At 39.3% G+C, this 287,009-nt stretch overlaps 18 protein-coding genes across 32 annotated transcripts; 8 read left to right on the top strand and 10 right to left on the bottom strand.

The window, feature by feature from the left end:
• Positions 1–15,330: 15,330 nt before the first annotated feature.
• fbxl15 (F-box and leucine-rich repeat protein 15) lies at positions 15,331–18,241 on the bottom strand. Of its 2 annotated transcripts, none has more exons than XM_051416867.1 (5): positions 18,073–18,241; positions 17,559–17,721; positions 16,959–17,461; positions 16,628–16,854; positions 15,331–16,460 (listed from the first exon to the last, which is right to left on the bottom strand). In XM_051416867.1, exons 1-4 carry the CDS (start codon positions 18,096–18,098, stop codon positions 16,665–16,667), a joined length of 882 nt encoding a protein of 293 aa, XP_051272827.1. In that variant the 5' UTR covers positions 18,099–18,241; the 3' UTR covers positions 15,331–16,460; positions 16,628–16,664. The 2 variants fall into 2 exon arrangements, with proteins under 2 accessions (XP_051272827.1, XP_051272828.1); XM_051416868.1 differs by having other exon boundaries at positions 17,559–17,718.
• Positions 18,242–18,373: 132 nt separating this feature from the next.
• gpx9 (glutathione peroxidase 9) lies at positions 18,374–21,069 on the top strand. The gene is made up of 5 exons (XM_051416870.1): positions 18,374–19,402; positions 19,523–19,616; positions 20,277–20,407; positions 20,528–20,658; positions 20,767–21,069. The coding sequence occupies exons 1-5, from the start codon at positions 19,271–19,273 to the stop codon at positions 20,822–20,824; spliced, it is 546 nt and encodes a 181-aa protein (XP_051272830.1). The 5' UTR covers positions 18,374–19,270; the 3' UTR covers positions 20,825–21,069.
• A 125-nt stretch (positions 21,070–21,194) lies between these two features.
• On the top strand, positions 21,195–24,057 carry ndufb8 (NADH:ubiquinone oxidoreductase subunit B8). The gene is made up of 5 exons (XM_051416869.1): positions 21,195–21,343; positions 21,602–21,728; positions 21,909–22,008; positions 22,937–23,092; positions 23,905–24,057. The coding sequence occupies exons 1-5, from the start codon at positions 21,211–21,213 to the stop codon at positions 23,995–23,997; spliced, it is 609 nt and encodes a 202-aa protein (XP_051272829.1). The 5' UTR covers positions 21,195–21,210; the 3' UTR covers positions 23,998–24,057.
• A 183-nt stretch (positions 24,058–24,240) lies between these two features.
• Positions 24,241–35,925, top strand: sec31b (SEC31 homolog B, COPII coat complex component). Of its 2 annotated transcripts, none has more exons than XM_051416863.1 (25): positions 24,241–24,374; positions 25,145–25,369; positions 25,502–25,697; positions 25,805–25,900; positions 26,384–26,524; positions 27,286–27,428; positions 27,524–27,623; positions 27,735–27,896; positions 28,201–28,353; positions 28,461–28,691; positions 28,783–28,857; positions 28,967–29,059; positions 29,150–29,258; positions 29,354–29,532; positions 29,621–29,747; positions 29,933–30,078; positions 30,475–30,648; positions 30,768–30,914; positions 31,017–31,197; positions 31,291–31,689; positions 32,644–32,702; positions 33,201–33,326; positions 33,415–33,534; positions 33,706–33,777; positions 34,464–35,925. In XM_051416863.1, the coding sequence occupies exons 2-25, from the start codon at positions 25,167–25,169 to the stop codon at positions 34,641–34,643; spliced, it is 3,612 nt and encodes a 1,203-aa protein (XP_051272823.1). In that variant the 5' UTR covers positions 24,241–24,374; positions 25,145–25,166; the 3' UTR covers positions 34,644–35,925. The 2 variants fall into 2 exon arrangements, with proteins under 2 accessions (XP_051272823.1, XP_051272824.1); XM_051416864.1 differs by having other exon boundaries at positions 24,261–24,374; positions 25,123–25,369.
• Positions 35,926–39,634: 3,709 nt separating this feature from the next.
• scd (stearoyl-CoA desaturase (delta-9-desaturase)) lies at positions 39,635–45,484 on the bottom strand. The gene is made up of 6 exons (XM_051416865.1): positions 45,234–45,484; positions 44,636–44,890; positions 43,594–43,724; positions 43,275–43,480; positions 42,549–42,781; positions 39,635–41,985 (listed from the first exon to the last, which is right to left on the bottom strand). Exons 2-6 carry the CDS (start codon positions 44,865–44,867, stop codon positions 41,786–41,788), a joined length of 1,002 nt encoding a protein of 333 aa, XP_051272825.1. The 5' UTR covers positions 44,868–44,890; positions 45,234–45,484; the 3' UTR covers positions 39,635–41,785.
• A 962-nt stretch (positions 45,485–46,446) lies between these two features.
• On the top strand, positions 46,447–52,405 carry dnajb12b (DnaJ heat shock protein family (Hsp40) member B12b). Its single transcript, XM_051417492.1, has 9 exons — positions 46,447–46,603; positions 48,850–49,027; positions 49,112–49,257; positions 49,665–49,838; positions 49,939–50,009; positions 50,200–50,309; positions 50,851–51,023; positions 51,192–51,333; positions 51,439–52,405. Exons 1-8 carry the CDS (start codon positions 46,471–46,473, stop codon positions 51,311–51,313), a joined length of 1,107 nt encoding a protein of 368 aa, XP_051273452.1. The 5' UTR covers positions 46,447–46,470; the 3' UTR covers positions 51,314–51,333; positions 51,439–52,405.
• A 576-nt stretch (positions 52,406–52,981) lies between these two features.
• Positions 52,982–54,839, bottom strand: ddit4 (DNA-damage-inducible transcript 4). Its single transcript, XM_051417494.1, has 3 exons — positions 54,688–54,839; positions 54,222–54,455; positions 52,982–54,113 (listed from the first exon to the last, which is right to left on the bottom strand). Exons 2-3 carry the CDS (start codon positions 54,403–54,405, stop codon positions 53,614–53,616), a joined length of 684 nt encoding a protein of 227 aa, XP_051273454.1. The 5' UTR covers positions 54,406–54,455; positions 54,688–54,839; the 3' UTR covers positions 52,982–53,613.
• Positions 54,840–56,371: 1,532 nt separating this feature from the next.
• Positions 56,372–59,018, bottom strand: anapc16 (anaphase promoting complex subunit 16). 2 transcript variants are annotated; one of them, XM_051417495.1, is made up of 4 exons: positions 58,863–59,018; positions 58,394–58,547; positions 57,119–57,193; positions 56,372–57,035 (listed from the first exon to the last, which is right to left on the bottom strand). In XM_051417495.1, the coding sequence occupies exons 2-4, from the start codon at positions 58,533–58,535 to the stop codon at positions 56,926–56,928; spliced, it is 327 nt and encodes a 108-aa protein (XP_051273455.1). In that variant the 5' UTR covers positions 58,536–58,547; positions 58,863–59,018; the 3' UTR covers positions 56,372–56,925. The 2 variants fall into 2 exon arrangements, with proteins under 2 accessions (XP_051273455.1, XP_051273456.1); XM_051417496.1 differs by having other exon boundaries at positions 58,887–58,982.
• A 101-nt stretch (positions 59,019–59,119) lies between these two features.
• Positions 59,120–71,156, top strand: ascc1 (activating signal cointegrator 1 complex subunit 1). The gene is made up of 10 exons (XM_051417493.1): positions 59,120–59,425; positions 59,564–59,666; positions 59,765–59,862; positions 59,950–60,128; positions 60,246–60,379; positions 61,337–61,456; positions 61,567–61,691; positions 62,285–62,358; positions 64,299–64,443; positions 70,902–71,156. The coding sequence occupies exons 1-9, from the start codon at positions 59,311–59,313 to the stop codon at positions 64,413–64,415; spliced, it is 1,065 nt and encodes a 354-aa protein (XP_051273453.1). The 5' UTR covers positions 59,120–59,310; the 3' UTR covers positions 64,416–64,443; positions 70,902–71,156.
• Positions 71,157–76,380: 5,224 nt separating this feature from the next.
• LOC127373548 (testican-2-like) lies at positions 76,381–115,441 on the top strand. Its single transcript, XM_051418134.1, has 10 exons — positions 76,381–76,652; positions 96,655–96,700; positions 104,133–104,247; positions 107,532–107,640; positions 108,132–108,246; positions 108,844–108,963; positions 109,088–109,306; positions 112,015–112,077; positions 112,971–113,108; positions 113,751–115,441. The coding sequence occupies exons 1-10, from the start codon at positions 76,476–76,478 to the stop codon at positions 113,894–113,896; spliced, it is 1,248 nt and encodes a 415-aa protein (XP_051274094.1). The 5' UTR covers positions 76,381–76,475; the 3' UTR covers positions 113,897–115,441.
• A 3,402-nt stretch (positions 115,442–118,843) lies between these two features.
• On the bottom strand, positions 118,844–123,953 carry sar1aa (secretion associated, Ras related GTPase 1Aa). Its single transcript, XM_051418346.1, has 7 exons — positions 123,841–123,953; positions 123,053–123,125; positions 122,596–122,715; positions 122,190–122,255; positions 121,122–121,225; positions 120,906–121,037; positions 118,844–120,751 (listed from the first exon to the last, which is right to left on the bottom strand). The coding sequence occupies exons 2-7, from the start codon at positions 123,108–123,110 to the stop codon at positions 120,635–120,637; spliced, it is 597 nt and encodes a 198-aa protein (XP_051274306.1). The 5' UTR covers positions 123,111–123,125; positions 123,841–123,953; the 3' UTR covers positions 118,844–120,634.
• A 925-nt stretch (positions 123,954–124,878) lies between these two features.
• On the bottom strand, positions 124,879–130,945 carry ppa1a (inorganic pyrophosphatase 1a). Its single transcript, XM_051418354.1, has 11 exons — positions 128,792–130,945; positions 128,529–128,593; positions 127,096–127,149; positions 126,810–126,929; positions 126,638–126,724; positions 126,420–126,546; positions 126,191–126,318; positions 125,838–125,923; positions 125,458–125,527; positions 125,197–125,236; positions 124,879–125,101 (listed from the first exon to the last, which is right to left on the bottom strand). The coding sequence occupies exons 1-11, from the start codon at positions 128,850–128,852 to the stop codon at positions 125,073–125,075; spliced, it is 867 nt and encodes a 288-aa protein (XP_051274314.1). The 5' UTR covers positions 128,853–130,945; the 3' UTR covers positions 124,879–125,072.
• Positions 130,946–131,054: 109 nt separating this feature from the next.
• Positions 131,055–134,334, bottom strand: lrrc20 (leucine rich repeat containing 20). 5 transcript variants are annotated; one of them, XM_051418355.1, is made up of 5 exons: positions 134,115–134,334; positions 132,308–132,392; positions 131,908–132,057; positions 131,606–131,773; positions 131,055–131,513 (listed from the first exon to the last, which is right to left on the bottom strand). In XM_051418355.1, exons 1-5 carry the CDS (start codon positions 134,160–134,162, stop codon positions 131,377–131,379), a joined length of 588 nt encoding a protein of 195 aa, XP_051274315.1. In that variant the 5' UTR covers positions 134,163–134,334; the 3' UTR covers positions 131,055–131,376. The 5 variants fall into 5 exon arrangements, with proteins under 5 accessions (XP_051274315.1, XP_051274317.1, XP_051274318.1 ...); XM_051418357.1 differs by having other exon boundaries at positions 132,308–132,396; positions 134,115–134,329; XM_051418358.1 differs by lacking the exon at positions 134,115–134,334 and adding an exon at positions 133,503–133,782.
• Positions 134,335–134,713: 379 nt separating this feature from the next.
• Positions 134,714–138,262, bottom strand: ndr2 (nodal-related 2). Its single transcript, XM_051418353.1, has 3 exons — positions 137,998–138,262; positions 135,490–136,268; positions 134,714–135,259 (listed from the first exon to the last, which is right to left on the bottom strand). The coding sequence occupies exons 1-3, from the start codon at positions 138,260–138,262 to the stop codon at positions 135,107–135,109; spliced, it is 1,197 nt and encodes a 398-aa protein (XP_051274313.1). The 3' UTR covers positions 134,714–135,106.
• Positions 138,263–139,250: 988 nt separating this feature from the next.
• On the top strand, positions 139,251–192,407 carry pald1a (phosphatase domain containing paladin 1a). Of its 5 annotated transcripts, none has more exons than XM_051417836.1 (21): positions 139,251–139,454; positions 142,893–142,938; positions 148,865–149,056; positions 149,263–149,365; positions 151,081–151,260; positions 151,715–151,879; positions 151,974–152,134; positions 152,688–152,763; positions 153,663–153,814; positions 153,973–154,069; positions 154,577–154,681; positions 155,026–155,121; positions 155,220–155,354; positions 155,642–155,758; positions 156,204–156,383; positions 156,511–156,708; positions 157,569–157,709; positions 157,836–157,907; positions 161,614–161,754; positions 179,098–179,253; positions 190,232–192,407. In XM_051417836.1, the coding sequence occupies exons 3-21, from the start codon at positions 148,878–148,880 to the stop codon at positions 190,379–190,381; spliced, it is 2,604 nt and encodes an 867-aa protein (XP_051273796.1). In that variant the 5' UTR covers positions 139,251–139,454; positions 142,893–142,938; positions 148,865–148,877; the 3' UTR covers positions 190,382–192,407. The 5 variants fall into 5 exon arrangements, with proteins under 5 accessions (XP_051273796.1, XP_051273797.1, XP_051273795.1 ...); XM_051417837.1 differs by lacking the exon at positions 139,251–139,454 and adding an exon at positions 141,891–141,909; XM_051417835.1 differs by lacking the exon at positions 139,251–139,454 and having other exon boundaries at positions 142,496–142,938.
• Positions 192,408–197,704: 5,297 nt separating this feature from the next.
• Positions 197,705–251,929, top strand: LOC127373564 (A disintegrin and metalloproteinase with thrombospondin motifs 14). 2 transcript variants are annotated; one of them, XM_051418165.1, is made up of 22 exons: positions 197,705–198,375; positions 198,804–199,234; positions 211,320–211,476; positions 216,764–216,960; positions 224,748–224,831; positions 228,428–228,575; positions 230,955–231,060; positions 238,144–238,287; positions 238,473–238,605; positions 238,755–238,868; positions 239,032–239,180; positions 239,910–240,082; positions 240,235–240,368; positions 241,149–241,272; positions 241,568–241,648; positions 244,297–244,460; positions 244,547–244,712; positions 245,295–245,427; positions 247,247–247,454; positions 248,341–248,470; positions 249,273–249,380; positions 249,478–251,929. In XM_051418165.1, exons 1-22 carry the CDS (start codon positions 198,297–198,299, stop codon positions 250,041–250,043), a joined length of 3,729 nt encoding a protein of 1,242 aa, XP_051274125.1. In that variant the 5' UTR covers positions 197,705–198,296; the 3' UTR covers positions 250,044–251,929. The 2 variants fall into 2 exon arrangements, with proteins under 2 accessions (XP_051274125.1, XP_051274124.1); XM_051418164.1 differs by having other exon boundaries at positions 228,428–228,584.
• A 385-nt stretch (positions 251,930–252,314) lies between these two features.
• On the bottom strand, positions 252,315–259,173 carry star2 (steroidogenic acute regulatory protein 2). Of its 3 annotated transcripts, none has more exons than XM_051418168.1 (8): positions 259,128–259,173; positions 255,568–255,708; positions 255,351–255,458; positions 255,138–255,274; positions 254,852–255,010; positions 254,338–254,522; positions 253,540–253,633; positions 252,315–252,659 (listed from the first exon to the last, which is right to left on the bottom strand). In XM_051418168.1, exons 2-8 carry the CDS (start codon positions 255,629–255,631, stop codon positions 252,555–252,557), a joined length of 852 nt encoding a protein of 283 aa, XP_051274128.1. In that variant the 5' UTR covers positions 255,632–255,708; positions 259,128–259,173; the 3' UTR covers positions 252,315–252,554. The 3 variants fall into 3 exon arrangements, with proteins under 3 accessions (XP_051274128.1, XP_051274126.1, XP_051274127.1); XM_051418166.1 differs by having other exon boundaries at positions 255,568–255,788; positions 259,128–259,172; XM_051418167.1 differs by lacking the exon at positions 259,128–259,173 and having other exon boundaries at positions 255,568–255,905.
• A 12,712-nt stretch (positions 259,174–271,885) lies between these two features.
• tbata (thymus, brain and testes associated) lies at positions 271,886–278,666 on the bottom strand. Its single transcript, XM_051418475.1, has 9 exons — positions 278,605–278,666; positions 278,126–278,341; positions 276,255–276,425; positions 276,064–276,152; positions 275,136–275,285; positions 274,626–274,707; positions 273,675–273,840; positions 273,553–273,593; positions 271,886–272,763 (listed from the first exon to the last, which is right to left on the bottom strand). The coding sequence occupies exons 2-9, from the start codon at positions 278,316–278,318 to the stop codon at positions 272,672–272,674; spliced, it is 984 nt and encodes a 327-aa protein (XP_051274435.1). The 5' UTR covers positions 278,319–278,341; positions 278,605–278,666; the 3' UTR covers positions 271,886–272,671.
• Positions 278,667–287,009: the final 8,343 nt, after the last annotated feature.

Here is a 287,009-nt window from a genome sequence, read left to right as displayed (position 1 = left end):
TCCCAAGTGTGGCCCACTGTTTGTTATTCATGTTAGCCTGAAAACGGCAACAGTAAATCCTCTAAGTTGTTGTTAAGCTGGCTGTATTACCATATGTGTGCCATTTCCATGGAGTGACAGACCCCCCTGGATCAAATGGGGACTATTGATCCTGCAGCACTCCATTTCAAGTTAATTGTGCTTGAAATGAGGTGCACACACTCAAGCATACCTGCATTGGGAAGGCTTTATTTATTTATATTTGTCAAGGAACCCATGTCAGATAAACAGAAAATATTCAATTCACGTCTTATTCAATTTTGTTCAAAAAGCCAGTTGTGCTGAAGTATGCTCTGCAAGTGGCTGAACCAGATTAAATCAGACTTTGATCCTCGGTAAGGCCAGTATTACATGAGACTATACAGGCTACAAGGGAACATGTTTAGGCAATACAATTCAGGGGATTGACTGAAATTATACTAGTAGAGCAACGATTTAACCTCATCAGTGGAAAAACCCTCATCAGATTCTTACAATATTCTCTCTATACCCCCTCCTTTTTCCTCCCAGGGCTTCCCAGCTCTTTCCTCAGCTGCAGACGTAAGTAAACCAGGCTGTAATATTTCAGGAGGGGTCAGGTGAAATCTGGCCTCTCCCTGACCCCTATTCCCTCCGACACTAACAAAGCAGGCTCTAAGGTAACCAGGCATGAAGAGCCTGGCAGAACCAGAGAGGCTGGAAGCGCCGGAGTTCCTCAGCAGACATCCCGCTCAGCCTTCAGCGTGATCATGTGCCAGATTATGACTTCGAATACACACTTCAGCCTACAAATCATTTATCTCCCCGCAGCATGGCGGGCTGAACGTGGTGAATCTGGAGTGCAAAAGAGTGCACAGGAGATTAAATATTTCAAACACAATCAAATCAGAAACAGATCAAATCTCACCTTAACCATATTTTTTTCATGATGCATTATATAAGCTTGCTAAATGTCCTGCATGTATAATACAGAAAATACATCAATAAAAAATATTCTGGTAGAAAAAAATTACAGTTAAAAGTGGACTGATCATTCACGGTTTAAGGTAGCTGTGAGAGTAATTCCATGTTTTCTACAGCACAGGCAGCCTCACTGGCAGTGACTGGCAGTGAACGACAGTGAATATCACTGCTCCCTCCACCGGCCCCAGGGCCACTGCGCAGGGAAACAGGCCAGCACAGCACCATTTATAGGACAAACCCCTCCCTCAGTTTGTTTATAAGCCTATTCTTTTATAATAGTATATATAAATAAGTGAAACTGTGTAATGGATCGCATTAAACAGGCAGGCATATTGAGGCAGGATTTAATTTGCATGCCAGATTAGCTTGCTATTGGTTGGGGCAGTGCCGTAGGGCAGCCTATTCATTAATAGGATCTAGTCTCTTCAAATCCATTAAGTCAATTGAACCCATACATAATCTGATTTCAGAGGCACCATGTAAATGTTGTACTGGTACGCCTGTTCTAGGACAGGCTTTTGCACTCCCTTAAGTGCAGCGGTGTGGTGATATTTGTAGAAGTGAGGAAGTGCATAAGACCCCTCCAAACAAGTAAATAAATGATAAAAAATGTGCATTTAAAAATCAGCTGACACAAAGTACAGAATGGGTTTGTTTTTAGCTGTACAACCATCCATTCATCTAACCCTAACCCAAAGACAATTCTATTTATCCAAACATAACAAAACAGATGTAACAGCATGAAAGGTGTAAATAATAAAATGAATGATGGCTGAATTCCATTTAGCTGCTTCTGTTTCAGGGTCCTGGTATTGTTCATCACTGTCACAATGTCACGACTCACTGGGACACTTGAACAGAAAGGAGCCATTGTTAATGTTATTAGTAAAACCTGTGCTTTCCTACTATGACGTTTCAAAATGTTTGCTGTGAAAAAGGTTTATATCATGATGTTGTCTCTTTGTGGTACTGTACCAATTTTGTCCATCATAATGACTCATAAGAGAGGGTGTATTCATCCACTGAGAATATCCTGACTGTGCAGGTAGGATTTCTTTTACACATCATAAACAACAAAGAGATTTCAAGGTGAGGTTAAGGCACCCTGGTCACCACACCAAATAAATCTCTTTAGGTTTTCCTGTTAATTCAGTTGTTTTTTAAAGTTCTATGTATTACTTTCATTCATTCTGTGTCCACAGGTTGGACGCTAGAGAGGCATATATCGCTGCCTACGAGTGTCATTTTTATCCCTACTCTCTGATCATGCCAAAGTAAGTTCAGCAAACAAAGCTTTAATAAACTCACTGTACACTGTCTGCCCAGGCACCAAACAGCAGGCAGAGACAGTTAACGACTAGCTGGTGAACACAGTGAAGTGCTTATAGCGTCTATAAAACCAGATATTTCCCTCTTGGAAACCAAAACAGAGTAAAAAGGAGAGAGTGAATACTGGACTCACATTTGTCATACAGTCAGAAAAACAACTTCAAATCAAATGTTACTCTGTGTGTGCTGGATGTGTAAATTAGCAACTGTTTGCTAACCACCATGACGTAAGGTGATGATACAGTATGTCAGTGTTATGTTCACAGCTTGTTGCTCTGCTCCCAAGTGGCCAAAAAGGTAAATTATTGCAGGTTTAAAGATACACCCACTGATTTTCACTATATAATCCTACAGTACAGTGGCAGTGGGACAGCATAAAAGAATGGGATTAAAGTGCTACAACGAACTCGGTTATTTATAGATTTTACATATATACATTTTGAGGCTGTGGGTATGTAAATATGCTATATTTGGGTATGTGTATACTGTATACTTTGTATATTTATACTTGCAGAATACAGAAAAGTACAACCATTGTGTTCATAGGCTTTGGTACAGAATTAAATATGAAGCCAGATGACAAACAACATCTTAAACTCCATGTCCACATATCATCAGAACCAGTGACTCAGAGCCACGTTAACAAACTCACGGGTGATGCAGGGGGGTCAAGATGACCTAAATCTTTGTTTGTGAGGCTGGCTGGTCAGAGCTGAGGAGGGGAACACTGCTGGAGGCGCTCAGAAGACAAGGCCCGACATAGTCCAGGTCATGCCTGAGCGACCCGACTAGCCCCAGATTTACACACTGTACACACCCCAGCATCTGGGCCAACAGGGAGCCACACACACACACACACACACACACACACAACAAGCTCACAGATACACACCCACATGCACACTGTAGATGTGAAGAGAGGACAGGGATTCACCATGGGGAAATCTATACAGTTTATAATTGGGGGAGACTACTGAAGAAAGAAGAGAACCATAACAAATCTACACAAGGGTGCATGAGGCTAAATAGACCTGAATGTCTAAAAGGAGACTCAAAAAGTGGGCCGATTTCAAAAGAGGTACGATAAATACACTTGGAGCAGGACTGTCCATGCATCCAAATACATACTCCATTTAGATATCTATTTTAATGTGTTTTTATATTAATTAGGTAAAGATTGTAATAATGAAGTAGTTTCTACAAATGTTCTTTTATTGGTATACACATGAAGAAATCTATGAAGCCTATATAATTGACTGTTTATAGTTAAATACAGCAAAATCTTAAATAAAGACTCACAGTTGGAGGCAGTTAACTACACCTCACCTGAAGACTCATTTACAATCCTTAAACTGTACCGCAGTGAATTCTATGTCAGAGGATTTGTCACCTCTGCTGTGAGGTCTTCCTGCTTTTCAAAACACACAATGGGGGAAAAATTAAATCCCTGGAGGAGGATTTAGACACTTATATAACTCCCCAATTATAAAGTTTTTTTTTTTCTTCAAGAAGCCTCAGTGCCCTCCCTTCTGTTTATATGACTCACAAATATCTAATACTGAACTGTGTATAATGCCAGTATGCCCACATGACTGCAGAAAAGGCTCTTTTGCTTTCTGCCCGACTGAGTCAGGCATAATGGGAGGCTTGAAAAGCTGCAAGCTTAAACCAGCGCGGTCTTGACAAAGCCTTGGTGGCTTGCTGGGAGACTGTGTGCATCCTAGGAACTTGCCAAAAAACTAATTTTCAAGAGCACTCAGCATGGTCTTAAAACTATCTAATGGAACCACACCCAGACTGGACGTTAAATACCTCACTCCTGCATGGGCAATTTGCTGACAATGATGAAGGAAATGTCTGTGTAGGCTACTATAACCACGATTATCATTTAAGAGAAAAATGAAATAACTGTACATTTTAATGAATGAGAAAATTTAAGATTCAACACATTCTTTCTTTACTGAAGCACCAGTGTGTAGGATTTAGTGGCATCTAGCGGTGAAGTTGCAGGTCGCAACCATTTGACTACAGCTCAGCCTTCCAAGCTTCCTCCTAAATTTTGCACACCAGACCTTTAACACAACCAAAGAGCTAACAGAACAATGGGCAAGTGTCAAGGAAAACTGCTAAATCTGTCCAAAAAAAGAAGCCTATTAAATATGAATGATTGTAAAAAAAAAATGTATTGATTTTATCAGGAAAACTCCTCTCTGATGCAGTTATTCATAGGAAATAATCTGCTCAAAATTCTTCCAAATTGCTCGTTTTACACAAACTTCCTGCCGTTATTGCGTTCACTATTTAATTTAATTTTACAGTTTATCACTTGTTCTGTACTGTTGGTGTTATTCATTGAAAATAATATGAAATATCCATGAAATATGTCGTGTCAGGGGTCGTCATTTCCCTCAATGGCAGAAAAGAGGAGAAAAACTTAGGGAACCACTGCTGTATATAAGCCAAAGATACAAAACAAACAACTCAAACAACTAGTAGACCTTTTTCACAGCAGTCATTTTGACACAAAATGGCAGGGTAAGCACAGGTCTTACCAACAGGTGTAATTACAACCTAGACCACTATAACTTATAACAAAAATGAAGCACTTGACAGTTTGTGAAGACACAACATAGCTTCAAACTTGTGAAACACATTCCAGTGAAACATTCGACAGCAGCAACAAATCATGAAAACACACCTAATATAATTAAACTATACACTTGTCCTCTATAGTCAAAGTTAAAAATACTGGTAGAAGTAAGAATAGCTTGTAAAAAGAATGCCTGGTATTTGCCATTAGCCTCTTTCCCTTACAAGACATATTTTATGATAACGCCAAGTCATCGAGAGGTCCCAGTCCCCCCTGATCCCCCTACCTGCCAGCCTCGAACCTCCCCCTCCCCTCTACTTATATTTCAACCCACCTTGATGTACCTGTTTACTTGTCTGTGGGTGGTCCGGCTGGTACTAAAACAAATCCCCCCCCACACACACACACAGTGGCTGATCCAGGCATAGAGTATACCTGTTTATCCGATTTCAGGAAACAGCTAAAGCTGCCTGCTTGTTTTGGAGTTTTTACGTCTTCGGTATGAAAGAGGTAGAAAAGGATCGAGGGTGGGCACATGGGAGGAGGGGATCATTCAGCAAAAAAGTCCCCTGGCCAGGCCTCAGGACCACCTAACCTGTGGCTTCTATTCCTGACCCTATAATGTGTGTGTGGGAGGGGGGATATTACCTTTTTGCCGACAGTGCTTCCCCATATTCCCTGACCCCACAGAGACATTACAGTGGGCAAATATAAAGCAGGGTTTCATGAAGCCTGAGCTTATCTGGGCTCTGAAAGTATGTGAGACATGCCTGGGAACAAAAGGCCGTCTCTCAGCCTGGGAGCAGGCCAAGGGGATCTCTTTCAGCAGCCACAGATTGCCCTGTGTTTTCTTAATTGACAGACCCAGGCCACATTTGATAGAAATGACATGCAGCTGGCAGGGAGCCCCAGCCTTCCAGGTAGACCACCTTTCAGCAGGAAAATTGTCCTCAATCTAGTTCATAAAGAAAAGTTCGATGGAGGTCTCTCAGTCTGCGTCATAAACATATTGTGCGGTGGTGGGTTCACTGTGGATTACACCTGCGTGGGAAAAGTTGGTCACTTCAGAGTGTGGGGTCGGCTTTCAAAAGTCCTCATCTACACCCGCTGATGGGCTTGGGGGGAATTATTTCGCAAAAATAACTTGGAAAATATTAAAAAGCTTTTTGTATATGTTCTAATTATCAAGTGAAACAACCACATTTAACAATAAAGCTTATATTTAGTCTTTATTTAACTGTATTTCAGACTTTCAACTGTCTATTGTCCTTTTTTATACTTCACGTATCACATACCTGCTTATAACAGTATTTTATTGGATTCTGTCCACACTGTATATATGAAAGCTACATTATAGCTGCATTCATTTATACAGGACATTTTGTATATTGTTTTATTGTCCACTCTCTATATATACAGTATCTGCACATTTGCTATTGTTTGCACTATCTAGTAGGTAGATGTTGAGCTGTATATCATTGTACTACTTACTGCGTGCAATGACAATAAAGTTGAGTCTAATCTTACTGCTGGATTACAGTGGGTAGGTGAGCCTACATAAAGCTATATGTTCCCAGTCTGAGGAAAGCATGTCCTCAGCTGGCCAGATACAGTAGTGCACCCTTTTCTTTTTTTTATTATAAATAACCCTGTCAATCAATCCTGAAAGATGTAACCTTACTTTGTCTGTGTTTAGACATTTAAGCCCAAAATGTATTTTATTTTATTAGAAAAACTGGGGGTAATAAGTTTGTATTGTAAACATTCTTAAATGTATTTCTTATTATTATTCATTTCTATGGTTTGTGACAGCTCATGGACTGTTTCGGTTTATTTATATAGTGTGAAATTGTTTATCTGATGAATTTTATTTGTGATTTTCTCATTACACTTCTGTCTAATTCTGATTTTTGGAATATTTTGTGTTATTTTGTTAATTACACTGTTATTGGACACCCCATGTGTATGTTCTATAATAATTTTGGCAGGACTGGATGCGATACCAGGCACGTTTAGAGTGAATAAGAATCACACCACTCTGAAACTAGATTGTTTTATTCCATTACAGGAGTTTTTTAATATCTCTTGTAATTGTTTCTGTTAATTGTTGGTTGACTTAAAATTTGTATAACCGTGGTCTTCGTGTTGTAGGCAGACTGTGTAGTTGTATGAAAGGTCTGACTGTAAATGTCTCTCTTTGTTCTTAGATCTCTCTTTGTTCTTAGATCTCTCTGAGAACAAAGAATTGTTGATTTTAACAACACTACCTAAATTACAAGATTTACTCAAAACCGTATTCCATTAGAATCTGAAAAAGTCCAGTTTTATGCATTTGTGTCCAGAGATACAGTCACCTCTTCAGTGCTGAAAAATGCAAATGAATCTAAGTGATGTGCCAGTAATGACAAACAACAACATAAACTGCCAAAATGCCTTTGTCACGGCACATATTGTCAAAATCTCTTGTGTGCATTTAGATGCTGGGCATCCCAAAGGCCCAAATTCCACAGGGAATAAAAAGGGGGCCATATGGCATCCATGTCTCAAGCCCCCGTGATCCACCCAGGCTGATTTCCCATCCGGTGAAGGAAAAAGGATTTCAGGGTGCCAAACGATGTTGGTCCCCTGTGGATATTAGTGGGCCAAGGAAGATAAGAAACTAGCCATCCTAGCCAGTTCCATCAGCAGATAAGAGCACAAAAGGCCCCTCAGCTACACCTAAACCTCCACTGATCTACTTCAGCCCTGATGTCCTGCTACTTTAAGAGTATTCATCCAATAACCTTTTCATTTATTTCTGCTTCATTTATGATGTTATTACCTCATAAGTATATTTGATAATCAATCTAACAATAATAGTGCTTGTACATATTATATATTTTTGTTATGTTTATTTATTCAATTTGTTTATTTACAATACAGTGTACAGTCATGCACAACCCACATGAACATTGCAGACAAGACACATTCACAAACAAGACACATCCTTACAATAATCATCCATCCAAAACAAATGATCAGAGATGCGAGATCTTAAAAAAGAGTACATTCTTGAAATAATCATTAATAATAAAACATACACGGCATTAAGCTTTTCCACCTGTGTGGAATTGAAGCACATGTACATGTTGTAATGATATTTTTATTCAAAAAACATTTTAACTGCATTACAATTAAAAGACAGTATTTGTCATTTGTAATTAGTAATGATGAATTAATTGTTCATATCTTTCCACTGAGCCTTTGTTGAGACGTGTTTACATATTTATTCCAAAATATCTTACAGTCTGTCTCATATTTAGAGGTTCCCATATTGTTACATAAGCTCTATTCAGGCTTGAATTCAAGAGCTGAAATAATATCTACTGTTTTGCTGTGACAACTTAAAAGTAAAAAATTAAAACACTGTGACCTATAACAGTATAGAAGTGCCAAATGTGACACTGTAAAGGACACTGGGGAGATTGTGTTTTGTTGTAAGTGACTTATTGCCTTGTCTATGAGGCATTGTTTTTGGTGTCAGCAATAGGCATCAGTATGTGCTTTCCCTTTACTGAATGTTCACAAATACCAGGAAAACGTCTCCTGTGTCAGCTGTACCAGTGTTAGTGTGTGTACAGACAGCTGCAACCCAGAAAACTCAACGTCAGGAAAAATTGCATTTTTACTTAAGTTCAGAGCAGAAATAAGCACAAGTCAAAACTATATTCGAATTTTTCATATCATATGTAATCGTTTTTTTTCACCATTGAAATTAATGGACGGAATGTTCAAGGTTGTGTTCGTTCAAACTTTGAACATTCCGTCGATCTTTTCCTACATTTTCAACTTTTCTTAAACCTCCTCATACACATTCATACTTTTGATGCTCTTTTCAGGCCTCTTCAGATTTTGTGTATTGCATGGAATGCATCATCACCTGCCAGTAGACCTTTTTCACAGCAGCTATTTTGACATGAAATAGTAAGGCAAACACAGGTGTTACCAGTGAAACTAATTAAGGCTCAGTTCCATGTAACGTTAGTATAGCAGAGCCTTTCCAGTGAGCCAGCATGCATAGTAACAGCACCCTGCCTCAGTTTGACCAGAATGGAACAGAACCTTAATTAGTATCATTAGTAACACCTGTGTTTACCCTACTATTTCATGTCAAAATGTCTGCTGTGTAAAAGTTCTATTGTCTTATTAACTTTCACTTTAAATGACACTTGAACTGCTTTCACCACTTCCACATCAACTGACTCTTTGACTACATTCATCTGTCTGTCTTCAGCTGACATTTCTATTGTAACTACTATTTCAATCGCTTTCAGTATTTGTATTTTGACTGCCACTTCAAGCACACAGAAAGTAGTACAAACATCTAATGTTTCACTGTTTCAACTATTTCAAATCTTTCACCCCATTTTTTTTTAGCAGTGAGGACATATACATTTTCTTTAGCCAAGTACAATTTCAAAATGCTTTTTGGAAGCAGCAACACACTGCTTAATCTTCAGTGATCTGAAACTCTATACTCCAAGGACTATGACTCTAAATAGTCTGAAAAAGGACAGAGATATGGAAACTTAAGGTCATCTGATAACTACTGCATAAGCCATGAAACAATGGATTACACAGCAAAAATATCAGCATTAAGATTACGCAACATATCATCAGGTTGGGACAAAAAAAAGAGAATTTTGTTCTCATATATCAGGCCTGAGCTGAATGAACAAACCCACCTCAACTAGATGAAACCCTTGAGCACAGTACTACCTGGTGGAGCTCCTGTCACTTTGTGCCATGCTGCCACTCTGCACAGCGAAGGCAAGGAAGGGAAATTTTGGGCAAAAGATGGGTTCACAACTTCCTTCCTCTGCTCTACAGATGCTGATCAGTTAATGAAGTAACAACAAATTGGGCTGCAGGCTAATTTGGAGTGGCGTTTCCTGGCCCCTCTTGGCCCATAGAGATGTGTTTCATTTTCTCTTATCAGTGATTCAGTCATGTGGATTTACGCATGGACGCCTCTGTCTCCCCCAATTGCCACGCTAATGGAAACTTCGTTAATGTCATTAATCTACGGGCCCAGACATGTACTAAACACATATTTTGCTGTTTGTTCTCCATTTGTCAAGCAATACTAAGAGCTTCCTTTATGTCAGAGTTGTTTGACAGACAACACACAAGAAATGAGATGGAGGAGAGAACGATTGTCAGACACTTTGGTGATATTTTGGTTTAGATTTTTTTAATCGTTCAGGTGACACTAATCTAATTATGGCTTCAAACATGTAGATTATATCCCACTACAAAGGATCACAGTCTCTATAGATACCCTCATTCATAGACATTACATTGTACAAGAAAGGAGCACAATGTAAGCCTCTAACCGCTGTGCATTGAATTCAAAGTCATCTTCCCTTGGCTTAAATCAGATCCTAATCTCCCCACAAAGCAAATGATGAGACAGCCTCTAGCATCTTTCAGTGTCCACCAAGCATAACAAGATGTGATCAGTGATTATGGCAGAACGCTGAACTCTGATCTCTGCTGGCTGGAGGACACAAGTTCAACACAGTTACTCACAATTTAGCAGCTCAGATTAGTCAGAGGGCAAAATGCTCCTGCCAGGACGAATCCTCATCATTGCTTATTGTATACATATTCTCTATTACGTAAATCAGTGTGTTTATATCGCAGGCAAATTGAGCGTAGCTACAGAAACTTGGCCTCTGGGTGTTCAGAATTGGGCTGCTGAACTCAAGCCTGGGGCAGGGCGGGGGACTGTCTGACAGGAGGAAGGTCACCTCTTCAATAGCAGGACTGTGAGAAAGTGGAGAAATGTACTTGCTTTTAAAGGAGTGGCAGAACCATGACTTGTAAAGACCATGAAGTGAATCATCTCATTTCTGGAGGGATTAACTGATCAGGAAATTCTATAGTGCAAACTTAAAGGCCTAAAGATTCTTTACAACTAATATGTGTTATACTGAACAACACCCACAACTCCGGCTATGCTACAGACCATACTACAGTGATTCCCAAACAGGTGGTACTTCTGCAGTTACCAGGGGTACATGGAAAGATAGAAAAGCTCAGCTGATTTGAAAAAATAAAATAATTACCAGAGCCCACGGTGACATCTTTAAATTGAGTGTTTTGTTAAATCAACAGTCAAAATCCAAAATATATTCAATTAACAATGACTTAAACTAAGAAAAGCAGCAAATCTTCACATTTGAGAAGCTGGAACCAATGAATGTTTGAACATTTTTTCTAGTCAAATTACTTAAATGCTAAATCAGTTAACAGAATTGTTGGCAATTAATGTTCTGTTGACCAACTTATCAATTAATCAAAGTATTTCAGCACGATTGCAAATAGTGTCATTCTTATCATTTTAATTTATCAAATGTTGATGGCATGAGAACAAATTTTTTAAATTTCCCTCAAACAAAACTGGGCCAACACAATCTTCACCGCAGTGAGTAGTTGTGAGTCACACTGGCCATAATGTTCTATTCATTCAGAGCAAATGACAAAAAATGTCTTAATGAACAGATAAATTATGTGAGTAGCAGGTCCGGAGCTAGCTGACCGTGTGTTTCCTGTCCAGTCTGGGGTTAGGCGCACAGTAATTAGGAAGATGCTAATGGGTCTGACAGTTATGAGTCCTAGAAAAGCTTCAAATGTCGCTTCAATTAGACGGCACCCTGAAGACGTCTTGTGTGGCATCGTCACTCATTCCACACAGAGGCTGAAAACACAACAGTGCTTGGCCTGAATCTCCACATAACAGTCTTTTTTCATTAAAGCCTCACATCCATGACACACATATGAACCCTGAAGAGGTAGACTGTTCATCAGCATCTCCCACAAGTTCACAAACACCTTCGAAATCTTTGTAATTGAGCCCCTCGCAGTTTAGCTCACCAGATCCCAAACATGTTTATTCATGCTGATTTTAAAATTATTTCTTGCTTGGCTGATCGACATTTTGATGGCCACGCTCACAAAGCCACTTTAATGTTGTTATTAGTTATGCTTCTCTGGTGGCCAAAAGATGGATCCCTAAGTCGCAGGATCCAATAAGGTTGTATATGAATGGTTGGAGAAGATAAACTACATCAAATAAATGAAAGAAAGACTCATTCACTGATGGAAGACGGGAGAAGAAGTCTGTTAATTAAAAATATGAAAATGAACAAAATCTCTGACACAGTTTTGGGCCCATCTGAACAGCTACAGTAATTCTCTCCCCACCTTATATGAACTTCATTTAATTAACATGAAGCTGAAAAGTGTACTAAACCAATTTATGATTATTTTCTTGAGCAGAATGTGTTTTTCACACATGCTGAAGATAAAAAAATAAAAAATTAAATCTTGCATTCATATGAAAAACAAAAATAATTCGATAATTCTTTACTTTATTATTCAGTTGGTTAATGTTACGTGAAAATCAGTTCTAAGTATATTTGTGTCTGATGGTTTTCCAGACTGGTTTTTATTTACCTGAAGTAAAATTGACATTCAAGTCTCTTTTTTGACTGTGATCTTTTGTGACAGAAGACAAATGGCATTTGGCCTGTAGTTATTAGGTCAACAGCTTTTTAAAAGTAGAAAAAAAACACTTTAGGAACATTCGATTACCGTAAGGTTGATTTAAAAAGTTTAATATATATGTATAAGCACAATAAACATATATTACCTGTTTTATACAGCAAACATGTGTTTGGGTTCTTCAATGAGATCCAAAGTGCACTGATATTTTAGATGATGTATCAAATATCAAGTAAATGTGTCCTGCAGATGAGTTATGAAGAAATGTGTGAAACCATCTTTGTTATTTTTTTTCACCTCACAAAACAGGATTGATCAGAATTGTATACTATAGCTTACAATACCAAACACTAGTAACACTTTGTCTGTTGTACATTTTTTTGTCATTCCTGTCAGAGTTAGAGAAGAAATGTCTCTTCTGAAATCAAATTAAAAAATCAAAGGAAAAGGGAGCAAACTAATTTATAAGAATGACTTTAATTCCCGATTTTGCCAGTATGAAGGTGGAATGAACTTGTCTTTTCAACTTCCTTTGGTCCTAAAACCCACACAGTTGACTGAGTCAGCTCATAGTCTGGACTCTGATGAGAATACGACAGCCTTAATATGTGACAGAGGATATTTTGATATGTCACATCAAGAAAAGTGTAAATAATAAAATGAATGATGGCTTAATTCAATTTAGCTGCTTCAGTTTCAGGGTCCCAGCATTGTGCATGCTGGCTCACTGTCACACTGTCATGACTCAGGAACTGTACACAAATTATTGGGAGGAGGTCAGAGGGAATGGGAGGGTCTTTTCAACTTTTTCTCGTCCCAGATTTATATTTTAATTGTTTATACATTTCTCATGAGATTTATATTGTTAAGAAAAATGATGTCCATTTATTTTCCCCATCAAAATAAGGAGGAGAAACAGATTAGAGCTATTAGTGATTGAATGAATATGGTTCCATATAGAATATTAGTAATGCTGGGGTGAGCCTTGCTTTTTATGAAATAATATCATAACTTTGATACAGTCCCTTACTGGGGCACTTGAATAGAAGAGCCATCGCTAATGTACTTAGTTACACCTGTGCATTTTCTATAACAAGTCAAAATGTCTGCTGTGAAAAAGGTCTGTTTTTAGAAGGACTGCAGTTGTTGTGTGCACCAGCTGTCACAACACGAGCCTCTAAACAACACCAGTGTGTTATTCTGTCAGAGAGGACTTTGAAAGCAGCAGCAAAGATTAAACTTAGATTTATTCTTTGTTTTAATAAGTACAGTATATTACACGCTGCCGGGGGCTAAAACTGCATGCTGAATAAAATGGACCACCTTCACTGTTGTGCCTAGGTATAAAATGATCAGTTGCTATTGATCAATAATTTAGACAAGTGCTAGATTATTGACAGGAAGACAAAATATGTTAGGCTGGCTATGTTTGAGAAATACCCCCATACACTCAATCACTGGAACAGAAATTGCTCCATGGTATATAATAACGCAGCGATGTTTCTTTCCCCCCCTGCAGATCAATGCTAATTGAGGTCCTACATGATGAATGTAGTCTGAAATGTTTTTAACCCACTGACTGCTGAGCAGCGACAAGCACGGGCCACTGCTGGGTCACTGAAGATGTTATTTATACTAATTAATATACAGATGAGATCTTTTTTATTTCAGTAAGTGTGTTTTACAGTAAACTGAAACTCTTCCGTGCTTTATGATACAAGAGCAAAAGAGTATAATCTGTTTTTCATTATTTTTTATTTTGAGTGATAAATGTGATGATGCTAACCAGATATCCCTATTTAACTCTTGCATAAAAGTAAGAAACATCTTGCTAAATGTGTGTAAATATGAGTATCTGCTGCATGACATGCGGCGTGAGTTGCTTTATAAATTGAAATTTCAAGATTCACTTTATAACTAACGACACTGTGATGTCTCCTCGGAGGCACAGCGGTACAATATGATGATCAACACAGCAAACAGAAGGATGCTGGTCGATCCCTGAAGCCCTCCAAACACAACTCTCTGTTGGTGCAAATTCAGCTTGTGGACAGCACGCAGCAGATGGGGTAAACCATGCCATCAAGTGGAAAATAGACCTGTTGTGTTGTCACAGAGACAAGTTACAATATAGTCTGCCAATCGGACCACCAGAGGAAACTGTAAGAAGGGCTTTTAACGCGTAGCTGTAGCAACAAGGGAAAGCATGAATTCTTATTGTGCATTCACTGCATCAAGTGTTAACAAGATCATGATGTTTATTTTCTGTTTAACCACTCAAACATTAGACTCCTTCTCTAAGTCTTAGAGTATCTTGGCTTTTGTATATACACACTGACACTTTACCCTGACCTATTTAACATTGTAGACTACCACTATGGCTCCTGAATGTCCTATAGTTTAGAAGTCATGCAGCCTCTCAAATAACAGAATTAAAGCAGAGAAATATCCTGACTCATTGCTGCCACCTTGTGCCAGTTTGACTCATAAAACAACAGTGCGCTGAATAGATGTACTCCATCTTTAACCACACCGCTGCAACGCTTTGACAATACCCTCTTTATGTTTGACAGGCAAGGGAATTAGAGGAATTAGCAGAATCCTGCTATTCACAGCAGGTTATAGATAGGGGCTCATTTTCATTATTTAAGAAGCTCAAAGAAAAAGTAGGCCTGGTCATTATTTTGAATGTTTTTATATATTAAATCCGTCAAGAACAGATGTAAAAATGAGCATTGCCCCCTCATTTGCCAAAAAACCTTCTTACTTATACTCGAAGACTATTTGTTGCTGTCATTGAGCTTCATATTCAACACTTGTTTGGGCAAATATATTATCATATCAAATTAAGGAAAAAAAGAAGAGCACTGGTATGGGATCAATATTTTCGGATACCCTGAGGTATTTATATACATAACAGTTGATTACATCACAGCAGATTTGTGCCTCTTTATGCAGTGGAAAAGACAGCTATTTCTGATGGTACTGTATTTTACAATGTAATTCTTAATTCTATTATACTATAATTCATAGGCTGTATTACCAGGGCAACAGCATTTAAACACAGGTACTTTTAACAAGATTCATTTCAAGGATTCTGTGATTCCTATACTTATTTCAAACTAATACTAGCCTATACAAGTATGCATTTATTAACAATATGGATTAAAGGGTCTTCACAAAAACTATATAAAAACATTTTCCCACTCATTTCTGGTGGCATCTAGCCATGTGGACAGTTTTGGTTAACATAACTGTAAGCAACAAGTCAACAGTTTACATTGAGAAGCGGTTAAAACTGTTGACAATGAGGTCTGTGGATTATCCTGAGCAGCCAGGACATTGTTTCTGGAAGACACATGGTCAGCACCACAAACAAAATTGCATTAACCTTTATTATATTGTGGTGGCAGAAGAAGTCGCTGTAGTGGAAATAATAAAACATGAACAAATAAAACCAAATTGCTCGACAAAGCTGGTGCAAAGTGAGAAAATGTTTTTGTGCGATTTGGGTGAATTGTTCCTTTAGGCAGGCACGTACATGCAAAATGACATGTTTAATTAAACTCAAACATTTTTTTTTTTTATGTTTCTAAATGAAACGTATGACAAAAGTTTCTTAAAATGTAATATACACAAAGTATAATATGTACTTTGTTTAAAAACCAACAAAACAAATACACTGTACTTTGGTTAGAACTGCTTTTCTATAAACCCACATTATTACAACACTGAATGATCAACAAATAGTGCAGAGACATCTTTTGGACATGAGGCAGCAATTCTTAAAAGTACATGGCTTCAGTCACAAATGAAGACTTTTTTTTTTCAGTTTCATCTTAAATATGCATCATTGATCACAGTCCAGTGAGTGGTTTTATCAACATTATTTTGACACTCAAACTTGAGTGCAAAACATCCAGGTCTTCTCGGATTGTCTTGACGTTTTTTTAGAGCAACGCACGTGTCCTTGTGATGCAGCTTAAAGCGACCACTTTGATGATGAAGACACCTGTAACAAATATCGATTACAACTGATTGACTGTCACCATCATTATCTGCTGTAAATAGACTGGTAATAAATTCACAGTTCTAGCCCTGTTTGGATATTTGACAGACAGTTTTGGATATAAACACGTCAAAAGCTCATACAGTAGATATACTGCTCATATTACCTACCTGTGTGCTCTTGTTGGACAGACAGATGGCCCTTTGGCTATATCTGGAGATTGATAAAGGGTGCAAACCCCAGCACGTCCTGAAGAAGTACCAGAGCCCTCTGCAAGGGCGGCTCAACATCTATCACTACATTACGTTTCCGTAGAGGATCCAGGCTTGACTCTGTCACATTGTGACAGTGATTCACCTTCAGGGACTGCAGCTTCGGGCAGTACTCTGCAAGAGTCCTGTGAGCACAGCATGCAGAGGATCTTATGGATGGGTGCACAAGTGAGGTGGTGGAATGGCACAAAGTTAGCTGGATTATACTTGAAAATAAGATAGAATATACCTGATGGACTGGTTCCTGACCCGCAGGCAACCTGTCAGGTCCAGCTGCTCCAGGCCCCTGCAGTTCTTGGCCACTTCCTCCACAGACTCGTCAGTGATGTTGGCATTGACTGCCAACGATAGAGACCTCAACTTCAAACACTTCTTGGCCAGGTAGCAGATGGCGTCGTCCTTGAGCTGGCGGCAGGCGGTTAGGTCGATCGACTGCAGCCCCCCGCAGTGGTCAGCCAGGCTGCGCAGGGACAGGCTGTCCACCCATTCACAGTGCGCCAGGCCGAGGTGCTGGAGGTGCATGCAACTCAAGGACACTGCCACTAGAGAGTGGCGGGTGAGACAAACACACCCGCTCATGTCCACTCTCTGCAGATGCTGGTTCTGGCCAATAACGGGCAGCAGCTCCTTGTCTGTCACCCAGTCTGAACAGTTCTGAAGTGACAGGCTATGGAGAACTTTGTTGTCCTTTAACATGGAGCAAAACGCCTCCTTGGGAATGGATGGTCCAATCTGTAAACATAGAGTAGATAACAAACCATACCTATCAAACATATCTTTCAATAAATATATATGTAGGTTATTAAAACTGGTACTAATCAGGACTTACCGAGGTCAGATCAAAAGTCCTGCAGTTGGTTAGATACACCTGGATGAGGCTGTGGAACTGCTTGCTCACCCTCTGCAGGCTGACAAGGTGTTGCAGTGGCAAATAGCATAAAATATGTGGAATAAGTACATCCTCCCAGGGCAAGTCCAAAAGCTGACATCTGCTGAAGAAATGCAAACCTTGTTTAACAGCTGAACTTTGATACTGCATGCAACCCTAGCGGTTTAAAGGAAAACAACCTTAAAAACAATGTTAACAAACGCTTTAAATGCAATAATGATGACAGAAATATTGCATTAGCAGTAAAGCCTGTTACATTAGCCGTCTCACTGTAATATGCAATTAAACCGAAGTTAGCTGCCATACATAAACGGGAGCAACAACAACCGTCCTCCTCTCTCACTTGGTTGTTGTTACTCGCAAGCTAGTGCTGTTAGCTGAGAAGCTAGCCTGCCGGGGCCACCAATCCAGTTGCTTTTTAAATACAAAACTCCCGTTTTTAAAGGGCACTTACGTTCGTATCTTAGCTTCTTCGTCCATTCTGAGTCCGCTATGTTATACAGAGTTTTTAAGGACGTGTTGTTCTTCACATAGATGCCAAAATATCGTATTTTCCTTTAGCATCTTGCGAGCGTTTGAGGTGTAACCCAAAACCCAATGCTGCCTTCAGGTACTGTAGTAAGGTATTTTATTTAGAGCAGAATGTCACATAAACTACCAGATAATGTTATACATTTGACAAATATGGCGTTCAGGGAAAACTAGAGCCAAGAATTGATGGAAAAAATCTAACACCCATACATTAAAATTGTTTTTGCTGCCTTGTAGGCTATTTTCCCCTTTTTATTATCTTTATAAACCATGAAGTTGCCAAATAACGCGCCACAGGACTTGCTAACTAAAACAACTACCACCAACCTTTAAGAGAGAGAAACTGTTATCGTTTTCTACAAAAATTATGCTGCTTAGCCTAAATGTTGAAGACGTCCTATTTAGGTCTAATAGGATGGACGCGTTTACGAGGAACAACTGAACGCAGCAGTTGTAATTTTCCGGGTTTACGTCAAAGATCACGTTTAAGGCAATTGACATATATGTTTGCTGTATATAAAATAACTCTTTTAAAAGTTCCATAGAGACCTCTTTTACTTTTATTATCATGCATTTGCCAGCATTGGTTGGTTTAATGATGATATTTTAAAATTGCCCTACTAACAAAACAATGTTAACCGCTTATGAATCAAATAACTGGTCACAAAGTAGCCTATGTAACCTACTGTGTATATTACTCTGTGCAGTAACTTTTAGACTTTGATTTCAGACTATGGAACAAATTATCTCATAATTAAACAGCTATTATCACAAACAAAAAAAATAGTAGTATAGTACTTATACTTTTAAAAAGAGGAAACTGTGCATACAAAATAAGTGTTCCACTGCAGATCCATAATGTTTATTTTTAATATTTAATTTCCTAATGCCAATTAGCTGTCACCATATTAGCTTTTATTTTATTTTTTTCGTGGAATACATGTTGAACAAATGACCATTCTGCCAGCTCACCTCTGCCCAGGAGAACAATGAAGTCAGTCATGCTGAACAATTGCTGAGCCATGAGTTATATTTCAGTGAATGAGATGAGCCAACAGGATAGCTGGGTGAATACTCACTCTTGACTGACTACAATCCCATATACAAGCTACAGAACAAGCATGGCGAATAAATCTATCTATGATTTCTGTGCTGAGACCTTGGATGGACAGCAGGTTCCGCTCAGTAACTTCAGGGGTAAGGTGCTTCTCATCATCAACGTTGCCACCTTCTGAGGGTCGACAATAGAGGAGGTAAGACTCTGCGAGAGCTCTGAACGATTGCGGTCGGAGCACATTATCTCATAACACATAATCTGTGTCAGTCAAGTCATTTTTATTAAAGGGATTTGACTTTGTGTCCTTTTCCCTCAGTACCATCGACTGAATGCACTGATGGAAATGTTCGGCGACCTCAATTTTACTGTTCTTGGATTCTCCTGCAACCAGTTTGGTCTTCAGTCACCTGGTAGGTACACTGAAGCTCTTGAAATAGGACAGATATAATAAATTATTAACCTGGTAATATACTGTACCAATAAAAGTACTTTACATTTACTGACGTACTGTACTTAATAGCAAGTTCTACTTGAGATTTTCAATTTATTTTTTAATATATGCTTCTTTATACTCCTGCTTCACTACACATAAGAGGGTAATGTTGTACTCTTTTCTCTTCTACATTTATTTTGCTTTTTTCCCCCTAGTTTCAGATGTGAAAGAGTGACTTCTTTTCTAAACTTCTTACATGTATTGTGTTGATACATCACTCATCTTTTAATGTAATGTATACAAATCTGTTACAGGGGCCTGGGTACTTTTACTTTGATCTTTTAGTAATGTTTCATTTTTCAGAAAATACTTTTTTTTAGTATGATTTTGAATGCAGGACTTGTACTCCTACTTGTAATAGAGTATTTTTTTTATATGAATGTGTAGGTACTTTAACTTAAAGGATCTGAATACTTCTTCCACCACATACATTGTCTAATGTACATGCTTATGCTGTATGGTAAACTTTTGTCAAGTTATTTTGAAGACAAAGTTGTAAATATACACATTATGGTTTTCATGACCCCTATGTTTAAAACATATTAGTTATAATCCCTTTCGTTTTGTTTTTTTCCAGAGGTGAATCATGAAACCCTCAATGTTCTTAAGTATGTGAGACCTGGTGGGGGGTTTGTGCCAAAGTTTCCTGTTTTTGGCAAGGTTGAGGTGAATGGATTAAATGAAGATCCTCTTTTCACCTATCTGAAGGTAGTGTGTTTTGCATATGATTTGGAAATATTAGATTAATGGATGGCATTTGTGCTGTCAGTACTGCAGCTGTTTTGCCTTGTAAAACCCAGACACATTGTAATTTCTTGCTCGTCACAGGAATCTTTGCCATTTGTGAACCCTGTTATTGGAGATATAAAGAAATTCTACTGGTCCCCAATCAAAGTCAATGACATTCGCTGGAATTTTGAAAAGTTCCTAATCACTGCAGATGGCATGCCCTTCAAAAGGTGAAGTTATAGACCACAGACCTCAAGTTAAAAACCCACTTAGCCCTTAATTTGTTCAGGCATGGGTTTAATCATTATAGTGGCGCTAATGTTTTCCCTTTACTGCAGGTATGAACTTCACTGCCCCATTGGGAAAGTGGAGAAGGACATAGCAGAACTTCTCTGATGGATTTTTCTTCAATTTGTCACCGGTGGCAGAGTGACGATCCCCCAGTAAATGCACCTGTGCACCTGAGCTGGATCTGATGGGAAGAGGAACAGGCCTCAGGGCTTCAGTGCATTCACTCTGAGATATTGGTTCCCTTCAGCCACTGGATGAGTTTTCATGTCTCCGTCACACTCTTCTCTATTTTGATGGTGTCTGCTACTCAAAAATAAATAAAAACATTAATAAAAACACTATGAAATAAATATTCTAGTAGTTGTGGTTGATTTTGTGGTCACTCTTGATATAATTATACCATTAATATGTGTAATGGGTCACTCAGCAGTCTTATACAGCCTATTAGTATGAATTGGTCCTTATGCGGACCCATACTTCCAACCTTGCGCATGCGTACTTCTCAGTCTGTCAGACAGCGGCAGCCAGTAAACATGGCTGTTGTTGGCTTCCGACGGTGGGCCAAAGCCCTTTCTAAAGGGAAAGGTTCTGGGATTTCAGCCCTTTTGTCGGGATGTAGAGCAGGTCAGTAGTGTTACAGCTTTTGGTCCTACTCTCTGATTAATTTCTCTTAAGATACGAGTCCGAGTTTAAAGTTAAAAGCATCGAATAGACGTAACCTTGACATGCTAAGGTTAGCCTACGCGCTGCACTGAGCGGCTATTATTGTGAATGAGAGGTGAAGGCGGACATAATAATAACAACAGTGCCGTTTCTTCATTCTGTATCGCTGTGGGGATTTATAACTTAGTTTATTCACATGTGTTACTGTTTGCGTTTCAGCCTCTGGTGGGTCAAAGGATGTTATACCGGGTCCTTACCCGAAGACCCCCGAGGAGAGAGCTGCTGCTGCGAAGAAGTACAACATGAGGGTTGAGGACTATGAACCGTATCCCGACAACGGCGAGGGGTGAGCTTTATGTTGAATACGCCTGCCATTCATAGCAGTTTAAGCTGTTTTTTGTTTTCTCTGCAGTGTTACGAAAAGTGCATTGTTGTTTGCCAGATATGGTCAACACTGTGCGAACCACAGCAGTAACGAGTGAGTTACATAGATGACTGACTGTATGTTTTCCTTGTGTTTCTGTAGGTATGGTGATTATCCAAAGCTACCAGATAGATCACAGCATGAGAGAGATCCCTGGTACAAGTGGGACCACCCTGACCTGAGGAGAAACTGGGGAGAGCCGGTAAGATACTGATGACTTAATTCCCTGCTATTGCAATGAGTTATATATGTGATATCAGGTGTATTATGTGCAGTCCATATCTTGGCCAGGCTGATTTCTGCCGATATGAATGAACATTCAATTATTTTCTCATTGCTTATTCTGACACATTTCACTCATCAAAACAAGCACCATACTTGGGACCAGCATGAATGAGTGAAGCATGACACTTCCACCGTTTGCAATAATGCTGCACAATTAATTAAAATATTATCCAAATATGAAGTATGCAAATCTTAAGAGCTGTAATGTTTTTTCGATGAAGGTCAAACGTGTGACAAAACAGCCTTAAGATTAGGTACTGTTGTGCTGCAGAAGTGCCGTGGTTCTCCAGATTTAAGAAAACATGTTTGTTTTTACATTATCGTGATTTTTAATTGTGTTTTGTCAAAAAATTATCATTCCCTTTTATCGTCAATTGCAATATGATGTTTTTATCATATCATGCAGCCCAAATTTGCAGCAAGTGCTTACAAATTGTTTTTGTAAAATGGGCCCCAGAACTGATTATGTTTGCTGTAATTTTAAAACAGCATCCCACTCAGTGCATGTCTTGGTACCAGCTGTAAAATTCATATTCAGATCCATATCAATATTGTTTATAGTTTTATGTATTGCTATAAAAAGGACAGAACACCTACATAATATTGTATAATATCTGAAGATTGTACATGTATAATTGTGTTTAGACTGTCTGGAAGCAACATTGTAACTTTAGATAATTACATCATCTATATAGACACTATTACTTTTGGATATTAAGAAAGTATTGAGCTTGATTGCACAAAAAACACTGCTTTCTCCTCACAAGCCTCTGTACAATCACCAGTTTCCTTAGATGATGATATAAGTCGTTATAACCATCTGTGATTGTTCTGTCTATTTTTAGATGCACTGGGATTTTGACATGTACATCCGGAACCGTGTGGATACATCTCCCACCATTGTACCTTGGCCCAAAATGTGCAAATATCTGTTTGGCTACATCGGGTTCATGCTGTTGATGTTCTACCTTGGGGAGAAATTCCCATCTTACCAACCCGTTGTAAGTACAGATCAACGCTATGATTTATTCCTGTCCACAGTATCAGATTAATAGGTACAGTAAAAAACCTGTGGATGTCATATGGTTTAAATATATGTCACCTTCTCATTTTTTTCTTTTTTCTTTTATTTAAATCTCCACTTTTTCCCGCCTCTGTGTATCACCTTACCAACAAGTCAGGGTAGAAGTTGCTCATTTATGTCAAGTTTGACTTGTCTTACATATAGTGTAGATCGTAACTGTTCTGTTAAGTATATACATTAATATCTGCATTTTGAAAGATGTACAGAGACTTATTGAGAGCGTAATTGCATTATGCATGTTAGGATAATACAACATAACAGTGCTATGTGATGTTGTCATATTTCTTGGACCCACTATCCAAAACATATTGTACTGTTCAAGAAAACACAGCTGTTTAATGAGCAGATTGGACATGATATTGAAAAGTTCTGCTAAGACTTTAGGATTACAAAGTTATCCAGTTAAACAAGTTTTTTTTGTGTGTTTTTTACACTAAGTTAACTTTAACTGTATTTGCTCTTTCCCAGCAGCCCCCATCCTCAATTTTGCAAATCTTTGTATTCATACTTGTGAATACTTTTAATCATGTCATTGCAATGTGAGCAAGACTGATGTAATGTAAAAGAGCAGTACGAATCATAATGAAATGCATGCATAGTAGTTCAGTTTGAGTATTTTAATGTCGCATCTTTTGTAGTGCTGTGCCACCTGTAGATGAAATGCCTTTTGAATGTATCTTTGATTTAATAGCGTGGACATTTTTAATAAAGCATTTGTCTCTCTTCCAGGCACCAAAACAGTATCCTTATAACAACTTGTACCTGGAGAGAGGAGGCGATCCGGAAAAACAACCAGAGGAAGTCACAAATTATGAAATCTAATGACTAAATCTGATTCTACTATGTATATTTCTGTCAAAAATAAACATGTTAACAGTTCAATTCCCAGCTGTGTTGTTCTTCTTTTAATATAATATAAAATAAAATAAAATGAATCTTGCAGGAGCATTTAAAAAAAAAAAATCCTTTGATCCCTCGTTATGAATGATCAGTTTTCGTTGGGTCAACGGTGACATCGGGGTTACCTTAGGGCACCACCAAATGAGAAATGTCCGTGTCGGCTACCGTAGCGTAGTGACAACACGGCAGAGCACTTTGGTCGAGGAATCCGCCTGCGGCTAAGCTGCTAGCTTGGTTGATAAGTAGTGCTGCAGTTTGTTGTGGATGCGGACAGTCGGGCTGTGGCGTAGACAGTTTACGTGAGTTGCTCTCATAAACATATTTAAGTTTGATTTTTATTATTTGACTGGGTTTAAATGTGATTTATACACAGTGTCTCTCGTTTCTGTTGAAATGTGGTAACTAGGGTGGTGGCTGTCAGAGTTGTTAGCTTCCTCGCTAGTGGCTCCGGTTATGCACTGGAGACCTGACAATCCGACACTATCTGCAAGATAAGGCGGTAACTCACTAACTCATATGATTTCTCACTTATCTAGTGGCATGCATAAGAAGTTAGTGAGTCCCCTAAAACTTTCCGAGTGATAGTTAATGCCTATAATGTCGGATATTGTGTGTATAATGTTATAAACTAACCGAAGCTAACGGTAAGGCTGTGAAACCTAATGCTAACGTTAGCATAACTGCATATCAGGTTAACCTTAGCTTGCGTTAAATTCATTTTCTAAGTGGCGTGGCGATATTATAATGTAGATAAAATCGCCGGTAAACTACATCCAATTAACTACGATGTAGTTAACCTATAATGGTTATACAAATATGTTGTGACACGGGTGGAAGCTGGCTGTATGGACGAACGGATAGCCAGCAGTTTCAGGAAATAGTCGGTGGCAATCTGTCAGTAAGGGTGGCACCCTGTTGGAGCCAAGTTATAAAGTAAGAATATTTGATTTGTGAATCCAGATTTTGTGTGTCACAGTTCTGCCTTTTAAAGAAGCATGTAAGTTACAGCCAATGTCAGTCCAAGACATGTATAATCTTTTAATTTAGCGGGCTCGGTTCGCCTGTCTAGGACTTGGAACTTGTAGCGGAAAATGAGGCTGAAGGAGATCCAGAGGACCGCCCATCAGGCGTGGAGTCCTGCCGCACATCATCCCATCTACCTGGCCTTAGGAACATCAGCACAACAGCTTGATGCCTCTTTCAACACCACAGCTGCCCTAGAGATATTTGAGGTGGATTTTTCTGACCCCTCTCTGGAAATGCAGCTCAAAGGGTCATTACCCACCACAAACAGGTAACTTGTAGATACATTTTGTTGGATTGTAAGCAACACTTTTTCTACCTCCACGTCCACGTCAGCCACTGTAGGTTTGACTACATATGTCATTTATAGGAAATAACTCCCTATACGTTTAATATTCCATAGGTTGCACAGTATCGTATGGGTGGATTTTGGAATGGGAGAAGATGGTGCTGGAGGGAGACTGGTTGGTGGCAGTGAAAATGGTACAGTAACTGTATATAACCCCGAGGTCATAATGAACTCCGGAGCCGAAGCAATAGTGGGTCAGTCCGACAAACACACAGGACCGATCCGAGCACTCGATTTCAACCCTTTTCAGGTAAATCTGCAGTTAAATTCTTCTGAGTCCTTAGAGACCGCCTTACAGCAGGACTTTCCTGGTACTGTAGTGCACATTATTGATTTTTCTCAATTTTCCTCTCCCAGAGTAATCTCCTTGCATCAGGAGCAAATGATTCAGAGATCTATATCTGGGATCTGAACAACTTTAGCAGTCCAATGACACCGGGAGCAAAGGCACAGGTGGGTGTGTAGCTGATAGATCAGAGGTTTAATGAATTTCACATGTCTGTTCTGAGGGATGGTTTGACTTGTTATTTTGATCCTGACCCACTTACAGTTTGAGTCAAAACACATAATAGAAACCACAGCCCCCAACAGGCAGCTTTGTCCTTGTTTCTTTACCTTTGTTGTTTCATATCTGAGTTAAGAATGAAAGCCACAAGAAAGTTGTGTTTATGGTTTCAATTTCATGTAGTGTGTGTGTGACTGCCCTTTTATATAATGGAAATAATGATGCCTTGTCACATGGACATTTTCTTTATAAAATGATCATGCTGAATATGTTGATCACTATCAGCAGCTTTCTCTAAATGGTCATTTAAATGTGTACCTGCAGTGTTTGCATTGCACAAGCCTTGTAGTATTATCATTTAAATATCAGGGTTCTGTTTGTCTCACAGTCAGCTTTGTTTTGACAGTTACAACCTTTGTCTCTTCTTTCAGCCTGCTGAAGACATCAGTGTTGTTTCCTGGAACAGGCAGGTTCAGCACATCCTAGCCTCCGCCAACCCCAGTGGGAAAGCCGTTGTGTGGGACCTGAGAAAGAATGAGCCCATCATCAAGATCAGTGACCACAGCAACAGGGTTGGTGTCTGTAATACACAGCCAAGTCCAAAGTTACCGTCTGCCAAATCACTGCATGTCTGTGTTCCATAAATCAATCAGTAAGACGCATCTGCCACACTTCATTTTCAGATGATTGAACATTTGCATAGTTTTTCTTAGGCTTTGTTTGGTTTGACAAATTGGCCACTCTACCGCGATCAATGCAGAGTCTGACCGTCGGCCAATAAAATTACAGCAGACAGGCCAGTTGGCATACCATCTTCTTCTGCTTCTTGGCTTGCAATTAGATTACAAAGACAAACACATACAAATGAATTATTATTGTCTACAGTATCGTAGGTACTCAGTCCATTGAAAATGAACAATTTGTCATTTTTGATTTAAAAATACTCCCAATAATAGTGAATCTTGCTAAACAAATGTTTGGCAGGGTTGCACTTTTGTTGCTGCTTCTTTTATTTATCCTTCATTTGTTTTGATAAATGCTCAACATTTTTACTGATATTGTTTCTTCATTCCAACTTACTATGATAATGAAAAACATATTATTTGACACTTGCTGTCTAGTTTCAGTACAGTCCAGCACACCTGCACAGCAGCCACCCCACACTAAACTCCTCTAACAGCTTTCATGTCTCAGATTTTGCCTCTTAAGGCTCAGGTTTTAGTGTTTTTGATCATCATGTATTCTGTGAAAAAAATCCAACATCAACTGAATAAATTAGATGTTATTAGAATGAACATTTAGGTAGAAAATCTCATCTGTTGTGCAATTTCAGATGCACTGTTCAGGAATGCTCTGGCACCCTGATGTGGCCACCCAGTTGGTGTTGGCTTCTGAAGATGACCGACTGCCAGTCATCCAGATGTGGGACCTCCGTTTTGCCACCTCACCCCTTAAAGTCTTTGAGAACCACACAAGGTGGGGCTTTAACATTTTGTTGTCATGCTCATTTCTCTTTTTTGGTCATCTTTCAGAATATACTGTATGTACCTTCTGTTGGTATTTTCTTACAGGGGAATTCTGTCTATATCCTGGAGCCAGGCTGACCCTGAGCTCCTGCTGAGTAGTGCTAAAGACAACCGGATCCTCTGCTGGAATCCAAACACTGGAGAGGTATATGACATTAATTACTGCTTCTATGTTATACCTGTTATACCTCACCTCATTATTATGACTTAATGACAGTGCTATGGAGCCTCACAAGTGGCATTTCCTTCATTTTAGGTCATTTATGAGCTTCCAACAACGAACCAGTGGTGTTTTGATATCAAGTGGTGCCCGAGGAACCCAGCCCTCCTTTCAGCCGCCTCATTTGATGGGAGAATCACTGTGTACTCTGTGATGGGGGGGAGCTTGAAGGCTCAGCAGCAAAGTACAGCTGATAAGGTAACTGCTATTCTTGTGATGTATTTAATCCCAAAGGCTGTCTGCTGAGCTGTATTGTTTGTCCACAAGATGGTGCTGTTGTGACAGGATTTGACATTGACTAATGATACTTTGGGAGACTACTTTGTCTCCCTACATGTAGTGAATATAACATTGAATTTGAAGGATAGACATTGTTTTAACCAATTAATCTTTTTTCAAAATAGTTGCAGATTAATTTAGTTGATTAACTAATTGACTAATTGTTTCAGCTCTACCCCCAAAGACTTGTGCTTGTTATAACATTTAATATTTGATTTAACAGATTTCCTCCTCATTTGATGCAATGGATCCCTTTGGTACAGGGCAGGTGCTGCCTCCCCTACAGGTTCCTCAGCCTACAGTGCAGGACACCATAGTTCCCCCTCTGAAGAAGCCGCCTAAGTGGGTGCGCCGACCAGTAGGAGCTTCCTTTGCTGTAAGTGCAACATTAAAATATTTTATAAGCTTCATATTAATGGAAAAAGCACTTACATTTTCAAAGTAATTTCCTTTATAACTGATCTGTTGGTTTTTTTTCCTCAGTTTGGTGGAAAGCTGATAACCTTTGGGAATCCCAAGCTGCCTCCAGTGCAGAGCCCCCAGCCCGTCCCCAGACAAGTGTTTGTGAGCCAGGTTACCACAGAGACAGAGTTCCTCCAGCGCTCCAGGGAGCTGCAGGCAGCGCTGCAGTCAGGCTCCTTCAACAACTACTGCCAGGCCAAGATTCAGAACGCCAAATCAGATGCTGAGCAGGACATATGGAAGTTCCTTCTGGTGGGCCCTCACGTCCTCTTGATATAGAGACACAACATCAAGTTTGACAGTCAGTGTGTCATTTTGAGCTAATTCACTTCTCTGTTTATAGGTTAATTTTGAGGATGAAGCCCGCATTAAATTCCTCAGACTTTTGGGTTTCAGCAAAGATGAATTGGAGAAAAAGGTATAATGCCTCTTATATATAACTGTGGCTATTAACTGATACCTGTCACGTATAAGCGTGTGTGATAATGGTCCTGTGACTTAGCTGGAAAGATGCTGTGTTTGTTCAGATTTCCAAATGTCTGGGGAAGAGCTTTCAGCACAATGGACATGGAGTAGATGCCAAAGATCTGGCAGAAAAGATGCAGCGGCTCTCCACTGAGGTCAGCAAGTCTGCACATAAAATGTTTTTGGTCATCATTATTTGTGTACCAAGTTTTGCAGCCCTTGTTTAGTGTGAATTTTATTTCCAGAGGAGTGAAGAAGCAACTGATGCTAGAACCTCTGGTTCTGTTTCACCGGCAGACTTCTTTAGTGAGACCCCAAAGGAAAACTCCAACTTCCAGATCCCTGTATCATCTGGTAAAATCTCTCAATTAATTATGTGATTTTAAAATACATATTATCTCTGTGTTGCTAGATTGCTGGCTAATGATGGCTTGTTGTTTTTTTTCAAGATACTGATGGTTTGATTAGCCAGGCACTGCTGGTTGGTAACTTTGAAGGAGCTGTGGATCTGTGTCTGAATGATGGCCGTTACGCTGAAGCCATCCTCCTATCTGTCAGTGGAGGAGAGGAGCTGCTCAAGAAAACTCAGCAAAAATACCTAAGCAAGCAAAAGAACAGCATTTCAATGGTAAGAGTCATTGTGATTCATTTGGTGCAATCACAGGGAGAAAATGTTTGCTGAATGTTATGCTAATTAAATTTCTCCCCAACTGTAGCTCATATCATCAGTAGTGACCCAAAACTGGAGAGACATAGTGCAAAGCTGTGAATTGGACAATTGGAAGGAGGCTCTCGCTGCTCTGCTGACCTACGCGCACCCTGAAGATTTTGCCCGTCTGTGCGGTAAGTCGCTCAAAAGTGTAGCAGCACATTCATCATGCAGCAACATGCATCGCTTCAAGGAAAACTGTACGATTTCAGCAGTACTCGTTTTACTTGCTGAATAACCTTTCTATCCAATCTCTTCAACCCATGCTCTCATTTAACCTTTCCCTTATATTGTTTCATTCTGTAATTCTTCTTGGTAGATACCCTGGGAGGCCGATTGGAGCAGGAGAGGACAGAGAAACGCTGCCTGCAGGCCTGTCTGTGTTACATCTGCTCTGGGAACATTGAGAAGCTAGTGGAGTGCTGGGCCTCGCATAGAGACAGCTCCTCCCCTCTTGGTCTAGAGGTATAATCTTTGTCAGGTTTGGTCTAGGTTTTGCATGAATGAAATACTGTTTTAACTACGCTGTTGCATCAAGCACTTGAATGTAAGCGCAATAGCAAATGTGAAATATGTGTGGAGTCTCATTTTTATGTGCTACCACAAAAATGATCAACAAATAGACTAGAATAATAAGCTACAGGAAACAGATTTTTTTCCCATGGTAATTATTCAATTGTGCTTCACAAAGAGATCTCACTATGACATGAATTAGGAATAGTTGCTTGTGCTGACGTGCAAAAACCGGTGTAGCAGTTTCAGAAAAACAAGAAAGAAGTTATTTATGGACATGCAGCGCACTGTTATAGCCCAAAGGTAAGAGTGTTGCAGTCACACAAACACATTTTTTGTATTTGTCAGGATCTGGTTGAAAAAGTAATGATGCTGCGCAAGTCAATCGAACGCCTCCGCAACAGCGAGGTGGCAGTCCAGAGTCCCATACTGGCCGAGAAGCTAACCTGCTACGCTGGCATATTGGCGGCAGAGGGCAGTCTGGGCACTGCCATGACCTACCTGCCGGAGAACTCAGACCTGGTAAGAGGCATAGCGGTAACCTAATTACAAAACCCCAAATTCCTAGTTTTGCTCCGTTAGGATTGAACATAAATATCTTTTTGTGTGTGTGTTTGTGCATGATTTTTTTTTCCCCCTAGCCTGGGATCATGATGCTGAGAGACAGGCTGTTCCACGCTCAGGGAGAGGCTGCCGCCAGACAGCAGACTTCAAACTCCAGAGTCAGTGTGTCCACAGCCAAGCCCACTCCTGTTGCTCAGACTCCTGCACCAAAAGCACAAGTTATGGTATAAATGTATTATTCTGCAAGATTATCTTTCCTTTGTCATTATGGATGTTTGAACTTTTTCTTTAAAACATAGTGTTGTTTTTTTCCTCCCCAACCTTAGAGTCAGTACCAGCCTTCCGCTCCTGGACAACCGCAGCCTCCTATGCCGTCAGTTTTTACACCATCAGCTGCTCCTATTAACACCGGGCCTGGTCTGCCACCTTCTTCTCATGTACTGCCGCCCAGTGCGACCCGCCCTGCCATGAGGCCTTCCTACCCTCAACATCCTGCTCCGGCTCCAGGTTTGATGTTCAGCTGTTTGTCTCTCTTTGTCTATTTTTAGTTTTTGTCAGGCTGATTTGAGGATTTATTCAATGGTCTTCGTCCTTTCTCAGGTTTCCTTCCACATCAGCCATTCCAGCCTCAGCCTATGCCCATTGGCGGACCCTCAGCCTTCTCTCCTCCAGGTCCTTCTATGCCAGCTGCTAACTTATCAGGACCTCCACTACAGCCTTCATCATCGACTCCTGGAGGCCTGCCCCCTATGCCCAGCCCTGGGGTGCCACCGACAAGCTTCATGCCGTCTACCTCTTCAGCCTCAGGCCCCATGCCACCCAGCCCCCACACCGGAGGTCCAGTTCCCATGTACCCAGGGGGCCTCCACAACCAAGGGCCTGCACCGCCAATGGCATCTAGTCCCTTTGCTCCCATTGGATCAGGGTATCCACAGGGAGGCCCCGGAGCTCCTGCTGTAAAGCCGTTCACGGCCCCAGCCGTCGCTCCTCCCCCTACAGGTAGATCTCATGTTCATCTTTAAAAAGCATTCCCGTTGGTTTTTCTGTCCTGCACATTGTAAATATTTTTCTGTCTTTATCCTTATCTTTATTTATTTATATTTTAAAAAGTACTTTATTTTTATGTGATTTTTATGCACCAATGTTTACTTGAAAATGTATAGATTGAGACAGATATACTCATGTTTGCACAAATCTGTTGCTAATGGTTATTCCATCCTATTCAGCTGTCCACCTCATTTGACTTGCAGGCTACTTTCCCTGGCTGAATACCCAGTGTGGCCTTCAAGGTGACAGGGTTAGGGTTGTATATGGAACGAGAGTGCACTGAAATATACACTTGTGACCAGAAAAACAACACCCGTACAACTTAATACAATGCAATTTTGCCCTCGATAGTACAGAGCTCATATATCGTTCTGGTCACTCAGTGTATTTTTTGGTGGTGTTTGCTTGTGCGGCCACATGCTTCAGGGAAATGTAGAGAGCTGATTTGTTTGGATGTATGTTATCTCGGAAAAACTGTAAACAAATCCACAGTTTCAAGGCTTAAACCAAGATTCTGTAGGTTTTCTTTTGGATTGTACAGTCCCAGCCCTTTTAAAGATAACATACACTGTGATGCATTAAAATAGAACATTTTCAGTTGATACATACATGTTTGAGCTCAAAAAGTATGTGAGAGGCTTATAATTGTTCAACATTTGGCTATTGTTGCTGTTTAGTGATTATGGGGATGCCGCCTGAACATTTTGCTATGTTTGCTGGAACTGCTGAGATCTGTGTCTTAATTACATGTTTTTACTTTGAGCATTTCTGTCAAGTAGACTAACCTTAACTCAAAGAGATTGTCTACACAAGACAAATCTTTGGCTGCTTGAGTGTCACTACAGGGAAAAAAATGCAGCTAGTTTCTTTCTAATCGCCTCTTTTTCTTCTCCTTTTTAAATGAAGGACCTCAAGAAGGCTGGAATGACCCACCAGCGGTACGAGGTGGACCCAGGAAGAAGAAGGTAATCCTGCATTTATGCAAAGCTTTTTCCAGAAAATCTATCCAATATATCAATTTTTTCTGTCTTTCCTGAATATTGCTCTGCAGTTAGTACACCAAATTAAATAATTCAACCCAGCAAGAGCTCAGTTCGATAATTTAATGTATAATGTATTTATGTAATATGAAATTATTGTATTAATAACAATGAATGGAATGACTACATGTAATTTGAGTCCGTAGTGACAAACCCACAGAGAATTATGATTCTGCTCTCATTAACTTCATTTCCTGCAGCTGAGGCTAGATGTTGTCAGCAAACAATCGCTAACACACCTGCTACCTGAAACAGACAAGACTAAGTTAACAACTAGCTAACTATGAGCTAAGTTGTAGAGAAAATGAAAATAAAAAGTCTGTAAATGTAGCTTTAATAATATGTCAAATCTAACCTGCTAAACAGTTTCAGTATTTTATAAATCTCACTGACTTGATGTGTTTCACTGTTGTGTGTACACAGGTTCCTGATAACTACACTCCACCAGCCCCTATTACAGCCCCTGTAATGGGATTCCCTGTGGAGGCCCCTCAGCCCCACGATCATGCTCAAGTCCCCCCTGGAGCCCCCCAGGAGCCCAGCGTGCAGGTTGGTGTGCGACAAGGGGCTGTTATGTGAATCCTCAATAGCAACGCTGCAAACATGTCAGCACCTTTTGTATTTGTGTTTTCCTCAGCTCCTCCAGCAGCTTCCAGCAGAGAGGGTGGAGCAGAAAGAAATCCCAGCTGAACACATGGTCCTCAAGTCCACCTTTGACAGCCTGGTGCAGCGCTGCCAGCTAGCAGCAAGAGACCCAGTAAGTCTCAGTGTGTGTGTGTGTGTGTGTGTGTGTGTGTGTGTGTGTGTGTGTGCGCGCGCACGTGGCTGCATCCAAATTTTTATGTGTTTGTGATAAAGCTTGTATTGATCAGTGGAAATAGTTTGGGTTTTGTTGGATATAAAATGACCTCAAATGTTTCCATTTCAGCAAACAAAAAGGAAACTTGATGATTCAGCCAAACGTTTGGGATACCTGTATGACAAGCTGAGAGAGCAGTCGGTAAGAAATGAGTACATGCACACAATGTTATCACCAAGCTGCAAAAGATTTGATTTTAAAAAATCTGTTTAGTAGCTATGTGCTGATGTTAGGTGAAAATACTATCCTAGATCATAAAGAAAATAATTTTAATTATTTTTTTATTCTACAATTGTCATTACTATATAGAGTCCTGTCTTCTTAGTACCCACATGCACTGATTAATTAAAATTTAGTGGGACAGTTCACCCAAATTGCAAAAAACACTGTAACCATACACCTGTTGCTGTTGTTGTTGTTTTTTTTCCATCCACTTCAATTGTATCGTGAAGTGGTAGAGACATATGTCAAAACTTAGAGGTAACAGAATAGAAAACAATACAACTTTATTGTCCAGCTGAGGCCAGAAAATCACCTTTGGTCTCACCAGATCAGATCAAAACATAACATCAATACGGCCCATCTCATCATCACAACAGTTCATACAACACAACATAAACACAGTTGGAAAAACGTTTTTTCAAGTCGAGACAAACAGCTGAATCAGTCACAATTAGGTGCTTATGTCTGAGAAGAAACTCAATTGGACACATACATTATAATATTAATACATTTTTGATTTTTGATAATTTTTCTGACTTTTTCTAGACTAAACATCAGGTGCAGCATAGTAACAGTAATATTATATTTCCCTGCCGATCTCTCAGCTCTCTCACAATATCCTGAATGGGCTCCACGAGATCAGCCGCTGTGTGGCGAGCCAGAACTACCAGCGGGGTCTGGAGGTCCACACTCAGGTGGTCAGCAGCAGCAACTTCAGCGAGATCTCTGCTTTCATGCCCATCCTCAAAGTGGTCATGACCATCGCCAACAAGCTGGGCGTCTAACCCCCGGGGACACCACCAAAACCACACATCAGTGTTACCATATTGTTATATATGTATTTATTTCTCTTTTTTTTTTTGACCTGATGACGTGCTTTGATAATGAGAATAATTACTGATGATATTGCAGATTGTGGTCTTCATCACTCCATACGTTTTCCTCACGCGAGGACTCGGCTGATTCGGGGGCAGTAAGGTGGATTTTTGTAGAGATTTGTCGATGTTGCTGTGGTAATTTTACGATAAGATGAATGTATTCTGAAAGTTGTGATTCTGTGTAAACAGTTGATGTAATATAAGAAGCAAGTGGTGCAAAAGTTTGAATCAAGGCGGTGTTTGTACAAGTAGGTGCATTTTCATATTCCACATTATGCTCTACACGTGTGCATATTTTTCCTCTCAGTTCGGCGGTCGTCAAAAACATTTTTTGATTGAATACTTGCAGTCCTGCAACTGCAGAAACAAAACATCTGGGACTAGCAAGTCCTACGTCAAACGTAGGGCTGGAAATCGGGAGAATAAAATCTGGGTCGTACTTCCTATCTATCCTGTCAGTGTAGTTTGTATAAAGGAGCGTGTATCATTTCATAACAAGCATCAAGAGCATTTGGAAACACTGTAACATAAATACTGATTGTTCTTTTTACCTGCTGCAACAGATTGTGTCCAGTTAATGGTGCCATGAGGGGTTTTGGGCCAAAGCACTGCAGAAGACCGTGATTGTCAAGATTCTGTTTATTTTTTTTTTCCTCCTCCATTTTGTGTTAACTTAGCCCGATTAGCACTGTTGTTTCATGACGGCTTGTGTGAATGACTGAATCTTCTTTTTGCATCAGTGTGCATGTGCCCCCATGTTAACCCCCTTCCCTCACTGCTGAGTTCACATGGCAGCTCATGAACAAAAATGACATGAATTTATGTTGAACTGTAAATGAATTGACATCTGTGCTGCACCCTCCACGTTAAAGATGCTTTTACTCATCTTTCCACACAGGCTACATCTTATCCTTTTGTAACTCTGAATTACTTTCTTTTTAAAAATTGGTATTAGTTTTAGGTTAGATCATACAATGATAACATACATGAACTGACAAATTAAAACATATGATATTCTGAGGTTTGTAGCTGGACATAAAGCTGGATAGTTTGGTGTATCATGGCAGCAGAAGGCAGTAAAGTGCCTCAGTGTGCTCTTTTTTTGGTTGCACAGATATTTATACAATCCATGTTGCTTACTTTACTCATTACGGTATCTTTTTTCAAATAAAATGTCACTTCAAAGGTTTGAGACTTGATTAATTTCTTCAAATGATTAATTGATTTGTGAATGTATCGCCTGTGATACCCACAGGCTTTATTAATGGTTAAAAACTCCTTTGTTAATGCTTTATAGATCCGTTATTAAAAAGAAGAAGAAAGAAGTGGAGCTTATTTTGTTCTGCCTTTTAAATGAATCATTAGTAGTTGGCTAATTAGAAAATGAGGAGACAATGACCCAGCATTACTAAATTATTCATTAGCCCTTGGTTGCAGCTTTTTAAAACTGTTCAATTAGAAATTATATTTCACATTTAGGAATTTCACATGATGAGTTCACATTTATTTAATTTCCCATTTCTCATTCACTCACTTTTTTTCTTTCTTTTAGTTTTGTATGCGATCATTTCTTTAAGATATTTAGAGTTAATCCAGTAACCAGACCATTTTACAATGTCTGGAACCCATGCATGCACAAAAAGTAAATGTAAAGTAGCATACTTGTACTGCGCTTCATGTTCAATCAGGAATACTATCCTTATGACTCATTCATTCACTTTCACTCATTCACAACTACTGGGCAGTAATCAGGGGGTTTGGTCAGCTGACTATGGGCGTTTACACTTTGACCAATCAGACTTCGATCTCCTCCAGCCATCTCCTCCTCATGTCGTTGCTGTTAAACTTCATATTTGTTCTCCCTTCTGCTGTTGTCAGCTGTCGTGTCAGTGTGACATTGTTGCGACCCTCCTCCACCCATTCATCCTCCAGTTCATTATATCCAGCTCATCCTCCTCATCCAGATCTTCAGCAGTCTCCTCATCCCACCACAACCAGCAGTGTTACCATCTTTATTGTGCACATGTCTGTTCAAATATTCGTTTAGTCTCTCCTGATCGAAATGCTATTTTCAAACCTATATTCCACCACATTGCTTCATGTACTCCAGGCACTATTAAAGGCATACTGACATGTGTAAGACTATTAAGAGCAGCCTATGTTTTTTATTTGACAGCTATTGTTACTTGAGATTCAACATAGAAAACACACGATGAACACATAAATGAAGCATTACACAAAAATATAAGTAAAAAATCTCGACTACTTGCATTAAACAGCTGCTACACATGAATGCATCAAAACTATAATACAATAATATAAAACTCTAAAATGTTACTCTGCTTCCAGTTTCCATTTTGAACAGTAGGTGGCTCTCTATGCATCATCTTGCATTTGCTCGATCTCTGCAGTGGCCGATGTGCAGCTACAACACAATGAGCTACTACCTGTACTTATCACAGAGCTTTCCACATCGACACCCACAGGGTAAGCTTGAGTTAGGCGCAGCTCTATTTCCCCACATTCTCCAAAAGCACTTGAATGCACCAAAAAGGGGGCTGCCTTTTACGACTTTGATTTTTCTCACACGCTGTGCTCTTCGAGGGGCGTTTCATTCATTCACTGCCAAATCCCGAGGCTGGGAACTGGCAGTTTGCAAGCTGGCACAGGTGGGTCACCCGCCCTTCCGCCATTGGTCTAGAAGGATCATAAGTCAGGACCTCGCCGCTGATTGGCCGGTGAGAGTCAGACGCTGTGAGCTGCGTGGCGTGGATGTTTTGGGGCTTTTTTGAACTGCAGTAACCTCGATCATGTCAGTCTGGGGTGATGTTAATATAATGCAACTTCACAACACATCACACCACAGTAGCGCCCTGAGTCATGCTGTACTCTCATTAACTGTGTAGTAGTTTATAGAGCTGTGATCCTATCAAAGACACAGTGAGGAGTGGTGGAAAGTATTCATGTACTTCTAGTGCAGCTTTACTTTACTCCAGTGCGTTTAAATGGGGGAAATATGGTTGTTTTTGTACTCCCCTGCATTTATATGACAGCTCTTGCTTTGTAAATTCATATTAATAATACAAAATATAATCCACAAATAGCATATGGCAGCATATACAGTAGTTCAAATCAACATTTAAGTTAATTTTACACATGAATGCATCAATAATTATAATCCAATAATATGCAATGGACCATTCTGTATAATGTGTACTTCTGGTACTTTAAAGATCCCCTCCGTACGTTTTAAGACACACATTACATAGCAAATGCTGATGTAATATGAACTGGTCTCCGGTCAGCACACTGGTCCTACATTCCTCTCTGCCCTGTGTAAACCATTTAACACATGTTCAGAGAGCTTTCTTCATCTGCAAGCAAGAGCCAATAGCTGCAGTATTAAATAGTTGGGATATAGCCGATTGGACTTGCATGCTTATGTCAGCAGCAGACTGGGATGTGTTGAGTTCTTCACTGCACACACTAAAAAACACTGGGTCAAAACATCCCTTTGGGACTGGGTCAGTTTTAACCCAATGTCTTTCAGGTTACTGAATCAAAACCCTTCTGTCGGGAGGTTTTCTCCTTGTTGCTACCTGGTAAAGTTAACCCAGCATTGTGTTGGTGCAATACTGACCCCCACACTTTGTCAATTTTTAACCCAGTGTTTTTTAAAGTGCAGGAGACAAAACCTAATCAGGGAACTGAAAACAGACAGACAAGCCCAGTTAGGGTATTACCAGGAAACTGCAGATTATTTGCATCCGCACACAAAAAACAGCTGTGGGAGAAGTATGTAGGTATTCAGTGTAAAAATACTTGATTACAAGTAAAACTTCTGGGTTTAAAAAAGTACTTAGTAACTTATCAGCAAGATTTTCTTAACTCTACTTTTACTCTAATACTTTCAGAGAGTTATATTCTGCTAAGTAACTATATTTGTCAGATAAATATCATTAAGTAAAATGTGCAGTATTTCATTGTGACTCATTTCTGTAATGTATTATTAAGTTGTGTGTGTGGTGAAAGTTTAGCAGTGGTGGAAAGTACCTTACAGTTCAGTACAATGTTGAGGTACTTCTACTTTCATTGTATGCTGCTTTATACTTATACACCACTATATATAAGAAAGGAATATTGTACTTTTTATTCCACTGCATTTATTTGAAGACTATGATGTGTCAAATAATGGGCAAAACATTTTCTATGCAAAATATGAGATGATCTTATAAATCAGGGGTGAAACTAACTAACTAACTACTAACTAACTAACTAATTCATGAACTGTTTGGTCTATTAAACGCCTTTCCATCAGTTTCCAAGATCCCATGGTGATGTCCACACTCCAAAACCCAAAAAGATGCCTCCATCTTGCATCAGAAATCTACTTTACATGAGAAACCAACAATATACCTGAAGTGAAATTCAGACAGAAGGGCTTCTTCCCTAAAACTGTGCAATGACGAAGCCTGAATCCAGCCCCGTTCATCACTTAAAACACCAGATACCCTGACAGCCTGTGGCCTCATTCTTCACAGAATCAAGATTAAATGCTTCCCTCAGGTGGTTTGTTGTTGTTAGACTATACTGGGCCTGCAGCAGCAGCTGGATCATCTGTTTCACAGACCTGCCATGACAGCTCACATAAAGAGACCTAAACTAAGAACTCTGAAATTGCCAGCATGGTCCAGATGGGAGAAATGTGTTTAAATTTATACCAGAATCCAATTTAAAAAACAATATTTCAAATATTGTTAGATATGTTTACAAGGAGCTCCCTGGGGAAACAACAATCTGGTATAAATGTTTAGTTTTATATGTTAGATTTTAGAATTATGACCACAAAAGGCAAAGACACAATAAATATAGAAAAATGAAAGAAAGTGTGACAACGGTTTTGAATTACGAGTGTATTGAAAATATTGTGAATTTTATTTCAGAATAGAATACAGTTGAGATTTGATGTTATCATTCATCAGTGACAACCTTTTAATCCTTCTCATCAGTAGGAAAATGTTGATTTTGGCGCTCTGGGCAGCAGGAGTTGTTTGCATGGCTTGTGATATATTGTCGGGGTTTGGTTAAGTGCTCTAAGATTCATCATGACAGCACCTTTGTCTGAAGTATTCATACCGAGATGCCGTGATGGGCTGGAACACGTTGGCACATCCGTCGGGGGCACGTATTTTTGCAGATTAAATCTCACGATAGAGCTTTTGCACCAGGCGTTAAGGTTTGTATCTGATTATTTGAAAATGAACCTCTATCATCTATTTGCATTTTACAGTACATTTATGTTGTCATGCTACCGTTTGCCTAAATTAAATGCTTGTGTGGTTTCAGAATAAAAATGATGTTCCACCTGTTGCTTCAGCCTGTAAACATGGACCTCTGTCAGATTTGTTTTGTGGTAGTTTAACCTTTTTTGTCTTAACTAGACAGGACGTGAAGAAGATCAGGAATGGATGCAAGTCATAAGGCATTAGGTTGTATCCTGACTCTTGGGGGAAAAAAACAAACAGGTGCTCCAATTTGATATAAATCTTTTTTTTTTACGAGACTGTCTGCCAAATCTTGGAATGCAGAAAAAACGGTTCAGGTTAGAGCAATCTTTTTTTTTTTTAGTCAATAAGGAAAAGACTAAAATAAATACATAAATAAGATAATATAAGCATTCCTCACACCAGAATTTTAAGATCGACATAAACATCGAAAATTTTTGCAATGACAATCAGCTTTTGTAGGACATCAAAGGGAAACCAGACCGCGTCTCAGAAATCACCATGGCAACAGTTCTGATGATCCAAAAGCGATGCAGCTGCACAGTACATTACAAAAATAGACACAGCTCTGCCATTAAGAGTCACCGACGAAACACCTCACCACAACACCTACTACAGTATATCATCATGCATGGGTGGCATGTTGTTTTGTAACACCAGAACTGTCACGTGACTGGCTGCTACATCAACCAATGAGATCTCTGCTGCAGATGTTTCAGGACAAAAAGGACAGGTTGGATAAAAGTCTCAAGAGGAAGCGAAGCCACTGATGCCACAATGTTAAAAGACTTCCACGATGATGTTGAGTGAAGAAGCAATATCGACTTAGTGTGCTCTAGTGGACCATTGAGATGGTTATAAATATGTCGACTGTTGGCACGCTCTTGGCACTATAATATATTCATTAAAAACACAAAAAAGTCAATTAAACATGGCTCTAAGTTAAAATGACATTTATAATTGACTGTTAATATTGAACGGCAGTTTTAGTTTAATGATAAATGTGTCCCTTATATTGTCATGTTTGACATGTTCTACACATTTGGTTTGGTTAGAAGAAAACCAAGTTACACACTGCAATACACACTGCATGACTCAGCTTCCATACAGTTTTGGCATACCGGTTGTCAGTATAGTCAGGTTATAAGATGGTCTGGGTTCCCTCACTCTTCCGTCATGTGCCATGTTTCATTAAAGCCAGCAACTCTTTAACAAAACAAACAAAAACTCTCATCCCTTTTTTCCCCCAGATCTTTAAGAGCGCTCAAAATGTGAATTTATATCAGAAATGTAAAAACCTCCTGTAAACTGCAATAACAGTCACCTTAACCGTTGAAATGTTACTCCGTATTTCAGTGCTCCACTTCTTGTCTATTTTGATTAATAATTGAGTAATACTTACATAAAAATGATCGGCTACATGACTTTGCATGAAGAATGCACACCAATGTGGCAAAACAGCGGAGAATGAAGTTGACTTTTAAAATGCATCTACTTCAAATCTAAAACATCTTTGCAAGATCTTGGCCTGAATGAACAATATAAATCGAGGCCAAGACCTTAGCTAAATGTGTTTGTTATCCATCTTGAACAATTTTGTTTAGTTACAGCTACAAAAACCACAAAAAACAAGCAAAATGTGGTCAAGGCCCTCATGAAGCTGACTTTTATCCTCAGAGGATGACAAATGTATAGCTGTCAAAGAACTGTGAAGCTTCTTCCTTTCGGTTTTTCTGCCTTGAAGCTGACCACAATTCAACAATCTTAGCCACTCCGGTGGCTTCCGTCTCCGGTGCGCTGTATTCGGGCCATGACCATCTCGTTGGACACTCTCTTGCAGTCCTTCGCCAGGCCCAAGAAGCACATGAAGTCGATGAAACAAGTGGTAAGGTTCAACTTGCAGCCAAACTCGCTGGTTGCATAGTCATAGGGGAAAGAGTGGTGATAATTGTGAAATCCCTCACCTGTGAGGAACAAGAAGAGGTCGTCAACAAATCGGACAGACAACAGGAAACAATTAACAGGACACGGTCAGACTCTGCAAAGCTAGATGACGTTTACTAGATATTTAAATCCATTAAGGGTTCCAGCACATCAATAAAAGTAACCGCATCTGTAATCAGCAGTGATCTTTATAGTTAGAGGTTGTGTTGTTTTGTTAGTTGTTCTACTTGACATGCCATTGACATTTGATGGAAAGTTCAAGGACCAGTGTGTAGGATCCAGTGGCATCTAGTGGTGTAGTTGCACATTGTAATTCCCTCGCTTCACCCTTCCAAGCGCCAAGGAGAAAAATTGGCGAAAAAAACGGCCAGTGTGTGGTATGTCTGTTCCGGGCTACTGTAGGAATATGGCGGTTCAACATGGCGGACTTGTGGAAGGCATCTTTAGTTATAAAAGGTTCATTCTAAGGTAAGGTTGTATTATCACTATCATAAGTCATGAGTCGTAGTCTCTCCAACCTTATTTTTGTTCAAGAATTTGAGCCTATCTTTTCTTTTGTCACGTGCAATGCGTTTTTCCATACCTATAGCGCTGAACGCGACAAACTTGTTCTCCCTGGGGTTGATGTTCTTGTCATAGGGCCTGTTTCCCCACATGTGAGCCGCGCTGTTGACCAGCCAGGTGGCGTTCAGGACCATGGTGTACCTCAGCACTGCCGGGATGAAGTACGCCACCCACAGAGACTCTCCCCACATGTACCAAGGCACGAACATGGGGACGAAGAAGCACATGAGCAGCACAGACGGCTTGTAATACCTTTCGAGGAGACAAGAGTGGGGGAGAAGAGCAGAGAGAATGGAGGTGTTTGTTTAGCACAACATAAACATTAAACACACTAATGCTTGTCAAACATGGGATTGTTCACTCTCTCACTTCCCTCCGCATGACCCAGTTTTTTTTTTACAGAGGCCAACCTTGAGTAAATCTAAACATGCATGAATAAGATGTTGGTATTTGGTAACTTGTCAAACCAGAATGACTAATAGAGCCTGCACTATAGCAAACTCTGCAGCAGAGCTGGGTAAATCGTAGTGGGTGGATGAGTTTATTTTTTTCTTTCTCTGCTCTTTATTTGAATTTGATATATAATCAGAAATAAAGTTATGAAATGCAATTGTGTTTATTTGCTGTCCACACTACCTGCCAAAAGGAGTAAAGTGCGCTTTTTTTTTTTAAGAGTAAATCCTTCCAGGCTGATATTTAACTGTCAGATGAAGTGTAAAATCAACCTTTGACTGAAGCCACTTACTTCCTTTGAAACATTACAACTTTGTCAGCCAGCAGGTCATTGAGCTCAAGCTTGCGCCCTTTCTCAATGACGTCAGGGTGTTTGCGCACCAGCAGCCACCCGATGTGAGCGAAAAAGAAGCCCCGCACGGCGTTGTGGGGGTCAGCATCTGTCTCTGAATATTTGTGGTGGACCCTGTGGTCTCGAGCCCATTCAAAGATATCATTCTGTGGGTTCAGGTAAAGACAGAGATTACATACACTGTAGACACAACCCGGTACTTACACAGTAATGAAAACTGCTATTATCACAACGTTAAGTGTCTGTCATTTTTAGGTACCTGAAATGCCATGGAGTTAGCAAAACCAAGAAAGATCCTTAGAGGTAGAGAGGCCTTGTAGGATCTGTGACTCCACAGACGATGAGCCCCTGCAGTAATTCCTAAAGCACTTATCAAAAAACAAAGTGCGGCTGTGGGGAGAAATGCATCAACAAATTAGTTTGACCACCTTCTACTCATCTCATCCTGTCACAAGCACTTTATGGCACTAATATTGCACATTGTAATGTCTAAGCATGAGAGATTTTCTGTATGGTTTTACTGTCAGAATTAGAGCACTGAAGCTTATCCTGCAACAAGTGACACACCATAAACCCATCTATGCTATATTATAATTATATATATGTAACTAGGAGGAGATTGTCCCCCAAATAAAGTAAAACTGTTTTTCAAAAAGCAGAAATGATTCATTTACAATGGCATTTGTTTACCAATTCGGTAGAATATTTGTGAATTTGCTCCACAATGATCTTCACAATACAGTTTATCACACTATTCTACTTTCCTGCACAATATCTCCTGCTAAAAATAATTAAAAGTGACTGAATTGGTTTATACTAGTCTACTTGTTTAACCAGAGATTTACTAACCATGAAGGGAGTCTTGTTATATGGAACTGTGAGTCTCTGGCTAATGTAATTGCATCAGATCAGATGATGACTGGATGGATAAAACTAATTGATGATTGCATGTACAAGACTGGAAGAATTCAAATCTATTCAGAAGTGCAAGATCTATGGTTTTAATATTGTCTGCATTCCTGATTTACTGTCACTGTTACTTAATTTAATTAAAAAAATAGATTGTTTACCTCTGTTATTTTATTATTAAGTGACATTAAATCCCTGATCCTTCAATCCTGATCTATAATCCCACAACATCCAGGATACTGGGAGGTTCATGCACACATCTATACATACATTAGTGGACCTGCATGCTGACAGTACATGTTATATGTATTATAATAACAGTATAATACAAATGTCACAATCCTCCTGTGCATAAATACTGTAGAAGGTATGATGTTTTTTTTTTTACTTACACCAAAGCAAGGTCAAAATAGATGCGGAAGGGACGATGGACACGGCGTACAGGGCAGCTAAATGCAATAGAGTCATCAATAAGACATTTTTCCATACGATGATCGTGGCAGGTTTGGGGCCCTCTTTCTCTTTGTATGTGTGATCAAACACGTCTTCTCTGGTGGCCTCTGGTAGAGCATTCCCGTTGCTGGGCTTGTGCTGCTTCTTCTCCAACGCCTCCGCCTCTGTCATCGTGGCCGCGGTTTGGTGATGCTCTGAGCGGCAAAACAAACACCCCCCAAAAAAAATAATTAGACAAAACGGTTACTTAAGTGTTTTTTTTTTTTTTTTGTGGCGAGTTAACGTCAAGGAGGAGACAAAAAACAACAACAACAACAAAAAAAACACACCAGCTCGCACAGTGAGTGATAATTATTCCTGTGCTAGCTAGTTTTAAGGCTCGCTCTGGCGCTGCTGGTCGGCGCTAGTGAGGATGAGGATGGTCATGTAACGATGATGCTTGACTTCTAGCTGACACACGACATTTGCTGCGTTGCGTAACGCTGATATTACACAAACTAGAAAAAAATATATATTGAAGATAAAAACCAAACTCACCCAAAGACCGGTGGAAAAACGCGAGTCCGGTGTGTGTGTAGAGGGGGGGGAGGTGTTTAAAAAAACGGAGAAGAAGCTCGACACAAAACTACAGTAACCCAGAAAGGGAGAGTGATAGTCAGCTCCGCAGCGAGCGAATCAATAAGAGCTGGAGCTGGAGCAGCGACGGACCAATCAGCGCTCGGATGTCGCATCAACCTCGGGCTCTGATTGGCTGTATGTTTATCTGCTGTTCACCTTTTATTCATTCTCCTGCCAGATGTAGCATATATTTACCTCCCCTGGTGAGAAAAGCTACAGCTGTCTAGACATGAATTGAATTCATTTTTTTCCCCCTCCTTCTTCTTCTTCTTCTTCTTCTTCCCCCCACCCACTCATTCACACGTGGTGATTGAAGTGTTAAATTCAACCATGAAACAGGAACAAAACAAGTTACTGTACACACAAAAACAAAAAAAGGACCCCCGCCCACCCACACGGGGTGGAAATATAGAGATGCTTGTTATCTGACGTCATGATCAGCAAAAATAGAAAGAAGAAAAAATAAATAAAATTTAAAAAAAAAAAAAAAAAAAAAAGGATAATTTTAAAATAATATTAATATTCAAGTTATATTAGAGTCTGGAGTGTTAAGTGTCATATTTAGAAAATGCAAGAGAACAACTGAACTCGCTGCTCAGTAGGAATAAACATGTGATACAGTGATTTATCATTCAATCATGTGACAAAAAAATAAAAAATAAAATAAAGATTATTAATCTTGCAGCAACGTGAGAATACGGAGGTGATGTTGAACTGAGGAGACAAGTGGACTTCACACGACCCAAATTAGAGAGCGGGGTTTAATTTAACACATCCATGAGTATTCACCTCCATGGCCTACTTTTGTTAACAGAAAATAATAAATGAAATAAAAAAAACACGCTTTGACTCCATCTAGTGGACAAAAGAGGCAGCACACACGAGAGCCGACGACGCCTTCATATCGCGCAAACGGGGGGCTAACCTACTTCTTAATAACAGCAGGTCTCCAGACACCTGCGAGCACAGGGGCGGTCACACGCTGTCAAAAGATTCAAAGCGCCCCCCCACCACCACCCCCCCTCAAACAAGTGACATATTATTTTTTGCAGCATCCGCACGACGTCATCAGCAGGCGCCTTTTATTTACATCTGTTCTAGTTAGCCCCCCCGTCCGCCCCCCCCCCCCCCCCCCCCCCGTTAGCCCGCCGCCGCAATGGAAGTAAACAGGGACGAAGCGGAGCGCTGCATTGACATTGCGACCGCGGCGTTAACCAGCAACCAGCCGGAGAAGGCGCAGCGGTTCCTGGAGAAGGCGCAGAGGCTCTTCCCGACCGACAAGGCGAAGGGTGAGTTAAAATGGCCGAGGCCGGAGCAAGGGGCGCTTCAGCCGGGGAGGTACGCAGCATCATCACCGACAGCATCACCTGCATCCCGGATGAGCTCTGCGGCGCATGTAGCCGGGGCCTTCGATAGCACACTGGCTATCTGGTTTGGTTCGCTTTGTCCCATCATAGCAGCTCCTGAATGTCATACATGTTGTCGTTTAAAGACAGATTCAACCGCTCCTACCGGTTCTTAACATGAAGCAGATGTTTTAAAGGTGTCAGGGATAGCACGTATTAGTTGCTTTTACATTACAAAGCTGAGCCTAGAAAGTCAGTTGACTACAGGGCAAAGAGAAGAGGGGGGAAAAATGACCCCTAGATTGCAAACATCTCAGAAAAATCACGTTTTATCATTCAGTTTATTGGTTTTTACAATTCTTGTGCCACACATGCATACCTGGAGATGCATGTACACACTTAATATGCACCATTGGCAGTATATATGAGGTATGCACTCATCCATACGGTCATGTCAGATTGCTATTGCAGCTGCAATCAGCTAAGTGCATCCTGGATAAATGTCTGTTATCCACAAACAACTTGAATCACGGTACTCAACTTTATTTATGTTGCACCTTTCATAGAAACATGCAGCTCAACGTGCTTCACAGATTAAGATTAAAACTGCACAGACAAAAATAGACTAAATTGAGACTTAAAAGACAGAAAATTAGGCTAAAACAATAAAATGTTAAAAATAGATGAGACTGTTCCAGAGGCCGGGGCCACAGTGGCTAAACGCTGACTCTGCATGTGTTTTTGTTGAAACACTTGAGGCCAGCTGCAGAGGATCTAAGGTACATATCTATAGAGAGAGACAGGTTGGTCCCCCAGGTCATCTAAGAATCAGTAAAATTGTCTTAAAGTCAATTCTAAAACTGATAGGCAACAAATGCAACAAAAAAAAAAAGGTGTTATGTTCTCTGTCTGGTCTCCGTTAGTACTCTGGCTGCTGCGTTCTGAAGAGGTTGTAAGTTGTCTACAGTTTTTTTGGGTAGATCAAACAAGAGCGCAATAGTCACCATCAAGCTTTGAGGTTATAGAAGCATGCATTCATTTTTCTTTGTAAGCCTGAGAGAGAAATGGTCTAACCTTAGAAATGTCTCCAAGATGATAAAAGGACGCTTTGGTGACATGTGGGCTTCAAAATTGAGGTCAGAATCAAAGATAGCCCCATATAAGTTTTTGACCTGGTCCTTGGTGTGAAGGGCTAATGCCTAAAGGTGCACAGACAGTTGCTCTCTAAAGGCTTTTCCCCCCCAAACATTATGATCTCTGTCTTGATTCAGCTGTAGGAATTGAATGACATCCACAATTCCTACAGCTATTGTCATGTAGTTTCTTAGTTATAGATATATATAAGCTATAAGTACAATTTCATTTGTGTGTCCCATGTGCAGTTAATTACAGTTAGTGTATTATCACTATTGTAATATATGAAGTGTAGCTGTATGAGAGTATTGGATATGAGATGTTGGTTATGAAGCACTAAATAACAGTTAGTGTACTAGTTCAGCTGTTTCACAAATTTCAGTGTCTAAATATCCTGAAAGCATCAACAATTATCCCTACAATACTGTCACATCGATATGCAGTATAATCAATATTGATTATATATAATATGATTATAGTAACTTAAACAACATTTAAACCGCTGGGGGGGGGGTTTAAAGACTTCATCACTGTTAGTTCTCAGCTTATATGATATTCGAGCTGAGCTTTCTGTCTCAGAATTGTCCTGTCTATAAACATCAGTAGTCTTTCTTAAAATACTGTCACATGAATAAATGTTCATATTTAGGTCATTTTTTGGCATTTGAAATAGTCTGAAATAGTGTGATATTCCAGTGGGTTGAATTGGCACAGCTTTCCAATTTTAATTACAGTTTTCTCCTATTAAAAACCCAAATTAAAAAAAGGACCACAGGCAGAGAAAATAGAGCATACAGCAAGACTAGATATTGATATGAGATTCCTGAAGGGCACCACAGTTGCTACTCTGACAATATTGTATTGATGTAGCTGTTGTAGTAATCTAATAATCCATCCAACAAACACTTTGTGTGATTGAGGAGCCTGTGTTACAGCCTCTGCTGATGTGAGGGTCCTTACCATGGTACCTACTAATGCAGGGAATCCCAGTGTATGTTGAGTTATTGTCTGAATATATTCTAATGTTCACAACACTGTTATTGTATCCCTTCTAGTACTGCTGGAGCTAATAGCAAAGAATGGATTCACACCCAGACAAAGCGGCCACTCAGACTTCAGCGGGGTCTCGGGGCCTCGCCAGCGACAGACCAACAGTGAGGATACCAGACCTGAGGAAAAGCCTTCAGACACAGCAAAACCCTACACGGCAGATCAGCTAGATGCTGTGAGGAGGTGAGGCTGATAATCATGTAAAACTGGTATTGGTTAGAAGGAATAGTTATTCCTGACACCGAGAATCATGTGTTCTCTACACAGGATAAAACAATGTAAAGACTTCTATGAAATTCTCGGGGTCCAGGCGGACGCCTCTGAGGATGAACTCAAAAGATCATATAGAAAACTTGCTTTGAAATTCCATCCAGACAAGAATCACGCTCCAGGTGCTACAGAGGCATTTAAAGGTGACCAGCATGAACTTTCATTCATCAATTATTTATAGGAATGTAAAGATATATCACGAGGCGGTGAAATCGCAGTACAATTATGTGAAGGTTTAAATCGGTGAGATGAATAACCGTGATATAATTTTGGAAAAGTACATATGCATTGTTTATACCCTACCTCCGAAATAAAAAATGATTCTATAAATGAATAAAGAAAGTATAGTTTGTATAGATTTTTGTTTGAGAAAATCTTTTTCATAATTTGTCTTTAAAAAAAAATTGTGAGAACTCAGTATCATGAATTGTATAAAATCCTGAGTTAAGTGTATTTTTACATTAATTATTAATTAATTATGGTTACAGAATGTGTCTTTTAACCCTTCTTTGTGATGCTCAAACATAAACATTTTTTACATTTACAACAGCTATTGGGAATGCGTATGCTGTTCTGAGCAATGCTAACAAAAGAAGACAGTATGATCAATGTGGAGAAGAGAGGAGGCATCCTTCCAGACACGGCCCAGACAATGAAAACTTCGAGCCAGATATTTCACCCGAAGACCTCTTCAATATGTTCTTCGGAGGAGGTTACCCGTCAAGTTAGTGTCACTGCTTTGTGTTTTCATGCCAAGCTTGTGAGTAACAGTATGTTCATTGTAATGCTCGTTTTGTCTATTGACATGTGCTACATCTATCTAGGCAATGCTAATGTGTACACTAATGGGCGGATGCGGTACCAAAGGCGAGAGAGAAGGGAGCGACAGCGAGATGTAAGTTATTATTAGAGCTCCTGCAAGCTGACAATAATGTAAAATTGTTGTTAAACAAAAGGGGGAGACATTGAGTCATCTTTACCTCTTTTAGATGCTTCCAGTAATATTCAACTGTCTTTAAACAAAGCAAATAGTGTCTGGTGAATGATTCAGCTGTTGTTTTGACACTGAAATGTTTTCTTTGCAGGGAGGCCTCGCTCTCTTCGTGCAGGTCATGCCCATCCTCATTCTGGTTATTGTGTCAGCCCTCAGTCAGATCATGGTCAACAGCCCCTCCTACAGCCTCAGCTTCAGGCCGTGAGTGTGATCCCTGTTCTGAATGCCAGCTTAAAAAGGCCGTTAAACAACAAAACTACTTGTTGTTCTGCAGAATTCCAATACACTTAGACGGAAGATTATCTCCACATTACATAAAATGTCAACCCAAGTTCGTGGCTGTGTTTGAAATGTTACTGATTTATAAATTAAGCAGCCCAAAGATAGATTTGCTTTCATAATCTTTGCAGTTATATTGCTTCCATTGTAGACAAATCCATTATATTGACTTTTCATTGTGTTGTTAGATTTAGACAGAACATCTTTATGCTGCCTCAGTTAATTCCAAATAATCATAGACCTCTTCTGTGTTTGCGAGGATTGCTGTCTCCATGTGTTTGGCCCGTCTCCATATTGTCTGTCTGTGTGTTTCTGATACACTTCTGTAGTTTTTGGCCTGTCTGTGAGCCTGTTATCAGCCATAAGTTGCATTATCAGAGACAGAGGGTGACAGATCTGTCATCCTTGTGCTGCAATCGGTCATATGATCTCTCTCCCACACTCTTGTCCTATCTTCACGCAGGTCAGCAGGTTACACACAGAAGAGGCTGACTGAGAACCTGAAGGTGCCATATTATGTGGGGGAGCAGTTCTCCAAGGAGTTCACTGGAGTGAACCTGAAGAATTTGGAGCGAATGGTGGAGGATGATTATATTTCCAACCTTCGCAACAATTGCTGGAAGGAGAAACAACAAAGTATGTTTGCCAGGAAAACAAATCATGCTTGTTTATTTATTTATTTAACCATGAATATTGACTGTTTGTTTTTTCCATTATCAGTTCTGGGGAAATGATTAAAGCCATGTTGTGATTTTTATTACTCCTCATTTATCTTTCATGAATTGTTTCTCTTGTTTCCTGCAGAGGAAGGCATGCTTTACAGAGCTCGCTATTTTGGAGACACTGACCTGTACCAAAGAGCACAGAGGGCTCGCACACCAAGCTGCGCCAAGCTGTCCGAGATTACAGCTTCATTACATGGTTGAGGCTGCTTTCATAATTAAAAGCAAGTTCTCCAAATATTTTGTTCTCATTTCTGAACACATTTTGTAGTGACTGCCTGCATGTTCATTTTCATTTCACAACTCAATTGTCTTCTTCTTGTCTCCAGGTTTCCAGAATCAACACAAAAGATTATTGGCTGTAAATAGATGAGCTTTAACAATCTGGAGACTGAAGATGACTCAACAAGCAACACAAACAAACCAGCACCAGTCTGCATCAAACTGACCACATGAACTGGTTGAAACCTTTTCTGTGGAATTTTAGTATGTGAAATGAGAAAATATAATGTTAATATAATGTTTTGAAATGGAAAAGCCACTTAAAATAGCTTGTCCTCCTGACAAGGTAGGGGTTTGGAAAACCTCCAAGCTCCAGTTTTGACTGGGAGCCATAGAGCTGAGAGAGGTTTTTTGTGAGAATGCAATATGAAACCAGAACATAGTGAGATTAGTCGTAGTCGTACGGATGTTATTTACGTAGCAGTTGACTAAATACCACAGTGAATGCTTCCTTTTTTATTTTATGCAGTCAAATCAGCACAGGAGACACGTTTGAGGGGGGATTTGCTGATTTGACTTCAAATGCACATTCTGAAACTATGCAGGAATAATGTGAAACCTCGGATGAATATATACTCATGTCCAAGGCTTGTCAGACACTTGAACACCTGAGATTTGTCTTCTTCTGCTGTGTGTTTGTGTGTGTGTGTGTGTGTGTGTGTGTGTGTGTGTGAGATAACAATTAGGAAATGTCCCTTTACACTTTGCTTCCTTTTAAAGAATTATACCGTGTAACTTTATGGCACTACAATAATAAAAGCCAAGAGAACGAGAGACGTGCCTACCCACCCAAGTGGGACTTTAACAGGTTCTAGTTTTGGAGCGTAATGTCTCTGATGAACATCTGTTGGGAAAAGCAATTTTTGTCACACTTTTGAGTTTATAGTATGCTATTTATTTTTTGTATTTGTTTTAAAATGGATGATCAGACTAAGAAAACAATACAGTACTTGCTCACTTTTTCCACCTTGTTTTTACTCCCAGATGAAAATAAATTTGGATGCTGAAACACAATCGAAATGACTCATCTCTCCGAGCAGAACGAGCACAGAATGTAGAGACAAAAGCCCACTCAGCACATTCGGCACGTAAAGCCTGTCAGCGAGCTGAAAGAGGCTGGCAACTGGAAACATGGCTTTGTGCACGTTCACATTTCTGAGGGACGTGCTGCATGTGCTGGGCAGAAACCACAGCGCCACATTCTTTCACCGCGGATGTACTCAGCGGTTTTTGGCAGATGTTGGACCCCGGCCTTCTAATTTTGACTTGCCAGATTTTGTTATTGCGAAAGTAAGTTAAGTTTTTAAACATGCCCTTGTCGGCTGGATGTGGCTGATTAGGTGGCTGTCAGCTGATCTATATGACAATATAGCTGAATGTTATTCCTCAGTATAACAGGTATCTTAATGTTCTGGTATAGTGTGTCAAAGAATGGGCTTAAAGCTGATTATATGTAGTTGTATAGTTTGCAGAATGAAACACTTTTCTATTTGCCACCTACAGTAAATGCAAGTAATCCTGAACCTGGATTTAAGTCTGCAAATGGATGCTCTACATCTGGCAAGGTTCACAAAATAAGACAGAAAAGGGAACAGTTAAAAAAAATAATTTATTTGCAATCATGAAAGTACAAAAACAGTGCAATGGTATGAGTATTTGAATGTCAAATAAATAAAGTTGAAAGCAGGACAGGTCTACACAGATACAAGATCAAGTTATATTTGAAATCTCAGCCGCAGCTTGCACATTTACTGCGCAAGGCAAGCAGTGGTAGGCCTTCGCACTTGACATCAAGCAGTCACTAAGGTCCCTAATGCTTTGCTTGGTGTACAATTCATCACTTGGTGTACATTACAATTAATTGCCATGTATATAAAGAAATAACACAAATGGTCTTCAATGACTATAGCTAGCTGCCGTTGTCTGGTTTCAATAGAAACTGAGGTACGCACTTTAATACTCGCAAAATGCCTTTTTACCAGATATATCACGATGGTTACACATTGTAATTTGAAAATCTCAGTAAAGAGCAACACCTGCTCCAGGTACCATAAACTCGAGTTCCCTTACAGTAGGAACAATAGGCTAATTCATGAAAAAGTCCATCCTTTCACTTCAGAAGGCATCATATACATGTAGTTATAGTAATAAGGCCCTTCTGTGAGCTGAACTGGGCATTTTAAAAGCGTTGACAATAAAACATTGACGGTCCCTTTAATTTCTCAACATTCCTCAATGAGCAGTTCTTCAGAACAATACAGTTTCTTCTTGATCACGCGGAAACCAGTGCTAAGTTTAATAGCTTGCCGCACCACTGGAGTGGAAGGAGACTTTGTGCTAAAAAGTCCTTGGATTTTAGGCCACAGCCCACCAGACTCTAGCCTCAACACCAGAGTCAGCTGAAAGGTGGGGACAAGGTAGGGGTCCACAGATAGCTGCCCCATGCTCTCGCAGGTGGCCCCGTGCTCCACACAGAGGTCAATGAGAGCCCCCCTTAAACCGCAGGGCTCACTAGCTGCCAGGTGAAGGAGCTCCTGTCCAATGTGCTCCAGAAGTTTCTCTGGGATGAGCAGTTTGGTACATCGTAAGGCGCAGTCTGAGTCTTTGGCTTCTCTCAGGCTTCGTGCAATGAGGTCCACTACTTCTTTCAGGATGGTCTCCTCCATTGGATCATAAAACAGGTCTTCGTTAGAGGGAGACAGGTCGCTGTAGACATCTGACCCTGTTATAAAGAGACACAATGGGTTAGAACCAGAGCCATGCACAAGGAGGAAAATCCAATTCACCTCTATTGAAGTGTTAGAAATGTTTTGCAGCATTTTTTTTGTACCTAAGTCCGAGAGATCACTCCTGCTGCCATTGTTGGACCCCGACTCAATGCTGCTGCTGTTGGCAGATGTGCTGAAATCTGCCAATCTTTGGACAAGTTTGCCCCAGGACAGCCTCCTGGGACTGCTATCCACTGGAGAAGGGGGTGAGCTGCCGATATCAATGGGTGCAGAGAGAGCAGGCATGGTTGTCCTCTTTGCAATATTCAACAGTATCAGCTGCTTTCTGTGGTCAGCTGTTTATGAGGAAACAAAAAAAAACAACAGATAAGCACTCAAACTCGAGATAAGAGGTAGTACATAGAACATTAAATATAGGTAGCAGGCATTTAAAGTGTAGTTCGTTAAGGAGAATAACAGGACATGTTTGCAGGAAAAACATCTTTGTTTGAGGTAGCTAGCAGCTGTTTAAGTCATCAAAAATAGCTACAAAGCTAGCAAAATTAACATTTATAACAAAATACTTACAGCTTATTTGAACGCAGCGCTGTTCAGGTGCTTTTGGGGGTTTAAGATAGTTATTTGAAGGGTTATTGTCTACACAAACAACTATCTAGCAACTTCTATCCCCGACGCTTCTCCTTTCTCTCGCAAGCTGCCAAGCTCTGCGGTTTGTCCTGCAACAATGTTTATATAGGGGCTGGTAGGCCACGCCCATTCCTCTCCAGTCAGCCAATCAAAAAGAGAGGCACGCCATCTGCGCTGTATCTTGCCTGGTAACATGCCAGCAGAGAAGGAAGACAAACAGGAGGGGGAGGAGAAGAGGGGTTGGGGTGATGAATAGCAGACCCCAGTGTTATGGAAATGTACAGGGACTTGCCTGGGCTTGCAAGGATCTTATTGTATTTCTTTGTTTCATATCCTTCATATGAATAAATAAATGTCTCTGCTGTATGTGCATCTAGATTATTGACAGCTTAGAAGTCCAGCAACTCCATGCAGGCTTGCCTCAGCTGGTTGAGTGTTGCAGTGCACATTACGTCACCTGTTTTGCTCAACCATTACATCAGAATTTTTGATCTGCCACACAGAGATACAAACATCGGCTCATCAACACAGTTGGGTGCATTATACAGGAGTGGGTACATGGTTAAATGCTAATAAATGTATTTTCTATTCATAAAGATGCACAACATTTCTTCATTTGCCCTAAAATGGAAAACAAAGAAAACATGCAGAACAATAGGAATGCACCAGGAGGGTAGCTGACACAGTTATTTAATTATATCTTATAATAATTTATTCTGGTGCTATCAATGTGCTTTAGGGCATAAAAACACTGCATGGGATTGCCATTAAATGACACTTAATTTGGTACAGTGACAGACAAAAACACAAGCACATTCTGAGAAAACAGAAGAATATTATTGTGAAGCAGAAACTGCTGCTGTGTTTCTGTCTGGCAAGACTGCATTGTACATGACACACTCAATATTTGCCCAAAGAAAAGTTTTTGGAAAGCAGCCAGACATAAGCTGTGTGCTACACGTGAGGGGGATGGACTGTACATTATATCAAGGAGGAACTGAAAGACATAAACACGTGAAGGTACAGTATGTTCTGAGGGGCATGTTCTGAATTAAGAGTCATCACCAGAAAGTTTTGATGGGGGGGGGGAATGTTTGTTCCTTTTTCATATACAAAGAATGTGGACTACGGTTCATGTAGAAAAACAGAAAATAGTTTTAAGAACTACAAGCAAACAACTTGGAATATGACTTCCTCTAAAGTGTGTGGTAAAACAAACTTATGAACTCTTGAAAGGACATTTAAACTCCAGCTAGAGGTGTGTCTTGTAATGTTCAGGGCCGTCCTTAGACGATCAAACCCAGAACAGTACATTCTGTACATTCCCTCCCCTCATTTGTTTGAAAACATTCACTCTCTGAGCAAAACACCAAGAGGTGCACGTTTCCTCGCTGTCAACACAGCAGGCGAGTGACATGACCACAGTCGCATCTGTGAGTTTCAGACTTCACCTCATTTGAGTAAAAGAACAACTGTGCATTTTGGACAACAACTACGTAACTTGAGACACCATTACACAAACAACAACACAAAGATTTAGTTACAGCGTAATAGAAATCGGCTTAGTGAAGTGGGATAGCATGAGCTATGCAATGCCAAGCAAACAAACAGCAACTGACCCAAGGAATGTCCAAGTATGACTTTATTTACAAGCTCTCTTTGTTTTGCTCCAAGTGTTGTTGGAGCGAGCAGCGATGAGGACCCACGGAGAGAAGAGAGACTGAGCAGGCAGCTGGTTTTCAGATTTATGAGTTACAGTGCAGCCACGTAGAAACACAATGCCTCACTTCAAGGGACTTATTACATTACCAAATATATTCTTTCCCTTATCACTGAGGCTAAGAGCAGATTGGACTGGAAAAACAACTTTATTAGCCTAAACCAGTTGAAAAACCTGGTAATAATCTCTTACAAAATGTTTAATTTTCATTATATAACTTGACAGGGGGTTTATTTCAATATGCTGGATAAACTATAACAACTTGTTTTAAAAAAAGCAAACCTTGCTCATACAATTGTAAAAATGATAAAATAACACATCTCACATTCAGTAACTCCACATAATATTTCACACTTATAGAATAAAACCAAAAAGAAGGAATATAATTGCTCAATTTAAATAAACCATCTCCTTCTATTTGGCTGATTTATTAAGCAAAGGCATCTGGATCTCTTTATTTAAGACGGTGTGAATCCCAAAAGCTGTTCAATTGGTTTGTACCGCCACTCATCTGCTTCCAGCTCCTCCACCAAGCCTGCGAGTTTCTCCATCCGAGACACTTGTTGATCTGGAAGAATACACAGTTGTTAAGGTAACAGCTTTTCATGGATGGACCAAAAAAAAAAAGTGCATATACTGTTTCTTACTTACCATGTTTAACCTGTTTTAGTGTGGAGGCAACTTGGTAGCTGAATACAGACTCACATAAAAATCTGTCGGAGCCATCTAAAAAAAACAAACACACACACACACACACACACACACACACACACACACACACACACACACACACACACACACACGTAAAGGAGAAGTTAAATGCTGGTGAAGATTTCTTTAATAGACATAACTGAAGCCTTGGTGTTCACTAAGCTAATAGAAAATGTCAAACTTCAGGTTACTCGCAACTTTCAACATTGTGTAAAAAGAGCCTTCAGAGTTTTTAATTTTAAAAAAGGAAGAGGAAGAGGAAGAGACCTTCAGCATCACTGCAGTTCAACTCCTCACTTTATTAGCTGTTTTTCATCCTGCAATACTTCTATACAAAACTCACATTAACCACATTGATTAGTGTATTTTGAGGTAGACAGGCAACAATGCAGTAGAGTACAGAGCCAGACGGCCTTTTGGTCCCATACATAAATCCTATGTGGATACGTAATGAAGTGCTAAAGCAGAAACATGACAGACACGTTTATCATTAATATTTTGGGGTGCTATATAGGAATTCAGTTAAAAGAAACAAGACACAAACTTTGTGATATGACTTTATTATAGACACAGTATGTACTAATCATGTACTCATTGTTTTTACACGAAAAGGTTGCACTGTTTAACCAAGCATCTGTCTTTCTTACCCATAAATATAAGCAGAGAGTTATGAAACTTGGCAAACATACTTCTGTTTTGAAGACATTTTCAGCTTCTTCAAAAGGCTGGAATTAAAAATATTCTGTCTGTTGTGCAATAAAAAATGGTATTGCATTGTAACTAATGAAAACAGAAAGCCTGATCAACACAGGTAAATTAACCAGAAAACAAAGCTTTTAATTTAGGTAATGCACCGTACAAGTGAAGCAAGGAGATGTCACATATGGCTGCCACCATTGTTGGCTTAAACAACTCGGGAAACTGGTTAAAAGATCTTTATTGTATAGCCAGTATTCTTTCTATTTATTCATTATCGCTTTATTTTTGATCCTCTGTCTGAGTAAATCTGGGAATGTCTTCAAAAACATCTGCAAGACTTCATCATTCAGAAAAACAGACGCTCAGCTCTTATTTGACTCCTTTCTCACTGTAAATGATCTTAAAAGAAAACAAATGTGTGTTGTAATCTCATTATATGATGTATACCTGCACTGCTTTGTTGGGAGGAAAGAGGCAGCTAAAGACAGACGCCTTTAACTGCGTGTCTGATCTTACCTTCCATCATTTCACCTGCGCCTTTAGGATATGTGTACAAGACTTTCCTGGGAGGGATGAGCTCTGAAGCACTGAATCCAGAGCCGGTCACCGAGCTGCCGCTCACACCTCCGGCAGAGGAGGATGAAGAAGACGCAGCCATTACCTTTGGAAACTTTAAAAAACAAAAACACACAAAGGAGAACTGTCACCGCTATAATGTGAGCAACACAAGTAACAGTTACAGTTTTGAAGGCGAGTGTTTCAGTAAACACGAAGGAAGTTAACCATAGCCAAAACAGCCAACAAAAGCTAACGTTAGTAGTTTTTTTTTCTTTTTAAATCTTTGGTATAATCTGATAGCTCCAGTGCTACAGCTAGCGAGCTATAGGTGGCTAGCGAGAAAGCTAACTATCCTGCTAACTGACAGCAATGCAAGCAACGACCGTTCACCATTAATGCTACTAGACACAACAGAGCAATAACCAACCTTTTTTCTAACAATATAACCCACCGGCGTTGTCCCGGGTTAACCTATAAGGACTTTAAAGCTGCGCAGTTAGTTCTGTTGTTTGTTTAGATGTTTTACCACTAGTTTACGACAAAGCCGGCATTTTACGTTTGACGCGATGACGTTCTTACCACAGATTTGAAAGTAATGGGGATGGCTCGCCTGCGTCACCTCTAACGGAGTGGTGGCTTGTAGATCTACTGAACATTAAAACGGCCCCCGTGTGTCGTAAAGCAGGGAACCCGATACATGAACGTCAACAGTATGAGCAACTAGCTACTCAGTTAGTGAAATAAGTTTTGAAAAAGATAGCAACTTAAGCGAATTTAACTCATTTTCGTGTCGCTAAATTGCTAGCGAGCTATTTAGATATTTATTTATACTGCTAGGTTAACTTAGGGTCATCTAACGTTAGCTAGTTTACAGTATGGATGTTTTACGTCCGTCTCTTATCAATATACATGGAAGGATATATCGAAGGAATATCATTAAGGAGGAACATTATGAGGAAGAAGAAGATTTCTCTTACATGGGACCACCAGGTAAGTCCTGTCAGCGTTAACAGCTGCCTTAGCTTGCTTATTTGAATGAAGTCACAGCTAGTGCTATCAGGCTGCAGCCACTGTTTCTTAAATAACAAAAAACAAAGTAGTAATATATTTGTGGTTTACCATGTTTAGAGAGTGAAGACCTTGCAGAAGATGAAACCTGTGATACCCACTTCATTGAACACACTGATAAAGGATACCGCTGTGCCATAGATGTCCCAAGTGTTCTCTACAAGTGAGTTATTTGTCTTTATTAGCAGAAGTAGTTGTAAGGTGTTTTGTTTCTAGTCAGCATAATGTGTTTGTTTGTTTGTTTGCTTGTTTGTTCTACAGATACATCATTGGGAAAAAAGGAGAGACACGCAGGCGTCTGGAGTTTGACACAAAGACATCTATCAGCATCCCAAAACAAGGAGTGGAAGGACAGATTGGTGAGGATTAAGAGAGTCATAAACCAGATTAAAGAGCGCTTTCTGAAACACAAGATTACCTCTCAACTTTCTTCCTTTGCCGGACAGTTATCACAGGTTCCCAAAAAGCTGCCGTCTCATCTGCAGTCACACGAGTTGAGGTCCTGGTTGAGAGTTTCCGGAAAAAGCAGCCTTTCACGCACTTTCTGTCATTACCTCTGAATGATCCCAAAATTCAAGAGGGATTCCTGAGATTTAAAGACGAGGTGTTGCAGCAGTGTTCGCAGGTACTGTAGACGGAAAGATAAATGTGAACGGTGGTGATAATGAGGGGCAGTGGTGGATCAGCACATCATGTCCTTGATACATTATTCAATCACAAATTGTTGTTATCTGATGTGTAGGATCATGGAGTCGAGGGAAGTATCTTTCAGAATCCTGCAAAGCTTCACCTGACGGTCGGCACCATGGCTCTGTTGAATGACGTGGAAGTGAGAAAAGCATGTGAACACCTCCAAGAGTGTCAAAACTTCATCAGGTAGGGGCCAAACAAGGTTATTATGTCACACTAAAATTCTAGCAGTGTAACTTAAAATCACTGCTTTAAAGGTTTAGTAGGATCTACAATTGGAATTGGAATATAATATTAATAGGTATGTTTTCATCAGTGTATAATCACCTGAGAATAAGAATTGCTGTGTGACCATAGAATGAGCCGTGTTTATCTACGGTAGAGGCCGGTCTTCTGCTACGGAGTCCGCCATGTTGAACCACCATGTTCCTACGGTAGCCCAGAAGGGACAAACTAAACATTGGTTCTGGATAGGGCCTTTTGTCTTTTTGGTAGCCACCCTAGTTTCACCTACATGCTTGGAAAGCGAGTAGTATTGGTTGCAATCTGCAACATCACCAGTAAGTGCCATTAAATCCCACACATTGGTCCTTTTAAAGGATAAATCTGGTGATATTCTATTTTCTTAGTGTTAACAAAGCCCATGAAAACCACAGTGAATAAGTACTAATACTAACAAGTATTGTCGGTGTAGCCAAAGCCTGATATAACTTATTCCTCTGTGCCATAAACACACACATCAATAAGCCGCACTGATGCACTGTTGCACATAAACTTGGGCACTGTTGTTTATTTTTTAGTCAATCCAGTCTACTCTGTCCTGCTGTAAATACTCACAACTGCAACAAATCCACAGAAGAAAATAGTCCACATGTTAAATATATACATAGTATATATTTGTGACCTGTAACATTGTTTGTTTTGGTCTATTCATAGGATTTGTTGGCAGTGACAAACATACAAAACACCAGCCTTTATTCTTTAATAACTAATGGGCTTATGTTGTTAATGTACATTTTAAAGGTCTGATGAGATTTGATGCCTGAAAACATCAAATTAAAATCTGAAGGCAACCCTAAATATATTATAACCCTGATATACCAGGTGAGTCACTGCAATCTGCTTTTTGCCGTCTGTCATCAGAGACATCACAGAAGGAAAACCTCTACCATTGGAGGTGACCGGAATAGAGTACATGAATGATGACCCAGCCATGGTGGACGTCTTGTATGCCAAAGTCAATGTGAAAGACAGATCTGACAAGTGAGTGGATCTATAACAAATCCTTTGAGTCCAAAGTTGACACACTTTTTAGTCTGCTGGAATCAGTTTTTTCCCACAATATATATATTTTTAATATTGCTGCTCTTAAGGTTGCAGGTGATTGCAGACCGGCTGGTAGAGCACTTTGTCTCAGTGGGGCTGATGGTGCGAGAGTGGGACAGAGTGAAGCTGCACGGCACTGTGATGAACACTCTGTTCAGAAAGGACTCTACAGGTAAAGACATTACACACACGACGGGCTAACCAGCACTGGGCCTGTAGCTTGTGTAAAAACAAAGTTATTGACGTGCTGTGATCACATTGGTAGCTCCTGTTTGCCAATGTCCCCTTATTATCTCTTGGCTTAGACGTGAGCAGCAGTGACGACAAAGCTGAAACTTGAACAATTACAACAACAAATTTCTGAATATAGGCATCAGGCAGCTTGTTCTCTTTTTGGCCACAGCGCTGTTTACGTGCACCAAGCAGTGTGTTTTCCAAGTACTCTGACAATGGCTTCATTCATTTTGGCCATGGATAAGGTCCAGCCCCAGTTCTCAAATTTGTACTGAGCTGACCAACAACACAGCACAAGCGAGGGGCTGTGTCAGTGCTCACAATGTTTGCCAGCATGTAGACGAATCCTATTAAAATTCAGTGTTTTTTCTTCACAGTAGTCCCCGTTTCACAAACTAAATGACCTTGATTGTCACCTTTGTATTGCCCACTGTAGCAGAAAGTAAACATGTTTATTTGATCAGGAGATCTGTATGTTTTTGTTCTGTCTGTATTGTTTAACTTGTCTTTTACACTCTGGTGTTTTTCCAGTCGAAGACACAGGCGGCCCAGGAAGACAAACCATGAGTGAAAGAGAGGCTTTTGATGCCAGAAACATTTTAAAGGTTAGAGGAAATTTACTCCTGCATGCCCTTTCAAATACTGCTGAATTACAAACACCCAAATTTGTACTCATGACTTGACTGCTGTCAACACCCACTGACAATTACACATGAGGATTTTGAAATTGTTTTTAGCTATAGGCCAGATGAAAAAATACTTTTTTAGTGAAATTCAAAAAGTTTAAGTCCAGTGAATAACCTGGAATGGTACAATGCCAAAGGTAAAAACAAGTTTAGGTTTTTAAAAAAAACTAAAAAAGAATTTAAATTCCAATGTTATAAAAAAAAGGGGGATTGCCAACGTACAGCTGTTCTGCAGCAATGGAGGTAAATTTAACCGTGAAAGCTGATGCAAACAATTCCTATAGGTGTCCCAACATTTGTTAATTGCTTACACAGCCTCTGTATAAAAGCAGTGTTGGAACAGACTGTGTTACTACACCCTCTGAATCATTGTTCAAACAATACTGCACTGTAGAAAGTGGTACGTTGTTGTCATAATGGGCGAGAAAATGGCAATTAACAAAGGAAGCCTGACAGAACATTATGCTCTGTTAAGGCACCAGCAGCGATATTGCACCATACAACTGCATATTCAATGTACTGTGTGTAGGGTTTTCAACTGTGGTTGACATTTCCACTGCCTTTGGAGTCCCATTGGGATATGAGAGCTTGCCAATTAATAGGTCTTAAAATAGAGAGATTTAGGTCTGGGGGGGGGGATGCTCTGATACCACTTTAGCAGGAACAGAGGATAATCAGGTTAATTTAGGGGCTGACTCATTCTTACCGACAGTCACAAAGTGTTATGATTTCAGGCTGGTACTAAGTGATTTTGTTCCAAGACCAGCTACAATAAGTAATTATATGTTAACCCACCTGATCTCCTTAGAAGCCAGTTATGGTCGCCTCAGTTTTAAATCACAGACAAAACATCTACATTGGCTCTTTTTTGCAGCAGACATTTTGACTTGTCACAGCAGGAAGCGCACATGTGTTACTAATAACATTATCAATGGCTCTCTTCTATCCAAGTCTCCCAGTAAACCATGACAGTGAAGCAGCTATATTCAATTCCGTCGTCATTCATTTTATTATTTACACCTGTTCTTTTCCTACGGTTTCATGTCAAAATGACATATCTATTGTGAAAAAGAACTATTTTCTTGTCCTGTGGTGTTTGACAGGCATCATTACAGTGTATTACATAGAAATTGCGTATTACATGTGGGAAGAACTGATCAAAGACCTACTGCACAAACACTGTAGACAGTTCTAGCAACATTATTGAGGCAAGTGTTCACCTTATTGATGCCTAATTGGAGTAATAATGAGGCAGTTAGATCCCGGTCATTTTGGACTTATTTACACTAATAATAAAAGTCACAATCATTAATATTTTATCAGTGTTGGCTTAGAACCAGAAATGTAAAAATATAGGGCGCTAAAAATCTATTAGTTGGTAAAAAAAGATTAAGAGCACCCTGCTGAAGAGTGTATTGATTAAACACGTTATTTAGGGGAATAAGAATAAGCCTGTATACCTCAAAGAGGAGAGTTTTGATTGAAAGAAAGACACAGCCTGAAATCTTCCAGATGCAGTTTCATTGTGAGTGATACCTGAAATGTGACACTGCAGATTAAAAACAAATCCACCCTCCTTCCTGAAGTCTTTGTTTGAATAACAAAATCCTTGATTTTCTTTTCTGTGAAAATGACACGAGGGTGCCTACCAAATGCTCAGTCGCCCATAACCATGGTAACACCATGTTTCTGAGTGACAGCTTATTATCCTTTCTTGACTTTTTAAACACATTGCTCACTTTTCTGAACAATTGAGTGGTAAGGTTGTTTTGTTATTGGGAACTTGAATTGACTGTAATGCAAAATAAGCAAAAAAGAGTTGTTTTTTTTAATTTAATTATTTGCTGTTTTCATTCCAGAAATTTGGTGCTCATTGTTTTGGAGAGTTTCAGCTGAACACCGTCCTGCTGTCCCAGAGATATTCGACAGATTGTACAGGTTACTACACCTCTGCGGGGAGCATCAACTTCTCATGAGCTGCAACAGGGCTGAGCATATTCTGAGGTGGGAAATTAATAATGAAGAAATGTAGTTTGCAGTTTAGCAGACAATTAAAGCAGTCTTGATGGCGTTGTCCACCAGGTGGCAGCATTGGGTTTTTATTTTATTTTATTTGCAAATGACTTGTTACAACCAAATTCTTTTGTTTTCTAAAACCCCTCTGGAACAGTTGTTGCGGAAAAATAAAATGATCAGAGTGCAGAATGATTGAAATTTCAGACTAAAGCTCATCAAAGATGACATGCATGCAAAATCACTCTGAAATGCTCTAGGTAGTCAAGTTTTGTTTTTGTACTCAACACAATTGGCTCTCTTTAGGGAATCTGAGTCAAACAGCATCAGAGTAAATAACATGAAATAGATTTTAATGGGACAGGCAATCAAAAGAAAACATGAAAAAAAGTGAGAATTTCTATCAAAAACCTGTTCATCCCCAAATACTTTTGTCTTGATTTTGAAAATAGAACTTTACTTTTGCAAGATTTGTTCTCTCCAATGGAAGAATTTTATTTTGGATAGGAATCACAGGAGAATAATGTTATTTTCTGGGAAGTGCTGCTCTTGAAGAGGAGGAGATGATTGACTTTGTGTATGAAAGTCAGATAGGATTTATGCTCTGGATATCAAATATATTGTAAGCTGAAAAGGCCCCGTGCACAGCAGTGCTTCTCTCCTTGGTGCAAAGCTAACCACAGTAAACCAAAAATAATGTCGTGAAATGTAGCAAATTAAATTTAATCCAGTACGGTACTTTTTGAGATCGTTGTCCATTTGATCTGATTTATTACTTTGTCCTTCCACTCCACTACATTTCAGAGGGAAATATTGTAGTTTTTACATTTAACTAATGGCTTTAATTAAGATTTTATGTTCAACTTGTGTGCTATGATGTATTGTTATAGATTTAATGAGCAGGCAGTATATAAAGTAGTTAAAATTAGCTCCACTTCAACCAGCTACAACAGTAAAATCCTAAATTTTACTGAATGCAAAATTAATAGTAACTGAAAACATGTAATACAACACTTTGAAAGGAAGACATATTGCATAATATTTACTTTTGATACTACTTTATATACATGTGGCTCACAAATACTTACATACATTTTGAAGCCAATACCTTTACTCCTACTACATTTTAGTAAAGGATGAGTACTTCTTCCACCACTGGTTGAACATTTACTTTTTGTCATCTAGTACGTATCAACATTCAAACACAGTGTTGAATGTCGAAAAAGAAATTGGATGTGTTGCAAAGCGTATTTCATGCCCTGACCTGACCATTCTTGTGAGCTTATTGGCTGGTACATCTTATACAGTATAGGATCAGTCCGGTCATACAGGAAGTAAGTATTAATGGCAAGTTCTGAATAATTTAAGGAGTCTTCCTGCACTTGTCAACCATAATAGCTGAAATAGTTAATCAAAGTTTTCTCACTGTTCTTCAGCCAGTCCAAGGCTGCTCTGTTTTGAGAAACTCAGACATTTTACTAGCAGATTGTGAAACTTAAACTATTATAATTTAGCAAATATTATATTTACAGGGAATATATATTTACAAGTTCTATTAATCGTTTAAAAAAAAAAGCTTTAATAGCTGTTGAAACATTGTGTTTTTATCTAGACTCATCCACTCCCTACTGAAAGTCATAAACAGATATTACCCATGTCTTTCATCTCACTGCCTTATGAATGCGTCACTGACTTGATTTATTACACCAGTCTGGGTTTTTTTCCATCTTTTTTTTTTTTTTTTGTCAGTGCCCTTCCCACACCAACCACAACCTTGTTCCCACTCCCGTCTGTCGAGTGTGTCAGTGAATACAGACATCGGACTCAGAGCCCGGCCACTTGCTTTTGACGGCAAAGCTCTTTTTCTTTTTTTCAGCCCTCCCCTCAGCTGCCGATGCTCTCTGCTTGCCATGCAGGAGGGCGATCGCAGAGCGGCCAAAAGTTACACTGATGAAAACTGAGGGCGCTTTTTGTTTGTCAGCTCTACCATCCCGTGCTGTCCACCCTCCCATTTCAGGAGTGGCGTGACTTCTTCTTTTTTTTTTTTTTTCCCTATGTGCTGGTGCCATGTCAACAGACACCATTAGACAGGGACATGCAAATTTTGTAATCGGAAAACAGCCAGCCGAGCCATCCTTGCATTGACTATGGCACTGTCTGAGCATAAAATGTGTCTTTTCAGACCCAGGAAAAGGGACCTAATTAGCCACTCCCTGTCTCCTGAGTGCATGCTTGTTAGTGGGTCAGGAGGAGTACACATCCAGCATAACACCACTCTCAGGTAACGGATACAGTGAGGATTCTGGGAGTTTGCTCACCGTGAAGGAGACAGAGAGAGAGGATGATTTGCGAGTTAATGAAATTCATTGAGACTGTGCATCCTTGTTCCTTTTGGCAGGGACATGATTAAGGATGCGTTGGGCAGATGTCGTCAGTAATGATGCTACTGAAAACAAATGTGAAGGAACATACGTTATCCACGGAGAGACTCACACACTTGTGTCGTCTAATTTGTCAGTATCAGTATAAGGTGTTTGGTTTATATTTGCGTTTTGTTGCATAGATCAGGACATATTGTACTAGGGCTGCAATCAGCGTTTATTTTTCAGTATCAGTATCAAAAGTGAAAGATTTTTATGTTTTAGAAGCTGGAACCAGCTGTTTCAGTTCTAGATAATAATGCATTTTGGTCACCTTCAAGTCACAAACTGAAATTTAAAAAAAAAAGCGCTACATACGGTGTTTGTTTGATATCCACAGATTTATGTATAGTGTGATTTGGGTGGACTCTTGACAAAATCACGTTGCTAGGCATGTCTTGTGTGGGTGAGCTTGCTTATGCACAAAATACATATTTTTTCTGTCCTTGCCACTTGTCTCACCCTAATTAGTCATCTCTGTGCTTCCTGCTGTGGGAACTTTCAACGTGACCCTTGAGATTTTCGAGACTAGCATGTGTCCCTTTCAGTAAGCCTGATAAATGAGACCTCGGTGTCTGTTTGTGTTAGCGAGGACCTGTTTCGTCTGTGGACGTGCATCCTTATTTGTGAAGATCTGAGGAGACACAGGAGCTGGATTTTAATTAAAATGTTGAGTTGTCTCTGCAGACATTTGAGCATGTGCCTGTTTACATGCACTGATGAGTCACATAGACTGTATGTTTAGAAGGCTGGTTCGCTTCACCCTCTGACAACAAGCTTTTGCAACGTAAAAACCAGTTGATTAAAACTTATTTTCTAATTAATTTCCTTTTTTCCCTGGTGTAAAAAGAAAAAAAAGCTGTGATTTTACAAGAAATTAAAGCAAAGCAATGTCTTAGATGACCCCATAACTATCTAAAAACTTACATTGAACCTTTCTGTAATGAAAATTCATCTCATGTTTGGTAACTGAAGTCTTGTGTTATCTCAACCAAGAATTGTTTAGGCTTCTATCCAATTTGCATATTTAATTTTAATTTAATTTCATGCAAGTTTTCAAAGTAGCCTATTTTATGCAGATGGCTGTTTGAAACAGGTCTTTCTTGAACAATGTCAAACCTTTTAGTACATTTTGGGTTTTGATATTCAGAACCGCACTATGCAATTTTTCATAGTGTAATTAGGAATTAAGCTTTCATTCAGGAGGGCTGGCGTTAACATCTGTTGGGAGGGGGGGAGGAGAGGCGATGTTTGACAGACATGACCTTTTAATACAGTAGATATGTTTGATTTGCATGCTCGGAGTAACCAGTAATACACATGAAATCGATTAAGCACCTAATTACTTTTTAAGGTCACGGTAAATTTTACTAGTGTGCGTGCCTTAAAGCTCGAATGTTGATTAAGTTCATTTAACAGAGCGATTCCTGGAATATTTTAAACCAAATCCAATTAACTTAAAGGATGAATTTGACAGCATGGGAGCACTAACATGACATTTCAGTAGTAAGAGTCATACTCCCGGTGTCATGTTCTTCCCTTAACAAGCTCGAATCTCAAGATTGTTTTACGAAGGTCTTCCGATTGATCAAACACGTCTTATCCACGAGAAGTTACAAAGGTAATCTATAAATGATCCTGCTAGACAAAGCCCATGAATCATTCAAATTGGATATTGTTAGCAGTGAAATATGACAGGGCGCCTTCTTTTGATTTTTCTCTCATGTTGGATGTGACTCTCTGGTTGGGTGTCACCGCTGTTTGAATTTCTCACTAATCACTCTGTCACTAATGGGCATGAGCGGCCTTGACGGACAGCCAAGGCTAGAGTATTTGAGATGTCTAATCTGTGTCTCCAGCGAGAAGGCAGGTGATCTCTGCAGCAGCTCTTTATCATTCAAAGTGCTGAGTCTGGTGGCTGCCTGCAGCTGTCCACGTCTGTTTACTGCTGGAGGCATTCAAACAGGGAGGAGAGGCACAAAGCCAAGTGTGTTTGAACAGCAGGTAGTCATTCAAAGCTGCTGTTTACTTTATGTACACTTTGCACAATAAGAGTTTAAAATGGGGCTGTAACAAATTCATTATCTATTAATCTCCATTACCTTTGTTTTGGATAATTGTTTAATCTATAAAATGTCAGGAAATAATGAAAAATGGCCATAACAATTTCGCTGAACTCAAGGTGATGTCTTGTAATTGCTTGTTTTGTCTAAAACCCAAAGATATTAGATTTATCATGGTATAAATAGCAAACAATCCTCACTTGTGACTGTTTGGAATTTTTGCTTAATACACTGCTTAAATGATTAACCGTTCATTAAAATCTTTGGTTGATCCATCACTAGTCATTTGACAGTGAGATAAAAGCAGTTTATATAGCAACACCAAGTTAACGACTATAGACGAAGGATGACAACCTTTATTTAAACATAGTTACTGTGTATATATATATATATATATATATATATATATATACAGTAACTGGTTATGAAACAGTATCAGTTTAATACTGACGTCTTTATATGACCAATATAAACAAATTAGACCATCAGTGAGAAGATTGGAATTTCTATACAATTTCTACACAGCAGACAAGTATCATCCAGTCGTGTTTCTGGCCACCTGATGAGTACAAATCAAATACTCGCTCTGTTTTTGGTCTCCACCAACCCCTGAAGGACATATTTGGTTCTTTAACTGCTCAGTGCTCGACTATATTTCTGATTATTGCAGCTTTAAACCATACACGAGGACACAAGGTGGTGATGATGTATCAAAATCTTTCGTTGATTAATTGTCTGTTCATTGCATTTCAGCACAGAAGGCTCACACCATGATCTATTCAGGTTTAATATTCAGAAGCTGAGATTCACTGCTGCAAATGCTCTCTGTTTCTGAAGCTATAAATTCTTAAACAAATCCTCCTCCTGACTTTCTCTTAAGATGTTTCATCCATCCACTCCAAAGTGTTGCAGTGTGAAATCCCTTCATGCAGCACTTAATGCCGTTTCTCATTGCTAGGATGTAGAGGGAAACCGATGGGGGATTTGTCATTTATAGTAGTTGGTATGAGCTTAATAATGCAGACTAAAAATAAATCATCTGCTGAGACTGAGCATGTCAAGAGTTCAGATTATTAGCCAGCTTCTGTCTACTGTGTACATTTAATTGAAAAAGGTGCTGCACTCTCTTCCACCCCTGCTGCAGCTGCCCGCAGCACAAAACAGCAGCTACCAGTTCTTTCCTGGCAAAGGCAAACTGCTGTCAGACAGCTCTCATCTAACTTTGCACTTTTAATAGCTGTGTGACCCAGTTTGAATCCAATTGAATTAGATCTATATGCGTTTATAGCAGCTCCACTTACAGCTGTAAGTCACTTGAGATTACTTATTAAATGCCTCCCGATGTGGTTTATTCTCTCCTCAACTTTCAAAATAACTTCTTTTGATGGTTCTCCTATCCAGGAACTTACTTTCAGGCTTTTTTTCCCCCTGCGCACCTTCCTGTTGGCAGCACCTATCACAGGCTGTAACTGCTTCACAAACAAGTTTATATTGTTATTTCTTTTTTAGTATTTAAGTATTAAAAAGTGATTAAATCATGGTTTACTAATAAGGCTGTTGTTTGTATGAGTGTTTCTACAGTTTTTTGCCCATATATTCTGACTAAATGCATGGAAAATTTCAAATATACAGGGTGTCATCTAACCTTTTCTGTCATTATGTGGGCATTGTTATATTAACTGCTTGTACAGTGTGTCAGTGTGGCTGCAAAGTGATCAACAGAAATTGAATCAACCACAATTAATTTAATATATTTTTGGAAATGTAACTGTGTAATGTAAATTTGTGTTTGTGATCTGTTGGTCAGGCCAAATAAGCAATTTGCAAGAAGTTGCGTTTGACATTTTAACTGACTAAATAATATATTAATCTACCAAAAAACAGATTTATTGTAGATGAAAATAATCAGTAATTGCAGCCATAGGGTTTTAAAATGCAAATATTGATCAATGATTATGTGTTGCAGGTCATCGATGAACATGGCCACAGGATGTAAAGTGTTCTGGGTGATGAAGAAACTCTCAGCTGACAGTAAAGCATTGTGGGGAAACGTTTCCATCAGATGATGATCGTGAATGGACAACCAAGTGTTGTTGCATCTTCGATAAATCTTTTGCTGGAAATGAACATTTATCTGGGTTTCCTTCACGGTGGCAGGAGGTGCGACATTTCAACATTCTGTTTAAATCTGACAGGAATAAATAAATGTGTAAAGCACCCACCCTTGGCCTGTTGCAATTAATTGTGGTGTACCAGGAATTCCTGAAGCGATCCTCATGGAGTTGTAACATCATGTGAGAATATGTACAGGCACGATAAGCAGCAAAGCTCGTGTTGGGCCCTTATGAGCTATTTGTAAGACAGAAAATGGAGGTGCTGTGTTTACATTTGAAGACAGCAAATATTTACAGATAAGCAACCTTTCAGATTCCACTGCTCGCAGTCTTGTCTGATGTTATTCAAATGAAGCTTTCCTCTCCTCAACTCCTTTTGTGTGAACCGAGTATGGTTGGTGAACAGGATAGATAAGTTTTTATCAACATCTGCCTAGAGAGGAACAGGGGGAACTGATGACATCAGTTAATCTCTTTACAATTAAAGGCGCTCTTCCGCAGCGTTATGCTCTGATATACAGAAGAGGATGTTAAACAAGTTGTGTGGAGCTGTGTTTAAAATATATAACAGGCTGCACATCACGGTTTTGTTTTTTGTGGATGTAAATGTCGTTCAAACTACTTGAACATTATTCCTCAAGCAGTCATTAAGAGACTGTAATAATATGATAAGGAAATTAAAAAAAAACAAAAAGTAAACTTGTGCATTAAAGGTCACTTTAGGGCAAATTCTAGTAAGGACTGTAAAAGCAGGGATTAGTTTTATGAATTAGGATTAGTGATTAAGATTTAGTAAGATAGGCTTTTCGATCCAGCGCTGTGATATGGAACGTCTGCTCTCGTACCCACTGATGACTGACTAAGAATGAGGAAGTTCTTCATCTTCCTACATAGCTAACAAGCTACCAAGCTACATTCATGAACTATAGCTATAACTGTAACAATTTGTTATAATTATAGCTACTAACTCTAAAATAGCCCCCCTTGGTGCGCCGATGTATGAAACAAAGTGCCCTCTTGGATGCTCCTATGGTAGATGAAACATGATAAAGTGCCCCACTCTGCCTTTGATTGGCTTTCCCTGACATTCTTACCCTAACCCTAGCTAATCTCACTCCTCATGTCTAAACCTAACCAACCAAACCAGTGAAGGCATTTAGCCCATAGGCAGAGCATGGCGGGTCATGACTTTTCCACTGTGCGGGAAAAAAATTGGCTCCAGTCGACAAAACACATAAAACGCCCTGACTAGGGTGCTAATCCTAACCCTGTCTGCACGCTGGAGTCCTTTTTATTATTTTATTTTTGCCCTTGCCCCACCACTGTCCATTATTTCAGGAACTGCTTTATCTGAAAATTACATTGGATACCTCACTAACATACTTTTGAGGACATTTAGGGAGAAACAAAAACAAAATGGCAGTTCAGGCTATTTTCAGCCCATCAAAAATAGCCCAAGTTTAAGCTGAGTTCTGTTGCAAATAACACTGACAACCAAACCTGCTCAGTTTTCTTTCTTCAACTATCAAACCATCTTGGGAAATCTCCTAATCAAGTACTTAAGATAAAAAAAAAAACAGCTCTGACAGGATCCTAGTAGGGTAAAAATATAAAACTGCCTCACTTACTGCTGGTGTAACTTACTTACGGTGTTCCGGTTTACACAACCTTTTATGGACAAGCATCACAACACGTCCGTAGAGATAATGGATAAATTATCCAGTCAAAAAATATGCGAGAAAACACACATTGCCATCCAGGTAATTAAAGATTGCATTTTTTTTTATAAACACTAAACATTTTCAAAAAGGATAAGAATAACCACAAGAAAGGAAGTTCTGGATCAATGATTGAGTAATCTGTCGAGCTTCAGACGGAAATGCACAATGAACAGCCCAGTAGAAAGATTTATTCAAGTTGTACTTACCTCTTACACACCTGTAACTGTCCACATAGAGTTTCTTTTTGAGAGTCCTAGTAGGGAAATAACTTGGCACTTGCAGCCAAATCCCATTAATACCCTTCGATTGAAGCTGATATAAAACTTTGTATTTGCATTTTCTGTCCGTCTAAGATGAATATTTCTTTACCACCAGTCTCAGTGGGAACATTTGAGCCCCTCGCCATTTTAGCAAATACAAAATGAGAATTTTTGCATTCGACAGCAATACATGACTCTCAGCCACAGATGGGCCGTCAAAGCCTCGGAGGAGCATGAGACCTGTATGAATGCTAACAAGAACATCTGGGGTTGTTCACCACTGTCATCAAGACTGAAAGGCACAAATGGTCACTCACAGTATTTTGAAAAGTGAATCTATTTAAAGAGATGGAGGGGTGAGATCCCAGCTGAAGCTATTAATCTGGTATTGATCTCTGACTGCGAATTCAATCTGATCAGTGAAGCACAAACATTCTAGAAAATCATTTTTGCCTGTACCACATGTGTTGTAAGTATAAAGATGGTTTGCTGTGATTACTAGTCCTTCATGGTCTCTGTGCTGCTGCTTCAGATATTGATAGAGTAGGAGAGCTCTCTACAATTAAAAAATAAAGATCTTCTCACCCCTAAAACTCACCCTGTTAAGAGATAAACCACTTTCATCAGCATGTTTTCAATTTACTGTTGCTGTTGTTGCACATGTAGGATTCCCTTAGGAGCCGCTTTCCAGAGACACATTTCCAAACAACAGTAGTCAAAAACTAATGGTGCAAAGCAGCACACGGTCTTTAAATGCTTCTGAGCGACCCAGTTCAGCTGTGTGACCATCAATCAATTCATCTTCATCATGACACGACTGATGACGACCTCTTGATTAACACATCATGTCCGGCACCTCGTACTGTTGACGTGCACAGCTGGCTGACGCTGCGGGACATTTCTCCTGCTGCCCTTGCGTCCCAATGCTGGAGCTCTGCACACTCAGGAAAGCCTGCACCTGCCACATCAACTATTTTGATGCCAGTGTCAGTGTTAGTTTGGCCAGCTAAGCAGCATCCCAGGAATGCTATCCTGCCCCACCGGCTTCTCAGCCTCGGCCAATATTGGTAACCTTAAACTCAAATGAATCTGAGCAGAGCGCTGGATTATGTTTATCTTCATAGGGATGAAATAGAGAGCGGAGGGAGTGAGTGAGAGAGGGCATGGAGAGTTAAGGGAGCAGCAGGAATAACGTGGGCAGACTTAAAATGATGTGCAGGTACAGCAAAACCTTGTAGGTCACGGAGTCTTGAAGAAAAACGTGGCATCACAGCAGCAAATATATCCCGTATTTAATCTCTTCAGTCACACAGTTCCATCCTTAAATTGCAATCATTGCTCTAGATTGTTTTAGTCATTGATTGATTATTGATTTTAAATATGCTTACATTTCTATGCTGCATATAATGTATATTTTTTCATTATAGTCTTTATATTTTCTATAATATCTTTATAATATTTTAGTTTTATTATTCTTTATTGTACTTTTGAATTACATTTTCCCCTATGCTGCTGTGTCAAACCTTTCTCCCACAGGGGATCAAACAAGGAATATCTTTTCTTATCTTATGTTACGCTGAATTACAGGGAAATGTGTGAATGTACAAGACATGCATTACATGTAGAGTTTTCTGATGCAGTTTCAGAGAGCAGTGAAGGAGGAAATGGTTACTTTGATTATAATTGATCGCCTCTTTAATGTACTTTAATGTATAAACAATAAAAAAAATACAATGTCGAGTTGATTTGAATATTTATACAGAGATTTATGTAGCAAACAATGTTGGATATCCAGAGATGTTCCCTGAAAAGAAAGAGCCACCTCTGGATTGCCTAAACAACTCATCAGAATATGGCAACCAGCCAGCCGCTGTCAGTTGTTGCTTCATATTTATTTTACTGACATGAAAGTGATATTGATTTTCTCATCTAACTCTGCCAGAAAGCTGAAAGGCATATTTCCAAAAGTGTCCTTTAAGTTAGGTCCTGCTTTATTCCCTTCAGTTATCTTGAGGTCCTGTCTTGAAGAATGTTCCTGTGTCAAACTCCAGTTTTAAGACCTTTTGTTGTTTATCATCATTGTGCTGATATTTAGCTTATTACTAAATTAATTTGCGTAATATAATAATTCCCACATTGTGCAGATAGTGGGAGGAACAGTGCCAGGAGCTTACTTTTGCCTCGGGGCTCCCTTATAATCTGTCCACAGTCAAACAGATTAACAAATACCAAACATTTCCCAGTAATAACTTCTCAGTTGTGAGAATTTGTGCCTTTCTTTGTCCTATTGTGAAGACATTTGAAAACATCATCTTCGGCTTTTATTAATCAAGAATATAATCAGCAGATTAATTTATAATGAAAATAGTCAAGGGGGTGTCTTGTGTCAGCTGCAGTCCTGCAATTATTTAATTGCTTCTGGAAAAATCATGGTTCTTTCTTTCTTTAAAATGCTTTGAAACCTCAAATAAGATTAAATAAAACTTGATTTGATTAATTTACCCCACATAACTGATGTTGCTTCTGAGGTACTGGAACAGTCTTTCAAACTACTTTAAAGGAAATTTAGGGAAATGTTGGGTTCAGATTAACACGGTTTCCCCAAATAATTTACATAAAAAAGCAAATTGCTAAAGTTTAGAGCACAGAACCACGATGAAGGTTTGTTCTGGGTGTATATCTAAGAGAGAGTCACACATTTCACAGTAAAACACCTTACTGATCTCAGTCACTCTAACACATTCTCTCTCTGTGATGAACAAATTAAAAATGAAATGTTGCACATTTTAAGATATATTTAACCTTATTGTCTCCTCAGTGACCCTCAGCAATGTGTGGAGCCTAGTTTGGGTACCACTGTTTTATGATGTTACTGCATTTGCAGCAATTTCCCAGCATTTTTCACACTATTTCCAACTTTATTGTTTAAACGAGTGACTCAATTTTACTGGTTGGCTCTTCTGTAAAAGAGCTCAAGTCAATCAGCCTTATTGGCACAAATATTAGACAGACATTGGCCTTTTTCCAAACACATTTTAATATGATAAATATAGTGTGATTGATCATCAGTACAACAATAAACATCTGTTCCACTGCTATGATGCATTTGTGATAGTGTGTATGCAGTGTGACTATCAGGATTTCCAAGTGTGTGTGTGTGTGTGTGTGTGTGTGTGTGGGCTGCTTACAAACAGACAAAAAGAAATCGAAAAAAATGAAACCAAGTAAGCAAAAATAAATGATTAGTGCAGGACCTGATCTCTCCTTTAACTCCCTTTCTCCCTCCCCTCTCCCCCTCCTCCTCCTCCTCCTCCTCTCTCTCTCTCTCTCTCTCTCAGTCTGTTGAAGCAGCAGCAGCACCAGTCTTGTATGTGGATCATTGGCAGTAGGACAGCAGCAGCAGCAGCAGGAGGAGATACATCCTAGACCAAACTGCCTGAGCAACATGGTCGTTTTGCGAATTGTCGCTTGCCTGTGCCTGCTGGTGGGCTTCTCGCTCCAGGTGGAGGTGAAAAGTGGGAAAGAGGCAGGAAAAGCCGGGAATTTCATGGAAGATGAGCAATGGCTGTCAACCATCTCCCAGTACAGCCGTAAGATCAAACACTGGAATCGCTTCAGAGACGTGAGTGGTGTGTTTAGTGTAGTGTGTACTGTAATTATACGAGCGTGTGTTTGTCGTATTCTTATCTTATGGCGCTTGAGATGCTGTGTGTGGAGAGGACGCGGGGTTGTTTTCTCAGGTGATGTTGCGCACAGTTAACTGTCGCTCTGAAGTGCAGATACGCGCAATATGAGCAGTTTCTACTGAAGAAATAGTTCAAAAAGATGGAAATATTACACGGTATAAGATGTTCAAAGATTGAAATGATTGATAGACTACATTCATATTTTCTTTCCTTTTTTTTTGGAAAGGTGCCTTATTTCATTCATTGTCAGCCCTTGAATTGGCTGACATGTATTAACAGGCTACTATTTTATATTAGGTTGAACTGACACTTTTATCTATGGACCTTCTTATAAGTGAATGAAATACAACTGGAAGGAAATCTATGTCATTAGCCCAACTCTCGAAAGCTTCTTTTGGGATAACTGTGATATTCCCTAACAGTGTCTGTATTCACTGATCAATACCAATTGATCTGCCATACTGCACATACAATGTAGGGCTCACATTTAAGAGGCTTCCAGAGCTTTTCAGACTCAGCCACACAGCAAGACATCAGCTGTGTATTCCCCAAAATCACAAATAAGAAGTATTCTCAGGGAACAAACATTTCTTTTTTCCCTCGTGGATCTGTTGACTTAATTCTGTGCTGTAAAAGGGCAGCTCTGTTTGTTCTGTTCAACCAGATCTCTTCACTGGAGATGGACAATAAATGAATTGATCAAATTACAAACAGGATGTCCTACAAACTTACATATTGCAAATTAGAGCTGAAACAGTTATTCGTCGATCATCAGAAACAGTTTTTTTTCTAGTTTAGGCTTCTCCATTGTTATCATTCATGAGCACTTTTTTAAATCATATATATGATAGTAAGCTGAATGTTTTTGGGCATTTTGCATATTTTGATATTTCATAGATTAACAGACTAACCGATTAATCGAGAATATAATCAGCAGATTTAATGAAAATTAAAATAATCCTGATTGCAAGGCCTAATTGTAATCTTTAAGCATAAATTGTTGGAATCATATATAGTTAAATTGAAAAAAGCTACAGGAAACAATGAAATTTTAATTTTATGATGTTCAACCAATCAGCCGCCCAACAGTCCAGGTCATGGGATATTGGTCAAAACTTCTATCACGGTATGTCTTGATAGCAATATGATGTATATTGTGACAGGAAATTCAATTGAGACACCATAAGTGGATACAATAACCAGACTGGAGTGTCTGTTTTTTGGTTAATCCACCAAATTAAATACCTAATAAATCAACATTATGCAAAATCCTGTAAATCCAGTATTTCCATAAAGCAGTCCTGCTCATGAATGTTCACCATTTCCCACAATGGCCTCATACAAACAGAGATATTACAGGATTAGCTACCTCAGTGTGTAAACAGTCTCGCATATACAGTAAGTATATGAACCAATACATGGTGAGAAAGTCTTTTGTCACTTGTGCCATCTGTTAATGTTGATCTTGTGTGGATGCTTTACATATTTTTTGGGTTCTGTGTTTCAGCTGGCTGCAAGACAAATTTCCCTTCTGTGACAATTAAGTTAAAGTTGAGTTGAATCCAACTTTTACACGCCCAATTTCAATACCTCAACTCAGCATATGTGCCGATACCGAGTACTGATCTGATACCAGTGCTCCCCTTTTATCCCTGGTCCCACTGTATACCTCACTGTCTGCAACTTATTGGAATTATTTTTATGTAACGTGATATGAGACCAGGGAATGGCACAAAATGGCACTGAGTGGGTTTCCTGCTCCTTGAATTAATGTAATTGATTGTGAAAACACTGAATTTTAGATGATATCTGACATAGAAATAGTTTTTACCTTGAGTTACAACAGCCCTGCAATAAATTCTACCTTCATGAGGGTTAGAATATTAAAATTGTTTTAAAAAGTGTTCATTGAACTTTCTCATTTTGGATGCTGGTACTTGTGGTGCTGTTGAACTACATTTTGATACACTAGACAACAGGGGATATACGTGTGAGCATGGTCAGGGGTCACAAGGTTATGTGTTGGGTGTGGGTCATTGGTACAGTCGTGAAACCTCCCTGGTACCAAAAAGACAGAACACATGGCATGAATCAGAATGTGAGGGATCTCTGAGGAAGAGTAGTCAGTTAGCAATGGCTCAGATCCAAGCCTCTACCTTGACAACCTGACGATTGTTTGATCTTATCGGTTGACTGTCACATTTCTAAGAGTGGTTGACTGACAGAGGGGCTGAACAGGGAGGGATTGGGCCTTTCTGTGGGGCTTTTGGTGGTATATTTGGGGCATGTACACCCACACTGTCCTAAGAAGATTTCTAGAAGTTCAATTCATTTGAATTGAGTTGCATCCGGATTCTGAATTTGCAAAATGTTGTCAGAAATCTTCACCTCCTAAAATAGGTATTGCATGTTTCAGCGTGGTGACATTGGACTGTTAATTGTTTGGTGAAAGGTGGTGACGATTGGAGGGGCCTGCCACTAAACTTAGCTCACATAAAACAGGATTACAAGGATATACGATGTCTAGTAGTGCTTTAATTAGTCTATGAAAACATTAGAAAATTGTGAAAAATGCCTGTCACATTTCTAAGAGCTCAAGGTGACATCTTCAAATTGCTAGTTTTTCAGTCCAAAACCAAATTATATGTAATTTACAACTACATACAACTGAGAAAAGCAGCAGATCATCTCTTTTGGGAAGCTAGAACCGGCTAATCTTTTATGTTTTGCTTCATAATTGATTAAAGCAAATGTAAAAAATTGATTCATTGATTGCCAAACCGATTAATCAACAAATCATTTCACCACTAGAGTGTGAAAGAGAGTGTGAAAGGTATTCACCCCTCTGACATTTTCTTGTTTTATTGTTTTACAACCTTGAATCCCAGTGGATTAATTAGGCTTTGTTGCAGCTCATCATTAGAGAAAGACTCTTAAATGTCAAAGTGAAAACAAATCTGTTGATCAGTTTCATTAAAGTTTAATTAATCTGCTGTGATTAAAATTTGCTAAATCATAAAAGATGAAAAAGTCACAGTTGGGGTGGGGGTGGATACTTTTTAAATCTGGGCCTACAGTGTGTGTGAGTGTGTGTTAAGACCTCAAAGGGTATTCATTGGTGTTCAGACTAAAGATTCAGTACAGTAAATAATTAAATTGAATTAATTACAGCAACATGTTGAGGCTTTTTAGAGTGATGTACAAATGAGACAGAAGTACAGTGGCACAACAAATTATCAAATCACATTTCTTAAAAAGCAAAGATAGTTATATTTTCCCATTGCTGATTAAAAATGATGCACATAAGACCACAGACCCCCAGTTTGAGATATTTTTTCTTAAGGAATCCCCTCTGAATCTTTTTTTTATTATTATTATTTTTATGTTTAAGGATTATAAAGTCTTCATAGGCAATCACTAAAAACAGCCAACCCTATTTCTTTCCTTGTTCCAACTTCCAAAAAATGGGATAAAAACTGAAATATTCTATTCCTCCTTTTGCTGGGGACCCCCTGCAGCCCACCAATGGACCCCCTGTTGGTCCCTGGACCCCAGTTTGAAAACCACTGGTGTAATTTATTGTCACTAAAAATTGTTTTTAAAGGACTAGCATGGGAAAGGTTTGTGGTTTGTGGTTTGTGCCCTTGCTTATACCCGCCTCTTCATGTAAATCTCATCAAGGCAATGTTGAACCACAGCACATGATTGGTTGACTGTAGAGAGCCGAGCTGGCTTGGTTCTGCTCTTATAGGACTATTTTCTGCTGTACTGGGCAGTGAGGTACAGCGATTGAAATATAACAGAGTTGTATTTGTTTACTAGCTGTCTTGGCAAGCAGCTGGTGCGAAAACAACAAACAGGAATATTCATACTGCATCTAAATAAAAATGGGTAAAAAAAAAATCACTATGTGGGCTCTAGAAAATAGCGATGGCAGTTTGATTGATCTGACTGGTGTTTAAATTGGACCAGTGTACGTATGATTATCCAGCATGCAGACATAATAAGGACACGTTGAAAGAAAGAACAATAAGACCCAACAGCTGCAGAGGCAGGAGGTGTTGGGATAATCCACAGCAGGTTACAGCATGTTAAACAAGCTCCATTATGACTGGCATCAGCGTTGACGCTGTAATCATGACACACTGCAAATGTCAAGACATTAAATCGTCCGATATAGATTCCCTCACATTCACGTTTGCACAGAATTCACCCACACAAAGCAGGCCAACAGGTTGCAAATATATCCTCAAATTAGGCTGTTATTTGCTGATGGCATCTTCCAGAATCAGCTCATCGGTTAAAATAACTTCTCTGACTAACTGATGTATTTTTTTTTTGTTTGTCCCAACACAAGTTCCACTTTGCATTCTGGTGTGTTTGGGTGGATCTGCTCAGTGGGAGCTCAGGCCACCGCTCATGTGAACAATACTGTGCTGTTCATTCGCAGCCAGATTCTCCCATCTCTCTGAGCAGTGCAAAGAGGGAACTCATTAAGTAGCTGTGCAGCCTTTCAGCCAACCACAGAGGGCTGTTTAAGGTTTGCACCTGCTCTACTGCCAGCTACATTTTTAATGAGGGAAAATTGCTACATCTTTCTCAGGTAAATGGCTCCTCTGGTCGTTTGGTTCTTAAGATTAGCACTGAGTAAAGCAAAAATAGGAGTGATCATTAGCCTTATTGGTGCTTGCGAATTAATTTAATTTAGGACAGTGATAAATGCAATAATTAGATTACAATGAGTGGTTCCTCAAATTTTACCCAAGCCTCTCAGTGTGCCTAAATCTACATCCTCAATATTCATGAAGGAATATGAATGAAAGAGGGAGAAAGAGAAAATAACTGTAATGGTTTAAACACTCATGTATAAGCTTCTGGGCTGCAACTAATGAGTATTATATATTGATTGTTTCAATTATAAAATGTAAAATAAATAGATAAACAACTCTTCAGCCATGCTAGGAGCTATGAGGCTGCACAGCAGTGCTTTGAGAATGATGCTAATGTCAGTTTGCTAACAAGCTCACAATGATAATGCTTACATATTTAGCAGGTATAATGTTTACCATGTTCCCCAGCTTACTGTAGCGTGTTATCATGCGAATCATACGCTATTTAGCCTAAAGCACAAAGTACAGCCGAGGCTGATGGGAATGTCATTAAGTATTTGCAAGTATTACGATTTATCTGTGGACACGCATGTTTGTACCAAGAAACATTTTCAATTGTGAACATGGTAGCATACTGATGTTGGCATTTAGCTCAAAGCACCGTTGTGCAATTATAGCCTCATAGAGCCGCTAGCATGGCAGTAGACTCTTAGTTTTGTATCAGTTATATATAATTTAAAACACATGGTGAAAAAGGTCTAAGGTGACGTCTTTAAATTGCGTGTTTTGTCCAAAAAGAGTCCAAAATACAAAGACTTAAAATGATTTACAATGATATAACACCAAAAAGCAGCAAATCATTTTCTGTTGATTGACTAATCGACCAGTCATTTCAGCACACTTCAGCCACAGTGACATGTGAGCACTTTAGAGAAGGACAGCAAGCAGCTTGCATGAACCAACTGAGCCCTAATAAGAAACCTGATGCTTCATCCAACTATGGATCAGAGTCATTTATCCTTGTTGCTGTCAGATGATGGCGATGGCCTGGTCACTGATCCTACATCAACTCAGCTCCTCTGTGAGAGCTCTTAGATAAATGCAAGACTGGGGTTCACTCTGTTTTTTCTGCTGAACATGATGCTGTTGCATCCAAGTGACACTGAGCTCCTTTACTTAGCTCAAAGACACGCTGCCAGCTGTGGGTTTTTCTGCTCCTGTCATCAAACTCAGCCATTTATTAGCCTCCCAGAGGATTTATGCTCCAGCACTAACAGCCAGTGTAATTATGGATATGAAAAATTAGAAAAATTAGAGCAAGCGGACAGTATGCAATTGTAGAAAATATGATAATGAGGCCTATTTCCAATTAAAAGTGAATGGCAGTGCGGGGGTAGAAAATTAAGAAGGGAGAAACCATAACAGTTAAATGAGCTAATAGTTATCTGTATGTCCTCTGCTGTGTGAATCTGAAGATCACACTATCAAATCAACTATTTGTGGAAATCTTCTCGTTGCACACTAATGAGATCAAAATGGCAGTGGTGGAAAGAGACGCTTTCCTCTTGTCATTACCATGCATGTCTTTTACTGGAGGTGAATGTTGGGGGGATTTTCTGCGAGTGTTTGGACTGCTCAGATACGATTCACAGTGGAAACAGAGAAGAAAGGAGATCCTGTTGGCTTCCAAACACAAGCGTGGGTGACTCCTAATTGAGTGGAGAGGCTGTTTTGTGTTTTTGCTCCTGTGGAAAAGCTCTGCTCGCGGGAAAGCAATTTATGCTTTGCAAAAAAAAAAAAAAAGCAAAGGAAGCTCAACGGCTGACTTCAATAGCAGGAAGGGATTTTCATAAACAAAGCCATGTCCCACAGCTTGTCCAAATACACAGAATACAGTACGAAGAAGCTACTTGTTGTGAGAGGACAGTATATGTAGATGAATGTTTTTCATAATGGATCCTGGCTGCGCCTACTTCATCAGTGTATTAACACACACACCACTAACATTGACGGCCTGAATTCCATCTTTTCTAGCCGTTAACTTCTCTGTGAGTTGCTGAAATGTCGGGCTGAATAATTAGCTGTTCCAAGGTTCTTCTTCTGGCTCTATTGTTCATGCATTATTTATAGTGGCATCTGCCTGAGAGAGAGACTTGTCTCTGTACTGGTGAAGCTCGTCTATGTCTTGCTGCAGGCAGAGCGATAAATGCTGCCACTCTGCTTATGTGTCTGTCTTCATTCAAGGCTGGCATGGTGGCACACCCAACACCCAATCAATGATTGAGCTTTTTAACAACCAAACTAGCTTCTGGGGGCCATGAAGACAAAAAACAAAAACAGTAGAGATTAACAGTTGCATATAATTGCATAAAAGTAAAATAAATGAAAAACAGGAGTCTACAGCCATGCTGGCAGCTCTGTGAGGTTGTACTTAAGACAGTCTGCCTGCTAACATGCTCACAGTGACAATATTAACACGCTGGGTAGGTTTAATGTTTACAACGTATCACTATAAGCATGTTTTGCACTAACACTTCCTAATCCTGCACCAAACACAAAGTAGAAACAGTTTTTCATAAACCAAAGAACCAAAAAATTTGACCTGATGATGTCGCTAGATGTAAAGGTATATAAAGCTGCATGTCCCCGCATTGTAACATCTGTAGTTTAAATCTCGATTTTACGATTCAAACGTTTTTGCATCAGTTTAAAAACGGAAATTTAGATTAAGCTCTGTTCCCAGCTGGTCAAATACCCATGCTTTATCGAGCCTCTCTGCGTCTTATACAGACAACTAGTTTTGTTGTCTGAACCTAACCAAGCTGCGACCATTTCACAGTGCTAGAAAGACTTTCTGGCAGAAAGGTTTTGTGGCATCTCACAGAGCTGCTAAAGGGTACCTCGTGTATGTGTATGAGACGCTGTGGGGCAGGAGAAATGCGTTTGTATTTGACAACCTGGGAATGAGAACGGGTTGCAGCTCCATCCTCTGGGTGCTATGAATGTCTGTACATGTCAATGTATGTCAGTCCATCCAAATGTTATTGAGAATTTCAGTCTGGACAAAAATGGTGGACCAACCGACTGACTGACATTACCATGGAGCCATGCTGCTAGCCTGGCTAAAAAGCAAAAAGAGGAATATATAATGCAGCAAAAATGAAAGAGATTAAAGAGAAGAATTTAATTAGAATAAAAGTCTGGCTCAAAAAGATGATTACAAAGTTGAATGAACATTAATAAAACACATACTGTTTATGTTTGTGAAATACAGTATTTGATGAGTGGTAAAAAAAACTCTCATCTTTCGGGTAATTTGTGTTAAGCCTGTAGAGAGATAACTGAACCCACTTGGCATGTTTAATAAGCCAGAGTGTATATTACACTCACAATTTAAAGCTGCTTGTATGTGAAATATATTTGATGTGATTCAAATGATTTTAGGTTTGAGAAGAGATAATTGACTCTTCTTCACATTCCTGGCGAGATTCACTACAACAAGCTGAGGCTCTTCTCTTAGAAATGTATTTGACAGGTTGGTAAGATAAAATATGATATATATCCTTACCAACATAAGGAACCTGGTGATAAGAAATCCACCTGTATTTATTGTCACCTGGAAATTCATCTGCCACTCGACAACAATGACATCCCTATCTGTTTATCTGCAATGACCTTTATTGTTATCGCTCACAGACACAAGCCAGAAACCTCAGTTTACCCTTCAATGGGCAAACACTGTGGAATAGGCTTCACCTGCTGAAATCGCTCTCCAGTATGGGTGTAGTCGTGGGACCTGTTATTTGAGTGAAAATTATTAAACCTGAAAAAAAAGAAAACCTGCAAACGTAGCTGTGCATATTTTAGCCGGGTGGAAATATATTTAGGCTGCAGAAAAATGCTGTCCTGAATATATTCAGCTCTGCCTCAGGTGTTTTTGATAGATGCATGTTTGGGGCCCCCATCATTGTTATGAGCTGTCTAGGACAGAGCTGCACTAAACACATGGTCTGAGCAAATATCACTTATGTTCAGCTACAAAAGGTGTAATAATGCAAGGTGCACAGGTTCAACCTGGCATTGATTGATTCTTTGCTTTAGGCCACAAATCACTCACTGTTGAAACAGCAGGGCAAGTACTGTACAATTAGGCCAGGCAACTACAAGAACTTTGAGGACATGCTCTTGCCTGCGGAGAATCAGCCTCTTTTACCATCTTCTGTATGTTTGATTTTAACGTTGAACGAGGCAGGTGCTTGTTCATCTTTGGCTCGACTGTCCCAGAGCTGCATATGGAGGAGCAGGAGCGCTGAGCCTCCTCTCTGTATTAACTGTCACAGCAAGAGGGAGGTGTCAAGGACATGCTTGGAAGGGACTGTGATCCTGTCTGTGTACAAGCTGTATTTAGTATGTGTGGCTTGTGGTGGATATATGTGTTTGTGTGTGTGGGAGAGAGACAGAGACTGTTAATTTGTCGAGTTGGCAGGGTAATGGATACACACTACAAAGTCATATTGAAATGACCTTAATCAAGCAAATCGTATAGAAGGGATAGGGCGCAGAGTTAAGCGCTAATAGCTTTTTTCTCAGTTGAAAGAACCCGACAGAATCTCATTTAGGTGTGATATAGTCCTTCCTAAAGCCATAACATGACATCTCAATGTGGCTCACTGTTTTACTGTAATATCCCGCTGCCACAGCGGGAGATTAGCATTATCAGCAGCCACAACAACCCAATTTGTTCTCATTGCCATGGCAGACGGGGGGGGGATTAAATGTAATCAGCCAGCTAGCATATTTAACTTAGCTACCCCCTGTGAGCTGTCTCATGCAGATCCCTGCAGCATTTCAACTGATGGTTATCATCATTATCTTCTCTTAACCATGCTGCTGATTTCTGAACTCATGTGTCTGACAGTTGTAAAAGAGCTCAGTAGCTTCAATAGACTTGTCATTGGAGTCTAATTAATTTAAGCAGCTGTTAAAATTTTGGAAAGAGCAAATACAATAATAATGACAGGCACAGATAGATGGTGGTGAAATTATATTGTAATCATAATTTTTGGAGGTTTGCTGAACACACATGCTGACAGAGCACTACAACTGGTTACACAGCTGCTCAGTACAACAAAGGTCTTTACACAGGGTTTTGGCTACTGCAGATCAATCCACTGAAAGGTAAAGACTGGCAATATTTTTTTCTTCAACAAATGCCAGGAAAAGACCAAACCGAGCAATGTGTAGGCCTCTCAATACTTTCCTATCTTGTTTGTGGTACTCAGCCCCGGACCCATTGGTTTCTACTGAAGATATAACACAAACACAAGTCACAAGTATATTTCCTAAAACAGCTGAGCACTGTAGTTTATAGCTATGTTACTCAGAAAGGTGTAAACACAACATTTCTAGCTACAGCCACGTAAAATAGCAACAGAAAAACCAACAAGCGTGGATGAGATGGAAGCAGCTGTGGAAGTTGTTGTAAGTAAATTTATAGAAATAACCATTAAAATGGCTTTTTTTGTTGTGAAAAATATCAACTGAAACATAATTCAGACTCATTATTAAAGACAGGGCGGCATACACGCTCATCTCCCATGACTTTACTTATCATATTATCATATTATAAAAGTGGTTTAACAGTTTAATAAACAATAGATAACAGATAAACCAAGCTAACAGTGACAGCAAAACACTGAAAACATGATGTAAAGAAATAATGTATTTATCTTGATGACAGAATAGTTCTGTTAATTATGTGTGCAGTTTTGTGACATCTACCACTACTGATAAATATAATAGTGATAAGAATAATAGAAAGTCAAGATATTAAATTAGATACAAAAATGTCTTAGAGTAGCCACTAGGTAACATATACACAAAAAACAAAGTATATGACAATAAAATGAGTAAATCACTGTCATAATGCTTTTGTGTATGTGATTGGTTTTTTCTTACTTGCTGTTTTTAATAAAATTCATAAAAAGGAAGAAGATTTGAATCTGGTCTCAAAATATCTGTTTAATCCCTATAACCAACTCATGAACATAGCTTGTATTTTAAGTAGTAAAACCTGCAAAGCTTGTTTTTTCTCCAGGGCACAAAAGTCAGTTTGTTAGAGTCTATTGGAGTGGAATTTATTTTCTCAGCCTTTTTCCACATTCGATATTGATTTAAGTTTCCTGCGGTAGGTAAGTATGCCAACACCAAACAAGATTTAAGCTCATTCATCTATTTATGTATGGCGATAACTTTTTGTGTTTGCAGATCAATACTGATGAATCTAGCTACTACAAAGTGAAAATAGAACACTGGCATCAGGTATTTTTGTTTCTGTGGAGCCACATGCTTCAGCTTGTCTCATTATGGGTTTTTTCTCTGCTACTATTGTATGCAGAAGCAGCATGGCTCAGCACAGTAAAGACGGCCCTGCATAAGCTGCAAGCTCCCTGGGGCATCTGTGTGGAGCTCAACCTGAAGGCTCGCCTCTTCTCTTACTGCTTCTTTGTTTTGCAAATGGGGAGGAGGGAGCGATAAGATGCTGCAGAGACTCCAGGGTTCTGCTTGGCTCAGCAGCGGGGTCCAACAGAATCCATTTTTCTGCATCCGCGCAATCCTCCTCCTCTCCAATTACTGCATCTCTCAGAGCATGCAAAGCCTTGATACAACTACGGAGTCTGCTACCACAAAGCGAGCCAGGCCACTGTTTGATGTGTCATTTCATCAGTGATTTGGAGACCACAGCTAAAAGGCTCCTGAGAATGGAAAAGGTTCATTTCTGTGATGCAACTTCCTGAAATGTGGTCTTATTAGCCAAAGGCAGCAGCTCAGCAGAGGAGCCTCTTGTCAGAGGGTCTTAATGTTTTTTTGAGACTCTTAATTTCAGGTTGAAAAGAACCTCTTTTATGTTAACTACGCATAAACCAGCCGGTGACTTGATAGAAAGTGTCATTGCCAGTTAGTTAAATCATCCGCATTCTTAGGCAAGAGCCAAACCCAGTCAGCCTGATTATTTCTGCATTTCAGCACAGTGCAAATGTCTCAGATGGATGCACGCTTGACAGTTGGCTACTCCGTAGCTCGGGCAAGGGAGACGTGCCCTTCAGTGTGCAGAGATGGCTGCAGATTGTGCTCCGTACTGTACTGCATTGCAGGCAGGCGTCTTACCTTGTGAAACAACATGTGTCCTTTGCCTGCAGGCCCCCAAGCACTCCGGCTCAGATGATCAATTTGATTCAGCTCCGTGTTGCTGGGCTGCGACTTAATCCCATAATGCTCTAGTGTTTTGTTGCAATCGAGACACCCCCATTTTTCTCTGTGGGGTTGTTATTTTATCTATAGACTGTAATGAAAAATCTCATGGTTCTTTCATATAGACGGCATGTAATCACCTTTAACAGGCTGTAATACAATCATTGATCATGTCAGCGTCTGTCAGAGCGAATATGATGGAGAAATCTTAGACCCCGTCATGGTTCAGTAAGAGAAAACCGAGGAATTATTACTTTATACAGGCGTATGAACCGCATGAGTTGGTATGTGGAATCAAAGAATATGTGGCAATATGTCTTTAGCTGTTTCTGTGTCTTTCCTGCCTGATGTTCAAGTGAAAATGTGATGTTTTGCCACACTAAAGCCAGTGGGTTCAGGCCGAAAGACACACAGCATCATTTTGGAACACTCTAATGCATTTCTAAGTGGTTCAATCTGTGGTGGGTCTGCGCCATTAGTGTCTCTCCCATTTCTCTGTCGTTTTCAAAGACGGCGGGGTACAGACAGAGCAAGACATTACCTCCACCACTCAGGCCCCAGCATGCTGAATCGGGGCACCATAATGACACGGCAAGGCAAGATGCACTCCTGCTGCTCCCTGGTAACTACAGAGACGCAGAGGGTGGAATGTAGATTCACGACAGCCTTCGTCTGTGTGCCCTTTTGCAGCGATTTAAAGTAGGCAGGGAGACGTAGCTAATTTGGCTACATTAATCAAGTAAAGCACATTACTGTGAAAACGCTGGGTGCGGTGGGGGTGGGGGGGGGGGGTTGATGAGCTGACAATGTCCTGCCAGTCAGAGAGGCAGACACACCTCAGTGATCTGATAGGATGACACGGCCCCCCGGCCCAGAGTGGAACAATCAGCTGAGGAAAGCCTCTCGCAGGTCTCCGTTCATTACAGACATGACCCGGCTCACCAGTCCATCCATCAGCCTGTGTTTATCCAGTCACAGCCAGAGTAAATGACTTCATGAAGCTGGATAAATGACAACTGGAGGAAATGCAAAATGTCCAGATCATCATTTAACCTCCAACTCATATCCTGCTGCTTAAGTGATGTCCTCACTGCAAATATCCTCTTCAGAATGTCAATAAGGAATATTGCGGAGGATGAAGCACGCAGTTATTGCCCTGAGAGATAGGGCTTTCATTTAAAAAAGCAGAGCTCCTCAACCAAAACTCTTGAAATGTGTGTGTCTGTGTGTGAACTAGAGGGTTTTGAAGACAGTACCAACACTGCTGTTGGGACTTTTTAGAAATCTGTCTAGGCATCTGCATCCAAATCAGCATCAGAACAAATATAGTTATAGATAAGCATGCTGATTGTCTGATGGGAGGCATGTTTTTTAGAGAATGCATTGTGTCTAAGAATATGAAGGGTTTGTGTATGATCACTGTTTGCCACCTGAATGCCAATTGCCATCAAGTTCACATGGGGATTATTATGTGCACTTGTCATCTAAATGTGGTTGCATTGGTTCAAGACTTAAAGCAGTTGATATCAAATAGGCAATTAAAGCTTTGGAGACAATTTTTGGAATATGGCTTGTATTTTTTCTTCTTCTTCTATTGGGCTCCTCCAAATGTATTATGTAGGAATGTCTGTAAGGATTGGATGAAATTTGTAGGAGGAGGAGTGAAAAGCTAAACAAAATTAAACTGCACAAGTCCAATAAAGTAGAAATTGTCATAGTTTTATTTTGAAACTATTTAGGGAAAAAAATATTTCATGTCTACAGCTTACAATTCAGGAGTTACAACAAACCTAATGTCATTAATGGCCACATGCTGGAGCTTTTTAATCTGGATCCACACCAAAAAGTAAATCACGTGTTCATCCAGTGGGCTAACCTTCCACTAAACTTTAATTGAAATGGGTTAACTTGTTTTAAAAAGTAATAGGTTGACATTTTGGGAAACACACTCATTCACTTTCTTGTAGAGGTAGCTAAGAGGACTGATACCCCTCTCATATCTGTACACTAATACGAGGCTAGATCCAGCAGCCTCTTAGCCCAACTTAGCATAAATATTGTCAGGCGAAAACAGCTAACCAGGCTCTATCCAAATGTCACACAATCTGCCTACGAGCAATTCTAAAGCTCACTAATAAACATCTTAAATATTTTTTGTTTAACCCATATGAAAAACAAAGTGTAAAAATGTCAATTTGCCTTGGGTTAGAGCCAGGCTTGCTGTCTCCCCTCCCCCCCCGTTTGCAGTCCTTGTGCTAAGCTAAGCTTAGCTAACCATCTGATTCCTGTAAATGTCGAACTGTTTCTGTAATTTCTAACATATTCATGTTGTACAGTGTGCTGTTTGGATATTGTATTGGTAGATACAGAATCAATCAACAAAAGAATATGATCTTTCTGAATCAGATGAGGAAATATGATGCTCTGTGGTCAGAGAGGAGCTTATCATCATATCAGCTGTAGATAAGTCTGATTATTATCTGAGATATAATATCTGTGTGCACAGGGGGTTGTGTGTGTGTGTGTGTGTGTGTGGCGATGTTGTAATCTCTATAATGTGTCATCCTTTCAAGAATTATTTGACATCAGCCTCCTTTTCCAGCACAGTGTGTGTGTGTGTGTGTGTGTGTGTGTGTGTGTGTGTGTTGAGGTTTAGGATTGGGTTTGGTAGTGTCTCCTTTAGGATCCAGACTGTACCGATCCTGTCACATTACAGGGACAGATGAGCTGCAGTGACGGAGCGAGCGGGCTGCATGCACGTGATGGATCATTGCAGCAGGGCAAGGAGATGCAGATTTTTCGCAGTGACATTTCTTTTACTCTGTGAGCATTTCCCCGGCAAGCTGAAGTGAGGTCGTGCTCTGGTGGCTCTTAGCTCGAACACTCAGAGCCCTTAAGCTTTTCTTCGACATTTCTGCTTTTCAAAAGAAGATCTCTTTGGAGATGAATTCTGCCTTCATTTTTTAGATTACTGCTTATTTTGTATTCTGCGTCAGAGGTGTCAGGGATGCAGGGCATTGTCATTGCACTTGATCTTTAAGATGTAAGCAGTGAATAAACACATGTAAACATTACAGATGGGTGGACACCACTTGTTCAGATACAATTTACACAACAGTGAGTATCTGCTAATGCTCCACTACACCTTTTTTCTTCTTCTAATGACTTGTTTGTGAGCCACAATCACCCTTATGCCAAACTAGTAAACTAAAAATGCATATGTATATATTTCAAGTAATTGGAGGTTCATAATGACTCAAATGAGTCAGAACTTGTTTGCTTAGAGTGCAACTTTTCGAAATGCAAAAAGTAAAGATACCAGACACATATTTGAGCTGCTAACATCAGCTGGTAAAATTCTTTACCAAGTATTTTCCCAAAGAATTTTCTCAAGTTGTTTTCTCATATGAACTCTGGACAGTGCCTGGAGAATCAGGCCTGGACATTGTCCTGAGCTGCCTTTTCACACATGTAGCACCTGCCCGTGTCCTGTTTGGCTGTTTTCCTTCTTTAAGTGTAGAAAATGTCCATGCAGTTAACATTATAACAGCATCCAGGTGTTCTAACTTGAGTGGTTGCCATTGTTATAATGTGACCTGAACCTGCCTTTCTTTTTGCAAAGTGTGGATTTTAAGTATTTACATAACATTTCATGACATTTCTTCAGCTTAGACCACTAGACCATCTTGACATCCATAATATTGGATTTTATTGTCTTTAATATATTTTATGGTATCCATTTTGCTAGTATCAGACCAATAGTATTGGATTGGAGCATTTGTAGCTAGCATTCTCCAACATCCGAGCAATTTCCTCGCTAGGAAACAGACTTTCAGTGAAATCGTTTAGGAGTCAAAAGTTCAGCTTACCCCTGTGGTTGTCATACAGAGCTGGGATGTGTGTTAACATTTTGGCGCCAGTGCTCAGGATGGGTGTGTGCAGTGGGTGACGTTGAGGTTGGGTGGTTCAGGGTTATCGGTGGTATTTATGTCACCAACAGACGGGGGCTCGGTCGAGGTGAGATAGACGTTAACTCAGAGGAGCGCAGTCAGGCTTGTGGCCAAACGCTGTCAGCCTAATACCAGCGAGCGGTCCAGGAGGAGCAGTCGCAGCATCTGGATAGTCAAGCTCCATTAGCCTCCCGGCTCTGTTTTACACCAGCTGCATTACAGTCTTGTTGACAAATGGCAGTAGAGGTGGTGTGTGTGATATGAATCACATAACTCAGGGGACCTCCACCATGAATATCATACCCCCTAGCTCCCTGATCTTTCCCCTCCTCCCTCCCCTCCCTCTTGTCTGGGCTTGCTGTGAACTGTAGCAGCAGCCTGGCTGGGATTCAGTGGGACAGCATTAGCTCTCAACCTTGGTGAAGGACTAAATGCAGCCTCAGCCTGGTGTCCTTGCTGTCACACTGCTGTTGGGAGAAGATAAGCACTCGAGCCTTTAGGACATGCTGTAAGGCTCCCGTCGGCCCCTGCAGCACGGTGAGCTGGGTAATTGCAGCGGCACTGTGAATAATTAATTAAGCAATCGTTACATCTGACACACGACATGCTACACACGTATCTTTGAAGATGAGGGCGGTCGTGTTGTGGGATTTTATGATACGTTTTTTTCCCAGTATTTACAAAAAGCAGATTCTGGCTGAAGGGCTTAGCAATTATTTGACTCTCTTTATAAAGCAGCGTCACACTTGAAAGTTCAGTGTTACAGCTCTAACCTTTAAAATGCCATGTAAAGATGCAGATCTCGATATAAGAAGTCATTTTATCTGGCAGTGGAAGTGTTTACATTTCATATGACATATTTCAAGTCTTTTTTTTTTCTTCTCCTCATATAACCTATCACAGAAATCCAGCCAATTTTGAAGAAAACAAATTGTGATATTGCCTCTTCTATATGCTGCACCTGGACATTTTCACTGCTACAGAGAAAATATTTACCTCTAAGAAACTGTCTCTGAGGTGAAATCTAGATTCCTGCTGTGGCTCTGTGATGAATTCTTGCTTTGGCTTTTTAAAGCCTTCCGCTGGCTTTTTGGCTTGTCCTTGTGTGGCCTGTAAATTGTTCGTAGTGATATATTAAGTAGACAGGTATGGTAGCGTGTGTGTGTATAAGAATTAGGTTTATTTACTGTGTTGAGTTGCTGAAATAAACCATGCAGTGCTATATATCTTTCAAACACACCGGAGCATTGAATGATGAAACACACAGGGAGAGGCTGTGGTGGGTATTGATGTGTAATGCCCTTGGACCGAAGCCAAGACGGTGAAATGGAATGAAAGGAAAGCAGTCACTCCCCTGTTAACTCAAGGTTGTACTTTACAGGAGCTATATCTGTCTGTGTTGTCAATGGTACGCTTAGTGAATGTGCTCTGCGTGTCTGCCGCAACTATAAAAAACATCTAAATCACATCTGCCTGTTGACTTTGAAGATTCCCACCAATTTGCCTGTATTTTTCCAAGGCTGATGCGGTATGTCATGGCTTATCCACAACTTCTGAGCTGGCAGGAGGTTGGCGTTTGGCAGTTGCTTGTAAACACAGCCAGAGAATGAGCCCTTAGTGATCGGGACCCCTGCCAGCTCATAGAAGTGGCAGCGGATCATCCTCGGTTAATAGGCGCTCATAATCCTCTGTGAATGTCTTATGTTGTCCCCCGAGAAGAGCGAGACTAAGGCATGTATTTGCAATCAGCGTGCATTAAGGGCTGACAGTTTAACTGCTGCCATAACTGTAATAAACCAACCCACTGTTTGCATGCTGAATGGAAGCAAAATGAAAATGTAAAGTGTCTTTTAACAATGGCTCTCTCTTTTTTCCTTCCCACTGCTGCTTGTCATTGCCACAGGAAGTGGAGGTTAGTGTCTCTTTTGTAAATGTGTACACTGTACGGTCTGTCTTTCTTTTGACATCTCTTTCAGGCAGTAGGTGTCAGCTGTCCTATGAGTAAGGGCTCATCTTGGCAAAAGCACAAAAATTACATATAATACAACATCATTGGCCTTGAAAGAAGTATCTTTTTTGGACCCAAAAGCGATCAAATCACTCTATAAGTATAAACACAAAAACTATCCCTTTAACTCCTCGCCCTGTGCACAATATTTAAGATGCCTTCGGCTGTACTTGTTCAGCTTGACTTGAGAGCTCAGTCTTCGTGTCCCCTGAGCAGAATAAGACCGAGCTAAACTGAACAGACCTGATCCTCAGGGTCCTCTCTGGGCCTCGTGCCGAGTAGTAACCGCTTTATAGTTGATCCTCTCTGTCCTGACACACAGAGAAATGGGTCAGAATGGATACAGCGGGGGGACGCTGAATTTTTATTATCGTTCCAGTGCAATGCCGCCAGGGGCACAATCTAAAAACCAGAGTTAGTTTGCAAATATTCCCTCTGCAACAGTGCAGGAGCTAAGATAGTCCAAGTTTTTTTTAAAGATATATTTAAGCTCCCAGAGTCTTGCTTTGTGCTGTTTACTTAATGCTAGAGGCTACAACAGCCACAATAGTAATAAAAAAAGAATGGGATTTTTAGCACTTCTCAAAATAAGAGCCTCAAAGTGTTTGATAAAACTGATGTAAAGACATGTCGACAAGTTAACATTATTCTTTAGTTCAGTTGGATAGTGCATTCTTGACCTTGGAAACAGAAACTCCAGGTCCACTTACTTGTGCTCGAGCTCTCGTCAACTCAGTTGTCACATAACTGTAGATTTCAAACTTTCAAAAGCTCCAGAAGAAGTGATTAGGTCAACCTTATGTTCAGATTGTTTTGTCAACATTATTATTATTATAACCGTCAACTTTTTAAATGTCAAGAAAAAAATATTTTGTTAAAGAAATAGAAGAATTTCCTCAACGTGTATAACCAAAGCTATTTAGGATATTTAGTATACAGACATAATAGTGGTATGAATCTTCTCACTAAGATAAAACCCCGGAAAAAACACACTACACAGATATTTAAAGAAAGCCTTGTGAAACACATGTCTTTTCTAGTTATTATCTGAGTCAGCCAGCCTGATCTCCTCAGGGTATTCACACTGAGCCTACAAGCCCTCAGAGGCAAAGTCACCTCCAGAACAAATCCTTAAGGGGGGAACAGCCACGAGAGTTTGGCCTGATGATCTCAGACTACTCACTGGCTCATAGGACAAGTCTGAAATGTAGCTGCGCATCAGACCTAGCAGTCACTTAAAGGTTAAGGTCTGTTATTAAATAAACAAGCTTAAGATGATCTAATCTCCAAGGTATGTTAAAAGAATAGCCGTACAATTTTGACTTTTTTTTAAAAGGAAATGACAAAAACACACTACTTCCCAACTTAAAACTGAAACAAAGATAAGACAACACTTTATTCATTTGTTTTTTGGTGTTACAGCAGCACAAACAGAACAAAAGATAACAAAAACTATGCAAATAAGTTAAACATATTTTGGTCTAGTTAACCAAGGTTAACCTAAGCTAAGGTACGTTATTTGACAGAAATATGTATACATCCACCCCTTAAAATCATTTAAGATGTTATTTTATTTAAAGTATAATTGAATGTCATCAGCAAAAGGGTGAAGTTTTACACTGATAGTGATGAAGGACATGACTGAAAGGGAAATAAATTCTCTTTTTGATATTGATTCATTTTTCTATGGCTGTGTAAGCACATGGTTACATATCTGTTTCTAGTTTGTATTATTTATTTTAACTTAAAGTCTGAAATAAAGACAAGTCAATCAATTGAACATTTGTGGTAAATAAAATGTGGCAGAAATTAAATTTAATTAAACCTTGGATTGAAAAAAAATCCTAAAGTTGGTTATGATTTTTGTTCACTTGCTATCTCTTGTAACCCATTTATTCAGCATAAGAGCTGAACATATTTAAATTGCTAAAATTATACTAATTTAAACTGCCATTTATAGCGTGTATCAAAGTTTCTGTATCACTTGGCATGTCTGTTATCTTCATTATTTATGCTCTTCTGAATTTTTATTAAGCATGAGTGCAAGAACATACTTCCTCCATTGTGTTACTTAACATGAATTATTAAATCCATTAATGCAAATATGATTTCCTTCCAGGATGACTACATCAAAAACACGGAGGAGAACATGGGGTCTGACGAAAGTAAGTAAAAAAAAATATTCTGTGGACTTGAGGATGGCTGTGTGATTTCATTTTAAGTTTGTGTTTTCCTCTTACAGGCTGAATGTATGGGATTGCATTATTAAGCAGAGGCAGTTTGCCAAGACTTTAAATATTTAAATGGCCAGTTCTACTGTAAAGAAAAAAAGTGCAGTATTTCAGATTCTACCAGCATAATCAATGCTAAGTGCTGTCTGCCTTGATACATCTGCTCCAGACAATGTGCAATGCACATTATCGAAGTGCTGGCTTTTCTTAATTGCAGCAGTTGTTTGAGGTCATTCAGCATGAGGTGAGTGCTGGTCCGGGGTGTCAGAGCTTGTGGAGGGTGAGAACACCGTTGTGATTCAGGAAAAGAGAGGCTGAGCCTTCAGTCGGATCCATTAGTTTGAAAAGCCTGCTATAATTGCCTTTGTTGCTGAGGGCTCAACTCAGAACTCCCACCAGGCTCCATTTACCTCCATGGGGTCTGTTTCTTGTTGAAAAAAGGAAAAACTCACTTTTAGAAAATCAGCTGTGGAGGTGGAAGGAAGACTATTTGAAAATGCTGAACAGTTCTGTGTTATTTCAGTTAAATTTTTAACAGAACAGAAATTTAAAATTATATTAAAAGCAGTTAAGAATGCATACCTCGACAAACATTTACATCTTACAAATGTTGTCATTATAAAAAGTCAGGTTACCAAAATCATAAATCATATTATTGAGCAAAGCATTTAAAAAAAATTTCATTTTTCTTCTCCGGCTTTCACTTTTTTATATATTATTATTATTATTATTATTATTATTATAGAAATATACTTCCCAAGAAAAACAGCAAATGGTCTGAAAGTGCGGTGTCTGAGGTTTAAAGCTCAGATGTGGTTTATCTTAAACACAGTCGCTGTAGAAAGTTTGTAGAAAAAATAACTGCCACCAGAAGTCACTGTACCTGAGGTTTAAGCTAAACATGCTACACACGTGGTTTAACTGAGGTTTCAAAGCAGCTAAAATCAATATTTTTATATTAACAATGGATGACTACTTATATGAGAAAGGGAGTCGCTTCTGGTGATAATATTATTAAACAAATTTGTAGTTCCCCACAGCTCTACAGAACGTTTTAGCTTTTATGGCCTGCAAACGCTCACTGTTCTCATCAGCGTAGTTTTTTCTTATATACATCAGGTGGCCAAAACCACTGTACCAAATTAATGCTGATGTTGCTCTGTAACTGGAGTGTAAATAAGCAACTGTTTGCTAGCATGTTTGCCAAATCAACTTAAAGGACCAGTGTGGAGGATTTAGTTGCATCTAGCAGAGTATTTACAGATATCAACACCCTGGCTTCAACCTCCCCTTCCAAGAGTGAAGGAGAAACTACAGTGGCTGTGAAACACACACAAAACACAAAAGGCCCTATCTGGAGTCAGTTTTTGGTCTGTCCGTTTTGGGCTACTGTAGAAACATGGCTGTTCATCACGGTGGTCTCCATTGAAGGCTACCCACGTTGGCTGTGGATGTAGATGGAGAAAAAAAGGAATTGTCTTAATAATTCTCAAGACATTTTTTGTGAGCCAAATTCGAAACTAGATTGTGCATCATCAGTGTAGGCTACTGGTATGTCATGTTGCTATGAATCACCTATGTTGGCAGTTTTTAAAGTAATTCCATAGTACAGCTGGATTTGGCTGCAGTTCAGCAGTACCTGCGCTTGTTTCAACAGAGCAGTCACACTGAACTGAAGCCCTGGATGAACTGAACTGCAGATTAAACCAGTCAAATGCTAAACCTTCTATGGTGGAGGTAATGAAGTATGAATAATTCCACAGGTCAGGTTATGCAAAGCACTATTCATACATGATGTAGCCAATTGAGCGGGCCCTTAGGGTCAGCAGTGCGTTCCTGCTGCGAGGTGAGTGTGGGAGGTCGAGTGTAGCACCACACCCAGACTGCCTCACTTAAAATACATTGAAGACTTGCATCAAAGGAGAAAGATGTGAGAAGAAGCAGCTCCAGACGTTATCTCAGTCATCTGTTCTTACAACAGGGGGAATAACTAATGTAGTCTCAAGAAAACGCCTTGCTTGCTGTAGTGTGGGCGATGTTCATTTGAATACCATTGATTTCATCCCTGTCCCATCTCCCACTGGGACTAATCCCGCAGACCTAATTGATCAGGGTTCTCTTCACTGCAAATTCAACAAGACAGCAGAAATTCCAACATGGTGTACCTGCAAGCCCCGGATAGAACAAAAGACCTAAAACAAGACTTCAGACTCCTCCGGTGCTTTTTAAAGTGAGCTGATAGAGACATCAGATCAGCTCTGCAGAGTCTGTTCTGTGTTTTGAAAGCCATTTCAAAACAATAAGGTGCCTGCTGCTCTGACTTTACAGAAGGGCTGCCATATTTGACCTTAACATCCTTTTGTTAGCCAATAAATGAAACTTCTTTTCTGCCTAGAGCAAAATTTCACTAATTGGATTAAATGAAAATTGTGATAATGCTTCAATTTGTACAACAACTTCAGGAAATTATTCAGACATAATGTATTATAAAAGAAGTGTGTTATAATTAGAGGTGAACTTGTGTGTTCCATCCTCTCTAAATTTAAGTAAATAATTTTATAGTGCCATTGTAATTGAATAAAATCTGCATGCTGCTTTAACACAGCGACCACCAATTAAATCTAAGGGTATAAAAGAGTGTTCAAGGATGACAGTAATTGCAAATCTAGTTGAAACCAATTTACTTAAAGCTGTCAAATGGACCCATCTCTCTCATGCTTTTAATATTTATCAGAGCTTAATCTTTTCGGTCACTATTTCTTAGCAGCAATAACAGGTCTTTTGCAGATTTTCTTTATTTGTCCAGAACCTTTAAAGTACTTTGTTATTAGCTCTGACAATTTGAATGTGAAAAATATGGTTAATGAAGGCTTTTGATGGAGGATGCTGTCTAACTGAAAGGCTTCGTATTTAGTAGCGGATTCAGATGTGGGCACAGACGACAGGGAGAAAGCTCCATCGTGGATGAGAAAGTAGCTATGTTCTCTTATGTTTTCGATCGCAGCGTAATAATAGAAATCTCAGAGAGATTGGTCGCAAGTTCGGCGTAGTCCCATCGCCTTTGTTGACGTGATTACAGGAGGGTTTATAACCCATAGTGACCCATACAACCTACGCTGAATTCTCAATGCAGAACTATGTAAACAAGAACCAAGAGAGCAGGCGAGGTGGAAAACACACTTGATCTTTAATGCAGATTAAATCTCATGTTTGGATTTCATTTTCAGCATGTAGGAGTTGTATAAGAATGCTGTGTGAGAGACGTGTTTAAACTGTTGCTTGGAGGCAGACGTGAAGGTGCTCATAAATACTGGGAGCAATGAGAGAGCTGCACATCTGAAACTATACACCAAGCTTTGTTTCTATGGGAACAAACAGTAATGCAATGATGTGCGTTAGCATGATTAAAAAAAGATCTCATTCAGTGAAAGCTAGGCCATGAACTAATTAACATGATTATTAACGCATGGCTGTTTATAAAGTTCTCTATATTTTGACTAAAAACTCCTCAAAATTGTTTTATAGCCTGAAAAAATAGTGTATTTATCTTCTAGTTTATTCCAGTTTTTCTGTAATTGGTCGGCAGATTTTACATAAACCACAAAACTCTTGAATTTATCCTGCAATTTAAACCAAACATAGATACCATTTGCACATAAAGTATATCTACAATCCTGCAAAACTATATAACTCAGTGATTCATTGCACAATTCATTCAGCTACAATATTCATAAAGAGGATATCCTTCAAAAATAAAGGTTACCATAAACCAATGAGCATGTTTATATATCATTTTTATATTCATTCTTATGTAAAGCTGGACAGGAATGAGATATTGTCTGAAAAATAATGATTGCGATAAGGTATGCATGTATGATTTTGCTTCACTATGAGTATATTTTATTCATATTCAGATTGATATTTTATATTATTAAACTAACACATGAGGACAATTGTACAGCCTCTGTATCTGTGTGCTCTCTGAGTGCTTTCTGGCTTTATTTGATTCTTCCTCATACATTCAGACTGTGCAGTGCACGGCTCACTGCACAGTCTGTAGCTGTGGTTTCTGTGTGAGTGGACAGCAGGTACAGTGGCTGCTCAGTCAGTGGCCTAAAAATAATGAAATGGTACAGAAGAAAGTGGGGAATAGTTTAAGGTATATTACACCATTTAAAAAAAACCCCATACAGTTTGGTTCCCTGCCCCCATAAAAGTTTATGGTCCATAACTGGAACCCTTTTTATTAACAAAATGAAATGTTAAACCTCGAACTCTGATAGCAACCACCAACAAAATATACCTTGACAGTCTATGTATGATAAAGTAGACTAAAGCCTGTGGAAAACCTGAGTGATGAGTATCACTAAAGAGAACTGATGTAATCCTTTGAGGCACACTGAAAATATGAGACGTCTTTACTTCCTTTGTTGTAAAGAAAAAGTCAAAATGATATGTATGTTGACAGTTAAGGGTGATTTGGGGGAAATTTTGTGTCTTAAATCAAAAGAGAAATAGACAAATGTGCCGTCAGCAGTGCAGTCTGGATATTGTTCAGCCGCTGGGGTTAAATCACGACCGAGCAGAATTCCTGTTGGAACAGATGAAGTGAATAAAAGTCAAGTGGTCACAAAATATTTTATATGGAACGACTTAAAGGTTTCATTCAGCACTGCCAGAATCCAGCTGTCTGTCTATGAGCCTCTTTGCTGAACGTAAATGCTACATTTAGTATTTTTATGAGTTTCTTCCTCCCTGAGAAGTGGAATTTAGATCAACGTAAATGTAATTCTGCTATGATAATACCCAGTTCTGAGACGCTGATGGAGTCTTTTTTTTTATTTTTAACTATTTACTAGTTGTTGCCTTTGATATGGGTCAAGCATTTCTGGAGCTGCTAACTTATTTTTATACAAATAGAGCTGAGGTCCTGCTCTACTTTAGAGTTAGCTTCTGTTTTATGAACCTCCTCTGCTGAAGGTATATTTACAGACAGTACAGGGTTTCTTTAATCTGTAGGTATGAGAAGATTAATTCTTTGTTTTTCTGCTCACGTTGTAACTACTACAGTACTTGTGCTAGTAAATTTTGGGCATAAATAAATTCAGTATCGTGTTTCAGTCTTTCAGAGAAACCTTAATGCAACGAGAAAGAACTGAAAAGTCGAAAATGTTTAGAAATGTTTCATCTGTGTATCCAGATAAGCATCAAAATACACATACTGATAGACAATGATGTGATAAACATGGCACATTTGTATTCATGTGAGTGCAAAACAACAGAAAATTGTGCAAATGTAAAAACATCTTGAAAGGTTTAAGAGTAACTGCACTCAGTCTAACTTTTAGCCAAACTGAACTGAACTCCTTAAAGCACCCAGCCCCATGTGTGACCCCAGAACTCTGAACCCTTAGTATAGAACTAAAAACAGATTTTTTTTACCTGTTATTCAGCTGCTGGTTGTATTTTCAAAGGTATATTCTTGACCCCATAGATATAATCTCTATCTGCCCTGAATGATAAAATGTTTGCTTGGGGCAAAACCAACATTTAAATCCAATATTTCCACTCAACTACAGTAACAGCCTTGCTCTACTCTTCTTCAATGGTGAAATGGTAGTTTCAGAGCTCATATAACATGGGAGGCAACTAGACTTTGTTTTTTTTAAATTCAAAATGCATAAGAGAGTAACATTGGGTGAGAGATGGGATAAATTTGTCTGCGTTTTTGAAGGACTGAACTCAAACGGAAACCAATGTAAAAGATTAATTGTGACTCAAATGTTAGCTGTAAGCTGTAATAGTTCAAAAAGGATAAAGATATCAAAAAGATGATCTATAGTTGAATGCTGTTCATATGATAAGGTATGATGAAGTAGTATGACTTCAAAGAGGATTGGGTTTGGGCACTTTTTTTAATGATTTACCATTGTTTTGTGAAAATGATTAGTTAGACTTTTTTGTGTAGGTGTTAAAACCCCCTAAAATCTATGCATTAATTATTTTTTTTCCCCCTAAGGTTTGCGTAGAACACTATGTGAGTGAATCACAGCGTAACATAGAGTGCTCATAAATGGGGGCTAGGTATCCCAGAAGCTTATTTGAATGGGGCAATGAAACCATCTGCTATCCTGCATACTTAATAAATGCCTTGTGTAACACAGCTTGGAATTGTTGCAAGACTTCAGCTCTTTATGAAGTCCAGTCACCAGCTTAGTCTCACACCTGGTCCTATAGCAAAAGCACCACAAGCACACAGCCTCCTACCAGTATTTTTGAATTCCCTCAGAGTCGTCATGTCATCCATAAAAGTCCACTGTTCCCTCATACCTCCCTGCTGTAGCACCAGAGTATCACCTAGTCTCCAGATTTGCAGGGATCTGGCTGGCAGCCACCTCGTCTGTTGACCGTGTTGACTACAAAGCAGCTGCTCAAAGCTGACTCAGGATTTCACAGCTTAAATTTCTCTCTGCGACCGCCACTTGCCACTCACTCTTAAATTTATCTGAGCCTGTGAGTTTTCCGAGGCCTCTCCGGCAAGGCGGTAAATGGACTGGGACAATGTGACATCCAGTTTCGGATGGCATTGACCACAGTCTGAGAAAGGTGGAGGACACTGTGCTATTTCCATCTCAGTCTATCAGTGGAAAAGAGGTTGGCATTGAACAGTTCAACTCTCCAAAGATAGAGAGAGATGCTATGAGGGAGGGAGGGAGGGAGGGAGCGAGCGGGGAGGGAAGAAAGACAGGGAATGTGGGAGACAAAGATGGAGAGCGTGTGTGTTTGTGTGTGAGAGAGAGAAAAGGCAGACGGCGAGAGACAGTGATAAGTTGACATGGGGGAAGTGAGATGTGACAAGCAGAGAGAAAGAGATGCTCAATCAGTGCTGTCAGGGTTTCTCGCAATCAGAGACAGCCGTTGGAGACTGCAGGCAGTACTATTGACGATGGGCTGCCTCACTAATGACAGCTAGGCGTCCCTGTTTTCGGCAGTGCTGACTATAAAATCAATGGACTCATTTGTGCACACTGCTGGAATATTTTTCATTACACATTTCATGATTTTTATTGCATACGCTTGTGTAAAAGATAGTTTTGTGAGTATGGAAGATCATTTTAAACGATGTAAATATACAGAACTTGATTAATACAGCACAAGAAATATCTGCAGCTTTCTTGTGTTTTGTGTGGTGGTACTTGCTATCAATCTGTTGAAACACATGCACCTTGTCAAAACACAAATAAAAAAACAGCTGGAAGTTCTGTATTTTTCTCCTGGAGGTGACAAAAATAGAGAATTAAAGCAAAACACCTCAGCTGTGATTGACACCTCTGGATGCTTATGTGTTGTTGTTTTGTGTTTGCAGCCGTGGACACCACCAAGGACCCGTGCCAGAATGTGAAATGCAGCCGCCATAAGGTGTGCGTTGCTCAGGGCTACCAGAGGGCCATGTGTGTCAATCGCAAGAAACTGGAGCACAGGTAGGTGGTAGTTTCAGTGCTAAAGTCAGTGGGAGACTTGGTTTGTGTTTGCGGGACATATTGCCACTGTTAAGGAGATTTCTGCGCTGACAGGACGGACTTTTCTGTGGCGTTGGTGTCAACAGCTGTTAGCTGTGTGTCAGTTAAAAGCCTTTCAATGTCTGGTTGGAGAGCTATTGATTAAACTCAGTAACAAGGCCAGAGAGTGTCATGAGTCAGGAGTGATATAATTTCAGCTGGAAGACTCATGCTGAGCAATGACTAATTAACTGTCTGGTTGGAAAGTTATGAAACAGACAGTTATGGAAGCAAATAAATGCCAGATTTTGTTTATTTTACAACAAACTGAATACCTAATTTTGAAGTTTAATCACTACTGGGCACTTGATGTTTAAATTTAAATACCACAGAATGTATCAAACAGCAAATTACCATTGTAGTTCAAGTTATTCAAATCCAAGCAATTTGAATACTGGGTACTTAATATTATCTTTCTGAACCCTAAAAAATGTGTAAAAAAGTGTTTTAATTTGCACAACTTGGAATTCAGACCACAAAAATTCAGATAGATGGTTTTCAGAGTAATACATTTTAGAGCTATAAATTCAGTGGTGTTTAAATTGCAACATTAATTATTCGGTAGAGATTAAACTTCGAATTTAGATATTTAGTTTCATATAAGATTAAAATCTTTATGGCCCTTATTTGCTTCCATAGAATGTCCTTATACATGGCTTCTTTGAAATCATAAGAGTTATGCTCCTATAAGACACAGGAGAAAGAGATGCTATTTTTATGGGTAACACTTAATGTCAAGGGTACATACTTTATGATTAATTAATGGTCAACTAATACATGACTCATCATGATCTAATCTAATGCATGATGTATCATGAACTCCCGTGGTTCAGATTTAATTAATAATGAAGCCACTATTAGTTTAATTACTTAAAACTACATGGATCATCAGTTTGTGAACTCATACATTTATGTAGTTAATCCAGACTAAAATGAACATGTCATCAAATCAGATGTGAACTGATAAAAGTCTTCTGAGCTTATATTCTTATGCTTCCATGAAACTGAAGAGACAGACTCTGATAAGCCTCTGATGCTTATTTGGGCCGAATTCTGCATTTGGTCTTTGTTGATATATTCACCTTTATTTAGTTTATTTACAATGTGAGCAAACCTTAAAGCAGGGCTTGATCAAGTCAAGGCTTACGTTGTGTACGGGTCACATCGTATGGACTGTAAATACGAGCAGCTGAGAGGGAGGAAACATTCATATCAGAGTTACAGTTGAAATATGGTGAACTTCTGACACCTCCCATATGACAAAAATAATTGCAATAGTATCAATTTGACAGCACCATCGTAGTTCAAGTAATTAAATTCCAATATTTATATAAGAATCTATGCATGATTTCTTTGTAGCTTGTTGAGCATATTAACAGCTGCTTTTAGCAAAAAAAAACACTAACTGCTCCGAAGAGCCAAGTAAGAAACTCTTGAGTGGCACTTTCCTTGTTGTGATGTATGTTTTATAAAGTCCATGGAAGTTTATAAAGTACATTTTTTAGAATTTCCTTAAATCCTTTTGCTGTCTAAACTTTTCTTGACCCCAGCCATAACACTGACGTGCAGGAAACGAAAAATCAATCATTTACCAAAATCATTTACCATTTTTTAAAAGGAAATAAAAAAGGTACATTTTACTGTCCGTCACTTAGCAACAGTGTTCTTACTTCTCAAACCACTTGAGAGCAAAGTACTTGACTCCCCATGTCGAAAATAACACTTGAACTGAACTACCCGTGTTGATAACAGTTCTTTAGGAAACATGGTTTAGACTAATCAGTTGAAGTTGAAGCAGAGCAGAAAGAAGAGGGGTTGAAACCATTGTGGCCATATAATACATTTAATATTGGTGTTTATAGCATTTCAAATGCTCCTCCCTTCACAATGACCCTAGTTTTCTGTGATAGACCTCTCTGAAAAGTATTTATCTATTCGCTCACCCATTCATTCCACTTTGACTGAAAAACAAATGAGCAGGGATGCAGTCTCAAAAGAATTAATGGAGTGAATTATTACTACCTGCAAAGTCTATCTGCTGCGACAGGCATTTATCTTTTTCAATAAAGTGCTTCATTTACAGTCACTCCAGAGATGAGAGAGACTGTGTCAAATAATGGGTAATAAGCACGACAAGCAAGCACACTGAACCATCCTAGCGTCATTAAGTAGCAGCCTCAGAAGTTGTACTGCAGAACCTAATGCTTGTGCTCACTGAACATGAAGTCAATCATCGTGTGAGAGGAAAGCAAGCAAGGGGGATTTTATGAAGCTGTGCATCCAGATATTTACAGGCAATTCAGACAATTTTGGTTTTATTTACCCAGAAACCCGTAGACTTGTGCCTCTGAGACTTCTGTTGCCACCCCACCACAGTGAAAGCGTGTGAGTGCTCACAGCATTTAAAACATTCAACAGCAACGTGTCTTCCACAAACAATGTTCCGTTAAATTACATTTATTTAGCAGGTTCCTTTGTCCAACGCAGCTTACAATAAGTGCATTCAAACTTGACAGGAACAAGAGCTAGATTGCAGAAGTGCACCCGCAATAAACAAGCAACTAAAAACATGTTCAGTGCTGCAGTGTAAGTGCTTGTTTTGTGTTTGTTTGTTCCTGAAGAAATAAGACATAAGTAAGTGCGGTGGTGTCAAGATTTCTGGAAAGAGATTTTGAGTTTTTATCCTCACTAGCAGTGTGGAGTTTGGGAAGGCAATATCTGTCAGTGGGTCAACCCACTTTGACCCAAATATTTCAACAACGATTGCTGTGAAATTTCTGCACAGACGAGACATTCATGGTCCCAAGAGGATAAAGTTTACTGACTTTGGAGATCTGCTGACTTTTCCTCTAGCAGCATCATCAGGTCCAAATTCTGTCACATTCTTAACCAAACACCTGCAAAACGAATGACATTTCCATCAGCTTTTATGTTGCTAATTAGTTAACATGCTAAATTTAGATGGTTAAATTGATTTTACCTGTTGATGTTTAGGAGGCTTTAGCATTGTCATTGTGAGTACACTAGCACGATGACGTCCATTGTATTTGGGTGGCATGTCAGAATCAGATATCCTAATTCCTGAGAAAAATAAACTATCTGCATGGTTAGATGCCACTAGAGGTAGTGGCAAGTGATAAAATGTTGTTTATGTAATTTTGTTAGGCTGACATTCTATCTTTTCCTTTTTTTCGTTTCATGTTCAGAGTCAAACAGTCAGGGCAGCTGGAGGCCCATGAAAGCACCTGCAAGCCTTGTCCTGTTACTGCCTCCTCACCTGTATGTGGCTCTGATGGACACAACTACGCCTCTGAGGTAAAAGAAAATATTCTGCACCAGCATCTCTGTTTGAAAGCACTCACTTTGATAATTTTTCTTTTTCTTTATTGCTGGATTCTGCCTCCATAAAAACCCTGAAAAGAAATGGAAAGTGCCCGTGTCATCGTTTTAAATAATGAGAGGAGTCCAGTCAAGTGCTGTTTCCTGCTGTGCTGACATATACGTGGGCGCAGCAGGGCTGCACAGTTCATCACTGCTCGCGGGAGGACAAGTGCACCGGTCCAACGTGGCCGTATGATTAATGACTGACGTTGTTTTGAGTGGCATCACTGTACACTGTCCGCTGCCAGGAGTCTTTATTGATTTATGTATAGTTTTTAATTTTGACCTTGCATCAGAAGGCAGTGGAAAATGACAGCTCATTCATGCTGCCTTTCTCTAAGTGCAGTGTCTCATCTGAATGAGCAATCTCTTTTTCCTGCGGTCACCCCCATAAATATTTTAACTGCATCTCTCTCTCCTTACAGTGTAAGCTGGAACAGCAGGCCTGCCTAACAGGCAAAGAGCTGGGCATCATGTGCGCTGGCTTTTGCCCCTGTGCCACAGCATCAATGACCGTCACAAATACCGACACAAAACGTGGCAAGTTCCCTTTCTCCACCTTCTTATATTTATGCATCTTCATTTTCCAGTCTGTATTGCTGTCATCCCTTTCATGAGTCAAGGTTTCAGAAAAAGGAAGTTACGATGCAGTGGTGGCCATACAAAGCATGCTGTCAGTAGGATAGGGCTCACAGAACCAATCAACTCAATGCTTGACGTTTGGGATCAATACTCACCAATTTCAGAGATTACTGTTATCGAAATATCCCCCATGTGGTTAAAATGCTCTTTCAATCATGTAGTAATTAATTATTTAGAGTGTACACTATCTATCATTGTAGCCAAACAGTATTGATTGTTCAGGCTCTCGGGCACGTGAAAATGCCAATTGATGAAAAGGATGAAATGTTACTCCTGTTTTTCATCTGTAGCCTGGAATAAGTGCTTAGCCTGAAAGTGAAAGTGGATTTCTATTAGATAACAGCAATTTGCTGCAGTGGAATTAATTGCAAAATAATGTTTTCTTTGATTAGCAGATCATACAGTTATAAATTACAGCATTAAAATCCAACAGGAAGAGGAATATGAAGCAGGACTGAGTTTTGAATCTTTGGATTTCCTTCAATGCTCCCTCAGAGAGCTGCACTGGCCAGGACCTGGCAGACCTGGGTGACCGCCTGAGAGACTGGTTCCAACTCCTTCATGGAAACGCGAAGCAGAATAACTCTGGCAAGCTTGGAGCTGGCAGCGCTTCAGGTTAGAAACTCACAAAGCGGATTTATTGTCTGCTGCTTCCAAACTTACAACTCAATTGTCTATGCAAAGAAATGTAATATAGACAGAAAGAAAACTAAAGTACCATGCAAATTACTTCTGACAGCGCTGGACAAGAGCCTTGTAGCCAGCTGCAAGGACTCCATCGGCTGGATGTTTTCAAAGCTGGACACAAACAGTGACCTGTATCTGGACCAGGCTGAGCTGACCGCCATCAACCTGGACAAGTATGAGGTCTGCATCCGACCCTTCTTCAACTCCTGCGACAGCTACAAGGATGGGAAGGTCTCTACAGCAGAGTGGTGCCTCTGCTTCTGGAGAGAAAGTGAGTGAAGGGATCTCCACTGAAAAAGCATAGAGAGCTGAGTCTATTTTGAGTCACGTCTCTAAACGGGTGAAATAATAGCATGGTAACATCACAGGGAAGTAGAGGGTTTGCAATGACGTCACTTTATTCCACCCTCCTCGCCAGCACTGAGTGGAAAACAATCCTGCTGTGGCTGCTATGAACATGTGGATGATTCAATACACATGTACTGTATTTATGTATTTGTACCTTGACACCAGGAATAACTGTACCCTTAGAGGTAAAAATGGACATTTTGGGAAATATGCTTATTCACTTTCTTGCTTAGTTAAATCAGAAGATTAATATCATTCTTACACTTAAGTATCTAGAATCCGGATGCAATTAGCTTAGCTTAGCATAAAGATTGGGAGCAGGCAGGAAACAGCTAGCGTGGCTCTGTCCAAAGCTAAGAAATAGTTACAACGCTTAACACCTCCTAAAAACACAAACTTCATGTTTGTATACTGCCTAAAGAAAGGAGATACATCGTCTTAGTTAGTGAAGTTTAGAGGCACTGAGAGCCAGGCTAGCTGTTCCCCACTGATTCTAGTCTTTATTCAAAGCTAATGGCCTTCTGACTAGCTCCCTATTTATCACACAGACATGAAAGTGGTATCCAAGAAATTGAATAAACGTACCTCCCAAACTATTCTTTTGACCATCAACATCTACAAAGCACATTCTGGTTGTCTGTTGCTTCTGTTCCCTTTTACCGTTTGCAGTTTGGAGGAACATTTGCTTGAATTCTCCACCATTCATCTATTTTCCGCCATCTATCCAGATTCAGCAATATTCCCAGACATGATCAGCAGTTCTTCCCCCCTGCTGAGAACAATCTGGGCAAGACCTCTTTTATCTTTTATCTGACAGTTTGCCAGACTTTCTGAACTCCACAACCAAGTTTTGTATCTCCATCATGATGCAGAAAATGCAGTCCCTACCTGATTTAGGGTTCCCTTAGGCTAACCAAGCCTGAAAAGACTCCTTCTTTAACTTGACAGCTTCCTTCGCCACTTGTTTTCACCACTGATGTCTTTTGTTGTTGCTACAACAGGCACCAATAAATTCCTGGTCACAACACTAAGGAGCTGCATTTGCAATGAAAGCTTTTTACAACGCTCTGATTCTGTAGCAAGAAGAGTTCATGGACAGAGGCCTTAGCCAGACATTGCCAGTTCACCCTCACTCCATGCTTGGGTTTATTTGGTCTGTTCGGTTGCTTTTCCCCTCCCTGATCCTGAACTCACCACCAGGTATCAATCAGTTGACAGCTCAGCTCTTGTTCCATCGAAGCGTCCAACACATACAGCTATTGATGTTTGGCCTTTTGGTATTCTGGTAGCAGCTACATTTGTACTTTGCTTGAACATGGTGTTCCCTATGGACAGTCCATGATTAGCACAGAAGTTCAATAACAAAGCATCATTGTGTTCCCTTCAATCAACCCCCTCCTGGTTTCTCTGTCATTGATCATGTGGGTGTTTAGGTTCCACAGAAAAACTATTGTTTTTCCTCTGTGCAACATTCAGTCACGTAGATGCAGCTATCTCATTCATTGGAAAAGAAATTCTAAATCTATTTGTGCAGTTGATTGCACATCAACTTTTACCAATTTACTAATGTTTTTATTTTTATTTTTGTTTGTTTGTTTTTTACATATCAATGCACAATTGCACACCCTCTATACTTGTACTTACAACAGTAGGTCTGGCTTGACTCTTATTATTTTGAGAAAGACTTTCAATTGAGATCAAAGTTCTCTTTTTCGAGGAATTAAATTAAATGCTACATTTGTTAGCTGCATAGAAGTTGAAAGCAGATTACCAGAGTTACATGTTGACACTGTGAGGTCGGTCAAGAAGAATGTCAGGCAAAATGATCACAGAATGAATCTAAAAACCCCTGGTGCGCTTGAGTATTCATTTAGAAATGAAGCTCTTGTTCGAAGTCATGGTCCTGCCACTTTATGTGTTGCTATCATGTTGTAAAATGTAAAATGATCAGGTGTCTCCATGGGTGTTATCTCACTGATGACCTATTCTCACTGAGCTATTTCAGCTGTGCACATTTGCCACATCTGCACCATTTGACCTTTACTAAGCAAATACAGGATATTCCTGGCAGTAACCTCATTTGCGCGCCAATTATCCCATTGATCGGGCATTTAACCTGCATGCAATAGATTACACCAGTTCCCTAATCAATTTTTCATTACTAGTTGGTGATATTTATAAACTACTTCACCCTAAGCCATTAAGTAATAATTGTTTTACAATCATGATCTGGAACATGATGTCACCGTACATGTATAGAACTTATATCATCTAGTTTTGTGCAAATACACAATAGAAATGCTATAAAGACAGAAATATTTCTGTCAAAATCTACAAATACTGGGGAAGGTTTATCGCGCTGGGGGTCAATACAAAGTGTCTTTCTCTTCTTTGTTCTATTTCTATCTGTTCTAGAGGTTCATTTCCTTGTCGTTCTCGGACTACATCCATATGTTCTTTCACCTAAGCTCTCGACAATCGATCAGCCTCTGAGGGAATGAAATATAAGACTTCTTAAACAAATCAATACAGCAAAAAAGTGTAATTATGAAGAGCATTGATTGAGATAAAGTTTGGGGAGAGCAGTTTAAGGTATTGTCTGTCATCACTTTTCTTGTTTGATTCTCACAGAGCCGCCGTGCCTCGCTGAGCTGGAGAGGATCCAAGTGCAGGAGGCGGCCAAGAAGAAGCCTGGTAAATACATTTATCATTAGAGTACTTTGAAGTTCAATATATATTTGAATGAAGATATATTTTTCAACACTACACTTGCACAGACACACCTTTTGGACAGGAAATCACCACTGACTCACTTTAGATCCTTTCAAAGCTGTGAACTGCACCGTGTAGCCACCGTCTGCCCCTGCACTCGCTCCAGGTCTCTTGTGTGCTTAAGGTGCAGCAGGCAAGATGCTGGAAGAGGCTCATTTAAGAGATCACAAGTACATGGCTAGGATTAGGCCCTAATCAGGCTGGTGGGGGGGATTAGGGGGCAGTGCTGGCTTTGGGAAAGAGCAAGAATAATGCGCCCGTTTGGCTCTCTGAGAAACCCCATGCCACAGTATCTACCCAGCATGCTCAACACAGCTGCTTTTCAGCCTTAAGCTCCAAACCCAGAGATATGTTCTTCCATCTCCGAAGCCCACTTGTCTCATTGCTTGTGTCTCCTCTAGTTTTCACGGTGGTGGTGGGGGGATACGGTGCTTGTTAGAGAACTTCGCTTTGAGTTTGACAAGAGTGTCCTGAGGGAGGCTGAAACAGTGGAGCTCTGTCACCAAGGCTGTCACTGCATTTTTACATGCCACTCTCACAGCATAAGGAAACATTCTACGCCAACATACTGTATGAAATCACACCCCCCAGCATATGCATGCTTGTGTAAAACAAACAGGGAAGCTTTCTCTGCCTCTGTGCTATTCTCTGCCAAAGATCTGCCTCTCTATCCTGACTGATGGTCTTATCACAGGTTCACTAAGGCATGCTGGCATTCTTGTTTATGCAGCACTCATCTCAGGCATCAGCATGACGCAGCTATGTGTGCTAAGGGTATAAATATTTAACAACTAGGTATGTGCACGTCCTTGCAGGGATATACATTCCCAGCTGCGATGAGGATGGCTACTACAGGAAAGTGCAGTGTGACCAGAGCAGAGGGGAGTGCTGGTGCGTGGACCAGCATGGTGGAGAGATGATGGGCAGCAGAATCCATGGCAACCCCGACTGCGGTAAGATAAGGGGCGTTTGGCAAACATACATTTCTCACACTGTACACAATTTTTTATTTTTAATTTGTCTGTAATTGAGAAATATAGTAATATTTGCCAGTCCACATAATTCTTGTTATTCTCTTAAATTTTAGTATACTTAGTACATTTGCATGTTTTTTCATTCTTATTCTATCTTAAAGGTTTTAAAAGAAACAGCTGCATCCATTCAAAACCCCATTCTGGATTCCAGTATCAGAATTATGGCTGAAAGTAATGGTTATTTCTGTTTACAATTACTCTCAATACAATTTTATGAATCAAATAATCATTTAGTCTATAATATGTCAGAAAAAATGACAGTAAAGTGTAATGACAGTTCGCGTAAAATTCACATTATAAATTCCCAAAGCCGAGTGACGTCTTCGAATTCCTTGTTTTGTCTGACGAACTGCCCAAAACCCAAATATATTCAGTTTACATTGATATGTACCATTAAAATACATAATATCTTCACGCTTCAGAGGCTACAGTCAACTAATCAACCAATCAGCTGATTGTTTCAGTATTAAAGGTCCTAGATGCCACTAAATCCTACAGACTGGTCCTTTAATACAAAATCTAATAAAAAATTTCATTCCTTATGTGTTTATCCTTTTCCAGATGAAGTGGCAGGATATTCTGGAGATTTTGGGAGTGGAGTGGGATGGGAGGATGAAGAGGAGAAGGAGGTAGAGGACAACGGAGAGGAGGCGGAAGAGGAGGAAGAGGAGGAGGGTGAGGCGGACGATGGCGGATACATTTGGTAGAACTGTCTGACCCCATGCCGAGAGCCGAGTCACAGCTGCTGGCCTAAAAATCTACAGGGATAGCTCTCTCCTTACGGCAAAAGATTTTTGGGATCGGACTTGGGAGGCATGGAATTGTGTTTCATCCTGGTGGGATATGTGGTGCTGGTCCAGGGATGAGACGATGTCCAGTTTTTGTCTTAGATATGTGTAATTGCTTCATTCTCCTCTCTGTTTTTTGAGCAACGGAGCTTTTTGTTTTGCCGTCCTGAAAAGCGGGACCCACTGACTACTGCGCCATAGGTAGCTAAAGTCCATCAGAGTTCCTATCTTGTCCGACCGCCATCTATGCATATAGAGATTACCAGTAATTTTGTATTGTGTGAACAATTGCTTGAGTATTAGAGCCGTCGTCTCACTGGAATGACCAGAGATCAGAACAGTTAAACATTTTTGGGAAATACGCTTATTTCTTTCCCAGAGTTTTATGACTCGACACCACTCTCGTGTTAAATATGATGCTAGAGCTAGGTGATGGTTAGCTTAGCTTAGCATAAAGATTGGAAACTGAGGGAAACAGCTGTTTTGCTCTGTTTAAAGGTAAAAAAAAATCTCACTAATCTCGTGTTTGTTTAATCCTCACAAGTTTAAACAAACGGGAGGTAGCGACTAGCTGGTGAACATAGTGGAGCATTCAATGTTAACTGCTAAATGTTTCCCTCAGGAGTTGGTGGAGACCAAAAATAGAGCAAAAAGAGAGTTAGTATTGACTTACATTTATTTTGTGGACAGAAAAAATTATTCCAAATGAATGCTTATGTTTGATAATAAGTCCAACATATCAACTTAAAATGTGATGATACTGTATGTGTTCATACAAGTGGTCAAAGAAATTTCTTATTGCTGCTTTGAGTTAAGCTAATCTCGGAGTGATAGCAAATAAGTGTATTTCCCCAAGTGTTGAACTGTTCCTTTAAAGCAGTTCAGTGCAATGTGGTTATGTATTTCCAAACTGATTCTGTATATAAATGCAGTGTAAATGATCTGTGAAGCAAGCTTAGAGGATTTCAGGTCACTACGGTTTCAAGCTACCTTTATGATAAAGGTGCGCCACAGCACGCAGCAGTTTTTAAATTGTACATGCTTTAGTGGATAAACACAACTATACAGGACCTACATTTCCAGTTGAATTACTTTTATTGAAAACATTGTAGAATGTACTTTAATGACCCAAATTGCACCTACAGTAGAAATCACTAGTTGCTCTCCTCTGCTAACTCTGAAATCATGTCAAAGAATGTGCCACAACTATGTTTTATTATTACTTTGCAACATGAAAAACTGTATTTTGTGTTTATATATATATAAAAAAAAAGTGTGCATTACTTGAAGTTCTGTGTGTATACTTGAATTCACATTGTAATTTTTTTCTATGAGGATATTGTTGCCATGTGTTCATCCATGCTATTGGTAGGCCAAACATTTGGTTGTTTTTAGTATTGCATGTTAGTGAATAAGAATGTACTTCTAGGCTGAGCACTTTACTAATAAAGGCACTGGAGCCAAGCTGTGTGTCGACTTTAATCTTTTCCAACTATTTCAGGAATGAAAATGATCATCCAGTGTGGAATTTAGTTGGTTTTGTGGCTACTGTACCACCGAGTCACACTCCGTCTTCCTATATATTTAATGATGAGTATTTTTGAAACTATCCCGCTAGATAAAGAAAGGAACACTGTGCTTAGGTGCCTGTGGGGAAATTAAATGAATTCTTAAGATAAAGGCAGGTTGATTGCCCTCACTGTATGAAGGTGGTCAGGAGAGGATATGTATCACAGACTGCAGCACTCAGCTTTTTTACCTCAGGAGATCCATATTTTCAAATTTAGCCTGTGCGCAAAAAACTGAATTTGAGCATAAATGAACTGACACCCCAGCCTACCTTACATGGAGTATTTTGCTTATAAAACATAAGCTTATGTGTAAATATGAATATTTTGGAACACAGAACTACTTTTTCATGACCTTTTGGTCCTCCACCTGGTGTGTGAAGCACTGATTACTGTAGCATATTACAGCTAAGGCCTGTAACTGCCGCAATTACATCTGATTATGTTTAACAAGGCATTAACTAAATACAATCTACAATCATGGAGCCTGTAGTGGAATAAAAGCAAGAGGAAGTTGAAAGCTACTGAGCTCGGTTGAGTCGCTGACAAGCACAAGGGGATATTTTCTGGGGATATTTAGGTCCACAACTGCCACCTCATGCTAGGAGAACAAATTACAGCCAAATGACTTAAATGACCACAATGTGAAAGACAACACTGTGAAGGCAAGTGGATGATAAAATCTGCAATTAATGCATCTGTACTAATTGGAAATCCAACAATCACAAGTAAAGGTCCTGGATTAAGATTTTTAAGTTCAAAGTAAACAAGCATTAACAGTAAAATTAACTCAAGAGTGACTATCAGTGTCAAGTTACTAATGCTTTACCATGTACCTGCAAAAATATCACAGGCTCTTTCAATAACAACTCTTAATTAACTTTTTAGATAAGGTCTAAAGTGCATTGTAGAAACAAGGCGAGTTCCCTGAAAGAGATACAATAGATTTTTGAGATACAAAATTCAATTCAATTCAATTCAATTTTATTTGTATAGCGCCAATTCATAACAGAAGTTATCTCAGGACACTTTTCAAATAGAGCAGGTCTAGACCGAACTCCTTACAACAAAATGTTCACCAAATAACATAAATAGCAGCCATATTTTATCTGTAATGGAATAAAATGTAGTAGAAGAAAATTAGAGAAACGAGTCTCCCAAAAACAGAAAAAAAAAAAAATCAAATACTAGTACCTCAACACTATATTTTAAATAAATCTGGTATCAATATCTACAGTGTGAAACTAAATTTATTTATACACTTTTTTTAAAAACGATGCTCTTGGTTTTAGTATAACAGGACTAAGGGTCTACAGCCATGCCATTGGTTCTGTGAGGTTGTATTTATGCACTGAAGTACTTTGATGTAAATGCTAACATAATGTTTACTATGTCCAACATGGGACACATTTTAAATTTGAGCTAATGATTGCACTGGGTAAAATGTCAGGGCATCACTGAACTGATTACTATGGACTGCTTGCACATTCCTGACTTGTCAAAGCCAGAAAACGACAGCTCAGGTCCGTTAAGTGTGCCAGTAACAGTGAGAATGAACACGCTTCTACAACCAGCACACACAATTGCAGGACCTCTCCTAAGTGGATTGCATATATCATTAATACACCTGTGAGTTTCCTGCTGTGACATGTCAAAGTGTCTGCTGTGCAACCAGTCCATTCATCCTGAGGGGAACATGAATGTCTGTACCAGATTTTATCACAATCACAATCCAACAGCTGTCAAGATATTTCACTAAAAGCTAAAAATGTCAACCTTAGCCAGGGCACCACCAAAGTCAACTGGATACAATCACTGAGCACAATTTTGTGACAATCCATCCAGTAGATGCTGAGATATTTCCAGCAGTGAAATCATTTCTTACACTGACAGGCAGCCAGTGAAGGGCAGCAAGGTTTGGGGTAATGTGTGGTCACTTCTCTAGGAATGTGTAAAAAGCATGGAAGCAGCACCCTGCAATTTTCAGCAGCTGATTGATGTTACAGTAAGGCGTAGCACAATAATTAAGCCTGGATATGAAAACAACTTTCCCCACATCGGAAAATGAAAAGAAAACCTCAGTGATGTGCCAAAACAAAGCATGATTGCACCACTTGAGAATCTAATAACAGATCTGAATCAAAAATATTTCAGCCTTCTGGCTTCACATTAGTCGATGGAAAGGCTACTAAGACTATACAGATACAGTGCTTATAGAAGTATTTACCGCATAAGACTTTTTGTGTTGTTGTTTTTTACATTAAATCAAAGTGGATGTAATTTGGATTTTTATACTTAAATGTCAAAGTGAAAACAAATCTCAGTAGCAAGCAAAATACCCATCAAAGAGTCAATATTAAGGAGGCATCTTTGGCATTTTTTGACCTTTCAATTTTCTGCCCATGCGTCATTAGACCCATTCCTTATTGAACTTTACTGGTCAAATAATTAGCATATTGTTGTGTGTTGTGGTTTAATTTTTCTTGTCTCAATGTACCTCAATTGATGTCTATCTGACTTAAACTTTTAACTATCTGCATATAGTGAGAGACCACAAACTCCCACTGAAGGTACGCATAAGGGTGACACAGACTCACAGAAAGCAAAGAGAATTGATACAACAGGATACAAGCAAACCGAGTTGTCCCAGAATACAATTCACTTTAATATAGAAAATCACTCTATTATATGCCTCTTTCCCAAAGAATGTAAAACAATATTTTATTCTGGCATTTCTACAAACTTTTTAATCTTTTTTTTTTTTAATCATATTTGAGATTGTACTTAATTTGGAGAAATTTGTTTTCATGATGACAGTAAAGTCTTCATGATTCATCATTGCAGAATTACACATGAAAAAGTGTACTGAGGGTGAATTATCTGTACAGCCTCTGTAATTACTGGTATTAGTACTGAAGGTGACCCAGGATAGAGCCCTGGGGGATGCCACAGTACCACAGGGGCACTAAAGGATCAGGCTCCTCCAACCACAGCAGAGAATGTCCTGACCACTTGTCACTTTCTCACCCCAGGAAACAGGTCTATCTTGAGATATATCTCCTCTCTGGTTTCATTCACACTTCATTGTCTGTCAGGCCTAAAGTGTGTAGCAGATGCTGAGCAAATTATGTAAAGTCACATCCTTAAATAATGTAGAGGTGCCACTTAAGTGGTTTCTTTGAACCCACGAAGAGAGAAAATGTGGGTTACTTAAAACTTATATACAGAACGAGAAATAAGGGTGAGAAAAAGGCCTTAATTGGAATAAAAAATAAAAAATGACACATGGCCAGCTGAATCCCAAAAAAGTTGTTTTTATTACAACATTTTAACCTCTCATTACTTAGATCAGTCTTTATGTGTGGACGTGGTCATTCAAGTTACAACTATTTTCACAGATAATTATTTCAAGTTACCGTCAGTAATAAATAACTACTTACTATTAACGAACTATATTATTAATAACATTTTATAGTGTCAGCTAAAGGGAAGTTACTGTACAAAACATTTACATCTCTATTATACATAATTTACAGGAGTTCAGCGACTGGTACAGAACACTGTTCAAAGGAAAAGCAGTTTGTTTACATGCATACTGTGTCTCAGTAAACACTCAGGATTCCCTGTGTAAATTCTGTTTCATATATCTTTTTATCACAGCCACAAATATCCCTGCATATGTTAATAAACAGAATATTTAAAATCTTACCCTGTAAACATGGGGTGCAGGAAACAGGAAAAGTCAAGGAACAAAAATACTTCAGTATCCAGAACAAGATTAGATGATTCATTTACAGGTTAGTATATTAACATTTGCAAGTGCACTCTCATATCTTTTCAGATAGTCAAAAAGTGCATCACCCGTAGCACTTCAACCCTGTTGCACAGCTTACATGCTGATTACATGCTGATCTATTGCTAAGGCTCTAGACTAAAGGAATAAATAAAAAAATACCCATTAATTTCATTAAGGGTGATTATAATAAACAGGCTCAGACATTGATTTATTCTTTCCTACTCTTAAATACAGTGGCGTAAGATTGTCTCTGCTACTGTATCATGGGTCATTCTACTTTATTGCTTCCTGACATTTTAAGGGCAATTCATTATTACAGCCTTCATGATATAATAAAGCAAGGGCAGCCATTGAAGGTCATTAAAGTTCTGTATGAACATTTTATCTTTGACTTCTGTAGTGAACACCTCAAGGTCAAAGATAATGAAGACATATTTCAGTCCAACTAATACACTTCAAATTAGCTGCCTTCAGCTCAACATATAACATCAGTTTAATTCAACACATATAGAAAGATGCAAATATTGGAGCAAAAGAGACAGAAAGTGAGAAGCACATCATTCAAAGCACACTCATAGTGAGCAGTTCAATTTGACTCTGTTTACTCCATCATCTTTGCTTTATTTGTGGGAAGTGCTCTCTTTTCTTCTTTTTTGGTTTCTACAGGGGATTTGACGTTATATTGGCTCAGTGCTCAGCATGGAAGATATCTTTTGTTAAAGTCCAAATCTCTCTCCCTGCTAATCCCAAAGTCATTAGCATACATCTTTGGCTATATGATTTGAAGGCAGTGGCTTTGTAGCATTAGATTAAATGAAATAAAATTAATCTTCTGTATTTAGCTATTTGTCTAATTTTAAAATCTCGGCCATCTTAATCCGATGTCAGACAAGCATTAAACTACCCACCACAATCATCACACTCCTTATTTTGTTCCTAATAAATTCCAACTGGAGCAGTTGTTTATATTCCATAATAAATAAAGCAACAATGATGTGTACATATCTAAATTCTTGCATAATGTATGACCGCTCATGTTACAACTCAGTTAATGTTCACATTAATAAACACACATAGGACAGTTCACCATGAACCACTTTTAAAAGTTTGCATAGAAACCTTTAAATCCTGAATAAATGCTTTAAGTATTAAAAAGAATATGCTTTTAATATGCTCTCAGTAATGCAGTTTAAAATTTGGGCTAATTGACACTGGCAAAGAGACAAAGTCTTTGTCATGATTCATGAAAATGTGTCAAGGAAATCCCTTCTGGTTATGCTTTAGTCCTGCATGTCAGTCGATGTACTGTGATAACCATCTGAAACCTTCCCCATAGCCTTGTTTTTTCAACACGCTGCACATAAAAATCTCTAGTGGTCGGGCGTTCAGCTCCTTCACAGAGACATTTCCCTGTTGATAACAAAGCAGATGAATGAGGACGATGATCATCAGGAATCAGGACATGTACCTTTTAATATTTTTTTTAAACTAATGGGTTTAGTGTATATATGAGGAGATCACATTATTTCAGCGAGTTAAAAGACAGGATTTATGACACGCCTACCTTTCCAGTAACTTGTCCATCAAGAGCAAATGCTCCCCTAAGTCCTCCTTCACTGATTGCCTCAGGACGGTCAATTTTATTACCCAACACCAACACTGGTACACTGACTATGGTCTCATCTGCTAGGAGAGCCTAGAAACATAAAGAGCAGCACAATCATAATCAATCTACGGTAACAGACAGGAAACAGCGTGTAACAGTGATGTTTAATCTTACATCGAGTTCAGTCTTGGATTCTGCGAGCCTGTCGTGATCTGCACAGTCTACAAGAAAGACGACTCCATTCACAGCCGGCAGGTAGTTCTTCCACACTCTCCGAGCTATCAACAAAGAAAAAGTTTGTCCTTGCAGCAATTCAATAGCACAGAGAATGCCCTTCTCGGCTTTTAATGCAGCAATTTTAACTAGAAAACATTAACTGCATCCTTTACAGTCTCTGAGTACAGTCAAAGTGACACAAGCTTCGTATAGTAGTATGGTGGTTCAAAGGTTCTCATGTCTAAATGAAAAAGCAGAGGTGTTTACAGAAATTGTGGCTAATTAGATGTCATTAAATTACGAAATAATAACAATGACAATATACCTTTTTCACAGCAGCAATGTTGACATGTAATAGTAGGGTAAAGACAGGTGTTACTAATGATACTAATTAAGCTTCTGTCACATTCAGGTCAAACAGAGTCAGGGTGCTGCTATTGTGCATGTTGCCTCCCTGGAAAGGCTCAGCTACACTAAATGGAACGGAGCCTTAATTAGTATAATTCGTAACACCTGTGTTTACCAGCCTCTCCTTTCTTCATCTACATTTTCTGCAGCACTGGCACAACATCTGTGAATGGGAGCTTCCTGCCTTTAAATTTCCATTGAAATGTGCTCAATATTTTAGGCTCAGTAGTTCCATCATAGCTGAATTACCCAACAGCAGTGTGGAGGCTACAGAGACACCATGTGGCAGCCACAGGAAGTGTGATTAGTCAACTTGCCTCCTGTTTTCTTCAACATGTGTCTGATGAAAGTAGAGATTACTGATAGTGAAGGCAAATTTTATGCAACAATTTGAACACGATCACTTCTACTGTGGATGGATGAGACAGACTTATAATGTATGACAAATCCATGTAATTTTGGGGTGACACTACGACAATCTACAAGTTAGTCCTACACTTGAACTAAAAACTTATAGTCTTTAAGAACAATTTGGCTGAAAAGTATGCATCCCGGTTTACAATATGGTTTCACCATAACAACAACAACAAGCGGTGACAAAATGGAGAAAGACCTCACCTTGTACATGTCCTCCCAGATCAAATGTGGTAAATGTCATCCCACCAATTGTCAGCTCTTCAGAAGCTTTGAGAAAAAGAAGATAACATTTATTTTTAATCTGGAGATTGTATTGCCTGCACAGTAAGAGCAACAAAGCTGAAACTTACAGAGTAACTTACAATGCAACACAATATTTTGCCCACATGATATCAGGTAATTCTGTGATATGGTATATATTGTAAGACAGCCATCTACAATAAATAACAAAAATCATTTTCCAAAAAGAAGGAATCAATCATACTGTGTAAACTCACATGCAACAGCGTGCACCAAAACACATGGAGACTTCCGCCTTTAATATCAAGCTGACCCATCTATGTTCTAACATGTCAACCAGGGCGACACAATCTGAATGTCTCCTTACTTGGATGCAGCGTTGGCACGTGTTGGCCGAGGCGGTCATCTTTCAACATATGTAGAAGTGTTGTTTTACCAGCATTGTCCAGGCCCAGGAAAACCAGCTTCCCAGACTTTTTATACAGACCTGGAAGAAATATTTCACAAATGTATCAGAAATTATGGCTGAAATCCAAGTCATTTTTTAATCCCTGAGGAAGAACATAACCAACACAATACTATTCACACAAATACTGTACTTGAGTTCATTTCTGAGGAACTGGGGACTTTTACTAACCTGACTTACACAACTATGCATTAGTTACATAGCAGCACCTGCACCACATACAGTTTAATACTGCCAACATGTCAATAATTTAACAAAGAAAACTTCTATTTCTTAAAGTAAACTACTCTTTGATAAAGTAATGGTGGTATAATACGTTTCCATCACTTTTTGTTGCAAAGCTGCAAACGCTACTTACCTAAGAACTGTAAAACACTGCTAAACCCCCTGTAGATCCAGTCAAATAAAAATGACATCTTCACAGTCTTTCGCTGAAACAAGAAAGAGGACAGATTAATAATACACAAGTGAGTGACCAGAAATATAGAAATGCCTGCCCTTGACACTGTATCCATGAAGTCCTTGTGCATTTTTGTAACTCTTGAGGGCACGGTTTGTGATGATGTTGACATTATATTGTGAGGTGTTTCTAATATTTTACCCTGTATGTACGTGGAGAAAACAGAAACACTCACAAACATAATGCAAAAAAAAAAGTGCCATAGAATTGGATCAACATACATCCAGTAGCACAAAAAAAAAAAGGAACATTTTTAAACAGGGTATTATTTATTTGCAGAAACAACCTTTTGCCTCAACATAGCAGGAAAAGCTGTAGCTCTGTGCATACTGAAACACTCGATGGAGGTATGCAATTTAATTTATTACACCTCCAAACACCTGCCCTCGGTGTCACCGTTATGTCACCTTGTGTCAGTGTGCTTCACGTGCTGGCGAGCCGACAACAACGGTGCGCGTTAACGTTAGATAACCCTTTTTTTTTTTTTTTAGCCAGTTAGCATTAGCATGTTAGCCGACGTTTAAACCTCTGGCCCACGCTAGAGCATGATCCCACGTGTGTCGGTGCAAAGCTTAACGGTCTATCGAGTTGCCCGCAAACTCATTAGTGAATATGTCAGCAGTGCGATGTGTTTTTATTGCGTATTCGCGTCGTTATTTCCTAACTTTGGACGTTAGCTGACTTACCCCTCGGCACTGACCAGACAGCAGCCCAGCGCTGTAGTATCGGTGGTCTCCTTGGAAACAGTCGATCAAGTTCCGGTTCTTCTTCTTCGTGGTTTGGAGTTAGGCGTTTGGTATCCAGTGTCGCTGCATTAGCGCCCTCTCTTTGACAGTGAGCGATAATCCCTCCTGCACACGCTGTTCTAGAAATGTCAGCTGCTGTGTGAGAATGAGATCAGAGGAATAGGAATCTTATAAAAAAAAAAAAAAAGGGCCTACTTTTGCTGAACAGGAAGTATACTTCATTTATTGGCCCTGTAATTTTCTCATAAGGATGTGGAAATAAAAATAAATAAATAATATATATTCAATAAATGAGATATGTATCTGAATGCAGAACAGTAGGATAAGGTAGTTGATATTCCTCTAGATAGTATTAGAAATGCATACCTCTGACCTTATGCAAGTAGTCTAACATTGCATTATATTTCCATCTTCTCTGTTTGTTCCCTTATAGAAAAAAAGTGATACACCTCTCTGTTACCTAGTAACATTGACAACCAGTGTACATGTAAATGTGCTTAAATAGATTTGCTTGTTTTTAGCACATTGTGAACAAAAATTGAAAGTTTTTAGACTAGATCAGGTCACCAGGTCATCAGGAAAGCAAATGTTTTTAGCCTCTATTGAAGCTTATTGTTTAATTTCAGCCTATAGAGGCATCCCATGGAGCTTATCCACTTACAGCAAAAGACTATACAGTAATAACCAGTCATTTGTACTGTTAAGTACCTATTACATTTCAGCAACACTAAATACATCATTTATTGGAACTGCCCAAAGGCAGTAGTGCAATTTGTTGTACGTCCACATGAGTTATTGGATGGAAGTCTGTACAGAAATGGGTGTATGTGTCTTGTTTCAAATATTACGAGGCATGATTTCTTTTCCATCAGGACACCATTATCCATTTTACATCCATGTTCTTTAGGTATGTTCAAGTCTATGTGATAATGGCATTATGTAACAGTGGCGGCAAAATAAATACAATACACAATACCCTGGAATTGAATGGTTTATTGTAATCTTCTGTCAAGCCTGAAATTATTGCTACTATCCAACAACAAGCATCACAATCAAGAAGAAAATGTGACCTAAAATATAAATCCAGTCTATCCAGTTCATGTGGTGTTCTGATGTGTTGAAATGAGATGAAGTGAAGGAATGAATGAAGGTTCCTGCCCAGGATTTTCCTCTTATATCTCATAGTAAAACCATTTGTCGACTGAAATAAAAAGAAGAAAATTAAGCATATGAGATTTCCTTGGAGTAACAACATAGAGTAGCTGAAAGAATACAAATAAATGAACAAAGACTCACCTGAACTTGGAATGGGATCTTCATCTCCAAAAGCACTTGCCTGTAAGAGTTAAATAAATCATGTTAAAACCAACACCCTTGTTGCAGAAAGAAACACTAATCATTCACTAATGGTCCTATCCTTTTGTCCGAGGGTGTGTGTTACCAGGTTATAAAGAACAGTACCAGGTTACACAGAATGCTTTTATGTTTATCATCTCTAATCTAGTCTTTAGTATCATTAAGGAAGGGATGGTCAATTTCAAAATAAAACAGACTTACAGACTTAACCACAGCCTCTGCATCCCCAGCAGAGCAGCAGAATGGACTATCTGAGACACTGGTATTCATGCTGATTTAAGAAAGAGATTAAACAAAGGAAACACTTTCAGCTTTAAAACAATAGTCTGTCCTATAAGCACCTCTTAACCAGAAAACTGTTTGGTGACCTAGGAAGGCACCATTTTATCCGCAGTAAGAAGGTATTTAACAGTCCATTAACTTGCAGTTGATTTACACTCTCCTGTCAGCGCGCTGTCAACTTTCAGTCAGCGCTTGATAATTATCTCAAGGATGTCATGAAAGGAAATATCAGCATTAGCATTTGTCACATATACTGTCACATAATGTTTGCATAATGGAGCACAAGTTGAGCTACTCACCAGTTTAAGTCGCCAGCACTGGTCTTCTTAGAAATCAGTGCCTTCCAAAACTCATGAGTGCTCTTGACTGTTTCAATGGCAAAGTCCTGGAAAAACAAAGTTTTTAATTATAATAACCAAAGACCTTACTCTCCTTATTCCAAGAAATCAGGATATAATAGCTTTAAGAGCCTTTATTAAAAATAGTAGATATGCTAACAGGAAGGATAAAGCAAACTGAATACATATTATATGATAAAAACTGGAAACATACATAAAAACTGTTAGATCAATAATCCAAATATCCTATATCCTAATATGTCCTATCATTTATACTAATACAAACACTAAGAATACAGGTTTGAAATGCATACCCTGTCCTTGAACTCCCCATTGAAAGCAAACTGATTTTCAGGTTTCCCATCAGGGACTTTGTATCTTTTGAACCAATCAAAAGTTGCCTCCAGGTATCCAGGCTTAAGTCGTCTTACATCATCAATATCTGTAACAAATCAGCAACACAGGAGAGCTCTAAAATTCAGAATAATTTGTGGAACTGATGCTATATTTTCCAGCAGTGCTAGAAACTTCTATTATTCATACTGTTAAAGTCGGCGGCTTCAGGGTCCTCAGTATTGATCACAATGACCTTCCAGTCTGTTTCTCCCTCATCGATCAAAGCCAGAGTTCCCAGAACCTTCACTTTGATTATTTCTCCCCGAGAGCACACCTGAGAATCAAAGGCACATTTTTGAGAAAGCTGCAAACAGTTGAATTTAAATCAGTCTCTTCAAAACCCCTCATCAGAGATGTTCTGGCACCTTATTTCCTATGTCACAAATATCGATAGGATCGTTGTCTCCGCAGCATCCTGTGTCACTGTCCTTGTGATTGGGGTCTTCCCATGTCTGTGAGAAGAGAGAGCACATGTTTGATGGAGCAGAGACATGGTCTGGTTTCGTGTTGTTTGAATATTGTCGGAGAGGGACTTGCCTGTGGAATAGCTCCATAATTCCAGATGTAGCCTTTGTGAGGAAACACATTTGCTACATAACGAAGATTCCCCTTCTTAATGTCTTGTTTCAGTGGATTTAGAGGATCTTTGGTGGCAATCTGATAAACACAAAGCCAAAACACTGTTACATCATTACTAAAAACAGAAGGAAAAGCCTGACCCACAAAGTACACTGAGTAAACAACCTATTAGCTAAAATATAGTCTATAGGCTATGTATTAATCCATGAATACGCTGATAATTTGGAAAAGTATGTATATGTACCTCCATCTTTGCATTTGTCCATCTTGGAACCTCGACAACAGCATGAAAAATATTCTGCAAGATGATCAGACATATAGTTTTGTTACATCAGGGATAAATTCTCATTCCTTTTTAAAAAAATAAATAATATCTATAAAATATATTTTACAAAGATGTACATGCACAACAGTAATTACAGACAGGGCAAAAAAAGAAGGATGCTGAAAGGAATGGCTGATGTATACAGTACATATACTAGTGTATACATCAGCCATACTGCATGTGCTTATATTTTCATTAATTATTAACTATTTATATGTACAGTCCCTGTCAAATAAAGTAATAAATTAGACTAAACTTAGAAAAATTCTACTCTTAAACCTGTATTGTGAACCATCAAGGCTCAATGGAGCATTTTTACTGTGCCAGTTTCTGCCTGAACTAAAGGTATAGCCTAGTCACTAAAGTCAGTTAAGGTAGTACATCAACCGTGGCCTCTGGAGGGAAACCATCTGTCCACCACTGCAGACAAACTGGCATATGGCACTAATGTCGACACTCTTCTAAAGCCAAAACAGCAACAATGGATTGGGAATAAAATATAAAATGCAAAAAAGTAGCACAGAATGTGACTCATTTTGGTCACCTGGAGTACATAATTATACTTTTAAAATTACAAATGGTAGGTGTACAACAATTAGATTCGCAAGAAAAGATATTTCAATGAACATTTACACAGTACAGCCCCAGCATCAAGCCCTCCTACTCCAAACGATACAATACAGCTCTACTTTTTAAACAGAGTCGCAGACACCTGCAGCATTAAAGGTCCAGTGTGTAGCATTTATGAGGATCTATTGGTGGAAATGGAATATGATATCTAATCATGTGAAAAATGAGAATTCTTATGTTTTTGTGATCATAGAATGAGCCTTTTAGATCTGCAGACACATTAAGAATGAACAAACCAAACACTAGCTCTAGAAAGGGCCAGCTGTATTTTCTGTGCGTTTCACGGCCACTGTAGTTTCTCCTTCGCACTTGGAAGTGAAGGGGAAAGTGAAGGAGTTGTAATCTGTAACTACATTGCGATTTGCAAGCCCCCAAGAAGAGTGCTGGGCTTTGAAGCCAGTTTGACATAGTGACCAAACCGTGTAATTATGACAATGGCATCCATCATGTGATGTACAGGGACCCCAAAATACTTTTTTCCCATAAGCTAACATTGTGAAAAAAACAGCTGTAAAATGGTGGATAAATTCTTTTAAGCATCACAAACACCACAAATTGACTTGTTTCACAATCAGAAACAAACTTTTTTGGCTTCATGCGCCACTGAGCGACTTCCATAAGAACAAACGGAGCCCAGTATCCAGTTCTCCTTTAATACTCCCATGGCTGGATGCCATTAAATCCTACAAACTGGTCCTTTAACTGCGACACATTATGCTCACCTCTGCTTCATTTGCGTAGATGGGAATGTCGTGGAATGGAGAGATGTATTTGCCCTCAGAGTTTTCTGTGGAAAGGAATCATAAATTAGTTTGAGCTCAAATAAAAAGTCAACACTATAAGGTAGAGTGAGATCCCTTCCTAAAGCTCTACAATTACTTGTCAACAGAGCTATTACAGTACTGTAGTTGTTGCTATGCACAATCCAGGGAGGGAAAATTCCCTACTAACACACAAGATAGTTCATTCAAAGAGCTGCGCTTACTGAAAAACACCCTGTAGTCCTGGGTGTTTGGCCTGCCCCTCTCCTCGACGGTAAAGCTCATGTCTGTTGTTGATGTCAAAGTCCTTCTGTGGTCTGAGCACTAAGAAGCTCCTGACAGACAGGCAGTCATTGAGACAGAAGGAGCAGGCATGCGCAAAGCTTAAGCCGAGGGTTAGACCTGACAACTGCCTGCATGTGACAACAGGGCTGCTGTATGGAGAGTGCAAAGGCCAGACAAGAGAGTCATGCTGGGTTCTGAATGTTCATCACCTGCATCTGCAGTAAACAAACCTCTTGGAGAAACATAATTTGCTCAGAATTGTAATCAGCAGCTAATCCTTCCTTGTTACCACTTCTCCATGGCTGCCACCTGCGTTCTGCGGCATGGATGAGAAGTTTTTACTTTCTTTGCGTGTGGAGTGATTTGTTTTCCATTTGCCTCTTGTAAGCTGTGGCTCTTGAGAGCTCTTTTCAGACAAAAACAGATGGAGCTGACTGGCGTTAGCTGTAAACCAATTAACAAGGCAGGATTAGTTTGTGACTTCTTGCCTCTTCAGTTTCACTGTAACTATTTGATAACATACTTATGGGCCTATTTTTAGAAACAGTATGTATAAAATATGTGACTCATCTTTCTTTTTCTCTAGAATACATCACTTGTATTATGATGGTATCATGATGGTCACTTACCAATATGGTACAGATGCTGAATAATAGTGTATTTGTGTGTTAGCTTTCATTTTGAGCTTTTGCAACAATGTTATTCATCAGTAAGTAAGGCATATACCTAATTGAATACATTTAATTCATAATAAAGTGCAGCCAATAGAGAAGTGTGTTTACTTTTTGCATCATTACATATTTATGTTAAGGAGAAAATCAGCACACTAAATGCAACTCCATCTTTGCTGGGAACTATGTTGCTAAGTGAAACAAGTTAAATTTACCAAAATATAAAGAAAAGACCATGCTAATACTAATGACCATGCTATTTCTTTATGCTATTGCTATATTTTCTAGGATTACAGTGCTAATCTATATCAGTTATTGTTGATTTTTCAGGCCAGTTAATAAAACAACAGTACCCCAACAACATGGTGCAATTATGTTTCAATTGTTAGATGTGTCATGTACAAATTATGCAAGGAGATGATTGTTTGGAGAAATTCTGTATTATTGTAACTAAAACAGAAATGCACCCCACTGTAGTTCAAATTCTTGCTGCGAAGAGAGAGCTAAATATCTACAACAGTACACAGAATATTTTCCTTTATATATAATAAAAGCACAGTGAGTCAAGAGGGCAGCATGATGCACAATACAAGGTCACAGCCTGGGCAGCAGAGGAGTCATGTGACCGTGTAAGCTTGCTGCTATGCTAAATATTTCTCATAGCCAGAAGATGTTCTTCTTTAGGTGACTTGTAGGTTGTAAGAGTCTGGCATCCCAGCCTGGCACAAAGAAGGCATTTTAAAAGTCTTTCACACAGAAAAGGGTTTTAAAAAAAAAAAAAAAAGGGGTCATTGCTGGGGGGCTCACATATCATAATACTACTCCCTCTTCTTGCTCTTCTGTTCTGAAATGCTACAAAGGCTCAAAACAGTTAGCCCAAACATCAGCTTATGGGTGATCTAAGACCAGTGTTACTATTTAAAGAATTCTTGAAAAGCCTGAGCAAAATACTCTGAATTGTTCTACTGTGGTCCGAGGTTATTATAATTAACTAAAACTAAAGCAAAAACTAAAAGTAGGTGTGAAAATACATAACTGAAATGGAAACAATTGTTTGGATTGTATTTATCTCTGCAAAGTAACTATTAGTTAGGCATTTATCAAATAAATGTAATGGAGTAAAAAGTACAATATTTTTCTCCAAAATGTAGTGGAGTATAAGTATAATGTAGCAATGGGCTTGATTGAGCTTAGTATACTCAAGCAAAGTACTTTTCCATATATATTCCACAACTTGTTATGATTACCTGCCTTTTCTATATTATATAACTGATTATATGTTTTGGACTGTTGGTCAGACAAAACAAGATATTTAAAAAATATCATCTTGGGCTCTGAGAAATAGTGATTCTGACTATTTTTATTGAGAAAATCAATGTCATTGTGATCAAAGATGAAAATAATTGTTATTTGCAGCCCTACATTAAACACTATATATTAAACAATTTCTGTAAGCCACTGTGTGTCATCTAACATAGTCTCAGCAATGAATCTGTAACCCAGTGAAACAGAATGGCACGAGACTGCACAGTTCCCAACGTAAGAGCTTTAATTGAAAACATTTTTTTATACTATCGAAAGTAATAAATAAGGCATTATTTGTCTCCAAATGATATTGTTTGGAGACCCAATAATGATGACTATGGAGATATGTTTTATTTCCAAACATCAACTTGGAGGAGGAAATCTTAACACACCTTTTTTGTTTTCTTTTCTATTGTAAACCAACTGTGATATCTTTCAGTTCAATATCTTCAAGTGTTTTCTCATTTCTTTGGTGCATGCAAGCATCCGACTCAAGCAGTTAAAGGCACACAGCATGCAGTCAATAGGTGGCTAAAGATAATACTCTTTTAGGAGTCTGTGGTTGACAAAATATCAAAACTGTGGGGAGATTGCAGAGCAGACTGAGTGTTTGAGTCCAAAGGGTTTGACTTCACGTTTAGCCACTTCAGCGCTGGCATCTCCGACAACTTCTCCACCGGTATTTCTGTGGGGCAAAATAAAAACAGAGAGTAAGTTTAAGCTCAGACCAAGCCATATAAGCATATACAACCACTTGCCTCAATATACTATCATTACCGGTGAGGCTGTTTCCCTCCAGGTTAATCCTCTCCAGTGTGGCTATTTCAGTAAGCTTATCAGGGAAGATGGAGAAGCTGTTATTAGCCAGATTGATGCAGGTCAAATGCTCCATCTCTGCCACAGAGTTAGGTAGCTTGGTGAGAACATTGCCTCGCAGGTCCAGTTCTGCAAAATATTTCAAGACACGAGTGAATCGGGGGGGTCGCTTGTCGTCAACATTTGTAAGATCAACAGCATATTTCAAAACACAATCTTTTCTTGAAGATTGAGTCCACGAATCAATATGTGTTATCCTCTACCTCTCAGCTGAGAGAATGTTGAGAAGAACTTGCTTGAAAGGGCCTTCATCTCATTGTCAGCCAATGTGATAACGCGGATGTTTTCTGAGACACTCCTCAGGACCTTGAACACACCGTCTGGGAAAGAAATGAGCTGGCAGTTTGACAGGTCTGCAGGGAAGAAGAACATGAATATGAGATTATCAACCATCAACACAACAGGGAAATGTTGAATATTTTTAATTCACAAACACTTTGAGAATTAAATTTATGGTTATTTGAGAAAAACAAATACAAGCCTCTGTCACCACCTGCTGGTGAAATCTGAAATAGCATCGAACAGAATAATCAGGGCTACTCAAAAAGAGAAAAGAGCCAGTGACAGACAGACAGAGAGAAAGATGGGTGAAGAGAGTATTACCCAAAGTATCTTTCCCCTCCTCTACAGTTGCATTAACCCTCCGGGCCACATTTGCGACTGCCTCTGCCATTTTTCTGCTGTCACTCTTCCTATGGGAGGTCATGCAACATTAGACTTCAACGTTTTTTTTACGAGATGTATGACAGGCAAATACTAAGTTCAGTAACTAATAATGACAGCATATCATCACAGCTTTATCCAGCTTCATGCAGTTAACACACTTGCTACTTTGAACTCCAGCTCTTTTTTAGAGCCAGGTGATTTGGTTCAGCTCTTCCTTTAGTACCGCTTCTGACCCTTTATAATTCAGCCAAATTTAGTAATATTTTGACCTATGATTGGTATGTGTGCACACACTGAAATTATTCAGTGTAAAAAAAAAACCTGCATTCATAGCAGTACTCTGCAATTAATGGTGAAAGTACATTTACTCAAGTACTGTACAATTGTGAGGTACTTATTTGATACATATTTCCATTTTATGGTACTTTATACTTCTACCCCAATACATTTTGAAGGCCAATATTGCACTTTTTACACCACTACATTTATTTGACAACATAAATTAGGCTACTAATTACTTTGAAGATTCATATTATTTATAGAAAATATCTAAAAACTAATCAATTATGATGTATTAGTATGGCTTAAGCTGCCTAGTAGTAGATATAGACGTTAAGATTTGCTCCTGCAACATTATGTTGTATGTTAATCCAGTGATAATATATTATTCTGAACTAGGCCTTTCTGCATACTGAGTACTTTTACTTTGGTACTTAAAGTAAAATTTGATGGTAATACTTCTGTACTTTTACTTAAGTAAGATTTTATATATAGCAGATTATTATGTTATTAATACTTTTACTTAAGTAGCAAGTAAAAGCTGTCTGTAAATTAATACTTGAATGCAAGTTGGTTTTCTGACAATTTAAAAAAGCAATAAAGTTAAGTGTCAAAGTCTCCGAAACATGAAAAGGTGCCAGTACCTAAAAACTGTACTCAAGTTAGTTACTCCTGGTTAACCAACGTGAGACTGTGTAAAGCACTTATACTGTGTGTCAGTATAAAATAAGCATTTAGACCCTGCCACAGCCCTACACTACCAGACTCATACAAACGCAGCCTGTTGAGCCATTATAACACCAGCCATTATTTCACTACTGTCTCATTAAAACAACACCAAGAAGCCACTTACCCAAACTAGAAGCTAACCACTACAGAGCCCTGCAGCTGCCAGAGTTAGCCTACCGTTAGCAACAGCAGCTGAACCACAGTCAAATTTGGTGAGTGTGTATTTTTAGCCCCGGAGAGGGCAATTCACCTGACTCGTTGTTCTGTTCACTAGAAACCACCCACTAGCGCTAACACCTCATATAATAACCATAAACCAACTTTATAAAACTCGTTGTTGCTTAGTAAGGAAGGCACACATGCTAGGCTACAAGCAAACAACCGGCTGGGAAATAAATGAACGACCGGCTCATGAGGGTCAGACCTGCGCTCACTAGTTGCAGACGACTTAAGTGACAAAGTAAGCAGTAAAAAAAGCAATATATTCATTTATAAAGTGGTAATAATTATTATTACTAAAGTTGGGTGACAGTGTTAATATATTTAGTCACTATTAGTGTCTGAACTTTGCTTTTTAATATCGGAAGTTTCAAGATGTGAAGGTACCATAAAGACACCCTGCTTCTATTTATTCTTCTCTACTTTGAAAAATCTCTGAATATATTTTGAGTTTGAAGCGGTTTACATATTAAATATTTACCTGAGAACGACATTAAGAAGTTAAATGTTGTCTTACCTCAGAGTCCTGGTCAACTATTCCCAGTTTGACCAGTGTCATGGTCATGACTCTGGCAAATTCCTGGTTAGTCAGTGTATTTTCAAAAGGATTTCAATACAATGAGCTCTCTGGCTTCAGAAGAATAGAACTTAGTTCACCATTGTTACAACTAACCACTTTACAGTATTTGCTGGATATCCCTCCGCTATGTAGCCTACAATGTTATGATTGTTTGGAGAGTGTGGCCATGACTCACTGTGGAAGACTGAAACGCCCTCAGACTAGAAAAGTCCACCTGTTTTGGTGTGTTGCTCCTTTTGTATGACACACACAGTAGTTTCAGGTAAATATACCAGTGATCTAAGTGATGACATGCACTGTGTTTTGTGGATATGTTTGAAAGTGTGTTGTTTTATGACGGCAAACCAAGACAATCGATGCCAGCTTTTTAGTACTCGGTGTGTAGGCCATCCATTAAATAACTTGCTCACGTGCCCAAAGAAAAGTACAATATGAGTAATAAAGCATAACAAAATACATAACCCATGTGTAAAATGCACATAAATACAATTTCTTTTATTATTTACAATAAATATACATTAATTTACAGTTTCACAATTGGTAGCGTACAATAAAATCAGTGCTGGAATATTCAACAACATTGCCTTTTCATGTTTACATTGATGAAATTGATAAGGGGAATAAAGTTGTGAGAACTGCACACAGCTGGAAGGCTGGATGCTGTTGTTGAGTCTGTATTTCAGCACATCTTAAAATAACAATGTTCTCCTTACAAACCAAAGCTCACATTACAAATTAAAATCCTATCTCTGCACATAGATCAGGTACAATCTTTCAGTGCACGGTGACAAATATCAAAGAGCTTTTTCTTTCCTTCTGGCTAAGTGTTTTCTTTTGTTTTTCCTGAAAATTGGTTGCTTCTGCACAGCGTTGTTTGTGCTGTTACACTGCTCAGAAACACAGGTCATGGTTGGAGGTGGTTGTAGCTGTCACTGGCAGCCACATTCATCCACAATCATGTCTTCATGGTGTCGAAGGAGCATTTCTCCGTTCTCGTAGTACAGCATGCTTAATGGGCTCATTTTGGTCGGGGCACAGCAGGGAGATGCCACTCTGTCAGGGTGGTAATGTTTCAGTAAACTCTGGAAAAGGAAGAAACAAAACAGAGGATTTAGTTAAATACTTCCAGCCTCTTTAAATAAAGACACTAAGACAGACAAATACTGATTTTAAGTTCAGTTATTCGATTAATTGACTAATTGTTAGAGCTGTACCCTTTTCCAAACCCTGGTTTTACAATTGAAATTATTACTATTACAGTTATATTCACAATTACACTAGCATAGATTGATAGATCATCTGCACCACTCACCTGCATGTAAGCGTGATTTGTTGGATTTAGTTCTCCTCCCAGGGGACCAGGGCAGGAACCCTCACACCGGTAGGCATTATATCTTTTAGGAAAGATGATCCAGGATCCCCAGCCAATTTGATTAAAGTCTACATGCAGGTCAACTCTGCGACAGAGAGATTTTTCACTCTCTCTTTTGGATGCCTGTGGGCTTCTCACTGTTTGTTCTCTCTGGCCCCGTTTGCTCCTGCGCCTCTTGGGCCAGTGGGCCTTTTTGATTTCAGCAGGGGACAAGAACTTGGATTGTTCAGCTGTATGGAGTAAGCTCGCTTTGGCTTTTGAGTTTTCATCGGAGCCAGTGTGTGAGAAGACGACCAGCAAGGCCCTGTCACTCACGTCCTGCTCTATTTTCGCCCCATAGACAGGCTGATCAGGAAGCGACAGGCCTCTCTTTGTCTTTACCGCTTTCCGTCTTCTTGACACTCTTCTCTGTCGATTTCTCGCTGTCAATTTTTGTCTGAGCCAGCTCAAGAGAGGACTTGTCATGTTGAACACTTTCCAGCTCTGTGAGGAAGTAACCAGTGATGATTCAGTGAGCAGTCCCACCAGCTGTTGCTCCTGGCAGCCCTTATGCGTATAGCACCCCTCGCCGTACTGGTGATAGACCTCGACGGTGATGTTGGAAGCATTTGGTGTCCCAGGAAGCCTGATTCTCAGCTCTGCCGCCTGGATCTGTTTGTCAGCCAGCAGGGCATGGAGGTCAAAGGTCGCAATCCAGCGCTTGTTTCTGTGCATCAAACCTAAAATGTAGAAAAAAGAGGAAGGTTAGCATGATTGGGGTGCACACTGTATCAGACAACGTATCATTAGTGGACAGTACGGTAAAATCAGGATAAATATTAAAGTCATGGTATGTCACGTCAATATGACAAAACACAAATGAATGTGCCAGTGAGCTTTCTAGGGGAAGCAACATCAACCTGTTGCAGAGAGACAATGCAAAGACACACAGGTTATGAAAAGGTCATATCAAAATGAATGTTAACTGTTAACTGCTGTATTTTATTTGAAGTAATTTGTGATTATCTTTCCCTCAGTGAGTTTAGATTTAATATTTAACAGAAAGGTTCAATAAATAAGAACATATAGTACATTGGTTTGTCTATCTATACCAAGCATTAAACTTAACAGGTGAACTACACTCATAGACACACGGTGAGCAGTATATATTGTGTAATAGTAAGATACTTGTCAGCTACCAGAGATTTCTATATACAGTTTATTCCAAGGTACAGTCCTTTAATATCCCTGACTGCATTAGGCCATGGTGAGACTGTCTTGGCAACAAGAGACAAAAACTCCCTCAATTAAATGAAAAATAAACTTTATCACACTACATATGAATATTAAACTTATCCTGTAATAGAACATTTGAATCTACATAGGCTAGTCCACCAATACATGATGGTATTGCAGTTAGTTATTTGGCATCACTTTAGCATTATTATTATATCTACACCTCATTTGTTTTGTAAAGTGAGGTGTTGGAAGAAATATAAGTCCCTTTGATAATGTCTACTATGACCATGTGATTAATGCTTGTATTGATGGAGACAGCAAATCAAAGAACTCATGTAAAGCTTTTTAAAACAAATAATCCAGCCATTGTTCCAATTGTAGCACAACATGTGCTGCGCCCATGTCTGCAATTGGAGGGGCTCATTGTGATTCAATGAACAGGTGTGGTTCAAATTAATCTAAAGGATTAAAGCATTTTAGACATTTACCTTAACGGCATTGTCCAGTGCATTGGCCTATTTAGCTTTACCGTTGATCAAAAGTGCAAACCATCCTCGCCGTTAATCCACTCAAACGAACCCCCAGAGCCGAAACCAATCATTTAACACATCTCTGCCTCTCCTGGCTTCTGCATATCCTCAGTCAAACAAATAGGTAATAACTCTAACACCTAGCAGCGATGTGGAATTGGATTCAGCAGCGGGGAGTGCTGTCCTCTTGTTGGCTGCTTGTGCCATTAAATCCTTAGCTCTAATCTAATCAAGCCAAGTGTGAAAAAAGAACTAAGGGAAGTTGTTGATTTGACTTAACAAGAGATTTGTATAGGGGGATGTCTGGCGAGATATCTAATCAACATCGCCTATTTAAGAAGAAAAAAAAAGGTTTGCTTTGAGAATTAAGACAGAAAAACCCGACCTTTTCACACGCTGATCCCTGCGTGGTTATTCACCCCTAAGTGGGGATGTGGATTGAAACCCTTCGAGGTCGTCTGGGACGCAGCTTTGACAGGAGAACACTTGAGCCAAAAAAAAAAAAACACTTAACATCTCAGAGGCTCTTTAAATGGTAGAGGAGAGACTTTTTTTCCCTTCTTTGTTTTAACCACAGCTACAGGGAATACAGACATGTTCTAGGCGACCTGTGGTCCGTACAGTTCCCATCACCTTGTTTCCCCCTTGCTCACCTATGACAAACATAAAAACCTGAAGAAAATAATCAACCAAATCTTACTTTTAGCCACCACACTCTTCACCGTGTCTGCTTGCTTTGCGGCATCTTGCTCCATAATATCCATAGGCCTGGAAAAGTTGGACTTGAAATTCCTGTAGAGATGCATCATGTAGGTCGGCAGGTGGTAGCCGGTGGATCGGTCCATCGCGGAAAAACGCTGCAGCGACTTGATATAAACTCCATCTCTGGCTCTCTGAATCCCCTGAGCCAGCAGCACCAGCAGAGATGTGTGCAGCGCAAAAGCCAGAATCCCCAATGAGCGCATGTTTTCGGCCGGTTAATGACAAATTCCTCTACTGGGAGATTAGGGGTGTCTTATATAGGCTACTCTCACCCAACCCCTTTCATGTTTAACAAGTAGCTGAGAACATTAAAGGAAATTGACATGCCTGACAGCTCATCATCCATTCAGTTGGTAATGAGGCGCCTGGGTGCGTGTTTACAAGGAGTGCAGCTTTTTTTTGTTTGCGCCATGTTCTTTGGGCTACTGCAGCCTGATTCCCCATCCTTGGATTAATTGCCTCAGCTATTTGGCTTACACTAATTGTTAGGCTTTCCCATAGTGTAACATAGTCTGCTGAATACCGTCTGATATGGGGAGAACGATTGGGCTATAAGACACTAATGAAACATTACAAACATTTACATAAAACACACTGTTGTAAATACGACACTCAATGTTCACTATTATCAGGATTATAAATTACATTTATAGGACATTATTGCCTTGTGCGCAATGTAGGCTTCTATTTTACATATATGTTGCGTAACTTTTGCATTTAGGGCTTCACACAAGGATATTAAGATAAAAGATAAAACAGCAACATAGGCCCACCACAAAATAAGATAAACTTAATATTGACCTCAGACACGAAACAGCCACCTTATCTCATATTGCATATATAATATTACTTATAATAATCATACACGGTCCGTATAGGGATCTTTTAGCTTTTATATGTTTATATAACAATTCAATATTACATTTTTAATGACCTCACCATACTTTTTGTGGTGTTTTGGATTCCCATATTGATATCATTATAATGCTAAAATCCCTTTAATGTTCCTGTATAAGTTTGAAGTCGTGGACTATATTTGCATAGCAACATTAAAAAATTGTAATGTCTTATTACAGTGGCACAATATAATATTTTATTTCATTGATTTAATATTTTAGTCAAGGTTTGGATGTAGGGAAGACTAACAGAGAGCGTCCGAGGATGATTGCAGACTGCGCATGCGTGGCCAGGCTATTCACAGCGAAATCCTTTTCCTCGTAAATTTCCCGAGAAAGCACTAAAAAAAAAAAAAAGATCAATGGATGTTTTCTCCAGGGCTATGCACAGAAAGCGTTGAACATCGGCTACATCCTCCCAATCGGACAAACCGAGCTCTGAAAACATGTTTTCTTGAGAGATTTTCCCCGTTTTTTCCCCCCACCGTGTGCTGAAATGGTGAGTAGCTTTAAAGTTTACGGCTGTTGTTGCACGAGCCACGACAGGCTAAAAGTGAACGTTCATGCCGTGTTTGAGTGCTGAGACTCTTAACAGTGTCTGGATACCTTTATTAATCATGCAGTACAAACATTTGCAGTTGAGCACTTTGAAGAATGAAGGATATTTTCATGATGCGAAGTGTTTGTGTGCTTGGGGCATACATGTGCTTGGCACCCCCCACCCCACCACACACACACACACACACACACACACACACACACACCATGCCTGCACTGCATCTTGCCAATTATTTGGCCACAGGCAGTGATGAATGCTAAAAAGTTGGGTACAGCTATGACTTACAGTTGGTGCTCTTTATCAGGAAAAAAAACAAAGAGACAGACACTTTCAGATAGATGTCAAATTATGCTTTTATTTTCTTTAAAAACGTCTTGATTTTGATGTACAGCCTGCAGTGAATGTGTGCCATAAACACTGGAAACTTTTAATAACATTTGCACCTACCTTTGCACAGAATTTACTTGTATATTCTGTAAGATATGGCCACATTGAACACTAAATTACATAAGCTCAAAGGTTAATTTACTAGCTTCTTCATTGAAGAAGACTTAGAGACTGAGAAAAGGCCTTTGAACTTCTATAACACATAGCCTGTTGGCTTATTTTGAATGCGGCGTTAATCCATTGTTGTCCAGGTTTTATGCATTTCAAATCATTAAAGCAAATCACACAAAGTTTATACATAGTCTGAATCAGCATTCGTGAAACGTACCAAGGCATGTTAATTCTTCCTGTTGGGTGCAATGTAAACTATGAAAAAGTCTATAGCACAGTAAGACAAAGCACATGATGCATGCTTTGATGTAAGGCAGTCCCTGGACCGTTTTGTTTGATTTAGCCCGCGCAGCTGGGATCAGTCTCCTCTGTTCATATCACTTTACCTTAACATCCCCGGGGGAAGACAGAAACTGGCTCTTGACAACCGAGAGTGCAGATCAAACTGCGAACATCACAATTAATCAAGAGTGAGAGCATGAAACTCCTCGATGAATGGACACCTGGATCATAAATGATTGAGCTATTTATTCTTGGTTTATCTTGATAAGAGGAATAAAACGGAAACTTTACTCCTCCCAGGCTTAACTTAAGTGTTGTCATAGCCCTTGCTTTATTATAAACTTTATGGGCCATAGGGATATTAGTTGGGGACTGATAAACTCAAAGTAGGGGTCCAGTTAGGTTTGGCAAATTTGACCCCCTAAAAACCAGGGTTATTGCAGAATATATAAGAAGTACTTCATTTTCTCTTATTTTTAGTCTGATCGTTTTGATCCAAATTCACAGCCTTTTGAAGTATCCATTAAGATGCATGGTGCCACATTATTGTGTGTGTATATGTATATATGTGTGTGTATATATATATATATATATATATATATATATATAAGTCATAGTCATAAGATAATGAACATCTGTGTCCCAGTGACTAGGACTGTTATACACGCTGAAGTGCAATGGATTAGTTTTACCACAAGGTGTCATATTTGATCACTGGACTCAAGTGAATATTTCAGATCACAAATATGTCCCTTCGGGTTACCTCGCTGTCATTTCATCTACCCAGGAGGATTAGTGGTGGTGATATATTTGTAACTAGAAAGGAAAAAAATGGTTTTATCACTACATCTGAACTGTGGCTCAGGTGAAATATATTCCTCTACTATCTCCTCCCTTCCTGTTGCTGTTACAAGGCTTCTAGCCAATTGGCTTTTTGGGGGTAAGACAGACTCCAGACCTGAGGAAGGATTTTTGTCGAGACAGGTGATGTTACCCGTATGCTCCTCTTTTTCCATTGGGGACATTAAGCAGAGAGGAAGTTTTTATTAATCTGTCACAGAACATCCTCTCACTCCAAATTGTGCTTTGCTTCATCGCCATCTAATAAAAAAAAAACTGGAAGGAAATGAAGCTGTCAGATGAACTAAATGTGTCATTTTGAATCTTTTTTTGAGCCACTTTAATTTCTGTATCTTTCAGTGCCACCTACTTGGCGCCTTCTTGTTTCTTGATATTTGGTTCAGATCTTACAAAATAACCCCCCGAAAAACAAACTCACGCTTATGATTGCTCAATCACGGATTGATTCATTCATGTTCTGAGGTTTTTCGAGCCATGGGAGGGTTTCACATTCATCATGTTGCAAAAACATCAGAGCCTTGGCCCGCGCTGCTGCAGGAAGGAAGGAACAGGTGTGGCAGCAGTAGATTTTATATCCATATCTCGAAAAACCACTTACTGCTTTTGCAAATAAGCTTCATTTTATACACTATCTTGTGACCGACTGTTGATTACACATACTTTTGTGAGATTTTGTGTGAAATATTTTCACAGGCTGCCATTCAGAATGCAAGCTTGATGTTGCTGGCTGTTTCGGAGTCATAGTTGTTGTCAGGTATGTGAAGGTTTTAGGATTTGTCAAGTTTATGCCTGTACAGGTATAATATCACTAGACTCTGTTGGCTTTGTTCTTGCTTTATACAGCCCACAGGATGAAATAGGACACTCGTGCATGATGAGTTGGTCTGACCTCAGGGTTACGACTACAAGTGGTAGAGCACACAGCTCCCTGCAGCTGAACCTCAAGCTTAAATCTAAGTATTTGGCCAGCTGTAAGCCTGTTTGCCTTCAACATAGCATGTGTTAACCGCTAATGAATGGAGTAATTAGAGCATCGTAGCGAATTAGGCTTACGTGATGTCATCTGTGTGCAGTTGTTACTGATTGTCATCCTCCTGGCAGGTCCGCATTACATCATGTCAGTGAGGGTTAACGGCTGAGGCTGATTGTAAGAACTTTAATAAGTGAAGGTTTAATTTATGTGTTTGAGACAGTTGTTAAGAGGTCTGCCATGTGTGGGAGGCATTGTGCTGCCAGGAGGCTCTGGTAGTGATTGGATAGTGAACTGAATGATGAGTAAGCCTCCCTGGGTCCGCCTCCACATCCTCTTTACACATCCCCACACACGCACACAGTTGCACACACAAATCCCAGCATGCGCGAGGAGCCTTGCACCTTATGCACAAGCGATGCATACAAAAAAGTAACAAAAAACCAGCAAAGGAGCTTGCCGTCACCCATTTAAACCTCCGACGGAGAGCTGTATCCCCTCCCCTCCCCTCTGCTAAGTGCCTGTCTGGGATCTGTCCTCACTGAAGGACACGTTCATTGACTCGCTTTATAAGGACGCCTTAATGATGCGAGACCGCAGCCTGCAGTAGTGTGATCAGCGGGCAGAAACAGATTGCCTCACAGATCAGAGAGAGAAAGAGATGCCATCAAGGATGTCTGACTGAGACCGGTGCGGCTGCCTGCTGGAAAGCTGTCATTTTGGTTATTTTTAACCCACTGTTTTCTTTTTTTCATTGTGTTCCTCAGAGACTCAAGCACCTCTCGGATGGTGGACTGATCAGCTGAATGTCAGGTATAGTTGTGATACTTTGTTCTCTTTGTTTTGATGCTAGAGTACTGCTGCATGTCATCAGTATGTCTCTAAAGGATACAAAAGGAAACGTACGTGATGCCTGGCTTAATTTTCATCTGAGATTTAAGATTAAACTGCCTTGTCAAACTAAAAATGATCTTAATCTATCATAGAATATAAACTTTTGCAGAGAGATTTTCTTTGTTTTTACACATTCTTTTATAAATCTAGTCATGTTTGATATTCACATAGCAACACGGATTACATTCTTCTTGGCATGTGATGCCTAGTCTCTACCTAGTCTCTAGTGTTTATCAGCTCTCATTCCTTTACCAGAGGACCAGCGCCTGTTTGACAGGATTCTGCCTTCCCTCGCCAACTTTAGAAAATGTGGCTGCTAAGTGGAGGAGTGTGTTTGCACACACACAAGTTTACCTTTTCAGTCCGAGCGGCGAGCGAAACGAAACACGTTAACGAATTGGTGTGAGATCTGTCCGTTGGCGAGGCTTTGACAAATAAAAATGCTGTCAGTTGGCTTGGTGGTGCTGACAGAATATTGTGGTAAGACGTCCGGGGATTTTGAAAAAAATTTAAGCCACATTACTGCAGCCTTGAAATCATAGGGGGATAAAATTGCCATCTTGAAATGAAAGAAATTACAGGCAGTGTTTTAAAAATAGATTTGCACACCCTTTTTAGCAGCTCAGTGTCAAGCTGTGATGAAAGCAAGAATGTGGAAGGCTAAAGGTTATTCATGTGATTTATGTTTTATTCACTGCAGTAGCATAGTTTGTTTTGTCTCACTTGTGGAGTCCCAGTATATTCGCTGCTTTAACTGGGAAAAAGTGCCTTTCGGTTTGTGCACTCAGTCTGTTAATCTTGAATATCTGTCTTGCAGTGCAAAAGCTATTTGAGGTAGTTCGATCAGATCTGGAAATTGCATCCTTGAACAATGCATTGCAAGGCTTCCTTTTTTGCCACAGTCTTTTTCTGAGCAGACTGATTTATTTTGGATGAAAACAAACATCAGAGCTGTAAGTTGACACAAAGTCACAATGAGGTCTTTGGAACAGTTGAGGGAAAACAAAAATGATTTTCTGCAGAGGAAGCACTGAGCTCATTTCCGCACAGCATTGATATTTAGCTCAGGAACTCGCAATGTCCTGTGGAATCACGCCTGTGTGTAACCCTTAACCTCATTGGTGAAATATGTGTACAGCTGCAGGGAGGAAGTTTCAGAGAGTACAACTAAGCATTTCCTGTCAAGGTGTGCTTACACTTCCTCTGCCTTGGGGGTGTGACTGGGTTGTATTGAATGGTTTGGTGATCTAGTATCCTGTGATGAGTGAGAGACTGTGGGACATTGTGTCATTGTTATAAATTAGAATATAGTTACATCAAACCTCCAATTGGCATACATTAAATTAGGTTTTTGAGCAGTGCTGAACAGTACTTTGCACATTCCTGCATATGCACATAAATGGGTTGCTGGTTTAGAAATGAAAACTTGTCTGCATCATACAAACATCCGCTTATGTTTTCATGTAATTCTGTCGTTTTTATGTGGTTTTGTGCCGCCAGCAGGCTTTCAAACGTAACATTGGCAGACGGAACAAGTGGCCTCCTTGGAGACCAGAAATGCCCCGAACCCTTGAATAGGATAGGACAAAATGAGCAGTGTTGCCAAGTAAGCGAGTGGCATTGAATTGGCACTTTTTCATGCCTTGCTGCCACGATTGTGGCTCTCTTCTCCATCTTGATATGGGAAGTTGTGTCGAAAGATCTCCCTAAGCGTTACAAAGTGATACCCATCTCTCTTGAACCCCTGCATCTCTTGTGAATGAAGAGTACTCTGCATCCTTCCTCGGGGCCACCAACAGATGCATCCTGCAGCTGCACCCTCCTTCCTGTCTGCACTCAGGCCCTTTTGTCTGAAGACATTGCTACAGCAAAGTTGGGACACCGGCTGAATTTAAATGGGGCAGCACTGAATGGAGCAATGCTTGTAAGCTGGCAGGAGGTTCCAGTTTCCTTGGTCTTATTCTTACTGTGCAATCAGTGAATTTAAATATTAGTGCCTTTGACTTCTTCAACCAGCTGGCAGTGTTTTTTTTTTTTTGGTCATTCCACGTTGTCAGAGGAAATCTGAGTTTGTCATGTCGTTTTATTGGCCTCGCGAGCAGTGCGACACTACTCTGGTTGACATGTGGGATAAACAGCGTCTCTGATGAGTTGCCTTGATTGGATTTCCAGGAGGATGTTTATGACTGAGGGCTATTTCTACTCAGGCCTCCGCCCCAGCTGCCCGCCCGCTAGACCGGGCCTGCCCATGCTGAAATCAGTGTGGCTGACGAGCTAAGCTTCTGTGTGTAGCAGGAACTTCCGTATCAAAGTGTGCGTGCGCCATGGTCTTGCAGCAGAGGTGACAGGCTATAAGGTAAGACCGAGGAGGGTTTCGATGTTCCAGTTGCAGTGAGCAAGCTGCTGTATGCTGTGCAGCATTAATAACGTCACATTTCCTTTTGGGGGCCTGTAAAACTAGAGCTTGACAGAAGCGTCAGTTAGCCTCATTTAACTCTCAGATGTTTTACAAATAACAACAACTCATGGGTAAGATATAGGAAGTTCTTGTGTGGATGAGAATATTGGGAGAATCTGTTGGCAGAGTGTTTTATAGCTTTCTACTGAGCCACATAGGAACATGCATATTATCATGCATGACTGTGGTGGTGGGTAAAGGAAACCTACTGATTAAATGTCCTTAAAGTGACAGAGATTGAAAAGGGTTTGCTATGTAAATGCTCTTTACTGTGAGGAATGCACAGACTGTAAGCTCTGTTTTTTTTAAGCTAAATAGAAAGTCAAGGAGACACAGAAGACGTCTTATATCTATCATGTTTCTTTACTTTTATTTTTTTACTAGTGCAAAATAATTTATTTTTACTACTTTTATTTCAAGTCAAGTCAAGTTAGTTGTATCTGTAGATCTAGGTCATAAATGTGCCTCAAAGAGCTTTACAGTCTGTACTGCATAAAACATCCTCTATCATTAGACCCTCGGTTTGGATAGGAAAAACTCCCTAAAAATACCATTTAGTCTGGAAAAAGGAAGGAACTTAAGGAAGAGCAACAGATGATGGATTCCTCTTCCAGAACAGACATTCATCCCATAGATGTGTGTACAGAGTAGACATTTAGTGCAGAAAGAACTCTATCTAAATATTGACTAAGCGTTTTTACACTTGGTCGAGGTGGAAAAGTTGGTGTATCGATAAATGCACTGGGGTCTCTGCTCCACTGGAGAAATAAGGATGGAAATGTTTATTAATTTGCCTCTTCTTTTGATAATTATGTGGAAATTTGGTAAAAATGTGCACTTAATTTGTATGGAAACTTGACTAGTAATAACAATGGTTACATTTCAATATGGGAAACTGAAAGGCCGAATTTTTTTTATTTGTTTTAAGTGCCAAAAGTATTGAAAAATGACCAGAGCTCAAGGTGATTGGTGTCTTTAAATTGTGCTTCTTTTGTCTGACCAACAGTCCAAAACCCCGAATATTACATTTATAGTTTTATAAAACAAAAAAGCAGTACATCGTCATATTTGAGAAGCTGTAACCAGTCGATGTTAAATTTGATCGGTTAGTTAAGTTATCATTCCAGGGTGTTCCTTTTGTACTGCTGGCTGTACAGTACAAGAGCCAACTGTGTTGTCTTTGTGCACAGCCTGTCCCTGTGAAAGGGAGCTGAACTTTGGCCATCTGGCTGCCAGATGTACCACTACTTCCCCCGGTCCCCTCCGCAGAGACTTGAGTTTCTTGCATGAATCTACTCCCCAACATCATATATGAGATAAGACGTGGACGAGGAGGTCGCTGTCTGAAAGCTCCTGAATTTTTTGCCCAATGCCAAGCAGCCAGACACTTTGAGCTCCCACAAGGGGTGTTTCCCACTGACAGGGGTTGGGCAAGGGCATCCAAAAGAGGAAGATTTCTTTTTGGATGTGATGCCAAGTTCTCACACTACTTTGGACCATGGCGGAAAACAAGCAGCAAAGAAAAGGATCTCGAAGTACAGATCGCTCCTCATCTCACACGTAAGATGTCAGATTTTAGTGGATTCTTCCAGTGTGGAGGCTTTTTGTTGTTTTTCTTGTGGTAGTCCCAGAATTATGGCAACAGAGATGCTTTTGGTATGTGGTGAGGACTCAAATAGATTTGGGCAGCAGGAGCAAAGTATTCTTGAAAACTTAACTTCCTTTTATGGAACAGTGGTAGAGATTCTGCCTCTTTTTTCTCTTTTTTTTTTTACTTTCATAGCATATTTGCTGAAATCGAGAGATAGACTTTGTACCTATATTTTTTTAAACATGGCAGCAGACAAGTTAATAAGAAAATCAATAAGTTGCCGTCTTCCACGTTGTGCTTGTAAGAGGAGAATCTCCCTACTGAATCAAAAGGTCTCGCACAAGGTTGACTTGCCCACTCAGCTTCAGGCGCAACAAAGAGGAGAGAAGCGGTGACTCACCGGCACTTCTCTCTTCACAGAGCCTCTCTGTACAATGAGAGTCCACTCTGTTCAGAGCTGGAGATCACACAGAGCTGCTTTGAGGTCAGGCAGCAAAAGTCAACCCTGCCATACCCCTCAGCTGTGTCACATCAAGTAGATTTTGATGTTGGATTGATTCTGTGGTTTTGGTTTGCACTTTGCTACTCCAGTGTTACCGTATGTGTATCTGTGAGTATGCTTCAGTGCTTTTCTGTGTGTTGTTTAAAGTATAATGTCGGATTTATGTGTATTTCTCTGCTGCTGTAGGTTCCTGACCAGCTAGATGCTGTAAGCGATGTCGAGGAGCAATGTTATTGTAGCTTGTCGGGAGACTCGTTTGTTTATCTGCAGAGCTCCCTGCAAAGCTCACTGTTTATTCAGAGTGGAGGAGGTTTGGTTGAAACCTGTGGCTGGCTCGCGTGGGGGTCTGAGTGCTTCATATCAAGTTGATTAAAATATAAATACTGTCACACTCGACTCTAATCCCATGCCACCATGATTGAATTGTAGGGATGTGAAGTTAATGATGATTGTAATTTGAGTGCTGACTAAACCTAAACGGGGATTTTATGAGGGGAAACCTCTACATGTTCTACCTCTCTAAAAACACTCACAAAACTGCTCCTGTTACATGAGTAACATTTTTATAGTATGACATGATTTATCACATAGCCTAAATTGTTTCTTTGTCAGATATAGAGGCATCAAACTGTTTTAATCTGTTGTTTGTTTTTCATGTAATAAATCAGAAATAATAGCTGGAACAGACAGTATCTTAAGTGTTGAGAACAACAATTCATATTTACAGTATTTAGTTTCAGCAGCTGGATAAAAAAAATACATGTGCATGAATGATAAACATTATGAATGCAAAAATGATTAAAAAACCCACATTTAAAATAATAGTTTGTTTGGGGAGTTTACTTTGTTGCCTAGACTTGTATGACAAGATTGATGCAACTCTTGTCTGTACGCAGTTAGCTCAGCTTAGTTTAGGAATGAGACTAGAAACAGGGGGAAACCGCTTGCCTGGCTTTTCCCATAAGGTCACAAGAAATCTGCCTACCAGCACTTCTACAGTCCCCTGAGAACCACAAATCATGGCAATCCAATAGTTGTTGAGATATTTCAGTTTGGACCAAAGTGGTGGACAACAGACAGACTGACATTGCTGTAAATCACTTGAAAAATGTATTCGTAGCTATATTTGTTTTTATTCACTTCAGTGGGGAAGTGTGAGACATTCTAGAAATATATTAGATATGTCTCTAAGTGGTGTCACTCCCCATATATACTCTGTGTTGCCACTGTGTATGTATGTGTGTGTCTGTGTGTTTGCTTCCTGTTTCTGAGTACGCTGCGATGTCATTCACAGCTGCTTGTGGAGCATGGGTACAACTGCCAGTGCCGCACCACAACCTGTAACCGTAGCGTCGCCACTTGTCCATGGCAACGGGATGGCCAACAGCAGGCAGTCTCTTAGCATGAGCCCCTTCCAGACAGTCAACATCCACAACAACAAGGCCAAGTCCATTATCACCAACAAAGTCGCACCTGTCGTCATCACGTAAGTCCCTCCCCGAATCCGCGTTCTCACAATTGGGTGTTAATCCTCTTTGATCACTGTGGTGACAGCCCCTTCCACCAACCCCCAGCCGAAGTGTTTGCCCCCGTTATCATCTCATTTGTCAATCCAGGCCTGGCAAATAGTAGCTGATAATTGAATTGACCTCTGTTTACCACCCAGACCTGCTGTTGTGTTCTGTTTCACAGGTATAATTGCAGACAGGAATTTCAAATTCACGATGACATACTCAAGACCAACTACAAAGTTGGTCGGATATCGGACACCATGCCCGAGCACTACCTGGTGCAGGTAAGCAAAACATACACAACAAACTTCTTAGTTGCAAGAAGGCGCCGCACTGTCGTAGAAAGATGTGGAATCATCTCACCTGTCTTTAAGCCTGCTCTTTTCACATTCACTTGTCCAAATTGCTGAGTGGCATAGGAACATTGTCATGCGCTGTTTTATGATCTAGGGCAGCAATTGAAACAGGAATGTTGTCACCCTTTTATCAGGGCTTTGATCTGCTCCGTCACCTCTGCTGCGTCTGTTCAGGCATGCAGTATTTTATCAGTGTTAACCCGTAGACTCTGTTTACATGTATAGATAGGTCAGCAGTTTTACAAACAGTAAGATCAGGAAGGCAGATATGTTTAAAAATACGTTCTTTTCCTCTCTGTTTTGGCATCTGCATTAAGCAGGTTCACAACCAGAAATGTTTCAGAAACACTTCCCAGAGTGGAAATATTTGAAAACGCCAAGTGTTTGTTGGAGCATGGACACAAATAGAATGATGAAATATTTTTGCTCATACTGGTGTTGTGTGTCAGAAATGTTAAGTTTACACAATACGCATGTTGTCAGTAGGGCTGGTGTTCAAGAGCGTTTTTATCAAATATGAATCTGCTAATCAAATTTGGAGTATTTCAAATCCCTTATCAAATCTTTTAGGTAAGTTCGTTTGGTGGGAAATGAAAACATCTTTCTTAAAAAACATGTTCTATTTTTACTCCACTGAATATCATAACTAAACCCGGGAAGTTCCACAGATTGTACTGGAACTCAGGGGTGTTGGGCTTTCACCACATATTTCATCACTGCTATGTGTCTGTGCTCTCAGCCGCAGAAGAACACAGTGGAAATAACAATTCCCCTTCATCACTCAGCAAATATCAACTAAATGAAATCAACGATTTTTCCTCAGGCATGGTGCACTTAATGTTACGTGAAGGTGAAGTTTTTGTTGCAGTGCTACAGGTCACAGAGACTGGTGGGACACTGTCAAGTTCTTACTTTTAACATAATGGATGGTAGATAGATAATTAAGCAAGGAGAGCTTGTCATTCCCCCTCCTTTCTCGTGAGTATCCTCAGTATTTTCAGAAGAAGGCAAAATACATTGAGGTGTAAGATTCAATGAACGTCATGGCCGGAGAGATAAAGAAATCCAGGTATTTTATCAAACTCAAGCCAGGTTGTCTGTGGTCTGTTTATGTAGTCAAGACACCTTCAAAGAATAAAATGGTGTTTTGATTGATAGTTAAAGTGCAGCAGTGTAGGAATAAATGACAATTCAACTGGAAATTATGACTAAAAATGACCAATATTGTGAGATATTTTGACATATTCAGTTCTATTGGACACAATTCAATGTGTAATGTATAATGTTGGAGAGATGGAGGCGACAGAGCAGATTTAACCTGTTGAGACAACAGATTAACCAGGCTGTGCAGGAGTTTATTTGCCAACAGAAAAAGGAAGAATAGATTTGAGCCTTTTCACAATTTGTTTTAATGCTCCTAAATACTTACTTAAAACTTTACAAAACAGTTAACTAAAAAGCCTAAAATTCCAGCAAGGCTGCAAGTGGTTTCACATGAAAACGCCATTTTCAGATTTATCCAACTACTTTAGTGTTCACATTTTTGATCGGCAGAATTTACAAATACTAATGCAGGCTCCAGTGGAAGCTGGAGAAAAGTTGTGTTAGGGTTAAAGTCCGATGAAAGTTGCATTGCTTTCCAGGGGGAGTACTTCATGGTCCAGGATGTGTACAGCAAGGCAGATGTCCTCAATACCACGGGCAGCTATGGAGCACCCAACTTCCGCCAAGTCAAGGGGTCTTACCCTCTGTATGGGATGGGTCAGCCGAGCCTGAATGGCTTCAAACAGGTTCTTCAAAGGCTCCAGGCGCAAGGACACGAGGTTACTTTCTTATTTGTACACGCAGAATTTACACACAAGCTCACATAAATTGTTCATATGTTGACTGGTAGATTTTATGCCTTTAAATCTCCTGTGTTGGTGCCTGTGTATGTACTGTAGCCCTGCCTGGCCTCTTTCTAGCCGTGTTGTCAGTAAATATTTGAGGAGTCAAGTGCTGGAGGCTGTGGCTGAATTGTAGAACTGAGCAAACAGAAAGTTGTGGTCGTGTGTACCAGTGGAAAATCTCTGTGCTTACAGCAGCTAGAAACTGACCGTAATTGAAATTAAATTGACAAAATTATACGTCAGGCCTAAACTCTAAACTCCTTACTCATGTGCTGCATGTCATATGACAACACATTGTTTCCAGTTGGTCTTGGAAGTGGTGTAGTTGGTAGAAGGCAACAACCACTTACTTTAAAAAGCTAATATTCGATGCCCATCTTCCAAACAGGAGGTTATATTCTTCTGTGTACGAGAGGAGCCGGTGGTTTTTCTGCACAAGGACGACGACTTTGTGCCGTACACCCCCAGGAGGAAGGAAAACCTACATGAGAACCTTCATGGCCTGGAAGAGGAGGAGCTGGTGGAGGGCCTGGAGCTCACCATCAGGAAGGAGGTGACAAACATATATGACTCATGACTTTTTTCTTTGCCGCAATATAGTTCTCAGCCGTATTAAAACACTCCCTTCTCTCTTCCTTCCTCCACAGCTCCACGACTTTGCCAAGCTCAACGAAAACATCTTCTACGTCTACAATGACATAGAGTACTTCAAAGACGAGCCGCAGAAGATCTCCATCACGTGTGAGGAGGACATCCATGTGACTGAAGAGGTCTATAAGAGGCCTATGTTCACCATGCCGGCCTACAGGTTGTTTACATTGTTCCTTTATTAGCCCTCCTCAGCTCGCACGTCAGTTTACGTGTGGCTGCCTACTGTAGAATATGCAGGGCAGGTTATAAATAGTGGCGCTTGTTTGTGCAAAGACTGGTTGCCCTGAGTTTTTGCAATCAGATCAGCAGAGTCAGCTTTATTGAGATGTCACAAGCTGCTCACATTTCTAGGGTAAGAGAAAATATTCTCAGAGGAGAGTGCTGAGGCCTTGTCTATCTCTTGAAGTATGGTAGTCAAAAGCAAGCAGCTGAATGTTTTATTATAGATGGTTTGGAATTTAAGGTGGTCAGTTTTTAAGGGAACGTTAATTATCCCATGATTCTCATCTCTCCCATCATCCCTTGTGGATTGTGGAAGGAGGCGAAGTTTGAGACCCATGAGATTAGTAAACACAACGTGAGGGAGCTCAGCTGTCGAGTCTTACTTTAGGTCAGATTTGTGTGTGCAGTGTGTTATGATCTACATAAGGGCAATATTGACACAACACAGGCGCGGGTTCAACCTCCGGTAACAATCTGTTGTATTGCAGGTACTACAGATTACCACTACCAATGGAGGGAGCGCCATTGGAAGAAGACTTTGACGCATTTGTTAACATACTCAGGGTAAGCGCATGTAAAAACGCCAATCACATGAACAGTCCACCAATTAGATAGACCTTTTTTGGTCGTGCTTTTTGGTCTTGGTCTTCTGATTGGATCTTGTTTTGATGTGCCATTAAAGTTATTAATGGCTGGAATATTGGAGAGCGTCTGGACTTTCTCACTGAGGTAGCGAAAAGGTCATTTGAATCTACACGTAGCCTTTTTGAATCTATCCTATTAATCACTAATAAGTGTGATACTTATTTTAAAAAATGGCAGAAAAATCTGCAGTCTGGTCTCACTTCACGTCCGCTCATTGGTCATCTGCTCGGTCTGGTTTCCGTTCTGCCCTTCACTCACACAGGATGTTCTTTTCGTCTTGTTTTGCCCTTTTTTGGACTGACTTGCAGCAGCCGGTCCAGTTCCCTGTGGTTGGAAAGTGGCTCCTTTTTTAAACTGTGTTTGGATCAGAGCTGTACTGTGTTCTGCCGCACTCTTTCTTTCACTCTTTCCTTTTGTAATCCTTACTCATGGCATTGTCCATGGCATTTTCTTGCTGAAAGGCATGGCAATCCTTCATATTTGCATGTACAGTTATAGCTTTCAGGATGTTCCTTCACTTCCCTTTTCTGTAGTTTAAACAGGCTATAAAACCACAGTTTTCGCATCTCAAATAGTACATTTTTCCAAAATGAGATCAGGAACCAGAAAGTATTGACTTGGTGATTAACCAAATTTTGGCCAGTTTAAACCTCTTATGACCTGCAAATCCCCAAACCCCAACCCATACTGGGGAACATTTTCATCTTTAGCACTGCTGTCAGTACCACCTTAGTGATATAACACCATTCATCTTGGTTAGGTGTTTTACAGTCTGTCATGTCTGAGAGTCTCTCTTCAATATGTGCTCCGTTTTCCAGGAGAGCACCAGCTTGTCTCTGGGCCACGATGTGTCCCGGCTGCCTGCTCTGCTCTTCAGCTGCCAGGTGGGCGTTGGCCGCACCAACCTAGCCATGATCCTGGGCACACTGGTCATGAATCGCCTGAGGGGTGATTCACAGCCGCAGCCTCAGTAAGAACTCTGCATCAAATGCATATGGAAAATAATATGACATAAAACTTAATCACATGTTTGATAATACAGTGTAATGATGCAGCTTTGAAATCGGTTTCTTTCAGACATGCCAGGTAAGCTGGGACTTATTTTACCTTATTTGTCTTGTCTTGCAGAGTTGAGGAAGCAGCTGCTTCAGAGCCCAAACCACTGTTCCAGGTCATCCAGTCTCTGATCAACAAGCTGCCTAATGGACAGCAGGTCATGGAGGAGGTAAAATAGATAACCTACAATTTATAAACATGTATAGAAAGCTCTCATGTTTGACTTTGCAGAATTACGTTTGTGCGGACTTTGACGATAGAAGGCTGTTTTTACATTCCTCTGCTGAAGGGAGAACATATCTCTGTGCTCATCTTAAGTTTAAGACAGATGTACAAGCACTGAAGTGCAAACACTGAGAATGGACTTTTCAGTGAATTAGGAGACATCTGAATAACTGCATATTCAAAGAGGAGGAAGGAGTAGATGTTTTTTTTTACAATGGTAATTTTACTTTTTTATTATTATTATTATTATTATTATTATTATTATATCATAGTATTTTATTCTCTTTTATGTCTTCAAACATTTCTGGAAGGCATCTTTAACTTAAATTATTTAAATCAAAGTCTTAAAAGGTCTAATTGCTTTTGTATTTCATTCTAATGGACCAAAGAATGTAACTCGATGACCCTCAAATCTTTTGAATTTAATTAATGTTTTGTTTTTATCTGACAGGTTGACCAGGCTATCGCCCTGTGTTCAGAAATGCACAACATAAAAGAAGCAATATATGAGAACAGGAGTAAGCTGGAAGGGATTGGTGAAGATTATCAAATTCAGGTTAGTGATCCTTTGTTTTTGTTTTTTTTTGCTGTGATTCGGCAGCACTGACAGCAACCTGTAATTTCTCTTCAAAGGCAGCTGTTTGTGCTCTAGAGGACGTTTGATTTCTGCTGCTCAATTTATGTTCAGCTAAATAAAGCAAGAGTGGCACAGAAATCAAATGATCATGGGGCATTAAAAAGCCCTTGAACTGATGGAGGACTTAAGTAACTGAAACAATAGAGTGTTTAATTTTTGATGATTTTCTTCTGTCCTGAATCCTCCTGAAATCAGTAGGGCCTTAAATGCACGTACAGGATCGTCTACGGGAACAGACATTGAAACTTCTGTTTGTTTCATAGGGAAGCAGTACCAAAGACTACTTTCTCAACAGAACCATGCAGAGCTTGGAGCGCTACTTCTACTTGATTGTATTTAACGCGTACCTTCACGAACAGGTAATAATTTTTGTACTCCTGTATAAATGTTTTGATTGATAAGAATAAAATTTAAATGAAATAAATCTTGATTTCTAATTGTTTGTTGCATTTTGCAGTATCCTCTTGCCTTTGTGTCCAACTTCAGCCAGTGGATGTGCTGCCACACGTGGCTGTACAGGTTACTGGCCTGCATGGACCTATCAGAGCTGTCAGCCCCGGCTGAGCTGGTCACCAAAGGAGCTCGGGTCTTGGTGAGAAAATCGGGCACACACACAGAAAATTGATACTGTTATCATCAGAATTCTGATTGTATCTGTGTCTGCAGTGAGAAACCAAAACCATATCACGCAGGACACAGATGAATCTGCAGTGTTTGTGCCCACAAACACTACTTTTTTTTATACTGATAAGCCTTGCCTCATGATCTTTTCCACAAGATCTCAAATCTCTCGTCTTCCCACACAACCATCTAATCATCTGTATCCTCAGATGTGCTCTATATGTTCCAAGTAATGTGTAACTACGTGTGTCTGCACAGGTTGCTGAGGAGTGCTTTGCTCCGGATGTGCTCGGCACACTGAAAGAGATGAAGGCGGTCAACTTTAGACGAGTGCCCAAGATGCCTGTATATGGAGTGGCTCAGCCGACATCAGAGGTGCAGCATATTCCCTCATTTTTACTCAGGGACAATACTTAATCACATGAGTCCTAAACATTATCTTGAAGGATTGAAAAGTAGATTATGTATTTTATAGCTACCACTTCTATCTAGAAATTATTATTTGGAACACTTGTATCTCTTTATTCTTATTCTCTTTCTTTTATAGTTGACATACAAATTAAGAAAAGGAGCAGGGGATCTTATAATAATATTCTAGAAATCTTTAGTTTTATTTGTAAATAAATAAATAATTTGCACATTCCCACCTTATCTCCACATCATCAATGTGCATCCTTGCCATCATAAATATTCACAAGAGTACAAATAGACTCAGAGGAATGACTCATGATGATTTGGTGTACACTCACACGCCCACCTCAGGACGCTTGAGCCGGAGTTCCGGCTCCGTGCCCGCTAATCATAAACTTGCTGTGTGCAGGCTACTGGGGCAGTTTTGGCCCATCTGACGGATGAAAAGAGGAAACATAGCCACGTGTTGTGGGTCAACTTGCAGGAGGAGCTGGTGCTGGAAGGGAATAGTCAAATTTTTACACCAAGAGAGCCGTCGTGCCCGGACCAGCACATTTCTATCCCATCGTCTGACCCAGAGTTAATAGAGGTAGTGTGAAAATAATGCTTTTTAGGTGCTTTTCAGGGCAGTTACAGTCTGATAAATGACGAGACGCCGGAGACAGTCTTCACACAGTGGAAGTAAAATTGCTCTCATATCCCCTCCTGGCCTGTAGAAACTGGAGACCTCTCTGAAGGAGGAGATTCTGAGGGCTCAGAAGTGGCTTGAGGTGACACTTGAGCAGGAGAAACAGATGAAGATGTTCAAAAGCTGCCTGACAGTCCAGGAGATCTTCAACCAGCACAAAAGCACCCACCAGGGCCTCGTCTACAAACGCATCCCTCTGCCGGACTGCAGCGCGCCCAGGGAGGAGGTAAACATGTCAATACTCACAAACATGCAGGAGGTGCAGAAATAGTTTAGAGGTTCCTTTGGTAGCTGATTGTAATGAAGAGAGGTGACAATGAATAAACCTTGTGCTCCCTCTAGTGGTTAAAACTGTTACTGTTGTACTGGGATTTTCACCATAACCACAACTACTCTCTACTTTTATCATTTTACTGATTGATATTCATTCATTTTGCAGGTGTTTGTCTAAATGAAAAGTTAAAAGTTCAACTTTTAAATTAAATTACTTTTCATTACTTTTTTAAAATCATGTTGTGTTATGTCTGCGTTACTCCACAACATTGACTGAGATGACGTAATATTCACTGCATTTCACAAGCCAACCACACTCAAAAACAAACTCTATCGTCGCTCACCAAACTATGGCTTTATAGTTCAGCTTATTTGAAGCGTTTATCACTAATGCAGTGGTTATACCTCATGAGGATGAGTCTCTCATATTGTTTGTCAGACAACCTGTCCCTCCTTGGAGTCAGCACAAGACTGCCCAGGCTGAACAGCCTCTCCACCGGCGCACTAGACGATATCATTGTGTCGAATTGCATGAATATTGTAGAGAAATGGTTCAGGGTCTCCATCTCTGAGCCTGATTTCAAATATTCAGAGACTTTGTTGAAGGAAGTTTTCCTCATCGAAAATGATGACAGTGATGGTTGTGCAAATGTGCATGTTTGATTTTTGATTACTGATTTCGGAACAGTAATTTGTTACACTACAACAACACTACTTATGACACGCTTTAATTTAGCTCAAATAAATAGATACTTTGGTAGTTTGAGTAAATGTTTTTGTACGTGAACTCTGTGTGTGTGTTCTTGTTCTCAGGAGTTTGATAAGCTGTTGGAGGCCATGAAGAGTGCCTTGGCTGAGGACTCTCACTCAGCCTTCGTTTTCAACTGCTCTAACGGCAAAGGCAGGACCACAACTGGCATGGTTGTTGCCATTCTGACTCTCTGGCACTTTAATGTAAGACGCCTCCTTGAGTTTCCTGCACGTTTATTAAGGCCCTCAGTTTTATACATGAAAATGATCACATGTGGCTGATGTTTTCATTATCCAAAATGACATAAAACTGGTGTCTTCCACCTGCAGGGTTTTCCAGAGTTTGCTGATGATGAAATTGTGAGTGTTCCTGATGCTAAGTACACAAAAGGAGAATTTGAGGTATGTACATTTAAAAAACAAATGCCTTCTCCAGCTTGAAAAGATGTGCTAACAATTTACTGTGTCCATTTTTACATTTAATCATGAGTAGAATGAATATCAGACTGAAGTGTCACCATGTTTTGCAACCATTTTCATATCAGCGCTAATGCTGAGGCATGATCTGTGGTTGCTTCTCTTCAGCAAATATCTTAGAAAATGAACACTGTGGGGGCGGTGATTGAAGTGGACTCTAATCTCTATCACGATTAGTGCTAGTTTTTATTTTATCTGTGAAAATAATCTCTAATTCAGAGTACACATAACAAGTCTACATCATGTCACTCAAGTCAAACTGAAAAAAAGTGGACGCTAATGAGCTAACAATGTATTGTGATCATCAAAGAACCCTCTGACAGCAAACATATTATGTCAACACATTTTGTTAAACCAACTTACATTACCTACATTGATTAACGTTACCTAAACAGCAAACGTGTTTTAGTGTGAGTATAGGGAAGGGAAACTGATTATGGTCAAACAAATAAATATAAGCTTTTTATTTATTTATTTTATTTTTATTTATTTTTTTAAATGCTTTTTTGGAACTTGCATCAAGAACGAGTTACAGTGACAAACTCATGGCATATAACAGTTGTTATATTCAAAATCTTGTTCATACTTCCTTATGAAATTCAGTTTTAACATTTACAACAAGTACAAATACATCATATAGAGAGAGACATTTTATAATTAAATAAAAGCTGAGAAAATAAAATAAAATAAGTAAAACAAAAGAAGAGTATACAATATGTAAGGCAGTATACTTAAAAAAGGAGCTTAGCAAGGGGTTAAATTAAGTTGTGTTCTAACATAAGAGTGTAAAGTTTCTGGGCAGGGGCGTTTTGTACCTTCTTTATACATTTAATAAGTAAAGAGAAATCATCCTTCCAAGCATTCCACACTGGAGGAGATCTAGACAGTCGACATTTATGTATGTAGAATTTGGTCAAAAGTATTATGTTGTTAATTAGGTATTCAGTGTTTTTATCTTTCAATATCACTCCCAACTGAATATTTTTTACAAATAAATATAAGCTATTATATATGTATTGAAACTGTAGAGTTTCTCACAGTACATTCTCTGTATGTCAGCCTTGTATTTTTATTAAGGTGTTGAGTTATTATGGCTGTTGCTGTGTTGTATTCACTGTACTTGACAACAAAAGAGCACAGCCAGTACTGTAACCCTTCAATTCTTTTTTGATCTTTAATTTCTGTAGGTGGCACTTTCTTTTTCTTTCTTTGTTTGTCTATAACGTGCATGCTGCTGCTGCTGGAAACATAAATTGTATTAACCTTTTGTGCACGTTTTCCACAGCGTCCATAGAACAGGTTTTTAAAGATTTTGTTAGGGCAATAGAGGGTAGCAAAACCTTTACATTGTAAACACCATATTAAATGGAAGCTATTGTAAAGTTCATCACTTAAATGAGTCACATCACCAGTTCCTCCAAACAAATAATGCATGCCATACAAGTGTATATTAAAGGGGTACTGTACTGTTTCGCTCTTTAAACTCTAACTCTGCACCTGTGATTAAAAGCTTTGGTCAAACAAAGCCAGAATGCAAAGCCTTTCTCCTCTGGTCTGAATAGTGGCTGTGAATTGGAGGCGCTGGGTGTTTTTTTTTTTTTTTTTCTTAATTCAGAGCTGTGACAGTGAATCAGTTGGTGAAACCTGCTGGCCGTGTCCTCAGCACTGTAAACATGGACACACAGTTAGAGGCCGCACTCAGCAGGCACACAATACTGCGTGCCAATCACAGCGGCACAGCCGCCAGAGTTTCTGGGATACACAGAGCGGTCGTCATGTAAACCATGTCCGCCTCCGTTTTCAACCTCTGAAGGATGTGTAATGTCGCCATCCCTTATCTGCCAAAAAAGGTGTTGCTATGGCTGTGAGGTCCAGAGCATTACGTGATGGAGGAACTGGTGTTAGATTGTCCTTTCCTGGTATGATTATAGAAACTCCTGGTGTGATATAGTGCTAGGTAATCCTCTGATAATCAGTGCCCACCTGTGTGACGTATCTTTAAAAAAAATATGCCCTTTGTGGTTCTGTTAAGATTCCCTTAAAGCTGATATAATCAGTATTTTTCTAAAAACAGTGTATTATTATAATGTAAAAGGTGTGCTCTAGACAGGCACGGTTAGCAGGTAGTAAACATAGCTGAGCATTTAGTAACTAAAGAGCCAGATATTTCCCTCAGGAGTTAATAGAAACCAAAAACAGAGCTGAAAAAGACTTAAATATATGTCAACATATGATATGTGAGAATGTGTCAGTGTTGTCAGAACTTTCTGCTGCCCCCAAATGGCCCAAAACGTGAGCTTAACTCATCAATAGCCTTACATGAAGTGTGTTTTAATCCTTGTGTGTATTCGAAGCTTCATAAAATTGCCATTTAATTGTCCAAAAAAATCACTTTGGTAACATAGATTTAGTTGTCAGTTTGTGTATTAAAAGGCATGTCAACTTTCAGTTGTATAGAGAAAAAATGGGAAACTTTCATGCAACCTCACACAGACTGTGCGTTTTTTCCAAGGACAGTGGTCAAGAAGCATGCTGATGCTGCTGTGCTGACACACACAGACTGAATGAGAAAATATGGTTTGGCCTGCAGGCCTGTTCTGTTCTATGATCGCGCTCTTTGTTTTTCCTCCCTCTCTGCCTCCTGCTTCTCCTTCTCCTTATTTTCGGTGTCCTCATTAGTATCTGACATAAATCAGCTGCAGAGGGGCCAGCAACAAGGTTTTGTAAACTAGTTTGCAGCCACACAGTGCTGATGGAAACATTACAGCTAGGTCAACACTGTAAATACTGACACACACTCGCACCAATATTTCAATTCGATCAGAACTGATAGGCGGTCCTCCTCTTATGAACTCAGCTGAGCTCAGCTCAGCTTATAAATAGACAAATAAATGTATTAGAGATGTATTAAAACATGCAGTATAGACATAAAAACACAAATTCTGGGCAATATAGCGGAATAAAATTACAAAAAATATATTTTAAAAGATTAGATTTTATTACATTAGATTAGATTTAGACTTTATTGTTGGACCTTGGAATGGTAGTTGACAACAATCTGGTGACAGTCTCATCAGAAGGATGTGACATCTGACATCAAAAGTGCCAGAACAGCTACTAAAAAGACCTTGTGTTAAGTTTTTTTGTCAACTGAAGGTCAAGAATGAATTTTGAATATAAATTTTAAAGCCACCGTCAATGAGAACACTTCAAAGAGCTTAGAAAATGGAAATTTACGATACCACGAACCCTGAATTCTGGACAAACTCTATCTGTTGAGAATTTGTCGTGGGATATGACTGAAAGCTCTAAAATGGCTAATGAATAGACCCTGGCTCTTTAAAAAAGGTGAGTTGAAATGCCAGAGAGGTTAAAAAAGACAATCTTGGGTTTTTACAATTGGAAAAACAAATTTTTCAAGAAACAATGTGCTAGACCCTCTACTTCCCCTGAAGGTGCAGCATTGGTCTGATTCAATAAAATAACATAAAGCCATATTGGGTGGAAAGCAGATGTCCCAGAGTTAGTGCTGTTGGTTCAATTCTGCAGTCTTGTCACAACTTTTGAAACATTCTTGAAACTTTTAGCAAGAAGTATGCTTTATGTGGGGTGTGTTGTTTCTGGGGTGCAGGTTGTGATGCAGCTGGTGCGTCTGCTCCCCGACGGCCACAGAATGAAGAGGGAGGTGGACATGGCCCTGGACTCTGTCAGCGAGACCATGACCCCCATGCACTACCATCTGAGAGAGGTCATCATCTCCACGTACAGACAGGTACAGCACATCTCCCCGTAGTATTCGCTACCCATCCTTCTATCTTTGTGAGGACCAGTTTGATTTTAGGCCTTGTCAGTGGGATGTTTGGGATATTTTGTCCAGTTTTCTCTTTATCAAAAGGCTGTTTTGACGATTAATACTATTTTTTGGGTTTAAGGTTAGATTTACGTTTAGGTCAATATCCAGGTTTGAATTGTTAAGTAAACCCTAACAGTTCTCCCAAGGGGGTGAATCAAATCAGTCAAATACTGCTTACTTATGACTCTGTGCTGCTCAGGCTGAGACTAAATCAGCATGTTATTAAGGACTCAGGTGCAGTTTCTCATGAGCCCCATAGATGGCGTCAAGAACTTGTTTGGATGTCTTTTACAGCTGCAGCTTTAGGATCCTAGAGACATGAATGAGACAGATATGCTGCTCTGTGGACAGGAGCTGCAGAGCGTGGAAAATGACTGTGGTGCAACATAACTTATCTCTAAAACTCAATGGAATTCCTTTGGGTCTAAATGGAAAAGAGCGAGAGGAAGAAAGGCAGGAAAATAAATGATTGCTTGTGGGATTTGCAGAGTTGACCTTTTTGAAGTTTTATTTGTGAGCCTGCTGTGCAAAGCACAAAGGCACACTTGTGCTGTCCATGGTCCAAGTAGTATTAAATAACATATCATATTAGTATCTGCTGCTTTGTTTGCTACTGTACATGTGTTGAATGTATTTTCATGTGAAATCCACTGATTAGCTGGATTTATTAGACTTGCTGTATTGAATATGCTTTAACCACAAGGAGGAAAGGCAGGTAAGGTGAAACGGACGAGGTTTGGATGTATTTTTAATCTTTGTGAAAAGAGGATGAAAAGCAGCCGTAACCTTTTTTCTGAAAGGTGTTCCTGGTAATTCGGACATTCTGCGTAACAAACAAGGCATAAAGAGAACAAAATTAGCTTGTAGTGGGATTTGAAAGACCTGTCTGGACAAGGTCTCTCCTGATGCTGTGGCCTCTGCAGGACCATGGCTCTGTTTTAGCCATTTGTAATGCAGACTGTAATCATTGTGCCTCTGTGCACCGTCAGCCGTTCTCAGCACACTGGAGGCACCCGGTCCTGTCTCCACCATATCAATGGGCCTCATTGTCCTGTGAACCTTGTCTTTCGCCTATATTCTCTCTCCGTCTGTCACTTTCTGATGCCAGGCTCCAGGCAAAGGCTCGCTATCTGCTCACTTTCAAATCAATTAGGTAATTTGTATGAGCAGTAACAAAAGCACATATTTGTATTTTTAAATAAAATGGTAAAAATTCACTTCACCCTGTCCATGAGTTTCAAAGGATAATTATAGTTAAAAGTTGGCTCTGTTTTAATTTGTATATCATTACTATCAGGAATAATTTCATTGGACCCTGTGGGATTGACCACTAGTAGCACTTTAGAGTTAATGCTTTTACGAGTTTTGTTTGTGTTACGCACACCCCTGAGGATACAGGTGTTGCGATACACATTCCTGTAGCTTCATGCAATCCTATTGATTGGCTGCAAGGTAGCATAGCAATGTGCCAGCGAAGGCACTGAAAAAGAAGACTGCATGCTATCTAACATTTATGTAAACTATGCATGATGAAAATGTTTTATGAGGAAGGAAATGCTAGTTTTTATAGACTTCGTGGACACACACACACACACACACACACACACACAGACACAGACACAGACACAGACATGTTTTGGTGTGATATGCTGGATATGAACAGAACTTCTTGTATGTTTATAAGAAAACTCCACAGGGCAGCTTTAAATATTGGGATCTGTGAATATGACAGGAAAAGAAACACGAGCAGTCAGATGATCATACAACTTTTAAACACACTCTGAAGTTGGCCAAATTTACTTGAAAGAGGAAACGAAGGTTTCAACAACAGCATTATTACTCAAAATGTCTTGAAACTTTACAGACTGCCTTTCTGGTTAAATTTTAACTACCATACTTGGCCTACCAGTGGTGCTTGCCCACAATCCTTATTCGCCTCATCAGACTTCTTTTTAGCAATGTTCTCGTTTCCAAAGTTCTGCAATTACTTGGTTAACATACAATGTTATCATAACCTAAATACAAAATGATGGCCCACACAACAGAAAAGGGACCCTAATTATAATAAATCAGAATGATCTTTTAACCCTGCTATAGCAGACCTCAGGTTGGCACTATGTTCCCCTTTCAGCCTTTCCCTTCCTGCCTGAACCAACAGGCCAGGTGATAAACAGTGCCAGATGTTGCTAGAAGCCGGCAGGCAGCAGCACTGGAGAAAAGGGGGGAAGAAGAGGGGAAAAACTTCACCCCCACACTCTCTCTCTCTTCTCGCAGCCCTCTCCCCTCCAAAGCACCCTCCTCCCCTTTGACAGTGGTTGGAAAATGTGTCTTTGATAGAGAAAAAATATATTTACACTGGGACCCGAACCATCCGCCAGCTCCCAGAGGGGCCTGGGGGGTGGGGGGGAAGATGGAGGTGGGTGGTGGGTGGAGGTTTTTTGGAAGGGAGGGGGACAGAGCGGCAGGGGTTGGTTCTTCTTGAAGGGCCTGTAAATCCCTGCTGCCGTCCAGGCGGACCTCGCATTGCAGATGCATCCTCCAACATCAGGGCCAACGCAGCGGAGAGGTTACTTCCTCTCCTCCTCGTCTTGTCTCCTGCACTGGAATCAGCTACAGGGTCCTTTCTTTCCATCGTCAAACCAATTTGAGGAAGAAAATCGCCTCAAGCAATCTGTGCACACTGGTGTTTACTTTGACATTATTTGCTTTCTTTGTGTGTGTTTACAGGTGTGTTATATTTAGAATAACACACAGGCTGGATTTATTGGATTGAACTATGATTTGGAGTTAAGCTGGGAATCTGATGTTTCTTAGCAGATACACCAACATCTCTTACCCTTCTGTTTCTTTGTTTTCCCACTATTGCAGCTTTCCTTCCTTATCAGGATATCTAATTTCCACCAATTATATTTTTGTATTATATTTATCTGTCCGTCTAGTACATCAGTTAGCTCTAGCATGCCCAGTGTTACCCTTCAGACCACCAGGCTTGGGATTGCATAGCTGTGTCTGATTTATCCTGTCCAGGACTTCTCCCTGCATGTACAGAAAATATAATCATTGAAGTTCGCTGGCTTCCCAGTCCATCAAGAGGATATTAAAAGCAAAGAGAGCGGAGTGGCAGAAATGGAAATCGTCAAATCTGACAATCCCAGAAACCCAACTCCTAATCCTTTTTGTTGGGCGAGCAGAGATTTTCCTGTATCACCTCTCTTAAAAAAGCTTTTTTCACCCAGCTGGTGAGAAAACTGAAACGCAAAGAGCGAGAGTGAATGAGCGGCAAACCGTGCTGTGTGTGTGTGTATGTGTGTGTGTGTCCAAAGAAAGGCCCTCATGGTTTGGACGGGGCAGTGGAAAAATATTTTCAGAAAGGGGAGAATGCTGCGAGCAGGTTTTCTTGAGGAAAGGTAGTAGATGTCTTTAAGAGAGAAGAAGGAGGAGAAAGTGGGGCCAAATGCTCCATGTTTGTAGAGGTTGAGGGGACCACCGCAGCACTGACAGTCCGATTAATTTTACTCAGGAAGAAGAGCAAGGGATGGGAAAGTATGAGACAGTCTGGGTTAATGATCCACATTTCAGGTTTGCACTTAAATCCCACTTATCTTAAATACTGCTTTGGCTCAACGGCCTTTTCTTTCTTCTCAAATAGGATGACCACTTGACACAAGTGGGCTAATTACCAGGTGGAGTTGGTTACAGCCAAAGGAAATATTGGCAGGAAAATGAATCAGACAGGTTCCTCTTCTTGCCTGAAGTGTGCGTTGACTAGCGGCTCCTGAAAAGAGGCTCTTATTTAGATCCAGCACTGGGTGGGAGTGAGCAAAGTGGGAGAGCCAGAGGTTGTTGTTGTTTTTCCTTATAATTTCCAACCTCTCTCATGCCAATGCCAATAGCTGTATTTGCTGTGGCTGTCTACAAAATGACTTTATTTTGACCAAATCCCATCTGAGCAGGTGCAACCAGCTTAAGTATATGGGCATAGATAACGCCGTCTCTCTGTGCACCATTAGTCCAGTAGGTAGTTGTGATTGTATGTGTGTGTGTGGCAGTATGCAGAGGTAAATAAAGCGTCTCTGGGGACTTTCCGGAGGGGCTGGGTGAGCCGGAGGGGTTACAGGCAGCTGCTACAAGTCAGTTGCTATTCAGGAGCCCATTTATTTCAAGGGACTTTCCACAGCTGTAAGTGACTTCAAATGACACTATAATACACCTAGTGAGTGTTTAATGTGCCCATTGGTGTCTTATTTGACACGATCCATTAAAGGGCTGCTGAATTTACATTGGTGCTTACCTCATATATTTCATTCCTTGTTAGAAACTGTAGGTTTAGTTGTGCATTTGAAGCAGATACCATACTGCCGTTCAAAGGCAAAAGGCCTTAACTTCAGTTTTGTAATGCAGACACCAAGAATAAGGTAAGAAAGTCTACATTAGGCTGCAAGATAGAGATAAATAGGCAGTCTACTAAAAGTACTTGTTAGTTAACTGAAGCTAACCACTTGACAAACAGTTGACAACCTATCATTCTTATTATGCATACAATGCAAAGGCAGAGTACCGTAGCTTCCAAATAAGCATTAAGCAAATTTGACCTCAATATCTTTTTATAGCTAAATAACTTAAAAAAACAAAGAATTGCCACATTTCCAATATGCTGCATACGATTTATTTGGCTTGACAGCAAAATGCCTATAAAGTTCTACCCTCTGGCGAGGTAAGTTTGTAGGTCAATGTAGAGAAGGGGAAGATGAACTACATGTGACAATATTCTTGTGATTTTCTGACAGCACAGAGTCGACACAGTGAATATTTAAATTTCCCCCACTCTGTGTGTGGACTAATCATACTGCCTTCATATTATGGGTCCAAGGTATTTATAGCCATATGTCCAGTGGAAGGCAGAGTGTATGCAAGGTTTTGTTTGACGTTGTACCATGAGATTTTAGTGATTAGCACTTCTTCAACCAAAGACGAGGATCTAATCAGTGAAACAGTGCACAGCGAGCATTATCGGAACAAATACAAGTAAATAAAATCAGTTTTCACAGCAAACGCTACAAAACCCCCGAATTATAATCATTTCAGACTGCTTGTTATTCATACTTTTCTCGCAAACTTTCGGTTAGTCCTTTTGTACTGTATAGCTCCACTTCATCATTTTGCTGCACTGTTATTGACAACCAAAGCTGGCACGCTCTCCAGCAGCTGACCTGAAGTGATTTTCAGCAGAATAACACAATAACAACTGCATACCTTCTGTTTCTGATGTTCCATTTTGGTGATTTAGTCATAACTGGAAAATGCTTTATCAACCATAAGTAAGACATAAAGTAAATTGTTAGTTTACCGTATAAAAATACAGCTTCTAGTTGTGTTGAGTTTTAGCAAAGTAAGTAAACTGAGATATAAAACATCTGATTCTAAATGTTTTATTTCATTTTAGTAATTTTCTACTTATTTTCATTTGCATAGATTCACATCCAGTATAAAGCAACTTGGTCTCTTGGTTGTTCTCACCACCCTTTTTTTTAAAGCCTCAAATTAGTTATTGTTTTAGTACCAACCAGTCCCTGAGAGAAATATGCTTCTTTGTATGTTCAGATGTTTTCGTGTTCTGACCAGCCAAATGTTATTCAACTGCAACTTCATACTGGGCAGGTAGTGGGCACTGATTGTAGTATTTTGGGAGCTTTGTAAGCATCCAGGTTTTATATGAACCAGAATCTTTTATGTCCAGCTAACAAAAACAGATGTTTTGTTAGCTGGATAGACAAAAACAATTATCTGAGAGCAGCTGGAGGCTGCAAATAGCTGCAGGGAGTCATTTGATTCTAAGGAGTAATTTAATTAAGTTATTTTCTAAGGATTAGCATTCATTTATAATATATAAATAATACATAATTTAAAATATATATATACTTTATTAGCATACTTGCTAATAAATATGTTCAGATTCAGAACGGCCTCTTAATAGCCAGACTGTCTTAATCAGAAACAACTCAGTCTACCTCTTCAAGAATAAAATAACAATATAAAAAGAAATACACATTCTTCTTTTAAAAAATGGTTGTGTAGAGGTTCATACAGATGTTCAGATTTTTTTTTGTACTGCCTATTTAAACATGCAAAAGTGTGACATTTATCCACTCCTGCACCTCATTGGATTGTTTACAGACACATTGTCATGTGTTTGGTTTTTGTTGTTGATCTAACTTAATAATAGGCTTTATTTTGTATTTATGATACTGTTGCCATTGCAAAAAGCCTCTGCAGTTATCATAATGTGTTTTTATTTAAAACATTCCCTGCAAGGGATCTAGGTTGCACACGCTACCTCACTCTCTCTACACTGACCACTTTAGAAATCGTTATGTTTTCCTCCTAGGCTGTCCCCTTTTACCCTGAATAACAGAACTGCCCTGGCCTGCCCTTTGCCCTGACCTCCCTCATGTCCCCCACCCCCCTCTTAACCACTGGCCTCAGGACAGCGCTACAGACCGCGCTGAGCACTGCACAGAAGGGTTGCCATTTCCTGCCCCCACACACTAAACCTGTCATTGCCCCAGGCCCACAGACCAGGAATAACTACCTCCCAAACCATGCATGAGTGTTTAAGCATGTCCCAGTAGCTGTGGTCATGGTATCTGACCAATCCTGCTAAGCCCTAAATAATTTCACTAGGAGAAGGTCCACCTCTTTTTGTCTTATGCTTTCACACTAGCTAGCTACTGGCAGTGAACAAATACCTACTGGAATACAATCCCAATGGTGAAGCCACCTAAATGCCAACCATGTGGGATATGCAGTAGTCGTGACTTGTTTGAGTTGCTCAAGGAATTGCAATTTTGTGATGCCCTAGTGGGAAGCCATGTTTCATTTGTGAGGACAGTTGAGCAACAGATGAATCCTGTGTTAACGATGCCATAACTACTCCTTAAGTGCCAACAACTCATGGCATTTTTCCATACAAATGTGCTGGCTTGGTTCGACTCGGTTTGACTCAGCGCACCAGCCCAGCATGGCAGGGATTTGCTTCTCCATTGCAGCAGGGCTACCTGCTTGAAAGGGTGTCTTAACAGAGAACAGAGAACCGGGATAGTTGATAAACACATTTAACTTCCTATAAGTTCTTCACAATAAAAGTCTCTGGTTATTTTGTTGTTTAAATGCTTTTATTCTGAAGCAGCAAAATCAGGAAGTGTTGGGTTTTTATTTGCAGCAACCTATACAGCTGAAAGCAAACATGAACCAGTAAAATAAAGCAGATATCTGAAAGTACAAAGAGGGACGCAGGAGAGAAACTAAACTTCCAACCACAGAGATTAAGTTAGAAGTTACAAAAGTACTGTGGCAGACAAACAACATGGTCTTCACAGCAGCTTTGTGGTTCCCTCACAAGAAAAAAATCAACCATCAATACATTTGCTTTCTATTAACCACCAGCATCAGTACAAAATGTCATTTATTGCCAAGAGTACAAATTTGATTAGGGGAACTCCAGTGGGTTTTGAAATATTGAATGTCTGATTAGTTGTAGCTTGCAGACATGCCATTTTAATGCCCCAGTGTTGGGTTTGCATGCACAAGATATTTTGATAGCTCAGTAAATGATTGATTCACAGTGGGAGTCTCCATGTGCTGTGTTGCCAGGCATGTGCACGTACAGAATGTACCATAATGCGTGTGGTTAATGTGGGCAGATATTCCAGTCTCTGTGTAGGCTAAGTTGATGAGCCCAGTCTCCTCCAGTGGCTTTTGTAATCTCTGCTCTCCAGACACGTGATGCATTTCTGCTTGTCTTTTTCTTGGAGAAATTGGCCTTTTCTAGTCAAATTCCTATTGACCATTGACTATACGCTACATTCCTTCTTTAGTTTTTGGTTATTGTTGAGGCTTATTTTTGTGTTAGACACTGTTTGATTGTTGATTAGAGGTGTTAAATGTTCAGTTCAGATATTAGAGGAAGGTTAAATATATTCCGATAGTGATCATAACCCATAAGACTACGGTTTGTAATGTTATGAGGAAGTATCTGAACTTTTCACATTCCTTTTCTAGCCCTTGGCTAGATGGACCGACTGGTTGATGGCAGATCTGCATATACAGAATGCGTATTGACACAGCTTGCCCCTAAAATCCACCTCAACTTCATGATTTAATCAGTGCAGTGTGGCTGAGCGACTGGAAAAAGACAGACAGAGGATTGGAATCTGTAGAAACCATTAACATAAAGGCATCTTCGTCCCCTCCTCTCACTGGCTGCTACATGACTTCCCTGCTCCTTTTAAAAAAGGAGTTTTGGGCACCATCTTGATCCATAAAGATCAGTTCTGCAGCTTGAAGCCAGATGATATATAACTTAGATTGCTGTGCTGTTGGCCAACCTGGCAGACTGAACGGGTGCATGGTCGAGTTTTCAGAGAAATGGCAGTGCTTGTAAAAGAAACCTACAGCTGGTTAGGTTCATGCAACCTGGAGGAAAATATAAGAAATATGCTCCTATACGACTCTAACTTCTAGCACACATTCCAGCATCTGCTGGATGAACACACTAGGATGCCAAATATTTTCATAACTCTACAATTAGCGTCATAATAATATAATTCACATTTCTTATCAAAGGAAGACTGTTTCACGCCAACATTACAGAAGAAAAAAAATTAAATGACATGCAGTTTTATAGAAGTGAGACAGAATAAAAGGAGAGAGTTACGATAGGAGCTCTCACTTGTAAAAAGATGGTCGAGGATTAGCCAAGAGAGCAAAAATTCAATGATTCAAGTATATATGTACACATTCAGAAATTCTTTCAGCACATTGCTGGATAGTGCAACCCAAGTAGCTAATACCTAATGGCTGGTACATTTTGGAGAGATTATGCCTAATGCAGAGTAAAATTATATTTTTCATGCTTGCCCATTTTAATATAGAACCAATCTTGCTGTAATAGTAAAATGATGAAAACAAGCCAATTTCAAGTTGTATGAAAGAAGAGAGTCAGCAGCTGTATTTAGGTAGTAAAATTGGTGTAATCTGTTTGAGAGATGATGATTTGGAGATGATAAATGCTGGTAAAATAGGTCTATGGTACTAAAGGTTATTACCCAGGTTTTAGTTAGCTCATACATAGGTTTATATCAATGTGGTAGCTACCAGAACATGTGGAAGAATTGAGGATTCTTTTCATATTCAGGGAATTGGGATAGAAAATAAAAACAGCCTTGAAATTGAATTAAGGGTACAAACTAATTTGTGAGAACCAATTATTGAAAGTTAAACTTGATAGTTGGCTGGCTCTGTCATTTCTTTCCCTTTGTTTTACATGTTTACCATCCAAACAGGGTTATGTTAACATGTTAATATTCCAACCAGTTAACATGCTAAATGGAGGCTACAGTATATAGACATCATGACAAGAGAAATGTCACATGCTAAATTAAACTAAATAAAAGGTATCCTGTGGAGTTTCTGACCTCCAACAGCGCTGTGGAGCGTTGTTTTATGAACATTGTTTTGGTTTCTCTCTTTCTCATGTGCATGACAACGCACTAAAATTAGAGTGCCAAGAAACGTAGCAATGTGCCAAAGACAGAAAAGAAGAAGACTGCAAGCTAGTAAACATGGATGTATGTTGAAAAATTTGGCTTTGCAAATGTTTTATGAGGTAGGAAATGCATTCAACGTGTTTGAGTGACCTCAAGGATACACACAATGAGTTTTGGTGAGTAACAGTAAATGTAAACATAACTTTTGTTACTGAGACTAAGTAAGGCTTAGCACAATGAGAGTTTAGCCAAGTTTGACATTGTAGAGCTGAAAATAACAAGCAGAGTCTGAGAGTCCTGAAATGGGAACTGTATAGATCATAACCCTTTTTGAGTCATGTACCAACATGATGGTGTCAGAGCAAAGGCCAGAGTGGTGCGTCTTACTATGAGTCACCTGTGAAATCCATTTTATATGTGCAGGTGTGTCCATGTGAGACAAAGATCGACAGGAAAAAATCTGTAAAGTTTTATCTTTAAGCATTCTTTTTTACCATTTGATTTAAATATATTGTACACTGCCCCATTGTCTTTTAAAGTACAGCATCTGTTAGCTTTGGCAACAAAAACTGGATGGAAAGAAGTTCCAAAAATTGCAGCTGGGCACTGGTTTGTAATGAACCTACCTGAAAATCAGCATGTATACTTGACTTTGAGTTGTCTGTACATTGAGTCAAGGAGCCATGTGTAGACTGCCTGTCCACTTTAGACAGGTTGGGGTTTGGTTTAGGATTTGGATGGGAGGTGTTCTTGAGGAATCTGATGAATGGCTGCTTGTGCAAACCTGGGTGGGAAGGGCCAATATGGATTGGCCTTTTTACCTCGGCAACCCCATCATCTGGTAATTGGCACCATATGTCAAGCAGACGGACCTCTCTATAATATGCACTTCTCACTTCCTCGCCCACATGAGCCCATAGAAAGGTTGACCTTCAACAGTTGTCTGCCACCATTTAGGGATTAAACTGCGGAAATAAAGTTTATATTAAGGTACATTTGGTGCACAATCTTTAAGGCTCGATTTTCTGTTTTACTGATTTCACTGAAAAATACCCAGATCCTCTTAAAATGATTTTCATTGACATTTGATGTCCTCATACACCCAAAAGCTGTTGTTTCCAGTTGATGTCCTCTTGCAGCTAAGAAATATTCACATATTAGAAAACAAAGAGGAACAAGAAATTAATTGTATTTTTAATATTACATTTCTTGGGGTGCCAGTATTCTGTATATGTTATCCAGAAACATAAAATCCCATCTGTGAGGAAAGACAATGGTTTAGTGTTTTCACACCATTTGGCATCTTTAATTCACCTGTCCAAACAACCAATCAGATAGTTCTCTGTTAGTGACCGTCGGTCAGTTTGGCTGAATGGCTACCACGAAGAGTAGATTGATACCAGTGCTGCCTAATACACTACAACAACCAGGAGCAAGGGATCATCCCAACATCAGTTCTACAGAAGATAATGGCAGACTTGGTTTGTTGAGGGCCGTAACCGGTCACTGACATACCCAATAATGGCCTTCCTAATCCTCCACTCTGGGACGAACGATCATTTTCAAACCCTCTGATGTTTTTGTCACTGCCTTTTTAGCATGAGAGGTAGGAGGCACAATGACAGACTGGCCTATTACAGGCATGTCAGTGCTGTCAATGCTTGTTGCACACACATGAAATGGAAACACTTCAGGAGATTCACTGCCAGAGGTGGACAGAAATTGCTAGTGTCCTCACACCCTGGTGATAAATCAATAGCACTATAGCAAGTGATTGGCTTACGTCCCTGTCAGTATGTGTGTGGAGGTGTGTGGAGGTGGGGGGTTCACATTATTGCTGTGATTTTAGACTGTAAATAAGCCTGAATGTATGAATGTACAGCACTCATCATTGTCGCCTGTTCTTGGAGTGTGTGCACTTTAGACAACAAGATGAGATTTTCAGATTGTGACCTGTTTCCCTTTTTACACCAAGGACCACAAGCCAGACTGCTCAACATGTGGAACCCTCTTATACCAAACGCAGCATTCTTGATTACACAAGAGCACGGGTCAGGCAGTATGTCTGATGGTGGTGGTACAGTTGGTGGTGTTCATCTTTAATACACCTACACCTGAAGGCTGTGACGCTTATCTGGGGAACTTTTGTCTGAACCTGGTCTGACATGTTTGAATTATAAATGAAAGACCAAAAACAGTTTCCCGGGGGTAGTGTTAAATCCCTCGCAAACAGATATCGAGTGCATTTATTCTGTTTTAGCAAAGTACATTTCTCTTTCTCGACAATCAATCAATTTAGTTTCATGGAAAGAGATCATTGCATAAAAAAAAGTTTTTCATTGCCTGAAGCACTTTCACCTTCAAAAAGCATGAAGTTAACTAGGGAGAAAGAATGAAGCTTGAGTGCATTGTAGTCCAAATCATATATTTTATACATGCCTGATTCATTTTATATTGATTTGATTGATGCATAAAGAATTAGGCATTAAAAAATGTTATTCATGAACCACTAAATCCATCAATCCAAGAGTCCCTATCACTGAATCAAATGAACAGCTTTAACACTCTTTTTGCCACTCCATAAGGCATATTATCCCCAATGTTGACTGGATGTGGCTGCGTTGCCAGTTGTGTCCCTTAGAAGCATTTTAGAAGCAAAGCATAATTTCTAATTCAGATTTTTTTTTAATTTTAAATTTTTCAACAACATATTGAACGTAAGTTTACAGCTTGTTTAGATGTGGTAATAGTTGTTTTGTGGCTGACTTGACTCAGCTTACTGACTATACAACCTTGTCTGTACAGAATTTACTGTGTATATTTGCAACAGGAATACCATCTCTATTTATCTCCCCCTTTTTTTGTCCCCCTTTTCTCTCATTAATTACAAACAAGAAAAAATAGTTTTAATGTACGCGTGTTAAGACAAAATCAGTAACAAAATAGATAACCTAATTAATAAATAAATTGTAAATCAATGTAGCCATTTAAAGTAAGAGCTTGAGGTCATGTCTCGAGTCTCTGCGCTATCTAGAGCCAGAAGGCAATTAGCTTAACTGAGCATAAAGACTGCCAGCAGGGGGAAAAGCTAGCCTGACTCTGTCCAAATTAGGGTTGGGCGTTATGTTAAAATTTTCCAACCGGCCATCATCAGTCCAGCATTTGGCAATTGCAGGTATATTTGTGTGTGCTGCGAAAAAAAAACCCTAGTCCAGATGAGGAGAAAATAAGGAGAACATTTGTGAAAATGGGGGACTGTGGGGAGCCAAAGTATAGGCCGCTGTAAAGGTTTTTAATGATGAGTTGCGCAGGGTGTGCATAATAAACATGTATGTCTATGATAATAAAAACAATTGGCTTCAATTCAGTGGTTCTGTTGAGGAGAGGTAGATAAAGTTTTTTCCAGCCTTGTATTCAACAGAAAGCTGTCACTGCTCTCATTAGTGGTAACATGCTCTGCCACTACTTCTTCTAAACCACGTCTTTCACTTTCACATCGTCCTCGCTTAGAGCTCTGCTCAGCCAACCAGCATTCCTGGACTCACTCAACAATGGTATGTGGTCTGTGTTTGGCCAAGCTGCCATACCACTCAGGACCAAGCAGAGCTGAGGACATTTATCATCACACCTCAGTGGTCAGCTCAATTATGGCTTTCACCTTTGATAGCGAACAGGGACTGACCAATAACCTCCTTTTGTTTTGAAAGGCCAGACGAGATGAAAAGACGCTGTATTACCCACTTTATTTCATCTTTTCTGTTTCACCACTGTTTGCTTCTTTATGTTTAAAGATGTTGAAATGGTTCCATCTGTATAATTAGAAGGAATTTTTAAGGAATCTTTTCTAGCTTGTCAAAAGAAAATTCTAAGAAGTGGATTTGATTATCAGAACAGGATTGTCCCAAAAGAAAAAATGTAATCCACGCAAATCCAAAGCTTTGAAGGCTGTCTCTTTTACATGGAATGGAAGAAATTTACTCTGTTTCTTCACCACATCTTCCCCAGCATTGTTTCATGAAGGAATTTCTGAGAGTGCACGAGAGGCCGCTCAACCACACATATGGCCTCGGTGGATGTAGACCGACAGATGGCAGCCACAGGATTAGGGTTCTGCAGATTGTAGAGGTGTGAATTATGTAATCTGCAAACTGGTGTGTGTGTGTGTGTGTGTGTGTGTGTGTGTGTCTGTGTGTGTCTGTGTGTGTGTGTGTGTGTGTGTGTGTGTGTGTGTGTGTGTTTTGAGGTCGGTATTTGGCCGTGGCTTGTGCACAGATAGCTGCCAGGCTTTGGCACTGTGGATTTTCAGGCTAAGAGATGAAATGCTGAAAGCCCCCTGGGGTAGCAGGGCGCACAGGGTGATCGGGTTCACCAGCGTTCACCTGCTCTGCCACTGTGGTCAGTGTCAACTGAGAAAGATTAGAGAAAGAGACGTGTGTGTGTCTGTGTGTGTGCGCGCTTTCTTTCTTCCTCTGTGTTCTTAAAGAGTTGATAGATAACAGACAGCACATCCATTGTTTGCCTAGGTGTAGTTTCTCCTCTGCTCTGCTGTAGACTTAAAACTAGGATCCAACCACGGCTGTTTGGGAATGGACAGGAAACCCCACTCATTCCTCCTCTCTCTCTGTTGCGTCATTCAGCCTCTGGAATGATCGTATTATGGTGAACTGTGCACATTTCAAATTACCCTGAGAGCTAGCCCACCTACTTGGTAAACTTTCATCATTCTCTGTGCAGCCCCCTAATGTCTCTAATATACTACTCATACGCTGCTAACTGTAAGCAGATAACCTTTTTATGCATTTTAAATGGCTGCTTTGACTGCACTGATCTGGATGTTTTTGATGTTGAAACTACAGTAGATGAACTCGCTGACACTGACATCTCATATCAGCTTTTGTGAGGATATGTGTGTGCTGACCAATCGTTCAAAAACAAAGACCTCAAGCAGTCAAATGCTCATTAGTGTCAAGTGTCTGAAGAACTGCTGACAGTTCATTGAGCTATACTATACTTCATCCACACTTGTTACTTTCTCCTAATCCCAATTGACATGTTATCCAGTCCAGCACACACCTCACACTTCACCACACAGGCGCACAGCTGGATGGCAGACCTTTTCATTTGATGCCTGGAAGTGCTCAAGGCGCTAAGCAATCAGGAAAAAAAAAAAAAACAGAGAAAAAAAAAAGGGAAAACATCTTGACACCGACTCGCCACACTGATGAAAGCCTGTCTGCATGAACCTCAGCCTGTAATTGAAGAGCAACCTAATTACCAACCTTACTTTGTGAGAAGTGGCATGTGATAGTGCTCTTACAGAGCTGCTTTGCTGCTAAGTTCTGCTTCACTAAATTACCTCAGAAAAACTTAATTTTATACATTCTTATGGACTGGTTTTTGTTCCTTTCTCCCTCCTGTAGACAGTGAATTGGTCCTGTGAGAGTACTATTATTTTGCCTCATGAATAACAACCAAGGGAATTATAGGAACATCTCATACTTTGGATAATTGCACTGTTCTAGTGTTTCTGACCATAGTGTTTTGTCATGAAAGTTCAAATCATTTAGTAATTATCATAAGATAGACCATGTAAACATAGTGTTTATCGATAAAACAGTGGAGATTAAGGGTATTTGGAAGCACAGAGAGTAAACAACTGAATACTAGGGTGTACCATGGTTGACACTGTACGTTGGGTGACAGTTTTAGTAGATGGCTTACCAACTGAGCTCCTTCCAAATGTCAAAACTACTATTTGCCAGTGGGTTTCTTCAAAGATAAAAGGGGAGAGGAGATGAAAGAATGGCCTGCCCTTTTTCTTTCTTATTTTTTATCAACCATGTCACACACAGTTTGAAATTGGCGAGACACAAATACTTTACTTTGCTCAGATAACTGTGAATGCCCACGTTGTGTGAATCACAAGGTATTGGAAGGTCTTTGAAGGCAGAGCTAGTGTGCGGTTCTGTTATCTGTTACAAGGAAGGTAGAGGAATGTACAAAAAGGACAAACAGTAAGATGTTATAATGAATTGCATCTAAGTTTATATTTTCCTTCACTTTGCTAGGTTCATACAAGGTATATTACCACATGTACATTTATGTAAACACTGAATCAAATAACTCAGTGTAACCCATCTCCGAATCTTTGTATAGCTTTTAGCCTCTTTTAGCTAATTGTTTTGGTTATCTTGCACATAGACTTTATGGCTGAGTATATATTTTGTCTTTAATTTCAACACATATCTTATAGATCCATTTTTACTCCCTCAGTTCCAATTTGTTTTTTGTTTTATAAACACTTTTTCTTCAAGTATGTCCTATTTGAAATTCTGTGGTGGGTGGCTTTATTGACAGGACAGTAGAGAGATACAGGCAGGGGAGAGAGAGAGGGAGAGAGAGAGGGAGAGAGAGAGAGAGAGGGAGAGAGAGAGGGAGAGAGAGAGAGAGGATGACATTTCAGCAAATGGCCTTTGGCCGGACTCAAAACCCGACCGCTGTGGTAAGGACTCAGTCTTGACATGTGGTATGTGCTCTGCTTGGTAGTGAGCAACTGGGGTGTTCTTTTTGTTCCATTTATGTGAAACGTGCAGAGATAATATGAAATCGACTGCTTACCTGACTGCTTATCAATGAAAACCTACTTTTCTTTCAAATGTATAACCACTAAGGTTTTACCTGCTAAATTACTGTCGTTGCTGCTTTTTAATCCTTTCTTTACTAATGTGGCAGGAGGAAAGAGACTGGCATTGTGAATTGGTTGCTAAGAGCTTCCTCTTCCTGAGTCTTGGTGTTTTTGGTGTATTATAATAGATTAAGCTGTTCATGTGTGACTAACAATATGTGTTTGCTACTGTGCCTTCAGCCTCTGTTGGTGGAGCTGGTGGCCTGAGGGAGACTAGGATAAACAATATTAGGATGGCACTAAGCGGAAATAATGTCCATACAAGCGGGGTGGGGGGTTCGAGGGGATATAGGAGAAACACAGTGTGGCAATGTGGATGTTATATAAGCTGAAATGTCTGATCTCATTGGTCATCTAGTTCACCACACGTCCCCAACCGCTGTCGCTGTATGATTTACCATAAAGATAATACGAAAAAAGTGACTCATTGTGTTTACACAATATGAGGTGTAAATGTTCTTATTGCTGAATTTTAGTCGTGACTACCTTTGATTGTGACTTTGAGTGACCCAACAATCACATTTGTGTGTTTCGCCTTTGAATTTTTGGGAAAAAATGGTTCATGTCTCTCTTTTTTTTCTGGCTTTATGCCTTTAATGGATAGTGACAGCCGAAGGTAGACAAGAAAGTGGGGAGGAAGGGAGAGAGGGGATGACACACAGCAAAGGGCGACAGACAGGAATCAAACCCAAGTTGCTGCACTTAGCCTTGGTTCATGGGGTGCACGCTTTACCGGTGAGCTACTGGGGCGTCCCTATTGTCACCTTTTTAATGTTAAATATGTAGATAATTTATATTTAGTCACTGTGCCTCCATTAAGGCAGATTAAAAGTCATGAAAGACCAACATTATGCAAGCACCGCCTACATACAGGAAGCTATTAGAGACATTTAATTAGCCACAGTACAGGCAGGACAGCCTGCCTAGCTTTTTGAACTGTAAAAAGCCATAGTCGTTTTTGTTTAGGGAAAAATGGATTTGTTGTGCCCACTTGATATACCAATTGAGCTTTGTTCCCTTCTGTTTTTTTAGATCAAAAGTGGTAAAACGGAGAAGGATTGTCAGCAGCTGCTGCTGAAGAGCCTGCAGTACCTGGAGCGCTACATTTACCTCATCCTCTTCAACACATACCTGCATCTAGAGAAGAAAAACTCCTGGCAGCGCTCCTTCACTCTCTGGATGGAACAGGTACAGTATCTGTGCCCCACTTAAACTGTTTTCTAATCTCTTCTATCTCACTTTGATATTAATAGACATATGCATTTTATTTGAATTCCTATTTCTGACAAATAAAATAGAATATAGGAAATGTGATTGATAACTGAGCAGGACACAAAATAGAAAATAATCTATTAAACAACTAAAATGAATTGGCTTGTGTCACAATTAGAATTCTATGAGGTGGATATATCAAGTTAATGCTGCTGGTATTGAGTCCTTCCTTGAAATATCCTTGGAAAAATAGCAGAAAAGCTGTGCAAACTAAGCCATCTGCATGTTGAAGTCAGCATTGCCTTCCGGCACTAGAGAAGGGTGAAAAGACTTGTTGGTGGCCTCGGAGACTAATTTGCACTTTGTCATTTGCCACTCTTCATGTGTAAGATTTGCTGGTTATTGCAGTTTCATAATGTAGCAGGGGAACAAATCTATAATTCCCACAATCCCATGTGTCAATAACTTGGCGGAAGAAGAAAGATGAGGGGAAGATTTTTTTATTTTTTTTTTCACAGTTTGTGCACATTGTAAACTGGTTACCAGAGTTTCATTTTGGTTTTCCTCCAGGAATTTACAAGCTGGTTCTGGTTCTATTGTGGCCTGGTTCTTCACACACTGAACTTCATAATGTCTCGGCTCTGTGTTTTTGTTGGTACATTAATCGTTTGGCCAGCTGTGCCCCTACAGTAAAGTCGAGAATTTATGTGCATTCCAAACAAATGAGTAGTCTGTAAGTGGTACCCAACACACCCTCACACACACACACACACACACACACACACACACACACACACACACTGCAATTAAAATGTATGTTGCAATATGGTTGGTAATATGGTGGTAAAAAATAAGTAGTTTGGCAGGTTGACAATACACATTCAGTGTGATCAGTTAGCTGCAGCTCACAAAGTATTTAAAATACAAAGTATTTTAAAATACAAAGTATTTTAAATGTAAACAAATTAAAAATCTGCAATACATATAGTTTCATTTACATTTCTATGCATTTGGTTTTAATTAATAAGTGTTAGCTGTCTGGTTGTTATCTTAACTTTTGCACCGAGGCTTGGCAAAACCTCTTTTTTAAATAGAATTAGCATATTTCCACCGCAGAGCAACCATCAGCAGCAACTTAACAATATGTTTTTTCTTTAGGCTGAATGATGTGGTTTTTCAGGTTTGTAATCTCAAAGTTTCAGATTGGGGTGTCTAAATGCATACAAACAAGTGCACTTTGCAGCCATTTTCTCTTCTTATTTGTGAGCAGACGGCCTGGAGAAACACGGCCAATAGCCTGGACTGTTTGAATTAAAATCTCTTCCTTCTTTTCCCTTATTGAGGTGGAATAAACTCAAAGAAAAAGCGCGGAATTCCAAAATAGACTGGAACAATAGCTGTGCAAACAATTGTCACAGAACTATACGCGGTCAATCGGGTCATATTCTTCCTGTTATGAATAGCAAATATATGTGGTGCATCAGAGTGACTCTAATGGCCCAGTTATGCCATGAGAAAATACAAGCTTGCACACAGGGAACGGGAACGCTCTGCTGTAAAGCAGGCAATAGAAACACTTGACATAATGGAATATCTATGTATTTTATCATCTAGGTAGCCTTCTGTTTTTGTTATTCCTTTCTGTCTTTGTTCTGTTCTTCCTATTGAAACTGCCTTTGTATGAGCAGTGTTAAACAGCAGTCTGGTCTGGTCTCATCACTATGTTTTCCAGCTAGTCACTAACTGCGTCTTTTCTGTCATTTGGTGCTGAGTAGGTGGTGTACAATGGGTTTTTAGAGCTGAAAACAGCTGCCTCCTGCGGCTCAAAATGCTGCTGTGTGAAACAGAACGGTAGAGTTGCGGCCGGAAAGCTCAACAATGAATTGAAACCTCAGCTACAGATTCGGGTGATAATTCTTTTGTAGGTTAATAATTTACAGAGTCTACAATACAGCAATAGTGATGCTTGCACGCACTGCAGTCAATCCATAGACTAGGCGTGCTGGTTCAGAAAAATTTACATTGGCGGATACACAACACAAATGCGGGTGGGTGACATAGATTGAAGTATCTCCACATTAAGAGACACACTGTGCGCGTTTACGCACAGAGCACAGCATCGTAAATTCATTGATTATTTAAATTACCTGACATGCCAACAGGATCAGTCCGGGTTTAATATTAATTAAATGCATATTATTTAAATTATTGATTTAATTTAAGTGGATGTCGCCACTCCCCTCTCTTCTGTCAAGTTTATAACTACAGTTGCTGCTTAAATGTCCCACAATATTTGCTGTAGTGATATAACACTCATGGAAACTACAATTACTGAAAGCAGCCTCTCTAATAATTAAAGTGAATCATCAAAGAAAACACTCATCAATACAACACAGAATGAAGCACCTGGAAAGCTTGTGCTGCATAATTTAATACAAGGATTCAGATTAACTCAGCGCTGATCTGCGCCTCACTAGTATACAAAAATGCACTTCACTGTCATCAAGAAATAGCTTTTTATGAGCAATACATTCATCATGAAAGAAGGTTCAGTCAGCCGCAAAAGTCATTTACTCGATAGGAATCTCAGTTGAGATGTAGTGAAAGTATTTATAGTACTAAATTGCTCTTATTGTGCCTGTTCTGCCCTTTAGATCATAAGTCAGCCACTTCCAGCACATTTTGTTGTGCAGCCATTAATTCAGAAAATCCAGACCCCTCACCTCTGATCTTCTTCTTTGATAAACACACTTCTTCCATAGAATCCTCCCAGCTCATACTGCTACCATTTCAGTGTTCTTTAATATATGTAAGCGAGTAGTGCCAATATAGTATTGTCAAGCCGCATTGTTCTTTATACAGTCTCTTCAGGTTCAGCAGTTAAAGACCTCATTTTAAAAGCTAATTACACAATTCATTTCCAGGCTGAAATGATCATAATAGCCAAGTTTTATCAGTGCAAATGCATAATTATATGGCTGCTAAGTATGAATAATATTCATAATTATCAGTCTGCTAAATATGCACCATGGAACCTCAGTGGTGAATTTCGTCTCTGGCAATTCTCTTGCATTACCTGGAACACCTTGGGTCATGTCTGAGCTAGATGACAAAAATGACCCAGCATGTACCTCAGACATGTCGGTGCAGTCTACCCTCACCTCCCTGGCCACCGGGAATGTCTGGGGAGAAACAGATACCCAGGTCTGGAAATCACTGACATCCATCAACTGGACTGAGCGCATCGTTCAGGTGACACCATAATATATCAAATGAGCCATTTTCTTCAGTGGAACAGACTGAAATCAAGAAATGATGCTATTTAAAGTCTGGCGGCTTTAACCAGAGCATTAGACTACACCTGCATCAAAGCACTGTTTCACTGCTGAAATGGTAAACAAAATTGTGCTGTTAATGTGGGATGCATAGTGCATTCTCATGTAAGAGCTGGTATTCAAATAGTAGCCTGTCCATGGCCAGCCTGAACAAAACAATAAAAGCTAAGTAGAAAACATATTTACGGGGTTGAAATTAACTGTGGCCTTCTCCAACCATACACATAGTAAATTTACTTAATTTACTTTATGTCCATTTCCATAGCAGTAATTCTATCATTACAACAACAGAGTAATGTGGTACTTACTATAATTTTAATTGATTCTGTTAAAAAAGAGAAACTCAGAGCAGAAAAAGCCTACAGATAAAAGGAAGGTTTCAAGACTTTTAATGTGAAAACTCTGGAGAAGGTGTTGCATTTTATCCATGGTAGCTTAAAATTGTTAAGGGGAAAAGACAAAGTAGAACACCTGACATGACTCTTGATGTACTGATGGAATTAGTGTTGTGGGGAATGGACAGTACACTGAATTTATCAAGACAGCAGGTAAACACTGAGGACATTTTGAGTCTGCATTAACTGGAGAACAGGGGGACAATGGAAATAAAGCCCCGGTTCTCTCTGTCACTGAGGTAAATTAATGACCACTATTTAAGAATTAACCTTATTTTCAGAAAATAGTTTCTCTGTGCCCTCTGGTTGTCCCTGGTCCTATGGTGGTGCTAGAGACTTGTGGCATATTCACTTTCTCCACTAGCTGAAAGGAAGTATTTTATAATTAACAGCTGACTAGCCTGCTGATAAGCCCTGGCCACATGCTATGGCTGGTGACACCTCAGACCATCTCTATCATCAGACACAGTGCAGTGTGGATGTGCCCCCAAACCTGCTGGGGCTGTATAGAGATAGAAAGATATAAAATCACATTACTATCTTACTTCTGGTAGAAGCTTTGGATGGAGCTGCCACTTGAATTAAATCCAACTCCCTTGATGATTAGACACTACCTGTAGCTTACGAAATGTAAAGTAGGATGATTTTTATATTCTGATTGTCAGTGAACGCTAACCTGACTGCGCCAGTTGCTTTGTTACACGGAAACACCTGGGAAGTCATCGTTGGAAACTGTTACAAAAAATACCAGGCAGGGGATTGTGTGAATTATATGTCTAATACCACTGGCGTGCTTCAACCAGTCGGATCAAAGAACCATGTAACATAACGCAAGACAACTGAAAACATCTTTTCCATTGAGAAAAGCCCTACTCTCCAATTCTGATTCTGCCCACTCCAGTACATGTTAATACTTCCTCAAAGGGCACTAATTGGTCCGGTACCACTGTACAGGCCAGTGGCTACAAACACATTGATTAAAGCCTGGCAAGATAGATTCTTGCATGATTTCATAAAGTTGCGAGTCCGGTTGCCTCGCAAGGTTAAGTGAATGCTGGTAGACGTCCGAACCTGCAGCACTGACTCCATCAATAATTTCTTACTGGAGACTTTTTCTTGGTCCTTTTCACTCTGCAGCTGACATCTTCATATTGCCACCATATACCGTATGTGATTGACAGTAAGAAAGTAGTGTGTGACAGCGACTTGAGGTGACATTTGATAAAGGTCGCTGGCTTCTATTCAGACTTAGGATGTCATCACTACATGCAGAAACATGCTGTGAACATACATATATATGTACTTTATATGGTCACATATATGGTTGTTGCTTGAATGTCAACTAGATGCAGGGAACTTTATCCAGTAATACCTATGCTGTGCATTTTCTAATTTGTTCTCTAGATTTATTTAGATTTTCAGCAGCAATTGCACTTATTGTTATTGTTTGGATTTAACAAAAAGAAACGTCAACAGCTTGTCATAGCACTAGACACTGAGCAAAGGGAGATCACTGCGAAGTGCACAAATGTATAATATAACTGTAGAGCACAAAGATTTTGCTAAACATTGCATTAAAATAAATGTAATTACTTCTTGGATGCAAAATGTCCCTCAGCATACCTACAAAAGGTAGAAATGTATTTGAACCGTCCAGACTGTGCGACGTGATGCGGTTGCCGCGGTAACCATTCTCTTGGCATTAGTGTTAGGATTAGGTGTCATTTTAAAGAGATCTTCATTCTGATTGATTTTTGAGCCTGTAAGATATCTGTAGAAAGGACATCAAAGATGTCAGCTGCAGCTGTGACAGAAGGCATGTAGACATTTGAACATCCAAATATCTTGTTTTGTTCTGTCTGCTTGATGCACATTTTGCTGTTTCTCTCTGTCCTCATAGATTATGTGGTGTTGCCTCTGTTGTTTCCTTCACATCATTTGCCTTCAGTGAATAATGAACCTCATGCAAATCCTTTCCAGTTCAAAATGAAACTACAGTGTGCTGATTCCACATCCCCTGCCAACAGTCTAACAAGAAAGTCAGCTCACAAAATGTTCCTTGAAAAACAGTGATTCCCTAAAGCATGCAACATGATGACACCTTTCCCAAATAAAATAGAAATTTAAACCATTCAGACTTTCAAACACTCCTCTCAGGACCAACTTTCTGTTAATTAAAGAGAGTAATCTCAGTAATGGTCAAATGCAACCATGGTGCAGGAAAGTCTTGTGACATATGTGATACATTTTGCCCCCACCACCATCAGTATTGTGATGCATTTACTGGCCCAGTTGCAGCAGAATCTGGCAGCTAGCCCAACCAATCCGACCCAACCAACCCAGAGGCACAATCGTTAGCCTATCACCAGTGACCGTGGCAGGATCATTAATGACAAACTGTGATGCTGGAGGCAGCAGTCAGGGGTCATCACCATCCCTGTAATGCATGTGAAGCCATGGTTACACAACCTGCTAGATTTGAGCAGTACAGTCTGTCCTGCATTCTGCACCGGGTGTATGCATGTGTGTGTGCATGGACTAATTTAATCTCTACAGCAGCTAAAAGCAGAAGCACAGTGTTTCCAGTCATGCAGGGTAGCAGTATGTGCCAGCTGATATGGAGACTCTGACCTATTTGGTTGTGCTGCTTCTGTTCAGTCTGATTGTTTGAAGACAGAAGCATGTATTTTGTCTAGTTTCACTGCAGGAAGAAAGATGCTAATTGCCACATAATGATGCAGCAGGCAGCAATACATAACAAACAGATCAAACAATTTTTATACATTATATACTGTATATACAAAAAGTGTTTGAAGTAAATGCTGCTTACTGCTACATTGTGTGCACTTTGAACAAATATTGTCCTTAGCGTCATTAGCCCATGTTGTCTCGTGGCCATGTTGTGAGATCAGAGCAGAAACATCAGAGGAGTTATTGGAATTAAAATCCATGTTTGCTAATCCAAAACATGGCCCGTTACACAATGGCAGGACTTGTGTACAGTGCATACCATGGATGCCTGCAGGAGAGGTACCCTATCAGTCACTCCAGCTGTTTTGATGTGTGGCACAGAGGCCTCCCTGTCCCCCCTGCACAAGCCCGGTATGTGCAGCCTTTGAGATTGCCGACTGTGGGAAAGACCAGCGCCTCCTCGCTGCCCTGTTCCTCCCCAGTCGCTCCAGTCGCGTAATGAGTATTGGCGTTTGTGATCTCTTGAATGCAGCATGAAAGACATCTCTCTGACAGCTCTGCTTACTGTCACTGACAAAGCTTGTCACCACGCACCAACAACTTCAAGGGCATTTTTACAACAGAATGCAACCAAGGGGGCAAGATTCAGCGAGTTACCCTTGAAGATCAGATCTGCTTTGATTTGTCTTTCACTTTGTGTTCATGTGCAGATGTAAATATGTGCTGCTCATCATTTCCACCACTGCTGCACTCTTGGGAGCCATGAGAACTTGCCAAAGGTGTTGCATTTTCAATTTTCATTTTAATTAATACATGTATAAAGGTGAAGCTGAACTTAATTTATTTTTTATATTACGTTTTATGTTAAAGATGAAAAGCAGCCTGAGATTAAACCATAAAAACTAAAATCAGGCAGTGGAGTCAAAGCTGCCTGGTTTACGTTTTTTTAACCGTGCTGATTCTAGAGATAGTCAGTGTTGGTCGGTCCACCACTTCAGACTGAAATATATCACAAATATTGCTTTGAAATTTTACACAGACTGTTATATTCCCCTCATCCACCACTTCTTCAGGTCAACATTACACTTTTTCCAGTTTTAGTTTATGACTGCTGTATTTGACAGAGGTTGGATTAACCCATTGTTTTGCGAGGTATTAAGTCTTTGCACTCAACTCCCAAGTCAAGACAGGAAAGTCTATGCGAGTCAGAGGGAACATTGCATGTTTAAGGAAATAAAGAGAAATTAGTTAATTTGTAGCACACTTTTTAAATAAGATTCTTTTTCATTGTTTGAGCTTGGGGGAAGGTATCAAGTGTTTAGTCTAAAGGTTGATTTTGCCAAGTCGAGTCTAAAGTCCTAAAAATTTGTGGCTCGAGTCCACATCATTTGACTCTGGTATTTGGTGCTAATTAGCAAATGTTAGCTTGCTAAACTTAGATGGTGAACCTAGTAAACGTTGCACCTGGTTAACACCATGTTACCATTGTCATTGTGAGCATGTTAGCGTGCTGATATTAGCATTTAGTTCTAAGCACCACCTCAAAGAGCCGCTACCATGGCTGTAGACTCTTAGTCTTTTTTTTTATGGAGAAGAGAAGCTAATCATCCCACACTTGACTGCCTCTTTTGCAAAGAAAAACCTTCAAGTACATGTGTTTGGTGGACGTGTCTGTTTAAAACAATGAGGTTTAGAGGAATACTCCTCTGAAAAGCAATCTTGTCATACATATCAAAAGATCCATACAAACTTTTCTACAGCGTAATCGTCTTCACTGTTGATCCAGGTGGTCAGTATGTTACAAAGAATCATCGTTTTGCCAGAAAATCACTAAGTAGACTTCTTTTGGTGGTGATTCGTCATAGAAGTGGTGTATTTACCTTAGTGGTAGAGAATCTATGCTTGGAATATACTGAGAATGGACGGATTACGAGGAAGTGGACTTTCAAATCCATGTTATGGGTTCAGTCTGACTTCAGCTGGCATCCTCAGCTCTGACCCACAGAGATTGCATGCAGTCACTCTTGAACCTCTCCATCTCAGGCCCCCCCCAACATCCTCTTTTGGGATGTCTTGAAACCCTTGATTTCAGCATGAGCAGATGGGCCTCTTTAACAACTTTTCACTCACTTGTAGCCTATTTAGACAGCTGGTCTGTGGAGTAGATGAGTCAGGTTAAGTATCCCGGTTAACAGCTCAAATCCACTGCTTCTCCTGGGAGTCCCATCCACTGACTAATGGTTCCTCTGCACCCACTCATTTTTCCCACCAAGGAGCTCATACAGCAGTCAGCCTGGCAGCCATCCAGGAACACATCAGACACAAACATGAATGTTCTTAAAGGTCCAATAGTGCACATATTTGCTATAAAATACGGCATGATCCTTTCTTTATAGTGAAACATCTGACAGGACTGTGGAAAGGTTTTTGAGTTTGAATCAGTGTCAACTCTACAAAGTAAAAGTTTAAGTGATACATGATATCTATTGTAAGATTTGATTTTGCTTGGTCAGCAAGTAGGTAATCTAGACCACACTTTGTGGTGCCTTGTGTTTATTTCTGTACAAAGCTGGCCAGCTAAGCTATAATCATTGTTAGTGAAAGGGATATCTTGATACTATTATTCCTGTTCATGGTTCCATTATGTCGTCCTCAGCGTTCAACCTGACAGTGCATTTTTAAAAGTATCCCGAGCAGCACTTCATACAGTATTACCTCACACTCTCAAGAACACAACCGCAGTCATATCTTCCATTTTTTTGCATCCACAAATGATTACCCGGATGTTTAAACCTATCTCCTCTTGCTCATTCCTTTCCACTCCAAATTTGCAGACCTTTTGACTGGCTGAGGATGAGTTGTAGAGGTTAAAGCGTCTTAGGCCATGTTACCTCCACTGAGTCCTATAGGGTCTCACAATCTTCAAACAGCTGGTGTCCTGTATCGATTCCAAGCTGATTGTAAGCTGCAAGAGATGAGCCGAAATCCTTTAAATGGGTTGTGATGTGAAAATCGATACGCTGATCGATAGAATTAAGTACATCTGACTTTTTTTAGTCCGTCATATGCTCTTTCATCAAATGTAGTGGCTGCAGATCAGCCTCGCACAGTTTCCTGAGGCTTCTCCTGCAGAGTAAACTGGGCAAGCTGTGGCACTTGTAATGAGCTATTCAATCTTTAACGTTTTTGCAGGGAAGTCGTCGTCTGCTGGGTTTGTTTGTATTTGTTTGTGTTGTTTGGTTTAATGGCCAGATGTTTCTGGTTGTCCATGGTGCTTCCCATCAGTCCTTCGGTGTTTGACAGCCATAGCAGATCATGAGTCAGTGTGACCTGTTGTTTAACACGAACACTCAATTCTTCCTCTCTCTTCCTCTCTCTCTCTCTCTGTCTCCTGGGGAATCTTGCCATGTTTCTGTTTCTCCCTGTCCTCATTCATTCAGTAATGACTCAGACTGAATAACATATACCGTTTCCATGGTGCTGTCCCATTACTGTACTTAAGTACAATAGTGAGGTCGTCGGTTTCCGAGTTAGTTTTAATTTGCACTTATAGGGTTAGGGTCTACTACATTTCCACAACAAAATCAAAAGTGTATCATTGCGCAAGAGAAGGCTCTTATAGATACTCCTCAATTCAAGGACACGTGGGCAGGTTCAAACCGCCTTCGCCGTCCCTGCAGTTAGTGAACATCCTGTTTTGCTGCCTCTTCAACAGTTCATTATTGTGTTGTGGGAACAACATGTTTCTTCATCAGGTCTATGTATTTGTTATTTGCATTTATTAAATAATAAAAATGAAAGATTTAAGAATATTTATATGAGCCTCCTGGTGTGGGATGATGTATTTTTTTATTCAGCTTATTTTTATTATTGTTATTTTCCCTTTTTTTTCCTTCACTTCATTTTCAGCTCTAGTAACTAGTTGGTGGATTAAGATTTTACACACAAAGCGCTCACGTCCAGCCTATGAATAAATAAATAAATATAAATATTATTGAGTTATATTAAACCAATCTTTCTGGGGGGACACCTGTAGTTGATCAAAACGACTGACTTTAAGTATTGGTTAACCCCCCCAAAACACTAGATCCTACATTTCCCATGATGCAACTAGATAGTGTCTTTCATTAGAGTCTCCCTGGCTGGTAAATGTCCCTGTCTTTCAAAGTCCACATCACCCAGTTCCTAATAAAAGCTTTCTGTTATCAGTTTCACCAAGCATGAGATAACCCTAATGACGTCACAGTGACATCATCAGGGTTTTTCATTGAGAGCGCCCTCCAAAGCCACAGAAAATGTTTTCAGAGGCTAGATACTAGTCTCTGTGAACTTAACTAAACCTGTTGTCTCCAAACCCAAAGTAGATAGCTATTGTTCCAATGGAACAGCTGCATGCCGGGGACTGTCAGATAACATGCTGAAAAAGTGACAGTCAAAGCGTTTGTGTGGTCATGATGGACATATTAAAAAAAAAAAAAAAGCCTGGGTGGCTGTGTTGCCTGTTCATTAACATTTTGTGTGTTTCTGTGGTAGGTGGCTGCCAGAGCCGGAGTTTATGACATCCTCAACCAGCTGGGCTTCTCCGAGTTTGAAAACCTGAGGGACACGCCGTTGGCCAGGCTGCGCTGCCGCTGGAAACAGCAAAACATTCAGTCACTTCCTTTCCGAGGGGAGTTCATCTGAGAGAGAATCACTGTGAACGCAGCAAGACAGTACTGTGCTTTTCAGAATAAAAGACATTTACATTAACATTGTTATGCCTTCTATATTTACCCCTGTATTATTATGCATATCTTCTCTTCATTTATTGTTTGTGTTACTGCTCTTTTTTTGTTTTTCAAACTCACTGGCGATGTTAACATTTTGATGTTGTTTCTATGAGTCTTAGCAGAATGTTGCTCCTATATTAGAAGTTGATATTTGTGCCTTTGCCTTTTTTCTTTTAAATCAATGGTAGAATTTCAGTGTACTAATATTTGTTACTTTTTTCAAATCAAGGCTAAAAAAAAATGTCCTTATGTGTTCTCACTTTTGAAGATGAGACAACCTTCTGTTAGAACAAGACGAGAGTTAAGTGTTGTTATGGAGGAGAGGAGCAAATTCCACTGTGTCAGCCAACAATTTTGGTTATATGTCACAACTGTTTGCTCTTTCGTGACCTGATATTTTTCTTGAGCCCTGTCCTTTTCTGCCCAGCACAGCTGTCATCAGTGACTGTGCACTTTGACATGAGGTTTTTCAGTTTTTGATAGGGTTCCCTTTGTACATATGAAAGCTGTTGTTATTTAAATGTTAATGTGTCCTTAAGGTTTTTTAAAGCTGATCAGAGTCAATGTTTTTGATATGATTTTAAATATGGTGTTGGCCATAGTTTCTTTATCGACAGCATAACACCAGTAATCTGTTGTACCTGTTTTGTTTTTTTACATTCATTTACATGTGCGATACAGGTACTAGCAGTACAGCATGTCAGGATTTTTTTTATGCTTATTTGATTTTACTTCAAAACTGTAAATGTGTCTTTTGTATTTGTAAACATTGGAGCAATGTTGCTTAAAAATTGCTAAATGTATACTCTGAGACTCCTTTAAAGTCCCATGAAATTGTAACTTCACTTCCTCAATGTCATGTGAAGAACCAGAGATATTACTTTTTTATATTCTACGCGTTTTTCTTCCTCACAAAAAACCTGCCGGAGAAGATGAGGAGAAGGCTATGGAGGTCTGGTGCGCTCACTTCTTTTAAACTCCGCACCCACCAGATTTTTCAACTTCAAGTCTTCAACTCCAAGCTGACTCAACTGACATATCTTGAGGACATTTATCAGACTTCATACAGCCACAAAAAGGCTTTATACATTCTCAGGTCTTTGAGTACTCCCAAAGACCTGTAAACAGACTTTGATGTGTAAAATTGGTTCCCCTTTAATCAGCTCAGCTCTCACAGACTTCACGACCCCTGCCAGTAAACGATTACAATGTCTTCGACATCGCCAGTCCATCAGCAGGGATCAAATTATACATCTGTAAAAATGTATTTTTGGAAACAGCCAGGCCCTCAAATACTTGCTGTAACTGGGGTTAAAAACTCTTGGTATCAATTGGTGAAGGAAAAATATACCATTTAATAACTGCATCTTAGTGGCATCAACGGAAGGCTTTTTATGCCAGTTATTAAGAGTGCCTACATTTATGGAATAACTCTTACTGTACAGTATTTCTTTAACAGTCTTAACACTTTTGTTTGTCTATTTTGTTCTTTAATTTGCCAATGTGTTTAGCTGTAAAGTAATTTGTAGCTCAAAGTGTGCTTTTAAAAACCACGATTCCTGCCTTTAAACAACAAAGATAAGCCAGGAAAAAAAAAATCCTTCCTCCAGATGCCTCTTGTAAGTATTTTTTTCTTACTGTCAATTTGTGAAAGCATTTGCACTGTATGTAATTGATTCAGACTAATTGAGGTAAAATATTGTGATGATTGATAATTAAAAGAGCAACCATTATGAACCAATCTTTGTGTAATTTGATAACATAAGAACATACATGTGCAGGTTGTAATAACACCCTAACGTCTTAGCTATGCACCTAATTTAATGTTCATTTTAAGAGGCACCCATTATAGAAGCAATGCATTACCCTTTATTCACTGTATGTGCCACTTACTTTCTTTTTGTTTGGGGGGGTAAAATAAATAATTCAGATAGATTTAACAGCCTGTGTCTGCTTTTGGTATCATTTCTTTGTGTATTGAGGAGAAAAATAAAACCGTGTCAAGGATTTGGATTTAAAAGTATGGGAGGATTTTCAATAAAACAACGTTGTGCAAGGGAGCCAAATAATTGTCTCTTCCCTCCTCGGCTTCCTGTCTTTTTCCTCCTTATCTCGGCATCATCTTTTGCTCTAGATACGCACCGCTAAGACTCCACTCGTATATCCGGACGGCCTCTTTGTCTTGTGTCAATGCCAGCCTCAGAAGAGCAGAGCAGGTTATGAGCATCGGGCAGCATACGTTTACACAAGACAGATGATTCATTGTTGGGCTGAAATCTTAACATATTCCATATACAGTAATAAAGAGCTTAGGAAGATCAAAAGACTAATCTGAGTTGCCTTTTGATGTGGACAGGTAAGGTCTTAATTAAAAAAAAAATATGGTCACTCTCAAGAATGGAAGGCTGTGTGGGGATTAAAAGCCACCAGCCGGCACATCAGTGAAGCTCACTTGGCTTTGCTGGCCTGCTTTGAAAGGCTGATATCCCAGATCACTTCCCATCTTGTAAGTGCATAGCAGGCTTATCTTTGGGAGTACGGAAGTTGTTAGGATTTTATCACACCACAGCCTATCCTGGATTATTGTAAATGGAAACCAAGTGGTCCAGATTGAAATGCTCCTTTTATAGTTTCTTAATTTGTTTCCTTTCTACATCATCTCAGTTTATGGGCTACATTATCCGTCTTTGTCAGGCGTCTGGGAGATATATTAGATATATCCACAGTAACACAAACATGCTTTTATAGAGCACAGTGTCTGTTTTGTAAATTTCTCTTAACTCTACCAACAGAGACAAATTGGTTAAAACAACGTTTGGATATGGAGAGGGGCTATTCAGTTGCAGCATGTGGCCAACTTGACTCCGGGTCAAGATAAGCCCAGGACATGAAGACCATGCTTGGATGATATAGCGGCCCCTCGCCTTTGAAATCCTTTCCAGACTCATTGAGATACTCCCCAATGTGAAACTCAAGCTAGCGGTTCTGAAGGATCCCGAGATTACCGCGGACAAAGAGTGGCTTTGAGAGGTGAGCAGCGAGAGGGGATGTAATGAACTTCATGTGAAAAGCTTCCCTCTGCAGATGAGAGAGCTGTTCAGGAGAGGAGGCATGGTGCCGGTGCAAGGGGTGCATGGGTGCACCGCCGTCCTCTTTGATTGTTCTTGTGTGGATAAAGGCAGCATTACAAACACCTCAGAGTCTCAAGTGTGCTCTCAGCCCTCTCAGTGATTTCATCAATAATAACATGACCGTGAATATCTTTGAAGGGATGTTCTCAAATTTGCTTTGGCAAACGCACGTCAAGGCTTTCATTTACTGCAGGCAATAATACACAATCCCTGATTGGCTAGGTATTACACACTCCGCTGAGCAAGGTAATGAAAAGTCTCAGCTGGCAGGATAAAAAAATACTGATTGAATTGATAGAGAGCTCTTAAATGCGCTTTCTTTTTTCCCCTCCATTCTTTCTTTTGGATTATATCACATTGACTAAGGTTTTGTTATTTAGAGTAAGTAGCTTGTGGCTTATTATCTTGTTGTGTGAGCTAGACTGGACTTAAACCACATAACAAGATAACAAATTCCTAAAGTGGAGCCACTAATGACAGCGTCCTAAAAGTGGAAATACCTCCAAAAACGCTGCACATTAGTATAAATGTGTTATTTTAATAATAGGACATTATGATAAACCTTAAATCTGCCTGTGTACAGGGATTTGCATCGCTTGCTCTGTGTGATGGTTAAAAAAAAAAAAGATCCACCAACCAGACACCAACCTCTTAGGCTCACAGATTGTAGTTATATGTTGGTTATGTGTGGGACTATTTCCTGGCTGGGTGTAGTGATGTCTACACTGGTTGCCTGGCAAATTTGGGACAAATAGAACATTGAACAGGACAAGAATGTGCTCCCAAAAAGAACGACAGCATCCCTAACATGACATTAACTATACCATGAATGAAGGAGGAAGTAGTAGTAGTAGTCCGAGTAGGGAGAAGGTCGGGGTTGATCAGTGGGTCAACAAAACACAGGAGTTTAATAGTTTAACACGGGAGACAGTTGTTTGTTTCCTGTGACAAACCAACAGTCGGTGTTGTTTTTCTCAAAGCATGGCCATGATCATTCCCTAAGCCAAGTCTTTATTTTAGTAACCACAACGAAGATCCCCTAACCTTTCCAAAGTACTTATTTTAACCCAAACCATGATCTTTCCCTAAACCTTTCCAAGTTGTTTTTGCGTCTAAACTTAACCAAACCATAGAGTTGTCACATCATAGAGTGCATGTATTTTTCAATAGTGATTTGTAACAGTTTGTATAAGACAAACAGAGTTTTTGTGGCATCAAATAAAAAAAAAACCAATTCTATGTATCATTCTAGAAAGCATGGACAAACAATGCATTTTATTGTTCAGTTTGGGGGAGTTGTTGGAAAAGACTTCTGACTTATCAATTTAATTGAAAACTGTCATTTTTGAGATATTGAGAAACAATCCTGATGGGTACCGTGGTAGCTCACCCAGTAAAGGGTATGCCCATTGTACAAAGGCTGGGTCCTTACTGCAGCGGCCTTGGTTTGATTCCAACCTGCAGCCCTTTGCAGCATGTCATCCCTGCTTTCCTGTTATCCTGCTATTATCTCATGAAGGTGATAAAAAGCCAAAAAGAAAAAATCTTAAAAAGAAACAAACATGATATAAAATGTAATTAAGGTAAAACTTATGACACATATAGGAGCTACAGCTACAGAAAAGACTCCCACACTCATTACTCACTAATCACATTTTCTCAAGAAAGCTCAAGTGAAACTCATCAAGTCTGACCCGGGTCATACCTCAGTGCTCATTCTAACCCTTTCAGGCCCAAATCCCTCCATCCACACGGGGCAGAGGACCGTAATAACAACTTCTTCCAGTCGCTGGTTTGTAACTTGGCAAATGCAGACGCTCCTCTTCCCTCAAGCTGCGGGGCAGACTAGCAGCTGCTTTGCATCTCCCTGCATCTCAGAGATGAAAAGTCACATATTTTCTCAGCACGCTGGCATGGCTAGACCACATTACAGCACACACTGAGGCATCCATAGCTCCACACACTGTACTGTAACTTTGCCCCATGGCTGGAAACACAGGGGGAGAAGCTTGATTCTTTGCAGCTCCACCCTCAAAGACTGTACTAAGTACTATTCAGCAGATTACATTGTCTGTCTGATTTTAAGTAATTTACTCTGTCTGACTTTGACATGTGTCTCTGTGAAGAGGGAAACAAAGACTTACATTTTCAAGTGTTTATCGTTCACAAAGTCCCAATTCTGAAGAGGTCTGGCATCCTCACATGAATATCTGCGGCTTATTGTTAAAGCACTCGAGAGTTGGGTTCGAATTTGACACAAGAGTGTATTAAAGCTTTCATACACGCCTGTTGTGAAGGACAGAGTGTTCTAATGCGAGCACTGTAGTAGAAAATTGTTCTGGTGTGTGGACTTAACCACAGACTGTGAGTGGAGCTATTCAGTTCAGAAAGGAAAAAACAAGGCTTCTAATTGAATACTATGCTATATTGTGGAATGTTAGCCTGGCTTTTAGACACAAACGAAAAAAAAAAAAAAAAAACAACAAAAAACACTCCAAACAGTATGGATGGAAAAAGAGCGTAAAACTTCTTACAAGGCAGTTAATGGTTTCCATCTCTTAATGCTGTGGTTAGTTTCCATCGCTTATTAATGCACAGCTCTAGATCACCATCCAGTCCGCTCATTGCCGCCCTGGGGGGATGACTGCGTAAAACCCACACCTGCATTGACCATCCTGGGAGCATGGAGCTAATTAGCCACAGAGTGAGGGTATAGGCACTGCATGGGGGGAGGTTGCCCAGACCAACAGAGCCCAGACACACTCGAGGAACTGTGGAGGGAAAAGAATGTCCAGTCTAGACACCTTTTCCCTCAAAAAAAGTACCTGAAAGTCAAAACTCATTTCAACCCAACCCCCGTCTCTTCCTCTTAGAAGGATTCCAGAGTTGTTGGTTCAGTCTCTGCGTGGTCATGTCTGACTAAAAGTCTGGACTCCAGCAGGGTGAGCCGGGGCCAAAGAAATCCTGGTTGCTTGAGCAGCCATCCAAAGTTTTAACAGGCTGTCATTCCACTGATGAAATCTACTGTACAGTTTTCACACCTTCTAAGCCTCTAACGATGGTGTTGGATTTGTTCCCTTTCGGCAAAGGGAACATATGCTCACAGTGACATCTGCAGGATTAGCGCATATTATGAAAACTTAGATAGAAATTGCATGAGGTCATTAAATTGGATAATGCAAGATGTGCTTTGTTTATACTAGAATTCAGTGGACATGGAAAATGGCTATTCAGTCTACTTTTATGATGATTGGCTTCACTTTTAATCGCACACAGCACTTTACCTTACCGTGAAATGCACTTTATGGATTTTTTCAAGACTAACTTAAAACATAATGTACACTGACACAGTCCCTGTAAGTGTCCCTACTGTCCATACTGACCCTGAAGAGACAGAAGGCACCATATCAATGTTTGACATGCTCAAAGATGAGCTGCAGTAGAGGGTACAGTATTAAAAAGACTGTAATTTTGGCCACTTTCATTTGTCTACCTCAAAATGCTGAAGCCTCTTATAAGCTTTGGCTGAATTTGATAACGTATGTTGGTGCAAAACAGCGACATAAGGAACAATTACAGCAACTAAAATCTGTTTCAATGCACATATGGACCTGTGAGCATTATAAAGGAATAAGTGTCTATTCCTTTGGTTTGATCTGTTTCTATATTCTAAACATATTTGTATGTCCTTAATATTCATATATCTTTGTATTTTATAATTCTTCTATATTTTTGAGTGGATTATTTATGGACAAGGCTGCATTTCTGTAATCTACAATGTGTACCAAAATTTAGTCCCACATTTCCTCAGACACGTGTTATCCCAGATTTATTGCCATGTTATCACTGACACGTGTTTGTGCACTAATGTAAACATATATGACTTATTGCCTTACATCTGGAAGAGTTTTCCATTCTCTTTAAGAAAGAATAGAATAAGACTAGAATATTAGCCGTGGGGGTGGACATTTTTTGCAGGATATGATGATATAACAGTTTCTTTTTCTTTTTTCTTTTTTTTTGTAGTTTAAAAAAAATTCGCTTGGCTAAATATGTGGTTGTCTAGTGGGGAGAAGGCGCTCCCACTGTTGGCTGGTAGTGGCTTCAAGTTGAGCAGTTGAGAGTCCCGCAGCTGAACCATTGGTGCGTAATGGTGCACGACTGGACGGCAGATGTTTCACCACCGGGACACTCTGTCTCTGCACACTTTATCTGAACCCTTCCGACTTTTTTTTCTCAGCGTAGGCGTGCGTTAACTTGCTCTCCTGTCTTTTTAAAAAAAGTTAACTGAGGAAGGGAAGGACGAAGAAGAAGAAGAAGAAGAAGAAGAAGAAAAACAAATTGGGCTACCTCTTCAAACCGTCCCGGTTTTTTTTTTTTTTTACCGGGGAGTTGTCGTCATCAGCACCCCAGATATCCCCCCCCTTAGCTCCCTAAATGGATGGGGCAGACTTGGTCCATGCAGTTCAGCACAGGCCAAAAGATTGGAAACAACTTGTGAATATCCGTCAGTTTGGCGTTTAGAGGGAAAACGTTCAGAAATGCCCGACTGCTTCGCTGGAGCTCAACTCTGAGGACTTTTCTCCTGCATTTGTGCTTTTTTTTTTTTTTTTTTTTTTTCAGGAGGACTGTTCAAAGTTTACAACAGAAAGGAAAACTCAGCGCTGAAGTGGCAGCTCTCACACTATAGCCCTCGCTATGGATTGTATGTATTTATTCATGTGCTTTTCACTCAGTCCAGTATTTTTGGATCATATTTTCGCTGCAGAAACGCATGGTGAGTTATCCATTTATTGTCTTTTTTTTTTTTTTTTTTTTTGCTGTGCATTTGCTTTTTGTAAAGAAATGCACTCTAATGTCTAAATGTGTGTTTAGGGGGTTGGTGATAAATTCGTGGTCTATTTTTATTGATAGGTCAACATAATAAGTCTGACAGCCTTCCTATTCTGGATCAAGTGTTGAACTGCTGGATTTTCCTTTATGTCCACGTTATCTTTACTTTTAATACCCCTGTTTCATAAAGGGAGCATTCATTCTGAGCTCCCTTTATATGCTTTACATAACCATATCTATGAAAGTTTAGTTCTGTCCTCTATGATACAGTAGTATTTTTAATCAGCTTATTTTGCTTTATAGTGTTTTTCCATAGGAACTTGCCATAGCTCTGTGAATGTGATTCTCACTTGACACTATCTGTCCCATCAGAAAAACTCTCTGGAAAGTTAAGTGAATATGGTCTTATCGTGCCATTCAGCACAGACTCCCATGGCCGGTACATTTCTCACGTGGTCTCTGCTGGAAGTGGAAGTAAAGGCGGTGATGCTGGTGCCCCTGCTGCTGCTGATGCCTCCTCAACCTTTGGCAGCAGAAGAAGGGTGGCCCGCGGTGCCCCCGAGATGCCCTCGGTAACCTCCTCCTCGGCTCAGCACTTGTTTTTCAATGTCACTGTGTTTGGGAAAGAACTGCACCTCCGCCTGAGGGCCAACAGGAGGCTGGTGGCCCCGGGGGCTTTTGTGGAATGGCAGGAGGACTTTTTAGAAAAGGCCAAGGAACGTATCCACGGAGACTGTGTTTTCACCGGAGACGTGAGTGACATGCCGGAGGCCTCTGTGGCTATCAGCAATTGTGACGGACTGGTAAGTCATCAATGCAGTGATGAGAGAGATGTGGCTGGATGAAAAGATGTCAGTATGTGCAGTGTTATGGGTTAGCATTCTGACCTGAGCTTGCATGTGCATCCCATCCTTACATAAGACATACAATAAAGCAATATTCCATATTAAATCTACTGTATCTTTAAGTATAAAATATTCACCCCTGTAGGTTTGAGAGTTGGCTCTAAGGTTGTTTGGTCCTTTGTTGAGGGATGCTGTCATGTTGGGTACCATGGATTCTAAATGAGACCCCTTTTAACTACAAAAGTATAACATCCATACAGACTTCTCAAACCAGTCCCACAGCATTATTTCTATGCTGTCCATCTGTATGCTCAGTATCTTCCAAACACATATTTTTTGCCAATTCCTCTATACTATACATGCAGCAGTTTGAGCGTCTGGATACTCTGGAATCAAGCAGGTTTGACCAAGCTCGAAGGTTTGTGCACGAGAAGACTGGAGCAGTATGGTTGAGATTGAATAGGAGTCCCTTATCGGATCTGGTAAGATGTTAGTTGCTCCACTATGTTTGGTTTGGGCAGCTGGTGTAAAGTTGGTTGATCAGAGCCTGAAAACAGCTGTAGACATCTGAAATTGACACTGATGAAGGCAGTGAGAGAGAGCTAAAACGTACTTAAAGTTGTGGGCCGTAAAACCAAAACCATGAGCTGAAAGATGCTAAAGTGCTCTGTAAAGCTGAGGGGAACTGCAGAGTTAGGTGATAGCATATATGCACATATGTAATTTGATTGATTGTAAATATTGAAATATTGACTAGAGAAGCTACAACTGATATACTGTGAACTGCCACCAGCGATGTTCGTGAAAACGACAGTTAGCCATGGTTGAAAATCAGGAACCTGCTATCTGATTGTTCACTACTTTGAGAATTTGGTTGGAGCTTGGAGCTTAGCAGTCCAAGTATTTTGTCAACCTAGAATCAGATCCAAAATGGAGATGCTAAGAAGCACTTTATTTAGTCAAAACAGAGTGTTTGGAACATATGAACATATGGATGACATTAGAGACATGGATTATGCTACAGAAGGTGTTTAAGAAGTTCCTGAAAACATTTTGATACAGTGAAAACCTAAGTGAAAAAGCCAACTACAGACCTTTTACAGCCATTTTTAGCCTAGAGGAGTTTAGTTTTGATTCTAAAGAGGCACATTTTGGGTGGAATATGACTTTAAACAGCTGTTTTAAGCATCCACAGTTATGGATTGGTTTCACTGATGGTATTTGAGGCCTGTCAAGGTAAAGTCAATTCAAAATGAAAGGCCATAATCCCAGCAGACCTGTTCTTCATCCAGAGCATTGTGTGTCTCTTGCATTACCACCAATCTATTCATCATTCTACTCTAACGCAGTCATTTGGTATCATCACGGCCAACTGTGTCGCCCTGTGATACAGTGGAGGGATGGGACGTGAACTGAGCCACTAATGGATGTTTGCAGTTGAGCAAATTAGAGTGAATTTTCAAACGCACATGTGACACTTGAATTGGCAGGTTGACCAAAGCAAGGCTACTGCTTAGCATTTCTGAGTCAGCCCTGTGGACTCTTCTGACAGAAATAACAAGTGGAATGGGAGTGAAGATACTCTTTTGATCCAGGAGGTTTTAAAACCCTCCAAATGAGACACAAACACAGTTATTAGTGCTTTACTGAATTATTACACACTGTGACACCTCAAGTGAGAAAACTTTGATTCAAGTCTATTTTTTGGCTATAGTTTCAGCTGACAGCTGAGCTTTTATGTTGATTTAGAACAACACAAAGAAACGATGGACATCTCTTAGCATCATTGCATTTTCTGGTTCTCATAGCTTTTCTGTATTAACACAACGAACTGTGCTAAAGCTCTCAGCCGGGTAAGAGAGATGTCACAGAGTTATTCCTTCTTTCTTAATGTAATAACAGTGAAAGGGGTGTGGACAATGCCACGCTGTGTTCTCTAATCACAAAGTAATTTCCTGAAAGGCGACAGTGTGTGCCTTTCAAGGCTCAAAGTGACGTGGTGGCCCTATGCAGCACAATGCTGTATTCACCTTCGATATGAAAGGGTTTTATACATTTTCTTATAAACATAAGCACAAATAAAGGTGGCAGTCTTCATCTCTGTATTTTTTTGTCTTAAACAAGGCTGATATAGAAAGCTGTAGTCTCGCAGAGCCAGACCCACACTTCGTTTTAGCGTTGTGCCAGCGCTGGAGAAAGTTTTGACTGTATCCAATACCATCCTATGTGTATCCTATCATCCTAAGTTTCTGGTAGCTTTTTTCTGCTAGTTTCTATTCTGCTAGATTTCTGCTAGCTTTTGTTCACCAAGATTTTCTTGTATGTTTTCCATGTCATTTTAAGTAGGGGTGTAAGAAAACATCAATAAAGTGTCGAAAAAAACATTATCACTTTTAGTGTTTAAACCACCAAGTGCTACATTGCAGTGTTGTAAACTTAAACTGAGGGACTGTAACAAATACAAATGCAGAAGATCCCTGGTTTCACAAAAAGTTAACTTAATTTTTTTCTAAAATTAGATTTTTAGAAATTGCATATCGCAAAAAAAATCACGGTATATTGAATTGTAACCCCTGCATCGTGATACATATCGTATTGCCAGATTTTTGCCAATACACAGCTCTAATTTAACATATATTTTTTTTCTTAAACTCAATGACTACAGCTCCCATGAGGCTTTGACCGCAATTTTGTGCTCACAGGCATGTTCATGTCAGAATTAATTACCAGTTTCCGACCTGTAAATAGCGTGTCATGTCAACGTACAAGTTGTGACAACATCCAAATGACGATGTCTTTAAACTTTCCTAGCTAGTACAATTTCACATGTAATATATCAGAAACATTGTCATAGTCCAGCTTCTTTAGAAACACCAATGAAAGAGGAGGAGGTTTTGTATTATTATGTAATTGGATAACTGGATAGTGAGTCGTGTCCCATCCGTTATTGGTTTTTGTGCAATTTCGTATGCGGTATGTTGAATATAGACAATTCGATTTTCTGAAGAGTCTGTAAATATGCCCTAGATGTTGACATGAATGTTATTTATTATTCGGAAACTGGTAATCACAGTTATTTCAATATGACATGAGCGCAGAATTATTCATACTTTGTATGGCTCTTTATGTGTACTGTAGTATTTACAGCCAGCCACAGTGGAAAAACTGTTTTCTTACAAAAAATATGAAAATATGTTTAAGATACCATAACCCTCTAGTATTGTTTAATTATTCAGGAGATTCCTTTGTTGTTACATTGCAGAATATTAAGGTTTTCATTAAAGCCGATTTACGGTAGAAATCTCCTTTGGAACCTGCACCCAAGACCCCCTTTATTACTCCACAAACCTTTATTCTGAAAGAAATCCAGAAATCAGATGCTGAAAGTAACCAATCATGCTCCAGTTCCCCAATTTGTAGTGAAAGAAAGGGAACAAAGACAATATTGATTTAAAGTGACCGTAGATCAATTACCACTCATAACACCTGGGAGCAGGCAACACATTGAATTTGTCAAGCAGCTGCTTTTAGAATGTAATTCCCAGAAAACCACAACCCTGGGATGTCTCTTCCTCTTATAGAGGTCAGCGTGTTGTGACTTTTATGTTAGAAAAATGTCTGTTCAACCAAATCACAATAAAATGGAAAATAACTTCTAGGAAAATTTGCAAACATTGGGCTCTGTGTATTATATAGAGTTTCTGGGACATTGTGTCTGAAAAGACATGCTGCTGTGGGCTTTTTCAAATGTCAAATGTCAAAGCTTTGAGCACCGCAAACAACATTGCACCTCTACTCAACTGTGGTGGCAGCAGAAGTCTCAGACTAGACAAATACAACCAAAACTTTCTACATGTCCAATCAATGCATGTTTTATTTGTGATTTGGGCGAACTCAGTCTTTAAAGGCTGCAGTCAGACTCTTAGGAATATTGTCTATGCGTTTCCTTGCATCAAAGCCAACATAAACATAGACCTGTCTGTGCATGCAGGGGTGTTTAGGGAGCATTTGAAGGTGCACAAGTGTCTGCTTGATGTGGAAGAACACGGAGGAGATCACGTCTGATGAAAGGACCCAGTTTGAAAGGAATAAGTGGTCAGCATATGCGGGCCAAATCTCTGGGAGGCACTGTCCTGTGTGTCCGTATGTACCACCAGCGCTCCATCTTCAAAAGTATGCTTGATGGAGAACAGACACGTAATGTATTGAGGCACTGGTGATGTTTATCAGAGATATTTTTTCTTTTCTTATTCCTGAAAACAAAGTGCTCAGAAGACACCAGCAGTCACAACTCCTAACCACTTCAATACGACCTAATTTCCATGATAAGCTTTGCTATCAGTGTGTCCTATGCAGGGAGGCTGCTCCCACAGAGATGACTCCCTAATAGCGAAGCATTACATCACCAGTAACAGATTACGTTAACTTGGTCTCCTGCCATGTGCCCGGCGGCGCATGATTTATGGCATTCCAAGCTCATGACAGATAAGACATGCATACAGTAAAGCTGCAAATTAATCTGATATCCTTTCGATATATTTGGTCTCGCAGCACTACCAAACTGCTCGCTGAGGTTGCAAAGAAAGTGTATGACTTGGTGTTCTAAAACAAACCTGCACTTTCAGTTTAATTTTTATATAACTTATGTTTGATTGACCAACGTGTCAGCGTCTGCAAAATCTCCCCCTCTGACTGTATCTCGTGCTGGATGGCAACAGCTGTGCGCTCCAGACGAGCATGAACTATTGTTGTGGAGCGATGAGTGATGGCTATGATTACACTGGTGCTGCTCATGTGTTGGGAATTAGCGCAGATGACGGGCTGATTGAATTACATGTGTGATGGAAACACGAGTGCCGGATAACCGCAGTCGGAAGAGCGCTATTTCTGTGTCCATCAGTTAAAAAGAGAGAGAGCCACCTAGCAACAGTCAGAAGTCAGTCGGCTTTTTGGGGTGGGGGGTGGGGAGGGGGGGTGGCGGTTTTCCATCCATTGGAGATGGAAAATGCTTACATAAATTGTTCTATTCATGAATGTTTGCAGGAATTCTGTACAGGGCTGGTCCCAGTCCAGTATTCCAGTGTCCTCCGGTGTTCCAGTACGCTGCTGGCACGGAGGTGAAGTCACTAAATTATGAGCTCCATCAGTGGAAGCCTGACATCTCAGCCAATTGTGTGATTTATTTCCTCTCAGTCCAGTCTTTATTTGCAGCAGCTACAGCATGTCTGTCTAAACGTGCCCATTGAAACACACACCGTGATACTGGACACACACAAACACACAATAATGAGAATCAAATCGATACGTAACACATTAATTAACTCCACACACATTAGTTACATTTTATATATTGTATAATAATATATATTTGTGTATATATATAGCTATACACTACTACTATAACTATTTTTCCCTCTACTACTACTACTACCACTCTCTTTTCTTCTACTAGTACACCTATTGCTACTACAATGATCAATATTAAGACTACTTCTGCCTCTACTTACCAGTGGTTCTCCTACTACTACTGCTACTGCTACCAATAGTACCAATACTACAACCACATCTTTTTTTACTACGACACTACTACTTCTACAACCACTTCTTCTACTACCACTATGACTACTACCACTACTACAACTACTTATTTTTATACTACTAATACTACTACCACTACAACTGCTGTTACTTCTACTACTACTTCTTCTACAACCAGTACTACTACTACTAGCGTTTGTATGAAAAACATCAGCCTCTATTAACAGCCTCATTATCTTTTACTTTAATTAGGTACACTACTTAATGGCTAAATAATTCTAATTGGTTTAGATGAGTGCCGGTGGATCTCAGCCCAATTTTCTCTTTATAATCCTTGTCTTGATCAGCAGCTATGCTTACCCTTTGTGGCCCTGCTCAGTGAGATGTGAAACCTGATAAAAAGGAATCAAGTGGTAATCCCCTACTCCCACAAGCTGTCTCATACGATTATTTCAAACCCACGAGTCTGTTGGTTCCAGCACTACTCAGCCATGATTTGGTTTATTGATCGTCCTGGTTTTACCACAAAGGCTTTCACCCAGCATCACCAACATGTTCGTTGCTGTCACTATCTTATGAATATTGCGTCAGAAGTGTGATCTCTTCCTACAGAACAGTAAACCGAGTGACCTCATGGAAATTAGGGTGGATACCTTGATCTCAGTGGTTGACTCGCTGCTATTTGTTTGTAGATCAACACAGAGCGTGCCTGGAACCCAGATTATATATTTCTAATCAATCTGCCATAGATTGCAGGTTAAGCCTCTGGAACTTTGATTATCTTGCACGTTGCAGCATGTGGTCCGTTTTTAGATTGTTTGTCATTCATCCACTTTAAGGGATGTCATTATAACGTCAGTAGATGATGTTTGATGATATACCAGTGGTATATTGTGACATTGTTTATGTTCATTTATCGTGAGAAATAGAATCGGAATTGGAAAGAGAAACTGGGCCTGTGATCTCTGTAAGCAGGTTGCAATTTGTTTGTCCTCCTCAGTTTTATAGTTTCACTCTGATTTTCTTGTTCTTACTGCCCCGCCACCACAGAGAAGCTCTCAGTTGATAACAATGTTGACTCACTCATCTGAGACGCCTTAAATTGTTTCTGTGCACCCAAAGCAACGAAGCTTGTGAGGCGAGTGCTTTTCAGTCATTTTGCCCTTGGTCTTTCCTCTCAGGCTACACACTTGCAAACTCTACTTATTGTGTTTACCGCTAATCTATATTTTAATTTACAGTTAATGTTGTCCTAAAACAACAGTAGAGCTAAACAGGAGTAAAAATAAAAATAAAATAAACTAAAAATGATAATATGATATAAGCAGGGTTACAATAAATACAGGTTTACATAGCTTGTTTTTTTTTTTTTTTTGTTTCCTACCATATTTATGGGAAACACAATATCCAGTTATAGTATAATTTGTTATTTGCTCAGTGTATTTTTTTTTCTTCACTGTGTCCTCCCCACTTCTGTAACCAAACCTGCGCCTGGAATCATGGATTTTTTCTAAAGATCCCCTGCAGACATGATTTAAGACATACACAAGTATTCTGCTTAGAACAATAATGTGTGTCTGATTAACACAAAAAGTGTAATTTCCAAATAAAGATAAAGACATCATCTCTTCTTCCTCATTAGAAATTCCAGAATCTGTGAATATGCTAATTTTGTTCATTTCTTAAGTTTTCTTACTGGATGTCTCACTGTAAAGTAAATTCTCACTATATGTGCACCGGTGGCTTTAAGGTTCTACATCACACTTGTAGAAGTTGCATACTGGACCAGGATTGACTTCCAAACGGACTTATGTCACAAATCCTGCTCTTAGGCACCGTCCTTTAAAATCAGATTTTCAGTGAGCACAGAGAAACATTCCACTTTCAGCAGATGAATGTGAAAACATCCTTCTAGTGTCAAACTCTGCACATACATCATTCTGCACAGCGAAGCTCAAACATCTAACCTTAATAACAGGAAGAAAACCATATTTTTAAGTGGAGGAGGGGACTTTAAAATAGACACATTTCCAGCAGCGAAGTGATTTCACCAGCTCTCACCTTATTTGTTCCTTGCCTTGGTGTGTATGCTGCACTGAGCAGGTGGCAGACTGCGTGTTTGGAGAGCACAAGGTCCCTCTAAAATTACATACAGTAAATATCCACCTTCAAAGTTGCTCCAACCGATGTGTGGAATTTAGTGCACTGGTGAGTTTAAGGTTTAGCTATATTTGCCTTTTTTTAGCGTCAGTGATACTGCTGGATGCCCCACTGCCTCGGCTTTAGACATTTTTCAGTGCAGGTGAAACTGGCTGAACCTCACGCTGATTTCATTTGTATCTTCCACTCAAAAACTATGAATGTAATGAATGTGTTATTTGCACTTGCAATTTCAGCAATGGAGAAACATTTTGGCTTTTGTTCTTGTTATTTGTGACTCTGAGACAAAATTCAAGCCACCGTGAGGACCAGACAAGGATGTAATTTCCTCTTGGGATGAGGTGTTCCTCCTCACTGTTATCAGAACAGTCCGAATCCCAAATATATTCAATAGACAGTGATATGAAACAGAGAAAAGCAGCAAATACTTAACATTTTATGAAGCTGAAGCTACATTTGGAAATCTTCCTAGATAAATCGTGATTGATGACTGTTCGAATTGATTAGCTAATTAATTGTTTCAGCTCTGATTGCGCACAAGGGCTATGTTCTTGACACAGGTTTTGGTTATAGATGCAAATACATTATTATTTTCAGGTCTTTATTACTTCATTAAGATGTACATTTCAATGGGGTGAAGCCATTAATAATACAGAAATGAAGGCAGAACTTTTGAAAATCCAATAACTTTAATAACAGCAAACCTAAATCCTTGCCTATCCCAGACTTTACTATGCAGTGTACATATGTTTACATTTGGTTCCTCTGTAGGCCCTTCCAGATGCTGCTGCTCTCCCTCCTCACAGACCCGGCTTCACTTTCCACCCACTGCTGAAATAAGAGACCACAGAGGAAGTATTCGAGCATGTCTTACTTGGCATTTCCTGGTCAGGGGCTGGACAGATTCTTTCACTCCTCTTTGCCCTTACTGTCATGTCCACCCTTCACTTCACAACGTTTGTGTTGTTAGTGCCGAGTCCTGAGGTTTTTTTTTTTAGGCACAGTGTTCTCTTTGCTGCACTGTATTTAGATTTCTTTTTGCAGCTGTAAATACACACATTCTTGCCAAAATCTTGTTGGTGTGCCTTCTTCATGAGTATAATGATAGGCTGGATAGATTTCTTTTTTTCTTAGTCAGGAGTAGGGATATGAGAAATGTCATTTGCTTGTTCAGAAAGCACTGTTTGAGCTTATTAATTTTAATAGAGACAAGATGGCAACTCAGAGAAGAAATGTGTCAACTTCAGACTTGCTTTTGCTTCATTTGGATCACATTTGGGTTTTGTGTTCTTGCTTGATTAACAATAAGTTGTTACTTACAACCTGGATTCACCCTTGGTGGAATTTTTTTTTTTCTCGCTTTGTTGACTTTATTGGACACAGCTCATAGAATGTGGCAGGAAACATGAGGAGACCATGTTCCCTGAATAGATTTACACAAATTATTTTGCAGTGTCACACCACTTGTCCACCAAATAAGCATTTTTAACTAAAATATCCTGAATACGAGGAACATATTAAACACACAAGGCCTTTCTTCGTGTGTGGGCGTGAATGTGAAATGTCTAAGTGTCATCTCTGTGATAGATAGTGTGTATGTGGCGCCGGGATATCCTTACATGACCCAACAAAGAATAAATAGTAATACATAATGGAAGGAGCTAGAAGCTTTAAGATGCTGATATTGATTCAACATATGAGCTGTAACAGCAAGCTGAAGTGGACATTAAACAAGAACACACCTGTGTTTACTCACAGTTTGGTGGCATATGTAATATATTAGACAAAGCAGAGAGATGTGTTATATCCAGTGAAGAATAGATTGGGTTTGATTAACTTCTAGCAATCTCACTTGCATAGGCAATTGTGTAATGTGGAGGTAAAAGTATAAAAAATTATTATTACATCTTTCTTTGGCAACTGCAGTGATTTTCATGTGTTTTTGGTCTCTACCAACTCCTGAGGAAAATGACTGGCTCTTTAGCTGCCAAATGCTCCACTTCATTCACCAGTTAGTCGCTAACTGTCTGTCTGCTGTTTATTACTGAGCTGGTAGTGTCCAATGAGTTTTTAGAGCTCTCTCCTGAGAAAAAGCTGCCTGCTGTTGCCAGAAACACCACTATGAGCAGTGAGAGTGAACCAAAACATTAGAGTTGTGGGTTGGACAGCTAAACAATGAGCGGAAACTCACTATAAACTCCATAAAGCTGTTGGGAGCTGCAGATTCAGGCGATAAATCTCTGTATTTTCATCATTACAAGTGACGCCCTTTCGCTTTTTTTTGTCAGTTAATACATTGATATTATTAAAATACTGATTATTGCCACATTTTTCTGAATATATAAACTGGCCAGTACTGTTTATTCACAGTGCAACCTCACCCAGTAGTTTTTTTTCTAACAAACTGATGCATTGAGGTAATCAATCTATATGTAGACACCAACATATAGCAAATGTGTTTGAAGATAATCAGAAAGATATAGCAGTGAATAAATGCCAAAAATACATGCAAGGTATTTTAGACATAGATTAATTTACCCAGCACTCAGAGAAACAGCACTTATTTACTTGTGTAATAATGACTACACAAAACACATCGTTCTTGTACACATTTTTCTCATATTAAGTAAAACTGTACTTCAATGCAGACTGATGTTGTGCGGAAATGTAAAAAGAGTTTTAATGATAACAGTTAAACAAATTAAGACCACGGAATAAATATAACTTCAATCTGTAACATCTTTCTCAGTGGATGTCCATGTTCACACATGCTTATATCATGATTTAAGGAAAGTGAAACAGAGCTGGACGTTGGCTTCCTGATGCAGTCCATCTAAATATTTACCCTCAGTTACATTAAGTATACAAAAAAGAGGCCTGAAACGGATTATGTTTACTGGGAATCAGTACGTGCAAATGTTTGTGCTCTCTTAAGTGTGCCACTGGCAATCAAGATGCTCCATCATCACCAGGTCATTTACTAAAAAGGAGGATGCAATGCAGCGACATCTCTTTGGTTCTTTAATGTCGAGATTTTTATATCACAATAACAGTATACATAACTATATAGTAATTATTCCATGAATCGTATTAAGAAATGGAATAACCATACCATACCGTACTTCATCACATTTGATTATTTACTTTTTTTGGAACCTCCATACCAATAACAACAGAGCCAACGCAACACTTTCACTTTCTCCTTCCACAGCAGCTTGGATGTGCGTGAACACTGTCACTCAAGAATAAAAAAATTTAAATAAAAAAAAATAGAGACAATAAAAAGGAGACACTATGTACATATATAAAGGATGAGAGAATATGTACAAAATGGCCGGATACCTAAACAAATGAGTAAAGAGCTGTACAGAAATGTGCAACAAATTTGACTAGGAGGTCTGCAAGTTAGCAATGTGACATATAATGATATTTGCAATATTCAAAGCCAACGGAAGTGCATTAATGTAATGCATATATACAGGGTGGGTTTAGGAGTCAGTGTCAGTGGGGGTCCCGGGCCACAAGAAACTGTTCTTGTGGCGGGAGGTTTTGGTCCTGCCAGAGGGAAGTGTTTCAAAGAGGGGTGGGAGGGGTCAGCCACAATCTTACCTGCACAGTTACTGTAGTCATAGACACTACAGTTCGTACCAGCTTTTATTGCTGTACCTCTCAATGAAAGAGAAATATCTTCCTGAGGACTATTTTTCACTGACATCAGCCATCAGCCATCAGCCACAGCCTCTGATGAGGCAAACATGACAATTGTTCCTAACTCATAATTCAATACAATCTAAAGAAATGTTGAGTTTAGAATAAGAGGGGTGACAGAACAGTCAGCACGCCCACCTCCATGTGTACAACCTCAGTGTGCACCTAATAAAGTATACTTACCTTGGAATGAAAGCAGCAAGATTGCAGCTGCTCTCTGGGTAGTCAGAAATAACTAATTGAAGTGGAGCACACCAGGCAGGCTTAGAGAAAGTGAGTACCTAGAAAGTACATTGTAAAACTTCAACACATGCTTTGAATTCTTTGAACACCACAATATCTGAGCTTGTATCCAACAGAGTTTTTTTTTCTACAGTTCATTAAAAGCGTAAATGGGGACGTATGGCTGGATTGAGACATTGCGCCTCATCATCTCGTTCAGTGTGAATTCCTGGTGGCAATAAATCTTGGTGAAGGGGTAAAAGGGCCCCAAATTGTGTCTACCTGCGTCATTCCGTACATCCAGCCCATCTTTAAGTCTTCCAATTGATCAGGCACACTATAATTACTGGCTCCAGTGGAATTACCGTCCTTTGAAGTAGGAGGGGTGCACTAATTTGAAACCCTCTTTTTCCAGGCAGGTCTGATCCGGACTGATAATGGGGAGTTTTTCATCGAGCCCCTTGAGAAGGGCCAACAGGACGTGGAAGTGAAGGGGCGGGTCCATGTGGTCTACCGCAGGTCAGCCATCAAGAGGGAGACGGGGCAACGGAGGGAGGACCTCCACAATGAAGGTAGGCGAGGAGAAGCAGCATGATGTCAGTGGAAACATAAAGCACTGTGTGCATTTGTGTGTATGTGTGGATGTGCATGTGCGAGTAAGTGCACTGGAGGTCATAACAGCCAAGACTTTAGATATATATCATACAGAATACAACGTCAATGTCCTAAATAAATGAATAAATATAATACAGGCAATGGTTCAAATGCATTTAAAGCCCCAGTGGTTTTGCCTGTTTTAGCTCATTTATTACAACTCATATAATTTACATCATAGCTAGCCATTTAGGTTTTACAAATTTGAATGTCTTTTTCTGCTGTTTCAGGAAGCCATTGGTTTCTTTTCATTTCCTTATGATATGAACATCTACAGAATCTATCTCCTATAACCACCACAGTGAACATCAAGTCTCTAATACATTTTTGTAAAGTTACATTACAGGCATGAGGAAGTTTTTTTCCTTTACTTTACTACAGATGCCAAAACCCAAACAGTTTTTTTGATACTCAACTGTGTTGAATATAATTGGTTTTATCAGGGACTGAGCCAGCGACCGCTGGAGGTCCCTATTGTATTTGCTATGTTTCTTCTTCCTACCTATTAATATTTTTAGCGCCATTGACTGCGTTTTTGCCCCCCTGAACATATACGAAAACTAAATTTCATTTGGCAAAGTGGTCAGGCCTGGTGAAAATGTTGATATTCATTGCCGCTTTTTGGGTCGGCCACTAGGTGGCGCTACAATCATAAAAAGTGCGTTTAGGCTAATAACTTCTGCATAGTTTGTCGCACATTCAAAAACCTTATATCCACGCCTTCGGTGAATGGAGCTGAATCTCACCATATAGGCCCCGCCCACTTCTGCCTATAATTTGAGTGTGAAATGTCCTTAAACTACTTTTTTGTGTTCCTCCTACACGCTTTGTCCGATTCGCACAAAATCTTTCAAATAGCCCCTGGGGATCGTCCTGGCAAAAAAAGTTATTTGAAGAATTTTGATATTAAAAAAAATAAGCACGTTATAAAATTAGCACTTCCTGTAAATGTTTCGTCAAAAAAGGAAGTGGACCATTTCTCCACATTGCTATGTCTGATTGACACCAAGCTTGGGTCCATAGTTCCCCATGTCTTCCTTAGGCATCGTGCACAATTTCAGGCCATCGACACAAGGTGGTGGTCTTTAAAATGAAGAAGCTTATATCTCCGCATCGGCACGTGTGATTAAAATGAAACTTAGTACAATGCTTGCCCGTGGCTCCCTGAGGCTCATTAATAAATGTGTCAACAATCTGCCACTAGGTGGCGCTCTGGTGGCATGGTAAATTACTGTGCGGAGACCGTAATAGTTATGATTATGAAATTCAAAGGGCACGTGTAGACTGGTGCCTGTAGCTCACATACCAAAAATCGTGTTTGTCGTGTTTGTAGCGCCCCCTACAGGATTTTAAAAAAGCAGCCCTGGCGCCACGTTTCACCGATATGTATGAAACTGGGTAGGCACGTGTAACGTGCTGAGACGTACAAAGTAGCCTCTTGGACCCAAACCCCACGGGAAGTCGGCCATTTTGATCTTCATTTTCACTTTCGGCAAACTTTTCGCCTTGTATTTGAACGAACTCCTCCTAGGGAATTCATCGGATCTGCTTCAAAATTTGTCAGTACAGTCAAAGTATGTTGCTGTTTAAAAGTTGTGCTATTTGTGACTGGTTGAAGCGTGGAGGCCATTTTGAATTCCGTGGTCATTTTCGGTAAATTTTTCGCCTTGTAATTGAATGAACTCCTCCTAGGGAATTTATCGGATCTACTTCAAAATTGGTCAGTGCATGCACTCAAGAAACATTCCTGATTAAAAGTTGTGCTATTTGTGACTGTACGTTAAAGGGTGTGTCCGTGGCGTGCCCTTAAAGTTGGCCAGGTTGAATCGAATGTAAAAATGTGATACCATTTCCGCATTTCTCAGACTTTCAGCGTTTTTTTGCGTTGTATTTGAACAAACTCCTCCTAGAGAATTTATCGGATCTGCTTCAAAATTAGTCAGTACAGTCAACATGTTGTTTATTAAAAGTTGTGCTATTTGTGCATGTACGTTGAAGGGCGTGTCCGTGGCGTGCCGTCAAATTTGGCCAGGTTGAATCGAATGTCAAACTGTGATGCCATTTCCGGCAATTAAGGGCTTCTGTTTTAACTAACTCCTCCTACAGATTTTATCAGATTGACTTCAAATTCGATCACTGCAATCCAGACACATTGGTGATCAAAAGTTGTGCTATTTGTGACTGTACGATCTGTCGAATTCCACTGATTGGCCATCAAACAGATAGTATCTTTAGTGTACAGTCCCACCCTGAACAGGTCCTCACAACTTCAGTGTACATGGTCCAATCTCAATGAAACTTCACGTGTTTGATAACAGTCCCGCCCTGAACATGTCTACATGACAATATTCAGACATAGTGATAGCGCCATCTACTGGCAACAGGAAGTAAGCGCTGCGTGGCGATTTTGAGCTGATTTACATGAAATTTTCATGTCGTGGTCCGCACGTGTTTTATGACGGCACGTGACGCGGCCGCAGCACACCCCGAGTTTCGTGGAGAATTTTATTTAAAGCTGCACAAGTAAATATTTTTTATATTAACATAAATTTAAATTACTATGTCTAATATGAAAGGGATCGCTCATATGACGAACCCACAGCTAATTATCACTAGATTCTGTAGTTATGCTAAAATGGAGCATTTTAGTGTCCTTCAGCTCCGTGTTTTGGTCTGCCACTTTACTGTTGCTTCACTCTCAACATTCTTGCAGGCAGCTGTTTTTTACTAAGCTCTGCTAAAACCACCGCACGCTACATATCCTGCACCAGCAACATGCTACACAATCATAGTTAGTAAATAGCTGGTGAACATAGTGGAGTATTTAGCAACTTAAAAAAACAAGAGTTGGTGGAGACCAAAAATAGAGCTAAACAGAGAGTGGTTGTTAGATTGGCCAGAGACACAACTCCAAAGGAATGCAAATGTTGCTTCATGTGTGCTAGTTCTGTAATGGGCAACTGTTTGCCTAAAGACAGCAAACTTCCCAAATGTTTAACGTTTTCTCAACATAAGTAGCATGAGAACTTGCCTAAAGCCAGATTAAAAGTCTGACCAGTCTTTTAACACCAGCTTTTAGTACTTGACAGGTTTTTTTTACCAGGTGCTACAGACACATTCTTACTGTTACTAATGATAAACACAAATTTGGAGGTGGCCCTTATTTCAACACAAGAGCCTGCTGATTGATTTATATACCGAACTGAAATGGATGGAAACCAGTGTTTGGACAAATACATACCAAAATCTAAAGCCCTGTAACTTTTGGTATGGTGCATAAACTCCGCCGCTTTTAAATAATTATCACTACTTTGCATTTATTGGGCTTAACAGCAGAGGCAGCGCTTCCTAAACCAGCTGGTAAAGTGAGGAATGCTGGGCTCCAGTGGTGGTACTGGGGAGGAGGAGGAGGAGGAGGAGGAGGAGGAGGAGGAGGGGAGGGGTGACCTCTCCTTTGCACTCAGACGACCCAACTCCATTATTAATTCCTTTTCTATTCCTTATTTGCCACAACAATGGCTTGAACATCTGGTGGAAGGCGCTCACTATACTCACTAATTCACTCCATTACCCAGTGTCTGTAGCTGTAAAACTGATGCGTGGGTCTTTTCACTTTACTCCGCAGCCCTCTAGCTCATACACCCTCAGGAACAATTTTAATCAAGTCACTCGTTCACATTTTCCGAGCCTCGTTTTTTTGCTTTTACCATCCTCATGAAATGCATTGTGTTCATTTTAATCAACTTGCTCTAGCACAATGTTATTCACAGAGGAGAGTTTTAGTGTCCTGTATTTTTGGCTTTGTTCAAACTAATTTTACACACTGTTGTGAAAGCTTTTCACCGTGTTACTTCTTCTTCTGTTACTCTCCTTTATGTCCATGTTGGTGAACCAACATCCCAATTAAGGCTTAAAACAGGTGATGCTGCTTTTTCCAAAATAGCAAAATGAGCCTATCACCGCAGTAAAAATCTTACTTGAACTGAAATGACATTTTATGCTCTGTTGCTCTCAGTTAAAGTCTCCATCCAGGCTTTAATTTGTATCTGTTATCTAAGAATATGTATGAACTACAATAACAGCTTTGCAAACAGTTATTTTGTTTACCTGCCTATTAAAAATAGTTCACTTTTTGCAGTTGTCGAACACATTTATCTTAATTTACTCAACAACTGGTGCAAATAAGTTGTTATGAATGTATCTATTCATTTCTTTATTTATATTCTCAAGAGATTTGCCTAGAGCCAGTTGTTTGAATGTTTTTAGAACACTGCATCTATCCTTCAATTCCATTTTTCTGCATAGTACTTATGAAAATACCTTCTCCAATGGATTTTCTGGTATTCATACGTAATGTGTCATGTCTCCTTTTATATCTGGGTGCCTTGAATCACTACCGTCTTTTAGAAAAGATTGCACTAATTTATAGCTTCAAGGAGAAAAACATGCCTTGAATGTTTGAGCAAGTCAGTGTCTGCCAGTCGACACACATTATGCAGTTACCTTTAAACATATTATCTCCATCAAGGACATTTTGTATTATTTTGTCTGTTTGCTTGTTTACATAGAAGAACTTGAGAATCTGGTAATTGACTTCTTTGAAATAGGTAAAAAAATGAAGCATCCTATTTTGAATGAATTGCTGCAAACAATATTTGGCGCATGTCTCTCATAATGGTCCAAAAATATTCTAGTGTTGTGCAGTCTTGACAGGGTATCTTTGAGTCCTTTATATGCATTGCTTCTGTGGTGTTTGTTGAAACTGATTATATTTTCAGTTTATCTAGTGTGTGTTCCCAATGTGTAGATTACTAGACCTTAATCTGCAAAAATGTACACAATTTATGTCTTTCAGTGAGGGTTTGAACTCTGACAAACAAATATCACACATGCTGAAAACAGCTGAAGGGCTTTATTATTATGTTTGGAACTGGTATGACTCAGCTGGGATTCATGCTCTGAATGCACATATTATAGTTAGGTGGAATATGGGACAGAGAGGAAATACATTTCTGACTCTGTAGGCCAACGATTTATGAGTCTGAGGAGTTATGAGGAGTATTTTGACTCAACATTGAGAGGCTTAGAGAATATAGAGTCATATATCACTTCCCAGAAGCTGAAACAAGAGAAGAAATAGGATACATGCATCACATTCTCACTGTCCATTCATTGACTTGTTTATGTGCCGGCCATATTTTGCAGTGGCAGACTTCGGGATTGCAAACCTCCCTGCGGCTCTGGATGTCGTCGAACATAAACTGTCTGAGTCCGAGCGCAAGAGGAGGCACGCGAAGAAAGACGACTACAACATTGAGGTGCTGCTGGCGGTGGACGACTCCGTGGTGCGCTTCCATGGCAAGGAGCATGTGCAGAATTATGTTCTCACGCTCATGAACATAGTAAGTCTGGTTTTACAGTAAAATCCTCATCAAATTGAATGCACATATTATACACATAGCCATTGAGTCTGACGCCTAATAATCAGAAGGTTGGCGGTTTGATCTCCGGCTCCACACTCTGCATGTCAAAGTGTCCTTGGGCAAGATACTGAACTCCAAATGGCTCCTGATGCTGTCATCAGTGTGTAAGTGTGTGAATGGCTTTAAGTGCAGTCTATTTACCAATCAACAAATTCTCACCACTTGCTCCCCTTTATACAAATTCCCAATATGATATTTTTTTATTATTGACTAATCGATTGATCAATAAATTGTCACGAAATTGTATTTGAAATGTTAATAGAATAAGGAATAAAAATGACCCACCACAGTTTCGTAAAATCAGAGGTCTTTTTTCGTCTGACCAACAGTCCAACAGTGACTAAACTTTGCATCTCTAGGAATGATCCTTTGTTGACATGAAACCGCTACAGCGTTTGGGGATCTTTTTTTTGTCTTTATCTTCCTATGGAGTTATTTTTTCCTCTTTGCCCTGTCTATTATCAGACCTTGCCACACTTCTCCCCAGACTCCCCTCTTTCTTTAGCTGTTTATGGATTACCGATGAGAGGGAGGAAAAAGAGAAACTTTCAGCTCATTCATTACGGGTTCCACCAGCTCCTACCACCATAATCTACTTACTGGTCCCAAATCCCCCAAGTCAGATTTTCACAGGGTGCTGGTTTCACTCTGTAACAGTTACCATTTGGACCCTGCATGGTGGTCTGATTAGCTGCACTAGACCAATTAGAAAGTTGAGTGGGAGCTGTGCAGGGCAGTCATGGAAACCAGCACCAGAAGTCCGCTCACGCTGCCAAGCTCTGCTAACATGGAATGATGTGTTTATTTAATTAGGATATTATATTCACATTCCGTCCCCAAATGTCTTCGGCAGAGAGAAATGTCTGATTTTTAATGACCAAGGCTGATTAAACTGTGAAGTGGCTGTGAGAGTGTGCTCTGTTATTGTCAGTCCTCGGTGTCTAGTGCTCTCTGATAAGCACTTACAGGTATTTCAAATCATTGGCAGGAGAGGTGAGTTTCAGGAAGTCCTTAGGGTTGAAATTGGACTGAGCTATAAAGTGAAATCAAGCAATTTCCTTAAAATAAATATCTGTATAGTCCCCTTCATGCTGAGTAGAATTTGACAAGAGAAATGTGCAACTTCCAGAAAGAAAGTTTAAACAAATGAGGGTCTAAAGTCTTTAGTTCCACTCGTAAGCCATAGGCTTGCTGTGTCTGAAAGAGCTCTGCCCACTCAAATCCCTCTGAATCCGTACTTCGTGGCTACAGAATGTGTAGTACCACCTGGAGAAACTCTCCCTGGGGGATTGATTACTGAACATCCTGTCTGCGCGAAGCCAAGGTGACGGCCGTGGTGCCTGCCGCACAATGGTTGTGTTGTTTGAGCACGGACCAGGTTTTGTCCACGTCGATGTGATGCTGTACACAAGCCAGGGACACCTAGGGCTGTAGCCCACAGCTGCTACTCTCATTTTCAGCCACAACAGTCCGATTCCAGCCCCTCCTCCTGGCTTTGTAATTATCCCTGTATACGTGGGGTTGGCCCAACCCTTAGCAGGACTCACCAAAATGTTATTTTAAAGCTTGAATGCATAGACTTGATAGTCTTATCAGGAAAAAAAAATGCAACTTCAGTGTTTACAAAAGTCGACACGGAACTTTGTAATGTTGTCCTCATTTTTTAACAGCTTTCCTGTTTTAGGTCCAACATAAACATACGCATATAGGTCAGTATGGACCAGTCTAGGAATTTGAGCTCGTAACAAATCTGGGAGAACGTGGGGTCACTTGAGTGTTCTTTACAGCATTTATTGACCTGAATAGGCTTTTGTGAATGGAATATTTGCTTAAATGCCTTGGGTGTAACCCTGCGTCCCAGAGCAAATTTGGACTTAAGCCAAGATAGCCTTCCTTCATTGACAGAGCTTTTGTTCTGCACGATCATAATTTTTACCCCGAGAAAGCTTGCTGACATGCACTTGTTGGTGTTTTAGCAAAGAGTAGCACTGTTATTCTGTTTGCCATATCTGAACCTTCTCTGCATTTTTGTCTTTTATGAGCCTGCACAAGAACAGATACTGAAAGATACTGACAGAGGCCATGTGATACCTCTGGTTTTGGCATCAGCACTGTTCACATAATGAAAACAACCCAATCCTAAGACTGAATTTAGATAATAATTAGCTCTATTGTCTCTTCTTAAATCAAGAAAACAAAGAGCAGAGATTTCATATGAAACTACTAGAAATATAAAAAGAAACTAGAGCTGCTGCTTTGACAGTGAAAACAGCCTTGGTGAGGTCTGTGTGTCATACTGCTTTCTTTTATTAGTTTATTTGTTTATACGTGATCTTTGCTATATGGATGGCTGGTTGTCCCTGGAATCCTGCAGATATGTATGCTCATATGCTGTCTCTTGGGTCAGGATTGTTATTCTGCTTATGGACAGAAATAAACATCACAGCTGTTCAGCACCTCTGCTGTAGCGTTAATGAAAACATTGAAATTGACCTCAGGGCTCTTGTGAATTATAGTGTATAGCAACACCAATTATTCGATAACCTTTGGTAGATCAGTGTTGAATTTTATTGATGGGCTGAAAAGTGATACTAAAAAGACCATGGCCAACATTGTAAACCATAAAAAAAAACGTTTGTGGCTGTTTGGAGCTTGTAATATGACTAAGAAAGTAGCCATTATTTCCACAGTACCTTTAACAGCAATTCACAAATACACATAAAAATACAAAAATCAGTTTAAAAAATGCTTTATAAAAAACATAAATTAAATAAAAACAAACATATAAATGACGTAACACAGTTGAAATAATAAACTGGATAAATGCCAGACTGTAAATATTGACACTACACTGGTACACTGAGGTTGTTCATAGCACTGTAGCAACTACAGTAAAAGCATGAGCACATACATCCAGATCTGAATATTGTTGGCACAGTGGTGAGAGAGGCACTCTATAGAAAGTTTTAAAAGCAATGAAAAGAGGCTCAAACTTATTCTAGCTGAGAATAAGGTCGCCAAGACTGTAAAAAGAAAGATGTTTTCTGTGTTTAGTGTTGGTCAGAAGCCTAGTTATTTCAATAAGGAGAGGAAGTGCAGACTAATATTTATTTAATTTTTTATTTTATTTAACAATGTAATTCTGCCAGCTTCCTCCCCAAGGACGGCACAGGAGATTCATATAGGGGATGTGGCTTTGTGGCTACGGAGATTGTGACGCGGGAGATAACACCAACCAGAGTTACAAACTGACCACCTCTCAGTGTATCCAATCCAATCCAACTTTATTTGTTAAGCACTTTAAAAACAACCAAAGATGACCAAACAGTGATGGTGATGATGAAGACCACTGTGAGGAACATAGACAGTGATGGCAACAACACTGGAAAGCCACCGTGGCAGATAACACGGACGATTTCCGACAGGGACGAGCTCGGTGTCCGGGCTGCAGACACGCTCTTCCACACAGACGTGCCCGGCGTTACACCACCTGTTGTTTATGAGCACGGCAAGTCCCCCTCCTTTCTTCATGCCGGTCGCGGTGGTGTCCCTGACGGCTCGAACCGTCTGGAAGCCGGGAATGGTGACGTTGGAGTCCGGTATCTGCTTGTGTAGCCACGTTTGTAGGGTTTAAGCCTCCTCTTCTTCATCCTCCGTTTAACCCCCGCTCTGCAGCCATAGCAAAAAACACAGGTTAAAAACACTGAAAACACACTAAAACTACAACAATGATAGGAGCTGCCATGACAGGCTGCCGAAAGAATACATGTGACACTGATCAGAGCTAACAATTCATTAGCAGCAGTCTGCTGTCAGACTCTTTGTGTCTGTGCTGGAAACACAAAGAATCCACTGGGGCTTAGACAGTCACTAGAAGCACATTCATAGCTGAGGGTGTACTCTATGCATAGTTATAGCACAACATGTAGAATTCAAATACTTTGCACTAAAATGTCAAGATTTGTACCTAAATCAATCAACAACAGTTTAGGGGTTTAGTTGCTCTTTAACAACAGAGGAAGACTTTGGCAATTAGACTCCATCTGTATGAAGTGTCTTCATTAAGCGTTTAAGCTCACATGGAGATAGACAGGAGATCAACATCCTGGAGCTAATGGTGCTGATTGGTGAGTTGTTGGATCTCTAAATCTGAAAGACAGAATGACAAAATTTCAATGATATTTAAAGAATTCAAAGGCCAATTGGCTCGAGTAATTTGGGCAGAAAGATCATAGGTCAGATATGATGATGTCAGAATTTTGAATTAAACACATAAAATGGAGTAAAGGTTTAAAGTTGTTCCATTGCGCCCACCCATGGGTTTTCTCAAGTAAAATGGCATTCATCAGGGTATCAAAGGCTGCACTTGTGATATTACAATGGTATGACAACCACACTCAAAAGAATCATTTGTGACCCGCACTGGTGCTGCTTCAGCATGGCTTTGTTGGTAAAAGCCAGATGGAAATTTGTCAAAGATATATCTTCAACTATTTCTAACAGTCGCTTGGCAACTGCCTTTTTGACAATCTTTGAAACGAAGGGTAATTTGGAGATAGTGCGGTAGTCAAGTGTTGGCTGGATACGGGCCTGCAATGGATCAAACCGAGAGTCAAAAAACAGACTCATTAATAACAGTGTCAGCAAGCTCAGGGCAATGACTCTGAAAACTCTTTAAATAATTTGGATGCTAGAAGACATGAGATCGAGGAAGTCATTTACAGTAGGTAAACAGGTTTGATTGTTTTATTTTTTCTTTAACAATTTTTTTTAAATTTACACATTAGTTTGTTGATGTAATGATATCTCATATTGTGCTTTTTAGCTGCAGCTAAAATCAACTTTTAGCTTTTATGTTGATAATAATAATTATTGATGACAAATTATTAATAAAACTAGCATGTTTAATTAATCATGCTATGATAAAGGACTTTTGCCAGAAAAATGTGCAGTCAGCATGAGAGCAATGACTTAAAGGATGAGCCTCAGGTGTGATAATGTGATTTTATATCTCCATGCAGTTAGTTCGGGGGTCCTGTATAATGTTAAAAGGTCGGTTCACTTGACTCAAAAGAATCCACACATATCCCTAACTTAACTTTAGTGGCATTTACCCAGACAGAAAGTTGTTGTTATTCTCAATCAAAGAGAATGCGATTTTGTTTGTGGTGCTCAAAGCATCCAAAAATTATATTTGGAACAGTTAATAGCAACTTGAATTTTTGAGAAACAGTGTCTCAGTTACTCTGGATAATCCATAGACTTTGCTTTCATTTCACAATTGCTGACAGTGAGGTTTTAACAGAGGTTAAGAGTCAGAGGTGCAATCAGAGTTATGTCATCACAGTTGAATGAATTAATCCAAAATTGACCCAGAATTCCAAAGTGAAATCATATAAGCTGCAGACTGTATTATTAGTTTTCTCAATAGTGTAATCTTTAACTTCAGTTCAGTGCCCACACAACAGAGTTTTAAGCTTTGTATGATTCTTGCTGAAATTGCAGAAAGTGAGAAAATATGTGTAATTTTTTGTGATTTTGGTGCACTGACCCTAGTTTTAACTTGCAAGAGCAGCTGTGCTGATATGAATGTGTTCATTTTCAATAAAAACCTTAACAGAAATATATTACTGCCACATGATGAAGATGAAAATAAATTATACGCAAATGTTACATTTATTATTTTCCAAGCTAGTAACACAACATATCAAGTTAAATTTATGCGTGTGTCACACAGTGTCAACCCACAACGTGCCTTAAAATGTTGTAAAACATATGTTTCCTCTCAGTAACAAGTTCAAAAGTCACGTGGAGAAATGTGAGGGTGCTTTGTGAGGCTAAATGACTGTTTACCAGTTGAGTCGCCCAGTTTGTTTGGCGTGTTGTTAATTACGACCCATAACCAACATGTCCCAACTAAATGACTTACTGATTTAAGGAAAACAAAATATTCACCCCTTATTTTCCTCTGAAATTGTATTTATCAACCGCAAAGTGAAGCAGTTGATTGACTTTGGGGCCCCAGAGGAGTGCCGACATGTAGCGACCATTTGAGGAAAATAAAACACACTCAAGTGGAAATTGAAGGTGGGATTTGAAGGGGGTCCTAGCTTAGACCTGGGTTAAGCATCCTCATACCACAGCATTATTATAAAGCCAAATAGCAGTTGACACATTTCTGGGTCAGGATTTTTTTGTCATTGCATAATAATGCTGGTTTCATTGGATGGTTGCCAACGTCTTAACATATTTCATCATGATTCCAGGCTTGTTGTAAGAGATGGAAAAAAAAAAAATCCCTTGTGATTAGACGTCCTGCTTCTGGAACACTGTACATCAGAAATAAAATAAAATCTGCGGAGGCAGTGAAATCGGTTTATGTGTTTTTGCATTGTGCACTATCAGAGAAGATCAGAATAAATGTTTGCTACTTGCCTCATTCAATTTCAGTTTTCAAGATATAGGTGAATTAATTGGCTGGATATTGCGCTGCTAATGAATATTTATGCCTCTGAGCAACACACAAAGAGCATTCATCTTCTCTTATTTGATTTATTGTCCCTTTATTTTACCTGGAAGTCCCACTGAGTTTAAAAATACATTTTACAAGGTAGCAGCCGTATAAAATCACAACATATTAAAAGGCGACCTATACAACATGTATCAGCCAAAAATCAGCCATTCATACACAGTAGCCTCTTGAGATAAAGAACCATATGTCTCTGTTGCCACATTTGTATGATGCCCTTTAATACATCAATGAATATGCCCAAGGTGTATAGTAGGGAAATTCAGTGTTCCCCAGACCTGTCAAAACCCGGGGGAAATTAAAAGCAACCACCTGGAGGAGGAGCGTAACTGGTTACTTCCAGAGCTGAAACAGAGAAGGCTACATAAATATGCTGAAAATTTACCCAGTATCTCTTTATAGATAAAATAATCCTATGCTGTTGTCTCTTAGTGGTCAATAATGTTAAACCCGTGAAATCACTGGGACTTTGCATTTGTACATAACAAACAAACATAGAGGTGCATGGTGCACTAAATCAGGCATGCATATATATGTAATTGTAAAAAAAAAAGTAGCTTTAACATATTTTATGCTTGAAAGGAAGTAAAGGTTCTGCTTTCACAGCATGGGAAAGCTTTATCCACCAATGTTATGTTCTTTACTTCTTCTTCGTCTCTGTGCCTTTGATTATCCTCCGTATTAACCACAAACAGATTTCTGAGAACCAAGCTATGTTTTTTTCCCCAAAGCCTTTTCCAGCCAGTTGAGTCCTTTGATTTGCATTGTTAGAGCAGCCGTAATTAACATATTAGCATCTTAAATTATTTTCAGTACCTACTTACTTTTAAACACCTATTTAGTAGTCAGTAATGTATCCCTTGGAAACTCCAGAAACTAAGGATAAACACAAGGAACTCTACTATTGTTTTGTAACCACCATTTGAAATTAAGCCCACTCTAACTGTAGCTATTTGGCTTGAGCTGAAGCACTGCGTTTTTCTGCTCACAGACTTGACACTTTTTACAGTGTTTGTATTACAGTGCTCTGCTTTAAGGACAGCCATGTGCATGATTGTCTTATTGGCCTGTACGTGTTTTGCAGGCTCAATATTGAGATGTTCTTAATCACCTTAATGCATTGTGCTTCTTTCATCTTTCAGATCAGTGACAGATGCTGTTCTTCATTTCCTTTCAGGTTGATGAAATCTACCACGATGAATCTTTGGGAACCAACATCAACATTGTCCTTGTCCGCATGATAATGGTCGGGTACCGACAGGTGAGCTATGTCGCATACTGTTATTTTCTGTATGTGGAAATATTCTTTATTCTTAAATTGGTTTTGGGTAACCTCCACAAAGTTGTCCCTAGTCTTCCTGGAGTCCACACAAAAATGATAACAATAAGAACAAACAACAATTTAAAATCAAATCAATAAAACAGGAAAACAGAAAGTAAGCTAAATATAAAACTAAGAAACTAAGTGAAATTATTCTACATATGAAAACAATTAACAAAGTAGCTTCAAATGGAAACAAAAACCAAATCACAAACACACAACACCAAAACAATATATATACTGTAAACAATATATTTTCAAAGACATTTGGTGTAGGACTATGTTTGAAACTAAACATATTTTGGCCGTATGACCCCCTGTGAAGCTTTGGCGACCACTAGTGGGGTCAACCCCCAGGTTGGAAACCACTGATTTAAACCTATGTAGATGATTACATTACTGTTACAACAGGGGGAAACAGCTAGCCTGATCTCATCCAAAAGCTAGTATGGATTAAACAAAGCTGATATAACATGTTAATAAGTGAGCTTTAGAGATGCTGGTAGGTACATTTTGTGAATTTGTTGGGCTGGCTGTTTCCCTATTTTCAGTGTTTATGCTAAGCTAAGCTAACACACGTATTTACTGTACAATTGTGAGAGTGGTATAGATCCTCTCATTTTACTCTTGACAGGAAAGGGAAAATGCTCATTTGTCAAAATGTCAAACTATTTATGAGACTGACTGCGTCAGTGCATGCATTTAAGTGGCTGGATTACAGTCGGCTTTCTGCAGTAATCTTGTTTCTTTAACATCATGTTTATGAGAAACCTGGTTTCTGTTAATTGGGGTAGGGGATTAGTGAAATCTGAGCTAGACTTCTCTCGGAGAAAGACGATTTCTTGGCCATGTATACATATATATATATAACTGGGTTTTTAAATCAGCTTTTTTTAGCATGTGCATGACAAAAACATAAGACAGAGAAAGAATCTCTTTGACAGCGGAGCAGCTGGGTGAAAAGAAAAGATCATTACATGCAGCGATGCATCCCAATGTTCATACACAATCATTTCAAGTTGGACTGAAATTGAAACACAAAGTATCTTCTTTGAATATTTGGAAGATTCAGAGCTTATGCAGTCAGCCCTATGACACACAGAGACACACAAACATCCAGAACCAGTGTATTCAAACACTACTACAAAAATAGGAGAGTGATGCTTGCAAATTTAGGTCTGAATTGAGGGGGAAAATCTTGTTTCTCTCCTATGTGGATTTACTGTAACCAGGTTACCACAAGTGCGACATGAACTGCGTGACCTGATATCTCTGAGATACCTGGTTTCTTGTGTGCATGTTAAGACACAGGTTTTATTACAGTGACACTGACTCAAATTTGCCAAAGCTCCCTCCATTTGTTTTATTTCCAAAATATTAAAATGAAAAAATAAAATACATAAGGAGAATTTACTTTTTTCATTGCATCTGGGGGCAGGCCTTGGCTGGTTTGGCTCTCTTAGCAGTGTGTAATTTGATGATGCCTCGGGTCGACTCAGTGCTGCACTCACTGTTTTATTGACAGATGCAATCTGGTATATGCCACTGTAAAAACACAGGCAAAAAAAAATCTTAACACATTCAAGATCAGTGCTAAAGAACTGGTACTTTAAGTTGAGAAGTGCATAATAGATGATTTCAGTGATTAATGATAACACCCCTCAGCACTGCGTATTGTACACTAGCTCAGTCAGTCGGATATAATATTTTGAGTAACAGTAACGGACAAATCATATGTACACAATGCAGAGCACAAACTTACTGAAACAGCAATTAGATACTTAGAAGTAGATGCCGCTTGTTTAAATAATCCATACTATATAAGAACTGCGAGGATACATTTCTTATTGTAATGTACAGTAGGTGCACATAGAGGGTGAGGTGTTAATTAGAAAAACTAAAGAAAAGCAAACAGATCTATCCATGTGTTTGTTTACTGCTGATTAAAGTCAGAAACATCTATGTTATTTGCATTTTTATTTTACTATATGTGTGGAGTGATCTGTTTTTCTATTCACATGTTGACACTTAATGAGACTATTGACAGATTTTGTTGTTAGCAGGCAGCAACATATGCAGTAATGAGGTATAATGATGCATGGTGACGGGCCTCAGTGAGTTATTTGCTGTCCATCTTTACTAAAGTGCTTGTTAATTGACATATAAGCTTGTAGCTGCCTGGAGACAGAGTATTTGACATTTGGCTTCTGCTCTCAGGTTGCCAAAGCACAGACATGCTGTTTACACAGCACCAATTATTAGATGTGAGATGAGCGCAAACATGTTGAATGTGTTGCTGGCTGGTCTGTCAGTAACTCGCTTTGCATTTCTCTTGGCCTCGTACACTCTGCATATAAGTAGTGTTGCTGTCAATCACCGTACTTTTTCATCCTTGACTGAGTTTTGTTGTTGACCTGGATGGATGTTTATAACACGGAAGAATAAACAGAAGGGGTTTTTTTTCATTTCCACTTAAAATTTATTCTGCTATTTCAGTTTCCAGAACAGTATCCATTTGAAATTGTGTTCCAAAAACCCACGGCTGGTTTGTATTCTTCAGGCACTGTCCACAGAAAAGGAGTTTAAAATCTTCTGAATTACAAGCCATAATTATTATATAATGCCTTGAAATAGTCAAGTAATAACCAAGTAAAATAGATGTGATGATGACTAATTAAACTGGCGTTTGTTATTAACATTAACAACTATTATAGATATAATGTTAAAACCTGATCATATGGCTTCATTACATTTCTAAGCTTCAGAAAAAGCTTTTTGTCACACATATGAGTACCTGAGCAAGCTTTAGTGAACTTGATGAATAAAGTCTTGTCTATGCATTTCAGCTTTACTGCTCCAATGTTTCAGGCAGTTGGTATAATGTGAATGCAATCACCATTTTTTCTTTTATGACTTTATTTTTCAGGATGTGGGACACCATTGTGATAAGTAACCATGGCGAATAGCAAAGAAAAGAAGAACAAATGAAAAGAATAACAGGATACACAACGACATCAATACATAAAAAAAATACAAACTACCCCCCCAAAAAAACAAAAACAAACCCACACCCACAATAAAAGTTACAAATATTAAATCAAAAACAATAAAGATAATGAAGAAAATATACATCTTTAAATGCCCTCCAAACCCCCTAAATCCCCACAACGTATCATTTATATATATTCAAATTTATTTGAACCGGTTCTATCACCTCCGCGCAACCAACAAAAACAGGTCACACAGTGTAAGTAAGCTTACATATTCCATTAGGGAAGTGTGCATTCTGATACATGTAATGTAATATAAAAATAGGGAATGCAATCTATTTGGCTGTTGCAACTTTCCAAGGGAAATTAATCTAAAAGTTATCTTGTTTCATGATTTCCAAGTGAAAGTACTGTGAGGGTGAGAAGCCTTTTTTCTATTTAGCAAGCAACTGCAGTGCCCCTCAGAGGGAACTGATAAGGTGAGCAATTAAAATTCTACTCACAGTTTGAGTGGTAAAACTTTCTCCCGTCTCTATATTTCTGCAGTCTATATGCCTGATCGAGCGTGGCAACCCATCCCGCAGCCTGGAGCAGGTTTGTCGATGGGCCAACACGCAGCAGCGCCGCGACCCTGACCATGCCGAGTACCACGACCACGCCATCTTCCTCACAAGGCAAGATTTTGGTCCCGCAGGTATGCAAGGTACTGTATTTTTCTCGATCGAGGCCTGTGCAGACTGAGTGCTGATATCTGCTTCCATTCACAAAGGGGTTGGCTTCAAGTCTTGCCCAGGTAAGGTCGATGGAAACTTAAAAGTGGAGGCTGCAGCTGAGGTCACAAACCCAATTCTGCCCACGGTGACCTCACAGGAAAATAATTAGCTTTCCAAAACCTTGCTGACTTGATATTGACGCCACCCTGGATATGAAAAATTGAGATTGATATTATTGAAGAAGGTTTTTGGCATGTAGAAAAAAAACCAGAAATGTTTCTTAGTTTGTCATTAATTTAAACTAACTTGTTTTTTAGTCTTTATTGATTTATGTAAAGTTCAGTGTGAACTTTTCTTTATTCATAAAGAATAAGTAGATAGTTCTCAATCCAAATAACACATGTATGCAATCATTAGGAGGAGTTTTGTACCATACATGTCAGTTTGGCATTTGTCTCACGTTGTATTTCTTCTTTTCAGCCCTTCAAAACAAAATTTGAAGTGAGCAGCCTAACCACCAGAGAAACTTTGTCTAGAATGAACAAACATCCTCTGTGCTCAAGTTCAAGATCTTGCACTGACCTGTGTTTATTTTTAACTTTTAAAGCACAAGTGTCATGTTTAGAGGACGACCCGAAGCTACCTGGTTTGCTTGTCACACCTCCTGATGTTGCTATAGCTGCCGTTGTGTTGTGTTCATAACAAGCCCGGTGTCTATGGCACCTTGTGCTGTGTCGGGCCGGACCCGGTGCTGTGTCTCGGGGTCACGAGCAGACATCACACTCCCTTGTCAAAGTTTAGCTGTGAGATGGTAGATTCTGTATCCAAATACAGATACTGGGCTGTGGGATAAATACAGGAAAATCCAGTCAGTTTATGGAGTAGCTCCAGAGCAAATGGAGATGAAACAACTTCATGAATCACACGATTTTGTTACCTCATAAAGAGCTCACCACATTTACAAATGCACTGTAATCAAACCCTGTAAACGTTTTTGATCTGCTCTCCTGACTGATTTCCCATGCGATATGTTCAGTGTTTCAGTTTATCAACCAGATGACAGGGACCACCTCTCTCCTCACTCATGACGTCAGCTATAGAGAATATTATTTTTGACCCAAGCTGCTGCTGCTGCTGCACCTTTTCGCTTCAATGTGCAAAGCTCCCGATGGCCTCTTCATGGGAATGTAATCTGCATTCTCCTGAATTTCCTTTTATCTGCCCTTTCAGATAAAGGGTCCTGCTCCACAACTGCTTTCATGTTTTGCAATTTCACTCGCAGCACTAAATGTGTCCATTTTGTTGTCATTTATGAATAGAACCATCGACCATCTGGATCAAAAACCGTCATAATCACACTATAGCAAAAAAAAAAAACACTGCTCTGACTGAAATCACTTGCTGCAGATGTTTCTCTTTTTCAACACCACCAAAATAACCTGATAAACATGCTTTTCAGGAGTCTTTATCACCGGCTGTCTGTCTGCTGCATTTTCTGCTCTTTACCTGCATGCCAAAAAGCTCTTCTCATGGTCAGAGAGCATGAAAATTATCTGAAAGCCGCCAAAAGACGGTCGGGAACCAGCGTGCTTCTGAACCAAACCAAACACGCTAAGCTGAATCGCTGCACACCTCTTGATCGAGTTATATTTAATGTTTGTGCTTTGCCTAAAAGTTTGGTGAACTGTGTAAAATGTTGTGATGCCGGGTGGATGTCTGCTGGGTAATGATGACAGGCTTCCAAGCTTGCTGTTTACTTCAAGCCTTTTTTTTTATGTATAGCGAGAAGATATTTGATGTACAAGCTGTCACACAGGAGCGTCACTTGTTAAAAATCTATTGTACATCAGTGTCAATTAAGTTGCTTTCAAGGTGCTTTAACACAGACATGAAGGCTTCAGTACTTGATTTTTCTATGTCCATGGTCAGACGGAGCTTATAGATGTACTTTATAATCATTGAATGGCATCTGTTTTTTTTTAATGCAGATGTTCTGTAAATGTCACTGAAACTGCTTTAACCTTCAGTGAACATTTATATGTGGTACATAGTGTTACTTTTCTTTGGAGGCATTCCCTCTTCCTTTAGTTCACCTTGAGGGTTTGTTTTTATTATTTTTAAGAATGGTACTACCTACATCACATCATAAGCAGGACATACATATAAATATGTAGGTTTCTCTTTGAAAGAAAAGATTGCAACCTCCTCAATGACTGCAGTCACATCATATTAGTTCTCTAAGTTCAACAATGTCACATAAAGAGAATTTTCCACCTCAATCATCAGTGCTGCATGAGAATTTCCTGACCTTCCTCCTGGTACTTGATTATTAGGGCGGTGTGGTATTTTCTGTTGCCCAGGTTACGCTCCAGTGACAGGGATGTGCCACCCACTGAGGAGCTGCACTCTGAACCATGAGGACGGCTTCTCCTCCGCCTTTGTGGTTGCTCATGAAACCGGCCATGTGTGAGTAATAGCATGACGATGAAAGCACCAGCAGAGTCTTTCAGAATCTTACTGCATCCAATTAAGGCGATAGTTTTGCATGGTAACTGTAGTCTGTAATTAAAGGTAGAGCCATTTAATGGGACTCTGTTGTCTTAATGAAACAAAGCATCTGGTTGCCTTGGCATGTGCATGCAGGCAAGATTAGGTTATTCCGCTCTGTTCTTGGAAAAACAATTAACTAATTAAATGTACCAGTCCCACATATAAATACCACATATGGGCATATGTATATGTACTATCAATGTACACAAACCGCATGGATTAGAATATATTGTTATACTGTATATACTGTATTATACAGCATATACTCTAATTTGGGCATAAAGTTATTATTTTCCATTAACATTATTATTAGCCATAAAGACTACTTTTATTATGCCTATGATGTTGTCAGATTTTGTTGACAATCAATTAACACCTCTGTGACAAGGTCAATAATAAACACATAATTTACATATTTCCGACAATGTCACCAAAAACTGAACATTATAAGCTTCTCTAAGATAGATGTTATGGCAGAGCTGTTGCTGGTCTACATTAGATTGCACAGGTGTACCTGATTAAAAAAAGGTCACACACAACATTATGTACTTTAACATACTTTTGAGTGCCATTTTGATTTCTCCAAAAATGTCCCTTCAGTTGGAAGATTATAGGGTGACTTGAGTAGATATTGTGATTTATAAATATATCCTTTACATTTATTTACAATATGAAAATATTTGATAAAAAAACACAATACCACAATGTTTCAAAATTCCCTGCAATTGAACTTAAAGAAGTATTAGCCAAATTGTATATCAAGATTGGTAGTCCTCATAGGGGTTGGAGAATTAAACTTTAATACATTTTTAGTATCCTCGAAAATGTGTCTGTAGCATTCAGTATAATCAACTATCAAACAGTGAAAGTTGGCTTTCAATACTTGGTTATATTCCTAGGGCTCTATCTTGCCCTCAGCGCAATTGACTTTGTACATTGGCGTTTGTATAATTCCTGCACATTGGAATTTTCCCTCCACCGATGCACGTCCTTAAATTAGGGGCGGCGCAAACGTTCCCTGGTGCTATTTGCAGTTTCAGAAAACAATTCCGCCACAGACCAGGAAAAACCTAGTCTAAAGTCAGGGGCGCTTATTCAGATGCTATTTTAAGGACGCAGACTTATAGGGATGCGCCTGAGAGGCAGCAGCAACATCGCCATCCGGTCAAGACGGGCATTAATACTTTGCCGCATCCCGAACAGCTCCCACTCCAGCATGTCAAACCCGGTTTGCTGCAGGAACGGGTGGTCCTCCGGCGTGTAGTGGGTCTGGATCCTCTGCACCTTGGTGTTTGTGCTGCTCCCTCCTCAGCTGGCCCTTGCGCACTGCTCGGCCTGTGCGCACTGCTCCCAAGGCCAGGGGCTTCTTCCTGCGAATCTGCGTTACATTGTTTTGATTTATTGTATGGCTGGTTACATTTATTTCATGTCAATAATGTCACTTCTCTGTCTTTTACGGCCCTGACGAGAACGTCGGTCTCCTCGGCTGTGAACCGCTCCTGGCGTGCGCCTGGCAAATCCGCCGTTATAATAGCAATCCACCATGGAACAAGCGCGCCTGCTGTTAAAGGGAATTTTAGATTTGCGCCGGGCGCAAGAGTCCTTTATCCCGCCGGCATAATAGCAACAGCGCCCGAGATCCGCCCACAAAGCTACTTGCGTTTTGCGTTTGATACTTGCGCTTCAGATCGGCAAGATAGGGCCCCTTGTCTTGTTTACTTATTTCTTCAACAGATTTTCTTTTTTATTTAGACAAGGAAACGTTGCTTATTTTAGACAGTATTTCTTTTGAGAAAACTTCTTCCATGGCATCTTGTGTCAAGATGACTTTAAACACTGACACATTGAAACATTTGGCTCATTTCACTAGATGTTTGTAAGAAAACATGTGAACAGTCTTCAAAGAAAAGAAGAAAAAAAAGTTTTTCTGAAGCAAATATGAGGCAGTAACTTTCAGACTGTTTAAGCTGTGATATGTGTTATGTACATGCAATCAATATTTCTGTACTTGTAGGTGGTTTAGTAGAGGTTTTAACTCACAAAATGCCACTGCATCAAATCTGCACATACAGAAATAGTTTTGTGAAATACACTGATCAGCCATAACATTACGACCACCTGGACGGATCGGACCACACGGGCCAGCCTTTGCACCCCAGGTGCATCAATGAGCCTTGGTCCCTTGACCCTGTCTGGTTCATCACTTTTCCTTCCTTGGACCACTTTTAATAGATACTGACCACTGCAGACCGGGAGTAACCCACAAGAGCTGCAGTTTTGGAAATGCTCCGTCCCAGTCGTCTAGCAATCAGAATTTGGCCCTTGTCAAAGTCGCTAAAATCCTCACACTGCCCATTTTACCTGCTTCTATGCATCACAGGCACGTCTTGTTAACTTCTAAGGACGTGCACAACCAACGGTCGGAAGGGATGCAGGATGTGTGAGGCAGCCATAACGCATAAGCAGGAGTCTTTGTTGTCGCATGACCCTCCATAAAACCAATAATTGTAATATGTTCACTCTTTTGTACTGATTAAACAAAGAAGATAAAACTTGTTAATATTTTCAGCTTGTAATGTGCGTTAGAAGTGCTGGTAGGCTCTTTTTTGACCTTTGGACAGAGACAGGCTATTTCCAATCTTCACGCTAAGCTTTAATTATTTAAGTAAAGTACATATTTAGTTACTTTCCTCCTTTCTCCAGCTCTATAGTTCAATATTTAAGGTTAGTGAAGGAACAGGCTTCCTACACTCTCAACTTGGTGTTTCTCAGTCTGACTCATTAGCAGCTTCAGCCTGTGATCATAAACCGGAGTTCATCATGTATAGCTACTGGTCCATTTCACACAGACTTCCTTTCCTCTAATGGGGCTCTAAAGGCTTATGAGAAAACGTCTGTGACCTGCGCCCCACTGCGTCACGAACATTGAAAAACTGTGAAGACAGATTTAATTGACTGTCACATTGTACAAAAGAACAGAAGAACAGGTCACTAACCTCTTCATCCACTAACAGTGGAAATTGGGAAGGCTCCATGCTATTCCTGGCACTGCTATGAAACCTGGTCAACAAGCATGACTAACTCAGTGATTGAATGCATCACTTTCACCAAGCTGAATGACACCAACACTGTGATGGTGTTTGTGGTTCAGTGGTTTTAGAGTGCTTGTTTCCTTTTCTTTTTTTGTCGGACCAGGCAATGAAGCGCTGAATATTACAAACTGAGTGACTGAGACACACAGCTGAAACGTACATGTTCATCTCAAACCTTAAAATCACCTGAAACTTCTCCACCATATGATGAAATTGATCATCAAAAGAAGTTTCGGAATCAAAGAATTTGCTTCCCTTTTTCCTTATTTTCTACCATCTACTGTTTAATCTTGCAGTAAGAAACTTTTGAAACGTATATGAGCAAAAATCAGAGTAAAAATCTGTTTAAAGTGAATCTAACGTCCATTATGCTTGTCCTGCTATCAATGTTCTCACTGTCCTTTGCAAATAATCACAGACTAACTTAATAGAATTTTAAAACAGAATGAATATATATCATATATAGATTAGGACCTATGAAACAAGGGCGTTGCTGAAGATCAGGATAATCCTTTATTAAACATGACAGGAGATACGTGATTGATATGATGAGGATATTGTCACATTGCTTAATAAAGCCTTATTCTTTAGGGAAATACATGCACAGCCAGTACTTTTGCAAGTTTTTAAAAGGAAAATGTCTTATTTGGTTATTCATCCAGAAACCTTAATCAGCATACTGATTCAGTGAGTGAGTCAATGCTTTGTTGTACAATCTAATGAGGTTTGCTGATTTTAAGTAAAATTATAGGTCTCGAGTTAATTAACCTCTTATTTGCTGAATTACTCAAAGTAGGCAAAAGAAGTAGTGAAAGACTGAATGCCTTGAGAGTGAGTTTGATGTGTGTCTCATACTTTATAAGTAAACCTTGCTTCCTGTAATTGTGCCAGTCACATGCCAGCAGTGTAATTTAGTAAATCTGAATTACATTTTCCTGTAGCATAAGGCATGAATTTCACTTCATTGACTGATTGATCACACAAGCTATAAGCTTCTGTTCTTGGTTACACTTGTGACTGATGGAAACCGATTTACCTTGTTAACCTTGCCTTGTTGTTGTGTTTAATTAGAATTTATTTAATTTATAAAAGCATTAATAAGTTTGCTACAAATACATACAAGCAGCACAGCAACAGCTGTCTCCTCGCAGTCAGCCTGGGTTACAACCATGCATGACCAGCTGGATGATGGTGAAATGAAAACTATAAATCCCCAGTAGATGAATATAGTGAATATATTTTTTCAGAGGTTTTCTCTCTGCGATAAACTCTCCATGTATCTTTGCTTAATCTCTCCAAGACCCTAATCAGGATAAGGGAGAATAGAAGTTGGATGGATATATTATAGTAAGTAAAGTTTAGGAATTATGCTGTCCACAAAGAGGGAATAATATCAAAATACAAAAGTTAAAATGCCTTTATTATTGCGGTTACATCGCACACAGACAAGCGAATACTATAAGCACAGGCTTCAGCACACAGCCACATTACACCTGTAATCACTCACTGAATGAAGACTCTGTAATGAAAACATGTATGGATTTTCCTGAAACCGTAGTAGTAAGTTTACTGACTTAAAACTGCTATATACTTTTTTTTATTTAAAAATTTTGTTTTACTTTCATGGCATCATTTTTCGTCCGCAGCAGGCAGCTGTTTACAGCACAAAAGCTCTCAAAACCCACAGTATGTAATCAATCCAGCTCCAAAAGGCAGCCAGACAATTAGCAAACGGCTTGTGATCATATAAGAGCCAGATATTTCCCTTATGAGTAGCGGAGACCAAAAGGACAGTAAATATTAGACAGAAACACAACTCCAAATGAAGCAATAATGTTGCTCTGTGTTTGCTAAATGTGTAAATTGCAAATAGCTGGGCTTCCATAAGGATGTGCTCCACATTTAACCACATGTACCAAATTAATAATATAATAATAATCTGTATTTATTGAGAAAGTGTCACCCTTTCATTTTCAAGACCTCTATGTATTGTACTAATCTAAGGTCAGAGATCTAGTCGGGGGAGAGGCCATGAGGAGCCTTAAAAGTAATTAGTAAAATTCTAAAATCAATTCTGTAATATACTGGGAGCTAAAGGCTACAAACAAGAGTGGTGCGATCATGTTTCTTGGTTCTGGTTAAAATCTTCATCTTCACCTTACTGACCTCTACTGATGGAAAAACTGCCTCTAATAAACAGGTCAAGTTTGGTACAGAAGTCCACACTCTCAAAGCTTTCACCCAGGCATGTCTCAATAGATTTTACAGACTTCAAGTTAACATCCATACAAAATAGTAGAAAAGCTTCAGACACTATTTTTTACACCAAATAAGGCATTTAGTCTATTAAACTGTTTAGCTTTCTCCTCGACATGTTTTAATAAGGTCAGGGCACTGCAGAGGCTTATATAATAAGTACAAGTAAAAGAACTCCAACAAGAAAAAGGGAAAAAAATCACATTATTTATTTATTATAGTAGTTATTTCTGCACATTCATTGGGTGTGTAAAAATGGTAGGTTTCACCCTAATTTATTCATTTCTGAACTATTACTGAATATCTGTGAAATAGGCTTGAATTGCTCTTTAGATCAAACTTTGAAAAATTCAGATCCCACTGGCATGACCAATTAGTGGATGTTACCATATTTCCTTACCCACCTTCAGGCCATGATTGGTTCAAAGACTAAACAGCAGCACCATAGAGAGCTCAAGCCCTGGCCTCTCTTCTGTTCCACCAGCTTGGAGGATTTCTTTAATCAGTCTCTGTGAACAGCTGAAGCGTGGTCCTAGGGTTTTGTTTTTACTATTCATATGATAAAGTCTTAGAACCCCTCATGATTTTAAGTTAAACAATTGTTAGCATTTAAAAGACATGTCTGTCATGTTTGGCTGCTCTATTTTCATAGCTCGCCACTTGACTGGTCTCAGTTTGTCAAAGTGGTGATATTGAAGGAATAGTTGATAAATATGAAGATATCATTGGCAGCCAGCTAACCTAGTCTTAGCACAATTACACCCTCCAGCACTTCTGAAGCTCAATATTTAATCTGTTGTATCTCGCTTACAAAAATCGAAATGTAAAAAAACGTCACATCAACGGGGTTGTGTGCCAGACTGTTTCTTAGCCAGGACATGTTGCCAGGAAACCAGTGGTGGTGGTCTCCGCCAAGAAATAGACTGGAACATAACCATCCATAAAACTGATTTAATGAATTGATTAAATGTTTACACTTTGTTTTTGGTATAAATTAAATACGCAATGTGTTAATGAGTGAGCTTTAGAGGTGATGGCTTTGTTACCTTTGAACAGAGCCAAGTTGTTTTATCTTTCCAGTTTTTAGGCTTAGTCTCTCTCTCCTCCCTTTCCTGTCTACCTTTGGCTGTTGTGTCCATAAAGGCATTAAAGCCAGAAAAAAAAGCATACAGACATGTGAGTAGTATGCTATATTATAGGAAAATTGAAAATGAATCCATAACAAATAATACCAGGACTATAATCCCTAATATTGATAGAGATAGTTTGATATATTGATGTGTCTATTTTGGCAACTCTGGTTTTTCATTTAGCAAAATATACCAGATTTATCGGTGCATTAGTTTGTATTTGTTGTCCGAACACAAGCAGGTTGAGAACTTTATCTCAATAAAAGACAAAATAAATTATTTTAGATCGGGAAATATCTGATCAAAGTTACTAAGAATCTGGCAAAGCATTTAGGCCAACCTTGGGTACTTGACAGTTTTTAATACTTTGTTCTATGGACACATTTCAGTTCCCAGTTATCAAGTATTGAGGCGCTTTTTTTTCCTAGCGTTTCCTCTCTTGTCTGTTTTGCATTTTAACTTTACAACAGGGAAGATGTAAGATGATTCCCCTCTGACAATAAGCCTTATTTTCTCATCAGGCTTGGCATGGAGCACGACGGCCAGGGGAATCGTTGTGCTGATGAGACAAGTATGGGCAGCATCATGGCACCACTTGTCCAAGCAGCTTTCCACCGCTATCACTGGTCACGTTGCAGCAAGCAGGAGCTCAATCGATACATCCAGTGCGTTGTATTTCTCTCAGTCTATGATTTCTCATTTTCTCTTTGCACCATTTTGGTTTAATGCTGCACAGCTTGTGTGAAGAAGCTCAATATGTTATTGATTTTTTTCAGAACGTTCTCCTCTCTGGTTTGTTCTTCTCCTGTTCTTCACGTTTATGACTCTGTAATTCTCATCTTTCCTTCAGCTCCTATGACTGCCTGCTGGATGATCCTTTTGAACACAAGTGGCCCAAGCTTCCTGAGCTCCCTGGAATAAATTATTCAATGGACGAACAGTGCCGCTTTGATTTTGGTGTTGGTTATAAAATGTGCACCGCTGTAAGTTGTTCACACCTGTAAATTCCATAAATATTGATCTGTTGATTTATTAGTTCTCCTCTTGAGTCAGCAGAAATCCTATGGTCTATTGGTCTACAATTCGACGGAAAAGAATAACTGAAACTCAAAATTGCTGTTTCCTCATTTAGTTTAGAACCTATGATCCCTGCAAGCAACTGTGGTGCAGTCACCCCGACAACCAGTACTTTTGTAAAACCAAAAAAGGTCCTCCGGTTGATGGGACAGAGTGTGCGCCAGGAAAGGTGGGAAATGTTTTAGAATCAGTTATGAATTCTAATGTTTTTTGTGAAATAATTGCAAAGTCAAGCTTTCTGAATATAGGAAATGAAATCCTGAGATGGTTTCAAATATTTTTAGTCTGGACTTTTTGACCTTTCTTTCTTTCTGTCTTTGTCATAACTTTAGTGGTGCTTCAAGGGCCATTGCATCTGGAGATCCAGCCAGCAACCTCAGGGCCACGATGGGAGCTGGGGCTCCTGGTCAAAGTTCGGCTCTTGCTCCAGAACGTGTGGAGGTGGAGTTCGCTCCCGCAACAGACAATGCAATAACCCTCCGTGAGTGCTGCGGCAGCGAGGAAACTTTCAGTGGCCAGATAGTTTATATGATCTGTGTGTTCATCCAACAGATGATGACATACTGTAAAAGTGTGAATGCAGACCTGGAGAGCAGGGCCAGGTTTTGATCCAGTACTGGCTTTGGTTAAGTTTACTTAGACAAAAACCTGACTTGACCTGAGTTCAAGAAGGTGAGCTACAATATGTATCTCTGCCATTTTGTTACTTTTTATATACTTTTAAGCTTTATGTGATGAATTTTTCCTTAATTTAGCATATTTTTTAGTTTTATAGGTTACTCCGACAGGATCAAATGAAGCATTTATCTAAATTGTAGACCCTTCAGAATTCTAATCTATGGCAAACTGTAAGTACACAAGCACAAAATGATAATACCACACAGTAAGTAGTGTGTTTTTTATGATTCAGTTTGGATTTCTCAGTCTACTGTGATCTGCAGGCACCAGCTTGTTTAAGAGGCCTTCGTCACAGCACAAACGGGTGACGGGTGTATCGTCAGAATTACACTACCACACAGTTAACTGCAGCATCGCTCTCATACAGTGTTCACAGTGAAAACTGAGAATAGTAGCTGTCTCTCAAATCCTAGATACTAATTCCATACAGTGTACATGATACTAATAGTCACGTATGGCAACCTTTTCACAGTAGTATACGGTTTTAGCAGCTAGTATACAAAGAAATGATTTTGTTTTTGTCACCGATCAGGCCTGCTTACGGTGGTCGAGATTGCCCAGGCTCTGCTTTTGACTACCAGATGTGCAACACAGAGGAGTGCGCTGGCCCTTACGAGGACTTCCGTGCTCAGCAGTGCATCCAGAGGAGCAACAAATACCACAAAAACGTCAAGCACACCTGGCTACCGTACGAGCACCCAGATGGTAAGTCCGTGAAGAGCGAAGCAGAGTTGGCTCTCTCTTTTAGAGGTTAGCTTGAAAGTTCCTTGCAGAGCAGATGATATTTGCAGGAGGCTGATGTTTTTATCAGATTCTGAAGATGCCTGCATGAGGTGTGTGTGGGTGTGTGTTTTCAGAGGGCCGTAAGTGTGAGCTGAGCTGCAAGTCAAAGGAAACCGGAGAGGTGGTGTTCATGAACCAAGTGATGCATGATGGGACCCGCTGCAGCTACTCTGACCCCTTCAGCGTGTGCGCACGAGGAGAGTGTCTGGTATGTCTTTACTAAAGCTTTGTGCACTCACAAACACAAACCTCTGTGTTTTATACTGTAAGACATAAATAATAATACTTTGTGTATGATGTGATGTCACAAAATCATGTTCGTAAGTACGCGTCGTAAACTCAGATTTAAGGTGAGCTCAGAGAAACTTGTGAAATGTGAAAACAGTCTTCTGTTGTCAAACTCTGCTCATTTATCCTTCACTGTGAAAGTCAAACATCCAAGTGAAGTAACAATAAACAAAACATATTTTTGTGTTGCATATCTTTCAGCAGAATGCAGCGTTTAATTAATGACATGATAGGAAAACATCATCAGCATCCTTGTGCAGTAGAGCGCCAAAACATCTGACATGGAGCTGAGTTTGGAAATGCCATTTTCCCACAGGGCCTTAACCTTTACAAGAGTGTATTTGGATGATGAAAATAGTGCCCCTTAGAAAGAGATACGCAGATTTGATGACCACACTAAAATAAAGAAACCTCTGCTGTAATACAAACACACACAGAGACATTATTTTGTCTCAGTATTCACCTTGAACATTAAGTTCAGACTTTTATAGTTGCAGGCCGGCTGCTTAGTGTTTTGGCTATACTCCTGTTATGTCTGGGTGTGTTTCCAATATGCATCATCATCATCAGGCTCCAAACCAGATGCGCGCAGACTTTTCTCATGGCATCATTTTCTCATGGCATCATTTTCCTAGTGGAGTAATCTCTCTCTGTGTAAAAGCCCTGATTTGATCGACTGTCATTGCTTTTCCCCTCACAGCATGTAGGCTGCGACAAAGAGGTTGGCTCTTACAAACAAGAGGACAAATGTGGAGTGTGTGAGGGGGACAACTCCCACTGTCGCACTGTGAAGCTGACGCTCACCAAGACGCCCAAAAAGAATGGTAATTATCAACTACGTGGACAAGGCAGTGCTGAACTCAGCAACTCTGCTTCAGATGAGTCATTCTATAAGATGGTTGTCATCATTTAAGCTCAAAGTCATTAATCCCAAAGCCCTAAACACATGTTCCCAATCTTCTATGTTTGACCGCAGCCCGAAATCCCACACTATCATCAAACAAAGAACCAACATTTCTGCCTTGATTCAGAAATAATTGGCTGCTATTACAGCTCAGAATAAGTTCCCATTGTCCAAGGCTCCCAGCTGAACCGTGCTGTGTCTCTTTGTCTTGTTAGGAATGCTGAAAATGTTCGACATCCCAATAGGAGCCCGCCACATTGTTATCGAAGAGAATGAGACCTCCCCTCATATAATTGGTGAGTGTGTGTCTCATCATTTTCCAACTATGGAAACACATGATACTATTGCTGCTAAGTTACAGAATTGGTTTGTGAATAGAATACAATAACACGAGACAAGTTTTTTTTTTCAGATGTTACAGGTTTGTGTGTGTCCATGTCACATGACTGTAGTTGCTGAGTTATCCAGTTTGTAAGACTAGCTGTATAATTTCATTGACTGTCACAGACCAGAGCACAGGATCACCAAGTTCAACTTCTTTACTCAATACATAAGGACATTAAAGGGTCAGTTTAACCAAAACACACACTACAATATAAACAGCTTGTCCAGGTTTTGAGACATCTGGCTGTGTGATTGCTGACGCCAGTCCTATACAATGGAGGTGAAAGGGATTTAATTTGTGGCGCTCACAGGATTCAAAAAATATATTTTAAAACAATTTTCAACAACAACGTATCTTTTCAAAAACTCACAAGCCTCATGCAAGAACCACTCATACAAATCAGATTCGTTCTTAAGTGGTAGATAAGAGTAATTAAGGAGAACAATTTTCTCTTTTGTAGTGTCATAATCCAAAAGAAATTGGAGTTAAAATATGTTACCAAGTAAACGTCATTATCTTTTTTCAACATTATATCAAGTTAAAACAAGCAATTTACAATTCAACAATTTGTAAATTCAAGAGGGTTCTGGCGAATCTAACTGAACAATTGTATGAGCAAGGGTCATAGGGAAAGAGTGAGAGAAACCTAGGATATCAGAAACGTGCTTGCATGAGGCCCAGCTGGTTTTTCAAGTCCATGGTTTTTATTGCAACTACTTTCTATTATCTGATAGAGAAATAAAGAATAAAATCGGCCTTATGCAAGATGCATGGCTATTGATGGAGTTAGGGTTCTCCTCACATTATGGTGAAGGGGAACATCTTCTGTTGCAATGCCTGACAGTGCAGCATCACCAATTATGGCACATATTCTTTCCTCTATCTCAGTGATGGAGACTTCCCCTTGACCCCCTCCTGTTGCGGTCATTGATTGCCTTGCTTTTCATATCAAACCATAATTTCAGCAACAGTACAACCCTCAGGTGACACAAGGTGTTAACAGCACTCCTTATTTTTCCTCACTCCTTGGCTTTAGCAGGTCCTTTAATTCCACACATATGACTTTCTTTTGTTGATCTGAGCTGGACTTTAGTCTCAAATAAACAAATAGTAAGGATACATATAATAATGTAATCATTATACAAATACAAATGGCAGCTGGTGAACATGCAGACAAACTGGAAAAAATGGTAAATGCAGAGTGAGTTTCAACAATAACTATCACATAGATAATAAGTTAAAAACTTACATATGTATACAATAGTAGAAAACTCACACCGTCTTTGACTTCTGCACAGACAACTACAGAGTGAATAAATGAGAGAAGAACTGCACCAGATGCCTTTTTATGTACACTTACTCTGTCAGAGTTGAAATGGATTATAACAGCTGTCAATCCATGCTGACTACAAAAGCTACTAACTGTTCAGAACCAGCTTTCAAGCTGAAAGAGGATATTTAATACTTAAACGATAGATTTTCAGAGGAGTATTTCTTTAAAAGATTAAACAGAATGCCAGGATACAAGGCTATACATAGTTAACATAGGTACATGTATCCAGGAGGGACAGGAGGGATGTGGTGACGTTACAAGTGTTGTCAAAGTGACCTCTCTATGCAGATCAATGCAAGTTAAAGTTTCTGTTGAGACAAAGTCTGCGAAAGTCTGTATCATCTGTATTTGACACTTTTCATGCTGTGAAGGGAAGAATTCCTAATGCCTTGTCCCTTAAGTTTATTACAGTAAAGATTTTTGTAACAGCTCTACTGTAAACGAGAAATCAGTTAGCATGTCTTATATCCCATATGCTTAACTATCAAACAGACACCATAAATGTGACAACCTTTTTGATAACAGGGTAAACCAGAAAGGCGTGAATAATTGCAACTTGTTTTGCAGAGAAGTGAAATTCTCCCGGTGGAATATGACAAATTTCCCTGCAATTAACACAGCTGATGAGTCACATCACAGGTGCTTTCGCTGTTGTGGTGATGTGAAAGGATCTTTTGTAATTTAAACTATACTGCTGCGCTAATGACTTTCAATTTGAGCTGAATGTAGCTGCGTGGGTGGAGCAGGATGCGTTGATGAAGGCTGTATCTTTTAATGCAAATGTGTCAGAAGTATTGAGACTGAAACTCTAAAATGTCTTTAGGTTTTGAGACGTGAGAGTGACAGGCTTTCAGCTTACAGTAGCTCTCTGTGCGACTGTCATGGGTAAGACAGGCTCATCGTGGCATTCAGGCAAACCCTCCCTCTCCTCTTTTCTCCACTGTTTTTCTCTCTGACTTTTATTAGCTCATGGGAAGAAGAGATGACACACAACTTGGAGAAATTGCTGTTGGCTAACCACAGCGCCAAACATCTCAAAATACATACTTACACGTTCCCCGCTTAAAGGAAAATCCCAGAGTTGTTTGGCAGCGGGGAGGGTTGCTGCCGAATTCCTGTTCAAATTTTGAGATTTTTAATGAATGAAGCTAAAAACTACATGATGTAAACACATTCTTTCCCCACCACACATGCATAAAAAACATTTTTTTCCTCATTACTGACAGCTGTGAAGAATCAAGTTACTGGAAACTTCATACTGAATGCAAAAAGTGAGGACGCTGAATCAAAGACCTTCATCGAAAATGGTTTACAGTGGGAATATTCCATTGATGGTGAGAAGGAGACCCTTAAAACAAATGGTCCTCTGCATGAAGGCATTGTAGTGCTGGTAAGTGGGACTATATCATCAGTTTTTACTTAGCTTTTTCCTGAGTTTTATTGTTTATGTAAAGCACTTTCTTCAACTTGGCACAGGTCACTCCCCAGGAGGAAGACACAAAGATCAGCTTGACATATAAGTATATAATACATGAGGACCTATTACCACTTATTACCAACAACAATGTTCTCCTGGCTGAACTCGACACCTACGAGTGGGCACTGAAAAGCTGGTCTCAGTGCTCCAAACCTTGTGGGGGAGGTCAGTGGGTGCATTTTTAAAATGAATAAGCATTTAAGGCAGCAGGTCATAGCTTGGTTAGCTCATGCTGCAGTGGTGTTCTTTCACCATATTGTTGTTCCATGTTCTTGTCGCTCTGCAGTGAAAAAGTCACTAAGACGATTGGTCAGTTAATCTATAAGTCATTATTGGAAATGAAACGACTTTCATAATCATTTAAATTATTTATGCCATGTGTCAAATGACAAACATTTCCATTTTTTTCAGTGAGAGGATTTGTTTCTTTTCTCTGTTTTAAGTTGTTGTAAAGTAAATAAATGTCTTTAGATTCTGGACTATTTTTGACAAATCCAACTATTTAAAGCCCTTTTTTTATATATATATATAATTTCCTGACATATTATATACTGTGATGATGAATGAATGAATTGATGAATTGATAATAGTAATAATGAAAACAATAATTAGCTGTAGATGAAATTAGGTGACACTGGCAGCTAGAGTTAAATGCATTTGGATTAAAGATTTGTGTCTTTAAATATGCTATATGTCTGCATAACCTTGCTGGATTAATAATTATGTACACTTTTTATTGTCCTTCAGGCATACAGTACACAAAATACGGATGCAGGAGGAAGAGTGACAGCCGTTTGGTACATCGTAACTTTTGTGAAACCAGCAAAAAGCCCAAACCCATCCGCAAACGCTGCAATGTCCAAGAGTGCAGCCAGCCTACGTAAGTGACCTCCAAGCATTGATGGTACAGCCGTAAATTTCAATCAATAGATCAAAGTTTGTCACATCATATAAGATACGTACAGTTAAATGTATAGTGCAGCAATATCTAGTCCAGTATTCTGAGAAAATAATTTCCAAGATTAAAGTTTTAAATTTATGAGAAAAAAAACTTTTTCTAAAATTATAAAGTCAGATATTTGCAGGAAAAATCTCTTTTTTGGGTCCTGAGAGAAAGTATGTCTATATAATGATGTAATACTAAATGCTGCACGATATTCATTGTTTCTGCATTAATTTAATTGTCCAGAATCATTTTTTATTTAATAGTTATTAATTCAATTCAATTTTATTACATTTTGCACTAATTTTAGAACGTTCTTTAGTGCAACAGAGCAAACTTGAACACCAACATACTGTATGTTGAAGCAGCCACAGCAACTACACAGGCAGGAGGAGAGGAGAGGAAGAGGAAAGGGAGTGTGGCAGTGTATGGATGGAGGCGGGAAGTGTTATGAATGTTTATGTGGATCTACCGATGCACATTCATGCGAATGACTGTTCAAATGAGGCAGTCTGCAGTGTAGTTCATACCCTTCACTGATAAACCTGAGAATTGTACAGGGTAATAACAGGCTTCACGATGAAATGATCAGTTCTTGTTTTGCATCCGCACTTCTGTCCATATTCATGATCTCTCTCTCTCTCTCTCTCTCTCTCTCTCTCTCTCTCTCTCTCTCTCTCTCTCTCCATCTATCTATCTATCTATCTATCTATCTATCTATCTATCTATCTATCTATCTATCTATCTCTCTCTCTCTCTCTCTCTCTCTCTCTCTCTCTCTCTCTCTGGGGGAGTACAGTGCCTTTGTGATAATAATAATAACTTTATTTATATAGCTCCTTTACAAAGTGCTTTGACAGACAAAGTAAGAAGAGGATACTCTATAACAGAGAGGCAGAAACTGAAATAAAGATGAATAAACATGGTAGAGGTAAGACAATAATGATGAAAGATAAGGATGTGGAAGTGATAGACATTAAACTACAAAATGTAATTAAATATGCAAATATATATAAATATAAAAAAATACCAAAATATAAGAGCAGAACAGAAGCCATACAAAAAATAAAATAAAGTGAAAAATAAGAAGACAACATCACATTAAAGCAAGTCTATACTCCACCCGAGGACCTAGGTCTGCAAACTGGCTCATAAGGGGGCAACATTTCTGTTATGTAGCTTAGGGGCCAGACCCAGATGCACTTTAAATCTGTAATCCAATGGAAAGAATATAGGATTTGGGTGATGTGATGTCGTCTGTTAAAACCACTAAGAAGCAGAGCTGCTGTATTCTGAACTAGCTGGAAGGGGGAGAGTGACTTTTGGTTCATGCCAGAAAGGGGTCTTGTAATAGTCTTTAAACATGTTGAATTAATACTTTACCAAACTATTTTAGAGCGACCTCTATTTTATGATCAATATATATCACCAGATCACACATCTTATTGTACAAGTGTTACTGTACAGCAGCAGTAATTGCAGTAAAAAAAAAGTTTTTCCTTGTAAGTTAAAAATTTCCCCCCTAGAATATTACCCCACTCCCTCAGCTACATATTATTTTTTTTTCTTTTCTATAATCTACAGTAGCCCTAATACGCTGCCATAAGTGCAGTATAAGAAGTGGTAATCATGGCTTTGCCTTTGTATGTCTACCCTCACTCACTCATCTATGCCACTTTAGAGAAATTCTATTCTTGACTACTGGAGAATGTTATTGCCATGTGAAACCTTTTCAAAGAGCCTGCTGTGCTGACAGGTGGGTGGTGGAGGAGTGGAGTCCCTGCAGTAAGACCTGCGGGAAGCTCGGCTACCAGACCAGGGTGGTTCAGTGCATGCAGGCACTCCACAACGGCACCAACAGGCCCGTCCACAGCAAACACTGCACAGAGGATCGTCCGGAGACCAGGAGAGCCTGTAACCACACCATATGCCCCGCCCAGTGGAGGACAGGGGCGTGGTCTCAGGTGAGTGAGGAGGTTAGCCAGCTGCAGCAGCTGTGTTCAGATTTGAAGGTCACTGTGTTAAACATTAGCTTGCTAATGTATGACTGATTTAGACTGAAGAGTAAAAGAGGTATGGTTGACATATCCAACCTTGATTTAAATTCTGATGTGATGAAAAACTTGACCAAATAACATTATCTTAGCATCAATCTGATGTTGCCATCTCACTCTTAACTACATCAGAAGCTACTAACTTTGAAGCACACAGATTTTTCCATGTATTCATATGTGATCACAGCAAATCAAATCTGTTTACAAAGGATTGGCAGTAAAGTTTAATATGTTTCTGTTCTACATTCCCCTCCAAAACTGTTGTTTTTGCCAGTTATATTACTCATGATGCTGCGGGAACTTCTGATTGGAGATTGCTACAGATATCACCTAGCAACCGATTTACAATTTACACATTACTAAAGCCTATACTAGCTAAGACATTGCTTAAGTTTTAATGGCACAACTAGATTTAGTAAATCAGTTACTAGTTTGAAACTTGCTAATAGCTACTAAGAACTGAGACTTTTATTTTTTTTATTTTGCAACATATCCACTTTGTAGCTCTACAATTTGGCATTTTTAACTCACCTTGAGATTTTTCATTGTTAACATATCTTGTCGCAAACATGTCATGATAGTCTTGCTTAATCTAATCATGCTCAAACACAAATGAACTGTTTGTGACTTGTTTGATGCGGTAGACCCTGACAGTGGTTGTCAAGAGCTACAACTTTTCCTATAGCTTTAACGTGTGTGTTTGTGTATTTGTGTGTGTGTGTGTGTGTGTGTGTGTGTGTGTGTGTGTGTGTGTGTGTGTGTGTGTGTGTGTGTGTGTGTGTGTGGTGGTTTATAGTGTTCGGTGACCTGTGATGAAGGGATTCAGCAAAGGCAGGTGGTTTGCAAAGCCAGCGATAACACCATCGGAGAATGTGAGGGCGAGAAGCCGGAAACTGTCCTCATTTGTAAACTGAGTCCATGTCCAGGTGAGATAACAGTGTATGTTACTAGGGAACAGTATTCACACTATATTTACCAGGTTGCTGCCTGTCTTATATACACTGCTAGAGAAACTGCCTTTTAATTATGGATGCAGAAGGATTTCTATGCATCTTTTGTGGGAACTTGTGGGTGGTTAATGTCAACTGCATTCTGCATATTTAGTCATCTGGCAGTAGCAGGGCCAAATGATACTTCACATAGTAAATGTGTTTTTCTGATTGAGAAGTTGTCTCACAGCCAGATCAAACTGAACACACGGTTTAATCTTCCTACACAATAATAACCTTGTGGAACTGAGCAGAGTTTAGCGAGTACCAACAGTTAGAAGTGAAACAATCAACTTACTAACATCAGGTCTTTATTGTAGACACATTTCATCCTCCCAGGATGAATAACGCCTGCTCGTCTATGTGCACTTGGTCTAAGACAAAGAAGCATCTGAATGACTTAAAGAAACTGTCTAAATATATTTCCTCTGTGTCAAAACATTTCTGCTCTGATGTCCACCTTCAGCGCTTCTCATGTTTCTTCCTCTTTAAAGGTTTGGGAGCCACCAATTCTTTCTGTTTCCCTTTACAGGCAGTGTTTTTTGTCAGAAACAAGAAGAAGTCCAGGTTGTGCCCTGCTTTCTGTAAATAGCACCACGCTTTATTATAGGTTTCTAACAACACAGCTTCTGTTTTCTTACAGTAGCAAGAGGTGGCCAGAGCTTTTCTTGGATCTTGTGGCTGCTGTTCAACGTCTTATTTAGAAATATTTTTAGCCTAATTTTGTCCTCGCTTGCAGGACAGCCAGTGTCTTCTCACACCGTTGAAACAATGGAAAACTCCACAATAAAAGATGAAGCTGTACACCAACGGGCTCCTGAAAACACTGTCCACAAAATCTCTTCAAGTAAGTCAATATATAATTTGTAACATCAATCAACTGCGTACACATCTAAAAAAAAATCGTACTCTTACTGTAATGATGTCCTCTGTGTTATTACTAGATGAGCCATGTCTGGGAGATAAATCGATTTTCTGTCAAATGGAGGTTCTTGCCCGTTATTGTTCCATCCCTGGATATAATAAGCTTTGTTGTGAGTCTTGCAACAAGAAAGAAAGCCTCGCCACATATTCTCCTGACCTCCAAAACACCCCAGTGGCCTCCGTTGAACTTGAGACCTCTGCTCCTTCTCACCCTGCGTCGCCCAAGGCTCCTCTACCCGCTACGACCCAGAGCCCGCCGCAAACCACTAAAGCCATCGGCAGACGGTTTCGCTCCACTGCTCCGGTTCCAACCACCGCTGCCGCTGCTGAAGCCTCGCCATCCACGGGTGCTGCTCTGCCCCAGGGTCCCACCAGTGACTCCTTCCTCACAGCTGAGAAGGGAGACTCAGACCCGGGGCCTCTTCTACCTCCAGGGTCACAACGGCCCACTGCAGACTCCAGTGGAGGTGCCTCTAAAGAGCACAGTCCAAACAGCACTTTAGGCCCAGTCGCTGCCAGGTCAAGAAGGGACGATTTAGGATCCGAGAGGGACTCGAGTCACAGAACCCTGTCAGCTCAGAAATGAACAGTGAGCGTGATGTTGAGAACGTGCTGCTCAGTGAGACGGTCTCAAACATCAGTTCACCCGTTGCAGCATCTGATAGACTCGCAGTCTTGCTGCAGATATTTTCTTTCTTTTTTTTTACAAGGATTTTTTATGTTCCAATGCCAGTGAACTTAGACCAGACCAGAGATGGTTACCTCATCAAAACTCCAGAGTGATCTGTGTGCAGCGTCGCTCTGCCCTCTGTGCTTCAAATATGAAATGGAAGAAAAAAAGTTGTCAGGTGCTGTAAACTAAAACGACTACAAGACGTGTTCAAAATGTGATGACTGCATTGCTACATTCATGTTTTTATCTGTGTACAGTTGTGTAAGCCTGTTTTTTCAAGTGCATTAGAACTACTATTGAACTTGTATTGTGAACATGTGAGGAGAGGTCAAAGGCCATAGTTGTGGAGGTGCATGTGTCAGCTGTGGAGACTAGAGTGTGCCACTAGAATGATTATAGACCCTGCCAGTGCTCACTTACAATCAAAAAATTTTTTTTTAATAATGCATTGAGTAACAAAGTAAATTGCAGATTAGTACATTTTAATTATTATTCTGTTTTAAGAATTAATAAAATTTTTGAAATAGAACTGCTAAAATATATTTTTTAAAGCTTTTAAATGGTATTTTCTTTCTATTTTGTCCTACAATCGTCTGCTACACTTTCCATTTCCTGAACTGAACTTTCCTGAGCCAAGAGGCTGTTAGCTTAGCATAAAGACTGGTAACAGGTAGAAACAGTTAGCCTGGCTCTGTTCAAAGTTCAGAAAGTTAATAATACAAAACATTTGTAGTCAATCACTACTGACTGTATTTCCCATTTTTAACCTGGGGATATAATCAGCAGCTCATTGCACTTCTATAAATTTCCTGAGTTGTGCTCATAACAGAGGACTTTATTTACTGTGGCAGAGGAAACATAAAGTCGGATCAAAATCAATTTAAACTGATCTGTTTCTTATTAAAACAAACAGGTTGTCCTAAAAATAAAAAGCTTATGCTGAGTATATATATAGTAAAGTAAAATATATGGAAGGATAGTAACACTTAATTTTAATGGGTGTGCATATTCTGGCATAACGAGAGAAACTGTTCATGAAGAAATAGTTACTGCCCCTAAAACCAAAACAATTTGTTTTTACAAGTTTTAGTTCACTTTGTTCAGAGCCTGCATCCTGTATTTACACTAAACTAATCCTAACTCTAGCTAATCCTTTCTTATATGTTTTATTCATCATTTAAATGTAATTAATCACTTTATAATGGCATTTAAAATGTACCTAACTGATTATGATAAAACACCTGTTAAGTCTATAGTCATTCCAGTGGCACACTCCAGACTCCATAGTCACAACTCCTGGCAGGGAGCTTAATGGCTTCTCTGTCCCCGGTGCTCTTTTTTCGTTGTTTGTTCCCAAATTCAACGTACTGGTGATTATCCTCACTGGTAAAAACTCATGACTGTTTGTAAGCCAACCCCACTGTAGCATGCCCTCTGCCTGCCTTTGTGGAAGTCAGTCACTTACGCTTTAAAAACAAAAAGATTTAAGAAAAAACTCATTATGTTATTTTGATATATTTTTCAGACAATAATGTATATAGTGTAAATTTCACGTTATGAAAAGAAATGAACAACCAGGAATAGAACGGAAAGTATGTTGCAATTGGAAAATACAGGCGATGCTGTAAGTCTACAGACTGTGGTTGGTCATACTGTTACACCATTCCTGCATTGCAGTTCATAACATTATGTTTATTGTATAGTTCTTGTATATACGTACGTGAATGAAAGCTTTAAGTGTTAATATTTATTGAATTTTTAAGTGGTATGGAGAACAAAGTAAAACACATTTGAAAGAACTGAGATTCTTGTTATTTCACTTTCCTCTAGTTGGCCTTCATTTACTGTTATATTTAGACTTGAGCTTTTTCATAGATTCCATTGACAGGCAGACATGTACGACTACACAAGTTGTCCTTGAATTCTTGTTTTTTGTTTTGTTACAAAAAAGTCACAGATTGATTCGGTCTGAACTGAGTCATAGTTGAAAATAGGCACGTGTTATGCAGTGTTGCTGTTAATGTGGTATTCAAAATGTTTTTACAATGTTGATGGTAGAAAATGAATCAGGCAAAATAGGCACATTCAAGCTCTTTATTAATTTTGTCCAGTCATATGCAATGTTATGTCAACAGACAAGTGATGACTCCTAATCAGGAAATCTTAATGAGGTTTGATTGGCACACCGTGATATTTATTCCTATTATATGCCAGCTTCCTTCTGCCAGCCTGGCTCTGGGCTGCTGACACTGGTATCTGCCAGCATTCGGGCTGAGTGTCTCCTGCAGGCAGCGTTTCTGCTCTTGCTGAAAGGGCAGCGTTCAGTCGAGCAGCCAGGCTGTCACCGTGCCTCCATCTCCCAAGTCTTCCCCAGTGAGTGATGCTGCTGGTTGCTGCTGCGATGTGGGTGTCACACAGACTCAGTCAGCCCAGGGTGGCTCCCGCTGTGAGACGTCTGCGGAGGTGTCTGGTGAAATCCAGCTGTGCTCTGGGCAAAGCCTGATTGACAATGGACTTTGGCAGCCAGCCCTGAGAACAACATTATTTTTGTTAGACACCTGAATGATATTTGGGTGACTGTCTAGGTAAACAAAAGGGAGTATCAGCTAGCTAGTTTGCTGCTGCACAATTAGTATGTGCTGTTCATGTATGTGTATTTGTTTATGTGTAGTAGTTTTATTTCCATCAATTATACAATTTCTGGTTTTATATTCCACATTTTTAAAAGTACTACAATTAAAACAATTATAACTTAAATAAAACTGAATCATTATCACTGAAATCCACTAAACAGCAGCTACATCTGGCTCCTCAAACCATCCTCACTTGCCCTGCTGCTGTTGATTGATTGTGCTGTTACTCCCTCTGCCACCTTCAGCCTCTCCAGGTCTGGTTCCTTATCTTTCTGTAGCTATTCCTTATCTTAAAATTGTGTGTTTTGTATCACAGTGATTTATGTCTGCTGGGTTCTGCTGTTAATCCTGGGAGAATAAGAACAATGTGTTCTTTTTTTATCGAGAGCATCTTAAAGAGCAGATTCAGACATTTCTACAGTGATAATTCCACCAAGTGTGCCCTGGACTGAAACCTGCACATCATTTTAGCACATTGTTTTTCTGAAATAGATTGGTTGTGTGTGGTACTGTTTTGTTTTTGAATTGTTTGTCTGTTGCATAAAGCGGAAAATGGCCAACCTAGGTAGCACACTGCTCATCTGATGAAACCCTGGCAGAAGTCCTGGAGCTTAGAATCAATTTGCAGTAATAGGAAAAGTACCTGCACACTCCCATCTGTGCAATATTCATACACATATTTATTGCTATAAATGAATATCCCACACATTTGGGTCTGCAGATGCTTTTTCCTATTATCGTTCACAAAATGGAAAATACATTACATATGAATTTACCTTTACATCCATATTAAGCAGCCATGTGAAGCGGCTTTTTCTTGTGTCCTCGTCCAGAGACTGAATGACGATGCAGGTTGGTCCATCCTCGGCTCTGTAAACATGCAAATGCTCATTAACTTACTAGTACTCAACCAAGTTTTAGTGTGGATTATGTGTTTGTTAATTTTGTATATTTTTATTTTCAAACTGTCACATAAACATATTGTGTACATGGTGATGTCACATTGCAGACTCCGTGGAAGGTGACCCACGGCGTCTGTAGATCATTCTAAGGTAATAATACACTAATGAAAACATACATATGCATATTAAATGCGATTTCTGACATATCTTGTCAATAGAGTTTCCTAAATCTTACACACTGGACCTTTAAAATAATAATAATAACTTTATTTATACAGTATCTTTAAAACATGCTTTAAAAGACAGAGCAAAGATATACAACATAAAATACAATGGCTATTCCTCTTTCCTCATACTCTTCAAGTTCATCTGACATCAGTCTGATAAACCATTTTATCTCTCACACATGAGATATGACTCCAGAAGGCCACTGATATCACCTGGTGCTGAGCATGTTTCCACAGATTGTCAGAACAAATTAATATGTCAAATCAAAACACTCCACTGGATTTATTATTGTAGAGTCAAATATGTTTTTCCATTTTGTTCTGACATCTCAATACCTGGACAAATGAGATTAGAGGCGCTGTATATTATAAGAGAACCTTTAATGAAGCTTTTGACTATATTTTAACACACGATGATTAATGCCTAGCTGCGTTATGATCCTACCTCACAAAGCCTGCCTGAGGTGGAAAGGACTCCAGCTGAATTGCTGCTCCTCCAAGATAAACAGCTGACTTTTGTTTGCAACTGTGTCTGACACTCAGGAAATCCCTTTGGCCTATCAGATTTCCTGCGGTCTCGGCTGAAACCTCATGAGTGACAATTGTTTCAGGTCCAACATGCTTCAGAACCTGCAACACAGGACACAAATTTAGCTTGCATGTGGACTGCAGAGCTGAATTGCAATTGAATGTATTTATGTATAAAAAGTAAAGTATAAAGTATAGCAATGCAACAATACATTTCCTGTCGTTAAGAAATGGCATGAATTCAATTAATTATGGCTATAATGTGCACAAAGCAGACCTTCACATTTCAAGTGAAGAAGAAGTTAACTGAAATATAGTTCTGAAAATCTCTTCTAAACTCAGGTTGCTTACAGTAAAAAGTATTTACGTCTACGGTATTTTTAGGTTACAGTTTAACAGTTGCTGAAATATATAATTATCAGCAGCTTTACTTTGATATGCTGTATGCTCGGGTTCCACTGGTGCATGTCCTCCACCCTGACAAACAAGAGTTCGTAGAGCTCATCCATGCTGGCCTCCAGGACCGCCTCCAGCCTGAAGACCTTCCTGGCCCCCGGCATCACTTTGCTACAGATCACATCCCCGTCGCCCTGAGAAGAGACCAACAAAAAAGCAGGTAAACACAACACAACGGTCACTTAGATTCAACAGAGCATGAAGCAAATCACTTTGGAAATGATACAAGACAGGATGGCATTTAAATCAATGAGACTTTACCTCTGCAATCTCAACCTTCCATCCTTCTTTGTCCTCCAACATATTGAGAGCATTCGTCATTGCTTCCTGGCCTTGTTGTACATAGAATAGCTGATCTTCTGTTGATGGCACAGGCTTTATATCTTCAAGTTTGGGCTCTGCAAAAGATTCTTCCATGTAATCTTTCAACAACTACACAACTACAAATACAGAATTACATGTATATATTTTTACCATTATACTTGAATCCAACATGTGTTCTTATAGGATGTTGGATCTGCCCCCATGTCTGCCGGTGTGCAAGCTCCTGGCCTATCACTGCCACAGCTGTGCGTTGAAGTCCTGCATGATTGAACAGGGAAAAAAAATCATTAGTCTTACCCAGAATGCAGCATTTGCAAGAAAATGAATGAAGAGAAAAGTCCTCCCTCAGATTACTGAGAGTGTTTACCTGCCATACTCCTCAGATGTGGGTAGGAGATTCCACAGCAGAGCTTTACAACAGCAGGCAGCATATTGTCTGTCTTCGGCAGTGACAGCAAAGCAACAGAGCATGTCTCTGGTCTTTATATGGCCTCTGAAGGACGTTCTGCTTAGATAAGCGCCAGGGGGGAAGATAGGACCTGTTCTGAATTCTGCCCTGAAGGCCACACTTGACAAGAGCTTTATTAACTAGACAAAGAGAGAAATCTAACAGTAAGAGCTATGGTTATTTTTTGCATTTGTGTGAATTTGAATCTCCAACTTTAAGAGACTCTCACATGCTGTATAATGACTTGACTGAAACAGTTAAATGTGTATTTTTCTTTCTAATGAGTAACAATTATCTAGTTTCTAAAATAGCTTTAAATAAAAGACTACATGAAATACATAATAATTACCCCCTTGAGAACAGACAGCTATCTTTATTAATATAATATGTAATAATTAGTCCTTTTAAATGTGCAATATTGTAGCTTTTTAGAATATATCAAGTGCAAAATTACACAAAACCCAATCAATTACCTCTTTATTACATACAAAAAAGTGATGCATGATACTTTGTATCTGTGCATCATCACATAATTACTTTAATTACAAATTTGCCTTTGTCTTTCATCTCAATATGTGTATTATCAAATATTATAAAAATATTATATAATAATACTATCACAAATTGGGTAATGAATCATTAAAAACAGTTTTTGCAACAAACAACTCTCTCAACCTTTGTGTTGGTATAATCACGTATTATATAGATGAATCTGGCACACCTCATTTTTGAACCCGCACAACAAAACAGTGATGTTTGAAGGTATATTACTTTTTGACCAAGAAATATGACTGGGTGATCCTGTAGAACCTGTTATATAGTCATTAAAATTTAACTGAAAGATTTACTTTTCAGTAAATTTAGTCCGTAGAGAGAAATATTTTCACTTGTAAATATGGAAATTGACATTTACTGAGCTGTTGTCACCTTAGGCAAAATCCACAAGCTTCTGCAACATACAATTAATTCAACTTTAATAATTTTCATTAAACCCTCAAATTTTTATTCTGAGTGGTGGACTGATAAAGAGTTGTGTCTGCCTGCGGCGTGCCATTGCTTTTTCCTGTCAGCCTGGAGGTCTGACAGAATTTTTATTTATTTTTCATCCAAAGCTGTTGTAACTCAAACTTTTTTTTAAAATTTATCTCTGGTGAGAGCACAAGGCATCCATCAGCCAGCAGGTTCACCTACAGTTTAATGGTTTCTCTCAAAGGACCCAAAACACTGTTTTTTGCTCCCTAAATGTTTTTTTTATTATATTAGGAAAAATGCTTTTTTTTAGCTGGCTCTTACGTACATAGGATCTGCAGTATCATCAAAGTTTTCATAGCGAATCAGTGTGCAATGATAATAAAGATAAATAAGTTATCTATCTATCTAAAGGCATTGTTTGGTTTGTCCCTTCTGGGCTGCAGTAGAAACATGGTGGTTTAACATAGCGGACTCCATGAAAGGCGACCCATGGTGTCTGTAGATAAAAACAGCTCATTCTGAGGTAACAAAAACATATTAATTCCTGTATTCCGGTGATTATACACTAATGAAAACATATCTATGAATATTATTTTTCATTTCTGCTAATAGATCCTCCTAAAAGTTACTCACTGGACTTTTAACTAAATAAAACCATATTAAAACAGAGTGAGCCATGGTGAGAATCTGAAAGGCAAGACTAATTGCAAATAGGGTGATACATTATGCAAAATTAATTAACTTAATGAACTAATTATCAATAACAGAGTGTGAATTACTGAATCATGTGTACGGATGAGTTCTCCATGACACTTCCTGGGCTACATAAAAAAAGCACACATTCAGGCAAAAACAATCTCCCTAGCAGAGGATGATGGTCAAACACATGAAATGCCAAAAATATACAGGCTATATTCAATTTGCTGATGCAATCTGAGTAGACACTTTTTTTGCTACAAGTGAAGTGTTACCTTTGCACTAATTGGCAGGAACCACTACTACAGGATGCTTGAAGGAACCAGAGAAAATCTGACGAAATTTCAGTTAATTTTGGCCAGAGCCATGAAATGTGACCCTGACAGACAGCAAAGATTAGTCTTGTAAGGACGACTGTCACACTGATAAACCGGCTGGGGGTAATGTGAAAAGATGCAAATGCAATAATGTTTGCACTGCTTTACAAGTGTTTCATCAAACACTGGGGTCCTATATTGTGGGGTAGAAATTAACAGATTGCATTAACATGTCTATATATACACATGTATATATATGTATATATCATACATCTATACAATGAAGAAAAAAAAAGAATAATTTCCATTCTGGGTTTATATTACCAAGAAAACATACTGTAGCTGATGGGCTCTTCTCACCCCATGAGCAAAGGAAATCTACTACACACCAAATAGGCCAAATGGTTATCAGCTCCCAGAAGCTGAAAGATCATACATGTCATGCAGGCTGCACCACTTGTACACTTGTGCCTGCATATGTTTGACACAGAGGAGCAAGAAGGTGGTCAGGGGAGATGGTGGGTGTGGGGTGGGGGTGGTTAATCATCTTCACTTCTGTGGAGTGAATTCTCAGGATTCAATATCCTTATCATTTCTCTCGTGGGGCCAAACATTAGAAACACTGTGTGTGTGTGTGTGTGTGTGTGTGTGTGTGTGTGTGTGTGTGTGTGTGTGTGTGCGTGTGCGTGCGTGCGTGTTGTGTGTGTGTGTGTGTGTGTGTGTGAGTGAAGGGGAGTTACTATCATATCTGAAAAATATTTGGTAGAGGGCCCAGTGTCGCCCCCTCTCTTTCAATGCTGCCTTGCTGAAGCGTATCGGATAGGACACCAGGAAACAGCTGCGTCTTATCGCCCAGAGCCAACAGGTGTCCTTGTGAGAAGGATTTGTGACGTGAATGCTGAACTTCACCTGCTGACCAGGCCAGCTGAACTCAAACTGTGGTCACGCCACCAGAGAAGAAGCATAGCAAGGACTTTTTTTGTGAATAGTAATATCTATGGAACAGGAACGTGTTAATGATTCCCAAAACAAGTTTGATGAAGTTCATTTTGAGTCAAGACATCAAGTGGCACCAAAGGTTGATTCATCCTCGATATACATGTGTTTTGTCCATAAAGTGCTGGTTAAATAATTCAGTGTGTCAAATTGTCAAAATTCTGGAAATATGGCTTTATTCATTGTATAAAACAAAATGCATTATGTGGCTTAAAAGGCAGCAATGTGACATAACTGCACATTTCCCATCTGACAAATCCTTTTTCCTGCTCAAAGCAAGGCAACCTTTTTGAATTGTACTTGTCAAAATGTGGTAGTTTAAAGTGGTTTACATAATACATTAAGAATAAAAGAACAAAATAAATTACAGTAAAAGGAATAAAGTGTCAGCCTAAAAAAAAACAACTGAAAAGTGAAGAAAATAAAAACTGTGAAAGAATTAAATAATCGCAGGTACTGATTTAAAAGTAACAAGAGCAAAGACATGTCTTTAATTACCTGGAATTTTGTTGCAGACCTTTGCAGCTTAGTAACTCAACTCATCTTCTCCATGTTTGGAATTCATTCTGGGCACAATCAACGGACCAATGATGACCTGAGAGGTCAAGAGGGCTCATACAGCAGCGGACAATCAGGGATGTACTTTGGCTCCAAATCATTATGTGAGTCATGATCAACCTTTACTCTAAAGATCATTGAGGAGGCATCCTTACTTTGAGTTAAACACAGTGTTGAATAACTGCAGATAAAGCAAGCTTGAAAAAATTGATGAATTTGGCAGTTTAACTTATACACAAACAGGAGATTGTATTCTGCTCACTTAAACTACACAGGTACATTTTAGCAGTATTTAGCAGCAGAAGAGCAGAAATGCTGTATAATTTGTTGCACATAATTCAACATGTGATAAAGCATTTAATGACCCTGTGATGACTCAGAATGAAGAGTGAATATTCATGGTAGGATTATGAAACAATGGGCCCCTGGGCACAGACATGTAAAAGACTGAAAGAGACACAAAGGAACTATTACTAAAACATTGCCACATTGTTTATAGTCTTGTCTTTTGTAGTCGTTTTATATCTCTTAGTGGTACATTTTTTTCAGTTTGTAGTCATTTAATGCCTCTTTGTGGTAATTTTTTCTTACATTGTGGTAGTTTTCTCTTTTCTCTGTTGTTGTCTGTTTGCATCTTTTTTTGGTCAATTTGCACCTCTTTGTGGTTTTGCATCTATCTGTGGTTGCTTTGTTGTCAATTTTTGTCTCAATTTGTGTCTCTCTGTGGTTGTTTTGTGTATCTTGGCAGTTGTTTTACATCTCTTTATGGTATAAAATCCATCATGTGTATTATAGTTGATATATAAGAAATAAGAATTAATGATGAAGCCAGACTGCAGTTTGCATTCAGTTTTTTGAGAGCTTGGAACCGGACACTTTTTTAATGTGTTCCTCTAGTTTTGAGTTGTTTTTATATGCGCATGTCATTAGCAACTAAGTCAATGCATAAATCCTTCTTTTCCTCTGTGTTTCTGTTATATTGATGAAGTTAGACACACCCACACCCGTATTATGGGAAATCCACATTATTAAAGCAGTGGAAAGCCACAAAGGAACTCAGCCAATAATGACAACACAACAATAATGGAAAGGTTTAAAGGTTACAGTTGATGCTGTAGTATGTTGTGCTCAAGGGCAAAGCAAATCCATGTGAGTGAAAACAGGCACGTTCTTCAGAGGTGAACACGGTTTGTTAATTCGATTTCCATTTCATATCAAAGATCATTAATTCTTTACAGGACAGTCTCCGTCTAATGCATTTTTCTCTACTATTCATTGTTGTTTTTTACGTCGGTGACAATATGTTTTGCTTAAGAATAGCACAAGAATGAAGAGTACTAAAGATACATACGATGCATTTGGTAAATAATGAAAATGGCTGATTATAAGTGATGAAGACATATTTGATGGCATCAGTAGTGTAATAAAATTATTGAACACAAGTTGCAGCAGTTACAGCAGTAAAAAAGAAGCACAATAATAATAATTAATAACATAAATAACAACAATTAATAGGAATAGAAATAAATACCAAAGGTACAGAGAAGTTTTGAGCAGCTGTAGCTGGGAGAGAAATGCACACGTTTCTCCATAGTGTGTGTGTTCACTTAGTCTTAGTCAAGGTTTTTCTCAGTCCAGACTCTGTCACAATGGACAGCTAACAATCGTGTACGGGTAGACACAGTAGAGTTCACAATATTTCACAGTGAAAACTAGGCCTGCAAATAGTTCACAGCTTCCTTCATAACATTGACATTTGAACTCTAGATCAAAATTTGAGTGCTGCAGGTTGTGACTATAAAAACGTTGCAACTAGGTTACATGCCTGCCTCAGTCACTCAGTCTCCACTTTCATTCTCCCCTGGTGACAGCTGCTGTCTGTGTGTCTGTTTGACCGAGGACAGGGCTGAACCACACACACAGCACACACTCAGAGCAGAGAGGCCACTCTCTGGCTGCATTCATACAAAATCCGGCAATATGGCTCCTTCCTGCAGGGTTGTGCGGAGTTATCTGGAGGTTTGGCTGTGTTTATTTGTGCTTTAGAATGTAACCATGAAACAATCAGAAAATCAAAATGTTATTCTCTGATTAACTCCTTTTTTTCCCCCAACATCGCTCTCTCTCTTTAAATTAACTCCGGTGCGCTCGACCACCACTGTGTCTCTCTCTGCATGGGGCCAACTATGAATAGTGTGTTTAGCAACACTCATTATGCCTTTCAATACTAACTCAGTAAATTCAATGAATCACTTTATTCAAATGAAGGATTATTTTGTTCAAGGATTTTTTTCTTTTCTTTTAGGGTGATGACGTATGTGGCGACAGACACTCAAAAACGTCAATAGAAACTTAGTGCAAATGTATGCTTCATGCATTGTTGAAGAAAGTTCTCTTTATTACAATAAGTATTTTGTTGTTGTCAATAACATCTTTACCACGATTACAGATGAATTTGGTTTTGTTGTTTTTTGTTTCTTTTTAACAGAGAACAACTCTCTATCCATCATGTAGACCCAAGAGTCTATAGCCATGCAGTTCTGTGAGGCTACACTTGAAGCTATAATATGTAACAATTCTGCATTAAAAAGTCTAAAAACACTACACAGTTGTTGTATATTTTGTGGAGTTGTGTACTTACATAATCCCAAAGGTTTCAGACATTGTTCAAACCCAGTGAACGTCAGGGGATCACCAAAGTCATTAAAATACGTCCTCTGGGCACCAAGAATGTTATTTTCTTACCAATATTGAATGGATTGTCATGAAACCCAATAATAGATAATTCAGTATGGATCAAAGTGGTGGACCGGCCCACACTGCCATCACCCGTGAACCCCTTGAATTGGTTTGCAAATTTAAACTTTAAATGACATAAAATTCTCTTCTAGCCCCCTCTTTCTAACCGGCATCTGAACTCAACGGCGACTTCCCAGATGGTTCTGTTTAACTAACCAAATTGTAGTGGTTCAGTGTCCCCTGTTTAAATTTATATTCCTGGGACCTGGGAACATCATTATTCAGGTTTTCTTGATAAGAGCTCCGATTTCTGTACGTTGTTCAGGCTTTATCGGTGAATCATCTTTAGAGGTTGACGAAATAATGAGATCACCTGTAAAGAGGTAGAATTTAATCTCCATGTCTAGGACTTTGGGACACAGTTCATTATATACTTCTAATTTATAGGCAAGTTTGTTAACTATATTGAATCATAGAGGGCCGAGATAGCAGCCTTGCCTTGCTGCACATCCTTGTTAAAATACTTTTTACACTGCACCTTTATTATAAGTTTTACCATCAACAACACTTTTTATTCATGTTTACACGAATAAAAGGCTTAATAAATCAGGAGAATATTTTGTTTTTCATAAACATTAATACCATTTAAAGGTGTCAGTTTGGTCTGTGCTGGGGAAATTAACCCAATTTAAACCCAATTTGTATTTGTTATTCAAGGGTTCATTCATGTATTTCCTTTTTTTCTTATACAAATGGCAAGTGTATGGATATGAGTGTTGTATGGTGTGACTGTAAAGTCCCCTGAGACAAAAGTGTGATTTTAGCCAATTTAAATGAAACGGATGTGACATGAGTTGATTAAGCTGCAGTAGAGTGTGGCCTTTTTTTTTTTTTTTAATACTCTTTTTATTGGTTTTTCATTTTTATAAGCACAAACATTAGAAAAAAACAAACAAACCAGACAACAAAACACAAAAAAGTCCCACCCCAAAGTAACAGTGAGCAATGCGCTATATATTTCTACATATACATAAAATAAATAAGTGAATAAATAAAAAGATGACAGGAGACAGGTAAATGAAGAGCACATACATGAAATAAATGAAAGAGCAGACAGTCCTCATCTTCCAGGGACAGATGATAAGTTATGGCTTCTGTAAAAAGGAATGCAATGGTTCCCAGATCCTTCAAAACTTGTCCGATTTCTGATTAAGGTCATGAGTCAACTTCCTCGAGAGGAATAAGAGCAGAAATCTGTGATATCCACATGTCGACTGTAGGGATCTGGGGAGTTGACCACCGCAGCAAGATACATTTTTTAGCCAAAAACAAAAGATTTATCAACAGAGATTGGGTGTCCGTGTCCGAGAAATTGTCTGGAGCATGGTTAAGTAGACAGAAAGAAGGAGTCAACAAAAACTGTTTACCAGTGACCTCCTGGATTACAGACCCCCACCAGAAAGTCTGGATGCGGTCACATAACCAAAACAAGTGGATAGATGTAACTTTGTGTATATTACATTTATAACAAAGGTTGGAGGTGTCAGGGAACATTCTCTGGAGGCGAACAGGTGTGTAATAAGTTCGGTGAAAAAATGTAAAGTTCTGTTCATGTATAGAGATTGAAGGACATTTAGGGAAAACCCCGCTGCAGATCTTGTCCCAGTCTACAGGGTTGAATGTCACCTCCAGATCGCGCTCCCACAACAGCTTCAGAGAGTCATAGCCTGATGAATCAGAGTGAATTAGTGAAGTATAAATCTTGGAAATCAGTCCTTTGGGAGATTTGGGCAGAACTATAATGTTTTCCAGCTATGACAGTCTCATGCGGATCCCGCCTGTCCTCAAGAGAGACCCTATAAAGTGACGAATTTGGAGATACTTATAAAAATCTTTGTGGGGAAAATCAAAATCAGCCCTGATTTGCTCAAATGACTTAAATAGGCAGGAGACCAACAGGTCTGTAAAGTTTGACAGGCCCTTAGATGTCCACTCCATCAAACCAATACTCCTAATCTGTGCTGGTAAATCTGGGTTCAGAGCCAGGGGAGAATGGAGAGTGATGACAGGGGGAATATTCAGGTGTTTCTTCACATCTTGCCAAACCAGTAGTGTGTTATAAACAATTATGTTGTTCTTGAGGTAATTTAACTGATCTATATTATTGATAAAAGGAAGGGAGTTAAGCCTTCTGGGATAGCAAAATAGGGATTCAAGACTCAACCATAAGGAATCTTTCCTGTTCATAAATCAATTTGACATCGTTTTAAATTGACCAATAATATATTGTGTTGGGCAGACAAGCCCCCAGATCCTTTGGCTAGTAAGTGTGAGACTTTTTTTTTGTCCAAATTTAAAAATATCCAAAAAAAAGGGAAAATTTTAAAAAACATAGTTCAATCGAGGAGAATATTCATTCTTAGAGCGTGGCCTTTTAAACCCAACAAACCAATTTTTTGTAAGTTAAAGTTATTTATTTGTACAAAGTTAACAAAAGGGATTTCAAAAAAAAAAGGTTTTTTTTGTAAAAAAAAAAAAAAAAAATAAAAAAAGGAGATAAAACGAGATTATACTAACAGCAAAACACTGGTTACTTCAAACTAAACAAAGTGCACAGCACCCCTAAACCTAATGAGACTAACATAAAGAAACTACAGGTGTGCACAATCAACACAATCAACCTAAAAGTAAGGACTAATCAAGATAAGCAGGCCTCACCATTAAAGGAGAGCGTCTTCTGGCAGCTGGTTGGGGCGGTGAGCGCCAGCCAATCAGCATCACTGGCATCAGGAATGAGAAGGTGAAGGGAGCTTCATTTAAAAAAAAAAAAAAAAAAAATTTGGGGTGGGTGGTTGAGAATAATTTTTTTTTTAAAAAAAAAAAAACCCATTTTTTTTATTATAAAAAAAAATTATTTTTAAAAAAAAAAAAAAAAGTGGGGGTTCTATAACATTTTTTTTTATTTTTTAGGGTATATTTATCTGTCCCTTTTACAGACAAAGTGACTGTGGACTGGGTCCATATCTGCAATCACATATACATATCTGCTGTCTTGTCTGTTACCTTGCTAAAGATTCTCCTTACAGCTGACCAGACACAGACCTTTTTTTTTTTTTTATTAAAAAAAATTTTTTTTTTTTAATTTTTTTTTTTTTTTTTTTTAAAAAAAAAAATTTTTTTTAATTTTTTTTTTTTTTTTTTTGGAAATTTTTTTTTTTATGTTTTGGTTTAATGAAAGTTAATGCATTATTAGTATAGTAATTCATACTTTTTAAAAAAAAACATAATTCCCTGAAAAAATTAAAAAAAAAAAAAATTTAAAAAAAATTTTTTTTTTAAAAAAAAATTTTTTAAAAATAATTTTTAATATTTTTACTTTTTTTCTTAAAAAAAAGGGTTTGGGTTTTTTTTCCCTTTTAAAAAAAAAGTATGGGGAGGGGTCCATTTTTTCAATCACATATACATATCTCTTCTTTTTTACCTTGCTAAAATTCTCCTTACAGACAACAAACCCACAGACCCAGTGAGCTGCAGCAGTTCCTTCCTATCTTTGTTTACAATTATTTCTGTGGGGCTGAGGAGTCAGTGGTTGGATTTTGGTTTTGTTTAACACAGAGCAATATTTTGTCTCATCTTTCCTGTTTCACACGGTTTCAATTAAGGAGCTCAAATTTGTAGGCTACCTAATCATTTACTCCCTTTAATCTAAGAATGGGAGGATAATCCTTCATTTGCACCAGGAATCATCACAAAATCAGCGATTATCATTACATCATCATCTATCTTGCTCTTCCATGCAAACACTCGGGAGACCAGACAAAATGTTCTGCCAGTTAATCCCTCTTTAACGGCTGCTCGATTTTGGTGATTTTATACTTTCATTTTAAATCTCAAGGCAAGGATGTTACTCTCAGCTTTAGGCTGGTGTTTCAGTCTAAAATGGGGTCTTAAAGGTGTGTCGATTCTAATATGTGTAGAGGACGAGATTGTTTCCCAGTGTGAGCAGCTCTAGACAACAATACTCACAAGTCTCCTACTACTTTAGCTAATATCACAACAACAGCATATCTTGGCAAACTAGAAAGTAAGCTGATGTCTTCGGGCAAGTGCTTTAACGTTACCTGTGACAAATCCTGGCTGGATTGGCTGAATAACAAGTTTTATGGCTTACTCTACCTGTATAGGTCCAGTGTGTAACATTTAGGAGGATCTTGATATGTAGTATGTAGTATGTCTTGATATGATATTGATATGTAGTGAATAATCTGAACTGGTACTTATACAGTTGCCCAGAACGGACAAACCAAACACTGCGTTTTGCGGCTAATTAAGCATAGCGTTAGTTCAGGCAGGCCACGAAGTCAAGCTCAGCTCTCAGTTCCAGCTACATCAGCTGATCACAGCTAGTCGTGAATACGCAGTCAGCTGACAGCTCAGCTGATTCCTCCTAAGTTTCCTATTGGCAAATATCATTCATGGCGCCTTATTTAAGCTGCTTTAGCCTGCCTATCTTTGCTGCTTTCTCTACAAGCCGTTTTTGCAACCCACCTCCACCCCAGCTCCTCCTTGTATGGTGTATCTTATAATCAATGTCATTTTCTGATTGCCATTTATGCTTGCTCTGTTCTGTACCCTGGGGGGTCTCTGCTGTAGCGCTCCTTGTCTTAAACCTTTCCATGTATGCACATGGAGAGACTCCTGAGGGAAGATATGGCTATGTGCACCACCTATAGGTGTTAACTTAGTCTGTTGTTTGCTGCTAGGCAGGTCACAAGTGGTGTACAGTGCGATAATCAGAGCTTTTATTGCTGCAAATATGTGCTGGAAAATGAGGTTGATAAAAGAAGTAAGACCATACGCTACACCGTAAGTGTTTGATGATGAGTAAATGTACGTAACCTCTTTCACTTTACTTAGTATTTTAACTCAATGTTTATGTGTAATATGTGCTCTCTAATTTGCAGGGTTGGTGCAAGAATCTCAAATGTCAATTTAAGCACTCTTGGTCAAACTACTTTTCCCCTGTGTTCTCTGTTGTGTTTTCTTTTGTATTCATTTACTTTGACATATTTGATTTGCCTCTTAAGTGGATTCTTGTTAGACTATATAAGTGCTTTGTCAGTAGCTATGTTTACACTATTATGTTTGTCGAGCAGGAAGCTGTACATCAATCTTAATTATCAAACAGTTTAGAGCAGATTTATATTCTGTGAGGCTTGTTACTGTTTCCTTATACGACAATGTTATGAAGGTTAATTTAATTTTCTTGTCCAATTTGCCTTTTCAAATTGGACAATGGGGGAGGGGGACGCAGTTGTGGTAATGTGTAAAAACACCTAATTATTTTACTTTTTACTAACAGCTTATTAAATGACAATGTGAAAACAAAGTGAGAGGGAGAATTATCACTTGCTCCTCTCAGCTCTACGAGTTTCAGCTCGTTGTTTAGCTGTCCAACCCACATCTTTACCGTTTTAGTTCACTCATCGTTTTGATTTACCATTTTAAGCGCCGTTTACAACAATGCAGGTTTGTAAGAAAAAAGAAGACAGAATAAAAAAGGAGCACAATAAAAACGAGTTAGACACCGATGAGCATCAATTAATCAACACTCAGCCAGCTCATGTGTTTGTAGTGTCACAAACTGGGCCTTACTGCCATGACATAAGGAGGGAGACTCACACAACAAAGCCACTTAAGAAAGTATTTATTAAATTAATTATTGATTTCTTGAATAATTTATTAAACTAAAAGTAAAAAACTAAACTAACAGTAGTATATGAAATTAGTGAGATCAGTGGTGTAGGTGAGTGCATGAGTGGAGAAGAGTATGAGTGCTATGTTGTAGTAGGATACAGCTCCACCAGTACCTGCACAGAAAGCAACCACATAAATAGGAACAGGAAGACAGGGCCGAGAGGGTCGTCACAGTAGAGTTGTCTGGATGGGAGGAAGGTTGTGTGTCAGCTTTGTGTTTGTATTCTTTAAGTGTACAGTTTGTATATTTCTCCGCAAAGCACTGAGGCCTTGGGGAGCTCTTTCTTTCTTTCTTTCTTTCTTTCTTTCTTTCTTTCTTTCTTTCTTTCTTTCTTTCTATCTTTTCACATTCTAGGGTTGATTTGGTCACCTTGGCAACAAATGGCTGCCATCAAGTGACTAAGTTCCTGCAGACATGCTCCCCCCCCTCCTCTTATCTCTTTCTCTGGACAGTAATGCCCTTGAACTGGCAAAATATAGCTGTCAGAATTAGCTTCATTATACAGATAATTAGATAATGGTTATTTCTACGAGAGAACATAGTTTATATAGCATCAGAGGATTAATTCCCCCTTTTTGGTTTTACCAGTATTACTCTAGAACTTCTAATAACTGTGTCCTCAATGTTGACAAAAAGAGGGACAGCCAGCATTGGTTTGTGTAATTATCATACGAACAGAAAGTAGGAGAGGGAAAAGAAAAACATGGAGCTGAAGCTGGAAGATGCAGAAACTAGGGTCTGTCTGTTTAGAAATACTACTTCAGTTATATCAAAACAAGCTCATTACACTTTATAACAAATCCTATGACAGCAGCTACGTGGAAAATCTCAAAATGCAAGACAGCCAACCGTCTCTCCGACAGATCATTCAACAGCCAGACTGTTGATTGTTCTGCCAATCATTTGGGCATCGCGACTCCCCTCAAACTGCTTGACAGCAACTGGTCTGGCAGAAGTTTGTCCTCATCGTTTGCCCCCATCCTAAAAATAGTCGGGAGTGGCCAAAAATTCCGCTTAAACTTCTCCTCGGGTTAATAGCAGACACAAACATGCTAAGGATAAGGCTGGTAATATTCTATATTTTTCTTAATGTCAAAAATTTCATGAAGAAAACGTATTGATCCTACTGGCAAATATTGTCTGTCAAGCAAATGCCTGATTTAGTTCATTCTCCATTCCTGTCAGGAGGACTGTCTAGTTATGGCCCAAGCACTGACCAGTGCAAGGACCTATTGTAATTGTAGGAATTATTATTATTTTTCTGCGCCTTCAATCGCATTATTGAACACTTTCCCGTGCTTGACAGCTCACAAAAACACGTTAATCACAATGGCACAACAACTAAAGTACAAAACACTGACATATAATGAAATGATTATACTGTATTACTGACACACTTATTATTATAAAGATAAAATTCTGACTAAATGTTACATTTAAATAAATATTAATATTATATAATAATTAATGACTTTTTGCTTCTCACTATACATTATTAATGAAATTAAAAATAAAAACACAAATGACTGAAATAGGTTTTTTATTAATCACATTATTTTAATTGTTATTGGTTTTGACTGGTCTGGCTCTCAGTCCCCTTTTCCAGCCCCTGATCATCTCCCAGAGGCCATGTACTGTGCTCTCCTCTGACTCTCCAGGCCTGCCATCCTCGAGCTATTCACTAGATACCCACAGACTCTCTGGCCAGTCCTGGTCACCTGACAACCCCATCTAATCCACACATCTGTTCCCCCTTTCCTCATCAGCCCTGCAAATATATAAGACAGATCATTCAATCAGAATGAGTGAATGGGCTTGAGTCATACAGGGTACAGAAGTCAGAAAGCAGAGAGATGGACTAACATGTTTTTTTTCGTGGGCTTAATTCGAAAAATATAGCATAATACCAGCTTTATCCTTTAATGTACATCATCAACCACAAGCTGAACTTGTGGTTAGTGCCATAAAGAAGGCATAAACAGTGTTTTCCGGACTCAGCAGAATGTGACTGTCCCCATCTGGATCCTGGCCAGAGACCAAAACGTGTGGATCAACAATGCCACTGATGTTCTAATCAGTTTGGGAGAGCACGCTAACAATTGTCCTTTGGTCCTCTGATATGGCCTTTGGTTGGCTGTAATGAGAATTCCCACCAGACTACATAATTTAAACACTGCACATAGTGTAGTCCTTTGACTGATGTAATTTACCTGCTCTGTAATCTTCCTCATGTTAGCTTTGTGTGTGGCTCTAATCTCACTGCTGCAGCTGTCCAACTGTAGCAGAGTAGCTCTTTTTCACTCACCACAGCTGATTGAGCTAAACGCACATTTTGGAGCCACTATGTCTGCCACATAGTGACTCCAAAACATGGACACCCACCCTGTCACTTCAAATACGTAAACAAGATGTTATGATCTCCATAGAGCAGAGAGAGAGAGAACTTCTTCTCTGCCAATAGTTGTTATTGAGAATATTAAGGAAATCATTCCGTTGCTGCATCATATTTTCTTATCTCTCTCATGTTTTTGTAAAAAAAAAATGCACATAAATTATAAGAAACAGAAAAACAATACCACACTAAATAAAATATATATAGAAAGGCAAAAAACAGTACAGAGATGCTGGGAACATACTGGAATACAGACATCTTGTTTTCCTAAACCCAAAAAATCCCTTAACATTAATTCATCTCCTTTGTATGACAGTGGTAGGGAAGTTATTTAGTTACTTGCACCCTTAAACTGTTTATAAATGAAATATTCAGGTTCTGGGCTACTATAGTAACATGGCGGTTGAACATTCAGTTTCATGGAAGGCAACCCGCTGGGTGTGTAGATACAATGGCTCATTCTAAGGCAACATAACTTATTTTATTTGTATTATTATTTCATTATTCTTATTTACAGGTGATTATACACTAATGAAAACCTAGTTATGAATATGAAATTCTATTTCTGCCAATAGAGCCTCCTAAATAACACAGGGATTTTTAAAAAAGACTGTTTGCGTTTTGCTGCAAGGCAAAATATCCTGTTTGTTTCCCCTTTTTATAACATTTTATTCAGTTATTCTACATTATAAAAGTTTGTCCCCCCACTTTTTCTCTGATACCTTTACTTAGGTAGAATTTTAAATGCACAACATTTTATATGGATTTTTTCATCATGGTATTCAGTAAGGGAACTCTCCAGCTTGCTTTCCATCCTTTCTTGCTGTCAGACTTCAATTTTCTCCACCTGTTTACTCTGCCATGCATTGATCTGCTTTTACACCTGACTTTTGAGAAATGTCAGTGCCCCAAATTAGCTGTCACCATCTTTACAACATGTTTTCTCAAGTCAGTCACATCACAACATCCATTATTTTCTTACAGCAACCATGCATTAGCATGACAGTCCGGGGCAGTTAAATAACCTCTGATATTTTGACATTTCATTCAGTTAGTTACTGCATGATTAGGTGAGCCTAATCTTTATTATTCTGCCAACCTGATCTGCAATGTGATAAACTCAGATTGTACTCTATGTCTCTAGAGAGAGAGAGAGACATAGTGAAGAGAAGAAATTCAGAATGATACTAATATGGGACATGCATTATTTATGAATTCAAGCTCAAAACATTTTTCAAGGCAACCCTATCCGTAAAGTATGCCCATGGGGCACTGGCATCATCAACTCATCTCAAAGGAAAGAGGCTTTTCTGGTCTGCTGGTGATTTACATTCAGTTAGCAAGGCTGGTATCATAAGTACCATTTTGTTGCTAAATATATAGCCACTTAAAACATTCACATGGTGGAAGAGAAAGACATCTAATTTCTTATTTGTCTTCTCTGAGAAATAAAAGCCTCTACATGAGGAAACAAGTCACTATGCCTTGTGTGAGGCTGTACTTAACTGTGCTAAAGAGTAGGGAAAAGTGTCACACACTCTGGCTTCATATGCATTTCTTCTTTATTCTGATGCTGTTTCTCCCTCAGGCCTTTTTAAAGATCAACATTTGTAATAATAACAGTGCTAACATGCTGATGTTAAGCAATGTTTATTACCATCCTAATTTAGTGTGTTGGCATGATAATAGTGTCATAAATCTATCGGACTATTGGATCTGTCGAGAGTTGAACATGTGGTACGGGTAATCTTTTGTTTTGTTTATGTACCCTAAATCCTAAAATTAAAAAATTATGTTGACACACATCAGTACAGCAACATAGCAACATACGTTTTATTTCCCTTCAAACAACAGGTTATACTTGTTAATCCTGTCACTCTGCTTTTCTCAGTTTCAAAACATGATCCGTCAGACAAATGATATGCAATTATGTAACATCATCCACAGTATAATAGAACACTATCACAGCTACAGTATATTATATTGAGCCAAACTTCCATAAAGCAGTCCACTTCAGTTCAGTTTGTTACATATTAGAAAACTTGTTTTTGTGTTTCTGTTGGAAAAAGTCATAACTATGTTTTCATTAGTGTATTATCACCGGAATATGGGAATGATTATGTTAGTTTTTCTTACCTTAATATGAGCCTTTAATCTCTACAGATACCACGGGACAAACCAAACACTGGCCACAGGCTCTAGATCATGGCTACTGTAGTTTCTCCATCATGCTTAGACGAGGGGTTAAGCGAAGGAGTTGCAATCTACAACTACACCGCTAGATGCCACTAATTCCTACACACTTGTCCTTTAAGAGCAAAACAGATCTAGGGTTTAGGTACATGTGGTCATGGGTTAGGTATGGGTTTCAAGGGGACTGAAATGTTTGGTTGAAGTTCAGCTTTTACTGAAGTGTTAATAAAATCTAAAGAAATCCTTTTATTAAACTGGCTTGTGTTTCTAATAACCATCTAATCAAATATGCTAAAGAAAACCTGGGATATCATATATCATGGGACCAATAAACAAAGGAACCAATTAATTCTCATAATAAGGTAACCATGATACAGTTATCACCACGATGAAACAGGAATTCTATACACTGTCTGTGGGCTGAGGTGAATGATCTTGAGGCTCATTTTGAACTCCTGCATGGACTTCAAGGACCTCTGCATCTCCAATCCTCTCTGCAAAAGAACACTCAATTCAGCCGGCCATTTTACAGTATTCACAAGTTCCATCCTTTCTATTCAGAATAAATTGAAAATGAAAACATGTTACATAACATTGCCACCAGTATTCACTCTGAATGTTATGGTTCAATTTTGTTGTGAAAAAAACTCTTCTTAGCCACTTGGTTTATACAGACAATTTGAAGAAAGCCTTTCATACGGTGACTACTTCTTCACCACGGGGGTTGGTCTATATATTGAGAAAAACATCCATACATTCAGAGACTGTACTGAATTGCAAAATGCACATAAAAATACACAAAACACAAGTTTTCCTTACAAATCAGAATGTATGTGCCAATAAAATACCCAAGAGCTAATAGAGCATATGAGTCTACAGTGTTGCTGAAAAAGAGGAGGTTTTCAAAGACACGCAGCCACAAAGCAGTAAACCAAGACAAAATAACTGGAGGAAAAAGAACACATTTCAAAAAAAGAACATTTCAAAAGAGGAGGTGAGAGATGGATTTTAATGGCTTCCAGGACCCCCTCTTGTGCCATCAACAAGATTGCTGCCAAATGAATGAGTTTTAATTGATGTATACTGTATATTAGAAGGGAAAGAGCTGTCATTTAATCTAAGGACACCATCAGACCATACATCTGATGGTGTTTTAGATTAATAATACTCCAGCAGGTGAGAGAAAAGGAAGCAAAGGTGTCCTGGTGCAAAAATAGACAACAAACTGAAATGCATTAAGAATGAGAAAAGCAATACTATATATAATACATATATGTAGTTACCTGGTTTGTCCACGCTGAAAGCTCGGTTCATTCTGTATGAGCTATGGAAGTAAATTAAATAGTATTAAACACATTGAGCTTGAAAAGTTTTGAACCAAAGGACCAGATAAAATCATACCGACCTCATTCTTTGTGGTGTTCTCCGTGACTGGTCAAATGATGGACCATATACCGGTGGAGATGCACCAGGATGAAAACCCTGGACCTGCTGGAAGTTCTGCTGATGATGACCTGAGAGGTCGACACCGTCTAGAGCTTGTTTGATCATCCCCATCACCAGGTCTTTCTCTGAGAGTAAACCACATTAATACCAGGAGAAGGGTTCAGTGATTATGCCACCGGACCAATTATACACTCTCTTACTGGTTCATTTAAATGACAGTATTTACCAACACAATTAAAAAGCACTGCTTAAAGTAATTAAACTTATCAAAGTGGCAAAAGTAAAATTAAAAATCCCTTTAAAACGTATTTAGCAAAGCAATCCAAGAGCTCATTAATTCCTTCATCATTCAATCATCATCAGTTTAATGTAATTGTTTGGAAGGTATCACTTAATTAACTGAATGTAATTAACCGATGAAAAAAAGGCTACGCAGAATAATATGTGTGTATATTTCTGATGTATTCTGTTTATTTACAATAAAAAAACAGTTTAAAGAAGAAAAAGGATGTCTTAAGAATGTCTTTCAGGCAAGGAGGGTATAATGAAAGTATTGTAGTGCATTGTAGGAAATGACAAAAAGTCAAAATATGACATTCACAGAGAAACTGATGTAAGACATGCAACACATTTGTGCAAATAGTGCTTATGTCAAATTAATTGTGACAGTTGAAGTGACTGGGAGCCTCTGTATCGTCACATGAAGCTACCAGTTTTCTGTCAACCTTCTGAATAACCCTTGAATTAATGTAATTATAACACTACGAACTGCAACAACACTGTGACAAATTGACATGTAGTACCTGAAATGTTGTTCAGCATCTAGAAAAGCACTGTGCAAATAAAAAAATCTGCTGCCACTGTGCACAAACTAAGCTCATTATTTATGTGGAAGGAAGAATGGTTTTACCTCTTTGGCCTGAAAGCAGAAGCCACTGCTGGACCGTGGACAGGGAGTCTGTCTGCAGGATCTGACAAAGTAGCTCCAAAACCTGACAAGCAAGCAGCAGGAACATAACAACATTAAATCGGAAGCCACATACATATATATATATATATTTTTTTTTTTTTTTTTTTTTTTTTAAATTTTTTTTTTTAAAAAATTTGGTGGGTTGGGGGGGGGGTTTTTTTTAAAAAAAAAAAAAAAATGGAATTAACTTTTTTTAAAAATTTTTTTCCCTTAAAAATTTTCTTTTTTTTTAAAATTTTTTTTTTTTTTTTTTTAATTTTTTTTTTTAAAAAAAAAAATATTTTTTTTTAAATTTTTTTTTTATTAAGGAGGTCTTTTTTATTTAAAAAAATTAACAACACAACTACACAATAAACAAGGAATTAATATTACATGGCAATGCCTCATATCATACAAATTACACTTTTTCTAATTGTGGAAAAGCTAAACAGAAGTGGAAGAGTATTTCACCATGAGCTCTTGGTCATGGAAGGGCTGAGGATACATCAGGCCCTGGGAATGGGATCTGCGTTGGTAAGACTTGGAGGATGGAGGGATGATTCTCCCGGTTTCAGCTGAATACTGGGTCTTTCTGCAAGCAAATTCTTCCTCAGGCTGCTCCTAGAATACGTTGACAAAACCGTGCAGTTCAAACACTTAAATTTAAAGTAAGAGAGTACGTTTTTTTTTTTTTTTTGGAAATTAGGAACAAGAAGGATTTAACACAACTAAGAATCCATGTAGGTCTGTGAGACTCTTATTGTACAGTGGTGCTTTGAGTTCCATGCTAAAGTCAGTATGCTAAAATGCTAACAATGACACGTGGTCTCTATCATAGTTTAGCGTGTTAGCATGCTAACATTTGCTATTTAGCACTGAACACAAAAATCAACCTTTCTCAACATAACAAATTATTTCCATACCCAGCAGCATAAATTCAACTTCTGCCTTGAGGCATACATTAGTTTGTTATTCTTGGTTAGGTTAGGTCATGTCTTAGAAACTTTTTTGAAGAGACGTCTGACAGCTCATGGGTAATTTTAGGTTGTGCCTCCCAGACAGACCTTAACCAAGACCACGGCCAAAATCTAAAACATTCAGTTGGTTGAGCTTGTGGTAGGTCTGGGAAGAAGTGCTACCTCTGAGACCGAGCACTGACTCACATTGCCTTTCTATGTCACACCCACAGTAAAGGGTAATTATCCCAAAGGTTGCCAAATATTGTTGGAAATTCAGTATTGGAGAATCTGTGCTGCGCATAATATGCAAAATATCCTATTTATTATAATGTTTGTGAGAACTTCAGTAGCCAAGGGTGGTGTGTACAGTGCCATTAATTATTATATTATTATTAGAGAGATTTCAGATTACAGTAATTACAGCAATACTGGTACCCTACCTCTTTTTTGTCCTTTTGGGCTTTAGAAGACACACTGACTTTTGCAGCAAGTTCTTTTAGTTCATCCCTCCAGGCTTCTGAGAATAGCGCTGTGAAATAAAAAGGAAAAATGACTCCTGTTATTCTAAAGTTCAATGGGACTCATTTAAGGTAGATCAGCAACAATTTAGCCGCTGTGAGTGTAAACACACCTGATTTGCTTTTGTTACTACTGACTCCATAATGATTCTGGGCAAGCGGAAAGGCAAAAGATGGACCAGCTGCTTTCCTGAGGACGTGGCTCTTGAGAAGTGGATGAGGGAATAATGATGAGGTGACATACCAATCGTCTCTCACCGTGCAAACAGGTCTACCATTGAGTCCTGTGGGAAAAAGAAAGGCACAATATTCACAGTTACCACACACACGCACATACACACAAGGTAGTTCTTCAGAAGTGTTGGACAATCAAAGCCATGCCCTGAAGAAATACGTTCACCAGAACGGTGGCAACTTCAAGAGAACCTCAGGGATGAAACCTACTTCACTGACAATAATGCAGTTGTCCCTTTCATGTATCCTATTACTATTCTAGGTGCCTGTAGCTACTCATGAAATATTTCATATGCAGTATCAGTAACTTTGCAAGACAACATATAGGGAGGATGGTTTCCACAGCGAGGTCAGAATAAGGACCTTGTTAAGGGCTGCTAGTAAGCAAAGCTGCAAAGACATTTTAAGCTAAATGAATGCATTACATGTAATAAGCGAGTGCAACAGACTTTTGTTGTTCAGTGTAAGATGTATATAAATGTGGTGGTGAAAGTGAGAGATTTCTTTTGCAGTTTTCTAATTGCAGTCCTTTCACAATGGCAAAGGAACAATTCTACTTAAGGGGAAGCAGAAAAAGCTGTTAACACATTATCACCATAACATATCAACATACACCTTTTAAGGTGATAACTTATTAGATGCTGAATGCTCCACTTTGTTCACCAGCTGGTCTCTCACTTTGTCTGTCTGCTGTTTGGTCAGAGTTTTTAGCCGTGGGGTGGCTGTAGGCGATGCCAGTAGGCGATGCCAGTCTGTTGGACGGTTCATCTGTCTGTTAGTTGGTCCTAATGATGGATTAGCATTCATGGTCCCCAGATTAAAAATTCTAATGATTTCTGATCCCTGACTTTTCCTCTGGTGCTATAAGTTTTTTAATGTTTTTTTTTTTTTGTGAAACTTCTCATTAAAATAATTAAATTGACTGGCATTCAATTTGGTACAGATATCCTTGGTAATCAGGAGATAAAATCCTGAGTTTTTCCTCTATAGCACCCCCAGTGAATTATCTCACATCTACTTAATGGATTGGTACACATTCATCAACTTTTCCACTAGTGTCACCAGCAGGTTGACATTTTTGTTTATTAAAATACCCTGACAACTTTAAGATGGATTAGTGGAAATTTGTTCCACAGAAGATGAATTGTAATTCCTCTGATGCCCTGATTTTTCATCTAGCAACACCACCAGGTCAAATTTCACATCCACATCAGCTGTTGTTGTGCTATTTAGCAAACAATAGCAAACTAGTGGCTTTTTCTGGCATGCCCCCTTCAAAAGCCAAATGATAAAGGAACCAAAACTAATTTTTAAAAAAGCATCCAAGTAGATTTTTTCCCCAACATAAATCATATTCATTCAACTTTGTTCAACATTATATTTTTCCATATTTTTTGATAAACATGGTAAACATTATACCTGCTAAGCTTCAGCATGTTAGTATTGTGAGCATTTAGCTCAAAGCACTGCTGTACCATTGTGAAACAGCTCCAATAAAATGTCATCTATTTTGCACATAATTATTTGAAACCAATTTCGAGAAACCTAAATGGGAACCAGAACGATCTGCTGATTTTATTTCTTCAGGTTGCCTTGTTTACTGGAGTTAAATACCCAGGGAAATCATAAATGAAGGTTAAAGCTGACGTCTGTACTGCAAACATGAATGAAAAAACACTTGATTGAACACACTTTACTGTAATTTAGGGAAGCATATGGATTGATTCAACTTTCTAATCAACTTGCTCACCTTGAATATGTCTCACCCTATGTGGATGAGGGTTGTGTCGGGAGAAAAATGAATGATGACTCAAGGTACCAAAGCGTGCACTGCTTGTCGGCAGCATCTTGGTAAATTCAGTGGTGAACGGCACCTGATTAGTTTGACCTCGGCTCCTCTCTCCTGTCGTCCCCCGGGAGTCTGGGCTCTGTGCTATTGACATATCTTAGAATGACAAGTCTCTTTCTGAAGTGACATGATAGAAGGAGTGAAACATTAATATTCAAGGAAAAGTTGTAACCACACATGTTAAAAAACTCTAACTCTAACTAAAAACAAGAAAAAGACTACTTAAACCCTATTCACTCCAAAATTTCAAATATACCTTTGCATCTTTGCATTTAAATTTTGACCAATGAATGTATGTTTTGTGTTTTACCTGGAAGAAATCTTTTAGGAAAATAATGTATTCAGATTTAGAAAAAACAAACACTGAAGAACAACTTTACCTCTGAAAGCAGCCTCCAGCTCAGAACCTCTGGTACTTCATGCTCTGTGTTGCCTTTGTTGCTAAGAAACCTGAACTAAACAAGAAACAATGGCATCTGTGCACAATGAGTGACTGGCATTCTCAGCCAGTTCATTAAGACAGCATTTTCATGAGCAAAGCATAATAGAATTGAAAAAGACTACAGTAGTCATTATGGGAAATACAATTTAGCTATATGGATTAAAATATGTATAATCAATGCAATAATCAAACTCACACATTAAAGATTTTTATTTTTATTTTTTACAAATCAGAAACAATGTCAGGGACTGAGAGGGCGTTATGCTTCAATGCATCTGCTGGGGTGAAAACAATGGAGTGTAACAGTGCCAGGCAATTAACTTGAAAGTCAGTGCTGTCAAAAGAAGGTAATTAGGGTAATGTGGGCCTTTTAGATGAACATAGACACACCTGAGTTAGATTATTTGCTCCATGGACCAGCTCTGTACTTGAAATAAGCTTTTGAAACTTACAATTTAACTCTATTGGACTCAAATGTTTAATTGAAGAAGAATTAAACAGTGTGAGGACCCAAAGACATCTGGCCCAGCTGAAGGTCTTCTCCCACAGTCATCTCTTCTCAAAATTCAATTCAATGTATTTGTGAGTGAGGCAGCTTACACCCCAACACAATATGTTTTAGTTTACCTGTTTCCGCAGCACCTGGTGTGGCATATGTGTGTGAAAATTGCTGCAAATGTTGTTTAATCATCTAAGGATCCTGCTACCTCTGGCTTGTGTCATTCACAGTTCTTGGTTAAAACTCAGTAGATATTTGGCCGTTTAGACAGATGATTCTTTTCTTTTTTGTGGGAACAACAAGATAAAAATAACTATCTATGCAATATACATATATATAAGTATTTACAATTATAAAAATATATATATTTAAAAAAAAAAAACAATTATTGGTTTAATGGGAAGCGTGACTTTCTGGAAGTCAGGCAGTTTAAAAAATGTTTTATATGTTTATTTGATTCACCTTGGATTCACATCTTCCCATAATGTAAAACCACAAGAAGATTGCATCTCAATTAGAGCCCTGTTCACCTTCTTTTTATGATATTCTTTCAAAAATCCAGACTGAAAACCATTGTTATTTGTCTTGTCTCTATCATATGGAAACTGCTAGCTGCTGTTGGGATGGCAGTGCCTTACTCCAGACTGAAATCTAAACAACAATTTTACTGATTACCATGAACTTTTGAACAGATATCCAAGGTCCCCGGACAATGTTTTCTGATGATTCTGGTATTATACTACTTCTTTAAGGTTGACATTTGGGGTTTTAAGTGAAATGTCTCAACAACATAAATAAATTTGATACAAACATTCAACCCCAACCCCATAAATTGGTAAATCAGGTAAAAATAATTTGATTTATAACTAAATGCTTGCTAAACATGAAAACAATCAGCATGTTATTATTGTATTAATTGTAGTGTTTATTGCTAATGAGCTGGCTGACACGCCACACTAAGATGGTGGAAATGATAAACATTACACTATAAGTTTAACATCAGCATGTTGGCATTGCCATTGTGAGCATTGAGAGCTGTCTGATATTTTGTCATTCTAAGAAATTTATGTTTTGGCGTTTTTATGGGTTGTATTTTGTTGTGTGTGTTGCAAAGTGTGTCATTCCTTGTTGACCACTGTAAGTCGTGACCATACACCTGCGGCTCCTTGAAGAGTGTGTCTATTTACTTGGTCATTATTAGTCCCAACCACAAGCCTGAGTGGACTCATCAGTTTGTTATTGTAGCGAGTGAATAGTTCTGATATTCCTGCAGTGATGTTGGGAACACACGTCCTTTTGGCAGACTATTTGGCTGTGTCAGAAAACATGAATTAAAAAAGTGGGTCTCCACAATGCTTTCTGCAATCATGATAGATGAAAGGAGGTAGATGAGTCCTCATTGTACCTTTGTGCTGTGTTCTCAGCTTGATGTGTTTTTGCTTGGTCTGCTGAATTACCTCCAACAACTACAAATTTTGTGATATATGATCTCTCTGTGAGGTGGTGAATCAGTGACCTTAAACTCAGCTCAAACAGTTTGCACCTGGTATTAACATGCATCTTGTGTGATCAGATCACTTAAACCATTTTCTTAGGTGATCTAGCACGCCGATGGCCACACTGGAGGGCTCCCTACTCAACTGATGTCGTGTAAATACACACAAAATATGCCATTTGGTTCACTGTAATACAAATTACATCTTTAGACTCTCTTCCAGAGATGACTGTAAAATTACCTTTGGGCAGTCAGCCTTTTCCTGTCAGCAGCACATATCTGGAACATTTTACCCATGCAACTATACATCTCTCAACTGCTTCTGTTATTGTTCTACTAATTGGCTGTGCTTATGTGCTTTTGTATGTTTTCCTGTGATGTCCTTTATGTGTCATATGGTTATGACACATAGGAGACATTAATATGGTAATTGTGTCACTATTTGTTTGTCCTTCTGTGCTTTTATCTGTGCTTATGTGAATCTTTTATGTTTCTGATATGCCATAAACCTGCCAGGGACTGCAGATGAAAATTAGCTTGTATGGCTCATGTTGTTGCTCATATCTGGCACATTTACATAGTGGATTTAAGTCCTTGTGTTAATTAATGTGTACCGTTTAAATATATACACTTCAAATTTTAACCACCACCCCGGTTTTCAGTGGCCCTATCTGGACTCCCTTATGAGACATTTCTGGGGTCACCACTGCCCAGTATTCCTAGTAATTATCTTGAAGAAGAAGAATTGGAAGATTCGTGATTTACATCCAGGGCCAATGTTCAGTGCCAGAGCAGGAGGTATTTCCAAGGTTAAATAAAAAGTGAAGGTCAGGGGATCGCCAAAGTCAATTGGATTCATCATCTGGGACCCATGAATATCTGTACCAAATCTGCAGCAGTTGTTGAGTTATTTCAGTCTGGACCAAAGTGGTGGACACAGACACTGTGGCTAAAGATAACAAAAACTTAACATGGGGTTTTTGCAGCATTGTCTAATATCAGTTTCCTGTCTGGGAATAGGTGAAGCTCATTACTGGAAGGTGAAAAGAAGTGGCTGGTGAAATTGTGTGTAATGGATATAGCCTTTTCTGTCTGCACCTTTCCACAGGCCAACAGTAGAGTTTGCAGGGACAAAGACTGCAAGCACATAGGGAATTGGGTAAAAACTGGGTGGAAAAATGAATTTTAAAAATGGGAACATGGTGCAGCTGGTGTACATAATGAAGTCTCATCTCACTCCCTCTTTGACTCAGTTTTCACATCAATCCCCCCCAAAGCCATCTCCCCTTCTCTCTCTTATTCAAATAGGAGAACCACTGGGGCTCTAAAGAAGACATAGACAGCTCCCCGACTTGGAGTCTCAACACCCACTTGGGTCCCTCACACCATTTTGCCCAAACTCCTCTGTCCATCCATTCATCCATCCGTTCACAAACCATCCCTCATCCCTCGACCCTTTTCCCATACCTTCATCACTCCTACAGTTTATCATATTGGTTCACATTTATCCATTATGTGCAATAAATATTCCATTCCATTCCATGCGTTCAATGGCATGGTCTTTGTTAGTGAATTCTCTGTGTCTAATTAAAAGGCTTCCTTATGTTTTTGGCGGATTTTCAGAATGTGAAAAAGTGTTTTTTCCCTCAGACTCGGTGCATAGCCAAAGGGAATTCAGACTAAATTCCAGCAAAATCAGACAGTTTAGCTGCCTTTTTTTTTCTTCCACCTTTTGTATTAGTCATGTGTGACGTCCTTGTTTTTATTTATTTATGTGATGTTATTCTATTTTATCTTTTCCCATTTCATTTTTTATTCTATTTCTTATTTATGCAGTTTCTGTGCATGTAGCTTGGATGAGGCTACATCGGCATTTCATTATGCAATCTCGTATTGTATAATGCAATAAAAGCTGAACCTTTAACCTTAAGATGACATATTCTGCATACCATGACCTTCGAATTATTAGGTTCTATGTGTGATCTGAGTGGTTTTCAGATAATGACATTTTCACATGCCAGATAGCAGAACTGATGTACAGGTCTCTTTTACGTAGGCCTATTGGTCAACATAACAGGCATCCTCAGTGTACTCTCAAATATATACGATATCTAAATTTTCTTACATTTTTATGTTTTAGATCAGGTGGATTTAAGAATTTATTTTATAATAAGGAATAATAGTTTCCTATCTTCAAAGGCTTTACAGAAAGCAACAATTGTTGAAAAATGTTGGCAGTTTAGTCCAACTTTACACAAAAACAGTAGTTATGACTGAAGTCAACAATTTAGCACCATGCTTTAAATTAGACACAAAAACCATTTTCTCACATCACAACTTTGAACTGTAACTGTAGTACAGCACTAACACTGTAATTCAAAACTGTGAAAAATAAAACTTTCAAAAAATGTTTCTCTACTAATTTGCTGATGTTTTCTCTCATGGTTTTACATATTTTTTGCAGCCACTGTACCATTGTCTTAAATTAACCTCTACCTTTTTTTCCTAGACAAGCTGTAGGTAATCAACAACAGTGTCTATCATCATTATGTGTCAGAGAAATGTTCAGCACATAGCTAACTAGAAACTTGAATTTATTTCAACTTCCATATTAAAATTTTATTTTCCATAGCTTTAATCCCTGAACAAGTCACAGTAACTTTTAGTTACTAATAATAACATTAATTTTGCTGACAAATAATAGCATGAGCATTTTCTAACTCAAACATCATGTCTCGAATTAAAAATGTTGGTAAACACAGCAAAAATAGAAGGGGAACAGGCAATATGTAGACATAGGAAATGTTTGTGAGGGTCTTTTAAGAGGTCTATAGGCTTTTCTACATATCTATTTGAAAAGAAGCTCGCAACTACAACCTTTCTGGGACGCACTTGTCATTGAAGTTGAGTGATTTTTGGATGAAGTCAGCATAGCCAGTGCGTTCAGCCTATCCTGTCCCATAGTCAGTTTCTCTTTGCAGATAATGAAGAAGTTTTGACTTGCAGTGTCCAGCTGCTTCTGGGGGAAACTGGTCTTAAACAGCATAAACTGTTCAGAGTCAACAAGTTAAAAATTCTGTAAAAGACTTTCTCAAAGTGAGCCTTTGACTGCTCTATCCTTATTTGACACAGCATCCAACACAGCGTTGCTGCAGCAACAGCTGTGTCTAGCATCTGGAGGTAGCTGAGTTTCATCTGTGGTCAGCTTGTCTTTATTCAGTTCAGATACGTAGCAGGAAAAAATCTCCAAGGCTTGTTTTGAGAGAATCTGTAGTTCCTTGTTTGAAGAATGCTGTAGAGAAAATCCACATGCACGAGAGCACAGTGGAAAAAAGATAACAAGAAATCTCACATCCTACTGAAACGCAGACAGCCTCAAGGCTTGTTGAATCGACACACTGATCATTCCAGATTTTTTCAGAACACTGTTTCAAAGTGTTTTGATGTTTAAACACGGTGTGCAGAGGTGTGTTTTCAAAGTTCCACCTTGTTTGTCCTGATGCTGGAATCCTCCTGCCACACACCTGCCTCACACTTCCTCCAGAACTGCAGTTCTCATGGGGGACTCCAAAGCTGAGATATTGGCTAAAATGACTGGTGTGTGAGATGAGCAGGCATGCTGCATGATCAGGTTAACCTGGTGGGCATAGCAGTGCACAAATTGTGTGTGATGGAATGTTTGTTTTCCAACTTATATGGCTGAAGCTGCACCTTCAGGAATTTTTTCGAGTCCCACCACAGTTCTATTCACTAACGGAGAGAAACAGAGAAATCTCTCCACAGCAGAACCTTCAGGGGTGTACCTGAGCATAGTCACGTACTGGCTTACACAAATACATTCCACCAGGCATGGCTTTATGACAACATAACGCTAAGTAACAACTAAACACATACTACTAGGTGTAAAACATAAAATGTCACAGAAATTAGTAAGCAAATTTTCAGCACCTTTCTTTCTTTCTTTCTTTCTTTCTTTCTTTCTTTCTTTCTTTCTTTCCTCATGTATATATTTATCTATTTGTTCATTTGTTACCTCAATGCAGAAAATAAGGGAAGGGCACCCACTGGAAAAAAAACCAAAACTTTTTATTTGGAACTCTAGACGACCACCTACGGCCTATGCCTTTAGCCAGTTAGAAATTGATCGGTTGATGAAATTCCTCATATTTTAGGGTAATAAAAGTTCAAATAAACCACACAAAATAAAATGATATGTTAAAATAAAAAAGAATGTAATGTAAATAACACATTTTTGACAAAAAAAGGTCAGTGATTAATCATTATAATATAATATAACAAAAACAAGAAACCTTCCTGTTCTTAAGCAGAGATAAAAGGAAATGTATTTTGAACTCCTTAGCATCCAAAGGTTTACAGAGATACAGTTTATTGATATATTTACTTAAAAAACATTATTGAATTTGCGTTACTGTATGTACTGTATGAAGGTATGATTCTCATGAAATGTGGAAAAATAGCAGTATAATCAAAATATAACCGGTTCTGTAAAATGGCCTCATCTTCTAGGCTTTTAGTTGAGCCTGCAGAGTACTGGGCTCACTGAACTGATGCATTTTTGGAACCTTTGTAATGTTTCCCTTCTGGCTTAAAATATGTTAATACATATGCAAGTAAAAGTTACAGATATCAGTCTAGTGACCTTGGGTTTAATTACATATCTCTGTACTTTTTTGTCTTCTTGTGTCCATATTCATCCATTGTTATATTAATGTTCTCTGGTGTCTGATTATTTTAAATAGTTTGAATCACTTTACATTGTTCAGTTTTTTAGTTGGCCGACTCACACCAAAGGTCACACTCAATATCTAGTGCTTTAATATGGCCGAACATCAAACTCAAGATTTATTTTCCTTTTCACCTCCTTCACCCACCCCTCCTACATACACATATTGAATCCCTCACGCCTCCACCCTCTGCTCAGGACCAATAGTTCTTGATTTTAATACTACGTTTTAGAACATTTTCAGACACAATTGTTCATTTTGAAGGAAAGGCTGTCAAACACAATTCCTAGGTTCTAGGTTATATAACTGACCTAATCAAAAGAAAGGAAAGCAGACAAAATAGTAAAAGAAACTTCACGCATCATTTACTCTTAAAATCTAAAGAATACAGTAGAATGACATAAGATATAATGTTTTCAGGTTTTAATTCACACCATTAGCTCTGTGGTCAGCCCCTATTACCCTCTAAAGCCATTCCTGCATTTGTTTGTTTCTTATTTAAATTTTAAATACACATCCCTTGAGCGGCTCTCTGTTTACCCACTTTGAACAAATCACTGTCAACATTAGTAAAAACAAACAAAAATAAAAACCAAAAACAGCGTAATACATTTTTTTTTTATCCTGCTCATGATCCAGCCGGTCTATGATGCTGAACATAGCTACAGTGTGGCTTTGAGCTAAATGCTAATGTCAGCATGTTAGCATGCTCACAATGACTCTGTGTTGTACAAATCTGAAAGTCGACCTGATGATGGCGCTAGATGAAAAATTGGAGGGATCACAAAGTGAAGATAATTCACCTGCAAGATGACATGAAATATCTGGACCAGTTTTCATAGTAATCCGTCCAATAGTTGTCAAGAAATCCATTCCATTCATTCCTATGCTGCCTATAGGACATATATTTATAAACACTATATCAATTATCAATATATCTATCAATTCCTGCTTCTATGCTGATGATACACAGCTGCATGTCACTGTAAAATCTGGTGAAATCATTATTATTATTATTATTATTATTATTATTATTATTATTATATAATATTATTATTGTCCAGCTATTGACCTATTTTTCAGCTCTTAAAGCTGGATGGTACAGAACTTTTCAAATCCGCATCTGACATTATTTAATGTGACTTGCCTTTCTCTATATATTTCTTATTCCCTCACAGCTTGGTTGTTTATCACACAGTTGCTCACAATTTGGAGGCAAAATTGGACTAGGATTGTACTAAATTGGACCATATCTAAACCACTGATTTAAAAAATAGTGAATGCTTTCATCTCCTTTTTTCTGGAGTATTGCAGTTATTATCACCCTGGCCTAAAAGCTAATCATCCACCTCCAGCTTATTCTAAATGCTGCTGCTGCAGCTGGGCTTTTCACAAATTCCAGGAAAAGAGAACACTTCACGCTCATTCTTGCCTCTCTTGGCACCCTGTGAGTTCGATTTTGCTGATAACTTTTAAGACACTGCATGCAGGCACAGCTACATCCCCAGTGAGCCACAGTGCAGTCTGAAATCTTCAGGCAACAGGGTGAGCAGCCTTTTTAGTCTGGACTCCCATTTGGCAACCCCTGCCTAGGCATCTCAGGG

This window comes from Dicentrarchus labrax, unplaced genomic scaffold (assembly GCF_905237075.1).
Source record: "Dicentrarchus labrax unplaced genomic scaffold, dlabrax2021, whole genome shotgun sequence".
Lineage (NCBI taxonomy): Eukaryota > Metazoa > Chordata > Actinopteri > Moronidae > Dicentrarchus > Dicentrarchus labrax.
The sequence above is the reverse complement of the archived record's forward strand: the minus strand, read 5'-3'. Positions and strand labels throughout refer to the sequence as shown.

Bases quoted from the DNA above. Each gene is read 5' to 3' on its own strand.
- ppa1a (XM_051418354.1), bottom strand. From the start codon at position 128,852: ATGAGCTTTACCGTCGAGGAGAGGGGCAGGCCAAACACCCAGGACTAC. The intron at 126,319-126,419 runs GTATGAATAATA...GATTTGTTACAG, and splicing joins TGAAGCCGCCGACTTTAACA to ATATTGATGATGTAAGACGA. The intron at 125,924-126,190 runs GTATGCATTTCA...TTGTTTTTCCAG, and splicing joins ATGGGGAGTTCAAGGACAGG to GACTTTGCCATTGAAACAGT.
- sar1aa (XM_051418346.1), bottom strand. From the start codon at position 123,110: ATGTCATTTTTATTTGACTGGATCTACAGGGGGTTTAGCAGTGTTTTA. The intron at 121,038-121,121 runs GTAAGATTAAAC...TTATGTTTCTAG, and splicing joins AATCCAAGACTGAACTCGAT to GCTCTCCTAGCAGATGAGAC. The intron at 120,752-120,905 runs GTAGGCGTGTCA...TGTTATCAACAG, and splicing joins ATGGACAAGTTACTGGAAAG to GGAAATGTCTCTGTGAAGGA.
- lrrc20 (XM_051418355.1), bottom strand. From the start codon at position 134,162: ATGACCATGACACTGGTCAAACTGGGAATAGTTGACCAGGACTCTGAG. The intron at 132,393-134,114 runs GTAAGACAACAT...TCCCATAGGAAG, and splicing joins TAGTTGACCAGGACTCTGAG to AGTGACAGCAGAAAAATGGC. The intron at 131,774-131,907 runs GTAGAGGATAAC...AATATTTTGCAG, and splicing joins AACATTCTCTCAGCTGAGAG to AACTGGACCTGCGAGGCAAT.
- star2 (XM_051418168.1), bottom strand. From the start codon at position 255,631: ATGCTGCCTGCTGTTGTAAAGCTCTGCTGTGGAATCTCCTACCCACAT. The intron at 255,011-255,137 runs GTAAAGTCTCAT...GTCTCTTCTCAG, and splicing joins GGAAGGTTGAGATTGCAGAG to GGCGACGGGGATGTGATCTG. The intron at 253,634-254,337 runs GTAGGATCATAA...GCATGTTTACAG, and splicing joins CCTCAGGCAGGCTTTGTGAG to AGCCGAGGATGGACCAACCT.
- LOC127373564 (XM_051418164.1), top strand. From the start codon at position 198,297: ATGGATTGTATGTATTTATTCATGTGCTTTTCACTCAGTCCAGTATTT. The intron at 245,428-247,246 runs GTAAGTGACCTC...CTGTGCTGACAG, and splicing joins CAAGAGTGCAGCCAGCCTAC to GTGGGTGGTGGAGGAGTGGA. The intron at 248,471-249,272 runs GTGAGATAACAG...CCTCGCTTGCAG, and splicing joins TAAACTGAGTCCATGTCCAG to GACAGCCAGTGTCTTCTCAC.
- ndr2 (XM_051418353.1), bottom strand. From the start codon at position 138,262: ATGCGCTCATTGGGGATTCTGGCTTTTGCGCTGCACACATCTCTGCTG. The intron at 136,269-137,997 runs GTAAGATTTGGT...TCTACATTTTAG, and splicing joins GAAGAGTGTGGTGGCTAAAA to GTTTGATGCACAGAAACAAG. The intron at 135,260-135,489 runs GTGAGTGGTGCA...TTCCTTTTCCAG, and splicing joins CAAATCACGCTTACATGCAG to AGTTTACTGAAACATTACCA.
- sec31b (XM_051416863.1), top strand. From the start codon at position 25,167: ATGAGGCTGAAGGAGATCCAGAGGACCGCCCATCAGGCGTGGAGTCCT. The intron at 25,370-25,501 runs GTAACTTGTAGA...AATATTCCATAG, and splicing joins TCATTACCCACCACAAACAG to GTTGCACAGTATCGTATGGG. The intron at 25,901-26,383 runs GTGGGTGTGTAG...CTCTTCTTTCAG, and splicing joins CACCGGGAGCAAAGGCACAG to CCTGCTGAAGACATCAGTGT.
- tbata (XM_051418475.1), bottom strand. From the start codon at position 278,318: ATGTCAATAGCACAGAGCCCAGACTCCCGGGGGACGACAGGAGAGAGG. The intron at 276,153-276,254 runs GTGTGTTTACAC...TTTATTTCACAG, and splicing joins TAGTAACAAAAGCAAATCAG to CGCTATTCTCAGAAGCCTGG. The intron at 274,708-275,135 runs GTGAAATACTCT...CTTGCTTGTCAG, and splicing joins TCCATGACCAAGAGCTCATG to GTTTTGGAGCTACTTTGTCA.
- ddit4 (XM_051417494.1), bottom strand. From the start codon at position 54,405: ATGCCTGCTCTCTCTGCACCCATTGATATCGGCAGCTCACCCCCTTCT. The intron at 54,114-54,221 runs GTACAAAAAAAA...TCTTTATAACAG, and splicing joins GAGTGATCTCTCGGACTTAG to GGTCAGATGTCTACAGCGAC.
- fbxl15 (XM_051416867.1), bottom strand. From the start codon at position 18,098: ATGGACGAAGAAGCTAAGATACGAAC. The intron at 17,722-18,072 runs GTAAGTGCCCTT...GCATTTCTTCAG, and splicing joins GAAGAAGCTAAGATACGAAC to CAGATGTCAGCTTTTGGACT. The intron at 17,462-17,558 runs GTAAGTCCTGAT...CTATGTTTACAG, and splicing joins GGACTTTTGATCTGACCTCG to ATTGGACCATCCATTCCCAA.
- ndufb8 (XM_051416869.1), top strand. From the start codon at position 21,211: ATGCGTACTTCTCAGTCTGTCAGACAGCGGCAGCCAGTAAACATGGCT. The intron at 21,344-21,601 runs GTCAGTAGTGTT...TTTGCGTTTCAG, and splicing joins TTTGTCGGGATGTAGAGCAG to CCTCTGGTGGGTCAAAGGAT. The intron at 23,093-23,904 runs GTAAGTACAGAT...TCTCTCTTCCAG, and splicing joins TCCCATCTTACCAACCCGTT to GCACCAAAACAGTATCCTTA.
- LOC127373548 (XM_051418134.1), top strand. From the start codon at position 76,476: ATGGTCGTTTTGCGAATTGTCGCTTGCCTGTGCCTGCTGGTGGGCTTC. The intron at 107,641-108,131 runs GTAAAAGAAAAT...CTCTCCTTACAG, and splicing joins GACACAACTACGCCTCTGAG to TGTAAGCTGGAACAGCAGGC. The intron at 113,109-113,750 runs GTAAGATAAGGG...ATCCTTTTCCAG, and splicing joins CCATGGCAACCCCGACTGCG to ATGAAGTGGCAGGATATTCT.
- pald1a (XM_051417834.1), top strand. From the start codon at position 146,976: ATGGCGGAAAACAAGCAGCAAAGAAAAGGATCTCGAAGTACAGATCGC. The intron at 152,135-152,687 runs GTTGTTTACATT...GTTGTATTGCAG, and splicing joins TTCACCATGCCGGCCTACAG to GTACTACAGATTACCACTAC. The intron at 155,355-155,641 runs GTGAGAAAATCG...GTGTCTGCACAG, and splicing joins CCAAAGGAGCTCGGGTCTTG to GTTGCTGAGGAGTGCTTTGC.
- dnajb12b (XM_051417492.1), top strand. From the start codon at position 46,471: ATGGAAGTAAACAGGGACGAAGCGGAGCGCTGCATTGACATTGCGACC. The intron at 50,310-50,850 runs GTGAGTGTGATC...ATCTTCACGCAG, and splicing joins TACAGCCTCAGCTTCAGGCC to GTCAGCAGGTTACACACAGA. The intron at 51,024-51,191 runs GTATGTTTGCCA...TGTTTCCTGCAG, and splicing joins CTGGAAGGAGAAACAACAAA to AGGAAGGCATGCTTTACAGA.
- scd (XM_051416865.1), bottom strand. From the start codon at position 44,867: ATGACAGAGGCGGAGGCGTTGGAGAAGAAGCAGCACAAGCCCAGCAAC. The intron at 43,725-44,635 runs GTAAGTAAAAAA...TTCTCCCCACAG, and splicing joins TATTTTGACCTTGCTTTGGT to CCGCACTTTGTTTTTTGATA. The intron at 43,481-43,593 runs GTACCTAAAAAT...CTGAACCCACAG, and splicing joins CTAACTCCATGGCATTTCAG to AATGATATCTTTGAATGGGC.
- ascc1 (XM_051417493.1), top strand. From the start codon at position 59,311: ATGGATGTTTTACGTCCGTCTCTTATCAATATACATGGAAGGATATAT. The intron at 59,667-59,764 runs GTGAGTTATTTG...TTTGTTCTACAG, and splicing joins GTCCCAAGTGTTCTCTACAA to ATACATCATTGGGAAAAAAG. The intron at 60,129-60,245 runs GTACTGTAGACG...TCTGATGTGTAG, and splicing joins TGTTGCAGCAGTGTTCGCAG to GATCATGGAGTCGAGGGAAG.
- anapc16 (XM_051417495.1), bottom strand. From the start codon at position 58,535: ATGGCTGCGTCTTCTTCATCCTCCTCTGCCGGAGGTGTGAGCGGCAGC. The intron at 57,194-58,393 runs GTAAGATCAGAC...TGTTTTTTTTAG, and splicing joins CGCAGGTGAAATGATGGAAG to ATGGCTCCGACAGATTTTTA. The intron at 57,036-57,118 runs GTAAGTAAGAAA...GTATTCTTCCAG, and splicing joins ACTAAAACAGGTTAAACATG to ATCAACAAGTGTCTCGGATG.